The following is a 288,358-nucleotide window of genomic DNA, read 5'->3' as shown; positions in this document are numbered from 1 at the left end:
ATTTAATGTTGTGAATGTGCACAACGAATATACAGACAATCTCAGAATCTGATTATAGTCAATACACAAAGGTGACGTGTGGGCAGGCTCGAGGATAGAAGACACGATTTCCACTGCCACAGAACCCGGTGAATACTGGAGCCGCCAAGTCCCGAATTCCCAGGTGATCACCGTCCCCGACTGTCGGATCTGGTACTGCTGGCGAGGAGCACAAACAGTGAGATGTGGGTGTGTGCACACCCAGTAACAAAAACAGTCAGAAGGTGGAAAGTCACCTCCACCTCTAATCACACACACGTGCAGCTCCTGTCTCAAACACTTTGTTGTATGGCTGGGGGGCCTGGCTGCCTTTTTGTTTCTGTCTTTTGTTTTTCCTTCCAGGTGGCTTGCATTTGGGACTGAGTGGCTGTGTAGCTGAGTTTATCAGGACCTCACCCTGATCACCTGCGGCTCATCAGGACTCACAGCTGTGGTGCATCTACATGGATTGGAACATGGTGGCATTTAAGACTGGAGTACACAGACTCGACCTTGTGACCAGGCGGGTGAGATCGTCGTCTCGGGAGCCATCTCATCATCAGTGGATGCAGAGAACGTCCAGGTTTGATGCATGGTCTGTGAAAGAGGAGAGGGTGAGGTCTCACGCTCGTCAGCACACTTCCTGAGGTACGTTAGATTTTGTGACTAACATTTATACAGTCAGTAAATGTGGTGTCCCTCACACCTTATTATATTGAGCTGTATGTTGGTCGTTTAAATCAGCTTCCACTGCAGTGGAGTTTTGTGAACTGGATGTTCCATGCCTGCAGGGTGGGAAGCTGATTAGTAATTAAGCCAGGAAGTGTTTGCTGTTTGTGCACCTTTGAGCGTTCTCTCTGTGTGTTGAGTGTGGACTCACATAATGATTCCTTCTTTCACAGACTCGGTTTGTCACGGCCACCTGGGGGGTGTCGGCGGGGTCCTTGGGTCCGAATTGGTTCTGGCTCCGGACCGTTAGCGCTGCTGGGAGCGCACCGCAATCCACCACGCCAGACCGCGCACTTTTATATTTTTCACAGCACTGTTATGTTCATTAAACTCTGTTATCCTTTGTACCGTGCTCTGCTTATTTTATACTGGGTCCTTCAAACGCTGGTCGGTTCTCCGGGCTGCGTCCGACACATAACACACTTATCTCATAAACCACCAATCAGCTGACAAGGCTCCACAGGAAAACGGCTGCAAACAGAGCACACGTAAGTCACAGTTCTGACACAGCAGAGAATATTACCTTCACAGGTAGATGATATCTCGGCAATCAGGTGGAGATGACGTCCGGTCTTTATGGAGTGAGATGATGTAGAGCAGATGGGTGACAGCTGTCACTCATTATCTCTTGACAGCTGTCCCGGTTGTGTCCGTGGCGGCAGCGCCCTCTCGTGCCTGAACCCCGCACTTCAGGCAGGGCGCCCTCTGGTGGTGGGCCAGCAGTACCTCCTCTTCTGGCGGCCCACACAACAAGGTGAATTCCATTGAGGAAACTATTTTCTTCATAGAAGGTGAATTCCATTGAGGAAACTATTTTCTTCATAGAAGGCGAATTCCATTGAGGAAACTATTTACTTCATAGAAGTTGAATTTAATGGTGGAAGCTCTTTTCTTCATAGAAGGTGAATTCCATTGAGGAAACTATTTTCTTCATAGAAGTTGAATTTAATGGTGGAAGCTCTTTTCTTCATAGAAGGTGAATTCCATTGAGGAAACTATTTTCTTCATAGAAGGTGAATTCCATTGAGGAAACTATTTTCTTCATAGAAGGCGAATTCCATTGAGGAAACTATTTACTTCATAGAAGTTGAATTTAATGGTGGAAGCTCTTTTCTTCATAGAAGGTGAATTCCATTGAGGAAACTATTTTCTTCATAGAAGGTGAATTCCACTGAGGAAACTATTTTCTTCATAGAAGTTGAATTTAATGGTGGAAGCTCTTTTCTTCATAGAAGGTGAATTCAACGGTGGAAACTATTTTCTTCATAGAAGATGAATTTAATGGTGGAAGCTCTTTTCTTCATAGAAGGTGAATTCCATTGAGGAAACTCTTTTCTTCATAGAAGTTGAATTTAATGGTGGAAACTCTTTTCTTCATAGAAGGTGAATTCAACAGTGGAAACTCTTTTCTTCATAGAAGTTGAATTTAATAGTGGAAACTCTTTTCTTCATTGAAGGTGAATTCCATTGAGGAAACTCTTTTCTTCATAGAAGTTGAATTTAATGGTGGAAGCTCTTTTCTTCACAGAAGGTGAATTCAACAGTGGAAGCTCTTTTCTTCATAGAAGTTGAATTCAATGGTGGAAGCTCTTTTCTTCTTAGAAAGTGAATTCAATGGTGGAAGCTCTTTTCTTCATAGAAGGTGAATTCCATTGAGGAAACTCTTTTCTTCATAGAAGTTGAATTCAACAGTGGAAGTTCTTTTCTTCATAGAAGGTGAGGTGAACTGAGGAAAGGAAAGGACTGGAGCAGCGCGACTGCATCAAATTTTGCCAGGAACTGGGCGACAGCCAGGTGGAAACCATTCGAATTATTCAGACGACTTTCGGTGACGATGCTATGGGCATCACACAAATTAAGGAGCCGCACTCTGGGCGGCCATCAACATGCTGAAATGACCTGATCCTTTCCAAAGTGAACGCTGTGGTGATGTGGGACCATCGTGTGACTATCCGTGAAATTGTGGAAGAGGTGGACATCAGCACTTTTCTGGCACATTCCACTGTGACAGAAGATTTTGCCATGAAAAGAGTTCCAGCAAAATTCATGCCAATGGCTTGGGCACGAAGCTGATGGCGGAGCAAAAGCGCCACCGTGTTGAAGTCTCACAGGACATGTTGTGGCATGCCCAGCTCTTCCACCATTCGGAAGATTCAGACGGCTTTCGGTGGCTTTTCACTCGTGTGACTGTCCGAGAAATTGTGGATGAGCTGGGCATGTCACAACATGTCCTGTGAGACTTCAACACGGAGGCGCTTTTGCTGCGCCATCAGCTTCGTGCCCATGAATTTCGCTGCAACTCTTTTCATGGTATGAGTAAAAAGGTAGGACCTTTAATGCTGGCAAGGATATGGTACACAGGTAAGCAGTCCACGTTGCAAAGGTAACAGACTGGGGCGAAGCAATGCGACATGGTCCAAAACAAGTGGGGTTCAGTATATAAGCAAACAGGGTAATCAGAGCAGAGGCAAAAGGTGGGTTCCAAAAACCAGAGCGGGGTCAAAAACACAGCTAGGCAAACAACAGAACAGTGAAGAGCTGGTAAGTGGCAAAGTCGGCAAACGAGCAAAGAAGAAGTGAACAGAAACAGCTTAAATAAGGAGGGTGGTGATTGGATAATGAGACGCACGTGGTGGGAGACAGCTCTGGAAAGGAGGTGTGGTCAGGTGAATCCAAAAAGAGAAAAGAGAGGCAAGAGAGAGAGGGAGTGAACATGGCAGACAGAGACGAAACAGGCAGGTGCAAGAGTGTAAGTGTACATGAATGAGGCAGACAAAGACAGGATGAGACAGTGAAAACATTGCTAACGAGGAAAACAACAGACAGTATGAACAGTGACTCCAGAATAACAGATGAAACAAACCTAACTAGAACAACAATCAAGACAAGGCTAAACGTTTAGAAGATAATAAAGAAAACAAAGTAACCTATAGACTAAACAGTATAACTAAAGAACAGAAAACTAAACCAGAGATAACCGTATAAAGCACAGAAAAAAGGAATGATACAACTAATGATTACACAAAGAAAACACAAACTGACAATACAAAACTAGAATAGGACTGAAAAATGGCTGGAGTATAAAAAGTAATAAACAAACTCAAGGCTAAACAGTGACTACATGAAAAACAAAACCAAAGACTAATGAATAACAGATAATGCAACAAATGACTGACCTGAAAATAAAAGACAAACAGAAAACCAAAACCAGAGACTAGAGAATAATACACAGAGAAGGAATGATCAATACCAAATTAGAATGAGAATTAACAGGTGACAAAAATAAAACAGCAATTAAATCAAGACCGGGGCAGACAGTGGGAAACGAAAAGGGGACAAATGACAACGAGGACACCAAAAGGACTGAAACCTGACAGTATGTAGTGATAAAAGTATTTGTCGCCCTGATGTGTAGAATTGCGAAGGCTTGGTGTACAGTCGTGCAGTATTGTATAGATTTAGAAAAACATTAAATAGGTTTAATTTTCTGCGTCCACCTTGCGTAGCCTTCAGCATACTGCTGCGTAGGGGAGCAAAAGTCGGCGTAGAGCTGCTTAAACTCTGCACAGAGCTGCTTAACGTGGTGTAGTCAGTACGCCGCAATACGCAACTCTACGGTAGCCCTAGTGTGAAAGGGGCTTTAGTAGCAGGTCTGGTTGACAGGTGTGGCAGGACGCAAATGCAGGACTCAGACTCAAAGCTCTGTAGGTAAAAACTGTCTACTGAAATAGTAAACGGGGTCCAGTACACAGGTAGGCAGTCCAAAATGAGCAACCGTACTCGTAGCATCAGGCAAAGGCGTGGTCAAGGAAATGAGCAGGTGGTCAAAACACAAGAGGCTAGCAAGTCGAGAACACAAAAACAGAGCTAGAGAGAAGGCACTAGGTGCATCAATCTGGCGAAGGACTAGGGAAACTGGAGAGCTATTTATACACCCGGATGACAAGGTGCAAATTGGAAGCAGGTGTGCATGGAATGCTCCAGAATGGGGGAGTGGCCAGAGAGGAAGAGACGCCCACCACCAAGAATCAGAGGGGACAGACAAGAGAGGCAGAGACAGAAAAACCCAAGCAGAAAGAACCCAACAATAGAATACACACACAGAAAAGCAACATAACACAACAAAACCATGAAAATAAAACCAGACAAAACCCAAATCCTGACATTTAGTGTAATTTAACAGTGGCACAGCACTGAAATGTTTTTATAGCAATAAAATGTATGTTACAGTAGGCACACTGTGGAATGAAAGTAAAGTTATAGTACCAGCTATTTACTTTAAATTAAAACAAAAATTTATTGCAGTGTATGCTTAGGGAAGTAAGCGTGAGGTATTAAATGCCAAGAACACCAGCTATTAAGCATGGTGATAGTGACATCATGTTCCGGATCATTTAACTGCCAGGGGAACCGGTGCTTCACACAAAACAGATGGAATAATGAAGAACTACCTCAGAATTCTTCAGGAAAACCTCCCATAGTTCAAAGTTGGACACAGTTCTGTATTCCAACAAGACAGTGAGCCCAAACACACGTCAAAGCCGGCTGTGAAAAGAACAAATTAGACGGACACTCGGCTTGGGGTTTGGCCTTTCTGACCTCAACCTTATTGAAAACATATGGACTGGGCTTAAATATCGGGCTCTGGACCAGAAAAACAAGAACTGGTATTCTGTCAAAAGCTTGATGATGGCATCTGGTCACTGTGAAACACGCTCAGGGACATTCAACCAAATATTTTATGCTTTATGTGGCCCTGTTTTGTTTTCAGAAAATCCAAACTAAATTCAAATTTGAGACCAAATGATTGGGGGGGGGGGGGGGGGGGGGGTCTGTTAAAAATGTAAGGTGACCCCAAGCAAAGGCACTGAAACATTGAAAGCCTAAAATTACATCACACTCATGTCAATGGGTGTATGCAAATGTCGGACCACAGCTGCTCTTCTAACTGCCTTTTAATAGTTTGTACGTCATATATTTTTATGTAAATGACTACAAACCTCACATTAAAACAGTCAGATGTTATGTGATCCAAGTATCATTTAGTTTTTAGTTCAGATTTAACAGACAACCACCAGTCAACAGTTAGAGAATGACGTGGTTATTAAAGCCGTTATCGTGATGAGTAAACACGGGTGGACTTTAAGGTGAACTCAGTCCAGGCTTTTGTTTGTAAGCTGATAGACATGTTTACTGACCTCTGAAATCTGTTCAAAGTTCAGTGAAGCCACAAAAGTATGAAAGAGAAAGATGAGGGTGCAGAGTCGGACAAAAAGCCACAATGACAGGAAGCGACTCCGCACAGAATGCACAGGGTCAGGGTCACGGCAGACGTGTGGCACCGTTAGAGGCAAAGTGACGGTGTGGTCGGACCCTGCAGTCCGTTAAAAGGCTGGAATATCTGTGTTTGTGCTGAGGAGCGCGTGTGATGTACGGCGGCGTTCAAAGGCCACTCGTTTCATTAAGACGTTTTCATTTGATGCTATTGTTTGTTGGTAAACTTTATTACATCCAATGCTTTAATCTGTGTGCGCTGGATGATTGCAGGTGACCTTGTCAGCTTATTTTAGAACGCATCTCTGTTCAAGCCTTCTGATATTAGACTTTAAAATCCGCTACCATTTAACACCTCACAACAAAGTAATAGGCTGTAAGAGTCTGAATTAATGCTTAGTTCAGTTCAGCCTGACGACCTGATTATTGATATGGAATGAGAACATAATCTGCCCCAGAAAGACAAGACTACAAAACTACTACATCTCTGTTCTCAAGATGTAATTATTCTATATATTTATTTTTTAATATCTATCTATCTATCTATCTAGTTTTCTCTGTCTGATTATGACAGATAAACAAATTCTATCATAAAATGTACAACAGACAGACACATTTGGTATTTTTGCTTGTTAAAGCATTTTCGAAGAATGATTTAAAAACAGTAAATGCAGTTAATGGCTTCACACAACAACTAACCATGAGTGGAAAAAAGTTGCTGTGTTATCATTGATAGACTCTGATGAATGGCCAAAAAAAAAATAAAAAAAATAAAATAAAATCATACAAGTAAATTCTGCCAGGGTATGTAAATGTTTGAGCACAACTGTACTTTTCAGTGACTTTAGCTCTTGGTTACAAAGCGACCAGCTGCGATTCCTTTTCAATCAGAGTTGGTGTTTTACAGTGACAAGACACAAGTGGTCCCTATCCTGTCAGGTGTGGGGGGAGGGGGATTCTTAATTTATTGCAAACAAATAAATTGAAATTTGGTTCTATCAAACAGTCAGGTGCTGTTACAATGTATTGATTAGTGCAACAACACTATGGAGCATTCCAAAGCAGTGGGCAGACAATGCCATTACCGGCGTGCCTTTTATTACTGGCCCACCTTTGGTAAGATACAGAGTACCAGATTCCATGCAAAGTAATATGTCCAGGGAACATCCTATTAAGTTATAATATGAGCAAAGCTCCGTGCAGTGGTGCAAAGCTCACTCATGACACAGGGAGTCCCAAACAGTAAGTGCCAAATTTTGGGTCGACAGTGAAACAGGAAATGTCAAATGTCAAACACTTTCTGGATCGACACTTCCTGGATTGACAGACAACGTCTTGTGGAATCTCGCGGGAACTCAGTGGCAAGTTCACACTGAAACAGGAAATGGCAAATTTTGAGTCCACAGTGAAACAGGAAATGTAAAATTTTGAACACTTCCTGGTGCTAGAGTGGAGGCCAGGGTTGCACTGGACTCCCTTGAAATCTGCTTGGACACAAATGATTGACATGTCATGGCACAGCACTTCTGGATGAAAAGAGCTGCATTTTGAAATCAGTGAGTCACATTGGCTGCTAGGTTCCTCCTGTACAGTAGTTAGCACTGTGTACCACCACAAGAAGTTCTAATCCACCTTAGTAGAAGAAGAAAAATGTTTGACTAAGATTTTTAAACTAAAAACATCGTCTGAACCACAGACTCCAAATGACACCAAAGTTATATTGGTGAGTAAATGACTGTATTTTATGCCAGAAATGAGGTCCAGGATGTTAAAAGCAGCATTTCTCCTTTAATTCAGGTTGCCTTATATACACGTTTCAGTCTCCGTTGCCGTTCTTGGCCCTGCATAGACTCACCAGCAGGGGGAGCTGGAGTGTTGAGGAGAGGGAACCCAACAGAGCTTGGTAAGGACAGCCCTGGTCTGTGTCGCGGGGCGGGGTGAGTGGAAACTACCCGATCAGCCCGACGGCCTTTGTCCCGTCGGCACTCCCTCAACCGGTTGTCCAAACGGATAACTAAAGAAATGAGGGAATCCAGGTCAGTCGGTTCATCCCAGACCACCAGCTCATCCTTAAGAGTTTCATTTAGTCCGTTAATGTAAATGCTTCACAGCGCTGCACCGTTCGACCAAAAACTCTGCAGCATTACACTGGTCCTGTTTTAACGACAGTAGGCACTGAGAGATGGAATATTACCATGTGGGATGATCAAAGATCAGACAGAATTCTTTTGAAAATGAAGAGAAAGAATGGAGTAGTGGAGAATCATTGCTCCAGAGGGCAGTGGCCCAGGACCGAGCCTTCCCCCGGAGCAAATAGTTGATGTACGTGATTTTACTTTCTTCTGAAACATAATGAGTGGGACACTGACTGAAAACTAGAGAACACTGCATAATAAATAAGGAACGAGTATCTACACAACGATGCATCAAGGATTGATTTGTTGTTCTAATTTCTTTGAATATCAGTGGGTCATACATAACCAACAACTGAATTTACAGACAAAAACAACATAATCTTCATTGCTTTGTATCACCAACACGTTATATTAATACTTCACAATCAAAAACAGCCACCCAAGTACAAAGTAGACAGTGATTCACAGTCAGTGAGTCACAACATTTGACTCATCATAAATAAAATTTAAATTTACATGAAATATTAAGCTTACCTACGTATAGAAGCTGCAGCTTCTGCTTTACTTTTGATGCTCTTTATAGTTCTTCAATCTGTAACATTACCTTCCAATACCTCCAATACCATTATCTGGTATTGGAGGTTTACCACTATTATTATTATTACTATTATTATTGCTGAAATCTGCCACCTTTTTGCAGCGACACAACTCCTTGCAATTTCTGCTTGTGCACCTTCCAAAGTCTTCCATTTTTTAATGTATTGTAAAAAACATGCACGTCTTCTCTGTAAATGGTACTACTTTTTCACTTTTGGACAGGAAGCTACACATAAAATGGAATTTTTCCTTATCCAAAGACGCATCCCGTTCACTGTAGGCAGCCATGTTGTCACCACGTCACCGACTCGCTATGTTGCGGAGATTGTCATTGGTCATTTGCTTGTAAATCAATGGAACTGATTAGTTCCGTTCTAGGCTTATTGGGTATTTTTAAGATGTAAACACTGAATTAAACATGAAAATTAGCCATTAATCTTGCCAGATATTGCATGTGAAAAGTAACTGAACATTTCCTATAATATTCTCTTCCAAATATACAAAAATCATGCACACCCTTTTTATAGGTCACGCAAAGTCACAATATACAGTGCCCTCCGAAAGCAATGGAACACTTGGTATTTCCCACATTTTAATTTGCTTATGCCATTACAAATACAAAAAATTCAAAATTTCTAAAATTATCTTCCTTGAACTCATACTGAAAGAAAATCTCTATAACTTGATATAAAAGAATTAAAAATATAAAAGCCAAGATGACGAGTTGCATAAGTAATGTAACGCTTTGGTATAATACCTGTAAATAATCGTATTGCTAGTTTTCTTCAGACAAGTTGGGATGGATACATAAACATTTACAAGTCACTGAATATGTCTTGGAATTTATTTATATACTCAACAAAAATATAAACGCAACACTTTTGGTTTTGCTCCCATTTTGTATGAGATGAACTCAAAGATCTAAAACTTGTTCCACATACACAATATCACCATTTCCCTCAAATATTGTTCACAAACCAGTCTAAATCTGTGATAGTGAGCACTTCTCCTTTGCTGAGATAATCCATCCCACCTCACAGGTGTGCCATATCAAGATGCTGATTAGACACCATGATTAGTGCACAGGTGTGCCTTAGACTGTCCACAATAAAAGGCCACTCTGAAAGGTGCAGTTTTGTTTTATTGGGGGGGATACCAGTCAGTATCTGGTGTGACCACCATTTGCCTCATGCAGTGTAACACATCTCCTTCGCATAGAGTTGATCAGGTTGTCAATTGTGGCCTGTGGAATGTTGGTCCACTCCTCTTCAATGGCTGTGCGACGTTGCTGGATATTGGCAGGAACTGGTACACGCTGTCGTATACGCCGGTCCAGAGCATCCCAGACATGCTCAATGGGTGACATGTCCGGTGAGCATGCCGGCCATGCAAGAACTGGGACATTTTCAGCTTCCAAGAATTGTGTACAGATCCTTGCAACATGGGGCCGTGCATTATCCTGCTGCAACATGAGGTGATGTTCTTGGATGTATGGCACAACAATGGGCCTCAGGATCTCGTCACGGTATCTCTGTGCATTCAAAATGCCATCAATAAAATGCACCTGTGTTCTTCGTCCATAACAGACGCCTGCCCATACCATAACCCCACCGCCACCATGGGCCACTCGATCCACAACACTGACATCAGAAAACCGCTCACCCACACGACACCACACACGCTGTCTGCCATCTGCCCTGAACAGTGTGAACCGGGATTCATCCGTGAAGAGAACACCTCTCCAACGTGCCAAACGCCAGCGAATGTGAGCATTTGCCCACTCAAGTCGGTTACGACGACGAACTGAAGTCAGGTCGAGACCCCGATGAGGACGACGAGCATGCAGATGAGCTTCCCTGAGACAGTTTCTGACAGTTTGTGCAGAAATTCTTTGGTTATGCAAACCGTGGCTGGTCTCAGACGATCTTGGAGGTGAACATGCTGGATGTGGAGGTCCTGGGCTGGTGTGGTTACACGTGGTCTGCTGTTGTGAGGCTGGTTGGATGTACTGCCAAATTCTCTGAAATGCCTTTGGAGATGGCTTATGGTAGAGAAATGAACATTCAATACACGAGCAACAGCTCTGGTTGACATTCCTGCTGTCAGCATGCCAATTGCACGCTCCCTCAAATCTTGCGACATCTGTGGCATTGTGCTGTGTGATAAAACTGCACTTTTCAGAGTGGCCTTTTATTGTGGGCAGTCTAAGGCACACCTGTGCACTAATCATGGTGTCTAATCAGCATCTTGATATGGCACACCTGTGATGTGGGATGGATTATCTCAGCAAAGGAGAAGTGCTCACTATCACAGATTTAGACTGGTTTGTGAACAATATTTGAGGGAAATGGTGATATTGTGTATGTGGAAAAAGTTTTAGATCTTTGAGTTCATCTCATACAAAATAGGAGCAAAACCAAAAGTGTTGCGTTTATATTTTTGTTGAGTGAAATACAAACAGTATGGCACTCTATGGTAAATCTGCAGTTGACAGTTTTCAAAAATTGAGCGACTGTGGAAGAAGAGTGAGGAAAGCCACCAAGACACCCAGACAACCCAGAAGAATGGATTATTTACAGGCATAAATTAATTTATATCAAGTTGTAGAGATTTTCTTTCAGTTTAAGGAAGATAAATTTTAAAATTTTTATTTTTGTATTTGTAATGGCATAAACAAATAAAAATGTGTGAAATACCAAGTCTTCCAATACTTTTGGAGGGCACTGTATTGGGAAGGAAAGGTGTGTAAAGGTGGTGTGATCGTTTCCCATCTGGTCCTTTCTATGTGGAGTTTACATCTTGTTGCATGGCTTCTCTCCGGGTGCTCTGGCTTCCTCCTACTTCCAAGGACATGCAGGTTAGATGAATTGGTGGGAATGTGTTTATCTGTCTTCATGTTGCCCTGCGAGAGATTGCGTCATGTCCAAAGTGTCCCCTGACTCTCAGCCTATGACTGTCGGGAGTGCCCCCACCACCCACCCACCCTTGACTGGAGTAAGCAGGTAAGGAAAATGAATAAATTAATGTTATTTTTGCATTTTGCAGTGTAAATTAAAATAAACCAAACAGTTGTCAAAAATGATTTGTCCAATTTTATGATAAGAACACCTCCTACAAGGACAGAGGACAATGGCGACTATGTGATGAACCATATTTGTGTGATTATGCACAAAGTACCTAAGAACATAACAGACAAGTCAAAGTACAGTAATGTTCAGAATAATAGTAGTGCTATGTGACTACAAAGATTAATCCAGGTTTTGAGTATATTTCTTATTGTTACATGGGAAACAAGGTACCAGTAGATTCAGTAGATTCTCACAAATCCAACAAGACCAAGCATTCATGATATGCACACTCTTAAGGCTATGAAATTGGGCTATTAGTAAAAAAAAAAAGTAGAAAAGTGGGTGTTCACAATAGTAGTAGTGTGGCATTCAGTCAGTGAGTTTGTCAATTTTATGGAACAAACAGGTGTTAATCAGGTGTCCACTATTTAAGGATGAAGCCAGCACCTGTTGAACATGCTTTTCTCTTTGAAAGCCTGAGGAAAATGGGACATTCAAGACATTGTTCAGAAGAACAGCGTAGTTTGATTAAAAAGTTGATTGGAGAGGGGAAAACTTATACGCAGGTGCAAAAAATTATAGGCTGTTCATCTACAATGATCTCCAATGCTTTAAAATGGACAAAAAAAAAAAAAAACAGAGACACGTGGAAGAAAATGGAAAACAACCATCAAAATGGATAGAAGAATAACCAGAATGGCAGAGGCTCTCTCACTGATCAGCTCCAGGATGATCAAAGACAGTCTGGAGTTACCTGTAAGTGCTGTGATAGTTAGAAGACACCTGTGTGAAGCTAATTTATTTGCAAGAATCCCCCACAAAGTCCCTCTGTTAAATAAAAGCCGTGCAGAAGAGGTTACAGTTTGCCAACGAACACATCAACTGGCCTAAAGAGAAATGGAGGAATATTTTGTGGACGATGAGAGTAAAATTGTTCTTTTTGGGTCCAAGGGCCACAGACAGTTTGTGAGACGACACCCAAACTCTGAATTCAAGCCACAGTTCACAGTGAAGACAGTGAAACATGGTGGTGCAAGCATCATGATATGGGCATGTTTCTCCTACTATGGGGTTGGGCCTATATATCGCAATACCAGGTATCATGGATCAGTTTGGATATGTCAGAATACTTGAAGAGGTCATGTTGCCTTATGCTGAAGAGGACATGCCCTTGAAATGGGTGTTTCAACAAGACAATGACCCCAAGCACACTAGTAAATGAGCAAAATCTTTGTTCCAAACCAACAAAATTAATGCCTCGCAGATGTGAAGAAATCATGAAAAACTGTGGTTATACAACTAAATACTAGTTTAGTGATTCACAGGATTGCTAAAAAAGCAATTTGATCATAATAGTTTTGAGTTTGTAGCGTCAACAGCATAAGCTACTATTGCGTGAACACCCCCTTTTCTACTTTTTTTTTTTACTAATAGCCCAATTTCATAGCCTTAAGAGTGTGCATATCATGAATGCTTGGTCTTGTGGGATTTGTGAGAATCTACTGAATCTACTGGTACCTTGTTTCCCATGTAACAATAAGAAATATACTTAAAACCTGGCTTGATGTTTTTAGTCACATAGCACTACTATTATTCTGAACACTACTGTATTTTCTTTTCATTAATATGATTACGTTCACAAGTGCAAAGAGCCCAACACAGAACCAAAAGATTTTTTGTGTGATAAAGCCTTTGTTCATGCAAGAAAATAAAAATGTCTGGTGATCTTTTTCTGATTCTCAATAACCACCCATTCACACTAATGATTAGCCCACCATTTGCTGATGGAGAATGGAAAAAACTGCTTACCGTTGACCAGCGCAGAAGTCCGCCACACTCCACAGGAGCTAAGAGACATCAGTCGGCCAACTCTGATGTTTGTTGTGGTCCCAGCAAAAATATCATCATGTTTAAAATGTTTGACGCTCACACTAAAATGCTGGCAAGAGTTGAGCTCAGCTACCACCGTCTCCTCTGCTAGTATGCCGTTACTGCTCCCTTGCCCTCTGCCGGCCTCCACAGACCAACATCGGAGGTTGGCTATATGCACCATCTCCAATCCCTTGGGTCTAAAGAAATATGTAGAAATGTGAAGGAATATGCAGAACCTATCTCAACAATACACCAGTAGCAAGCAATGCAATCGCAGAGTTATGTCGAGTTCATATAGGCAACGTCATATGATGTCTCCAACAATGAATTGACAATGAGGTTCGCCAAGCTACGCTACTGTTCTGAAGACTGCAATCCCAATGTGGCCACCATTCGACAGCGGAAGTTAAATTACGTCCTGTGTGACTCAGTTGACCCTCGCCCAACGTCGAGCTCCACCAGTACAACGGCACCCTCTGCTGGGCTGAATCAATCTGCACTGAAGACAGGAAATTCAGACCCCTGAAGTGATCCACCACTGGGGTTTGACAGAGATTTTTGTGAATCTGTTACGGCGGCCAGCATCAGCCACGTCACTCATAGTGTGAATGAACCCTAAAGGAGAACTCCGACACTTTTGAAGCTGGTGCCTATTTTTTATCGCTGTGTGTTAAACTTCACTTGGGATTAAAAACATTTTAACTGGTCCATTATTTAGGATGATCATTAAGATGGAGGAGGTAAGAAATGCTTCTCCTGTCAACTGAATACAACCCCAATTCCAATGAAGTTGGGACCAGGGGCGTAGCACCAAATTCTGGGCCCTAGGTACTGACCATATTGAAGACTCCCCGTTATGTTCTTTTTTATTAACGCAAAAACACAAAATTTCTAATGCGTAGTCAAACCAGGTCTAAATTATGTATACCTTAGATCACAACTGGGAGCCAGAACCCTTTTTAAAGTTGGGGGAGCAATATTGAGTTGGAGGGTCTGGGGGACCAAACTGCACCATTTCCTAGAAAAATGGTGCAGTTTGGTGCATTCTTGTCTGTTAAAATGCACAGGAATGCACCAAACTGCACCATTTTTCTAGAAAATGGTGCAATTTGGTCCCCCAGACCCCCCAACTTAATATAGCTAGCTTTCACCTCACCTCTCTTTTCAAAGAATTTGGTTAGCAGCTGCTTTCCCTCATTTAGTTTTCTTTCCCTGTCCTTTTTTCTCTTCTTTTTTGAAATCCGGACTTTTATTTTTTAGGAAAGACATATTTTATTTCAGCCTAAACACTAGGGCTGCAACAAATGAATAATTTGCTAATCAGTTCATTGGTCAGTTATTTTTTCGATTAATCGTTTTGTTTGTTTTTTTACTTACATGTGAGTTTTGCCATTATTTCTTTAAGTGAGTTATTATTAAAAGGCCTTTATTACGCAACATCAACATTTGACCTTGTAACAAAGTTATGTTATATTCTCGTCAAAAACATACCTTTTATTTTGCACATACATACATCACCGACACACCACAAAGAGATTTCCATCAGGTTTCACCCGATTATGAGCATTTTTAGATGTCTACAGCCAGTATCTCAACCACTGACATATTACAGCAAGAGTCCACGAAACTATTTTAAAGGCCTGACTAAAGTGTAATATGTGATCTTTAAAAATACATTTTCATGAAAAAAGACACAAATGTGCAGTTTACTGCATTTAATTTTTTTCCTTGTGTAAAAACACAGCTTAGATGTGGTTTGACTTAAACAAATTGTCATTAAACTTAAATAAAACAGGGATGAAGTGGAGGTTTAAGAGTCACTAGGTGTTCACAGGAAACAGTTATTTCTATATTTATTTATGTTCATTGTTAGTTGGTTTAATCTTTTCTGTTTTGTTTTATCAGATTCTTTTTGTCCATCTCTCTAAAACGGTATTGTGGCATTATTAGTTATTATTACTTTTACTTACTATTATTGTTATTTCTACTATTATTATTATTGATATATAAATAAAAAATGAATAAAATATTACAATTTGTAATACATTTGTGTCTTTTACAACAAACGCTGAGCCATGAATTATTATACAGAAAACAAATGTGCTGACAGCTGCAACAGCTTAATGCTAACTTCAACATGAAATGCCATAGACATGCTAACGCGTTAGCATCGGTCCCGTTTTTAAGTTAGAAAATACGTCTGTCAACTGTTTCAGAAGACCATAACAGGTCAGATTAACATAAAAAGGTAAATATTACTCAGAGACATATGCTCTTTGGGTTTTAGTGGGGAAATTTAAGATTAAATGAAATAAAACACTGAATCAACAAAGCACCAGATCGAAGCAGTGCTTCGATCTGTGAATCACTGCTTCGATCTGCAAATCACTGCTTCGATTGGTTCAAGGTTCAAAGCAGAAGCTGCGCTGCAGAAACGGTTGATTAAAATGGAAGAAACGAAACATTTGCGGTAAAACAAAGTTATTTAACAACTAATTGATGACTAAATTAGTTGACAACTATTTTAATAATTGATTAAATCGATTAGTTGTTTCAGCACTACTAAATACCTCCTCTTTCTGTGAGATCTCGTTTGGGATGTGTGTGTGTGTGTGTGTGTGTGGCAGCGAGCGGGCATGGACTAAACCATTGTACAACTGTGCAGGGGTGGGAAGGGCCCTCAGAGATCTTTCCATATTATTGTTAGAGCAGAATTATGTTTTGCAACATTTATACATTCATTCTAATTATATTCTTTTACAACATGAATTGTATGGACATTAATAACATGCAACACAAAAATGTATTTAATGCCAAGTTTTTATGCCCCCCATGCTCTGGGCCCTTGGTACATAGTACCCTTTACCCCCCCAGTCCGACGCCCCTTGTTGGGACGTTGTGTGAAATGTGAATAAAAACAGAATACTGTTGTATTCTGTTTTTATTTGCAAATCCTCTTTAACCTATATTCAATTAAATACACCACAAAGACAAGATATTTAATGTTCAAACTGATAGACATTTTTGTTTTGTGCAAATATTTGCTCATTTTGAAATGGATGCCTGCAACACATTTCAAAAAAGTTGGGACGGGGCAACAAAAGACTGGGAAAGTTGATAAATGCTCAAAGAACACCTACTGGAAACAGGTGAGTGTCATGATTGGGTATAAAAGGAGCATCCCCAAAAGTCTCAGCCGTTCACAAGCAAAGATGGGGCGAGGATCACCACTTTGTGAACAACTGCATGAAAAAATAATCCAACAGTTTAAGAACAATGTTTCTCAACGTTCAATTGCAAGGAATTTAGGGATTCCATTGTCTACAGTCCATAATATAATCAGAAGATTCAGAGAATCTGGAGAATTTTCTACACGTAAGCTGCAAGGACGAAAACCAACATTGAATGCCCGTGACCTTCGATCCCTCAGGCAGCACTGCATTAAAAACCAACATCATTGCGTAAAGGATCTTATCGCGTGGGCTCAGGAACACTTCAGAAAACCATTGTCGGTTAACACAGTTCATCGCTAAAAACTGTTAAAACTGTACATACGTAAACCATACAAAAAGCGAAAGCCATACACCAACAACATCCAGAAACGCCGCCGCCTTCTCTGTGCCCAAGCTCATTTGAAATGCAGACACAAAGTGGAAAAGTGTGCTATGGTCTGATGAGTCCATATTTTAAAGTGCTTTGAGATGTCATGACCTCCGGACAAAAGAGGAAAAATACCATCCAGACTGTTACCAGCGCAAAGTTCAAAAGACAGCATCTGTGATGGTATGGGGGTGTGTTAGTGCCCATGGCATGGGCATCTTACACATCTGGCACCATCAATGCTGAAAGGTACATCCAGGTTTTGGAGCAACACATGCTGCCATCCAAGCAAAATCTTTTTCAGGGACATCCCTGCTTATTTCAGCAAGACAATGCCAAGCCACATTCTGCACGTGTTACAACAACGTGGCTTCGTAGTAAAAGAGTGCGGGTACTAGACTGACCTGCCTGCAGTCTAGACCTATCACCCATTGACCCCGGACTGTTGAACAACTGAAGTCGTACACCAAGCAAGAATGGGAAAGAATTCCACCTACAAAGCTTCAACAATTCGTGTCCTCAGTTACCAAACGCTTATTGAGTGTTGTTAGAAGGAAAGGTGATGTAACACAGTGGTAAACATACCACTGTCCCAGCTTTTTTGAAATGTGTTGCAGACATCCACTTCAAAATGAGCAAATATTTGCACAAAAATAATAAAGTTTATCAGTGGTGTATTCAATTGAATATAGGTTGAAGAGGATTTGCAAACCATTGTATTCTGTTTTTATTTACATTTTACACAACGTCCCAACTTCATTGGAGTTGGGGTTGTACACTAAAATAGTATCAGACATGTCGGGAAGCATGTAGAGTTTAGCTGCCGAGGTACACACATGAACATTTACCTCAGCAAATGTACAGAAACATTTAAAAGCAGTGATTACAAAGGCAGCACCTTACCTCTGTAACAGTACACTGTCAATCCATAACAGTTACAACAGCATGTTGCCTTTTTTAAACCACCAAAGAAGAAATGAAGTTGAATACTGAGATAAATACTGAGAAACAGCTGGGGCGCAGATATCCCACGAAAGACTTTCAGGTAAATTTGTTGTTAGATGTTTTTGTCCGCCTTGTGTCTTACTGGGGTCCAGGGACAAGGTTGACTCCAAGTCTGTCTACAGCATGCATAAATGATCCACAGTTACACCCATATTTTGCTACTCAGTTATTTTAACGCCACCCTGCAGTTTAAGCAAAAATTTAAATACTCGTATACCACAGATTGTTTTTTGACTGGAGTAAAAAGCAGCACATTTTGCACTGTGTCAATATCATGATTGGACTAAACCATGAACCCTGCTTCAAATGTCAAATGGACCTCAGAGGCCTGTTGGTGCCGGTGCTTATCCCTGGACTGCGTAGTGTGAAGCAGATGAGAGTTTATGACTCCCCCTAGATAGGATGCATCCAACACAGGTTACAAGGTTGACAAAGACCCTCAGAAACAAAACACCTCCATCGTGCAGCACATAACAGAATATTTACAGAGGAATCCTACAAATGGTGATACAATACCAAAGTTGGCACAAATACTCAGACATTACTCTTGAAAAAATGAGTAGCCACTTGAATTTTCAATAGCCAGCCAGGTAGGGTTCAATTGAAGAATTACACAGGGGTCAAATTTAAAAACATTCCAATCAAATGGAAAGCTACACCATATAATTTGTCTGAACATAAATATTCCAAAAGGTATAGTTTGGACCATCTACAACTGAATGTTATGGAGTTACGGGGTAAAGCCAGCAAGAATGGTGACAAAGGTCAGTTCCAGATTGTACAGGGGTCAGATGTTAAAGTTGCTCGAAATATTGTAAAACAAGATGCAAATAATTTGGTTGAGTTAAGATTTTTAAAAAAAGAATAGTTTGCACCATGTGTCATGCTTAGCTATCACCTTACAGGGTAACAAACAGTATGTCACGTCATAGAATCCAATGGACGTCGACATTGTTTAACCTTTACCTTGCAGACCAAGCATTCAACACAGTCAAAACTAATCCATTTATTAATCCTATTAGTTAAATCAATAATGTGCACCACTTTATACCAAAATTACAACAACTTTAACTTCTGACCTCTGTACAAATTGAAAGTGACCTTTGTTACCATTCTTTATGTTTTTATCCCATAACTCTGTCACATTCAGTCATAGATAGTCCAAACTATACCTTTCTGGAATCTTTGTGAGCGGACACATAATGTGGAATAGCTTTCAATATGATTGGAACATTTTAAAATTTTGGCCCATGTGTAGTTCTTCAATTGACCTCTACCTGGCCGCCTAATGATAATTCAAGTGGCTACTTGGTTTTTTCAAAAAAAGTAATGTCTAACAAGTATTTGTGCTGAATTTGGTGCTTGTATCACTATTGTGAAGGATTGTTTCAGTTATCTGCCGCACTGCCATGGCCACATGGTGAGGGGCCTGCTCAGTAATTGGATAACTGGAAAAATTGGGTTTACATGATTTCAGTTCATTAGTTCTATTTCTTTGGAAGTGGAGAAAGAAGAAAGGGCAACTCTTATACTGAAAAACAGCGCACACTCTCTCTCTCTTTCTCAGTTTCAAAGGCGCTTTATTGGCATGGGAAATTTATATTTACATTGCAAAGCAAATGTGTCATAACAACGAATACAGGACTGTCTCTCTTCCTCTCTCAGAGAGGAGGTGTGAGGCATTGATGTCCTTAGGTCCAAAATATGACATCATGGTTTTACAACCCCAGTTCAAATGAAGTTGGGACATTGTGTAAAATGTAAATAAAAACAGAATACAATTATTTGCAAATCCTCTTCATCCTATATTCAACTGAATACATCACAAAGAGGTGGAATTTTTTCCCATTCTTGCTTGATGTACGACTTCAGTTTGTTGACCATCTGAAGTCGTACAGACCTCAGCACACTTTTCCACTTTGCGTCTGTCCATTTCAAATGAGCTCGGGCCCAGAGAAGGCGGCCGTGTTTCTGGATGTTGGTGATGTATGGCTTTCGCTTTACATGGTAGAGTTTTAACTTGCACTTGTAGATGTAGCGATGAACTGTGTTAACTGACAATGGTTTTCTGAAGTGTTCCTGAGCCCACGTGGTAAGATCCTTTACACAATGATATTGATTTTGAATGCAGTGCCGCCTGAGGATTGAAGGTCACGGGCATTCAATGTTGGTTTTCGTCCTTGCTGCTTGGAGAAAGTTCTCCAGATTCTCTGAATCTTCTGATAATATTATGGACTGTAGATGATGGAATCCCTAAATTCCTTGCAATTGAATGTTGAGAAACATTGTTCTTAAACTGTTGGACTATTTTGTTCATGCAGTTGTTCACAAAGTGGTGATCCTCACCCCATCTTTGCTTGTGAGTGGCTGAGCCTTTTGGGGATGCTCCTTTTATACCCAATCATGACACTCACAATTAGTGTCCTCAGTTCCCAAACGCTTATTGAATGTTGTTAGAAGGAAAGGTGAAGTAACACAGTGGTAAACATACCACTGTCAGAGCTTTTTTTGAAACGTGTTGCAGGCATCCATTTCAAAATGAGCAAATATTTGCACAAAAACAATAAAGTTTATCAGTTTGAACATTAAATATCTTGTCTTTGTGGTGTATTCAATTGAATATAGGTTGAAGAGGATTTGCAAATCATTGTATTCTGTTTTTATTTACATTTTTCACAACGTCCCAACTTCATTGGAATTGGGGTTGTAGGAAACTCAGCTCAACTGTAAATTATTTCTCTATAAACTGCATAAATTGACAAGAAATGTGCTCTTTCAAATGCTGAACCAACACCAGGGCTGTTCAAGAATACTTGAGCATCCTGTCAATTTTTGTTTTTTGTTTGGTTTTTTTTGGACACACAACGGACTCTCAGAACTTTGTGATCTACCGAAGCATGTTACGAGGCGTGACAAGACAGGAGGTCGTCCTGCTGTACCTCTAGAAATGTAAGTGACAATTGCTTTTACACATGTGCAGATGTAAAACAATGAAAAAAAAATCTGATTCATGGTATACATATGCACCCAAGAAATGGGAGTTCTGGGGAGAAATCCAGGTGTGTTCATCCAATTTCTCATAATCAGATAACGGATGTTATTGGACAAATAAATTGTATTTTTACATGACCACTTAATAATCAGACGGCAATCGTATTTTTATGTGCACGTAAATGGGGACATTGTTGGCAACTTTCTGTCAGAGTTCAGCTGGACACACATGTACAAGTACGTTGGGCAGTTTGAAGATATTAACAAAATTAAAAGTTGGTTTCATCTGGGGAGGCACTTGACATTTCGATGATTAAAATCCGCCGGCGTAAAGGACTTCCGGTTGGCACCAGTCAATGTTTTAGATCACAGACCAGCATGCTCTTAGCATCATGAAATTAGATCCAATGAAAAACAAAGTCATCCAGGTATCAGCCATCACAGAGGTGCCACCCCATCAGGTGGGTTCTCTATTTTGGCCAAGATCAAACTGCCGGGGTCGACAGTTATGTCACCTGTTGGGTGAGCAGCAATCTGCTGCAGCAGCTTCTCTGACCGAAGCAGATGATTGGTCCAGTCCCGACAGGCCGTGTCTATATCAGGCCCCCTCCCTCCGTACTCTGCAGGTAGAACTGACGAGGAGAAGAATTCAGTCAAAGAGTGGTGAAAGTCAGCACCATGGATATGGATCTGTGCAGGAGACAGACAACAGCTGCCTTTGAAAGTTCTTTTAATGCCAAATCAACTGTTTGTGTCTAACTGCAACAGAGTGCCAGGAATGTTAGCGCTGACCCTCTGTTTGATCTTATCTGGCAGGAAGGGACGAAGCATGGCAAAGACTGGCTGGAAGAAGATCGGCTCGTTAACCAGATGGATTCCTCGCACTTTCAGTGGAAAGGAGTCCTAGAAAACACGGGTACAATCAGATAGACTGCAGACTACCGCCAAGGTCAGCAGATCTGTTTATCGGGTTTTAAAGGTGTGGGTGCTGTTTCAAAGTACAGCCAACATGGGAATCAAGTGGGAGGAATTATAAGAGAGTCATTTAAAGTGAGTATTAACACTTGTGTTGCACAAAATGTAAGAATTTCTTCCTTAACCAACGTCGAAATGTCCAACAAATTATTTTAAAATCCATTCATGCATCTTTGAGATATCCTGCCGACAACCAAAACAACAAACTGAAGCCGGAGCACCCTGATGGAACTCCACACTAAAAGGACCAGGCAACAACCCCAAAAAGCAATTGGTTATGATTTTTTTGTTTGACTGTTTACTTTCTGTTGACTGACAATACAATTAATGAAGCAACATATTTAAAACTAGACAAAAGGGAAACAAATGAAGGTTTAATAGTACACATGAAAAATTTCACGATCTCAACTTACCGCAAGTACAGAAGCTATCTTTTTAGCGAGGGAAGGGCTAATCTGCAGGGCGTGGCCGAACGTCCAACCCTGCAGGTCGAATATGACCTTGACACCCTGCCTCTGTGTTTCTGTCTCCATAGACAGGATCTCAGATGTCATCAGGCTGACTCTGAAAACCTGGAATGCTGACCAGTCCTTGTAGTTCCACTGACCTGGGCTCGGACAGAACACACACGTTACTGAAAGTCCAAAATAGCATCAGCAGGACTCACCAAGATGATATAAACACTGAATAAGATGTCTAGAGCTGAACACGATGCAAAGCAGCTGGACTGTGGAACTGATCCCGCCGCCAATCAGCCGGACTGTGGAACCGATCCCGCCGCCGATCAGCCGAACTGTGGAACATCTCCCGCTGCCAATCAGCCGGACTGTGGAACTGATCCCACGGGCAAGCAGCCGAACTATGCCATTTATTCATTTTCTAAACCCGCTTATTCCAGTTAAGGGTGGTAAGTCCTATATTGGCCCTTGGGCCCATTGGTCAATATAGGACTTACTTCTTCTTCTGTCCTTGGTGGACACGCGACCTTTCCATCATGTTTAATCCATATTGGCTCACAGTTATCTGAGTCAAATTGTTACAGCCCAGAGTTTGATATTTCAAGTTCACCCAAAGTCAAAGGTTGTCATCAATTGTAGGGTTGTATAAATGGTAAATGGACTGCATTTATATTATGCTTTTCCATCAGAACCGATCCCCTCGCCACGCAGCCGGACTGTGTCATTTATTCATTTTCTAAACCCACTTATCCCAGTTAAGTGTGGTGGGGGAGCTGGAGCCTTTCCCAGCAGTCACTGGGCAAGATGCGGGGTACACCCTGAACAGGCCATCAGTCTGTCACAGGACAACATACAGACAGACAAACACATTCACACCTACGGCCAATTTAAAGTCTCCAGTTCACCTAACCTACATGTTTTTGGAAGTGATTATGGTGACTGCGCACATGATGAGAATTAGCTTTAGGGTCATTTGCTTTCATGTCAGGGATTTGGGGGGTGATTTGTCATTTATAATAAGGCACTTTTATGAAAATCATTTGAAAAAATGGACATTTTTATATTTTCACAGGTTACACCCATTATTGTGAATATTTTTTCTGACACCCACCTTTATTTGGCTTTGTATGTGTCAAAGATCATCTGTGCCAAATTTGCTGTTTTTAATCACAAAGTGAATGATTCTTCTCAACTTACTGAATGGACAACATGAATATTATGTTCATCATCTTATTGCCAGAAACAGGGTATTAGGGCCACTATAGGGAGACACAAAAAAAGAGAGAGAGTAGGGAATAATGATAAAACCGGCTCGGCTGATTTTTGGCTGAGTATCGGCCATGCCAATTATCGGTATTGGCTAATTATTGGTCTATCCCTACAGAGAACCCAGAGGGATTATCGGCCCAACCGATTATCGGTCTATCCCAAGTAGGGAGGGGGAGGAAAAGGACCTTCCAAAATTTATGGAAACATGAATAAAATTTATTTTTGGAAAAATATTATATAATATATATACTCACTAATCCTGTAGAGGAGCACCCTGCTGCCAGTGTGGTCCCGATGTGGAAGAACAGCGTGGTAAGACGTGTTGAGGAGGCCCAGGACGGAGCTGGGAGACAGACAGCTGCTGATCTCTGGACTGTCCTTCCTCCACCGCTGGTAGTTCAGTAAGAGCTGCAACAATTCAGTGCAATCTCCCTTAAAACTCTCAGCACATCAGTGGACATTTTAAGAGAGTCAAAGCTACGACAACGACTTGCAGCAAGTATGTTTCTGAAAGGGATTTCTCACTCTGTTCATTCATTCATTTTCTATACCCGCTTACTCCAATCAGTGGTCACAGGGGGGACCCACTTGAACATGGGGAGAACATGAAAACTCCACACAGAAAGGACCAGGTGGGAAGTGATCCCACAACCTTCTTGCTGTGAGGGAACAGTGCGAACTACTAAGCCACCGTGCTGCCCCATTTTATTTAAATGGTTTTACAAATTAAGCTTTGGCACCGATAAGCTTGTCTCAGATAGAACTGCTAATGGGAAAGGTTATAACTATGCAACACAACACCTGTAAAACTGATGGAAGTTCCTTTTTCAAACTAATTCAATTTCAATTTATTTTCATTTACATAGTGCCATATCACAACAAAGTTGCCTCAATGTGCTTCACACAAAGTAAGGTGTAACCTTACCAACCCCCAGAGCAAGAACACAGGTGACAGTGGTAACGAAAAACTCCCTCTGAGGAAGAAACGTCAAGCAGACCAGAATCAAAGCGGTGACCCTCTGCTTGGGCCATGCTACAGACATAAATTATAAAACAATTCACAAAACGAATATACAGGAAATGTTGCTGGTGCGCAGGACAGAAGGGTTATGGATGAAGCCACACCTCAAACAGAGAGAAAAAAAAAACAGAATCAGGCATCATAAAGACAACAAATACAGTATAATTTGTCAGCATTAAGCAACAAAAAGAACAAAAGAAATACTAAGTTGATCACCGGCCACGAATCCTAAGCTTCACTAAAAGACCCAGAATTTAGATAAAGTTGAGGCCGCGGCCCACTCCGTTTACTACAACCCCAATTCCAGTGAAGTTGGGACATTGTGTAAAATGTAAATAAAAACAGAATACAATGATTTGCAAATCCTCTTCAACCTATGTTCAACTGAATACACCACAAAGACAAGATATTTAATGTTCAAACTGATAAACTTTATTGTTTTTGTGCAAATATTTGCTCATTTTGAAATGGATGCCTTCAACACATTTCAAAAAAGTTGGGACGGGGCAACAAAAGACTGGGAAAGTTGATGAATGCTCAAAGAACACCTAATTGGAAACATGTGAGTGTCATGATTAGATATAAAAGGAGAATACCCAAAAGGTTCAGCCATTCACAAGCAAAGATGGGGCGAGGATCACAACTTTGTGAACGAGAGGTGTCAAGTAACGAAGTACAAATACTTCGTTACTGTACTTAAGTACACTTTTTAGGTATCTATACTTTACTCCATTACTTATTTTTCTGCCTACTTCTGACTTCTACTCATTACATTTTCACACAAGTATCTGTACTTTCTATTCCTTACATTTTTAAAACAAACAGCCTCGTTACTCTTGGCTTCAGTTTAATGTTAATATATATATATATATATATATATATATATATATATATATTTCACGTCATGTGCGCCTGTAATCAACTATTCTGCAGCACGGCTTTGCTTTGAACCGTCAACCAATCAAAGCAGTGGTTCGCAGATTGAAGCAATGCTTCGACCTATTGCTTCATTTATTCTTTCTTTCTTTTGCTTAATTTTCCCCCGCTAAAACCCTAAAGAGCATACTTCTGTGAGTATTATTTACCTTATCTATGTTAAACCGACCTGTTATGGTCTTCTGAAACAGTTGATGTATTTTATAACTTAAAAACGGGAGCGACGCTAACGCGTTAGCATGTCTATGGCATTTTCAATGTTAAAACTTAGCATTAAGCAATTGCAGCTGTCATCACGTTCGGGTGCATTTGTTTTCAAATTGTAATATTTCTTAAATTTATTTTTGTTTATATATTAATAATCTATGATTATTATATACAATTTTAGAGAAAGAGGCAAAAAGAACCTGAATAGAAACACAACAGAAAATATAAAAGCAACTAACAATGAACATGCAGAAATAAATACATACATACATACATATATAAGTGTTTCCTGTGAAGACCTAGTGACTCTTACACCTCCACTTCATCCCTGTCGTATTTAATGACAGTTTGTTTCGGTCAAACCATATTTTCAATTTGTTAATTTCTTCAGTGATTTTCTCCAGAACTATCTGCCAAACTAGAAAACTGCTGCATCCTAGTAAGAGCAGAATACTACTGGAATGAATTTGAATAAGGAAAGTTGTGTTTTTTTTGTTTTTTTTCCTTCACTAAATGGATGCTGCACTCACTGCAATTTATTGTCTGGAATAGTCCCAGATTGCATTTCAGAGCTTCTACGTAGAATTGAAACATTTTCGTGCAGGTGGTGTTGGGGGGTAATTTTGGGTTTTGGGTCTTGGGCCACATGTAGAACGAATCAGTTTTTAAATTAAGCTTTCAATTCATATAGTGGCATCTACCTTTTTTTTTTTTTAAAGGTTACTTTATACTTTTATACTTTAAGTAGGTTTTGGAGCACATACTTTTTCACTTTTACTTGAGTAAAGAGGTCAAGCTGATACTTCAACTTTTACCAGAGTTTCTGTGCAGGCTCTCAGTTGTCCAGGTGGTTTCCATAGTAGAGAAGCTTGAATCTTCGACTGGACTGGGTTGCTTGACGCGAGGACGTTTCGCTTCAAATCGCAGAAGCTTCCTCAGCTAAAATTCTTGCTCTGGAAGTCTGACTTCTGTCTGACTCTTGTAGAGAAGAATAAAACAGAAGCCAACAAAAGCTGGAGTTTTAAACCTAACTAGACCCCTCCTACTGAGAGGCAGACTGCTATAGGCTAGTGACTAAACAATAGTTCTAATTAGCAACTATTGTGCTGTAGTTAGCACACCTAATGGCAGGACAGCTGTCCCTCTAATGATGGGATGGATGCCTTTCTGATGGCTCCCTTGATGATGTGAATGACTCATTACCATGAACAAAAGACTGAAACTCCTTTGACCTGAGTATCCCATTGTAAACAGGGGATAAAGCGTGTCTCAGACCCCCTCCCCGGTTAGGGCTGGGTTTCAAACGTTTCACAAAGAATGCCCCCTTGACCCCTCTCTCAAACCATTTCTTCTCTCTGGCTAATATTTTAACTTCCTTGTCCTCAAACGTGTGGTTAGTGTCTTTAAGGTGGAGGTCACACCAGACCACATCTGCCAACTCTTGGAGATCTGTCTCAACACCACGTATTTCCTGTTTAGGGGGAATTACTACAGGCAGATTCATGGTTGTGCGATGGGGTCTCCGGTATCCCCCATTGTGGCCAATCTGTACATGGAGCGAGTAGAGAAGACAGCCTTGACGTCTTTCACAGGCATCTCTCCCAGTCACTGGTTCAGATATGTTGATGACACATGGGTCAAAATCAAGCAACAGCAAGTTGAGGACTTTACAGAACACATCAACTCGGTGGACGCCAATATCAAGTTCACACGTGAGGATGCCAGAAACAACCATTTAGCCTTCCTGGACTGTGATGTTACGATTGGAGAGAACAGGCAGCTCCAGACAGGGGTTTACAGAAAACCAACTCACACTGACCAATATCTGCTCTTCAGCTCAAACCACCCCCTTGAACACAAGCTCAGGGTGATCAGGATGCTTCAACACAGAGCCCTACAGGTGCCCACAACTGCAGAGGGAAGACAACATGTCCAGAAAGCCATCACAGTATGTGGGTACCCACGATGGTCCCTGGACAAAGTGCAGAAGTCCCAGAGAACAAAGAGACCAGATAGACAGGAGATGGAGACAAGAAGAACAGGAGTGTCTCTCCCTTATTTAGCAGGAGTAGGGGAAAAACTACAGAGGATCTTCAGACAGCACAAAATCCCAGTTTACTTTAAACTGGTTAACACCCTGAGACAGAAATTAGTTCACCCTAAGGACATGATCCCTAGTTACAAACAGAGCAATATAGTGTATTCTATCAGATGTCAGGAAAACTGTAACAAACACTACATAGGTGAAACGAAGCAACCTTTACACAAAAGGCTATACCAGCGTGAAACGTTTGAAACCCAGCCTTAACCAGGGAGGGGGTCTGAGACACGCTTTATCCCCTGTTTACAATGGGGTACTCAGGTCAAAGGAGTTTCAGTCTTTTGTTCATGGTAATGAGTCATTCACGTCATCAAGGGAGCCATCAGAAAGGCATCCATCCCATCATTAGAGGGACAGCTATCCTGCCATTAGGTGTGCTAACTACAGCACAATAGTTGCTAATTAGAGCTATTGTTTAGTCACTAGCCTATAGCAGTCTGCCTCTCAGTAGGAGGGGTCTGGTTAGGTTTAAAATTCCAGCTTTTGTTGGCTTCAGTTTTATTCTTCTCTACAAGAGTCAGACAGAAGTCAGACTTCCAGAGCAAGAATTTTAGCTGATGAAGCTTCTGCGATTTGAAGCGAAACGTCCTCGCGTCAAGCAACCCAGTCCAGTCGAAGATTCAAGCTTCTCTACTATTTTACCAGAGTGTTTTTAAACTGAAGTATATATACTTCTACTTAAGTATCAAATGTGTGTACTTTTGACACCACTGTGAACAACTGCGTGAAAAATAGTCCAACAGTTTACGAACAATGTTTCTCAACGTTCAATTGCAAGGAATTTAGGGATTCCATCGTCTACAGTCCATAATATAATCAGAAGATTCAGAGAATCTGGAGAACTTTCTACACGTAAGCGGCAAGGCCGAAAACCAACACTGAGTGCCCGTGACCTTTGATCCTTCAGGCGGCACTGCATTAAAAACCGACATCATTGTGTAAAGGATCTTACAGCGTGGGGTCAGGAATACTTCAGAAAACCATTGTCAGTTAACACAGTTCGTCGCTACATCTACAAGTGCAAGTTAAAACTCTACCATGCAAAGTGAAAGCCATACATCACCAACATCCAGAAACACCGCCGCCTTCTCTGGGCCTGAGCTCATTTGAAATGGACAGACGCAAAGTGGAAAAGTGTGCTGAGGTCTGATGAGTCCACATTTCAAATTGTTTTTGGAAATCATGGACGTCGTGTCCTCCAGACAAAAGAGGAAAAGACCTTCCAGATTGTTACCAGCGCAAAGTTCAAAAGCCAGCATCTGTGATGGTTTGGGGGCGTGATAGTATCCATGGCATGGGCAACTTACACATCTGTTACGGCACCATCAATGCTGAAAGGTGCATCCAGGTTTTGGAGCAACACATGCTGCCATCCATGCAACGTCTTTTTCAGTAACTTCCCTGCTTATTTCAGCAAGACAATGCCAAGCCACATTCTGCACATGTTACAACAGCGTGGCTTCGTAGTAAAAGAGTGCGGGTACTAGACTGGCCTGCCTGCAGTCCAGACCTGTCGCCCATTGAAGATGTGTGGTGCATTACGAAGCGCAAAATACAACAACGGAGATCCCAGACTGTTGAACAACTGAAGTCGTACAACAAGCAAGAATGGGAAAGAATTCCACCTACAAAGATTCAACAATTAGTGTCCTCAGTTCCCATACGCTTATTGAGTGTTGTTAGAAGGAAAGGTGATGTAACACAGTGGTAAACATACCACTGTCCCAGCTTTTTTGAAATGTGTTGCAGGCATCCATTTCAAAATTTCAAATATTTGCACAAAAACAATAAATTTTATGAGTTTGAACATTAAATATCTTGTCTTTTTGGTGTATTCAATTGAATATAGGTTGAAAAGGATTTGCAAATCATTGTATTCTGTTTTTATTTACATTTTACACAACGTCCCAACTTCATTGGAATTGGGGTTGTAATAAAATTAATTTAAAAGAGTAAAACCAAGTGATTTAATGTTTGAAATTCACACTGCCCCCCCCCCCCCCCACACACACACACAAAAAGTGTGCATTATACAGCAGAGCTCTACATCAGTTCTGTCAATATCAGCATTTTCCTTTATATTTTATATAACACCTAAATAGATCCTTGTCACTTGATTGGTGGTTTGTAGGTCACGTGACATGGATCATTCATACCATTTGCTATGTTGTTCCATTTACCGTACAATTTTGGTTCTATACATTTTGTGCTAATGCACACCGCAACTACCCTGCACTCAAAGTAAGGGTGACGGTACTTAGCTTAAAAATAAACATGGCGTGATTTGTTTTGTGAGAGACGATGATTTAAACAAGCTTATTATGGTCAAGTGCACCCTAAGCCGTCTGGAGGCATTTGCGATATTCGCTGGGATGTCTCTAGCTGAAATACAAGCACAGTCAGATGAGGAGCTTGACAAATTTCTGTCACAATTTTTTGCTGGACTGAGAAAAGCAGACGGCAGTCCAGACATGAAAAAGTCAAGGCATCAGGTAAGGACTACATCGTCAGGATTGTTTTTGAACTATCTGACCGTTTTTGCAAGTTGACTGAGAACAATTTTGGATTGGATTGCTATTTAAAGTTTGTGTTGGACTGTTTGGAACCTCTTGACCTCAAACTACCAGTGACACACACCCAAATGTAAGTGCCTTTTGTCTTATTTATGAATGAATAAAACATAAAATGACAAGGATCTATTTTAGGTGTCATATAAAACAAATAACTAATGTTTTTTTAATTTGTGCAATGGAAAGAATATTTCATAAGATGAAAGATGAACTGTTCCATTCAACGAGGCGCATTGCACTCACAAATGTTCATTCATTTATATATTGTTCTTAGTTCAGATGACTAGAACATGTAAAACTAAAACAGACCAAACTACAATGCAGTTAACTTTTTTTTGAATGAATGAATGAATGAATTTATTCAGCACACACAGTCCAAAACAACAGAATTAACAGTGCATCCGTGTGCCTGAAAGGGTATAGGCAGAAGCAAAGCTTATTGACGCCTACCCCTTTAACCAAAAATAAAATGATCTGGTCCAAAAGGAGTGGGGGGGGGGACACCCATCTATTCCCACTCCCACTGTCAACCATTACAAACTCTTCATCTTAAAGGACACAATCCAAATGATACCGAACAAATTTACATTTACAAAGTTACATTTACAAATTTACATTTACAATTGGCAACACACAAAACTTATCGTTCTTCAGCAAATACATATTTTGAAAACATCAAGTCTTTATATTACTTTTTAAACTGATTGATATTTGGACATCGTTTGAGTTCCTCTGTCAGGTTATTCCATAGGGCCGCACATGGAAACACAGAAACCTTTCCTGGTCGTCCAAGTGTCAGCAATTTTAAAATGATACAAGCCCCGTAAATTATATTTTCTGTCTCTCTCAGTAAAAAATTCTTGAATTCTAAAGGGCACTTAATTTATTTTTCACTTTGTACATTAATTGAAGAGTCTTGAACAAAATCATAGCGTGTAGTTTTAATATTTGAGATTTAATGAACAATGGGTTGGTGTGGTCACGATAACCTGCATTATGAATTGTTCTTAATGCTCTTTTTTGATGAATGAATAATAGTTGCACTGTAGTTTTATAATTATTGCCTCAAACTTCAGCGCAGTAAGTCAGGTAGGGTGCAACCATTGAACAATATAAAGTATGTAGTGCTCTGAAATCAAGAACATGCTTTGCTTTATTTAATACTGCAATACTCTTTGATACCTTCTTTTGAACATTCCCACTGTAGCCAAGTGCTTGCTCACAGGGGGTCGTTTTGACAGTTGGGGTTTTAGATAATTATTGTATGGCCTTGCCTTACAATATAAAGCGCCTTGGGGCAACTGTTTGTTGTGATTTGGCGCTATATAAAAAATTGATTGATTGATTGATTGAACATGCTGAATATGAGCTTTCCAATTATGTTTTTCATCAATAACGACGTCTAAAAACATTTTCTTTGACACATTCTATGTTTATCTCTTGTATATTTAACTGTATGTATGTATGTCTTTTTTATTATTTCCAAATAACATTAATTTAGTTTTTGACAAATTTAATGATAATTTGTTAATATCAAACCATCTCTTTAACTTTATCATTTCAGTTACTAAATCAGATAACTCAACAATAACTCAAAATGTCTCGAGAGGAGAAAAAGCATGGGATGCATTTTCTGGCAACCCAAATTTTGCAGCTGTTCAGATCTGCCCCCCCCAGCAAGCACCCAAACCAAAAATGACTGTTACATGCATGAAATTCAAATTAGTCATCTAAAACAGACCAAATTATAACGGAGATAATGCCAATTGATGCAAAAGTGTCTACAGAAGAAAAACAAGCACAGGGTGCATTTTCTGGCACCCCCCCCCCCCCCTTTTTTTTGCAGCTACCAAGAGCAGTTTATGTGCAAAAGTAGAATTTAAATACTGCTTTAGAGAAGATCTTAAAATAAAGCAAAAACCTTTTTTTAAATCTTAATAGGCCAACAAAAGTCCCAGAGGCATGTTTCTATTATTTCTGGTGTCGTGTTCGTTAATCATGGATGACTGCCATATTCTTTACCAATCAAGAAAATTTATTGAAAACTTATACTGATAAAATTACAAGTACTGAGGACAGAGTTTTTTTGAGCGCTCATCGGACACAAACCCGCTGATTCCTCCGACATCTCTTTGTCTTCAGCTCTCTGGTTCTCCTTCGTTCAGGACTTTGTGTGCAACTCGGAAATATGCATCAGTTCTGAGAAAGTGTGCAGTTCTAAGAAAAATGACTGAGTTCTTCACACCCCGTCGTTGAAACAGCACAGTAAGCGCTTACAGATATCGAGGTGTTCACTTACATAATCTGTTTAGTTGGGAAACCCATATTGATAATTTGTGTGCACAAAGACTGCATTTTTTATGTTGACTCAGGGTGTTTGGTGTTGACCAGAAAGTCATTTATTATTTTATCGGGCAGTGTTGGAGAGCATCATTAGATACGGGATGGCGGTATGGTATGGGAACTTATCGGTTCAGTTAAAATCAAAGCTTTCTCGTCTGGCGCAGACGGCCATGAAGGTTATGGGAGGACTGGAACCCTTCCCATTCAGCCCATCTATGAGCAGTCTGTCTATAGGCAAGCACAGAAAATACTCTATGATCCATCCCACATCTCCACCAGGAGTATGAACTTTTACCATCTGGGAGACGATACAGACTCCCCAAGTACAAACTGAACAGATACAAGAACTCTTACAAAAAGTGTTACTGTGTTCTACTCAATTGTTTGGTGAAACATTTTTACACTTACAAATATTGAGTAAATTAAAAAGCTGTGAAATAATTAAAATATACTTGATCATCTTGGTAAATCTAAGTAAAAATATTGAGTATATTAGTCTTTTCCAAATATTCTGAATGAAATTTACCAAACAAATTAAGTATATATATATATACTGAAACAAATGCTACTTAGTTTCTCACAATGTATATTTCTGATTTTGTAAAGTGATTCCAGCAGATTTAAACTGGACACCACAATTTTCCATTAGACCAATGTAAATAAGTACTTTGAATGAAGTGCATTGTGTTTCACTTTTTTCAGTATATATATATATATATATATATATATATATATATATATATATATATATATATATATGCTCATTTGTTTCAATGAAATAAACTCAAATAATAGTTAAGATAAATTAACTGTTACATTTTTTGGCATTTCATTTGGTATATCCAACTCAAACAATCAACTGAATTATACACAAAGCCACTGAATTACTTTTTAGAGTGATACCTCAATTTGACTCTGGAATGCTGCAGAAGCTGTCCGGGAGCAGCGTTAGGGGCTTTGTGCACAGATATGTGTGTGTGTGTGTGTGTGTCTATATATATATATATATATATATATATATATATATATATATATATATATATATATATATATAAATTGTTAAGCAAATGCTAATTTGTTTCAATTAAATAAAGTCAAATAATAAATTTAAAGTTGAGATAAAATTAGCTGTTACATTTTTTGCCATTTCATTTGGTATATCCAACTCAAACAATCAACTGAATGTGTTCAGGATATTTTATTAAGTTAGTATTGCTGTTTCTTACTGTGATATACACAAAGCCTCTGAATTACTTTTTAGAGTGATACCTTAATTTGACTCTGGAATGCTGCAGGGGCTGTCCAGGAGCAGCGTTAGGGGCTTTATGCATGTGTATATATATGTGTGTGTGTGTGTGTGTGTGTGTGTCTCTACAACCCCTGGCAAAAATTATGGAATCACCGGCCTCAGAGGATGTTCATTCAGTTGTTTAATTTTGTAGAAAAAAAGCAGATCACAGACATGACACAAAACTAAAGTCATTTCAAATGGCAACTTTCTGGCTTTAAGAAACACTATAAGAAATCAAGAAAAAAAGATTGTGGCAGTCAGTAACTGTTACTAACTAATTTTCATCCCCCAAATTAACACCTGCATCAAATCAGATCTGCTCATTGACATTGACCCTATGTGTCTTTTTGCAAGGAATGTTTTTGCAGTTTTTGCTCTATGACAAGATGCATTATCATCTTGAAAAATGATTTCATCATCCCCAAACATCCTTTCAATTGTCCAAAATATCAACATAAACTTGTGCATTTATTGATGATGTAATGACAGCCATCTCCCCAGTGCCTTTACCTTACATGCAGCCCCATATCATCAATGACTGTGGAAATTTACATGTTCTCTTCAGGCAGTCATTATAAATCTCATTGGAACGGCACCAAACAAAAGTTCCAGCATCATCACCTTGCCCAATGCAGATTCGAGATTCATCACTGAATATGACTTTCATCCAGTCATCCACAGTCCACGAATGCTTTTCCTTAGCCCATTGTAACCTTGTTTTTTTTTCTGTTTAGGTGTTAATGATGGCTTTCGTTTAGCTTTTCTGTATGTAAATCCCATTTCCTTTAGGCGGTTTCTTACAGTTTGGTCACAGACGTTGACTCCAGTTTCCTCCCATTCGTTCCTCATTTGTTTTGTTGTGCATTTTTCGATTTTTGAGACATATTGTTTTAAGTTTTCTGTCTTGACGCTTTGATGTCTTCCTTGGTCTACCAGTATGTTTGCCTTTAACAACCTTCCCATGTTGTTTGTATTTGGTCCAGAGTTTAGACACAGCTGACTGTGAATAACCAACATCTTTTGCAACATTGCATGATGATTTACTCTCTTTTAAGAGTTTGATAATCCTCTCCTTTGTTTCAATTGACATCTCTCGTGTTGGAGCCATGATTCATGTCAGTCCACTTGGTGCAACAGCTCTCCAAGGTGTGTTCACTCCTTTTTAGATGCAGACTAATGAGCAGATCTGATATGATGCAGGTGCTAGTTTTGGGGATGAAAATTTACAGGGTGATTCCATAATTTTTTCCTCAGAATTGAGTGATTCCATATTTTTTTTCCCTCTGCTTGGTCTAAAAAAGTAACCATTACTGACTGCCACAATCTTTTTTCTTGATTTCTTATAGTGTTTCTTAAAGCCAGAAAGTTGCCATTTGAAATGACTTTAGTTTTGTGTCATGTCTGTGATCTGCTTTTTTTCTACAAAATTAAACAACTGAATGAACATCCTCCGAGGCCGGTGATTCCATAATTTTTGCCAGGGGTTGTATATACTCAAAAAGACTCATTGGATGAACTCAATTCAATTACGCGCAGAATTTCTATTTAATAAATATATGTAGCCCAACTCAAACAAAACACACCCATGCAAGATAATTTAGTTTAATTTATTTGGGACTACATATATTTATTCTATGGAAATTCTGCATATAATTGAATTGAGTTATCCAAAGAGCCATTTTTTTGAGTGTGTGTCTATGTGCATATGTACAAGTAAGGTGTGTATTTTAACTTATCTGTTTTAATCAGTTTTTTTTCTGTTTTAATATGATATTTTAATTGTATATTATATTATTGGTAACATGCAATATGCTGATGAAATTTCCACAGGCATGTAGTGTACTGTTTGTTGTTGTATTTACTGATTTTTTTGTTTGTTTGTTTTTTTGAGATATAAATGTTTGCAGAGCACTTGAAGTCCAAGACAAATTTGCCCTTGGGGATAATAAAGTGTATCGGGTGGTATATTTTCTTGTCACTGATGTGGACATCAGGTTTGTAGGTGCATGACACACATGATGCCACTAAAATAACTTCATGTGCAGAAGGTGCAGTTTTCATGTTGCAGGACAAATATTCCGTAACAGAACGAACGAACCTTTAGACTAAAACAAGTACGTTCAAACACTGAAAGTTTCACAAAATCGCCAAAACACCTTTGGACCCCAGAGGGTTCCATAAACGAACACCAATATTTCTGTTTATTGAACTACTTTCAGGCTTCCTTTCACTTTTCCAGCCCTCGGTAAATGAAGCCCAGACCCTTTGTGTTACCTTGAGGGAGAGGTCCAGGTCGAAGTCTCTGGCCCGCAGGAACTTGAGCAGAAAGCGGTCGGACGCGGTGCCGACACCGGGCGTGAGAGCGGCGCTCCGCAGAGACGCTGCCCGCCTCAGCGCGCTCACAAACGGCCGCAGCTGCTCTGCGTCGTCCGGCAGCTCGCTGAGCTGACGGCCGCTCACAGGCCGCTCCGCTCCGGCTGCACTCATGGAGGCGCTGCCGGTGACTGAGGATAGAACGAAGACACACCGTCAACCGCCGCAGCTTAAAACGGAAAAAGTCAGGAAAGTGGCTATTGGCTGTCCTTTTTTTTTTTTTTTTTTTTTTTTTTTGAAAAAATTTTATTTGGCATTTCAAAATACAAAAATGAGAACAAAATACAGCACATTTATCAATGTAACATCGAATATATTACATCTTATCAGTAAAAAGAAAAAAAAAGACCCAAAGAAATGTGAAAGCGTGTAAAAGGTAGAGGTGGGCGATATGCAGAATTTTGGTATTGATCTGATACCAAGTAAATACAGGCCCAGTATCACCGATACCAATACCGATAGTTTTTCATATTTAAGCTTCATAGATCCAAAGGATCCAAAAGACCTAGGATAGAATTTTGCCAAACATTGTACGTGACAACAAAATACTTTATTTATCACAATCAACATTTTGTTTAAAAAATATCACTCAACACAACTTAAAATCTCCTGAGGTAGAGGGCTGACTCGAGGAGAGTGCTGAGTGAGCGGGCCAGGCTGAGCATATCTGCATGCTGTTGGCTGGTGGCACTGAGCCACGTGATGGCACAACAACAAAAGACCAGAGGGGAGAGGGTGCGCTGCTCCGTGTTGTGTGACACAGCGCAGCACTGCTCTTACAGACAGAGAGTAGACTTTGATGAATCTGTGTGCGCAGCAGTCAGTGCGTGCGTGAGAGAAAAAAAGTTTGAGTATTGATCTTTTTACACGAGGATCATTCAATATCAATACCAGCATTGGTATCGATATTAGGATCGATCTGCCCACCTCTAGTAAAAGGCACAACAAACTCACTCAAGGTCCATGATAAGTGGGTTGCTGCGGATTTTACACCAACCGCCCTCTGGCCATTTTTGGCCGACGAAAACATCGCCAAGCTCAATACATGTAATTTGGTCACTTTTCAAAGTGGTCAGACTCGTCAATAAAGTCAATTTAATGTACAATGGTTCATTTCGGGTCAGCTTGGTGTATAAATGTCGTCGTTAGAGGCAGTGAGAGCTATCAGCTGGTTGATAGAAGCAAGTTAGAAACAAAACAAAACCAGCCGATTTCAACAAACACTCAATGCAACGCGAGCTTGTTTTCATCGGGCAGCCAGTTGCGGAGGTACGAATTCTCTCCTTCGGATTGGCCACTTCACCGGAAGTGACGTGGCTCTGCGGCAACCCATTTAGGGAATAACCCTGTTGTGTCTGATGATTTGCTGATGTTCATGCTGGTTATACGGCCGCAAATAGAGCTTTACCGGCGGCACATTAGCGGAGCTGTAAAATGGCTATTTGCGACCGTATAACAGCATGAACGTCTGCAAATCATCAGACACAAGGGGATTATTCCCCTTCTAATTCAGTTCCATCGTTTGCATGTATTATTTTTCTATAGGTAATTTGGTCGGCGAGGGTTACTATCAAGCCGAGGCAGCGTTGCTCCAACAGCGGTCAGGACGTGGAGTAATCCATCAAACATCAAATCCATCAAATGTGAAATGGTAATTCTGTATCAGAATCCACATAGGTACTTTCGTATGGTAGCTTAAATTTGTCCATTTAGCCGGCGGTGACAGTACACGACTTTCTCTTGCTCTCAACTAACAGTGCTAACAGCTAACAGTGCTAACAGCTAGCATCATGCGCAGCTGGTGTTCTGTCAAATTGTGCATCTTGTCGCATAAATTATTTATTTTATTTTTGCAAAATTGGGAGAAATGGGGGTAAAATGTAACGAAATGGAACAGACTGACCCAGTGGCTGAAGTTTCATCTCTTGGACACCAGATGGGGCACCATTGTTGTACTGAGCACATCTCACAAAAAACAAATATCAAACAATTAAATAAAAGTACTTATTTGGAGTCAGTCTGGGTCAGTCTGCTCCATTTCGTTACATATTACCCTCATTTCATGATTATTAGTCCACATTCCATCCATTTCATATTTTAGTATTTGTTGTCTTTCTGCCACCTGAATCTGTTTTTTTTCCCCTCTCTCTCTCTGTTTGAGGTGTGGCTCCATCCAGAGATGGGAGTGGGTGTCTTCTTCTGCAAGTCTCCCATCCTGTGCACCAGCATGGACTTCCAAAAATTCCTGTATATTTGTTTTGTCAACTGTGTCAGTAGCTTGGCCAAAGCAGAGGGTCACCCCTTTGAGTCTGGTCTGCTTGAGGTTTCTTCCACAAATCATCAGAGGGAGTTTTTCCTTAACACTGTCACCTGTGTGCTTGCTCTATCTAGGGGTTGGTAAGGTTAGACCTTACTTGTGTGAAACGCCTTGAGGCAACTTTGTTGTGATTTGGCGCTATATAAATTAAATATATTGAAAATTGAATTAAGTATTGCCTGACAAAAAGTGAGTAAAATCACCCTAAATATGTTTGGAAATACAAAAGAACTTTCTTCTGTTGATTCTTGGCCTGGACCTGACAAAAGTGACCCAATGATACAAATAGTGGAGGGACTCGTGTTTTTTTAACTTGTGTTTTTTGTAACAATACACATCGGAAAAGTTGGGCATATAGAAAATGCAAAAAGATCCACGACATCTACTTTATCTATTTCACAGCACCCTGAATGACAGGGTTTTATGTGGTTAACTTCACTTCATTTGTTAACCATTCCTGCATTTCAGGCCTACAACACATTACAATAAATACATCAAAATAATAAATAAATAAAGCTGGGATAGGGCAATTTAGGGTGTGTAATGATGTTTTAAATTTTTTTTTTAAATTATTTATTATTTTATCTCAAACAGACACTGTGAAATAGACATGAAAACTAAATCTCCAAAAACAGCACATAGTATTGATTAACAGGAAAAAAGAAAAAGAAATATGTTGGGGAAGGAGCAAGAAGAAGCAGAAACGCTTATCGACATGCTTAACTGTTCCAAAGACACCCCAGCCTACCATCAACATTATATAATTACATGCTTCATTATTAACTTATTAAATGTTTATATTTAAATTTTTCTATAATAAAATGTGCACCATCAGACATAATTATAAAGGTAAAATCTCATCGCTCTCATCTCATCTTCAACCACTTATCTGGAATGAGTCGCGGGGGCAACAGCTCCAGCAGGTGACCCCAAACTTCCCTTTCCCGTTGTAACAGTATATCTTCCCCCCTGGATATCGTCCCTCCTCCACCCCTTGCATAGCAAGTCTGCTGCAGTATTATCACACATTTCATCCCCCATTTTGAAGTGTCTGACCCCTTTTGTGTAAATTCTCTCAGTTCACATCTACAACCCCTGGCAAAAATTATGGAATCACCGGCCTTGGAGGATGTTCATTCAGTTGTTTAATTTTGTAGAAAAAAAGCAGATCACAGACATGACACAAAACTAAAGTCATTTCAAATGACAACTTTCTGGCTTTAAGAAACACTATAAGAAATCAAGAAAAAAAGATTGTGGCAGTCAGTAACGGTTACTTTTTTAGACCAAGCGGAGGAAAAAAATATGGAATCACTCAATTCTGAGGAAAAAATTATGGAATCACCCTGTAAATTTTCATCCCCAAATTAACACCTGCATCAAATCAGATCTACTCGTTGACATTGACCCTATGCCATGACATTGACCCTATGTGTCTTTTTACAAGGAATGTTTTCGCAGTTTTTGCTCTATGGCAAGATGCATTATCATCTTGAAACATCCCCAAACATCCTTTCAATTGTCCAAAATATCAACGTAAACTTGTGCATTTATTGATGATGTAATGACAGCCATCTCCCCAGTGCCTTTACCTGACATGCAGCCCCATATCATCAATGACTGTGGAAATTTACATGTTCTCTTCAGGCAGTCATCATTATAAATCTCATTGGAACGGCACCAAACAAAAGTTCCAGCATCATCACCTTGCCCAATGCAGATTCGAGATTCATCACTGAATATGACTTTCATCCAGTCATCCACAGTCCACGAATGCTTTTCCTTAGCCCATTGTAACCTTGTTTTCTTTTCTGTTTAGGTGTTAATGATGGCTTTCGTTTAGCTTTTCTGTAGGTAAATCCCATTTCCTTTAGGCGGTTTCTTACAGTTCGGTCACAGACGTTGACTCCAGTTTCCTCCCATTCATTCCTCATTTGTTTTGTTGTGCATTTTTCGATTTTTGAGACATATTGTTTTAAGTTTTCTGTCTTGACGCTTTGATGTCTTCCTTGGTCTACCAGTATGTTTGCCTTTAACAACCTTCCCATGTTGTTTGTATTTGGTCCAGAGTTTAGACACAGCTGACTGTGAATAACCAACATCTTTTGCAACATTGCATGATGATTTACTCTCTTTTAAGAGTTTGATAATCCTCTCCTTTGTTTCAATTGACATCTCTCGTGTTGGAGCCATGATTCATGTCAGTCCACTTGGTGCAACAGCTCTCCAAGGTATGTTCACTCCTTTTTAGATGCAGACTAAGGAGCAGATCTGATATGATGCAGGAGTTAGTTTTGGGGATGAAAATTTACAGGGTGATTCCATAATTTTTTCCTCAGAATTGAGTGATTCCATATTTTTTTCCCTCTGCTTTTTTTTTCCTGATTTCTTATAGTGTTTCTTAAAGCCAGAAAGTTGCCATTTGAAATGACTTTAGTTTTGTGTCATGTCTGTGATCTGCTTTTTTTCTACAAAATTAAACAACTGAATGAACATCCTCCGAGGCTGGTGATTCCATGATTTTTGCCAGGGGTTGTACAATTTCTTCCCTGCTTCTGTATTATTTGACCTCTCCACTTATGATTGGGTTAGGGGGTAAGATATCCTGACTTGGATATCTTCCCCCCAACCCCGCAAAGCAAGTCTGTTTCAGTTCAGTTTATTTTCAGTTTATTTTCATTTATATAGCGCCAAATCACAACAAAGTTGCCTCAAGGTGCCTCACACAAGTAAGGTCTAACCTTAGCAACGCCCAGAGCAAGCACACAGACAACAGTGATAAGGAAAAACTCCCTCTGATAATTTGAGGATGAAACCTCAAGCAGACCAGACTCAAAGGGGTGACCCTCTGCTTGGGCCATGGTACAGACACAGTTGACAAAACAATTTACAAAATGAATATACACAAAATTTTGCCAGTGGGCAGGATGGGAGGGTTACAGAAGTCATCACCACACCGCTGGAGCCGTACCTCCTCTTCTTCCTCCTCTTCTTCTTCTCTCTCTCGCCTCAAACCCCATCATACCGGTCTTCTCCCAGCAGGCCTTGCACTATGAATACCCTCCAAGCGCCCTTCCTGGACTCTATGTGCACTGTTTCTCCTCTGTCACTTCCACAGCAGGAACAGGAGTGGAAACAGGTCGGGAAAGAAAGCTGTTGTGACAAAACAAAGGAACGTTGTGAAATGTTTAATCTGTGCCATTCTGTTGATTTCTGTGATCTCCTGCATTGCAGATTGTAGATATATTGTGGAGTGACCCTCGAACTCAAGAGGGCTTCAGTCCCAACATGTTCAGAGGAGGAGGTTGTTACTTTGGCCCTGACATTACACATAAGCTGCTGCTCCAGCACGGGCTGCAGCTGCTTGTCCGCTCGCACGAGTGCAAACAGGAGGGCTATGAGCTCTGTCACGAAGGACAGGTAGACTCGTCTGCAGAAGCTGTTGAACTCACTCATCAGATGTGTGAAAGGTTTTATACGTCTGTGCTGTAGGTGATCACCATCTTCTCAGCCTCCAACTACTATGAAGAGGGCAGCAACCGGGGTGCCTACATCAAAGTGGGCAGAGAGCTGGTTCCCCGCTTCTACCAGTACCAAGTCAGCCCCTCCACCCGCAAACTCACCCTGACACAGAGGTACAGTATGAGGGCTTTTTGTTTCAAGGTTCAATCCTGAGCCTTGAGATGAACAAGAAAGCTGACTGTAACGCTTATATAGGTTCATGCCACTAGGAGGCACTGTTGTAAGGCTAGTGTCAGTTTGAGAGGAGGAGCTGAGATGTTTGTGCTACATTGTGATCTTTGCTATCGCCTCAGTAAGAATATCCTCGCTTCTGATCCTACACAACCTTTTTGCTTCTGATCCAACCTGGCTGCTAAGCCAAAAGCAGAGTCTGCTGTAGCATTATCACCCATTTCATCCTGCCCAGATTAATACATAGCTGAAACAGTAGAAAACAACATTTTCGTCCTCCATTCTTACGTGTCTGATCCCTTCATCTGGGACCATAAAACATCCATGAAATATAGAGTTTAAAGGTTGCTGTATCCTGATGGGAAGGTTGCTACATCATTGTTTAATACTGTCAGGTTTATAGTGGGATGAATTTGGCAATATATATTCTTGATATCGAGATGGGGGGGAGCAGATATCCAGGTCACGATATCTTACCCCCACCCCATCACAGACAGATGTTCTGTCACATTTCAGGTTGTCAATCAGGTCCATATATTTGTAGAGTATATTTGGAAGGGGGATTTAAAGATACTTCAGAATAGGAAATATTGTAGATAACTATAGATACATACAGAAACAATACCAATATCGTTCACCGTCAGTCAAACTGTGCTTCATCTAGAACCATAAAACATCCATGAAATACAGAGTTTAAAGGTTGGTCCATCCTGATTGGGCCTTATCAAGGTTTGGGTAAACTTTAATCAGTGCTGCCCTGTGGAATATTGCTTTTCAGAGGTGAGGGGAAGATTTCCAGGGTGGGGGAGAAGATATCCGGGGGGATATACTGTTACAGCTGGCTCCACTCAACGCGAACAAGCAGCAGCTCTACTGTGGAACTCCTCACGGAGCTTCTCACCTTTATATGAACTATAATATAACATTATAACTATAATATAACAAGTAAAGCAACTTCCCAAACACACATACACATATACACCCAAACACATATATTCATATATATATCCTCACTTTTATACAAGACCTTACTTACAAATCTACACATATTGTATTGTACTGTATAATTAGTTTTAAGTCTTAATAGGCACACCAGTGACATTTAAGCCCCTCCTACCTGTACCTATCAAAAATAATCTGTTTGTATTTGTTTTTAAACTGAATGATGTTTGGATATTGTTGTAGTTCTCCATACAGACCATTCCAAAGTTTAACTCCACTGATTAATATTGTAAATCTTTTCTTTGTGTTTTGAATACTGTGAACCAGTAAAGTTGAATATTAATATAAAGTCAAATTCAGTCTTTCCCCTCAAACTATAGCCCCCGCCTCTGTTGTGAAACACTGTCAGTAAGTTCATAGGTAATAAATTATTACTGACTTATACATAAACAGTGCTGTTTGCAATTCACTAATGTCATAGAGCTTTCATATTTTAGATATTAAAAACAATGTATTAGTATGACCTTGAACCCAAGTGATTTTAAATCATTATTTCAAATAGGTGATGTTAACATGATTATAATGATTTGATACAACAGAACCTTTGGGGAGGGGCAATGATGGACAGAGGATCTCCAGTTTGTCAATAAATGTATGAGAAAATGACTGAAATGTTTAAAAACAATGTTCCTCAAAGGAAGACTGGTAGGGATTTGCACATTTCTCCATCTACAGTGCATAATATCACAAAATGATTCAAGGAATCTGGAGGAATTTTAGAGTGTAAAGGGCAGTGGTGCAGGCCCAAGTAGAACAACTGTGACATGGCACTGGTTCTTGGTAACCATCATTCATCAATAGCTGATATAGCCACATGGGCAAGATATTCCTTGAAAACCATTTCCATGCACTACAATATGGAGTTACATTGATAAATGCCACTTAAAAATACTTTACTGTGCAAAAAAAAAAAAAAAAGAAAGAAAAGAAAAGAAACCTTAGAGTATCAAGGTGAAGACCAGATTGGAAAGATGTTCCTATTAGCTTTGCTAGCAGGGAATTCCGCTTTGGCTGACTTGGCCTCAAGTAAAAAGTAATCTGGTGTTCAAACCCTACTGTGGCCATGGCCACAGTACATCAGCCGGTCACATTATGTTAACCTTGCCAAGCAGCAGCATTGTCTTCTCTGGGCTCAGGCATCTGGATTGCACCATCACATGGTGGAAACGTGTATTGTGGTTTGATGAATCAGTATTTCAGATCTGTTTTGGAAGAAATGGAGGATGAAAGAGAAACAAGAGTCATCAGGAGTTTACATTTCCTCCCAGTCCCAACAAATCAGTGGCACAACATGTCAGGGGATCACCCAAATACACTCTTATGCTAAATATGAATGAAATTGGTCCACTGGTTCTTGAGATATCAACAAGTGAAAATGGACAAACAGGTGGACATGCTGATTACTACTATTCCCCCACATTTCCTACCGGGGGGATAAAAAGGACCCAGTCCAACAGCCAGGGTGTCAGCGGCCGTGGAAAAGGTCATTTACACCTCACCTCTGTGATGGCAACGTCAGTGCAAAAAAAAAAACAAAAAAAAAAATACAAAGTGATTTTAGAGCAACATATACACTGCCTTCAAGAAGATATCTTTTCCAGGGACTTCCACGCATTTTTCAACAAGACAATGGAAAGCCACATTCTGCATACATTACAAAGGAATGACTGGAAGAAGGAGACACTGGTCCAGTCCTGTCCCCAACAAAGAACGTGTGTAGAATTTTGAAATGAAAAGTGGAATAACAATGAGCCCATACTGTTGCACACCTTGTGACGTGTTTGCAGGAGGAATAGAACAAAAAACACCTGACACACTTCATCAGTAGGTATCATCAATGTCAAAATGTCTCAAGTGTTGTGAGAAGGAATGGCAACATAACTAAGTGGTGAATGCTTTAGTGTTTCCAGCTTTTCTTGTGCTTTTTAGAATGTGTTGCAGGAATGGATGTTTATAAACAAATGAATAGTTTTCCAAATTGAGTGTATTCCCCCCAGGTTTTCGATCTTGGGAGTCCCCGGATATAAAAACATGGGTGGTGGGGATTCTCATCTATGTTGATATGACCACTGGGGTGTGGCATCACCACTGGATTTGAAAGATTCTAGATCAGGTGCAGAGAAGTGGACATGTGTGGCAGGTCTTCCTCAGAGCTGTTTGGTGGTGGTGAAGAAGACGGGTGTTCATTGTCATTGTACACTGTACATTGTCATCAATACAAACAACAAAATGTGTCCTCTGCATTTAACCATCCTGATTACAATTAGACACAATCCAACCCCGAGGAGCAGTGGGCAGCTATAGTCCTCCGGAGCCTGGGGCCTTGGACAGGAGCAGAGATTAGCAAGTTTTGATGGTGGGAGGAAACCCACACGGACACGAAGAGAACATGCAAACTCCACACAGACAGGACCTTCTTGCTGTGAAGTAAGAGTGCAGTGCATCATCAACCCTGAGGAGATGTCATCTATTCCTGATGTCGGTTGAGATGTTCTGTGACAGTTTGAGCTGCTCTTAATGCAGGGAGGCGGTGATACAATTCCCCCCTCATTCTCCGTTTTGTGATGGTTGTTGACATGTCATCTTGGACAAAAGGTTGGATCTGACGTTGAGCAGAATAACATGTAAATAACTTATTGTTGGTTATCAGTCTGAACAGTAACTGTGGAGACTCATTGGACCTCATTACCCCAGTCTTTAATTAAAACAGGAACATCAGGGACCAGCTCACAGTCGTCAGTGGATTCCAGTCCGATAACTGGACTGCTCATCATCATATCACCATGGTGACAAGAAACCGCTCGACACCAGCCTTCGCTGGAACAGCTGGCAGATGCTGCACCCTGACCGTGAAGGTCAAGCGGTGTCTGGTCCTGTTGGTTGCTGAGACAGGACATAGAGTGATTTCACTCCATGGCAGCTGATCAAGTTTGAGCTGCAGGTTTATTTGATGTCAGGCCATCAAACAATCTCTGCATTTGTCATGTACAGGGTTTACATTTACATGTACAGAGGTCTGCGGCTGTCCTAAACCATCATCTGGGTCGAGAGTTTTCAGGAATTTGCTCTTTAGCTCAGCCTCAGGGAGGAAGCACAGCTCGGCAACTGGCCTTCCAAACACAAGGTCCCTGGTCCACCTGTGCTCTGTTCTCCATGGACAAGTAGATGTTATGCCAGATCAGCATGTGGATCCATACTGGAGCCGCTGTGGTGAACAGGTTCTACTCTGTCAGTGTTTTACTGCTTTCGCGTCACGTCACTCTCACGTTGTCCGTTGTGGATGAGCCTGATACAGTCAGTGCTGAGAGGCTGGAACCTGTTGGACAGTTACACACTTAACGTGGACGGTGATGTTCGACTGTTGCATGTTCTGCTCCAGTTGTCTGATGGCGGAGTAGCCAGACCTGGTTCTGGTTTACTCCATCTGTTCCTTAGTTATGATCCAGAGATGGGACCTTTCAAACCAATGTCCATTCTTGCTAAATAATGCAGACCCAGAGTTTTGTATCACCACACAACAGACTCTATAGGTCGATCCTTAAAGGGGAAATTTCCAAGCTCAATTTTTTTTTTTTAAAGATGTTTCGTTCTTTACAAAATCAAGAATTGGTCCAACACTGAATTAGAATTTATTTTTTGGTCTGCAGTGAAAGTGGAGCACAAATACATCTAAACATGGAGTGCAAGTCAAAAACGTTCCCCTTTAATCAATCAAATCACTTTATTTATCCCTGAGGGGCAATTTTAAAAAAGCACGACAGTAGCTTGGAAGACTCTTAAATAAATAAATAAATAAATAAAATACACACAATACACAGCCATCAACAATACACAGACCATGCAACCACATTCAACAGCTAAAAAGGTTATACGTGCTGGATTATTAAGTGCTATTAAAATGTGCTTCAAACATCACTCTCAAGCCATGAGGGGGTTAAAGTTCAGCGTTTAGGAGCTGGACTGCCCTGGGATAAAGGTAGTCTTTCTTTGCTCTGAGTCTGACAGCCTGGACAACGAAGTCTGCGTCCTGAATGGAGCCACTCAAACTCTGAAGAAAGTACATGACGGAGTCATGTAATATTTTGCAAGCGGTTTTTACAGTCAGTTGATCACATAAAGAGGTGAGAGACTGAACAGGTTGCCCAATGATTTTAGAGCAAACCTTGGCTACATGCAACAGATTTCTGTTTTACAGGGTGATGGAGTGGAACCAGCAAGTGAAAGACAAAGTGATTACATTTTCAGTGAATGCATAATAAAATGTAGTGAGAATGACCTTGTTTACACTGAATGCTTTCAGCTTTCTAAGAAGGTACTGTAGCCGCTGACATTTCTTGAGCAGTTCATCCATGTTAAGGGAGAACCTCAATGAGTTGTCAAAAAGTGTCCGGAGGTATTTATATTCCTCCACTATCTCCACCGGCTCCTGATGAATGATGGTGGTAGCAGCCTCAGCCAGCTGTCTCTGGTTGGATAAAAAAGTAATCATCTCCTTGGTCTTATTAATGTTCAGCTCAAGACTGGAGTTTATACATCACAGGACAAAGTCCTGCAGAGCTGAGCGACAGGACTTTGTCATCAGCAAATTTCACAAAATGACCATTTGGCTGGGTGGATCTGCTTAAAGCTTCCAAACATAATTACTTATATAAAATTTTCTGGACTCAATCAACCAAGAATTAGACATTGTGGAACAAAAGCTGTAGCCAAAAAGTGAATAGTGTGTAACATTTACTTTTTAAGTTGGTTTGAAGCAGGCATTTTATCATTATCATCTATCCATCTATATACATACAGCAGTGTTCAGAATAGTAGTGCTATGTGACTAGAAAGATTAATCCAGGTTTTGAGTATATTTCTTATTGTTACGTGGGAAACAAGGTACCAGTAGATTCAGTAGATTCTCACAAATCCAACAAGACCAAGCATTCATGATATGCACACTCTTAAGGCTATGAAATTGGGCTATTAGTAAAAAAAAAAAGTAGAAAAGGGGGTGTTCACAATAATAGTAGTGTGGCATTCAGTCAGTGAGTTCGTCAATTTTGTGGAACAAACAGGTGTGAATCAGGTGTCCCCTATTTAAGGACGAAGGCAGCACCTGTTGAACATGCTTTTCTCTTTGAAAGCCTGAGGAAAATGGGACGTTCAAGACATTGTTCAGAAGAACAGCGTAGTTTGATTAAAAAGTTGATTGGAGAGGGGAAAACGTATACACAGGTGCAAAAAATTATAGGCTGTTCATCTACAATGATCTCCAATGCTTTAAAATGGACAAAAAAAACAGATGCGTGGAAGAAAACAGAAAACAACCATTAAAATGGATAGAAGAATAACCAGAATGGCAAAGGCTCACCCACTGATCAGCTCCAGGATGATCAAAGAGAGTCTGGAGTTACCTGTAAGTGCTGTGACAGTTAGAAGATGCCTGTGTGAAGCTAATTTATTTTCCTCTGTTAAATAAAAGACGTGCAGAAGAGGTTACAATTTGCAAACACATCAACTGGCCTAAAGAGAAATGGAGGAATATTTTGTGGACTCATGAGAGTAAAATTGTTCCTTTTGGGTCCAAGGGCCGCAGACAGTTTGTGAGACGACCCCCAAACTCTGAATTCAAGCCACAGTTCACAGTGATGACAGTGAAACGTGGTGCAAGCATCATGATATGGGCATGTTTCTCCTACTATGGTGTTGGGCCTATATATCGCATACCAGGTATCATGGATCAGTTTGGATATGTCAAAATACTTGAAGAGGTCATGTTGCCTTATGCTGAAGAGGACATGTCCTTGAAATTGGTGTTTCAACAAGACAATGACCCCAAGCACACTAGTAAATGAGCAAAATCTTGGTTCCAAACCAACAAAATTAATGCCTCGCAGATGTGAAGAAATCATGAAAAACTGGTTATACAACTAAATACTAGTTTAGTGATTCACAGGATTGCTAAAAAAGCAGTTTGAACATAATAGTTTTGAGTTTATAGCGTCAACAGCAGATGCTACTATTATTGTGAACACCCCCTTTTCTACTTTTACTAGTAAGTCCCTTCTCTACTTTTACTAGTAAGTCCCTTCGGCTGCTCCCTTGTTTGCACTTGGGGTCGCCACAGCAAATCCAAGGTGGATCTGCATGTTGAATTGGCACAAGTTTTACACCGGATGCCCTTCCTGACGCAACTCCACATTACATGGAGAAATGTGGCAGGGGTGGGATTTGAACCCGGAACCTTCTGAACTGAAACCAAGCACATTAACCACTTGGCCACCACCCCTGCTTTTTCTACTTTTTTTTTTTTTTTTTTTACTAATAGCCCAATTTCATAGCCTTAAGAGTGTGCATAATGCTTGGTCTTGTTGGATTTGTGAGAATCTACTGGTACCTTGTTTCCCATGTAACAATAAGAAATATACTCAAAACCTGGATTAATCTTTTTAGTGACATAGCACTACTATTATTCTGAACACTACTGTAAAGGGCTACGCCTGTCTGTCCGGGATAAACTCCCAAACAATAATATGTAGCCCTAAAAACTATATATATTCTGAATCCTCATGACATGGGGAACAAACTGGTATTTTTTAAAAGTTGAACTGAAAATTACCCCAAAAGTAGCTGGCTGTGGGTATGACCAGGCAGATTCACATTTCCAGCCCTGTATGTGTTGGCCATCTCTGTTTATTTAATCCCTTCCTTCAGCTACTTTATGTTCTCAACTGTTAAGCACCTGACTGTCCTGTACAACCCAGTTTGCCTTCCTGTCTGAATATATTAATTTTGTTTGTATAACTGCAATGTAAAAACAGTGAAATACACCACTACCTCAATTTTGATTCATTGATATTTACATTTACTTTTGTGTGTAATTTCTTTATAAATTTGATTGCAAAACAAAGTCTGCATGAAAGACCTCAAATGTGTTTGTCTTTTAACCAAGTATCCACTTAGTTTGGGGAGTCCACCTCTTATAGTTCTGCTGGACAAACTTTAGCCCATTAACTAAGACATCAGCATTACAAAAACAAATGGGCAATTGTTTTGATTAAATGATTGGTTAACCCGGGCAGCGCCAGGTACCCCAGCTAGTTTTCTATACCTGCTTACTCCAACTAGGGTCATGGGGAGGCTGGAGCCTATCCCAGCAGTCACAGGGCATGAGGCATGGTACACCCTGGACAGTGGTGGGCACAACTAACCAAAAAGATAGCTTTGATAACCGCCAATCAGCTAACTGAAAAGTTATCTTTTATAACGTTAAAGGGTGATTCTTTAACTACGGGCACTATTGGCCTTGTAAATGTAATTTCCACCACACCATTGCCTTACAATATAAAGCGCCTTGGGGCAACTGTTTGTTGTGATTTGGCGCTATATACATGTGCTCTGATGTCACTGTTTATCTCCATAGAAACTACCCAATCTTTCATACAAACTGTTTAAAGGGACATTACAGTGTTGTGGTGGAAATTACGGCAATAGTATGGGACTACATTTTGTTTAAAAAAAATCACAACAGTTGTATGACATTGAATACCCCAATTATGTTTTGATTATTTTACTGATATTTTATTCAGAGATATTTTAAAACATTAGAAAAAATGTTTCTTTACCATTCATTTTTATCATTGAAGATCAAAAGTCTGGGTGTGGGACAAGCTCAAAACGGCAATATTTGCATATGATGCTGAAAAAAGGTGAAAAAGTCATCATAGACTACTAGAACAAATTTCTTAACACACTTTCATTGTAAAGATAACTATAAAAGTGTGAAATTTCCCCTTTTTTCTGTTTTTCATACAATATGATCAAAGGACATAAGTGCCCGTAGTCTAAGAATCACCCTAAACCAATAAACCACTAAAAGAAATTATCAGAAGCTACAGCTAACCGATAACTGATCATTTTAAGTATTGTCTCCGGTAAGCTCTCAGTTACTAATAAGCCGATTTTGTGTTTTAACACTGTCAATGCTTCTGATAGAATCAAAAGCGATCACAAACCCAAACACAGCCAATGAGTCAGCACTTCTGTCTTTGTGTGCCCTGCCTACTGCTGTAGGGAAGCGTCTGCCGCAGGGCCACATACAGACAAACAAACACATTCACATCTACAGACAATGTAAAGTTTCCAATCCACCTAAAGAGCATGTCATTGGATGTGGTAGGAAGCCGGCGCATCTGGAGGGAGCCCACGCAAACACAGGGAGAAACATACAAACTCCACACACAAAGGTCACAGGTAAGAATCAAACCCACGATCTCCTTGCTGTGAGGCAACAGTGTTGCCCGGCCATGAATCCTGTGGAGGAATTTTTTTTTTTTGCCAATATGTGTGTGTAAACATGCAACCAGCTCTGTGCAGGAATACTGTAGTCATCACGCCAAATCTGGTTTCTGTACAAAACACATGTAAAATGACGTTTGATAAGTTGTCTGACAGCTGAAATTCAGAAACATTAGTACTGAGTTTTACAAAATGTTCAAATTCAGCACAACTTAAAAAAAAAAAAAAAAAAAAAAAACGAAAAAAGAGAGAGAAACCTTTTGAGCTTTACTTGTTTTAATGAAAAAGTGTAACAGGATTTGGTGAACCAGGCACCTTTGCAGCATCACACTGCGGCTATACACACGAGACAAACAACACCAGTGATTAAACAATTCTTCTCATCAATATATTAAAATCAATATATCATTTACTGTAGAACCAACAGCTCTGGGTCACAGATCAAAGCTCTGCTGTTTGGAATGGTGTGCCAGAGCTCATTACAACATGGAAATCAATTTAAAAAACATAAAAATTAAATAAAAAATAAAATGGATTTTGGTTTTGGTTTCAGTAAGTTCTCCTGAAAACTGAAACGTGCTTAAAATGTAGGAATGTAACAGAACCGTGATCCAGATCCAGTTTTCTTCAGCGTTCCACACTGCTGAGAAACATCTGGTCCAGTTGGCATGAAGGATGTCCGAGCGCTCAGACTTAACAAGACCAAGAGCTCATATGTGGAAAGGAACAAACACAGCGAGATAACAGAGTAGAATGGAATTAAATGGAACCCTGGACGCCGAGAGTTCAGGTCTCAGGGTCTTGTGTAACACAAGACAACAAAAACATTTCCACCAAAATATTCTGGCTCTTAAAACGGGTTGTAGGCACGTAGAACCCAAGGTGCCATCTGTGACATATAGTCCATACACCAAGTACTTTTTGGTACCACTTAAGGATGTTTACATCCTGTACAATAATGTATGATGGCCATCTCAGGGTAGCAGCTATAGGCAGGTAGGAGGTCCACTGAAGGATTACATAGGGGGTCAACATTTAGAAATGCTCCATTCATACTGAAAGGTGTACCACCTGATCATGAAGACTCCAAAACAGGATAATCTGGACTATCTGTGAGTGAATGACATGGAGTTATGGTGTAAAAAGTAGAGCCTAACCGACATATCAGCTGATAGGAGCTTTTCACAAACATATCGGTATGGGCATCATTTCTGCAGATATGAAAGCTTTTATTAATACAGGACAACACTTTGGCTGTTGGTGTCATGACATAGTCTGTCCAGTAGAGGGTGGTCTGATGGCATCGTTTAGAATGCTGTCAAGCAAAGCTGGGACTCCCATCACCCCTTGGTTACATTAATGACAACAGACTGGTTCACAGTGACCAGCTGTCATTCATTTTCAATCAGAACAATTTTTCAATCAGGGCATTTTACAGCAACAGGAGATAAGGTAGGTGGGGCCAAAATAGATGAGAAGTCTATTTCATGCAAATGCTGAGTGATGCAACACAGCAACTGCCAAAGTGAAGGCAACATGAGGGCAGTCTAATGTACTTTACCAATCAAAGATGATGGAATACACTTCCAGACTCTTTCTGCATTTTATTTGTATTCCTATATAAATCCAATATTTAAATAATCTGTAAAGATTAATAAACACATATTAGCAGATATATTGTTGTCAAGATTTTTTTTTTTTTTGCTCTTTAATTTTGGTATCGACCCCCCCCCCCCCCCCACCAAAAAAAAAAAAAAAAAATCTGTATCAGTCAGGCTGTAATTGCAACATTATAAAGATTCCAAAAAGGTATCGTTTGGACTATCTATAACTGAATCTTATGGAGTTATGGGGTAAAAACAGCAAAATGGTGACAAAGATCAATTTCAGTTTAGATAGGGGTCAAAAGTTAAAGTTGCTGCAATTCTGGTAAAAATGTGATGTAAATTATAGGGCGAGCTAATATAGTTTAGAAAAGGAATAGTTTGCACTTTGCACCTTCTGTTATGTTATGGCACTACAGGGTAATGATAGAACCTGATGGACATGGACCTTGTTTGGCCTTTACCTTTGTAGACCAAACACAGTCAAAGCTATTCCATTTATTAATCGTATTGATTCAACCAATAATTTCCATCACTTTTTAAATCAAAATTGGGGCAACTTTAACTTTTGACCCCTGTACAAACTGAAATTGACCTGTCACTTTTACCCCATAACTTCATAACATTCAGTCATAGATAGTCCAAACTATACCTTTTTGGAATCTTTACGATCAGACAAATAATGTGGCATATTTCTCAATATGATTGGAGTTTGAGCTGTGTAATCTTTTATTGACCATTGCCTGGCCAGTTGCCACCCTGGGAGGCCACCATACATTCTTGTGTAGGTCATAGTACATTGGAGGCTGGACTGTCATTTAGTCCCCTTAAGTTGTAATGATTTAGTCAAAATGGACTTTGGGCTTATGGGCTAAAATCCACATCCCCATTTTTTGTGGATCCACTGGAAAGTTGCAACACCAAACATCAGCTCATAATCCCCCAATCAGCTTCTAAAGTCTTTCCAACACCAGTTTGTTTTTAGTTTCCACTCTGACTTCATGTTCATAGAAATGTCCTACAGCGCCTCCATCAGGCAGGCATTAAAATTTAAATGTAGGAATGAATCTTCAAAAAGATTCAAGAAAGTTGTGGGCCGCAAGTGGCCACAGTAATCATAGGACACAAGATTTAAAATAAAATAAATAAATGAAAAAAAAAAAAAACAGTTCATGTGGCAGCCAAAAAAAAGTTTTTAAATGGATAATTACTGATATGAAGACAAAAAGTCTCACTTCGTCTGCAGAAGAGGAAGAGTTAGTGCCATCTGGTGTCCACTTGGTAGCATCAGTTAACTGTAATGTCAGTCTAAATATTTTAGCAAAAATGTCTCTGAAAACATCGTCTGGTTGAAGTGTTTCAGGTCAAAATTAGACAGAGCAGTGATGGTGTCGCCGACCGAACGGTCCTCTCTAAAAATCGGTTCGCCCTGCCTTCACTGCGCATGCATCATGAGCAGCGGTTCACGGATTATCAGCTCGTTTCTGCTTCAAACTGCACTCCAGTCATCAGCTGTCTCAACGACAGATATCTGCATATTTTGTACAACAATCATTTACATAAATTCAGCATTATTTCATCAGAAAAGACAGAGGAAGTGATCAGATTGCCGCAGCTACACGAGCTGCCAGCTGTTGCATTTACTGCGTGTTGGTCATTTCAAAGAGTCACCGATTATCGCCTCGTTTCTGCTTAAAACTGACTTTAGAATGATTTAAGAGGTTTAACTTTATCATCTGATGGTCAATAATCACATTAATCCATTTGATCGCTTTGGGTGAAGAGACTCCGTCTCAGAAGAGCTGCTGTGGTCTGAAATGATGCATGCGCTGTGGAGACGGACCAAATTTTAGGGGGGGATCGTTCGGTTTGCGACACCGGCACGTGGAAATCCACACTGGACAAAAATGGACACGATGTTTAAAGACTATTTGTCAATAACAGCTTGAGAAGAGAGAGTGTGTGTGTGTGTGTATTGGGGTGGGGGACACCTGTTTGTCACACACCTGAATTAAATGACAGGTGTGTAAGAAGGTTCACATCGACTCACCAGCTGGAACACAGAAGGAATAATACAGAGTAATTAGTAAAAGTTAATGAAGGTCTCTGTAACGTGGAGTTGTGTCAGGAAGGGCAGCCGGTGTAAAACTTGTGCCAAATCAACCTCAGATCTGCTGTGGTGACATCAAGTGAAAACCAGGTTGAAGCTGAAGGGACTAATGAAGATCTGCACGTTTACAGTTTGTTAGCTCGTTCGTGTGACGGTAAACAGGGATGTCTTTAAAAACATAAAACAAGACAAAAAAAAAACAAAAAAACAACAACAATAAAGAATACAATAACAACAAAACACAAAACAAAAAAGTTATTCCCCAACAAGCTAGAAGCTTCCTCTGGACAGAATGACTGCTTCACCTGCAGGTTAATGGTTGATTCAGTTACCGTGGTAATACCAAGCACAAGCAATCCATGTGCAGAATACCAAACATGTTATGGTTGTCCCCTGGTCTGCTGGTTTCTGTCTTTTTGTGCTTTCAGGTGAAGCTGAGGTGGAGCTGCTCATCTGCTGTGTGCTACGCCAGGGCTTTGTTTTCGGCTGTCATGTTGCACGTGGGCCCCACCCCATCTGTCAAGACAGCGCATGGAATGGACAGAGCTGCATCTCACAGCGGGACCTGTCATTCTGACTCTATCTGTCACATGCGCGTGTCTCTGGGTGTGTCATGTAGAACTGAAGCCCTAAACGCACTAAGACTTTGATCCGGAACATTGATATAAACTGAACTTTGATCTGGACTCCTGAAGTGAACTGTACTTTGATCCTGAACAGCTACACAGAATGAACTATTTAAGTTTAGTTTTGATTATTTATAGATCTGTGCCCAAAATGCAGCTGCACTACCTCACATGCCCTTTTATTCTCCCCTGCGGTCGATTCAGCCCCACTCGCTCCCTGTCTTGTCAGTCCCTGGTTCCGGTCCTGTTGCCCGTCTAGTCGAGGTCGTCCTGGTGGTGTTCTTCCACTGCGCAGTCCCTTGTTTTGTTCAATAAACTGTTGTTTATACATCCTATGTCTGCCTTACTGCTCCTGCATTTGGGTCTAACTCGCAACCCGGTCCACGACCGTAACAAAATAAAGCAACACCACTAAAACAATCACCATGGAAACCACATTTGTTCAACAGGTTTTGGTTAATCATGACCTGTAATTAAAGAATTAAAAATATAAAAAACTATTACAGGGTGAAGCTTCTTTTTAATGTTTCCCAAATTAAACCAGCAGCAGAACGCTAAACGGACACGCTAAATGGACACGGTGTGATGTGACATGATGTGTGGAATTTAGAACGCATCTCTGATTCTATAAGTGTGACAAACCAGCATGTGAAGATCACAACTGTGATCCAGTGCACGGTTTGAGGTCGATTTAACGTGCCAGACTTGTACCACATGATCTGCACAAAAACAACTTCAGCACAACCTTTGCACTTCTGGAAAACATCCTGATAACATAACATGCATAGCAACATTAAAGCTCCATGGAAATGCAAGCGATTACTGAAGTTTGTCAAAGTTCAAGAAGAAAATGAATTTTCAATCTGCCACGGTGAAAAGAAGACCACAGAGTATCCTGGCTCATCACAACACCCTTGAGGACCATCTAAGGTTTGGCAAGATACAAAGTTCCAATGTGTCACCTTCCGGGATGCATGTGAGTGAAACAGAGTGGAATTTAAAGGGGAACTCTGGTAGTCTTCAACCTAGGCCCTATTTTTTTAAAAGATGTTTTTGGGTTCAACTTTTGCAGACACTTCTAATGAGATTTTTTTTTACCTGTTGAGATCCTGTTTTAAATCATTACTGAACCAATTACCATAAACATTAAAAGCAAAAACATCTAAAAATGGGGTTCAGGTTTAAAGCTTCTAGGGTTCACAATGAAAACTGAACCACCAAATTTATACCAAACTGTTAAATTACCCAGGAGAACCAGTCTCCTAAGGCAACGATGAGACAACTTTGGTACCAGGTCTCCTTGGAGGATCCTCGGATATCTCTGGAATAATGTTTTGTCGAACAAGTGGTTACTTAGGGAGCCTCAGATGAAAAGTATCACTTGCATTGTGATGGAATGTCTGCTATCACTGGGCATGAGCGGGTGTCCTGACGATCCATCCTACTTTGTCGAAACATCCTACCATACTCTGAATTTATAGACGCATCCTTCAAGTGGTTTACAGTAATTATAAATTCGGTTATTTAGCCAGTATCTGCTGTTTTGAATGACGTAAAACATAACGTAAAATGTAAAAATTAATCTAAACAGAACTTTACTGGTGACACCAAATGCACAAGGTCCACAAAGCTAACAGCATGCTTACACAAGTATGCTAATACAGAGAATGACAATCGAACGACAAGCCACAAACAATAAGTACATTCAAAAATTCAAAATCAAGTATTAACTTTAATAAACTGGAAAGCAATTAATACTGTCCACTAAAAAAAATGACATTTTTGTGTTGTGCGCATGTGCACTAAAGCCTTGGTAGGATGAAATGTTAGGACACCGATACACAAGTGCCTCGGTGTTTGAGAACTCCAGCTGCTGGAGAACGTAAAAGGGACGCCAGCGTTTCACCTGACTACAGCAAATAGATGGATACTTCCAACAGGATATGGGCCGGTTTTCTGCCTGGGTGGTTGCCATAATGGACCCAAGTCAGTTCTGTGGAATGGTGAACTGGTCTAGGATCAGACCTGACCTGTTAAATAAGACTGTCACACAACGAACCGGGTAAAAAAAAAAAAAAAGCAGAAGTCTATCGCTGACGTGTTTACAAACGGTAAATGGAAGGTGTACATATTTATAGCGCTTTTCTATCTGAATCAGAAGCTCAAAGCGCCTCACATTCACCCCTTCACTTGCACACTGATGCCATGGTGCTGCCATGCAAGCCGCTAAACTGCACACTCGGAGCAACTGGGGTATTAAGGACTTTGCCATAACTCTTAGTGATTTTCTGGTCCGGCGGGGGTTTAAACCGAGGATCCTCTGGTCTCGAGCCCACTGCTTAACAACTAGACCATCACCTCCCCAGTACCCACTAATCATCTGAGTAAATACCCACTATTTAAAGAGCTGTTACAACAGAGTGCTTGTGGACCCACTAATGTTGTAAAAACACCTTTATAATATCCTGATGAGGTGAGGAACGCGTGTTCAGTCAGATTAAAAAAACAAAACAAATAAAAATCTACAGATGGAATGTTTTTTTAAATATTGGAAACAATATCAATCCATCAGAAAAATCAAAAGTATCATTACAAGTATGAAAAGAGGTTGTGGTTGGATGTTTTTAAGGCTCACAAAAATGACATTTATGAGTAAATGTTGGAAACTGGACCAAACTCGTCCAAACCTCATCAGAAGAAACATCAAGACTGTAGAAGAACAAAATATTCACACACACATGCCAGTGATTTAAAAACGGGTTACTGTGTCATTTGGCTCAGACGCATCATCACCAAACTGCACATTTAAATTGAGTGTGTGACCGACAGGTATCCATCCCCCTTTTTCATCACAACGTATGTTACACATACAACATTACTGCATGGTACTTGTGTTTTCACAAATAAAAAAAATAAATAAAAAAAGGAGCAGTGGCAGTAATTTCAGATTTTTTTTTTTTTTTTTAGGCTGGTCAAACAGCACAAATTACTCTCTCAACCCCAACAAACGTAAATAAATTAGCATTCAGCAAAACTCGGCATTCAGAAAAAAAGAAAAATAATCCACATTCAGAATATTTTTCCACCTAGCTTGACTGAGAACTATTATAATTATATTTTGGGTAACTAAAATAAAGACGGGTCCTCAGCAGTGGGACCAAAGTGTTCTAACAGCTGCTGGGTTTTTTTTTCTTTCCGCATGAATGTCACATTTCCTGTTTTAGGAACGTTTATGCTTTAATCCGAGAGCCACGTGACCTCCTCACTGGGTCCATCACGTTTAAAATCGTGGTTATGAATAATCTCCCTGCGTTTCCTTCTAAAGTTTCAAAAAGAAAAGGTGACGTTCACTGCTGATGGAGACAAATGACACGTTAAAATCTTTGTGTGTCTGAACACAGTTTATGAACAAAGTGCACATTTAAGTGTGGTTTTCTAAAAAAAATAATAAATGTTGTGAGAGAGTATCTAGACAACTCTGTGATCATTTGGCGAGACAAACTGAAGAGCAAAGATGGTGTGCTTGAACACAGAAGGCCCTGCAGCGAGTCCAAGGGAAGACCAAGAGGTCCCCAAGACACGGCAGAGACCGTGCCAAAGTTTTTATTCTGTAACTGGTGGACAATGGTTTCAGGCCCATCCAGACCAAACTCCAGATCCATTCAAGATCTTTTAAAGTGCTGACAAGAAACCAAAGTCCATTCTCTACGGGCCATCAGGTGGAGACTAACAGAAGCAGAGCAAAACGGTTTTGGTCCTCAGCACCAGTTGGCTGATCCCTGCGAGGAAAGCTGTGGCGTAGAGGGCGGAGCATCAGCTGGCATTCCGTGGTGCTGCCTTGTTCATGCAAGGCTGAGTCTTTGAGGACACAGAACCCAAGCAATGGTTGAAGGTTGCGATGGGACCACAGCAAGTGTAGTTCAAAGATCAGCCTCTGAGTAGCTATGGGCGACTGACAGAGAGTTACTACCTACTGCTCCACTAACGCAGGTTGACAGTTACAAGTGTTCCCCTGCTCATTATCGTAGGAAGGTGCAGGTTAACAGGTCACCCAGTGATCTGCTGAGCTGTCTGCACAAGAGGAGCAAACACACAAAAAATTCCAAAACCAAGCAGAGGCTTCTGAGCTAGAAACAAGTTTAAATAGGCAACAGAGCTAAAACCCTGTCCTCTGTGGGAGTTCAACGCCTGACTCGCTGGGTTGTTCGTTGATTAGGAGGCTGACATCCCTCCTTTAAATAAATTCTGGACCCAAGCGAGTGGCGTGGCCTGATGTCAGGAGTCGTCATCGGTGTCCTCAATCAAAATCTTGGTGTCACGAGTCTTTGATCTGGTGGGAAAGAAACAAAACGTTAGCATTATGAACTCAGAGCCTGTAGTGTTTTCCTTCCCACTGTACAGCCCAGGCGACAAGCCGAGTCAAATCTGGAGTACACCTTCAAGTCTACTCCAGAGTTTTAAAGTGGAAAACAAATGGAGTGTTGGTCTGAGCTGCTTGGCTGGTTCATGCTTCCTTGCTGAAGACAGGAAGTGAAATGTGTAGTAGTGGGGCGGCATAGCAAAACAATATTTCATTTTGTGATAAAAGAATGGAATTTGACACATATTCTAAATTAAGTGTTTATTTTCAAATATGGAGCCATCCTGGAGCTGACCTCTAATGAGCTACAGGGGTCAATAAAGAATTACAAAATTTAAAATTTAAAAATGTTCCAATCATATTGAAAACTATACCACATTATGTGTCAGATCACAAAGATTCCAGAAAGGTATAGTTTGGACTATCTATGGAGTAAAAATGGCAAAAATGGTGACAAAGATCAGTTTCAGTTTGTACAGAAGTCAAAAGTTAAAGTTGCTCCAATTCTGGTAAAAAAAAAAAAAAAAAAAAAAAAGTAATGCAAATTACTGGTTGAAATAAAAGGATTAATAAATGGAATAGTTTTGACTGTTGAATGCTTGGTCTCCAAAGGTCAAACAAGGTCGACATCCATTGGATTCTATGACATATGACATATGTTACAGTGAAACATGATAACCAAGCATGGCAGATGGTGCACACTATTCTTTTTTAAAATGCTATAAACTCAACCAATAATTTGCAGCATTTTTTTTTTTTTTACCAAAATTGGAGCAACTTTTAACTTTTGACCACTGTCCAAACTGAAACTGACCTTTGTCACCATTTTTTCCGTTTCTACCCCATAAGTCCAGAACATTCAGTCACAGATTGTCCAAACTATACTTTTATGGAGTGGTTATGACCCCTGAACACGCTCCTCTCTGAGTCTGAACCACCTAACCCGGGTTCAGGGGTTTACCAAGTCATAATTTTTGGAGATTGCACAGTGGTTTTCCTAACAATTTACTCTGATGTGGACATTAAAATTATGAGCTGCTTATTTTTTTCAGGAATCATGCATTAAGTGGGCCTAACAGATGAAGCTGCCGACAGCTGCTAAAAGAGCCAACGCCGTTAGCATGCAACATTAAATCCACTGAAAATTTCACTCAATGTGAATATTGCAGCAGAAACGTCTTAGAAGAGCCGTTAGTATGTTTCACCGCACAGCCAGTCATGTTATTCCAGGTGTTTGAAATAAAACACTCCAAAATGATAGATATCAACTGGCAGCCGGATCTAGCGGACTCTGACGCAGATGAGATGCTAGGCTCAGCCGCTGTTCCTCAAAGTGACCACACCCACAAAACTTTATGGCTTATTGGAACGTTCTCCAGTCTGAACTGAAACTGTCTGGAATGACTTCTTTGAACACCGTACGATCTATTTTATGTGATCGCGAATGATGTTCTTTTACGTAATGCCCGTGTTTCCATATTTGTAATCTGTTTGAGACATCTGTTACATCGTTACTATGACCAAGAGGATTGTGTTTTATTAATTACCAATGTTCGCATGATGTTAACCTGTTCATTATGACTTGTGCTGCTGCCTTCTTGTCCAGGTCACCCTTGTAAAAGAGGTGTATATATATATATATATATATATATATATATATATGAAAGTCTTCTATTTTCTGTTTTATTTTGTAAGTTACAGAGTAGAGGTGGGCGATACCGGGAATTTTAGTATTGATCCGATACCAAGTAAATACAGGCCCAGTATTACTGATACTTTTTCATATTTAAGCTTCAAAGATCCGAAGGATCCAAAAGACCTATGATAGAATTCCGCCAAACATTGTATGTGACAACAAAATACTTTATTATCACAATCAACATTTTTGTTTAAAAAAATATCACTCAACACAACTTAAAACAAAATCTCCTGAGGTAGAGGGCTGACAAACCACAATACAAGTGCGCCCTGCTCTGTGCTGTGTGACACAGTGCAGCGCTGCTCTTACAGACAGAGAGTAGACTTTGATGAATCTGCATGTGCTGCAGTCAGTGCGTGCGGGAGAGAAAAAAAGCCTGAGTATTGATCTTTTTACACGAGGATTTTTCACTATCAATACCAGTGCTGGTATCGATATTAGGATCGATCTGCCCACTTCTATTGCAGAGTGTGATGTCACTTCCGTTTGAGCGCATGTGTTGTTTTAGCTTTACTGACATAGCACTGTCGACGATGGCTGTTCTCCGTGTGCGTGCATGAGCAAAAGTAAGTAAGTAAGTAAGAAAAGTGTGAATGTGTGTTTCTACAGTTCACATGTGTATTATACCATTTTAGACATTGTTTAATACCACTATATTCCCCTTCTGTGCATGTTTGAATATTTTGTGGATAGTCGTAGAAGTTAATAAGACACGTGACCTGGGGCCGTGTAATTAGCAGTTTCGGAGCTGTAATCTTCAACCACAGCTGTAATCCATGTGGTAGGATGCTATCCTGCTAACCTGGCACGAGCTGTGTGCGGCCATCACGTGTCCTTCTACCATACAGTGTAATTGCGGTCTGCGGCCACTAGAGGGGGCCAGAAGACCATCATATCTTGGTCTGCTCTGTGTAAGCCTGATCCCGTCAGACCTCAGAAGCTAAGCAGAGCAGGATCTGGTTAGTACTTGGATGGGAGACCTCTTTGGAACACCAGCGACTGTGTGTATTTCTCCAGGTAAAACTGGAGTTGCGTCAGGAAAGGCATCCGGCGTAATACTTGTGCCAATTGCCAATGTGGATCTGGTTGTATCCGCTGTGGTGACCCCGAACAAAAACCGGGAGCAGCCAAATGAACAACAACAACCCTTATGTTCTTGGACCTTAGTTGAATTTCCCTTTATATATTTGATTTATCTACATGACACGTATCTCATGCTATATAACTGACATTTATTATTTCCTTATTATTTTTATTATGCCTTTTTATATATATATATATTTTAAATTACATTTTATACATTTGTATAATGTTACTAATGTTTGTATCATCTCTATTGTTTTTGTTACAGAACACACGTCTTCTTATAGATACCTGTGTTCCACTGAAAATAAACACTGCCTTAAGAACCAGGCATCTTGTAGCCCACCTTTATTAATCAAGGGTAACTCTCTGCTGCTGATGGTGTTGGACTCGTAGTCAGACCCGTTCACTTTCTTCACCTCCACTAGCTTAACAGATGGTCCAGTTGTTAGCTGGTAAGTTTTCAATCTGTTTTTTTTTTTCCAATGCTGTGTAGATATTTATCGAGTACGTTCCTGTCTGACTCGGTTTTTCTAATCATGTTTTCACTTCCTGGTTTGGAATGAAAATGCACATTCTGGATCGATTGTCACGGTAACCGGTCCGATATAGGAAAATATCCGACCGGTAATCAGCCAATCAGAGTGTGCGTATCATTGCAGCCACATAATAAAAGGTTATTATTAAAATGTCTTAAACTAAGAAGTAAGAAAAAAGCTTCCTTAACTGCTTCCCCCCAGTTGTCATGAAGAGGAGAAACCAAATATTGAGACCATATATAGAGACCAGTTTTGTTTTTTTTTAATACCAGGCTGTATACCAGGCTGTTTATTTCTGCTCTAAAGTTGGCCATTTTAACACAGAATCCAATGGGAATGTGCTCTGTTTTGGAGCCAGCCTCAAGTGGCCAGTCAAGAAACTGCATTTCTCAGAAGGCTTCATCTGATGCCATCGAAGTTTACCACTTGGTTCTGACCTGTCTTTCCTCGTTTATGGTGTACTTCATTTATAGTGCACTTATGGAAAACTTTTGTGTCAGCATCCTGCTGGACCCACAAATTGTAGGGTAAACCATGGGAGACACATTCTTAATTGCACCAATCGAGGGTCACATGGCAGGTTTTTCCTTTTGTTTTTTTTTTGTTTTGTTTTTTTTAGGACTCACTGCGAGGAGAGGCGTGGCCTGCGTAGACTCATGCTGTAGCTCCTCTTCCAGTTCTTCTTTCCTTGCCGGTTCCTGACGCCATCCTCCTGGTCCATCATCTGCTCGAGCAGGGTCTGGTCATCGGCGTTCAGTGGAGCCACGCTAATGTCTCTGACAGCCCTGAACTCACCACAGTTATTTAGGTGCTCGTTCTCCAGTCGGAAGAAGTTCCACACAAAACGCCTGCGAGAAATAATCACAGGATTACAGTGTTCCATCAGAGGGGAAAAACAGATAGACAATGGGAGGGGAAAAAGAAATCAGACATGAGAGAGAAAAACAGAGGAAAAGATGATGAAGTTGTTGTAAGTAACGACTGAACACACCTAAAGACCTCCATTGGGGCCAGTATTGTAGCCAGGATGTCAGAAATCCCATGAAAACTTGTGAGTGTGCTGAGGGTGACCGTTAAAGTCCACGAAAAGCGTAACAGCACATCCTCCACTATGGCACTGTAGTAATAGGCCTGGACAGAGAGAGAACAGCACATATCTACAGTTTACACTTAAACAACAGAAAAGGTGAAAACTGGCAATTTAACAAACAAGCCACAGAATCTGAGTTGATCAGGGTGCAGTGTTCCTGTCTCACAGGGTTCTCACCCTTTGCTGGTTGACTGTGAATCTTCACAACGTAATCAACTGTTTTCTGTCACTGTAACACAATCCCTACGCACAGTGTTACAGTAGTGCACTGATTCAACAAATCCATTAGTAAAGCTACTTATTTCACAATTCATCTAACTCCAGGAGAGCCTAATTCTCACCACGTTTATCTACATTATTATCATGTTTAAAACACACATATAGCAGAAAACAATATGTATTGTTTTCTCATCTCCACAGACCGAGTGTCAGTCCGTGCTGGTGTTTCTCCCTGTCGACTGGCTGGAACACAGCAGACCCCGTGCTCTCTGCCCACGGGTGGTGAGACCACGTGGTTGCATTTCATATACTGGGGTGTCAAAAAGGGTTGACTTGTTATGGTCTGGTTAATTTTTATGAACATCAAATGTAATTTCTTGGAGAAGAGAGGACATATCAAGACAATCTTGGTGTAATTTTAAAGCTTAGGATGTTCTCATTCCAGTGATATGTATTCCATAACATTTGGACATAAATCATGGAACTTCTGGTCTGTTGAAATAATTTTGTCAGGAGTGGACTCGGCGGTGGTGATTCAATAAACAGTCATTTTTTGCATAGTTGTCTGATGAAAAAGCAGGTTCTTCAGAACATTGTGACACCAGATCCATAGATTTTGCATGAAAATTGACTAAATAATGCTATTTAGTGCAAAAAGGTCAATTCCGAGAAAATTGACAAAAACATTTTACATACTTTACATAATGAATTTTGAAAAAAATTACCATTTTGACCCTGTTACACTTTTTAGGCCCCGTTTGTGAAATGCAACAACATGGAAATGACACCATGCTGGTTTTTGTTGGGCTGACACTGAAGGGTGTCCAGTTTGGTGGGGAGCTGCATCTCTGCTTTTTGTGAATGATGTGGTTCTGCTGGCTGCATTTGGCAGTGACCACTGATGCACAATGAGCAGGTTTGAAAACTAGTGTGAAGCGAGTGGGATGAGAATTGTCAGGGGGAAGTTAATGCCCCAAGTGGAGGAGTTTAAATATCTCGGGGTCTTGTTTATGAGTGGAAGTAAGTTGGAATGTGAGAGCAGTAGACTGATTGCTGCAGTGTCTGATGCTTTACAGATGCTGTAATGGACCATCGTGGTGAAGGAGCTGAGCCTGAAGTTGAGGCTCTCAATTTACCAGTAGATTTACGCTCCTACCCTCACCTATGGTCATGAACTTTGGGTAATGCCCAAAATAATAACGTAGCAGATACAAGTGGTAGAAATGAGAAGGGACTACATCCCAATCACATTATACTAACAACAAAGATGATCAGAATTAAAAAAATATTGTTACTATTTCACTGAAAGGCTGTCTGTTTTTGGCAGTTTACCATTATAAATAAATAATAAACAACTAAAAATACAGTGTCCACATTCTTGCCATTTTTTTCAATTTCTGATTTGACAAAACTCAATGACAAATTCAAATTTCACACACACAACAATGAATATAGAGACAGTCAGTTGTTAAGATATTAAAATTAGAAGTGCCCATATTAATAATAACTTACTGAACAACCACATTAATTAGAAAGACATTTTATTTTCTTTGCATGGAACAAAGAGAAAAGGAAGAACACTACTGTGAAAATTAAATATAACACAATGCTAAAATACCCTCTTTATAAGTTGCATTTGCGCTTGCTTAAATGGTATCCCAGCACAAACAATTTATATTTATATATACATATACATATATACATATACATACATATACATATATACATATACATATATACATATACATACATATACATATATACATATACATATATACATATACATATATATCTATATATATATAACACTATACATACATATAATACACACACACACACACAAACACACACACCACACACACACACACACCACCACACACACACACCCACAGTGATGGAAATTAAGTATTTGAACCCCCTGCAGTCCTGGTGAGCAAACTACAGGAAGCGTTTGACCTCTGTAACTGCAAACAAAGGCTGCTGTACCAAATACGAGGGCTGTCCATAAAGTATAGGTCCTTTTTATTTTTTTCAAAAACTATATGGATTTCATTCATATGTTTTTACGTCAGACATGCTTGAACCCTCGTGCGCATGCGTGAGTTTTTCCACGCCTGTTGGTGACGTCATTCGCCTGTGAGCACTCCTTGTGGGAGGAGTCGTCCAGCCCCTCGTCAGAATTCCTTTGTCCGAGAAGTTGCTGAGAGACTGGCGCTTTGTTTGATCAAAATTTTTTCTAAACCTGTGAGACATAGACGCTCCGCCACAGGAAAAACACCTCCATTGGAAGCCTTAAGGACAAGTTGGAACATGTCCAGCTGTTAAACAATTTCTCATATATTCACTCCACTGAAAGCCATCAAAAGCCGCCTGGATTTTACAAATGGTTATCAACACGGAGGTGTTTTCCTGTGCCGCTGCACTGCGCCGGCTGCGTCCCGATGCGCGGACCCGTCCGCACGTCTTTCATTAAAAAAAATCTCCTTTAACAGTGGAATATCCGGATAAAATGCTGAAACCGACTTCTTCTGAAACTTCTCTGTTCTCTCACGACGTCCTGGATCAATAGAGCCTGAAATGTGGAGGTTTTCAGCTTGAAACAGGCTGACGACGGCGCCTGGGAGTACTGCACAACGTCTCGCTCCATGGGAAGTCCTTAAAGCGACAGTATCACCTCAAAATCTCTCATCAGCCGTTAAAATTTTCACCGAAAACCAGCTTAATTTTTCGAACCGTGTCCACTTCGATGTGTCTCATAGGTTTAGAAAAAATTTTGATTAAACAAAGCGCCAGTCTCTCAGCAACTTCTCAGACAAAGGAATTCCGACGAGGGGCTGGATGACTCCTCCCACAAGGCGTGCTCACAGGCGAATGACATCACCGACAGGCGTGGAAAAACTCATGCATGCGCACGAGGGTTCAAGCATGTCTGACGTAAAAACATATGAATGAAATCCATATAGTTTTTGAAAAAAATAAAAAGGACCTATACTTTATGGACAGCCCTCGTATTCACATTGATTTTCACAGGTGCTGAAATACTTATTTGCAGCAGTAACATACAAATAAATTATTTAAAAGATCATACATTGTGATTTCCGGAATTTTTTTTTACATTATGTCTCTCACAGTGGATATGCACCAAAGACGAAAATTTGAGACCCCTCCATGATTTCTAAGTGGGAGAAGTTGCAAAATCGCAGGGTGTTCAAATACTTATTTACCTCACTGTACATACACACACACACACACACACACACACACACACACACACACACACACACACACACACACACACACACACACACACACACACACACACACACACACACACACACACACACACAGATTGGGGAGTGTTCATAAAATAACATACGAGTACATAATGAATGCTATACAATAATTCCACACTGACTAACGTAAAACAACAACAACAACAATTATGTGCACAAATTTGAATTAATATTTTACCTTCTCTAATCCACACAGGGTCAAAATTATACATCCAGTCTCAAATACACACTGACTAATATTTGGTTAAATGTCTCTGAGGAAGCTGCACCTCAACCAGATGCTTTTGGTGGCCATCAACAAGCTTGTGGCATAATTCTGGCTAGATATTTGACCACACTTCCTGGTAGAAATCATTTAAAATGGTTGGTTTCCTGGCAGAAAATTGTCTTTGCAGTGTAGCCCACAAATTTTCAAAAGGCTTGAGGTTGGGGCTTTGGGCAGGCCATTCCATTCCTGCTTTATCCAACACAGAACCAGTTTTGATGTGTGATTGGGATCACTGTCCTGTTGGAACACTCAATTAGGGCCAGCTTTCAACTGTCTAGCTGTTGATTTGAGGTGCCGTTGAAGATTTTGGAGATGCTCCTCCTCCATTATTCCATCCACCTTGTGCATTGCAACAACACCAGTGGCAGCAAAACAGCCTCAGAGCATGATGGTACCACCACCATGCTTGACAGATGGTACAGCGTTTTTAGGTTTGAAAGCATCACTTTTACTCTTCTAAACATACCTTTTGTCATTGTTGCCAAACAGATCCATCTTTGCCTTGTCTGACCATAAAACACTTCTCCAGAAGACATTTGGCTTGTCCATATTGGTAGCTACAAATTAAAATTGAGCTACACTTCTCCAGAAGACATTTGGCTTGTCCATATTGGTAGCTACAAATAAAAATTAAGCTTTTAAGTGTCAATTTTGGAGCAGGGGCTTCTTTCTTGGTTTACACCCTCTCAGACCATGGCGATGTAAACTTGCTTCAATGTGGACAGCCACACTGGTGTTCCAGCAGTTTTCAATTCATGGCAGCCCTGAGCCTCAATGGTTCCTGGGTTGTTCCAGAACACCCTTGTCAATGTCCTCTCATGTGAGGGTGAGAATTTGCGTCTTCTCTTCAACCATGACAAAGTGGTGACACAACCGACTTGTACTTATGTACAATTGTTTGAACTGATGACTGTGGAGTCTGCAGTTAAAAAAATGGCTTCAAGAGACCTTCCCAACTTGTTTAATTCTGCAATTCTCCTTCTTAGACCTTCCTGAGTTCTTTGGACTTCCCCATTGCTCTGAGTGTTGGCTAGTCCAATGAGTGCTGTCAAACACATTCTTTTTATGCTGGCAAAGAGAAACTATCAGTTGTAGTCAATCGTGATGACTAATGAGGAGTTAATAGGCCTCGACCTCATCACATTAAAAGACACTGTAGAACCTTCAGCACCACTTATTAAAAGATTTAAGTGAATCCATGTATGTATTACAGACTGTATGTATACATTTGACACTGTGTAGATGGCAGAAGATCCAAAACAAATTAAAACTAGTGCACCCAGTTCTTGTTTTTAAAGTCATTCATGATTTTTGCTGTACAATTCAATTCAATTTATTCATACAGTGCTAAATCACAACAGTGCTGCCTCAAAGTGCTTCACATGGGTAAGGTCTAACCTTACTAACAGTCATTCTGCCCTGGAAAAAGAACAGTTCAAAGACATCAACAGCACAGAATTGCCATAACATTCAGGCCCATGAAGAGTGTATGTCAACTTTGTCATGTTGCAGAGACTAATTTTCACTAAGTTTAAAACACATTTTAGAATTGGTTTCCATACAGATCCTGGAATTTTATATTATTTTTTTAATCTGATGCCATTTCAACAGTCAAGTGTGTAATATTTCAAGAGTTCAAATACTTTTTCAGTCACTCTACATGTGAAAAATACAGATATAGATGGGAAACCTTTTGAAAGATGAGAAAAATGGATATCTCTTTGTTTATAAATACCTTATGTGGGTAAACAATCTCCTCTCTCAAAAAGGTATTCTCTCCTGCATTCCTGTCAAACAGACCCCAGTCCATCTTCAGATCCCAGACCAGTGTGTAACACGAACTGACCACTAAACAGCTGATATACAAGTAGAAGAAGATCTGGGCATCAGACTGGTGTTCAGCTGGGGGGGACAGAGAAGACAGTTGACGGAACAACAACAAGTTAATCATCCGACTCAACCATTCAGAAACTGTTTTCTTACAACAATGGCATCTTCCACTTTCACTTGAATTGCAAAAACTGTATTTTATCACACACGTTAAACAAATCATTCTCAGATCTCTGGTGTCTGGTGGACACTTCACTTCCAGACCAACTCCCTGGACTTTAAGAACGGTATGGGCTTGTCACGTCTTGATGATTATGCCAGCATATGCAGACTTATGAAAAGAGGGTGGCCGCCAAGTGGTTAGTGCACTTGATTTCAGTGCAGAAGGTTCCCGGTTCAAATCCCACCCCTGCCACATTTCTCCGTGTACATAATCAAGGTGCACATTATAGCTGACATGCGGCCCCGTCCCATCCACAAGGACACTGGTGCAATTTAATATACTTTATTTGATATATTTTTTGTCTTGGTGGTTCATTAATGGGCTTTACTTTCATTGCAAGCAGACTATTGAAGAGACGACAGACACTAACTATGGTGAACGCTGTTATGAATAAATGGAGCGCTGTGATGTTTTCAGTTTTTAAAATGTTATTTTATCTTCTTGTTGGCTTATCAAAGCACTGGTTCACACTGAGAAACGCACCTGGAGCAGACAAACACAGAGGAATCTCTTCAAAAATGCTGTGTTTACGCAGTAATTTCTACGATAAGTAATTCAAGTATATCCAGATTTTGTCTTCCAAAACAAGGGCATCTTATGTGGATAACAGTTTTCATCAGGCTGTGATGATGAATCAGTTTGAAACAACACAGCAGGTAAGATTTAAGCCTTTACTTGAAACAGCAGAAGTCAGAACTGTATGAATGGTCACCTGAGGACTTCACTGAAAAGACTATAAAAATAAAAATCTTATGAAATGCTGTGAGGTAATGGATAGCAGAAAGAATACCTATATTAATATAATATAATGCACAGTACAGCAGGCATTTTGTGATACAGTGAATACAGAGAAGGTGTGGAATACACATGAATTTACCTTTATGTGTACTGTAGAGGGCAGAGAAGGTGACAACAAAGAAGGTCGTGGAGTATTTTCCAGCATTAACAAGGTGAGGAAAAGCCCGTTTGGTGTCACGGTAACGTCGCAGACACTGGATGAATCGGAACCAAGCAGGAAGACACTGGATGACCGCACGGACGCCATAGGAGTAGGAATTACACACTTGACCTGTGCAGAAAGACATGCAAAAGGCATGTGTTAACACAGATGATCTACTGGCTTACCTTTAAGAAAAGAGAAACCTTATAAAGTGAATGAGTGACTCCACCCCCCACCCCCACCCCCCACACTACCAAAAAACACACACTATAAATTACATGCATTTAAAAGATTCAAGATATTTAATATTCATTAAATTAAATTAAAGGAAAAAAGAAATGAAATAATGAACTAAATAGAAGTTTTACCTCAGCCAATCAACAATCAGTTGATTTTATTATTTATTTTGTGCCTTAAAATTGTTTATATGACTTCTTAAATGTGAAGCTATTTTTATAGGAACAGGTTAATTTAGTTCTACTGTTCAATAGACAGTATTAATCTGTATTTTACACTTGAACATAAAACTTCATTGGATCTGTGGTGCAGCTACTTTGTGCAACCAATTTATTGAAGGTTATACTGTGATAGATTTCAGGACGTGTGACTGATGATAAGCTATTATTACTATTGAAGCACTGTAAATTCACATTTTAAACTATAATAAATTATAGCTTGAACAAACAGTAGATATGAAATCTGATGACTCGATGTTTCTCAGGGCCTGTCTGTTGATAGGTCAGGTTTTTCCCCCTCTTCATTATATGGTTTCCTTCTTCGGTTGCCTGTGAGAATAGAGTCTGCTGGTGATGTTGATGGTGAGCCTTCCCTTCTGAAAATCACTGTGACTGGACCCGTCCTACAGCTACCACACTCCCTTCTCAAGGATCTCATCCCCGCTCTTACACAACTCCTCTGGAACTCTGGACTTTGACATTGTTTTTTTTACAATTTTGTTTTTGACACTGGACTTAATGCATACCTTGCAGTTGAGAGTTTGATGCTGATTTGTAAGAATCATTCAAGCATTCAAGGGTGGATGCTGTACTGATTTGAAAAGTGCTCCAGTAGCTGATACATGAGCTTGGTAGCAGAATTCAAATGTTTACACAGCTTTAGGACCACCTTCGCTACACACTAAATTTACTCATCCAAGTGCTACTCTAGTTTTATCCCTCTTGGAACAGAATACTCTTATTTCTCAACATTTCATCTCAGACTTTTCCTACAGATCTTCAAATCTGTTCAGCTGCCAGAACATTTTTAAAATGGTAAATGGACTGCATTTACATAGTGCTTTTTCATCTGCATCAGGTGCTCAAAGGGCTTTACAATAACGCCTCACATTCACCCTGATGTGAGGGTGCTGCCATACAAGGTGCTCATTACACACCAGGAGCAACTAGGGGATTAAGGACATTGCCTAAGGACCCTTAGTGATTTTCCAGTCAGGCTGGGATTTGAACCGAGTATCCTCTGGTCTCAAGCCCAACACTTAACCACTAGACCATCACCTCCCCACCTCCGATTCTTCAATGTTGAACGTTTGTGGGCATGCGCAAGATCATACCTCTGCCCTGTTATGATAAACACACCTACAGTAGTGTTCAGAATAATAGTAGTGCTATGTGACTAAAACATTAATTCAGGTTTTGAGTATATTTCTTATTGTTACGTGGGAAACAAGGTACCAGTAGATTCAGTAGATTCTCACAAATCCAACAAGACCAAGCATTCATGATATGCACACTCTTAAGGCTATGAAATTGGTCTATTAGTAAAAAAAAAAAGTAGAAAAGGGGGTGTTCACAATAATAGTAGTGTGGCATTCAGTCAGTGAGTTCGTCAGTTTTGTGGAACAAACAGGTGTGAATCAGGTGTCCCCTATTTAAGGATGAAGCCAGCACCTGTTGAACATGCTTTTCTCTTTGAAAGCCTGAAGAAAATGGGACGTTCAAGAAATTGTTCAGAAGAACAGCGTAGTTTGATTAAAAAGTTGATTGGAGAGGGGAAAAACTTAAACGCAGGTGCAAAAAATTATAGGCTGTTCATCTACAATGATCTCCAATGCTTTAAAATGGACAAAAAAACAGAGACGCGTGGAAGAAAATGGAAAACAACCATCAAAATGAATAGAAGAATAACCAGAAAGGGAAAGGCTCACCCATTGATCAGCTCCAGGATGATCAAAGACAGTCTGAAGTTACCTGTAAGTGCTGTGACAGTTAGAAGACGCCTGTGTGAAGCTAATTTATTTGCAAGAATCCCCCACAAAGTCCCTCTGTTAAATAAAAGACATATGCAGAACAGGTTACAATTTGCCAAAGAACACATCAACTGGCCTAAAGAGAAATGGAGGAATATTTTGTGGACTGATGAGAGTAAAATTGTTCTTTTTGGGTCCAAGGGCCACAGTTAGTTTGAGACAACCCCCAAACTCTGAATTCAAGGCACAGTTCACAGTGAAGACAGTGAAGCATGGTGGTGCAAGCATCATGATATGGGCATGTTTCTCCCACTATGGTGTTGGGCCTATATATGGCATACCAGGTATCATGGATCAGTTTGGATATGTCAAAATACTTGAAGAGGTCATGCTGCCTTATGCTGAAGAGGACATGCCCTTGAAATGGGTGTTTCAACAAGACAATGACCCCAAGCACACTAGTAAACCAGCAAAATCTTAGTTCCAAACCAACAAAATTAATGTTTTGGAGTGGCCTGCCCAATCCCCGGACCTAAATTCAATTGAGAACTTTGGGGTGACATCAAAAAAGTTGTTTCTGAAGCAAAACCAAGAAATGTGAATAAATTGTGGAATGTTGTTAAAGAATCTTGGAGTGAAATAATAGCTGAAACGTGTGACAAGTTGGTTGACTCCATGCCTCGCAGATGTGAAGAAATCATGAAAAACTGTGGTTATACAACTAAGTAGTAGTTTAGTGATTCACAGGATTGCTAAAAAAGCACTTTGAACATAATAGTTCTGAGTTTGTAGCGTCAACAGCAGATGCTACTATTATTGTGAACACCCCTTTTCTACTTTTTTTTTACTAACAGTCCAATTTCATAGCCTTAAGAGTGTGCATATCATGAATGCTTGGTCTTGTTGGATTTGTGAGAATCTACTGAATCTACTGGTACCTTGTTTCTCATGTAACAATAAGAAATATACTCAAAACCTGGATTAATCTTTTTAGTCACATAGCACTACTATTATTTTGAACACTACCGTACACACGGTCTGTGTTTGTTTACACATAGATCCAAAACCATGTGTAAAACAGGTACATAACACAGACTTAAGTCAGGGTGGTTTCACTGGGAAACATTTGTATCGAGCTGAAATGAACAGACAGCAGGAGACAATATAGACAGAGGTAACAGAGGCTGTTTAAAGCAGTCCTCAAATCTTTAAATGTTTATGTCATAAAAAGGATTTTCTTCAGCACCTTTATAATTCTGTCATTTGATTTTCAAAAACAGGATTCAAAAGCTTATATCAAGGATATCATCAAAACTCACTTCTGGAGTTTTGATGATTTAGTTTATCAGTTTAGCAATTTGACCGATGGGTTAAATACTGGAAAATGACACGACATACTGAGAAAAATGCTGTTCTCGGGTGAAACGGTACTGCATGTGCTTGTGTTAAAATCACGGAGGCTACGAAATGCAGTCGGCCTTCAAATGTGACTGAAAGTGCCAAAAACAAATGAAACACACATAAAATGGAAACAGAAAGAAATAATAAAACAGGCCACCAGATAACCCATTGAGACCAACTCTGGATAAAACCTTGACATACACGTATATCTCTCAAACTTTTGTTGGACATTTGCTGGACATGTAAGACAGAACACACATCTGCTGTGTCCTCTGTCAATACGGTGTTTAGTTACAATGTTTTGACTTGGTTTGCCAAAATGGATCAGTGTGAAGACCATCGTTTTATAACAGATACATGTTTTTATCTAGATGTATTTTTCAAAGTCATAAGTTGGTAATTTTGAGTTCCCAGTTTCTGTCAAATGCACCATAACGTTTGACCCTTGTGCATGTGTTGTTTATATATTCCTCCTCCGTCTGTAAGGTGTCAAAGAGCAAACTCACGACCATGAGTGAAATTAAGTCACTGTAAGGCAACAGTAAGGGGTCGATGCTTTGAGTAGTTATTAAAACACGACCCGTTACTGAACAGTGACCAGAGGACGCACAGTCTCACCATTACTGCTGATGAGTCCATCATGTCTGTGCCAGTCCAGTTCAAAGCTATAGAAACAGATCATGTACTCCAGATCCATCAGAAGAACCACCAAAGAGTTCAGCTGGTCCGCCAGCCAAAAGTCTGCAAAGCCCACTCTGTGAAATGGAGCAGTCATCACCCGAAACTGCAGAGGGAGAAAAACAGGCTGGTGGGTTCCTCGCTAAAACACTGCAGATGAATGAGATTTAAAATGACCATTAATAGACAAAGATTTCTGGAATTAGCTTTAATTAATTGTTACTTTTCCAGCTGTCTGATATTCTTCCCATTCTTTATCTCTTTTCTGGATCATTTTAAACATTCACACCAGCACGTTGTGCAGCACTGTACGTCCTGGCTTTAAAATCACTGTCAAAGACCGAAAGACATGGTCACATGGTCACAGATGACTCATTTAAAATTCAACCACATCTGTATTCAATCACAGAAAGAATCAGCTTAGTGCAGCAGATAACAGAATATTTGCAACGGAATCCTTCAAATCCGGTTACAAGCACCAAAATTTGACTGTGTATACCTTTTGGCACATATTTTAGAAAAATAATGTTAGCCATTTGAATTTTCAATAGGGGGCCAAGTAGGGGTCAATTGAAGAACTGCATAGGCGTCAAAAAAATGTTCCAATCATATTGAAAGCTATACCACATTATGTGTCTGATCACAAAGATTCCAAAAAGGTATAGTTTGGACTATCTGTGACTGAATGTTCTGGAGTTATGGGGTAAAAACAGCAAGCATGGCGACAAAGGTCACTTTCAGTTTCTACAGGGGTCAAAAGGTAAAGTTCAGGGCTTGACAATAAGGCAATTTATGTACTGGCCCACAGGGCCAGTAGAATTTGAAAGTTACTGGCCCGGATGAAAATATCACTGGCCCAGAACCGGGGGGTAACCGATATGAATTTTTTAAATCAACACTCAGACATTAGAATTGGGTTTCCTTAATGCAAAAACACTTGGAAACAAACACAATATTCTTATACTACATGATAAAAACCTTAAAGTGAGTCAACTTTGAAAAAAATGTCGGTAGGTAACTGATAGGATTTTTTTCAACACTCAGACATTAATACAAAAATAAATTTATTTCTTGATCATTTACAAAATTAATATGTTAAATTTCATATACCAAGCTCCCTTGCTAATGTTGTCACCTTGGGGTGTCCACAAGGTCATACTGATTAGACTTTTAAACTGGCGTATGAAATCATACCAGATGTCTACCAGGACTTGGTATATTTATACTTACTTGTCAGCATATTCTGGCATGGCCCTACAAGTTCCACAGAAGACAACCTCGCTCTCCTCATCACACTCCAGCTATGGCCGTCTTTTCTTCCATGAAGCTTGCCAAGTTTTCCTCACCCTTTTCTTCTCATATTCAGCATCAGCAGCCTTCCTCTTCTGTGCTTGTTTTGAGGGTGATAGCTGTTCTTTCCTTTGCTTCCCTGGTTTCTGCCCAGGGGCAGGAGGTTTCAAGAAATTCATAATATTCACTGCGCTCGATCTTGCTTAAGCGAAAATGATGCGTCGATGTTGAAGCGAAATTCGCGCCACATCAGAAGATGCTCCTGCAGACGAAATTCGTCTGCACTTCGGCAATGTTCCAAACATTGCGAAGTGGCGCAACATGTCCTCTCTCAGCAGCCTGTGAGCAGGACTTATGTCTCTTTTGTTCTTTATTTCACAATTATGACAAGAGTTTTTGGAGCGAGCAGCAGCCCCACAGCAGCGGGAGCAGAGTTTCTTTTTTTTTATTGTTTACGTGTGTGCGTGAACTGGACAGTTGGTCCTCAAACTGGGTCCTGCAGAGGCAGAAGGACCGCTGAAACAGCCGTCATCCAGACGCAGCTCCTGCAGCAAATAATGATACTGCCTGAATTGGGAACGTCTCATGACGTTTGTCAGCTTTCCACAACAACTCGCTCCGTGTGATCAAGGTCCTTCATGTTATCTTGACTGACAACCAGAGCCGGCGAGCTGAATGGAAGCTCCTCCTATTTGATGACGCACCGGGGCAAATTTTCGCAGCAAAAGCAGAGCGACACACCCGGCGAAGGAGGCGCGTCCGTTGCCACGCGACCCCCGCGAATTTATAGCATCTGATCGCGCCCGGTGTGAATGCAGCATTAGACTAATAAATTTGCCCAAAGCGATTTTAATTCTTACTGGCCCATACGGACCAGTGAAATATGAACTTCACTGGCCCGTGGTGGCCCGGAACGTGTAAAAAAGGCCACCGGGCCATCGGACCAGTGCTATTGTCGACCCCAGAAGTTGCTCCAATTATGGTAAAACATGATGCAAATTATTGGTTGAGTTAGTAGGGTTTTAAAAAGGAATAGTTTGCACAATGTGTCATGCTTAGTTATCATGTTATAGGGTAACATATGTCACATGTCATAGAATCCAATGGACGTCAACCTTGTTTGACCTTTACTTTGGAGACCAAACATTCAACACAGTCAGAACTATTCCATTTGTTAATCCTGTTAGTTCAACCAAAACTTTATCAAAACTGGAGCAACTTTAACTTTTGACTCCTGTACAAACTGAAACTGACCTTTGTCACCATTCTTGGTGTTTTTACCCCATAACTCCAGAACATGCAGTTAGAGATAGTCCAAAATATACTTTTTTTGGAATCTTTGTGATCAGATACAAAGTGGTATAGCTTTCAATATTATTGGAACATTTTTTTTGACCCCTATGCAGTTCTTCAATTGACCCCTACTTGGCCCCCTATTGAAAATTCAAATGGCTAACATTATTTTTCTAAAATATGTGCCAAAAGGTATACACAGTCAAATTTTGGTGCTTGTAATCGGATTTGAAAAAAATCTTACAGTTATCTGCTGTACTAGCTTTGGAAAAATGCGACACACATTTAAAAACCTCCTCATCCTTTCCACTGTCCTTCCCCACTGTAGCCACATGTGAAACACAAAGTGTTATGACATTAGAGAGGTCTGTGTGTTACCAGGAGCTTGAGCAGCCAGAAGCGCGACTTGTAGTAGCAGGTCTTGATGGGGTTGATGAGGAAAAGGAGGAAGAAGCCGTAAAGAGCCAAAGGATTGACCTGCATTGGTACTGGGATGCTGGAGCTGAACAGACACGACAGAAGGCTGACACACCACAGCACCCCCAGAAGACCTGCAATCTGACAACACAACCACACACAAAGCCACATAGTCTGATTTTTATTTATTTTTTTAATATTCCTACAGATGTTCAGCATGTGGTGTTAAAACATTATATCAAAAACATTATATCAAAAACTACAATAAAAATTACTTTTCAGTTATCGTTTCCCATCAATCCAAACGACTTGATATTCACACAGCATGAAACTAAAAGCCAACAATGTAACTGTGATGCAAAGTGAATACAGCCAACTTTATTTATGGTTTCAAAACAGCGGCACATTAGCTTTGGTGATATCTACAATAGTTTAATCACACTCAATAAAGTTATTTCAGAATAAAACATCACTGGGCTTCCGGTGGTTTTATGTGAGTGCTTCAGGCAGCATAACATGGGTGACTAAGTTTCCCATTCTGAGGCGCATTCTGCTGCTTTTCCAGAGCCATATTCTGTCACATTTCACATCAATAAACAGTCACAATTATTCCAACATTTTAAAACCTCTTAAGACTTGAACATTTCTTAAAACAACAGTCAAGAAGCTCTCGTTCCATCTGAAACAAAACATTAAAATAGCCAAAAACAGCTTTCCAAAATAATGAGCACATACAGTAGTGTTCAGAATAATAGTAGTGCTATGTGACTAAAAAGATTAATCCAGTTTTTGAGTATATTTCTTATTGTTACATGGGAAACAAGGTACCAGTAGATTCAGTAGATTCTCACAAATCCAACAAGACCAAGCATTCATGATATGCACACTCTTAAGGCTATGAAATTGGGCTATTAGTAAAAAAAGTAGAAAAGGGGGTGTTCACAATAACAGTAGTGTGGCATACAGTCAGTGAGTTTGTCAATTTTGTGGAACAAACAGGTGAATCAGGTGTCCACTATTTAAGGATGAAGCCAGCACCTGTTGAACATGCTTTTCTCTTTGAAAGCCTGAGGAAAATGGGACGTTCAAGACATTGTTCAGAAGAACAGCGTAGTTTGATTAAAAAGTTGATTGGAGAGGGGAAAACTTATAAGCAGGTGCAAAAAATTATAGGCTGTTCATCTACAATGATCTCCAATGCTTTAAAATGGACAAAAACACCAGAGACGCGTGGAAGAAAATGGAAACAACCATCAAAATGGATAGAAGACTAACCAGAATGGCAAAGGCTCACCCATTGATCAGCTCCAGGATGATCAAAGACAGTCTGGAGTTACCTGTAAGTGCTGTGACAGTTAGAAGATGCCTGTGTGAAGCTAATTTATTTGCAAGAATCCCCCACAAAGTCCCTCTGTTAAATATAAGACGTGCAGAAGAGGTTACAATTTGCCAAAGAACACATCAACTGGCCTAAAGAGAAATGGAGGAATATTTTGTGGACTGATGAGAGTAAAATTGTTCTTTTTGGGTCCAAGGGCCACAGACAGTTTGTCAGACGACCCCCAAACTCTGAATTCAAGCCACAGTTCACAGTGAAGACAGTGAAGCATGGTGGTGCAAGCATCATGATATGGGCATGTTTCACCTACTATGGTGTTGGGCCTACATATCGCATACCAGGTATCATGGATCAGTTTGGATATGTCAAAATACTTGAAGAGGTCATGTTGCCTTATGCTGAAGAGGACATGCCCTTGAAATGGGTGTTTCAACAAGACAATGACCCCAAGCACACTAGTAAATGAGCAAAATCTTAGTTCCAAACCAACAAAATTAATGTTTTGGAGTAGCCTGCCCAATCCCCGGACCTAAATCCAATTGAGAACTTGTGGGGTGACATCAAAAAAGCTGTTTCTAAAGCAAAACCAAGAAATGTGAATGAATTGTGGAATGTTGTTAAAGAATCTTGGAGTGGAATAACAGCTGAAAGGTGCCACAAGATGGTTGACTCCATGCCTCGCAGATGTGAAGAAATCATGAAAAACTGTGGTTATACAACTTAATACTAGTTTAGTGATTCACTCATTTTGATGGTTGTTTTCCATTTTCTTCCACGCGTGTTTTTTTTTTGTTTTTTTTGTCCATTTTAAAGCATTGGAGATCATTGTAGATGAACAGCCTATAATTTTTTGCACCTGCGTTTTACGTTTTCCCCTCTCCAATCAACTTTTTAATCAAACTATGCTGTTCTTCTGCACAATGTCTTGAATGTCCCATTTTCCTCAGGCTTTCAAAGAGAAAAGCATGTTCAACAGGTGCTGGCTTCATCCTTAAATAGGGGACACCTGATTCACACCTGTCTGTTCCACAAAACTGACGAACTCATTGACTGAATGCCACACTACTATTATTGTGAACACCCCCTTTTCTACTTTTTCATAGCCTTAAGAGTGTGCATATCATGAATGCTTGGTCTTGTTGGATTTGTGAGAATCTACTGAATCTACTGGTACCTTGTTTCCCATGTAACAATAAGAAATATACTCAAACCTGGATTAATCTTTTTAGTCACATAGCACCATTATTCTGAACACTACTGTATAAAAGAGTGTGAGAAATCATAAAAAAAAAAAATTGATTTCATCTGAACAAATTTAAGAAAAGTAATTTTCTTAACCTGCTTACTCCAGTCAAGGGTCAAGGGGCTGGAGCCTATCCAAGCAGTCATAGGGCGAGAAGGGTGGGTTCAAGCTGGGCAGGACATAGGTCTGTCACAGGGCCACATATACACAAGTAAACCCTTTCTCACTAGTGCGTGCATATACACACACACACACACGGCCAATTTAAAATGTCCGATTCACCTAATCTGCATGTCTTTGGAAGTAGGAGGAAGCCGATGCACCTGGACAGAACCCACACAAACACGTGGAGAACATGCAAACTCCACACAGAAAGGACAGCGCGAGAAACGATCCCACAACCCTCTGGCTGTGTAGCAACAGTGCTAACCACTAATCCACCCGACTGTCCATCCAGCCTATAATGACGTATTATATTTAACCGTAATGTAATTACAAACATATTTTTGATAGAAACTTCTTTCTGGAACATAATCACTTGTCAAAAATGTTTTTTGATACAGTTTGGACAACAGAAATGTATGCAGAAGTGAGTTTTTGAATTTATGAATTTTTGCAGGCAGCCCTCGATTTTTGGTGTGTGCCATAAGGGCTTTTAAATTTAAAAAATAACCAAGATGGCCAAATAAATGTGCGATGGTCAACTGGATGTTATTTGACGCAGCTGAACATGAAATGTTGAACCACAGCATTCAAAGCACTACCAAAAAAAAAAAGTGTCAATTTTATATTTTTTAAGTCAGCTCTTAATTTTGGACTTTTGTGGAGTGTTGCAGTGTCCATTTGTTATTGGAATATTGTGTTTTTAGTGTATTTAATACTGGGAAACCCCTATATACATAGGCATTGATAACAAAGGTGTGCTTTGTCTGTGTATAAGGCGCACCAGAGTGTAGGTTGCAGGACTTCCCAAACTAAAAAAAAAAAAGAAAGAAAAAGGATAACTTGTACTACATGCTGTGGAATTTCTTTGATAATGTCAGCATAAAATGAGACAGGCAACAAAGGAGCATTCAGGAGTCAGACATAGTGATGCAGAGATTTATTGACAGTCAAAGCAGAAAATGGGTGCAACCTGGAGAAGTTCAAAAGCTACCGCATGCAATGCACCCAACAAGCCTTCTGGCTTTCCACACTCAGAACTGTGTTTAGGACCTCTGCCACAATGAAAACAAAATCAACATTTAAACATGGCCTCTGACTACTCTGGGCCATGATCAGATGTGCAGTTGTGAAATTGGAGAAACACAATGTGTTATATCAACAAAGATAAGCAAGCAAGGGATGACCCTGGCCCAGTACGTTCGCTCCGCTCTTGCAGACATGAGGAAAACAATTTTTTGCTCCACACTATGGAAAATACGGTATTCATTTTTTATAAAAATGAACTGACCAGTCCTGGCACAACTAATATTTCAGATAATTACAACATTCAAAAATGGTGTTTAAGTAATAATTCATAATCATACTTCACATTACTTTTATATCTCATAGTATAATGTGAAACTTGTTCACTCCTGATCGTTTCTGACCATTGTGGTAAACAAAGACTGCCTGATCGTGCAAACACGACAAAATAGCTCGAAATTTGAGCTCTAAGCTGCTGCAGATAACACATGGACATAAGTCAGCTCGTATCAAAACGTGGATATCTCTTCAATCTCCAGGAGTGATTTCAGCTGAGACATTGAAAGGTGGCTGGAAATATTGTGCTACCGTACCCGCATGTTGGTAATGTGGATCTTTCACAGGTTTCATTGACAAGACGATGGAGAACACTACTGGCTGTCAGCAGCATGTAGTGCACTGTGATGCCACTAGACATGGAAAGTTTTTCCCTTTAGTGCAGCAATGACTAAAAACAGAATGTTGATTTATCTTTCAAGATGGTGAAAGAAGAACAAATCAGGAACACAGTTTTGTATCAAGTAAAGACGAATAACATGTTGACATTACCAAGAGATATTAATATTATTTATATCAGGCTTTCTCAGGAATCAAATCATTAAACAAAATGAACTCAATTAAATAAACAACTATAATAAAAAGTACACTACAAAAATCCCAAATTAAAGGGCTCATTAAAATAAATAAATAATAATAATAAATAATAAGCTTTCCTTTTCCCTCCATTTACCATACCATCCCAAATTTTTCTGATTTGAGCTCATAATTAACATCATTATCTACTGTCTGCCACATTTGTAATGTGTAGTTGCTTCAGGAAAAAGCATCTGGCATAAAACTCATACTAAATCAACACGCAGTTCCACCTTGCATGGGTGCAAGCAACTGACAATTTTTTGACTGAATATTTTCTGAGTGGACGGCCAAGCACTGAAGGCGTGAGGTTCCCTAGGGGGTTTGGGGGCATGCTCGCCTGTGGAAATTTTGAAAAATGGTGAAATTTGGTGTATTATCAGAGCAATTTGGTCAAATTTTTTTGGTATAAAACACAGTGGTATTTGACTCTTATACTTAGAACAAAATATGGCTCAAGTCTTGATTTCATTCAAATTTATTTACTATCTTGTATGTATGGTCTGTAATACATTTCCATAAATGGACTGACTGTCTGTATAAACTGACTTCAGTTCTGCATTCATATCTTTCATTATACATTTATCAAATTCTAAGTGTGTCTTCAAAAACAAATCAATAATTGCACCTTTTCTTCTTTTATTAAATAATACACTTAAAGACATGATAACTATTGACAATCAAAAGTCTTTGGCCACTTGTAAGTCATTAAAATGAGGCAATAATTAAAAAAATGTAATTACAAAAAGACCATCACCAGATCAATACCGCACAATAATGCCAAAAACCACCACGAGACCAATTGAATTATAAATGAAGTGTGAAATGCTATCACCAGAATGCAGCTAAATGCAAATAATAAAAATCATGACCAGTGAATATATCTGTACAGTATTTAGCACAATGCTTTAATTTTACCTCACAATATTTTATTTTACAAAATATATCTCATCATTTTTGAATGGTTTATCTAGTAAAGAGTAAAAACAGAAGGAAATCAATTGTAAGGCCTGAAAGAAGATTCTGTATGAAGTATTTTAACCATAAGGTTAAGTGAGAGGGGAAAGTGTTGGCTTTTTAAATACTTGAAAGACACTGGATTCACAGAGGATTTAGTACTGCTATAATGGACTGATGCAGAAGGTGGCAGCAATGCAACAGTAAGGATACCAGCTGCCATTAAACACCACAGAAGAAGAGAGAGGTGCGCTTGATTTCCTAGACAGGGACACGTTTTGAGAGGAGTGCTTTTTATGTCAAAATAAAAAATATATATATACATATTTATTAAGTTAGCAGTTTTATATGACAAAATAAACGGAACATGGAAACAAATTTTGACAGAAATCCATATACAAATGGAGGTTTTGCAGGCCTGATCTTAGATCTGCTGTGGTGACCGCAAGTGAGGGAGCAGCAGAAGGGACTTACTTTTTATCTACTGTCTGCTCCACCAGATGACAGTAATAACCAGTATGATCAGATGTGACAATGAGCTTGAATAAAAAAAAATAAATAAAAAAATAAAAACTTTCCAAAAATATGCAGGTGTTACAATCTTGAGCCAACACCCTGTTTCTTTGTTTTGTTTTGATTTATTTATTTATTTATTTATTTATTTGGGGGGGGGGGGGGGGGGGGGGGGGCCAAAGGGTGGACCTTCGAGAATTTGGGAAATTGTAGTTATTTTGAAGCCCATGGTGAATGTTAATTTTCTGAATGTCACATCAGTCAAAGTATTCATTTGTAGAATTTTCAGACAGTAGGTTTTGTTACAGTGAGGTAAATAAGTATTTGAACACCCTACGATTTTGCAAGTTCTCCCACTTAGAAATCATGGAGGAGTCTGAAATTTTCATCTTAGGTGCATGTTCACGGTGAGAGACAATCTAAAAAAAAAAAAAATTCCGGAAATCACAATGTATGATTTTTTTAAATAATTTATTTGTATGTTACTGCTGCAAATAAGTATTTCAACACCTGTGAAAATCAATGTTAATATTTGGTACAGTAGCCTTTGTTTGCAATTACAGAGGTCAAACGTTTCCTATAGTTCTTGACAAAGTTTTCACACACTGCAGCAGGGATTTTGGTCCACTCCTCCATACAGATCTTCTCCAAATCTTTCAGGTTTGGAGTTTCAGCTCCCTCCAACGATCTTCTATTGAGTTCAGGTCTGGAGACAGGCCAGGCCATGCCAGGACCTTGAAATGCTTCTTACAGAGCCCCTCCTTAGTTGCCTTGGCTGTGTGTTTGGGGTCATTGTCATGCTGGAAGACCCAGCCATGACCCATCTTCAATGCTCTTACTGAGGGAAGGAGGTTGCTTGCCAAACTCTCGCAATGTATGACCCCATCCATCCTCCCTTCAATACAGTGAAGTCGTCCTGTTCCCTTTGCAGAAGAGCACCCGCAGAGTATGATGTTTCCAGCCCCATGCTTCGCGGTTGGGATGGTTTTCTTGGGGTTGTTCTCATTCGCTAAACATGGTAAGTGGAGTTGATTTCAAAAAGCTCTATTCTGGTCTCATCTGACCATATGACCTTCTCCCATGCCTCCTCTGGATCATCCAGATGGTCACTGGTGAACTTCAAAGGGGCCTGGACATGTGCTGGCTTGAGCAGGGGGACCTTGCCGCCCTGCAGGATTTTAAACCCTGGCAGCATCATGTGTTACTAATGTAATCTTTGTGACTGTGGTCCCAGCTCTCTTCAGGTCATTGACCAGGTCCTCCTGTGTAGTTCTGAGCTTTCTGAGAATCATCCTTAAAATGAGATGCATAGAATTCCAGACTGAGGAAGATTGACGGTCATCTTGTGTTTCTTCCACTTTCTAATAAATAATCATAACAGTTGTTGTCTTCTACCAAGCTGCTTGCCCGTTGTCCTGTAGTCCATCCCAGCCTTGCGCAGGTCTACAGTTTTGTCCATGGTGTCCTTAGACAGCTGTTTAGTCTTGGCTATGGTGGACAGGTTGGAGTGTGATTGATCGAGCGTGTGAACAGGTGTCTTTTAAACAGGTAACAGGTGCAATTAATACAGGGAAAGAGTGCAGAATAAGAGGGCTTCTTAAAGAAAAATTAACAGGTCTGTGTGAGCCAGAATTCTTGCTCGTTGGTAGGTGTTCAAATACTTATTTGCAGCAGTAACATACAAATAAATTATTAAAAAAAAAAAAAAAAAAAAATCATACATTGCAGGGCTTGACAATAAGGCAATTTATGCACTGGCCCATAGGGCCAGTAGAATCTGAAAGTTACTGGCCCGGATGAAAATATCACTGGCCCATACTTTCACGCCTGTGCCGAACCGGGGGGTAACTGATAAGAATTTTTTTAAATCAACACTCAGACATTAGAATTGGGTTTCCTTAATGTAAAAGCACTTGAAAACAAACACAAAATTCTTATACTACATGATAAAAACCTTAAAGTGAGTAAACTTTGAAAAAAATGTCTGTAGGTATCTGATAGGAATTTTTTCAACACTCAGACATTAACAAAAAATAAATGTATTTCTTGATCATTTACAAAATTAATATGTTAAATTTCATAAACCAAGCTCCCTTGCTAATGTTGTCACCTTGGGGTTTCCACAAGGTCATACTGATTAGACTTTTAAACTGGCGTATGAAATCATACCAGATGTCTACCAGGACTTGGTATATTTATACTTACTTGTCAGCATATTCTGGCATGGCCCTACAAGTTCCACAGAAGACAACCTCGCTCTCCTCATCACGATCCAGCTATGGCCGTCTTTTCTTCCATGAAGCTTGCCAAGTTTTCCTCACCCTTTTCTTCTCATATTCAGCATCAGCAGCCTTCCTCTTCTGTGCTTGTTTTGAGGGTGATAGCTGTTCTTTCCTTTGCTTCCCTGGTTTCTGCCCAGGGGCAGGAGGTTTCAAGAAATTCATAATATTCACTGCGCTCGATCTTGCTTAAGCGAAAATGATGCGTCGATGTTGAAGCGAAATTCGCGCCACATCAGAAGATGCTCCTGCAGACGAAATTCGTCTGCACTTCGGCAATGTTCCAAACATTGCGAAGTGGCGCAACATGTCCTGTCTCAGCAGCCTGTGAGCAGGACTTATGTCTCTTTTGTTCTTTATTTCACAATTATGACAAGAGTTTTTGGAGCGAGCAGCAGCCCCACAGCAGCGGGAGCAGAGTTTCTTTTTTTCTTTCGCCTGCAGACGAAGTTTGTCTGCACCGAAGTGGTGCAACATGTCCTGTCTCTGGTAGCAGCCTGTGAGCAGGAAGTATGTCTCTTTTGTCCTTTATTTCACAACTATGACAAGAGTTTTTGGATGAGCAGCAGCCCCACAGCAGCGGGAGCGGAGTTTCTTTTTCTTTTTTTTAATTGTTTACATGTGCGCGCGTGAACGGGACAGTTGGTCCTCAAGTTGGGTCCTGCAGAGGCAGAAGGACCGCTGAAAGCAGCCGTCATCCAGACGCAGCTCCTGCAGCAAATAACGATACTGCCTGAATTGGGAACGTCTCATGACGTTTGTCAGCTTTCCACAACAACTCGCTCCGTGTGATCAAGGTCTGTCATGTTAACTTGACTGACAACCGGAGCCGGCGAGCTGAATGGAAGCTCCTCCTATTTGATGACGCACCGGGGCGAATTTTCGCAGCAAAAGCAGAGCGACACACCGGGTGAAGGAGGCGTGTCCGTTGCCACGCGACCCCCGCGAATTTGTAGCATCTGATCGCGCCCGGTGTGAACGCGGCATTAGACTAATAAATCTGCCCAAAGCGATTTTAATTTTTACTAGCCCATACGGACCAGTGAAATATGAACTTCACTGGCCCGTGGTGGCCCGGAACATGTAAAAAAGACCGCCGGGCCATCGGACCAGTGCTATTGTCGAGCCCAGTATTGTGATTTCTGGATTTTTTTTTTTTTTTTTTTTTTGATTATGTCTCTCACAGTGGACATGCAACTAAGATGAAAATTTCAGACCCCTCCATGATTTGTAAGTGGGAGAACTTGCAAAACCGCAGGGTGTTCAAATACTGATTTTCCTCACTGTAGGTAGACGTCCTTATTGAGAACATGCATGATTTCTCCCTTCAAAAAAATTTCAAGTAACGGATGTATTTTTTTGTCTGCTTTATTGAAGCAGTCTGAGATAGCTGAGACAGAAATTCATCTTAAAGTAATACAAACACTCAGAAAAATCAACTTCAAGAGTGCTTAAGAAATGCAAACAGATGGACAGACGGACTAACTTTACTGTTTGTCACAAAAGTTTCCTGTGACAAGACTCAACACATAATTAACATTTAAAAAACACTTCACAACAAAAGCACATTCCAGAATAGGAAAATTCGTTAAAAAAATACACACATGAGGAATTGTTCAAAATTCCACTATTACAGATCACAATGTACAGAAAGAGTCACATGGCATTCTAAAATACAAGACATGGTACATGTGGACGGAGTGTTTGTTAAACAATACAAAACATGACATCACAGCAATACTAGGTTAAAAAGAAAAAGGTAATATTTAGCAGGACTTACCTTTCCGTCACCATTACAGCTGGATTTACAATGCTCTCAAGAGTCTCAATAAAGGTTATCAACAGTTTTCTCAAAATGAGAAAACCCAACCGTCATCTGCCAATGGAATCATGGTCATTTCATAACTGTGCTGTCAACAATCTGAAAATATCACTTAAAACTTGTGCAACTCGCGTCATGGAAATCCCACTGGGTATATGATTCAGACAGGGAATTTGGGGTGGACTAATCATTTTCCTGGCCTGATTAGTTACACATGAGGTTTTGTTTGGTGTTTGGTGGGGAGGGCACTGTACAAGGATGAAATGTTGAAGGTGACTCAGGATTCAATGACATCAAACCAGGCTTAAAATGTCCTTGCAGACATGAGTCAGCAGAACTTCCTTCCAAGTCCTGTCGTCTTGTCCTTAATAGAATCAGAATCTGGGTGTTGAGCGTCAAAGAACATGTCAGAACGCATGACGGTGTGAACGTGTGTGCTCATACCTCAAATAAATGTTGGTGGGACAGGTTGTTCCTGGGGTTGAGCTCAAATATGAGTACGTGGTTTACTCCTGCCTGCCTCCAGCCGTAAGTGTTGATGCCTGTAAGACACATTGTACGGAACAGTGAATCAAACCTGTGTGATCCTCAACTCAGCAAAGAGGTGGACAGAAAATAGATGAAAGGCAGGAAACATGTTTCTGCCCAAGTTCAGAAACATTATTTTCATGAACATGGCTTATAAAATTTTAAGCTCTATGAGACTGTCTTCTTCCAAGGTCGTACGTGTGTGATACGGTGTGCTTACCCAACAGGAAGAGGAATTCTATTAACAAGAACCCGCCTCTGTAGATCCTGACCATAGGCCAAACATTGTGATCACCAATCACCACAGCTCCTAGTGATAAAGAATATGAAGAAATGTCTTTCTGAAACAATTTGCTGTAGCATTTCAGGCATTCATTTCATATATATCTGAACTTGTAGTGTCATACTCTGCTTAAAATTTGAGGGTAATGACCAAATCAGTTGAGGGGTCTATGAATTCCAGCTCTTTGTGTGTGACCCACACTATTGGCGACTCTGAGGGCCTTACAAGCTTCACTGGCTGTGATTGGAGAGATTTTGTATACAACAAATGGTTGCTGCTTGACCAGTCACAGCTTTGTGGAAGAGTGGTACTGAGTCATTATTAAAATCAAGACATGGAATCTAGTTTCAGGTCTGCTGGAAGACAGTTGGGAACCTCTTTCCTGGAGACAAAAGTTTTCTTTACCACATACAATTTATGTCAAAGTGTGTTTGTTTGTGTTACCTGTAATAACCACACTGACTATTAAAACAAGGAACACCCCGCAGTAAAGGCCAACCCTGAAAGTGGTCCAGGCAGGAGCAGGCTAAAAACAAACAGAGGGACATACTGTCAATGTTACTGCTGTAAACGTGCTGTTAGTAAGAATCTTCTGAGATCCCTTTTTATAAACAGAGGTTAAAAAAAAATTAATGATAGGTGGAGCACAACATCCACTTGAGACAACTTCTCTCCTGGCTTCCCTGCTGCCAAGTTCAATCCCCATTAGAGCTCTATGAATGATCATAACAGCTGACTCAACATCAAGATGTTCTATTCTCCATAAATACAATATAGACAATTCCACAAAGTACTTCTAATGACAGCGAGTATGACAGACCGTGCCCATGTGTTACTTTAGCATGTCAGGTTGCAGTGGTTGCAATTCGTTAAGTGCAAAGTACTCTGAAATACACTTCCGCAGGGACTTAGTTTCTTTCTTCGACTGGATGCAGTGAGACAGAAGCACCATGTCACTAAAGCAGAAAAGTGGCTGCTTTAAGTTCTGGTATAAAACCAGCAGTTTTCTTCCTCAATCAGAAAAATGTAAAACCCAGTTGAGCCTTACTGTATTGGGGTTGCCTTCACAGTAACATTGTATTGGGGACACAGCATCTGATATTCAAGAACAGCAGTTTCACTGATCAGAAAAGGTATAAAAGCTGTAGTAAGTAGCTTATACAGTTGTGTTTAGATGTTTACAGCCACTCATGACGCACATCAATGTCATGGGCTTTTGATGATTTCTGTGAACTGTCCTTTTGTTGGGGCAGAATCGAAAAAAAAAAAGATTTCCTTGATAGCACTAACTGCATTGGCCAACACACAGTACAATATAAAGTCCAAGGGGCTCACTGCAGATATGAGAGTGTGTAGATTTACACAGGTCAGGAATGTCTCTTAGAGTCATTTCTATACAACTGCAAATCCCAAAAGCATTTGATCAAACAATTTTATGCATCTCATACACTCAACAAAAATATAAACACAACACTTTTGGTTTTGCTCCCATTTTGTAAGAGATGAACTCAAAGATCTAAAACTTTTTCCACATACACAATATCACCATTTCCCTCAAATATTGTTCACAAACCAGTCTAAATCTGTGACAGTGAGCACTTCTCCTTTGCTGAGATAATCCATCCCACCTCACAGGTGTGCCATACCAAGATGCTGATTAGACACCATGATTAGTGCACTCTGAAAGGTGCAGTTTTGTTTTATTGGCGGGGGGGAATACCAGTCAGTATCTGGTGTGACCACCATTTGCCTCATGCAGTGCAACACATCTCCTTCGCATAGAGTTGATCACGTTGTCAATTGTGGCCTGTGGAATGTTGGTCCACTCCTCTTCAATGGCTGTGCGAAGTTGCTGGATATTGGCAGGAACTGGTACACGCTGTCGTATACGCCGGTCCAGAGCATCCCAAACATGCTCAATGGGTGACATGTCCGGTGAGTATGCCGGCCATGCAAGAACTGGGACATTTTCAGCTTCCAAGAATTGTGTACAGATCCTTGCAACATGGGTCCGTGCATTATCCTGCTGCAACATGAGGTGATGTTCTTGGATGTATGGCACAACAATGGGCCTCAGGATCTCGTCACAGTATCCCTGTGCATTCAAAATGCCATCAATAAAATGCACCTGTGTTCTTCGTCCATAACAGACACCTGCCCATACCATAACCCCACCGCCACCATGGGCCACTCGATCCACAACATTGACATCAGAAAACTGCTCACCCACACGACGCCACACACGCTGTCTGCCATCTGCCCTGGACAGTGTGAACCGGGATTCATCCGTGAGGAGAACACCTCTCCAACGTGCCAAACACCAGCGAATGTGAGCATTTGCCCACTCAAGTCGGTTACGACGACGAACTGGAGTCAGGTCGAGACCCTGATGAGGACGACGAGCATGCAGATGAGCTTCCCTGAGACGGTTTCTGACAGTTTGTGCAGAAATTCTTTGGTTATGCAAACTGTCGGAGTGGCTGGTCTCAGACGATCTTGGAGGTGAACATGCTGGACGTGGAGGTCCTGGGCTGGTGTGGTTACACGTGGTCTGCGGTTGTGAGGCTGGTTGGATGTACTGCCAAATTCTCTGAAATGCCTTTGGAGACGGCTTATGGTAGAGAAATGAACATTCAATACATGAGCAACAGCTCTGGTTGACATTCCTGCTGTCAGCATGCCAATTGCACGCTCCCGCAAATCTTTTGACATCTGTGGCATTGTGCTGTGTGATAAAACTGCACCTTTCAGAGTGGCCTTTTATTGTGGGCAGTCTAAGGCACACCTGTGCACTAATCATGGTGTCTAATCAGCATCTTGATATGGCACAGCTGTGAGGTGGGATGGATTATCTCAGCAAAGGAGAAGTGCTCACTATCACAGATTTAGACTGGTTTGTGAACAATATTTGAGGGAAATGGTGATATTGTGTATGTAGAAAATGTTTTAGATCTTTGAGTTCATCTCATACAAAATGGGAGCAAAACCAAAAGTGTTGCGTTTATATTTTTGTTGAGTGTAAAATTACAATGTTGTGAAAAAGGTCAATCTCTTTTCTTCGACAGTTCATTCATCACTCATCTTCAACTGCTTTTCAGGGTTCGGGTCGCGGGGCAACAGCTCCAGCAGGGGACCCCAGACTTCCCTTTCCCACACCACATTGACCACCTCTGACTGGGGGATCCCGAGGAGTTCCCAGGCTACTGTGGAGATATAATCTCTCCACCTAGTCCTGGGTCTTCCCCAGGGTCTCCTCCCAGATGGACGTACCTGGAACACCTCCCTTGGGAGGCGCCCAGGAGGCATCCTTACCAGATGCCCGAACCACCTCAGCTGGATCCTTTCAACGTGAAGGAGCAGCGACTCTACACCAGCCACCCTCCTGAGGAAGCCCATTTCAGCTGCTTGTACCCGTGATGTAGTTCTTTTGGTCATGACCCAACACTCATGACCATAGGTGAGAGTAGGTACGAAGACTGACCAGTAGATCGAGAGCTTCGCCTTTTGGGTCAGCTCCCTTTTCGTCACAACAGTACGGTAGAGCGAATGCAAAACCACCCCTGCTGCGCCGATTCTTCAGCCAATCTCCCGCTCCATCCTCCCCTCATTCGTGAGCAAGACCCCGAGGTACTTGAACTCCTTCGCTTGGGGCAAGGCCGTATTCCCTACCCAGAGTAGGCAATCCATTGGTTTTCTGCTGAGAACCATGGCCTCAGATTTAGAGGTGCTGATCCTCATCCCAGCCACTTCACACTCGGCTGCGAACCGATCCAATGAGTCTTGGAGGTCACCGGCCGATGTAAAAATTTGACACTCGGCTCATTACTTGTAAACTAAAATGTTTCAGTAATTATGATCTACAGCTTAAAAAAGAGAAGCATCTCAAGATATCAGAATATTTCCTTTCAAGTTTGAGTAACTGACTATTCAAGCAGAATAAATACCATGACTCTCAGTGTGGTTCAGTACACACAGGCACAATCACAGGAAAGACTGCTGACATGACAGTCATCCAGAAGACACTCATTGACACCCTCCACAAGGACGGTAAGCCACAGAAGGTTTTTGCTGAAAGAGCTGGCTGTTTACAAAGTGCTGAATCCAAGCATATGCATGGAAAGTTGACTGGAAGGGCAACGTGGTAGCAAAAGATGCACAAGCAGCAGGGACAATCACTGCCTTGAGAAGCTAGCCAAACAAAGTCAATTCAAGAACGTGGGGGAACTTCACAAAGAGTGGACTGAGGCTGGAGTCAGTACATCAAGAGCAACCATGTACAGCCATGTCCAGGAAATTATCTACAAGTGTCGTATTCCATGTGCCAAGCCACATGTCAGAAGCTTACCTGGGCTATGGAGAAAAAGAACCAGAAAACAGAATGTCGTCTTCGGTGTGGTTCCACATACAAAGCAAATCCCAAAAAATAACATAAAATAATACAATGAATAAAATCATAAAATGACAAAACTCTTACCTGCAGCTGATAGGAAATTACTTTTGATGGTCAAGAACAACTCAAGAACCACCTAAACACAGACCTTCATGGAAGAGAAAGCTGCTGGGACACCACTCTCACCATCTAGACTCAAGAGGCTGCCATACAAGAAACAAGTCCCTGCTCCAAATCTGACACCTTCATGATTCCATCATGCTGTGGGGCTGTGTGGCCAGTGCAGGTACTGGAAATCTTGTTCAAGTTGAGGGTCACATGGATTCAGTCAATATCAGCAGATTCTTGAGAACAATGTTCATGAATCAGTGACAAAGTTGAAGTTGCGCCTGGGCTGGATCTTTCAACAAGACAACAACCCTAAACATTGCTCAAAATCTACTAAGGCATTCATGCAGAGGAACAAGTACAATGTTTTGGAATGACCATCTCAGTCCCCGGACCTGAATATTATTGAAAATCTGTGGTGTGACTGGGCTGTCCATGTGCAGAAACCAACAAACCTGACTGAACTGGAGAGGTTTTGTAAGGAAGAATGGTCCAAAATACCTTCAACCAGAATCCACACTCTCATTGGAAGCTATAGGAAGCATTTAGAGGCTGTTATTCCTGCAAAAGGAGGATCTACTAAATATTGATGTATTTTTTCTGTTGGGGTGCCCAAATTTATGCACTTGCCTAATTTTGTTTAAATAATTTTTGCACACTTTCTGTAAATGTTATAAACTTCACTTTACTTCTCAAATATCACTGTGTTTGTCTGCTATATGATATATTTAACTGAAATTGCTGATCCAAACAACAAATGATTTATAAAAGAAAATCATGGAAATCGTCAGCGGTGCCCAAACTTTTACATACAATTGTATTTTTGATGGAAACACTAACCTAAGGCCCTGTCACACCTTGACAATTTAGCCTGCATATGCCAACCATATTAAAAACGCTGGCAAATGTCTAACAAATTAATGCAGCTGACACACCTTGACGATTAGCCAGCGTATGCCGACCAGCCAGTTTCCACCGTGTGGTTCAGGTCAGTACAGCATTATTTTACATTTTTTATTATTTTATTTTTTTATTATTTTATTTTATCTTGGTGGATCATTTTCATTGTGTACAGAATGCTGATGAGTCGACTGATGGCTGTGGTAAACTCTGCTGTAAATGAATGATGTGCTGTGATGATTTACACTTTTAAAGTGCCAGTCAACCAGTCAACTTTTAAACACCCACTTTAAAACTTTAAATCATCACAGCGATTCTGTCTGATCAGACCGTGACACCGGCATCCTCTGAGAAATGCACCTGGAGCAGAAGAATCACCAAGAGACTTGCTTAAAAATGTTACATTTCCAGCCACAACAAGGACTTAAAGCATTTTTAAGCATCGTTTTCCAAAATCAGGCTTTATTTGGATAGATGTCCATCAGACTATGATGATGATGATGATGATGATGATGAATCGGACTGAAATGAACAGGTAAGACTTTATATTTACTCTGTGTGTGAATGAAACAGTCTGTCCACAAGAGGAATACAGCTTTCCGCCAATCAGTGGCCAGCATTAATGGACGCATTTCAACTTATGAGTAAATTACAAGAAACATGTGCCAACAATCACATAACTTACCTGAAACTTATGTGCCACATGTGCGGGACGTATGAATCATACGCTGGCATTTGATGAAAATTTTCAGGATGCCCAAAATTTTTCGAGGAGGTCATCCTATTAGGACATACATCAGCATGTTTCAATGTGCTCTTATCTTAACCCTCGGCCGTATGAGCTGAAGGTATTTTATTTTATTTATCTTGAATCAAGGAAAGAGTGTGTCGAAAGAATGTGACATTTTGACCCCTTAGAATAGGTCAAGGTTACTCATCTGTACTTATCTGTCTGGACTTATGCTGAGCAAAGACAGACTGACGCAAAATCTAGTTTGAATAGGTTACATTTAAATTTTGTTGTTTTTTGGCAGGTTAAATTCATCAGCCTCATCATGTTCATAGGTATATTTTCTCACTGTTTCCACCTCCTGTTCCAGAGAATATTAATGATCACTGTAATATTATAACCAAGGCTTAGCTACTGGCACAAAGAGCAATTCAGGTCTGTCTGTTAAAATGCTCAAAAATCATAACATACAGTTTTAAATTGGATCAATCAGCTTTTTGTGTGCTGCTAGGAAAGTTCTGTTATTTTATACAGTGAACACACAGCAAGAAGGACAAAAGATCATCCACGGGGAGCACGGATCGACAATGACGGCTGTCTGACCATCCCAGACAAATAAAATGTCATGTCAAACAGGTAAAAGTCATCTCCGACCAATATGACAGAGTAACACACATCACAACTGAACAATCCTGTGCCTATGTCACGCAGTGTGTTTGGTCTTTCGATATAAGCTAACATGTATGCTAACATCAAGGCTGTAACGCTGTGAAATGGGCCATGGTAAATGGTCAAATGTGCATCTTCTTTTTAACAAAAATAGACATGGCAAACTTTCACAGCCATAAATCATTCTTGTAGTAACAGGAAAGCTGTTCAAAGAGAAAACACCACCTTGTTTAAGTCTTAACCCACAGCCAATTGCTTCAATAAAAGTTTCATGATTCAAAGCTTCATTTAAACATCTCATTTGAAATTAATGACATGTAAAGCATGGTAATGTTACCAGAGTTTTCAAGGTTAATGCAAAATGCTTGGGGGGGTGTCAATAGGAGCAGAGGATAACTTGCGGAACAGTAAAAACAGTATGGGCCTCACCTGTGCAGCTCCGAGGGGAGGCACCCTCAGCCTCTTCATTGCCTTTTGCCTGTCGCCGCCTTCTAACTCTGTCGTCACCAATGTCTGGAAGAGTCGGAAGTATTTGTTTTTATGAAATAAGAGTAATTATATTTCTATGGTGTACAATATGCACAATGCACCAATAAGACATTTCCAGGGCTCCAGACTGACTTTTTTTGTTTTGCTTTGTTTTGTTTTTTTTGTTGTTGTTTTTTGGGTAGGAGCACTGTAGCCCCTTACTGAAAAGTTTAGGAGCACAAGCACAAAATTTAGGGGGACAAATATTAACCCGTTTTGCCCCACTGGCAACAACTGTTGCCTAAGTGTATCACTGCCATTTTTAACTCAATAAAAAAATCTCAAAGGTACTAATGCAACTTTTTCCACTTATATATATATATATATATATATATCTGGGCATAAACGGGTTAAATCTTGCTGAAGCATATTTATTCACACTTCCCCCCACTTTACCTGTTTTAATGATAAATGCTTTCGTAATGAATTAATTCCCTCAGCTATTTCTATTGCAAACATTCTCTTGTTATTGCAAAAACAAAAACTTGGAAAATAAGACACTACTACTGAGGCGTTGAGTATTGTACTTATAATTGATATACGAGGGCTGTCAATAAAATAACGGTCCTTTTTATTTTTTAACAAAAACTATATGGATTTCATTCATATGTTTTTACGTCAGACATGCTTGAACCCTCGTGCGCATGTGTGAGTTTTTCCACGCCTGTCGGTGACGTCATTCGTCTGTGAGCACTCCTTGTGGGAGGAGTCGTCCAGCCCCTCGTCGGAATTCCTTTGTCTGAGAAGTTGCTGAGAGACTGGCGCGTTGTTTGATCAAAATTTTTTCTAAACCTGTGAGACACATCGAAGTGGACACGGTTCGAAAAATTAAGCTGGTTTTCAGTGAAAATTTTAACGGCTGATGAGAGATTTTGAGATGATTCTGTCGCTTTAAGGACTTTTCACGGTGCGAGACATCGCTCAGCGCTCTCAGCCGCCGTCGTCAGCCTGTTCAAGCTGAAAACCTCCACATTTCAGGCTCTATTGATCCAGGACGTCGTGAGAGAACAGAGAAGTTTCAGAAGAAGTCGGTTTCAGCATTTTATCCGGATATTCCACTGTTAAAGGAGATTTTTTTAATGAAAGACGTGCGGACGGGTCCGCACGTCGGGACGCAGCCGACGCGGTGCGGCGGCACAGGAAAAACACCTCCGTGTTGATAACCATTTGTAAAATCCAGGTGGCTTTTGATGGCTTACAGTGGAGTGAGTATATGAGAAATTGTTTAACAGCAGGACATGTTCCAACTTGTCCTTAAGGCTTCCAATGGAGGAATTGCATCTGATTTGCGGACAACTTGCGAATGCATAACAAACACTTCAAGTCAACCCAAAGTACTACATAAATGTGGCAGAAATCGACATGCTGCACATACGCAATACAACCGCTGTTTCCGCAACACGTGCGCAATGCATTCTCAATACATCCGTAATACTTTTGTGATAATCGTAATGCGTCCGATCCATTTCTTCAATACATGCGTTATACAGCCGTGATTGTTCGTCATAAATTTGCTATACATTATTAATATATCCGTAATTCATACTGGGAAATTTGTCATTTTTGGCCAATTTTGTTGTGGACGACAATGAACGCCCGAAGTGTGTATACTCAATTCATGCGAAATTAATCCTCTCCCCAGTGGGACCGGGCCTAAAAGGAGATGTCATGAAACAATGACTTGAATAAAAGCATTTTTTAAATCAGCACTGTAAATCCATTTATTTTACTACTCGTGACAGCGGACAATTCAAACAAAGCCTATCTGGTCCAAATTCATGGTTTAAACACATGGATTGCTACAATTATAGAGGTGGTACAATTTTGAAAGTTGTTTGGTGTTTCTATCTTTAAAAAAGTTACACATTTTTAAAACCTTGTATCGATTATCTTGAATCATTGAAAACCTTTGGGTATGATTGAACTGATTGTTATGGGTGTGTTGTGTGTGGGTTTTTATTATTATTATTTTGCAGGGCCTAAGGGTAGTATTAAATGTTTGTAAATGTTTCGGCTGTAGCACATGTTTGATTTTACTTTAATTATGCTTGTACTTTTAAAATGTTGTGCTACGTGGGAATCACCATCACCCAGGATCTCAAGTGTGAGCTGAACGTCAGCTCTCTCATCAAGAGAGCACAACAGAGGACGTACTTTCTGTGGCAGCTGAGGAAGTTCAAACTGCCAGAAACAGTGACGGTGAACTTCTACACTGCCATCACTGAGTCCATCTTCTCCTCTTCCATCACCATCTGGTACACTGCTGCCACTGCTAAGGACAGAAGCAGACTGCAGCATATCATTCATGCAGCAGAGAAGGTGATCGGCTGCAGTCTGCCATCCCTACAGAGCCTGCATGCCTCCAGGGCCCTGATGCAAGCAAGACTGTGGCTGATCCCTCCCACCCAGGAGAAAAACTTTTTGCTGCCCTCCCCCCTCTGGCAGGAGGCTGAGGTCCCATCAGGACCAAAAGCTTAAGATACATAAACAGCTTCTTTCCATCCGTAGCTGGACTCATAAACAATGCCAGAGACCCTCCGCCCTCTTAATCTGCCTCCCTCCACCACTATCATGAAGCACAGATTGATCATCCCTGCACTGAAAGGTACTGCATCTGCACTCCAATCACCTGTTTTTGCACTGTCCCATTCCATTACGTTTTATTGATTTAATAGTAAATATAGTTTTGTCTATTTGACTTTTTCTTTTCCTATTGTTTATGCACCAATAACACCAGATCAAATTCCTTGTATTTTAAATTTAACCTTTATATGAATGAATGAATGAATTTATTCGGCACAAAGAATATCAAGACAGACAATAACAAACTCATAAAAAGAACAACGTACAATGAACCCGTGTGGCCGAAAGGGTGAAGGCAGAAGCAAAGCTTATAGATAACCTTCTCTTAACTTTTATTTAACCGGGTTATGTCCATTGAGATCAATATCTCTTTTTCAAGAGAGACCTGGGGAATTAGTCTTTAAGTATGTGCGAACTTACTTGACAATAAATTTGATTATGATTCTAGTGTTTTGTTTGCTGTTGAAAAAAGTGATATGATTTTAAAAACAATATTGTATATAATGTGGTCATTCAATATAGTTTGTGTTTTTAAATTTTGTTGCTTGTGTTGATTTACAACCTAAAATGTATCTCTGGCAATGACATTTGAAGGAGGCCTGTAAAAATTTAAACTGCTCCACATTCAAAACTCTAATGTGTTGGGATGAACAATTCAAGTTCCATGAAAATGTACAAATGCTTGGTGCCACTTTCCGCTATCACACAAGTTGATTTGGACCGTGTCATAGAAAGACACTGATTAAGATAAAGGTATTTTAGAACTGATGCAGGGTTGTAGCTAGGACCATTTTAGTGCAGGATAAATTATGTGACCGTGACTAACAGATGGGGGTCCAGGGGCCCACTTAAAGGATCCTGGTGGGGTCCAGGTGCAACGCCCCAGCAGGGGTCAAAGACCCCCAAAGCTACAGGATTTTTTTTTTTCAAAATAGGGCTTGCCAATAATGTTTTAGATGCACTGAAAGCAAGAATAATCAACAAAAAATGACATTTATGTTGTAATATCAAAGTTCTTTTTTGCATGTTTCGGTCAAAGTCTAAGTTAATAAAATAAGTAACATTGAAAAGGTCATAAATATCCTTGAAAAGGTTAAAACATTAATATTTGATGGACACAGCATTTGCTGTCTTCTTCAAAAATGATGCACTGTAACTTTAATCCAGTGAAGCAGACAGACTGTCATCTTGACAGTTTTTTTTTTCTTTCAACATTTTTGAGTGGGATTGCATTACTTTTTCTCTTTTTTTACAGTATAACTCCTAACTGTCTTGTCTGAACAAGAGTTGGACCTGGGGTCCATTCCATAAAACAGGATTACCAAATAAGGTAGGCTTATTTCGGTAGTCTGTTTTATTTTCCAGTAAGAAAGAATCCTGTTTAATGGTAATCCTGTTTTAAGGAACGGACCCCTGGACTGATTTGATTATCAAACCTGCTCTTTTAAACATGAAACCTGGATGAAAAACTTTCTGAATCAGTTTTTCACCCTTTCCTCTTTCACTGAGGCTGTGTGGTGAAGACGATCGTTTGTGATCATTAAGTTTTGTGAGTGTGTAGTGCTAAAGTCTGCTGTTCACACAAATGATCATGAGATCATCTGTGTGAACAGTAAACAGTTCCAATGAAAACTATTAACTTTTCATGTAAAAATGAGTGAAGCCCCCCTCTCTCTCTCCCTCCCCTGTTTGATACAAAGAAAATGAGAAATATATGTTATTTCTTTAATTATTTATAGAGCCCGCCTAGGGATATGGTGGTTAATTTTTTTTTTGGCTCAGATTATTGCGTTACCTCGCAATAACCTAATATCATATTAAAGCTCATGCTTATCAGAGCACAGTGAGTGGAATCAGGTTGGGGGAGACTGAACGCATATGCGCACGCACACACACAGCAGAGAGCAGCAGGATTCATGAGGGAACGGTAAAAAAGAAAACAAACGTTCATAAGGGACACTAACAGGTGTTGCTAGTTACTATCACTGTTGTATAAATAAACTGCAACCCCAATTCCAATGAAGTTGGGATGTTGCGTAAAATGTAAATTAAAACAGAATACAATAATCTGCAAATCCTCTTCAACCTATATTCAATTCAATACACCACAAAGACAAGATATTTAATGTTCAAACTGATAAACTTTATTGTTTTTGTGCAAATATTTGCTCATTTTGAAATGGATGTCTGCAACACGTTTCAAAAAAGCTGGGACAGTGGTATGTTTACCACTGTGTTACATCACCTTTCCTTCTAACAACACTCAATAAGCATTTGGGAACTGAGGACACTAACTGCTGAAGCTTTGTAGGTGGAATTCTTTCACATTTTTGCTTGATGTACGACTTCAGTTGTTCAACAGTCCGGGGTCTCTGTTGTTGTATTTTGCGCTTCATAATGCGCCACACATTTTCAATGGGTGACAGGTCTGGACTCCAGGCAGGCCAGTTTAGTACCTGCACTCTTTTACTACAAAGCCACACTGTTGTAACGTGCAGAATGTAGGTTGGCATTGTCTTGCTGAAATAAGCAGGGACGTCCCCGAAAAAGACGTTGCTTGGATGGCAACATGTGTTGCTCCAAAACCTGGATGCACCTTTCAGCATTGATGGTGCTATAACAGATGTGTAAGATGCCCATGCCATGGGCACTAACACACCTCCATAGCATCATAGATGCTGGCTTTTGAACTTTGCGCTGGTAACAATCTGGATGGTCTTTTTCCTCTTTTGTCCGGAGGACACAACGTCCATGATTTTCAAAAACAATTTGAAATATGGACTCATCAGACCACAGCACACTTTTCCACTTTGTGTTTGTCCATTCCAAATGAGCTCGGGCCCAGAGAAGGCTGCGGCGTTTCTGGATGTTGTTGATGTATGGCTTCCGCTTTGCATGGCAGAATTTTACCTTGCACTTGTAGATGTAGCGACGAACTGTGTTAACTGACAATGGTTTTCTGAAGTGTTCCTGAGCCCATGCAGTAAGATCCTTTACACAATGATGTCGGTTTTAATGTAGTGCCACCTGAGGGCTCAAAGGTCACGGGCATTCAATGTTGGTTTTCAGCCTTGCTGCTTATGTGTAGAAAGTTCTCCAGATTCTCTGAATCTCCTGATTATATTATGTACTGTAGATGATGGAAACCCTAAATTTCTTGCAACTGAACGTTGAGAAACATTGTTCTTAAACTGTTGGACTATTTTTACACACAGTTGTTCATAAAGTAGTGATCCTCGCCCCATCTTTGCTTGTGAATGGCTGAGCCTTTTGGGGATGCTCCTTTTATACCCAATCATGACACTCACAATTAGTGTCCTCAGTTCCCAAACGCTTATTGAGTGTTGTTAGAAGGAAAGGTGATTAACACAGTGGTAAACATACCACTGTCCGAGCTTTTTTGAAACGTGTTGCAGGCATCCATTTCAAAATGAGCAAATATTTGCAAAAAAACAATAAAGTTTATCAGTTTGAACATTAAATATTTTGTCTTTGTGGTGTATTCAAATGAATATAGGTTGAAGAGGATTTGCAGATCATTGTATTCTGTTTTTATTTACATTTTACACAACGTCCCAACTTCATTGGAATTGGGGTTGTATATTTCATACGGAGTCTTACAGCTGTGCAAGTTGTAGCAACTTACTCCCTCATCTCACGGGATCCCATTCGCTCATTAATCCTGTTGCTGTGTGTGTGTGTGTGTGTGTGTGTGTGTGTGTGTGTGTGTGTGTGTGTGTGTGTGTGTGTGTGTGTGTGTGCGCACACGTTCAGTCTCCCCCCACCTGATTCCACTCACTGTGTGCTCTGATAGGCATGAGCTTTAATATGATATAGGTTATTGCAAGGGAATGCAAAAACTCTTGCGAGGGAACGCAAAAGTATTGCAAGGGAACGCAATAATCTGGGCCAAAAAAAATTATCACCATGTCCCTAGGCGGGCCCCATAATCATTTCTTTGAAATTGTCAAAAAACAAACAAACAAAAAAAAAAACAAAAAAAAAAAAACAAAAAGCAAAACTACGACTCTAACCTTGAAATACGATCCAACTGGTACATTTTCAGCAACATTTCAGTTCATTTTCAGAAAATCTGTGGAAATTGACTGTTACCTGTTATTACGTGTTGATTCTGTGATTTTAAAAATCTTTTTTTTTTTTTTTTTTTTTTTTTTTACATTTTCAATGTGTGGGCCTCCCCGCACATTCTCAAATGTGCATCACTCCCGGGATGCATGGATTTGTGCATCACCTCAGTGATGTGCATTCTCTGTCCCAGGGACACAGTACATTTTATATACTGTGTTCAGCCTTGTTGATTTTGTGTCAGGACAGCGTAAGTGTGAACCCTGAAACTTTTCATAAGCATCCAAGCTTTTGTAGTTTTTCCAAGTCCTCTTGGTGAAAATGACAAATAATTCACAATGTCCATGTGCATAACACTAGGCAGTGAACACTCATTCTCCAACCATTAAAATGATGGCATTTCATCCAGATCTTCACCAATTAACTTCATCTACAGCTTGTATTGAGCCCGTGCTTCAATACGTAGTCCATCTCTACATCTTATGGCTGTCTCAAGAAGTTTTGTGATCTTTCACCATTTCAGAGTGTAGCAGGTGCAGTTCTGCGGTCTCTTGTTTATTTGCCAAAGCCTCTGAGATGCCAAACATCTGCATAATGCAGACATCAGTGAAAATACTCTAATGGGGACCAACGGGAACACACACAGTCTTCACTGAATCGACAAAACCAAATCACATTGCTACACGTCTCTGCTTGGCTAAATACAACAACATATTCCTCTGGTCCAAATATTTTATCTGAATTTTAGGCAACTTTAATGTGCAATGTAGTGGCAAAAATATGGCAACACAAATTATTTCTCCACACCCTAATTTCCTTTTTCCATACTGTGTAGAAATCCTACAATAAGTACAGACACTTTACATTGTATGTAAATGTGCATGTGTGTACGTGCGCATGTGTACCTCAGTCTCTGAAATGAGCTGTGTGATTTTCTTGCATGTGTAAAATGGAGCGACTTCGACATGGGCCACTCTCCAGTCTGCCCCCCTTGATGTCTCAAAAATCTTATCATGCTTCTTTAGGATCTTCCTGAACCCTGTGAAGTTCAGGTTCTGTAAATACAGAAACACAAACAGAGAGAAAGAAGCACATTTAATGAATCTGATACATTTTCTGACTTAAACATCCCTAATTCTCGATGTGAAAACTAGAAAGAAAAATAAGTGCAGGAGCAAGCAGAGCAGCTGGGGGCTGCAAGCTAAATTTTCGGATATGGACTGAAACTTAACAGTCATACAGGCGGTCCCTGTAGTGCAAACTGTAACAGGCCGGCACGATACGATATGAGGACAACCTGAGATATGCCATATGACTGATCAATATTGTGATGATATGACTTGCAATAAATGAACAAATATTGAGAAAGGAGGTCACTTAAGCGCTTAAGCTCAGAGTACATTCGATGGAAACTTTGTGCCCAAACATGTCAATAGAAAGACTTTAAAATAAAGTTTACTTTCCAGGTCTAAAAATGGCCACACACTAAGTGTAAGCTGAGAATGTTCTTTTAAACCACCTGTGAAGCAACATCATCAATTCATCATCATCAATTTTATTTATATAGCGCCAAATCACAACAAACAGTTGCCCCAAGGCACCACACTGTGTGACAGCAATCACACAGTGTGGTGGCAAAGTACTTAATACATCCAAGCCCATTCCACATGTAGTGTGGTGTCGTAAAACTTGTGTGTGCAGACGTGCATGGGCAAGAAAATTTGAGAACTGTTGAGCTTTTAAGCATAAATATTTTACAGATACAGTTGTATGTAAAAGTTTGGGCACCCCTGATGATCTCCATGATTTTCCTTTATAAATCACTGGTTGTTTGGATCAGCAGTTTCAGTTAAATATATCATATAACTGACAAACACAGTGATATTTGATAAGTGAAATGAAGTTTATAAGATTTACAGAAAGTGTGCAATAATTCTTTAAACAAAATTAGGCAGGTGCATAAATTTGGGCACCCCAACAGAAAAAATACATCAATATTTAGTAGATCCTCCTTTTGCAGAAATAAAAGCCTCTAAACACTTCCTATAGCTTCTAATGTGAGTCTGGATTCTGGTTGAAGGTATTTTGGACCATTCTTCTTTACAAAACATCTCAGGTTTATTGGTTTCCGAGCATGGACAGCCCGCTTAAAAAAAAAAAAAAAAAAAAAATATCACACCACAGATTTTCAATAATATTCAGGTCTGGGGACTGAGATGGACATTCCAGAACATTGTACTTGTTCCTCTGCGTGAATGCCTTAGTAGATTTTGAGCAGTGTTTAGAGTTGTCTTGCTGAAAGATCCAGCCCCGGCGCAACTTCAACTTTGTCACTGTTTGAACTTTGAACATTGTTCTCAAGAATCTGCTGATATTGACTGGAATCCATGTGACCCTCAACTTGAACAAGGTTCCCACCAGCCGCACTGGCCACACAGCATGATGGAACCACCTCCAAATTTTACTGTAAGTTTCAAGTGTTTTTCTTGGAATGCTGTGTTCTTTTTCTGCCATGCATACCACTCCTGTTATGTCCAAATAACTCAATTTTAATTTAATCAGTCCACAGCACCTTATTCCAAAATGAAGCTGGCTTGTCCAAATGTGCTTTAGCATACCTCAATCGAGTCTGTTTGTGGCGTGTATGCAGAAAAGACTTCCTCTGGATTATGGCATCTCTTTGTGTGAAGTGCGCTGCATAGTTGAATGATGCACAGAGACACTATCTGCAGCAAGATCATGTTGTAGGTCTTTGGAGCAGGTCTGTGGGTTGACTATGACTGTTCTCACCATCCTTCGCTTCAGCTTATGAGATTTTTCTTGGTCTGCCACTTTGGGCCTTAACTAGTACTGTGCCTGCGGTCTTTCATTTCCTCACTATGTTCCTCACAATGGAAATTTGCAGCTGAAATCTCTGAGATAGCATTTTGTATCCTTCCCCTAAACCATGATGTTGAACAGTCTTTGTTTTCAGGTCATTTGAGAGTTGTTTAGAGGCTCCCATGCTGCCACTCATTAGAAGACATGCAAAGAGGAGAAACATTTGCAAATGGCCACCTGAAATACCCTTTCTCATGACTGGATTCACCTGTGTAAGGAGGTCAAGGGTCACAAACCAATTTTGTGTTCCAATAATTAGTGCTAAATGTATTCAAATCAATAAAATGAAAAGGGTGCCCAAATTTGTGCACCTGCCCAATTTTGTTTAAATAATTATTGCACCCTTTCTGTAAATACGAGAAATTTTATTTCACTTCTCAAATATCAATGTGTTCGTCTGCTATTTGATATATTTAACTGAAATTTCTGATCCAGACAACCAATGATTTATAAAGGAAAATCATGAAAATTATCAGGGGTGCCCAAACGTTTGCAACTGCATGTGCTCATAATAGTGCACAAAAGACTGTGTATGAGGTTTGAAGTTTGCCAGGTTTGCCAGTGGTCGATCTTGCCAAATCCAGTGAACTTTCTGGATTTTGGAAACTTCTCAGAAAATGTTATGCTATTTTTGGAATCAATGACTTATCTGAAATTGAGGAAATGGAATTAAGTCAGAAAATTTTTCCATGTATAACTTAAAGCTACTCGATATGCCTCTATAAAACAAGGTTCCAAGGTTGATTTGATTGACAAAAAAATACATATATATCATAATCACATCAACTTTTTTCGCTCTCAGCTCATTCAATCCTATGTTGATAAGTCACAGACGTGTGTGTGTGTGTGTGTGTGTGTGTGTGTGTGTGTGTGTGTGTGTGTGTGTGTGTGTGTGTGTGTGTGTGTGTGTGTGTGTGTGTAAGATTCAACTTTCACCTGATAGTTCTGCAACAATATGAGGCTGAGATAGAATTCCGAGAAGGCCAGTTGTAAATCCTTAATGTTTCGGTGTTTGCATCGCTCCTGCTGCGACAGGGCGAACACAGTCTTCCTTCTCCTCAGGCCACGAGCATGAGCCGTGCTCTCTCTCTGGGCATCCAGTGAAGACTGCAGCTCATTCTGCAGCGTGGCGAAACGCCGCTGGGCCTCAGCCAGCTTTTCTGGAGGGAAAACAGCAATAATGATTTAAAAAAAAAGAAAAAAAAAAGATTATTTTTTAGCTCTACATTCTGGGAGAAAAAACAAAAACAATGTCAAGTCGGTGATTTCAAACTCTTCACATCCTGTAGTACAGCGTTTCACTGTGTGATTAAGGTATGAATTCAAATCTTTACCAGAGTAAAAGGTGTTGATCTTAGCCAGCTCCTTCTCACACGTCTGGAAGAACTTCTCCTCAAACTTGGCATAGTACCGTTTAACTGTGTCATCATCTGTGACTGCAAAAGACACACACACACACACACACACACACACACACACACACACACACACACACACACACACACACATCACATATGGAACAAATACATTTAAAAAAAATAAAAATCAAGCAGAGATGGAGAGGGATGAGAGCCCAGCAAGGGCACATGAGATGAACAGACAAAATGACATATATGAATGATTAATGATGATGATGATGATATGTGTACAGAGAACACTGTGCAACTCTGACCAGCAGATGGTGCAGTGACAGAGAGCAGCTTCCACTTCAACTTGGTGGAGGTTCCAAAAGCCAGGTTTCTGGCTTTTGTTTTTGTTGTGGATGCACAACAAAACAAAACAAACAAAAACTGTAAATTAACTAACACAAATTTTGCTTTGAATATGTAAAATTTTATCCAACATTAAATCATTTTCACAGACGGAATCTATGATGCCACCAGTTTTACCTGTGGAAATCAAACTCAATTAACCTGAACTAATTTTCTCGGGGTGTCCACATTGGCTCTGGCATGACATGTTGCAACTGGTGTAAACTTCACTCATGGCAAATTTCACACAAGATGCCCTTCAGATGTGCACGGGGAATGGGGGGGGCCTGGTGGGCGTTGAACCGCAGATCTTATTGAGAGACACAGGTGTTAACCACATCCACGATGCCTCTTCCATCTCAAATGACTAAACAGAATAAATGAACAAAACATAGGGCTGGGTCCATAGGTATTTGGACAGTGACATGTGACTTTGTCTCAGTACACGAACATAAAACACTGCTGGAATAAACATGTAGTTGTAGGTTGTTTAAGTGCTTGTAGAGTCAACTTCCAGCTGCAATTTCAATGGTTCACAAAACAATATAAAACATTGCATTAAACCATTTTAATTGAGCTCAGCTGCAGTTGTTTGTTAGGATGAAACGTGTTGAGTTATAAGTGACGTAACTGACCAGCTTTTAGCCCAGGTGAATGTAAACATGCGCCCTAAACCGTACAGACCTCAAACATTTCCATCCTATAGTGATGGATCTACTATCCTCATTTCTTTTTTCTCACCTAGCACGTTTCATAACTAAAGTATCTCTTTCGAATCTGTGCCAGCTGTCACCCAAAAGCTCTTCTCATTTGTCCGAGGATGCTTCCCTCTAAGTTTCTGTCCATTACTCCTCTCCTTCCTTGTCTGTCTGAGTAGGGCTGCAACAAATGATTATTTGCATCATTGATGAATCTGATGGGGTTTCGACACGATTAATCGGATTAGCGGCGAATTTTTTAAAAATGTGCCAGGGAAACAATTTTTCTCTCCTTCCATCACTTTATTTAACAACAGAACATTATTTGAAAACTTAAAATACTTGAAAATCAACAAATCGTCAAATGTCCCCTGGCTGTTGAAATATAAAATAATAATAAAGAATAAAACAGTTTATAATAAAGAATAAAAATAATTATTTCAAATGGCATTGCTTTATCAAAGTGCTGAGTTGCCATAAAACAATATTGAAACATATAAATGTTATAAAATATATGGTGAAAAAAAGAGGTATTTTGTTGCTGCAAATGAGCAGTTAGCATAACCAGTTAACCATAAAACCTCAATCAAAAACTGTAGCCTGACTCATTATATGTGCAACATTCTCTGTATAACTTGTAAACTATGTGGTCATTTCACAATGACACGTGACTCATGTCTCTTTCTCTAAAATCGTATTGTAGCATTATTAGTTATTATTATTGTTACTATTATTATTAATATATAAATAAAAATAAATAAAAATATTATAATTTGTAATACATTTGACTCTTTTACAACAACAAACGGTGAGCCATTAATTATTATACAGAAAACAAATGCACAAATGCGTTAGCATAAAATACATCTATCAACTGTTTCAGAAGACCATAACAGGTCAGTTTAACATAAAAAAGGTAAATATTCCTCACAGACATATGCTCTTTAGGGTTTTAGTGGGGAAAAATTAAGATAACGTGAAATAAAACAAATGAAACCAACAAAGCAGCAGCTCGAAGCACTCCTTCATTGGTTCAAGATTCAAAGCAAAGCTCGGTTGATTATATGGAAGAAACAAAACATTTGCGGTAAAACAAAGTTATTTAGCAACTAATTGATGACTAAATTAGTTGACAACTATTTTAATAATAATAATTAATTAAAATTAATAATAGATGTTTCAGCTCTATATCTGACCTTATCACACTCTTCATTCTACATATCAGCATGAGTCTCAATCTCCTCCTAAGCGGACGGGATGTCAATATCCTCTGAACTTTGGCTAATAACTGGCCACTGGACTTCACCCACATGAATTGACTTCTTATGGAGACGTGATAAACAGCATTCCTGCTGACACCACCTCCCCTCTTTCTCCTTTTATGTACTCTAAGATTCTGACTAGACATGATCTTTTTCAATTCACGGGGGCATATCTGGACTTGATTTTCCTCAACCTCTCATCTAGCAGCTAAGACCAATCTGCCCTTCCTACTCATCATAACGTCCTGTCCAAAATCAGTAAGTATAGTTCCCTTGAATATTTCTCACAACAGACACTATCCCCTTCCCAAGTAGACACATAGTTCACACACAATAAATTAAAAGAAAGCATTTTCCACAAATGACTGCTCTAAAGAGAATTACCATACAGTCCCATACTGTTTAGATTTATTACTGATCAAGTTAAATGAACTCCAACAAATATTTAGTGTTTTGATAATGTTCTCTACATCCAGTTTGATTTTTCTAAATGGAAAAAGTGATTAATTGGGTATGTGTGTGTGATTAACATGGATGCTTAGGAGAAAAAAAGACAGCAATGTGATTCATCTACAATACTCAAGACAGCAAAAGTTACGCCGAATGCTATAGGCGTTTGGAAAGCTAAGGTTGGGGTCTGGGGGAGATGCCCCCCCCCCAGAAAATTTTGAGAATATAAGTGCCCTGTGGTGCATTCTTTGGACTAAATTTGGACCTGAAAGAGCTGTTAAATTTCTCTTGTGATCTCATGCAGTATGGCACAACATGTAGCTTTTGAATGCATGTTGTGCCATCCTGTAGGAGCATGTACAGTATATAACAACACAACAGTTTACAAATATAGCTAAATCTTCATGAAAACTTTAGTTTGTTTGTGATTGGGCTCAAAAACTAAAACATTAAAAATCATAACTCTCAACTAAGTTATAAATAACTTCATAACTGCTTTCAGACTAGGTAAAGAGATACCATATCACAATATCATACCATAATACTGAAGCCACTCAATTACTATTATTCATTCAATAATACACAACAATAAAATGTTAAATTTGTTTAAATTATCCATCTCAGTCTGAGCCCAAACACCTCTAAGAATCTGAACCTGAATTTATTTATTTTTAATTTTATACAGAAATGTATTTATTGATTGACATACCTTGATTAACACACCTTATAGTAAAAAAGCCACATATTCTTGTGTAAATTCCTGTAAATCCACTCAAAGCCACTGTGTCTTTTTCCCATGAAAAACATCTACATTAATAAAAACTCATTTACATTCTTGTGTAAATTCATGCAGCTGAAATACATTCAAAGCCAGTCTTTTTTCCCAATGAAAGAAAGTCTAGATTAATGAAAAAAGTCACATAATCTTTTCTAAAATCCTGTTTGAACAGCACAATGTTTATTTTCCAGAGAGAAAAATTCTTACTGTTTCCTGAGGGCACAGTTCACTTTTCCTGTTTCTTTTATCTTTCAGGAGTGTTGATGAAGCCAGCGATGATTCCACGGATTCTTGTCCTTATCAGACTTTTTCAAACAATCTTTCTCACCATCTTCTCTCTGTCCGATGTCGGTCCGTAACAGAGACATGCTGCACAAATCTTCTTTTAAAAACTTTAGCGCTCTAAAGGTTTGCGATGTCCACATGCTACCTTTAGCTAAAGCTTCGTGCAGGAGACATACAGCGTCGCCACAGCAACCAACCAGTCTCACTTCACGACAACTGTGCAACAGCCAGGTTTTTTTTTTCTCCGAGTGTCCGCGGACTGCCGCAATCTTATAAAACTTGCACGATGTCATTAAAAAAAGAACACTTTGCGATAGACATTTTAAAAACTCAGTGACAATCATGATTACAGAGTAAAACACTAACATCTCCCCCCCATGATGAAATCCGCGGAATTTCGCGGATCCACGGATTTTTCACAGCCCTGCATTTCTTTTAGACGGCAAAAATTTACAAAAAGACGGAAAACGACCAAAGACAGCAAATAAGCATCCCTGGATTTATTAAACGTGTGTTAAGTATGCTTACTGTACTTCTACAGACTTCTGTTGCACTGATTTTCTACTTTAGACCTGTAATTTCATTATAGACTTTCTAAAATATTTGTTTCCGATTGTTCTTACAAAGATCGACTATCATATTTGTCATTTAAGACGTATGGTGCTGCTGATAACTGAAAAAAATCATTCAATCGTGCAAGCATCAAATTTAGCACACATATTCATTATAAATCGGAATTTAAAAAACAAACAAAAAAAAAACAAAGAATGTTAGCCACTCTGATAAAGAACTTATTTACATTTCTGTGAAGAATTACACAATTAAAAATTCTATGAAAATTCTAAATGGCAGCCATTTTCCAAGATGGCCACTATCCGCGCCATATTGTTTAAATTTTTTTATACCGTTTGCCTCAATTATCCAATTTTGCTGATCTTAAGATCATATCATACAGATCTGACACCTGGGAATATGATTCTGGCAGCAGAAAGTATCTATGAATATTCTAAATCTACAATTTACTACTGAGATGTGACTTATACGAGGTCTGTTAGAAAAGTATCCGACCTTTTTATTTTTTTCAAAAACCTGATGGATTTGAATCACGTGTGCTTGCATGAGCCAACCTTGAACCTTCGTGCGCATGCGTGATTTTTTTCACGCCTGTCGGTTGTGTCATTTGCTTGTAAGCAGCCTTTGTGTGAGGATGGGTGGAGTCTCTCGTCATTTTTTCTTTGCAAGGAAATGGCAGAACGACTGGAGCAGTGCGACTGCATCAAATTTCAAATATGCAAAACATGCTGTTAGGGTGGAAGTTTTGTTACAACATGTAAATTTAGATTCTATAAATAAAACTACATATATTTTGACATCAAAACGAATGATTGTCTATGTGGACCGTATATGGCAAGTGTAGTGGGAAGCCAGTATCAGTTAACCATCAAGACATTTTACAAGTATTAAGAAACAAAAATAAGCTGATGTCCACAGAATGTGTCATGCTTGAAGTGTAGACATTCAGCTTTACTTGATGGAAGGAGGAGGAAATTATTGTCGTTTCTATACAGTCTCTGGGGTCCCTTGGTGTCACTGCTTTTTTCAATCTGCAGCATGCAGCTGATGAGAGTCTATGACTCCACTTGCAAGGGACACGGGTTACTTCCCCAGCCAAGGCTGGTCACCATTTATAGCCGGGTGGACGGGGACAATGCAGATGAATTATGTTGTCTAAAGACAGAGACAGCAGCACGACTGAGAATCAAGCCCAAGTCTACATATTAGTAGCCTACGTCTTATCCCAATGAGCAATTTGCTCAGTGGGATAAGTTAAAGGATACAGGCCTAGTTCAAAAATAATGAAGCCTAACTACTGATTTGTATTACATTTATCATGAACAAGCCATTATTTTATTTAGCACCATCCAGATTTATCTGTGAGTTGCCTATAGTCTCTTTGACAGGTACTGAAAATTTCATGGAAAAAATTCCACAAGGTTCCAGAGATATGTATGAAATTCACCCCAAAAATGGCACTTTTTTCCCCATTAATTTTGTGTGACACTGATATTTAGCATTATCATTTAAAGTTGAATGTTAAAGAAATAACCTTGTATTTTGTCAGTTTGTTTGATTGTGCTTCATACTAACACAGTAATACATTTTTGTAAAGGTAGAAATGTCATTTCCTGGAAAAAACATCATGTTTCTAAAGCAAGGTAAAACTGTCACAAGCATAACGCTGAGAATAAGTCCTTGATTTATTTGTGTCAACACCTTAGCTATATCTCATACTTTGCTTCAATAGAATAATTATATTACTTGGTCAATAATACAAGGAACTAATGGACAGAATTTCTGTTTCAGGCTTCTGCAAACTAAAGACGATACCTCCAACTGTTGTTGCAAGCGTTACGCTCTAGCACATTATAATATATATATGCACTGATAATTTCTAGCAATGACTGAACCGAGACCAATAGAAATACTGAAACTTTGATATACGAGGTCTGTGAGAAAAGTATCGTACCTTTTTATTATTTTTTTTAAAACTATATGGATTTGATTCATATGTTTTTAGGTCAGCTAAGCTTGAGCCTTCGTGCGCATGCGTGAGTTTTTCCACGCCTGTCGGTTGCGTCATTCGCCTGTGGGCAGGCTTTGAGTGAGCACGGCTCCACCCCTCTCATCGTTGTTTCATTGTCAGGAAATGGCGGAATGATTTGGGCTTTTTTCCATCAGAATTTTTTCAGAAACTGTTAGAGACAAGCAGCTGGAAACCATTTGAAAAATTTATCTGACTTTCGGTGAAAATTTTACGGGCTTCACAGAGAATAAAGAGTGTTACTACAGCTTTAAGGACGCCCCACAATGGCGCAGGGCACGCCGCGCTCTGAGCCCCCATCGAGAGGCAGAAAACACCACATCATTTCTAAACGGATGGCTGTGTGGAGCTGGGACCGTCGTGAACAATTTCTCTGGTTATCACAAGAGCTGGACATCAGCCATTTTCCGGCAGATTTCACTTTTAACAAGAGATTTTGTCATGGAAAGCCGCGCAGAGGCTTCGCGCGCCATGACTGATTCGCTGATCGAGCGAGACAAAGGAACACCTCCGTTTCGGAGTGCCAGGGGACAAGTTGGGACATGCCTATCTCGGCTTTCAATGCTTACTAGCCCAGTGAGTATAAGAGAAACTGTGGAGAGCTGGGCATTTTCACCAAAAGCCAGATAAATTTTTCGAATGGTTTCCAGCTGCTTGTCTAACAGTTTCTGAAAAAATTCTGATGGAAAAAAAAGCCCAAATCATTCCGCCATTTCCTCGCAATGAAACAATGACGAGAGGGGTGGACCAGTGCTCCCTCAAAGCCTGCCCACAGGCGAATGACGCAACCGACAGGCGTGAAAAAACTCACGCATGCACACGAAGGTTCAAGCTTGGCTGACGTAAAAACATATGAATCAAATCCATATAGTTTTTGAAAAAAATAAAAAAGGTACGATACTTTTCTCACAGACCTCGTATATAACCATACCTAAAATGATATTTCACAAAAAAGACCACTTTTAAATTTTGATGGTTATGTCGCACTTTGGCTTCAATATTTTTGAACAAGGCCTACAGTTAACAAAGGATGTTCAAAAATAGAAGAGCTGAGCTACACTTTGCCAGAAGGCACATGGGAGACTTGAGCATCAATTTGATCAGTTTTCTTGTGTTAAGGTTCTTTCGATGAGAAAGCTGAAAGATCACACTTCAATCATGTCTTAACTGTTTCATTTTAGTTCCTTTTTGGTGATCTACAGAGGCAAAAGTATAAATATTCTCTCACTGTCCAAATACTGATGTATCTGACTGTGTGTGCAAAATATTGAATAAGAATTCCTCTGATAGTCTCAGTCTCAAGTCAAAAGATGTCTTGACCCACAAACAACAAAAATCAACAATTATGGCACAAAACTGGTATCAATGTAGATTTGCTGTGTTCACAAATCAATCGTGCACAGAAGTGGTCAAAGATAAAAACATTCAAACAGCACAGTGAAAAGAGCTTAGACACTCTGTTGTAACGTTCAAAGGTTCTTCCTGTTTTAATAGGAAAAAAATGGCGCTTTTTCAAAATATGCAGTAGGAAGATTTTTTCCAGCTGACTGCGTGACTGATCACGGGGACTTTTAATCTCACTAAATGGTTGTGTAAATATAGAATCCATGAATATAACTACAGACTCATTCCCACTGGTTCATCAACAACCAAATGACAGACAGTGCAGGTGCTTTTGAGTCAGACTCCGTGATTCACAACGTTTCAGTCTGGATGCTTTTAGACAAGACACCAAATTATCTAAATTGGAGTGTCCCAAACACACACTCATTCTCAGTCTTTCTCCAGAAACAGCTCCCACAGTCAGACGACGGTAATCTCCTTATCCCTTTTTGGCCTTATTCTGCTTTTTCCTCTCTGTGTCTCCAATCATGGTGTCGTGATTATTATCATTATGACATGTCTGTGTGTCAGGAAGAAGCTATACTTTTCATTTCGCAATTGATGTTTTTAATTTCTATTTTTCCAGCAACACCCTCTAGGACATCGAGTGAAGCAATGTCTTAACATTCAACAAGCCTCAGCAGCTTGCTCAAAAGCACTACGCTGCTTTCAACTGAAGCCGCTGCAATCAAACTGGTGAATGTCTGGAGCCACAAACAAAACTTTTAGGTGAATATTTAAGTAGGACGGTGTGCACAATTACTAGGCAAGTGAGTATTCTGCCCTTATTACTTCCAACATGTTTTCCAGCTCCAAGCATAAATAAACCCAAATCTTTAGTGGATTTAAAGCAGTCTCAGGTAATATACATTGGCTGTGTCCTAAAGTGATTAACAACCGATAAAGGTGAGTATAATTAGGCCGCTTCTTTGCCTCAGGCAAAATCAGCCAAAAAGGAGTTTTAACACACACACACACCAAAAATTGTAAAATGGCTTTCAGAAGAATGGACCACTCTTGAATAATTTGCTGCAAATAGTCAAAAGGTTGCAAGGTGGAGAAAATACATTTCAATTACAATTTATTTTCATTTATATAGCACCAAATCACAACAAAGTTGCCTCAAGGTGCTTCACACAAGTAAGGTCTAACCTTACCAACCCCCAGAGTAAGCACACAGGTGACAGTGGTAAGGAAAAACTCCCTCTGAGGAAGAAACCTCAAGCAGACCAGACTGACAGGGGTGACCCTCTGCTTGGGCCATGCTACAGACACAATTTACAAAATTGTGTAAATCGTGTAAATATATACATCTGTAAAAGACTTGAGAAGAGTCTACCATCCCATTATCCTCCTGTGCCACCATATTCCAGAACTGCAACCCACCTGGAGTGCCCAGAAGTACAAGGTGGCCCGTGCTCAAAGACATGGTCAATGTAAAAAAGGCTGAAACAAGACTCACAAGTTGAAACATTATGATTGGGCCAAGAAATTTCTGAAGACAGATTTTTCAAAGGTTTTATAGACAGATGAAATGAGACTGACTCTTGGTGGACAAAATGGATCGGCCCGAGGCTGATTCACGAGTGAGACACCAGCAAGGTGGAAGGTAGTACTGGGATGGGCTGATATTAAGGATGTGCTAGTTGGACATTTTGGGTTGAAGATGGACTTAAAATCAACTCCCAAACCTATTGCCAGTTTTTAGAAGATATTTTCTTTAAGCAGTGATCCAGGAAAAAGTCTCCATCATTCAAGATGATCATGATTTTTATCCGGAACAATGCTCCTTTAAGCAACTGAACTTTACTGACCCTAATCCTTTAGAAATTCTGCACAAGAACGACAAGGTTTTGACTTTCACAATACCCTGTCAAACAGACGTTCAGCTTTGATATTTTTTTCCACTGTAACAGTTTATTATTGATTGAGAGATAGAATTTCATCATTTTTAAAGTGAAATCTTCAGAACATTTACGAAACTGGTTCGAACCATGAAAATTAGCTAACATTGTTTTGGTAAATTCTTCACTGAACTACATTCTCCACTTCCCAAAAGTACTTTTGCGCCTGTGTTCAAAACGGTTACTTTGCACCATGATATTGGCTATTTGATATTTCTTTAACAGAGAAATTCTGCATAAGATCTATAAGGTTTTGACTCTCCCAATACCTTACCAACAAACACTTTGCCCTGATATTGTTCTTTTCCTACTTTTTGCAGTGACAATTTCATGAATTTTCACAGAAATCTTTAAAACGTTTACGTAGCAGGCTCTAATCATGAAAATGATCTTTCTTCTGGTAATGTCTTCAGTTCTGAAGTACTCCCTCCACTTCCCAAAAGTGTTTTCAAAATGGTTGCTTGGCGCAGTGGAAATATGAAGTTGGATATTATGATATGACTTTAACTGAGCATTCTCCTTTAGAAATTCTGCATAAGGAGGTTTTGGCTTTTTCAGTACCCTGTCAAAAAACATTTTACCCTGACTGTGTTCTTTTCATTGTATCAGCTTCTTACTGATGTTATGTTATTGGTCTTTACAATGCCATAAATTTCTCAAAATCTGCAGCGCTCGTGTGTTCCAAACAGCTGTATTGCGCCGTTGAAATGTGAGTTTGGCTATTTTGATCTTATTACTTGCTATTTTCAATTTTTCATTTAGTTGCCTAATAACTGTACACAAGCTCTATATTCTCCCAGGAAAGCCAAAACCCACTTTCCCTTTGTTAAACATTCAGGTTTGAGGTTCATTCGCATTTGGGACTGATAGAGCTCTGTATATGTTAAACAATAAAATTAATCCTCAGGAAAACAATTTGCCTAAAACTGTACACGTAGTATATACTCATTCATTTTCTAAACCAGCTTATTCCAATTAAGGGTCACCAGGGCTGGAGCCTATCCAAGCAGTCACTGGGCGAGAGGAGCTAAACCCTGGACAGGATGCCAGCTCTTCACAGGGCCAACACACAGACTGTCAACACATTTACGCTCTTACTCACACCATGATCAATTTAGAGTATTAATTCAAACTCATTGTATGTCTTCAGAAGTGGGAGTAAACCAGAGCACCCAGATGGAAACCATGAAACTGTGGGGAGAACATGCAAACTCAGCACAGAAAATACCAGCTCAGAAACAAACTTGGGACCTTCTTCCTGGAAGGCAACAGTGTTGACCACAAACCCTCCATGTCACCTAACTGTGTAAACTGTGTGTAGTATTATTTATCAGGCTACAAAAATATAAAATCTGGAAAGTGAAGCTGGAAAAAAAAGACTATAAAAAAGGGTCAGGACACTGGCGTTCAGAACATAATGCAGAGTGATGGGACAAGAACACAGTCAGCCCTTTGGATAAAATGGAAAAACCAAAGCAGTAGACAGCAGGGTGCACTGTAGCAAATGGAGTACTGTGGTCAAATTGAAATTACATTTTCAAAGTCACACTCAGAATGATACAATCTGGAACATTCACAGAAAAGAAAATTAATTGAATGTGGTGACAGAGGCTGAAACACCCGTGTTTTCACTACATGAGCACTGCATTTTGTCATTATTTTCCAATAAAAACAAAGGAGTGTTGGCACTCAGATTCCCCCAGAAGATTTGCTGGTTTTATGCCCTTCCATTCAGCTGGTATTAATACAAACATGTTTTTGGAGGGCGGTATGCATTTTCAGAGGCCTGACATCCATGCCTCTGAAAATACATACCGTACGACACCAGCATGTCATTTGCATTATTGTCACTTAAGGCGGCTTACACTGTGCGGGTTTGGCCCTTTTTCAGCCAATTTTTCACTCGTGCGAGAATTTTTTTGGATTGCGCCGAGTTTCAGCTTAATAGTGTGTCCTGCATCATGCAGTCTACATGGAGTAACGAGCTGCGTTTACATCTCATGACCACCTCCCGATCGGGAATCGTATGGGGATGAAAATCAAACCTGTTGATATTTGGGTCAGCCGTCGTGGCTCGTGAGGGTTCCGCGCTGTTGAAGCAGCGCTACAAGGCTTCTACGCACTGATTACCTCATCACTGCCATGAGCAAACACCGGAGAGAGCAACAGTGATCTCATGTAAGTCTTGTCTCTTTTTTATTGCGTTCCCTCGCAATAACCTAATATTCATATTAAAGGTCATGCCTATCAGCGTGCACAGTGAGTGGAATCAGATGGGGAGACTGAACGTATATGCGTGCGTGCGCACACACCACACACAGCAGACAACAACAGGATTTACGACAGATGAGCACAGCTGTAAGACTCCGTATGAAATATAGTTTATTTATACAACAGTGTAAGTAGCAACACCTCTTATGAATGCTTATATTTTCTTTTTTTACCATCCTCTCATGAATCATGTTGCTATCTGCTGTGTGTGTGTGCGCGCGCATATACGTTCAGTCTCCCCCACCCTGATTTCACTCATGCGCGTGCTGATAGGCATGAAATAATTCTTTTTTTTAAAAGAAAAAAAGCTTCCGACGTGTGGTTTTTGAACGTACAATGTGAGCAGTCAGTCCCATCAGAGCATCGGGTCGTACAGTGTGAGAACATGAATCGTTGCGCTCTGAACTTTTAACCCCTACGGTTTTGTCGCACAGTCTGAGCTGGAGCCAAGTACAACGATTGAAAATATCGTACAGTGTATGCCCAGCCTTACTGAGATACACAACATGTGGAATCACATTAACAATATTAATGTCATTTCAAACACACGACACCAGCAACGCGTACATAAAACATTGACTTACTTTAACTTTTGTCGTGTCGGCTGCCGTGCGCTGCTCTCCAAATTGACCAGTGCGTCCTCATCAAGCTGGCTGCTTTGGCTGCTGTTCACTGTCATACTATACATGAGAAAATCATCTGGATATACATATTGGGACCAACAACACACTTCTCGCCTTTTTCATCTTTTCCTCTGCGGACAGTGTGGGCTGTGCGCACGCAATTACTTCATTTGTTTACGAACAGCGGGCGGGTATCCCGATATTTGTTCGTTACTGCGGGCAGGTATAGCCAGGTAGCATCGGACGTAAATCTACACTTCCCGGCCCTAGCAACACCTTGGTAAGTGATAATAATGCCAAATAACCACCTCAAGGCAAATCCGGATTCTTGTCCTTATCAAACAGTCTCTCACCATCTCCCCTCTGTTTGACATCTTTCTGTGACACAGACATGCTGCACAATTCTTCTTTTAAAAAACTTGAGAGCTCTAAAAGTTTGCGATGTCCACATGCTACGTTTAGCTTTAGCGTCTTGCAGGAGCCACACAGCGTCGCCGCAGAAACCAACCATTCTCGCTTTATGATAACTGTCGCAACAACCAGGCTTTGAGAGGGATTTTTCTCCTCGAATTCTCGGATCCAAGGACACTGATTTTGTATCTCTAATACAGTGTCCGCAGACCGCCGCGGACTGATAAAACTTGCACAATGTCGTTAAAAAGAACACTTTACGATAGACATTTTAAAAACTCAGTGACGATCACGATACAGAATAAAACACTAACACCCCCCCCATCCTGCTCAACAATGCAGTTCAACAGCCGCACCGTCTGCTCTAGCTTTAAGTATCAATTTTCCTTTTAAAAGAACGTTTTCTATCAAAGAGAAACATGGTGGTTCGTCCGAACAGAACCCAGCAGCATCCTGAGGCCCCGCATAGCCTCAGGCGGACTCTGATGGAGGAACTGTGGTGCAAAGTGCCAAAGTCACAGAGGAACTTTTTTCAGCCACGACAAGGAATTAAAGTATTTTCAGATGTTGTTTTCCAAACTCAGGAGGCTTATGTGGATCATTTTTCTTCAGGATCACGTGATGAATTACACTAAAACAAACAGGTGAGACTTTATTATTTACTCTGTGTGTGAATTTTACGCTGCATGATGGACCGCAGCTTTCAGCCATCAATGGACAACAATGTCAGACGTATTTTGACTTATGAGTAAATTACATGAAAGCCTTTAAAATCCAGAAATTAGCTGCATCATTGTTTAAGCCACAGTGTTCAAGGCGTATGAAAAAAGCAGCGGCTTACAGTCTGGAAATTACAGAGCATGTGCATGAAAATCCCTCACTGAGAGGTTGACATCACGCTACTGTAAAGGGGTATCGGGTGTCGTAGTATCGGAAAAGTTTTATGATTACAAGTACAAGTAAATGATTACGGATCGGGCTGATACTGGTATCGGGATTGGCGCATCTCTAATGTGTATCAGTAATCCCATCCCCATATTTTAAATATATCAGGACTGGAAGTGGTGATCAGTTAGTCCTGTTGTTTTGTCCATCACATATCAATTTCAATCAGCTTGCATTGTTTCAGAGTGTGGTGGCAACGTAACAAACAAGAGCAGGTTAAGGAAAACTAAATAAATCTTGTTCAAGCCAGGTAATTATTAAGGTTTTACCTTTGTGTTCATGTTAAAGCATATCATTAAAAGTTTACAGAAATGTCAAGCAACAACAAAAAAAAAAGATCTGGAACTTAAATTGTCTCCTTTGTCTGGCACAGACTAATCAATAAGTACAGGTCAGGTCTGAGTGCATGCGCTGGTGTCACTGCATCCACCACACCACAGAACCACCTTAGGCCCTGTGTGGCAACTATCCAGGCAAACAACCGGTTCACACCCATCTCAAAACGTACCGTACCCAGGTGAAAATTTAGCATCCACTGGGCCTTCTCCAGCAGCTGGAGTCATTCTCAACCCAGAGGCAGCGCTGTGCTGGATCATGCTCGAAGATGGGCACCACATGACCAAATATTGTACCTAGGGTTTGGTAGTTGGACAATTCTATCACCCATTACCCCATGGTTGACCAAGACCCTGATGTGGAGCTAACTTTGTAAATGCCACACACATGCTAATCACTGTCCCTGCCGTAATGTAATTTTTTATTTATTTGTTCTAAGACCAACTTGAGCACAGATGATTACGCCTTTTAAGGAGTGTCAGTCACAGAGGGCAGAAATAAAGGATTTTGACAAGTCTTTTCTTGCATAGACAAGAGTTGAGATGTGGCACTACAATACTGTGCAGTAATTAACAAATGACACAAGTGGAGGAGAATTTCTCTAAAGATGATTCTAAAAATATTCTTTAGATGTCTGCAGAGTGGGATGTGGTTAACTGAAGTTGGGCATGAAGCCAGGCTTTGGCTGCTGAAGACCAGGAGCTGTCACCGAACCGATTAAAATGATCACACAAGAATGTGAACGTACACAGGGAAACCGCCCTGGCAGTTGTCACCTGGGCCTTGCATCGTGAGAACAAAGGCTGCATGACATGCGATTATTTTCATTAATAATAAATCTGTCGCTTTTTCGATTAGTTATTTGGTCCAAAAATACCAAAAAATGGTGAGTCAATGTCAATCAGTGTTTAGCAAGGCCCAAGTTGACGTTCTTAAATGTCTTGTTCTGTCCACTACCCAAACGTATTCAGGTTATTGTCAGAGAGGAGGAAACAAACCACCAATGAAAATGGAAAATATTCACATTGAAAAAATACTCAAAACAATTAATCGATTATGAAAGTAGGTGGCAATTAGTTTGGTATACTTTAATGAGAGCCAAGAAAACATGATGACATCGTAATTAAACATTCGACAAGAACATCCAACGACCAAGTGACCACCAATATGGCAGGACACTTGTGATCCCATCGCCCCCCCCCCCCCCCAACACACACTTTTTTTTTTTTGAGGACTACAATGTAAATAAGCTGTGAACCTTTCTTGTATCCTCTGTATTTATGCCGTGTGCCAGTATTTTGTTTTTGTTTTTTTTAAGAAATGATATTGTACAGTTTGTTTTAAATGCCAAATAAATCAGTAAATCATAAAACCCCTCAACTAAGGTATCACTGCAACTCCTGCACACAGCTGCTCAAAGTAGTCAGTCAAACTGACACCTGTCAAACTTCCTGCTTGTGTAAGGGTGCAAGAAGTAATCAAGAGACCCTTGCTGATTGCTTCTCCACCCTTCAGTAAGTTATACTAAATTGTGCTTGCATGATGGACTGTCCCAGACAGAAACTCATTAAGTTGTAAAGATTACCGACATGCCATAAATAAGGAACTGGTAATGATGTCAGAAATAGGGAAACTTACATTTTCGCAGCTGTGTTAATTAGACAGTGTGTGTGAGAATGAGTCATGTGTGTCGGTCATATACCTTCAATGGAGGGGGCCTGGTCTTGAGCAGCATATAGCATCTCTTTAAACGCCTGTAGACAAAACAATGATCTGGTGTTATTCAGTACAATTCAATTAGTTAATTGAGCACAAAGAGTAGGGGAAACAGGGGCACAGTGGATCAGAAATGTTGTTTTGTGGCAGCATAAACACATTATGAATAGGTTTAGGTCATTCTATTGTAGATTTAATACAGCCAGTTATTGTTTATAAGGCTGTCTTATTTATTTCTCCCCATGTGTAATTACAGATGTTTAAAATCGATTTTAAAATTTTTGATTAATTCACTGGATGCTAATTCACGGGGCACAGTCAATCAACTTAGAATGAAAAAACACATGATTATAAAGATTTATTCAAAATTATTAAATATATGCTGATGCATATACAAACTATAATCCAGCAAACCAGCTAGTAATGTGTGAGTGTCTTCTATAGTGATATAAGTCCTTTAGACACTATTATAAATATAACTGTCATAATTTCTGTTCAAACGTGAAAAAAGTTGTTTATATACACAAATTATAGAATAATTCATGAAAAATAAATGCATAAGCTTAAACAAGTAATATTTGTCATCCACCTGATACTGGGCTTAGTAAAATCATTTTCTAGACTGATTCACTGTGCCCCGGGTGCATGTGACACACGAGTCATGTTATCAAATAGCTGATAGTCTGGAGAAGACATAACACATGCTCATCAGTGGATGGTGTAGTCTTCTAACTAATAACAAATTTTTGGGCCACCTTTCCTCTGTTGTGAGAAATAAGTGCAAAGGACAATGACATCCACAAAATGTACTTTTGATATCAATCAATCAATCAATTTTTTATATAGCACCAAATCACAACAAACAGTTGCCCCAAGGCGCTTTATATTGTAAGGCAAGGCCATACAATAATTATGTAAAACCCCAACGGTCAAAACGACCCCCTGTGAGCAAGCACTTGGCTACAGTGGGAAGAAAAAACTCCCTTTTAACAGGAAGAAACCTCCAGCAGAACCAGGCTCAGGGAGGGGCAGTCTTCTGCTGGGACTGGTTGGGGCTGAGGGAGAGAACCAGGAAAAGACAATGCTGTGGAGGGGAGCAGAGATCGATCACTAATGATTAAATGCAGAGTGGTGCATACAGAGCAAAAAGAGAAAGAAACAGTGCATCATGGGAACCCCCCAGCAGTCTACGTACTATAGCAGCATAACTAAGGGATGGTTCAGGGTCACCGATCCAGCCCTAACTATAAGCTTTAGCAAAAAGGAAAGTTTTAAGCCTAATCTTAAAAGTAGAGAGGGTGTCTGTCTCCCTGATCTGAATTGGGAGCTGGTTCCACAGGAGAGGAGCCTGAAAGCTGAAGGCTCTGCCTCCCATTCTACTCTTACAAACCCTAGGAACTACAAGTAAGCCTGCAGTCTGAGAGCGAAGCGCTCTATTGGGGTGATATGGTACTACGAGGTCCCTAAGATAAGATGGGACCTGATTATTCAAAACCTTATAAGTAAGAAGAAGAATTTTAAATTCTATTCTAGAATTAACAGGAAGCCAATGAAGAGAGGCCAATATGGGTGAGATATGCTCTCTCCTTCTAGTCCCCGTCAGTACTCTAGCTGCAGCATTTTGAATTAACTGAAGGCTTTTTAGGGAACTTTTAGGACAACCTGATAATAATGAATTACAATAGTCCAGCCTAGAGGAAATAAATGCATGAATTAGTTTTTCAGCATCACTCTGAGACAAGACCTTTCTGATTTTAGAGATATTGCGTAAATGCAAAAAAGCAGTCCTACATATTTGTTTAATATGCGCTTTGAATGACATATCCTGATCAAAAATGACTCCAAGATTTCTCACAGTATTACTAGAGGTCAGGGTAATGCCATCCAGAGTAAGGATCTGGTTAGACACCATGTTTCTAAGATTTGTGGGGCCAAGTACAATAACTTCAGTTTTATCTGAGTTTAAAAGCAGGAAATTAGAGGTCATCCATGTCTTTATGTCTGGAAGACAATCCTGCAGTTTAGCTAATTGGTGTGTGTCCTCTGGCTTCATGGATAGATAAAGCTGGGTATCATCTGCGTAACAATGAAAATTTAAGCAATACCGTCTAATAATAAGCATGTATAAAGTGAATAAAATTGGTCCTAGCACAGAACCTTGTGGAACTCCATAATTAACTTTAGTCTGTGAAGAAGATTCCCCATTTACATGAACAAATTGTAATCTATTAGACAAATATGATTCAAACCACCGCAGCGCAGTGCCTTTAATACTATGGCATGCTCTAATCTCTGTAATAAAATTTTATGGTCAACAGTATCAAAAGCAGCACTGAGGTCTAACAGAACAAGCACAGAGATGAGTCCACTGTCCGAAAAAACTGACTTCATTTGCCACTTAGTTTTACCCTTAACGTATCCAAAAACAAAACACAAATTTATAAGGGGGATGTCTTTATGTATAAAAATACTGCTGTAAATATATATGTAGTTTTGCAGATATAGCTACTGATTCCCTGTGCCCCGTGACTGTGCTGCCCAACTGTCCTTAAAATACACTGCAAATTGTTTTTGTGTTTGAAAACTGACCAACAAAGTGGACAAATCAGCACAGCTCTCTGTGGTGAATGTGGGCGGGGCAGTGGCGTCTCTGCCCTCAAGTAAACTTGCTGGTCACCGCCTCCTCCGTGCATGCAGACAAGGAGGCAAGCAGGCACACAGCAACAAGTTACGTCACTTCCGGGTAAAAATCTGCCCGGAACTGACGTGGACACAGGCAGCTGCCGACATTTATTTTAAGGCTCTCCCCAGAAATTTAGACCATGGTCGTGCTAGGGTGCGGGTGGAGGGGAGGACTTCTTCCATTCAAACACCCCACCACCACCCCCGGGAGGAGAAGATCCTGCACTTTGGCTTTTTCAATACCAATGGAAGTCATTTCCTGCAACTTCCTAAGCAGAAGAGACTTGGAAAAAACATTGTCTGAAAGAGTTTCTGCTTGGTTGCCTACACACTGAAAAAGCAGGAAAATAATAACTATGATAAAAAACAAACAAACAAAATAAAATTACATGCATGTATCGATCTTGGCTATTTATTGTTGCATTTGTATGAGCATGATTTTTTTATACATTTATGTAATTTTTTTAAACATAGTAATACATGGATTTTGAACAGGTTTCTCGATGAAAGCGTGACCTTTTCTGATAAACTTGCCCCCCCCACCACCATTGTGGTTGTTGACCACAGCACCCTGGATGTTCCGGCGGTTCTCAATTTCACGGATGGTGGGTACCACCAAAGACGGCACCAAAAACCCAACAAAATAGTCCTCTGATCTGCAGGCTTTGTGTATCACTTGTGCTTTGTCATGATTCATGTGAACAGAGTCAGCTAAAAGTGTTCATGAACTTTCCCAGCAGAAATGGCACTCTTAAACCTTTGCATGATGTCAGATATCCCACCAATAATGGAGCTTTATTTTTCAGTGACAGTTAATCAGACTAATGAAGTGCGAGTGTTGGGAAAGTGTAAGTACACGGACCCACAACAGGGGGCGCAAATGAACGGACAATGGAATAGGTCAAATAACACACTTTACTGTTGTGAATATGCACAACAAGTACAACAGATTACAATAATGGACAAAGTCAAATTCACACAGGTGTCGTGTGGGCAGGCTCGAAGATAGGAGACGCCTCTCCAAAGTAGAACCGGAACCACACGGTTTCTCCGCCACCAGACCCCGGGAATACTGGAGCCGCCAAGTCCCGAATTCCCAGGTGGCCACTGCCTCCGCGTGTCGGACCTGGTACTGCTGGCGAGGAATAAAGAACAATTAAAGGAGGGCGCGATCGCACCCAGGAATACGAACGGCAGGTAAGCTGCCTCCACCTCTCGTTGGAAAGTTCTCTCAGAGTAATGCACAAAGTCACAAAGATCACTGTCAAACAGTTAGCTGAGTACGTTACCTTCTCGGTAGAAATGATATCTCGGCAAGGGGTGAGACGTTGTCCTGCTGATATACTCCTGCCGATCAGATGATTGGTAACAGCTGTTGCAGGTGATGCGTGACAGCTGTCACCCTGGCTGCTCCTGTGAGGCGGCTGCGCCCTCTGGTGCCTGGAGGCCCGCACTCCAGACAGGGCGCCCTCTGGTGGTGGGCCAGCAGTACCTCCTCTTCTGGCGGCCCACACAACAGCGAGTCTTGCACAGGATGCCTGCTTTACAAGATTAAATGGGAAAGCAATGGAGACCAGCGAAATCACTCCGGGTGGCTGCAAAACAGACAATTTAATTAAAAATTACCTGAGAAAACACCCTAAACTTGAAAACTGTCATGATTATTTTGATGTTCTGCTTTAATTTTATGTGTCAGTATGAAAAAAAAAAACATGTTTGGACTAAAACACTATTTATGAATGCAACTTTATCTGGCGAAAACAAATGCGCATAAAAATGAGCGCAGAAGCAAATGAGGAGGCAGGAACCAGCACATCTTATAACTGTGTGAGCCAATCAGAAGCACTCAGTGCAAAACACTCTCCAGCCAATCAAATGGAGGAACTCACTGCTGGTTGCCTGCCTAATTTTCTCGTGCGCAGAGGAGGTGGGACCAGTCAGTAAGTAAATCCATACAAGGCTCACACATCGATAAACTGTTCAAGGCTTTCTTTTTCTTTGTTTTATGTAATCTTTGTTATCAACAAAAAAAAAAAAACATGAGAATAAATGAAAGCACCAGATTTTCATGATGATTAATAAATGTGCTTGTTTCCAGTGCAGTGTAGAAGGTTCCCAGTTCAATTCCACCCCTGCTCTTTCTCAATGTAATGTGGAGTATTCAACAAGGGGATCTGGCGTAAAACCTGTGCCAAATCAACACGCAGATGCACCGCAGATCTGCTGAGGTCAGGTGACCCGAGTGAGAAGCCGAAGGGACTTACTTTACTTTGATGCCGATAGTCTCTGGCACTTATTAAAACTCAACTCATTTTAGTAGCATCAGATTACTGACACAAAATTGACTAAAGTCTTCAATAGACAGTAAATGAAAGAGACTAGTGAGGGAAGCACCAAGGCACTCTGACAACTATGAAGGAGCTTCTGTGGCTGTGACTGGAAAAAAACTGCTCGTACTGCAAATGGCTGTCATTGCTAAATGGTTAATGTGATATATTTATCATCTAATACACACAAAGCAGTTTTGATTGATTTCAGCTCCTTTGTGGTGTTGTACAGAGGCAGCATTGCAAAATGGTGACAATGTCCAAATACTATGAACCTGTCTGTATTACATATGAAAGCTGCATGTTTAAAATTCCAACAGATTAAAATAAATAAATAACTCATTTAATGCATTAAATAAACTAGTGGTACTGCTGTGTGGATGCACAAATTTTCACTTTGCATAGCACTTTTTTTCTTCTTGGATTTTGGAATAGATTGGCAATCCTGGACTTGTTTGTGGTGGCACTTCAATACTCTGAGGTAAAAGTAAAGCAGTTGGGGGTATATGTGTCCCAGAGGTCTAAAACAAGTTGTTTCAGGCCTAAATTATGTTATAACAGGAGAATGCCTTTAAAATATTCACAAAACTGTCAGACTGTGGAAATATTTAAAGCTGTACGGCCTTTGTATGGCTGTACCAGACACAACATGCGTCCCTCAGTTGATATCCAGGTGAAATGGAGAAAAGTGGAGACAGCCATATTCACAATGCATAAAATGGTTTACAGTAGCTTTCTACGATTAATGGTAAACACATACTACCACCTAAAACTATAGTGAGGTACAGTGCATCTGAAATTATTCAGTGCTTCACTTTTTCCACATTTTATGTTTTATGTTTTTATAAATTGTACACACAATACCCCATAATGACAATGTGAAAAAGCTTGTTTTTTAGATTTTGGCAAAGTAAAAAAATAAATAAATAAATAATAAAAAACTAACTAATAAAAAAAAAAGAAATCACATGTACGAGGTCTGTTAGAAAACTATCCGACCCAATGCGCAAATTCTTCCGCCTCCTCTTTCCATGACAAAAACTCCTGTAACAGTGGAATGTGCCGTTCATTTCCAAACTGAACGCCGAACGTTGATCCGGGACGTCGTCTGACTACCAGAGAAATTGCAGAAGATGTGGACATCAGCACTTTTCGGCACATTGAGACAGACGTGCGGAGGAATTTGCGTGTCGGGACGGAGCCCGCATGATGCACAGCAATGCGTGATGAAGCCTCACAGGACATGTTCTGGCATGTCCAGCTCATCCACAATTTCTCGGATAGTCACACGACTGAAAAGCCACCAAAAGCCATCTGAAAGCCATCTGAAAGCCGTCCTGTGAGACCAACAAAGAGGTGCTTTTGTCCCGCGCCATTCACGGCTCTGTGGCGCATTCCTCCGCTCCTCTTTCCATGACAAAAACTCCTCTAACAGTGGAATGTGCCAAAAAAGTGCTGATGTCCACGTCTTCTACCATTTCTGTGGTAGTCAGACGATGTCCCAGATCAACACAGCCTTCACTTTGGAAATGATCTGGTCGTTTCAGCCTGTCGGATCAGCCGCGGAGCGCGGCGCACTCTCAGCCACTGTGGGCGGTCTTTAAACCGGCTGTAACACTCCTTAATCTGTGTGATCCCCATAAAATAGTCCCTGAAAGCCATCTGAATTTTCCGAATGGTGTCCACCTGGCTGTCTCTCACAATTTCTGGAAAAATTTGATGCAGCAAAGCTCCAAATCGTTCAGACATTTTACTCGCAATAAAAATCTGACAAGGGGGGGTGGACCACTGCTCACTGAAAGCATCCTCACAGGCGAATGACGCAACTGACAGGTGTGAAAAAAATCCCACATGCGCACAAAGGTTCAAGTTTGGCTGATGCAATCACACGTGATTCAAATCCATATGGTTTTTGCAAAAAATAAAAAGGTCGGATAGTTTTCTAACAGCCCTAGTACATAAGTATTCACAGCCTTTGCCATGAACCTCCAAACTGAGCTCAGGTGCATCCCTTTCCACTGATCATCCTTGAGATGTTGTTTACTTTGTTTATTGAAGTCCACCTGGAGTAAATTCAGTTGATTGGACATGATTTTGAAAGGACACCTGTCTACATATAAGGTTCGACAGTTGACAGTGCATGTCAGAGAACAAACCAAGTCAAAGGAACTGTCTGTAGACCTCTGAGACAGGACTGTCTCAAGGTACAAATCTGGAGAAGGGCAAAGAAACATTTGTGCTGTTCTGAAGGTCCCAATGAGCACAGTGGCCTCCATTTATTCAGGGAGCTCACCAGGAACTTTTTCACAGCATGGGGGGTAACTCAGCGGAGTGACAAGTGCTGCAGATGTAAATACTGTAGTAGGATCCAGGGGCATCTCCCCCCACAGAAATTTATTTAAGTATTAACCCTTTGAAACGCTATTTCTTGCACTTTGGGGGCCACATTGTGTTGCTAACTGAGACATTAAATAACGTGTGACATGTCCTTTAAAAAAAGGGGGGAAAACAAAACAGAAAAGCCCCCTATGCTGGTTAAATCACAGCATAGGGGATCCAAATAACAGCATAGGGGCCCCTATGCTCAACTGCACTGGCGAGATACCTGTTCTTCCTAGAGGTGGACGCCCGTCTAAACTGAGCGATCAGGGGAGAAGGGACTTAGTCAGGGAGGTGACCATGAACTTGATGGTCACTCTGTCAGAGTTCCAGCATTCCTCTGTGAGAAAGGAAAACCTTCCAGAAGGACAACCATCTCTGTAGCAATCACCAATCAGGCCTGTATGGAGAGAGGCCAGATGGAAGCCACTCCTTAGTAAAAGGCACATGGCAGCCCACCTGGAGTTTTGTACAAAAGGCCCTGAAGGACTCTCAGACCATGAGAACAAAATTCTCTGGTCTGATGACAAAAAGATTGAACTCTTTGGTGTGAATGCCAGGTGTCATATCTGAAGGAAACCAGGCACATTCCTACAGTGAAGCATGGTGGCAGCATCATGCTGTGGGCATGTTCTGCAGCAAAAGGAACTGGGAGACTAGTCAGAATTAAGGGAAAGATGAATGCAGCAACATACAGAGACATCCTGGATGAAAACCGCGCCAGTGCGTTCTTGACCTCAGACTGGGGCGACAGCTCATCTTTCAGCAAGACCGGACCCTAAGCACACAGTTAAGATATCAAAGGAGTGGCTTTAGGACAACTCTGTGAATGTCCTTGAGTGGCCCAGCCAGAGCCCGGACCTGAATCTGATTGAACATCTCTGAAGAGATCTGAAAATGGCTGTGCACCGACACTCCCCATCAAACCTGATGGAGCTTGAGAGGTGCTGCAAAGAGGAACGGACAAAACTGTCCAAAGATAGGTGCACCAAGCTTGTGGCATCACATTCAAGAAAACCTGTGGCTGTAATTGCTGTCGAAAGGGCATCAACAAAGTATTGATCAAAGGGTGTGAATACTTATGTACATGTGGTTTCTTAGTTTTTTATTTTGATAAATTTACAAAAATTAAAGCAGCAGAGCTCTAACAATTCAACAAGGGAAAGAAGGCTGCCTGTATTATGCCACCTGAATACACCCTGTCATTGACTCCAAGGGTGAGAATACAGTTTGCTTATGTCAGAGGTTTGGACTGTAATGTACTCTACTTGGTTAATCAGGTAGTTAAGGTAATCATTCATTCATTCATCTTCTACCGTTTAGTCCAATTAAGGGTCACGGGGGGCTGGAGCCTATCCCAGCAGTCATAGGGCGCGAGGCAGGGTACACCCAGGACAGGACACCAGTCTGTCGCAGGACCACAAACAGACAAACAAACACACCCACACACACACACACACACACCTGAGGACAATTTAAGGATTCCAATCCACCTAATCCGCATGTCTTTGGATGTGGGAGGAAACCGGCGCACCCGGAGGAAACCCACGCAAACACGGGGAGAACATGCAAACTCCACACAGAAAGGCCACGGGAATTGAACCCATGACCTTCTCGCTGTGAGGCAACAGTGCTAACCACTAAGCCACCGTGCTGCCAAGGTAATCAGTACAAAATAATTGCAGTCAAGCTGTGAGATTCCAAATCATTTCCAATCATAGTTGCCAATGCAGTCATTCTGTCTCTCAGCTCGTTTCCCACAGTAAATCTGCTGTTCACAGAGAAGCATTTCATTCAGTGTCACTAACTGCTGGTTGGACAGCAGGACAGCCGCAGTCTTTCATCTGCTTGCTCAAGGGTTAGATAGTAGCTCGGTCAATATGCCAGTGTTTCAAGATGCCAGGAGAGAACAAGACTACAATGCTTTCACTGTGTGCCAGCCTGTCTGCCAGCCAATCACAGCGTAGCAGGGCGAGACAATCAACCCTGCAGCAAACGCCACACAAAGTCAAGGTCACACTTTCGCATACTCGGCCCCACAAATCCAGCCCCAACAGCCACGTAAACAATATGAAGCTAAAAACAAACAAACAAAATACAACCAGCAAGCTCAAAGATGATCTCAGTAGCTTTACTCTAAGCATGATCTGCACATGTGAAAGTAACATGACAATCTGTGTAAAGAGCAGTAAACAACTCAAAATATTTCCAGGGTTTTTCCACCAATTTGTATACAACCCCAATTCCACTGAAGTTGGGATGTTGTGTGAAATGTAAATATAAACGTTACACAATGATTTCAAATCCTCTTCAACCTATATTCAATTGAACAGACCACAAAGACAAGATATTTAATGTTCAAACTGATAAACTTTTTTTTTGTGCAAATATTTGTTTATTTTGAAATGGATGCCTGCAACATGTTTCAAAAAAGCTGGGACAGTGGCAACAAAAGACTGGGAAAGTTGCTGAATGCTCAAAGAACACCTGTTTGGAACATTCCACAGGTGAACAGGTAAATTGGAAACAGGTGAGTGTCATGATTGGGTATAAAAGGGGCATCCCCAAAAGGCTCAGCCGTTCACAAGCAAAGATGGGGTGAGGATCACCACTTTGTGAACAACTACATCAAAAAATAGTCCAACAGTTTAAGAACAATGTTTCTCGATGTTCAATTGCAAGGAATCTCAGGATTCCATCATCTACAGTCCATAATATAATCAGAAGATTCAGAGAATCTGGAGAACTTTCTACACGTAAGCGGCAAGGCTGAATACCAACATTGAATTCCCGTGACCTTCAATACCTCAGGCGGCACTGCATTAAAAACAGATATTATGTAAAGGATCTTACCACGTGGGCTCAGGAACACTTCAGAAAACTATTGTCAGTTAACACAGTCCATTGCTACATCTACAAGTACAAGTTAAAACTTTACTATGCAAAGCGAAAGCCATACATCAACAACATCCAGAAACTCCTCCGCCTTCTCTGGGCCTGAGCTCATTTAAAATGGACAGACACAAAGTGGAAAAGTGTGCTGTGGTCTGATGAGTGCACATTTCAAATTGTTTTAGGAAATCATGGATGTGGTGTCCTCCAGACAAAAGAGGAAAAAGACCATCCAGATTGTTACCAGCGCAAAGTTCAAAGCCAGCATCTGTGATGGTATGGGGGTGTGTTAGTGCCCATGACATCATCAGCATCTGTGATGGTACCATTAATGCTGAAAGGTACATCCAGGTTTTGGAGCACACATGCTGCCACCCAAGCAGCGTCTTTTCAGGGATGTCCCTGCTTATTTCAGCAGACAATCTAAGCCACCTTCCTGTACATGTTACAACAGCGTGGCTTCATAGTAAAAGAGTGCAGGTACTAGACCCCCATTGAAAATGTGTGGTGCATTACGACAACGGACATCTCGGACTGTTGAACAACTGAAGTTGTACATCAAGCAAGAATGGGAAAGAATTCCACCTACAAAGCTTCAAGAATTAATGTCCTCAGTTCCCAACATTGAGTGTTGTTAGAAGGAAAGGTGATGTAACACAGTAGTAAACATACCACTGTCCCAGCTTTTTGAAACATGTTGCAGGCATCCATTCAGAATAAGCAAATATTTGCACAAAAAACAAAGTGTATCAGTTTGAACATTAATATTCTGTCTTGTGGTGTATTCAATTGAATATAGGTTGAAGAGGTTTTGCAAATCATTGTATTCTGTTTTTATTTACATTTTACCAACATCCAACCCCAGTATGACACTGGACAGCTCATTGGCCCACAGACTCCGTACAAATCGCTGAAGTAACCAGCGGTCATCTTACCACTCACAAGTTAGGTGGACCGCAGATAGATGGCTTATTAGAATGTTAACAATTTGGAGTAATAACTGGCTGACTCTCATTTTCTTATTTTGTTGTCCAGTTAATGTAACCTTCAGCCCTCCTAATTTATGTCTGCTGTGATTAGCTATTTGATTTATTTCATTTCTTTCTTTAGTACTTTGCACTTTATCCCCTTCTGTTCTGAGTTACTCATATCTCACTGGGACAAATACTCATTTCTAAAAATTGGTGATTCTTTCATCAAAGTTTATATATGTTTTACACACACACGAGGTCTGTTAAAAAGTATCTGACCTTTTTATTTTTTTTTTTCACAAACCATATGGATTTTGAATCCCCTGTGATTGGCATCAGCCAAGCTTGAACCTTCGTCGCGCATGAGTGAGTTTTTTCACGCCTGTCAGTTGCGTCATTCGGCCTGTGAGCAGGCTTTGAGTGAGCACTGGTCCACCCTTCTCGTTGGTTAGGAAATGGCCGGAACGAATTTGGAGCTTTGCTGCATCATTTTTTCCTGAAACTGTGAGAGACCTCCAGGTGGACACCGTTCAGAAAATTATATGGCTTTCAGGACGATTTTATGAGGATTACACAGATTAAGGAGTGCTCCAGCCGGTATAAAGACCGCCCACAGCATCTGAGAGCGCGACGCGCTCGGAGCGCTGATCGACAGGCTCAAACCCCGCTGAAACAAACAGATCATTTCCACGTGAAGGCTTTGCTGATTCGGGGACGTCATCTGACTTTCACAAACAGGCAGAAGGCGTGGACATCAGCACTTTTTCAGCACATTCCCTGTTACAGGAGTTTTTTCATGGAAAAAGAAGTGGATAAATGTGCCACCGTGCCGCTCATGGCGCGGGACAAAACCACCTCCATGTTGGTCTCACAGGACGGCTTTCAGGTGGCTTTCAGACGGCTTCCGGTTGCTTTTCAGTCGTGTGAATATCCGAGAAATTGAGCATGAGCTGGAAATGCTACAACATGTCCTGTGAGGCTTCATCACAGCGTTGCTTTGCGCCATGCGGCAGTATGTCTCACTGCGGTATTGTATCACTTCCTGTTCCGGAGCACAGTGGTGTTTTGCTGTATCTGTTAGCTGTTTAATCTGCGCAGTTAGATTGATCTAGTTATCTAGATTACGATTTGTTTCCCAGTGTAATCTCTACGTGCCTTAACTAAAGCACTCCTTCTGCTGAATCACCTCTAAATTATTTACACATTATTCACTTTGCGTGTTTTTAGGAATCCGCTAGCTTAAGCGTAGCTACTAGCTCTTAGCCGATTTTAGCATGGAGGCTTCTCCTGTCTCTCAGGCACTTTCTGCTCTGGGTGTGAAATGTTTAGTTATTCCTCGGCCTCCTTAGCAGTAACAGTAATTGTAATAAGTGTAGCTTATTCATAGCTTTGGAGGCCAGGCTGGGCGAATTGGAGACTCGGCTCTGCACCGTGGAAAATTCTACAGCTAGCCAGGCCCCTGTAGTCAGTGCGGACCAAGGTAGCTTAGCCGCCGTTAGTTACCCCCTGGCAGATCCCGAGCAGCCGGGAAAGCAGGCCGACTGGGTGACTGTGAGGAGGAAGCGTAGTTCTAAACAGAAGCCCCGTGTACACCGCCAACCCGTTCACATTTCTAACCGTTTTTCCCCACTCGACAACACACCCGCCGATGATCAAACTCTGGTTATTGGCGACTCTGTTTTGAGAAATGTGAAGTTAGCGACACCAGCAACCATTGTCAATTGTCTTCCGGGGGCCAGAGCAGGCGACATTGAAGGAAATTTGAAACGGCTGGCTAAGGCTAAGCGTAAATTTGGTAAGATTGTATTCACGTGGCAGTATGACACCCGGTTACGCCAATCGGAGGTCACTAAAATTAACATTAAATCGTGTGTAACTTTGCAAAAACAATGTCGGACCTGTAGTTTTCTCTGGCCCCTCCCCAATCAGACCGGGAGTGACATGTTTAGCCGCATGTTCTCCTTGAATGCTGGCTGCCTGAGTGGTGTCCAAAAATGAGGTGGGCTTCATAGATAATTGCAAAGCTTCTGGGGAAAACCTGGTCTTGTTAGGAGAGACGGCATCCATCCCCTTGGATGGAGCAGCTCTCATTTCTAGAAATCTGGCCAATTTCTTAAATCCTCCAAACCGTGACTATCCAGGGTTGGGACCAGGAAGCAGAGTTGTAGTCTTACACACCTCTCTGCAGCTTCTCTCCCCCTGCCATCCCCTCATTACCCCATCCCCGTAGAGACGGTGCCTGCTCGTAGACCACCAATAACCAGCAAAAATCTATTTAAGCATAAAAAGTCAAAAAGAAAAAATAATATAGCACCGTCAACTGCACCACAGACTAAAACAGTTAAATGTGGTCTATTAACATTAGGTCTCTCTCTTCTAAGTCCCTGTTGGTAAATGATATAATAATTGATCAACATATTGATTTATTCTGCCTTACAGAAACCTGGTTACAGCAGGATGAATATGTTAGTTTAAATGAGTCAACACCCCCGAGGTCACACTAACTGTCAGAATGCTCGTAGCACGGGCCGGGGCGGAGGATTAGCAGCAATCTTCCATTCCAGCTTATTAATTAATCAAAAACCCAGACAGAGCTTTAATTCATTTGAAAGCTTGACTCTTAGTCTTGTCCATCCAAATTGGAAGTCCAAAAAACAGTTTTATTTGTTATTATCTATCGTCCACCTGGTCGTTACTGTGAGTTTCTCTGTGAATTTTCAGACCTTTTGTCTGACTTAGTGCTTAGCTCAGATAAGATAATTATAGTGGGCGATTTTAACATCCACACAGATGCTGAGAATGACAGCCTCAACACTGCATTTAATCTATTATTAGACTCTATTGGCTTTGCTCAAAAAGTAAATGAGACCACCCACCACTTTAATCATATCTTAGATCTTGTTCTGACTTATGGTATGGAAATAGAAGACTTAACAGTATTCCCTGAAAACTCCCTTCTGTCTGATCATTTCTTAATAACATTTACATTTACATTGGCTGCTTTCAGTGATGCCGGTATTTGGTTAGACTCTTTCTCTCCGATTGTTCTGTCTGAGTTATTGTCATTAGTTACTTCATCCAAACCATCAACATGTTTATTAGACCCCATTCCTACCAGGCTGCTCAAGGAAGCCCTACCATTATTTAATGCTTCGATCTTAAATATGACCAAACTATCTTTGTTAGTTGGCTATGTACCACAGGCTTTTAAGGTGGCAGTAATTAAACCATTACTTAAAAAGCCATCACTTGACCCAGCTATCTTAGCTAATTATAGGCCAATCTCCAACCTTCCTTTTCTCTCAAAAATTCTTGAAAGGGTAGTTGTAAAACAGCTAACTGATCATCTGCAGAGGAATGGTCTATTTGAAGAGTTTCAGTCAGGTTTTAGAATTCATCATAGTACAGAAACAGCATTAGTGAAGGTTACAAATGATCTTCTTATGGCCTCGGACAGTGGACTCATCTCTGTGCTTGTTCTGTTAGACCTCAGTGCTGCTTTTGATACTGTTGACCATAAAATTTTATTACAGAGATTAGAGCATGCCATAGGTATTAAAGGCACTGCGCTGCGGTGGTTTGAATCATATTTGTCTAATAGATTACAATTTGTTCATGTAAAAGGGGAATCTTCTTCACAGACTAAAGTTAATTATGGAGTTCCACAAGGTTCTGTGCTAGGACCAATTTTATTCACTTTATACATGCTTCCCTTAGGCAGTATTATTAGACGGTATTGCTTAAATTTTCATTGTTACGCAGATGATACCCAGCTTTATCTATCCATGAAGCCAGAGGACACACACCAATTAGCTAAACTGCAGGATTGTCTTACAGACATAAAGACATGGATGACCTCTAATTTCCTGCTTTTAAACTCAGATAAAACTGAAGTTATTGTACTTGGCCCCACAAATCTTAGAAACATGGTGTCTAACCAGATCCTTACTCTGGATGGCATTACCCTGACCTCTAGTAATACTGTGAGAAATCTTGGAGTCATTTTTGATCAGGATATGTCATTCAAAGCGCATATTAAACAAATATGTAGGACTGCTTTTTTGCATTTATGCAATATCTCTAAAATCAGAAAGGTCTTGTCTCAGAGTGATGCTGAAAAACTAATTCATGCATTTATTTCCTCTAGGCTGACTATTGTAATTCATTATTATCAGGTTGTCCTAAAAGTTCCCTAAAAAGCCTTCAGTTAATTCAAAATGCTGCAGCTAGAGTACTGACGGGGACTAGAAGGAGAGAGCATATCTCACCCATATTGGCCTCTCTTCATTGGCTTCCTGTTAATTCTAGAATAGAATTTAAAATTCTTCTTCTTACTTATAAGGTTTTGAATAATCAGGTCCCATCTTATCTTAGGGACCTCGTAGTACCATATCACCCCAATAGAGCGCTTCGCTCTCAGACTGCAGGCTTACCTGTAGTTCCTAGGGTTTGTAAGAGTAGAATGGGAGGCAGAGCCTTCAGCTTTCAGGCTCCTCTCCTGTGGAACCAGCTCCCAATTCAGATCAGGGAGACAGACACCCTCTCTACTTTTAAGATTAGGCTTAAAACTTTCCTTTTTGCTAAAGCTTATAGTTAGGGCTGGATCAGGTGACCCTGAACCATCCCTTAGTTATGCTGCTATAGACGTAGACTGCTGGGGGGTTCCCATGATGCACTGTTTCTTTCTGTTTTTGCTCTGTATGCACCACTCTGCATTTAATCATTAGTGATCCATCTCTGCTCCCCTCCACAGCATGTCTTTTTCCTGGTTCTCTCCCTCAGCCCCAACCAGTCCCAGCAGAAGACTGCCCCTCCCTGAGCCTGGTTCTGCTGGAGGTTTCTTCCTGTTAAAAGGGAGTTTTTCCTTCCCACTGTAGCCAAGTGCTTGCTCACAGGGGGTCGTTTTGACCGTTGGGGTTTTACATAATTATTGTATGGCCTTGCCTTACAATATAAAGTGCCTTGGGGCAACTGTTTGTTGTGATTTGGCGCTATATAAAAAAAAATTGATTGACTGATTGATTGACTCTTCATCAATCTGGCTCCAACTTTCTCTGATTGCTGTTGCCAGATCAGCTTTGCAGGTTGGAGCCTTATCATGGACCATTTTCTTCAACTTCCACCAAAGATTTTCAATTGGATTAAAATCCGGACTATTTGCAGGCCATGACATTGACCCTATGCGTCTTTTTGCAAGGAATGTTTTCACAGTTTTTGCTCTATGGCAAGATGTCTTATCATCTTGAGAAATGATTTCATCATCCCCAAACATCCTTTCAATTGATGGGATAAGAAAAGTGTCCAAAATATCAACGTAAACTTGTGCATTTATTGATGATGTAATGACAGCCATCTCCTCAGTGCCTTTATGTGACATGCAGCCCCATATCATCAATGACTGTGGAAATTTACATGTTCTCTTCAGGCAGTCATCTTTATATACTCATTGGAATGGCATCTTCCTTGCCCAATGCAGATTCGAGATTCATCACTGAATATGACTTTCATTCAGTCATCTGCAGTCCACGATTGCTTTTCCTTAGCCCATTGTAACCTTGTTTTTTTCTGTTTAGGTGTTAATGATGGCTTTTGTTTAGCTTTTCTGTATGTAAATCCCATTTCCTTTAGGCAGTTTCTTACAGTTCGGTCAGAGACGTTGACTCCAGTTTCCTCCCATTCGTTCCTCATTTGTTTTGTTGTGCATTTTCGATTTCTGAGACATATTGCTTTAAGTTTTCTGTCTTAACGCTTTGATGTCTTCCTTGGTCTACCAGTATGTTTGCCTTTAAGAACCTTCCCATGTTGTTTGTATTTGGTATAGAGTTTAGACACAGCTGACTGTGAACAACCAACATCTTTTGCAACATTGTGTGATGATTTACCCTCTTTTAAGAGTTTGATAATCCTCTCCTTTGTTTCAGTTGACATCTCTCGTGTTGGAGCCATGATTCATGTCAGTCCACTTGGTGCAACAGCTCTCCAAGGTGTGATCACTCCTTTTTAGATGCAGACTAACAAGCATATCTGATTTGATGCAGGTGTTAGTTTTGGGGATGAAAATTTACAGGGTGATTCCATAATTTACGAGGTCTATTAGAAAAGTATCCGACCTTATTTTTTTTTTTTCAAAAACCATATGGATTTGAATCACGTGTGATTACATCAGACATGCTTGAACCCTCGTGGGCATGCGAGAGTTTTTTTCATGCCTATCGGTTACGTCATTCGCCTGTGGGCAGTCTTTGAGTTAGGAGTGGCCCACACTCTCGTTGATTTTTTCATTGTTTAGGAATGGCTCAGAGACTGCTGCTTTGTTTGATCAAAATTTTTTCGAAAACTGTAAGGCACAACTGAGTGGACACCATTCGATAAATTCAGCTGGTTTTCAGTAAAAATTTTAAACGGCTGATGAGAGATTTTGGTCTGGTAGTGTCGCCGTAAGGACGGCCCACGGTGCCTGACGGCGATCTGCGCTTCGAGGCAGCAGCGTCTCGCCGTTTCAAGTTGAAAATTTCCACATTCCAGGCTCTGTTGACCCAGTAAGTCGTCAGAGAACAGAGAACTTTCAGAAGAAGTCGGCATGAGGAGTTTATTCGGACATTCCATTGTTAACAGACATTTTGTAATGAAAGAACGTGCAGGCAGAGTCGCATGTCGGGCCGGACCTGACCGCGGAGGGTCGCGACAGGAAAAACACCTCCGTTGGAAACCTTAACGGGCAAGTTGGAACATGCCCAAGCTGTTAAACAATTTCTCAGTTACTCACTTGTTGAAAGCCATCAAAAGCCGCCTGAATTTTACAAATGGTTTTCAACACGGAGGTGTTTTTCCTGTCGCGGCGCACAAAGATTCATCGAGTCGTCATGGAAACGACTCGGCGAATTTGCGCGCACATCTTTCATTACAAAATGTCCTTAAACAGTGGAATGTCCGCATAAAGTCCTCATGCCGACCTCTTCTAAATCTTCTCTGTTCTCTCACGACGTCCTGGGTCAAAAGAGCCTTAAATTAGGATGACTTTAGGTCGAAACAGGCCGACGACGGCGCCTGGGAGCGCTGCACGACGTCCCGCTCCGTGGGAAGTCCTTACACCGACAGAAACACCCCATAATCTCTCATCAGCCGTTAAACTTTTCACCGAAAACCAGCTGAATTTCTCAAATAGTGTCCACTCGGATATTCCTCACAGGTCCAGAAAAAAGTCTGATAAAGCAACGCGCGCCGTCTCGAGCAGCGTGTGAAACAAAGGAATTCAGCCGAGAGGGCAGGACCACATCTCACTCAAGGCCTGCCCACAGGGAAATGACGTCACCGACACGTGTGAAAAAACTCACGCATGCACACGAGGGTTCAAGCATGATTGGTGTAATCGCATGTCATTCAAATCCATATAGTTTTTTTTTTTTATAAAACTGCCGGTTAGTTTTATAAGATACCTCGTATTCCTTAGAATTGAGTGATTCCATATTTTTTTCCTTCTGCTTGGTCTAAAAAAGTAACCGTTACTGACTGACACAATTTTTTTTCTTGATTTCTTATAGTGTTTCTTAAAGCCAGAAAGTTGCCATTTGAAATGACTTTAGTTTTGTGTAATTTCTGTGATCTGCTTTTTTCTACAAAATTAAACAACTGAATGAACATCCTCCGAAGCCGATGATTCCATAATTTTTGCCAGGGGTTTTTTATATTATATATATATATATATATATATATATATCATGAACAAAAGTACACATGAACAAAAGTGGATGGATAACAAAAGTCATGATGATAATATAGCAATAGCGGATTTTTTTAATAGTTGCACTGAATGAATAAAACAGCACTTAACTACCTACAGGAGAGTTGGTTTTCCCCTGCAATCACAATATTTATTACACATAGCTCTCTGAGCTTCAGCCTAGTTTTAGTAATAAAGCTCCTAAAACTCAAACTATGCACAAGTAGACCTAATAAATGTCTTAAAATAGTTCGTCCAACATAAAACTCAATATGTGGCTACACACAAGCCACACCACATTGTTATTATTACCTATGCCTATATGCTGGAATAAGGGATAGAACTCTTCAAATTATTGTGCACTACTTTCCATTTCAATCATACTCACAGATCAAATGTTTGCCCACAGCCTTTGAACTGGTGATTTGCACAGTTTATAGCTGCACATGAAGGCATTTTTAGGCCTGCTTAAAGATCGGTTAAAAATAAAAAAAAAAAAAAAAAAAAAAAACTGTTCAGGAGCGGTACATGCTTGTGGTAATATGGCAGCCAATTGGCCAAAATATTGCCCAGTGAGCTATCCATTGTTATATACAGATCAGTGGGTTTTTCCTGCATAGCAAATTGAAAGGGGGTCACGTCTGTCCAATTTACCCCCTCGAGCATTCAATGAAACCCTGGTGGATGTCTTGATGAAAAATATCTTTTTTTCAAACATGTCTTCAATAGCAGTGATGTGGTGGTGCCACATCACCATCAATTAAACAGGTGAATATTCTTTCTTTTACAGCCAACTGCACTCAGTCATTAACATTACACAACATGAAATGTTTCTGCAGATGGACTGTTTCACAGTCAGGATACACAAGTATGTGTCACTGTCACCAAAAAAACAAAACAAAAAACAAAGTGGTTACTTTGGTCAAGTTTTTCATCCATATCTAAATGTCTACTTAAATGCCCAAAGTTTCAGACCTGTCAGATGTTTGCATATATGAGCACACAGATATGATCTGCTATAGTTTCTGCAGAGGACTTTTTGTGACTAAGATAACTGTTGTGTAAATTATACAGACTAAGATGAGTGCAACCTACCCATATATACCATCTCCTAAAAACAGTTGATGGTAAGTATGTACTCAGAGTATACAACTGCTATTGTGTTTCTGCATTCTGAAATAGTTATGGACAATAAACATTTCTGGAGAGGACAGTTTTTTGACAAACAGGGAGTTATGCGCAAAATATTAAAGACACGAGCGAATTAGGTACACATCCTTTTGTGGCATCACAGATAGGGATGCAACAATCCACAATTTTTCACTTCCGATCCAATCCTGACACCTGAATTTGGATATTTATTCAACACAAAGTACCAAAATAGTTCAACTACCTCATGAAAGCAATTGGGGGGGGGGGTTAAAAATCAAAGCACAAGACAGAAACCACTCTTGGGCTGCAGCTATCGAATATTTTTGGAATTAGTATTCTATCGATTATTTTATCGATTAATCGAGTAATCGGATTAAAAAAAAGTACTTTTGTATTTTTAAACTATATCAGTAGTGGCAGGGCTCTCCCTAAGCAATGTCATAATGTAGCTGTGCCATCATGCAGATTTTTAAGTTTAGGATGTTCCCTCTCTGTTTTCCTAGGTAATTATTTATTTTTTCACATTATTAAGTTTTGGAGCTTTGTCAAACCATAAGCCCAGGCGCTCTGTGAAATCTTCAGTCTGCGGACAGGACATTCTTTTTGTTTTTTTTTTCTTATTGCACATTTCATTTGCACTTTTTACTGCTGTGATTTATTCAGTGTTTAGTGTATAGTTCTACATGCCGTACAGAGCAGCTCAAACCAAAGTCAAATTCCTCGTTTTCTGTGGATACTTGGCGAATAACAAAGCCTTTGAATAAATGGCTGTGGAGTGCAACATTTCCACAACAGCTGCACTGATAAATTAACTCTACAGCCTGTTGATAAAAACTCTTATCAAATCTGAATATAGGCATTTTTTAAAATAGTTAAACATGATTAATTTAAAGTGCGCTTCCTTACGCTTCATCTGCAGAGGTGGAGAGCAGCCAGTGGAGCAAACCGGGGTTGTCCATTCGGCTGCTCCCGTTTTGTGTTCGGGGTCGCCACAGCGGATACAACCAGATCCACATTGATATTTGTCACAGGTTTTACGCCGGATGCCCTTCCTGACGCAACTCCAGTGTTACCTGGAGAAACACACACAGCCGCTGGTGTTCCAAAGAGGTCTCCATCCAAGTACTAACCAGGTCCCACACTGCTTAGCTTCTGAGATCTGACGGGATCAGGCTTAGGGCCCTGTCCCACTGGCGTTTAGGAGGATTTGCGGATGGAATCCGCACAAAAGTGGCCCACATCCGCCAAACAACCGCAATATCCATGTAACATTCCTGTATGAGTCAGCCGACATCAGAACACGTCCGTGATCATCCGCAGAGGCACGCATGTCCGCAGCCAGGATTTTTGAGCGGTTCAAAAATCCTGATGCGGATGAGATCCGCATTACTTCCTGAACACATACGCAGCACATACACAACAATATCCGCTGTCATCCGCTGATATCCGCAACCGACAGGTTGTTGGGGCTTGGCGGCGGACCGGGACAGCATGCAAAACAGATGCATGCCCAGCACGGCCACATCACGGTCGCAAATGGTATGTCGCGCATGCAGACAGAGTGGGCACGGATGAGGCGAGTGTATCACGGCTGCTGTGGCCCTCATGGGGGCGCCTCCGCTTCTGTTCCCTGTTATATCCGCTTTTCTTCCTCATGTATTCGTTGTGCACTACGTGACCCACCCCGGGACATTTGTCATTTCCGCCCACCTTTGTTGTGGACGCTCAGCTTTTGTCTCCTCATTTCATGCGCAAATCCTCCTAAACGCCAGTGGGACAGGGCCCTTACACAGAGCAGATCGGCTGCAGCCAGTGGAGCAAACCATGTTTTAAAAATATATAAACACATTGTTTCACTTTAAATGCTTAATAAGTCTGTTTCAGACGATCAGCACAGACCCTTTCTCTTAAGAAGCTTTATTTTACTCAGCATGTGGCTTTGTAAACTTGTAGCATCACCTGCTACATTGATTAGCACTTACATTAGTTACGGGCATGCTCTACGGTCTTCTCGGTTTTTTTGTGGGAGTGTTACAGTGCCACCTACGTTCCTGACATATATACTACAGCTTTAAGCGAAGCTTTGAGGCAAAGAATTTGTCTCAAACATTTTTTGTAATCAAATTATTCGAATTATTCGATTAATCGTTTCAGCTCTAAGCCACTCACACAAAAACCATGAAGATGGTAAAGACAGAAATGAACAAAACGCAGAATTCAAAATGGCTACTAAACTGGAGGTGACAAAGATGCTCAATGTGCTTATAAATCACAAGGCAGTGGAGAAACCACCTCGAAAGAAACAGCAAACACACAAGGAAAAGTGAGTCTTAAATGCACACTGGGGTGAACACACAAACGTTTGACAGGTGAGGGTAATTACAAATCAAAAACAGCTGGGAAAGAGACACAGGAAGAAGTTAACAAAAACATGCAAGAAATCCATGACCACTAAAATAAAACAGGAAGAAGAAATTACAATCAATAAAGAAAAAACGAAGATCAAATAAACCTATGAACGAGACATAATAAAACCAGACGACAAAGACTAAAGGAACTTGACTAGAGAACAGTAAAATAAACAAAGACTGATGAAAATAAAGACTATTACACAGACATGCAAACCAACAGGGACTTAGACAATAACACCACCAGGAACAGAAACAAGGGGGTGGCAGAGGATAAGGATAGATAGACAGAGACCCAGACAAAAGGACAGACCACAGACACCAACATCACACCATAAGTAAGGTAAGTGCAAGATAATGAACAAAACCACAGATACAGAGAGGGGACTAGACACTGAGAACACAAACACAGGACGCAGACATGGACAAAGGACACACCACAACACCCCTGCTTCTTTACTCTGAAAGGAGCCAGCTGGGGTGGTGGGGATGCCCCTGGATGTCTCCCTAGGGAGGTCTTGTAGGAACGTCCAACAAGAAGGAGGCCCAGGGGAAGACCCAGGACATGCAGAAAGGATTGTATTTCCCTTCAAAATGCCTGAGGATTTCCCAGGAAGAGTTAGAGGACTTGGCTGGGGATAGGGAAGTGTGAACTGAGCTGCATGGCCATCATGACACGGACCCAGACAAGGTAAAGAAAATTAATGAATGAATAATGCCAATGAAGTCGAAGACATATTCAATGACTTGGAAATGTTCATGAATCTACTTCCTGACTTGTCTCAAGAAAACTGGCTGTAAAAGTGATGATTTAATCCTTATATTTGACAATAAATTGCTCCTGTCACATCATTTTTTAGAATGTGCTGCAGGCCTTAAATGCAGGAATGGGTGTATGTTAAATAAAATTAAACAACATGTCACAACGAAATCATACCTATTTATAAAGCACCATTATTGGTGGGATATCCGTCATCTTGCAAAGGTTTAAGAGCATCATTTCCGCCTGGAAGTTCATAAACAATTTAAGCTGACTCTCTGTTCACATGAATCATGACGAAGTGTAAGCGGTATACAAAGCCTGTGGATCAGAGGACTATTTTGTTGTTTTGTTTTTTGTTCCATCTCTGGCAGTACCCACTGTCTGTGAAATAGAGAACCACCGGAACATCCAAGGCGCTAACGGTCAATGACCACGGGGGAAGACACACTCATCAGTGCTGGGAAAAAAAAGCTCATGCTTTCATTGAGAAAACAGTTGAAAATTAATTTATTTCTGCGTTAAAAGCATGCATCATACAAACTCAACAATAAATAAGCAATATTGATAGTTGCATGTAAGTTTATTTGTTTGTTTTTTTCATTATTATTGTTTTTTGTTTTTTAATTTGTGGGCAACCAAGCAGAATCTCTTTTTTCAGATGATGTTTCTCCAAGTATCTTCTGCTTATGAAGTTGCAGGAAATGGCTTCAACTGGTAACTGAAAAATGCAAAGTGCAGGAGCTTCTTCTTTATATTAAAGGACTTATCAGGAAAAGGGGTTAAAGAAAAAACAAAACTGATTGAGACATCCTTAATCACCATCATTTTAGTGTGGAGAAATGTATTGCTGATACTGAAGGGCTCCTGGAGAGAAAATACAATAAATGATCACACTATCACCAGTTTTCTTAAACTCAGTCACAAAAAAGTTAATTTAAGATAGCAGAGTCCTTTGTTATAGTCACGCTGCCATCAGCATTATTCACACAAGCACAAAACGGGGGGGATGGATAAAAAAAAAAAAAAAGTTCATGCTTACATTCACTTCTCCAAAAGCCTCTGTGCTTGAGCACTGTTTTCTGTGTGTGCGTGCATGTGCACGTGCAGGCTCAGCACCGGCTAAGGCACAAGATTCCAAAACAAAACCCAGAGCTCAGAGAGCTGAGGGCAGCTCTGCTTATCATCCAGGATTACCTTCCTTCTGTCCTCCTCTCTTTGCTCTCAGCCTCTTACAAACTGTGGAACTCTTTCAGGCCGTTCTCTCCAACTCACACAGACCTCTACCACATTCCACAAATCTTACAGCCAACTCCACATCAAGCTCTTCATCATCAACACTGTGGTCAATTTATGCCAACTTGGATTTCCCATCTTTCTTGGGTTTATTCCAGTTAATGATTTCTCATCCATACATACCCCTTTTCAAACATGACATTTTTTTTGCATGTTTTTAAATGAGAATGCCAACTCTCACAGCTCATTCGCTGCCTGCTCGTCTCTCCGTCACCGCCTTATCCATTTTTCTTTAGCATTTTACCATGATTTTTCCCCCATATGCTTCATTTGTAAAACAATATGTCATTAATTGAAATTATTAAATTAAATTTAAGTTACTTGAGGTATGTCTTGTGAAGTCAGAATGCTCAGCTATGGAACAAAAAAAATTTGTGTGGTATGTGTGATTTGTTTGTTTTTTGTGCTCCTAATGCAGTCCTTCTCAAATAGTAGGGGCACGGTGCGATGCCAGGGGGGCGTGTGTGACTGCAGGGGAACATGCTTTTTTCTCCCCGTACTAGAATAAAGTGTAATTGCACATCCACTACAGCAGGTGGCAGTGGGGCTCTCATTGTCAGAGTGTGCGCAGGGAGTACTGAGGACTCTAGCATAATGGAACACAGCTCTATGTAGGGTTTTTCGCACTCAAACGCTAAGACGAGGAAATATGATGGAGCACTTGGCGTCACTGTGACTACGGTGGGAGACAAGGAAAGACCGGTGTGTCTTAAAATGTTGGCAGTGGACAGCATGAAGCCAAATAAATTAAGGCGCCACTTAACGACAGTACACCCCAATCACGCAGATAAGCAGCTTGAGTTTTTTTTTTTTTTCAGCGAAAGTGTGCCGAATATTGCCAGCAATTATCCCGCTTTGTGAATGCTGCTTCAGTAAACCAGCGAGCACAGTTAGCATCATAGCACCTTAGCAGAGGAGCTGAGCAGCAGGAGACATGGTCTCCATCATGCTGGATGATGCAAGTCCCGAAAGAAAAAAAATAAATAAAAATAAATAAATAAATAAATAAAAAACAGCACAAATTGTTTTATTCATTTTTGTTTTGTCTGTTAGTGTTTTATATATTGTGCTCATGAGTTAGTGTTCTGATCAATTTGAATTTATTATTATTTAATTTTGTTTTTCAGTATCAAACGGCACACACTCATATACAACCGCTTAGTCCAATTAAGGGTCGCGGGGGGCTGGAAAAAAAAACAATGTTAATAGTTATTCTTTGCTGTAAGTTGATCTAAATTTCTTTCTTTTTTGTTTTCTTTAATGTTAATAAGGATACAATGTTATGCAGAGGTGTACTTAGAACAAATGATGGACAAATGATACTATTTATAGTCACGGCGGAGAGTGTGTGTGTGTGGGGGGGGGTTTCTTCTTCCAGGGAGGCGTAACAGAAAATAATTGCGAAGCACTGTCCTAATGCATCAATTTATCAATTTTCAAAGTGGTGTCACACTTTACACAAGAGAGCCTTCAAAACGTCTGAATATGTTCATTTGAATATAGTAAGGGCAGCATGATGGACAAGCGGTTAGTCTGCTTGTTTTCAGAGCGCACCTACCCGCCCTCATGTAATGTGGAGTTGCTTCAGGAAGAACATCCAGTGTAAAACTTGTGCCAAATCAACAAGCAGATCAAGTGAAAAAGGGAGAAGCTGAAAGGACTTACTTTCAAAGTCAATAGTGGAACAGATAACTGTAACAATTGTTCATTTCTGGAAAGAAGCACCAAAGTTGGCACAAATACTCCTTAGACATTACTCTTTTTAAAAAACTGAGTAGCCACTTGAAGTTTCAGTAGGCGGCCAGGTAGGGGTCAATTGAAGAATTACACAAGGGTCAAAATTTAAAAATGCTCCAATCATATTGAAAGCTATACCACATTATTTGTCTGATCACAACGATACCAAAAAGGTATAGTTTGGACTATCTATGACTAAATGTTATGGAGTTATGGGGTAAAAACAACAAGAATGGTGACAAAGGTCAATTTCAGTTTGTACAGGGGTCAAAAGTTAAAGTTGCTCCATTTTTGGTAAAAATATGATTGAAACATTTTTAAATTTTGACCCCTGTGTAATTCTTCAATTGACCCCTACCTGGCCGCCTACTGAAACTTCAAGTGGCTACTCAGTTTTTTAAAAAGAGTAATGTCTAAGGAGTATTTGTGCCAACTTTGGTGCTTCTTTCCAGAAATGAACAATTGTTACAGTTATCTGTTCCACTATTGACTATGAAAGTAAGTCCTTTCAGCTTCTCCCTTTTTCACTTGATCTGCTTGTTGATTTGGCACAAGTTTTACACTGGATGTTCTTCCTGAAGCAACTCCACATTACATGAGGGCGGGTAGGTGCGCTCTGAAAACAAGCAGACTAACCGCTTGTCCATCATGGCCGCCTACTGAAAATTCAAGTGGCTACTCAGTTTTTTTAAAAGAGTAATGTCAAAGGAGTATTTGTGCCAACTTTGGTGCTTCTTTCCAGATTTGAAGGATTCCTCTGTAAATATTCTATCTGCTGCACTACAAGGTTAATTTGTTGTCAATCCAAACACGTAGTACAAGAAGGCAATGAAATGTCAGTACTCAAGGCCCAGTGAGGCCATGAAAACAAACAAACAAACAAACAAACAAACAAAAAAACAATAAAAGTTAAACATAACTCTGCTCATTTTTAATGGTAAAATATTTCATCAAGACATAGAACAGCTTTGTTTGATCTCAACACTGTTCAGCAGCCCTCTCCAAAACACGTGGCGACTTAACGGTGACTGGAAATAAAATGGTTTTTTTTTTTTTTTTTTTTCCATTGACCCTTATTTTTCTGTCCACTGTTTAGCATAACTCAAACAGCTACAGCAAACTAACTTCCCATGAAACAGGGTTACTGCAGTTTGAATTTTCCACCACCACCAAGGCACTGCAGTGACTGCACACAATCAAACAAAACAAAATGATGTGCTGTACAAAAGAATTTGCTTTTTTAAACTGAAACAAATAAATAAATTCAGCAAACAAACTTCATTCAATCACAAGTGACTTATTTCTGTGTTACATGTTCAGGGAATGAATGTGACAGTGACCGGTAATTAAAATATGAAAATATAATAAATTACATGCTTTGGCTGACATTTATGAACATTATCTCAAAAGCTGCACTGATGGACAGTTTCCTATTGTAGTAATCTGAAGTCACCTCCAAAGTCATCTTACAGACCATCTGATTGTATGCTCACCCAACACCTCAACTTTGTTACACTTTTTATAATAAATCCCAAAATCATATTTTGACCTGCACATTTTAGAAATGCCGCAACTCCTGTGCAGTATGCTATAATTTCGGATTGTAAATCCACTGGTCAACACAAGTCAGCAGAATCCATTGCAAAATCTATATTATAATAGCCAGGTGGCATCTGTGTGCATGTGTGTGTGCGTAGCTTCGATCACAAAAAAATGGGGAGAGTTGCCATTTGGTATGCTTATGTATTGTGAGTCAAGATAAATGGTGCAAAAAGGGAAAGTTAGTAGGACAAATATTTTTGGAGAAATTAGCAATTTTAGCTAACCAATAAACAATGGATGCTGTGCTGCAATGCACCATGGGAGTTTGGGGGTTTGAGATTTGAGATTATTGTGGTTTATGTTAGTTTAACAGTGTTGTTAGTGTTACTGATATATTGTGTTTTGTTGATCAATTGGTTTGTCAGTTTAGTTAAGTCTCATGTTGCTCTTACCACGAGTGACTTAAGTTTCATGTTGGTACGGTGCGCGAAACATTTAGTGGTTTTAATGTCTTCAGCCACTGTCTTTGTCAAATTAAAACCACCTGCTTACAGCAGCTGTATATGGAAGACTGACAGGTATATTAAGAATATTAGCTAACACTGCTAATTACATTTTGGACTCACATGCCTTTCCAGCAGGAAGCAGTAAATCATCTTTATATTAAAAGCGTGAGTGTAAGTGCATATAACTGTAAATATATTAAAATACATGGTTGACACATGAAAGTGAAAACACTTATTTCCATTGTGTTCCATTTAAAACTCAAATGACAAAACAGAAGTAATAATAAAATAAATAAGTAATAGTGTGTATATGGTAACAACACCTAAACAATTATAAATACATTCAGACAGAATATTAATATTAAAATGACAATTAACAGGAATAAAAGGGCTGAGTTCCTCTTTTAAAAATTACTGAGGTCTAAGGTTTTAAAAACATTCTGGGCTGATACGCCATTCCAACTCAGTGCTTAAGTTATTACCACCCTTAAAAATGTCAGCTACCCATTTTACAAACACTCCCCAATCCAGAGCCCATGGATCCCCACAGGCAACACGCTTGTGTAATATTTAGTCAGTTATTTAAATCAAGTCTTAAATCAAGCACATATTTGAAGTGTTTGAGTGTATACAGAAGTACACAAGTTCACAGTTTCCACATTTGCTCAATGTTTGTTTTCAAAAAAGGTTTGGGAAGCACTGGGCTTCCATCGTGTTAGGAAATTCAGCTCAGTGCTGCACAAGATCAACAAACCAACATGCCCATGCAGAATCACGGTGTCACACATTTTTATTTTTTGCAAAATAAGCTCGGTAAGAGAGCAAAATACTCTTACAACATCATCATGAAAAACACGGGTGATAATAAAACATGATCTGAGCCAGGAGGAATTGAAGACAAAAAAAAACTGCTGTGGTTTAAAAGTGTCACACTATATTGGTTCAGGGTGATGATCAGCATGGTTATCTAAACCTCAACGACCTAGATCGGTTCAGGTCCCAAATATTCACAGGACTATAACTAAATGGGATCGCAGCCAGATTTACAGCTGGGAAAAACAGCAAACTACATCTGCTTCACATTATGACTGCAAGAGGACGAGTGCACTGAATAAAACTTGAGAAATACAAGCGAGAAAGGTGGATGAGAATACGCTTTCTCACTGCTACAAAAACATTTAAGACCTGATAGCAAATGCCAACATGCTCCTCAGACCCCTTATGACCTTTTATACAAATAATGACTGTTTATGAGTTCGATGGTAGCCTCGTTGGATGGAGCATTTCATCTTTCGCCTCATGAAATATTCTTACGATTGAATGAATTTAAAAAAAAAAAATCATTATTTGTTTTATGTAATGCCAAAAATTGGATATTTTATTCATTTATAAACTACAGAAAAGTGACTTAACATTTTGGTGTGCGCCACAGATCCTTAGATGTCAAGAGGTTCCAAACACAAATTTTAAATAGCAGTCCAATCCAATCAAACTTGTTCTCAGTCAACTTGCAAAAAGTCAGATAGTTCAAAAACAATCTTCACGATGTTGTCCATAGCTGATGCCGTGCAATGACTTTTTCATGTACACTGTGGTCTTTGTGACTTTCTGACTGCTGGCTTTGTTGTGCTTTGGTGCTATATAAATGAAATGGAAATAAATAAATTAAAGTCACAAATACTACTCTGATTCACATCAATAAGAACATCTACAGTAGATACAGAAGATACTACAGTAAATTTCAAAAATCAGGAGCTCTACGTGGATTCACGTCCGTCTCTGATGGTGAATTGGACTGAAATGAACAGGTCAGATTTACTCTGTGTTGAATGAAACAGTCTGTTTGCATGAGGACCGCACGTTTCAGCCAATCAGTGGTCAGCATTAATGGACGGATTTAGACTTATGAGTAAATTACAAGAAACATGTGCCAACAATCACATAACTTACCTACAACTTATGTCCCGTATGTGTGGGACGTATGAGTCACACGCTGGCACTCATTTAAAATTTTCAGCATGCCCAAATGTGCTTCAACATGCTCTTAACTTACCCTTAACTTATTAGACTTATGATAGCAATTTTAATAAGACTGGCATACGCTGGCTAAACCGTCAAGGTGTCACAGAGCCTTTACCTACAACTTATGGTCCACTGTTAGCATATCATGTAGTGAGTATAAAGCATAACATTCATGGCAAAATTAGACACGAATTTGTACTCCTAACATGAGGAATTGTAAGTGGGTTGGTTCAAAAGTGGGGGAGTTGGGGGGGGAAAAAAAAAAATCAATTTACGTCAGGATCATGACTCTTAGGGACCATCTCACTGGGCTGCCATGCAGTTCATGAGAGTATATTGCTTGGTATTGACATTATCATGCAGGAGGCAGAACTTTACGGCTGACACTCATCCCTCAAAATTGGCATGTGGGTCATTCCGTGTCAACTCAAACAATTTTCAGGGGGTCCCACGCCTTTGCGTCTCAGATTTTGTTCATATTCACACCAAATGTATCTACACATGTCCTGATAACAGGTGCCAAATATTTCTGTTCTGGCACAAATAGTTTTACAGATATGACTATTTTTTGTAAACAACGGTTAGGACAAATTTCAAAGAAAATTTGTGGCTTCTCATTTTAAGCCAATTTACACAACATCTGTATCTCATTCATTTTTTAGACTGAACCTTAAAATTTGCTCTGTGATTTAATGCCATCTATCAGTTTCGAATAGTAGAAACACATAATACAACAATTTTTGTGTACATATGCCAAGCCTTTGAATATGGCCAAATTTGACAAAATTGTGAAAAATTTGACATATTCGTGGCACCATAAAAGACATTTTTATTCTTCTCAGATCCATGATTTTTTAACCATGAATAGTTGTCTAAGGTGGCTTGTTACTCCCCAATTTTTGTCATTTAAAAAGCTATAGCCTGAGAAATATAGCCTCTCAAATTTGACAAAAATGTGAAAATTAGCACAAACATCACAGGGGTGTAACACAGTGTTTGAATACAGACAAATCTTTTAAACAACCATTTTCTGAAAGTTTATTTAATGTACGTGGTCTGTCCATAAATTAACGGTCCTTTTTACTTTTTTTAAAAACTATATGGATTTCATTCATATGTTTTTACGTCAGACATGCTTGAACCCTCGTGCACATGCGTGAGTTTTTTCACCGTCGTGTGCTCTTTCTCTGGTCATCACAAAACGTGGACATCAGCCATTTTCCGGCAGATTTCACTTTTAACAAGAGATTTTGTCATGGAAAGCCGCGCGGAGGCTTCGTGCGTCACGACCGATTCGCTGATGAAGCGAGACAAAGGAACACCTCCATTTCGGAGTGTTAGAGGACAAGTTGGGACATGTCCATCTCGGCTTTCCGAAACGGAGGTGTTCCTTTGTCTCGCTTCATCAGGCGAATCGGTCGTGACGCACGAAGCCTCCGCGCGGCTTTCCATGACAAAATCTCTTGTTAAAAGTGAAATCTGCCGGAAAATGGCTGATGTCCACGTTTTGTGATGACCAGAGAAAGAGCACACGACGGTCTCGTATCCACAGAGCCATCAGCTTAGAAATGATCCAGTGGTGTGTGCCGCATCGTCGCAGCTCGCAGTGCGGCGCACCGACCATCCTTAAAGGGGTCCTTAAAGCTGTAGTTAAAGTCTTTATTCTCTGTGAAGCCCGTAAAATTTTCACTGAAAGCCAGATAAATTTTTCGAATGGTTTCTAGGTGCCAGTCTCTAACAGCTTCTGAAAAAATTCTGATGGAAAAAAAGTCCTTTTCATTCCGCCATTTCCAGACAATGAAAAGCCGACGAGGGGGCGGGACCACTCCTTCCACAAGGCGTGCTCACAGGCGAATGACGTCACCGACAGGCGTGGAAAAACTCATGCATGCGCATGAGGGTTCAAGCATGTCTGACGTAAAAACATATGAATGAAATCCATGCAGTTTTTGAAAAAAATAAAAAGGTACGATACTTTATGGACAGACCTCGTATTGTGTAGATCTTTAGGATTGAACATCCTTATATTGTCCAAACCTAACGAAAATTGCATTGGAAAAGGGTACGTGAATCAAAATTGAAAAAATACAAGTTTTCAATATGCAGTGGGGTAAAAAAGTATTTAGTCAGTCCATGATTGTGCAAGTTCTCCTACTTAGAAAGATGAGAGAGGTCTGTAATTTTCATCATAGGTACACTTCAACTGTGAGAGACAAAATGAGAAAAAAAAAATCCAGGAAATCACGTTGTAAGATTTTTAAAGAATTTATTTGTAAATGATGGTGGAAAATAAGTATTTGGTCAATAACAAAAGTTCAACTGAATACTTTGTAACATAACCTTTGTTGGCAATGACAGAGGTCAAACATTTCCTGTAAATCTTCACCAGGTTTGCACACACTGTAGCTGGTATTTTGGCCCATTCCTCCATGCAGATCTCCTCTAGAGCAGTGATGTTTTGGGGCTGTCACTGTGCAACACGGACTTTCAACTCCCTAAACAAATTGTCTATGGGCTTGAGGTCTGGAGACTGGCTTGGCCACTCAAGGACCTTAAAAGTCTTTTTACGGAGCCACTCCTTCGTTGCCTGAGCAGTGTGTTTGGGATCATTGTCATGCTGGAAGACCCAGCCATGTTGCATCTTCAATGCTCTCACTGATGGAAGGAGGTTTTGGCTTAAAATCTCACGATACGTGGCCCCATTCATTCTTCCCTTAACACAGATCAGTCGTGCTGTCCCCTTTGCAGAAAAACAGCCCCAAAGCATGATGTTTCCACCCCCATGCTTCACAGTAGATATGGTGTTCTTGGAATGCAACTCAGCATTCTTCTTCCTCCAAACACAACGAGTTGAGTTTTTACCAGAAAGTTTGATTTTGGTTTATCAGACCACGTGATATCTACCAATCCTCTTCTGGATCATCCATGCTCTCTGGCAAACTTCAGATGGGCCTGGACATGTACTGGCTTAAGCAGGGGGACATGCCTGGCACTGCAGGATTTGAGTCCCTCTCTGTGTAGTGTGTAGCCTTTGTTACTTTGTCCCAGCTCTCTGCAGGTCATTCATCAGGTCCCTCCATGTAGTTCTGGGATTTTTGTTCAACATTCTCATGATCAGTTTAACCCCATATGATGACATCTTGCATGGAGCCCCAGATCGAAGAAGATTATAAATGATCTTGTATGTCTTCCATTTTCTTACAATTGCTCCCACAGTTGATTTATTGACACCAACCTGCTTGACTATTGTAGATTCACTCTTCCCAGTCTGGTGCACATCTACAATTTTCTTCCTGGTGTACTTCGACAGCTCTTTGGTCTTGGCCATGGTTGAGTTTGGAGTCTGACTGTTTGAGGCTGTGGATAGGTCTCTTTTATACAGGTAACAGGTGGAGGACAGAAGAGCTTCTTAAAGAAGTTACAGGTCTGTGACAGCCTGAAATCTTGCTTGTTTGTGGGTGACCAAATACTTATTTTCCACCATAATTTACAAATAAATAATTTAAAAATCCTACAATTTGATTTCCTGGATTTTTTTTTTTTATCATTTTGTCTCTCATCGTTGAAGTGTACCAATGATGAAAATTACAGACCTCTCTCCTCTTTCTAAGTAGGAGAACTTGCACAATCAGGGACTGACTAAATACTTTTTTATCCCGCTGTATGTTGTGAGTCATGCATTTTATGTTAACCATAATGTTCAAAATATCACAGAAGTAGAGATGGAATGCCACCTCCTGATCTCGCGGCCTGAGGTTGTGCCGCGCATGCATGAGAGGAATTTGGTAAAGTGTCCTTTATAAGTGCATCTGGTGTCATTGCTGGCAGATGGCCGGAAGTGAATTACCCCAACTCTTGCAGCTGAGTGGCTGAAATTTAGGGGTCACAAGCTCACAAACAGAACTCAATGGAACAAGATCTTGAGTTGGCATTCTGGTCTCTCTACTTCTATGAAAATATAAAGTACATAATCTTACAGACATATAGGATTCATATATGTAACAAACCTACTGAAAATGCCAATGAAGTCTGGCATGTGTACAAAATTGTAAAAATATAGCAATGAATATAATTATAGCAGAATGGAACTTTTTTGCCACCAGCCACGGTAAAAATGCCTGTGATGGAGTGGGTGGGACTGTAAAACCAGAAGCCTTCAAGGGCAGTTTTCAGGCAGCGACTTCAGGCCACATCCTCACCCAAGGGAACTGTATAACTGGGGTGCTGCTCACCTTCAAAACATCACCTTATTTTATGTCACTAAAGAGGAAGTGGCAGCACATTCCCATCCACAGAACAATAGATTTTAAGTGGCTAAAACTGTGCCAGGAACTAGGGACATTCACTCCTTCACACACTTCAGCTGATGAAACCTATGTGGAAGCCCACGTATTACATGCAGTAGACATACCTGTATCCACTGCTCAAGTGGACTATGTGATTGGACAATATATTGCCTGTACGTTTGCCTGTACGTAAATATGATGGGAAATGGTGGATAGGCCTGATTAGGGACAGGTCTGACCAGGAAGGAGATGCTCTAGTTTTCTTCATGTATCCCCATGGCCCATCAAAGTCATTCCACTGGCCACCAAGACAGGGCATTTGCTGGGTACCCCTACCATCCATTATTACTGACATCACTGCCCCCAGGACTCCTAATGGCAGACAGTATTACCTCAATCAAACAGACAAGGACTTTTTGAGAGAGGTGTAATAAAGTAACTAAAAGGTACAAAACATAAATACCAGTACACATGTTTTAGTTATAATTCAAATGTTTGATGACTGTTGTTATGCACTTTGTCAATGGTCAAAATTAGATGATAGTTTGCTGAGTAGCACTCATGGTTGGTGAGGGTGCATGCCCATGAAGAGATTTCACATTCTCAAAATGCCATTGCTGGCATCATACATATGTTAATGATTCATGTGGATTATCTTATGCCAGATGTTATAACAAGCCAAGGAGTCCAGCTGTTTATAAGGATACCAGATACAAGAATTTCTTGTGTTAGGGTCAGTTAAAGTTTTTACCGTGTTACTCTGTAACTGCTGTTGTACAATACATACTTGACATATATAACCACTAGGGATGTGAATCGTACAACAACTCACGATTGAATTCGGAGTTGGCTGGCAGTTTAGCGAAGCACTGGTCAGTAGTCGGCAGATAGCGCTGCTCCCCTCTTTTAGCTCCGGGTGATGGCGTAGCATGTGGGCTTGCGGATTTGAAGTGTTTCCAAAGTACTTGACTTTCATTTTGCAGATTTTGCACACTGCATAAGTCACGTCAAGCTCCTTCTTACGCAGCAAATAATAAAATCCAAAATGCGCCCAAACATTTGTCTTCAGCAAAGACGGTGCTGGCTGAATTAGCTCTTCGTCCGCCATGCTAAGCTACAGCCACTGAACTCTGCAGCTCATGAGTATTTGAAGCACGCCGGACCACCCCCCCCACCCTCGCAGGGATGCTGTAGTATGGAAACCGTTGCCTGACAAACAGTAAACGCAGCGAGTAAGCAAGAAAATGTTTTTAAAAAAATGCTTTTTAAAAATCGATTCTTGGACATTTTGGATCGATTCAGAATCGTAATGAATAAGAATCGCAATTCGGACGTGAATCGATTTTTTCCGACACCCCTAATAACCACCAGGAAAAGTTATGTCTGGAAGTTGTGGCTAATAAAAATGTGTCTTTAGCACATGTGGAAAAAAAAAATTCAATTTTCTAAAAAATAGCCTTCTTCAATGCAATTTTTGTAAAGATTGGACAATATAAGGTTATTCAAACCTGTGGATCTACAAAATACACTAAATTACCTTACAGAAAATGATAGTTTGAAAGATTTTACTATATTCAAACACTGGGTTACACCCCTGTGAAGTGGTGATAATTTTCTATAACTATAAGCAAAAAAAAAAAATATACATACATACATACATACATATATACACACACACTATAATAAGCAAAAAAAAAAAAAAAAACACCTCCGTGTTGGAAACCATTCAGAAGATTCAGACGGCTTTCGATGGCTTTCAGTCGAGTGAGTATCCGAAAAATTGTGTAACAGCTGGACATGCCCCAACATGTCCTGTGAGACTTCCAAGACGGAGGTGTTTTTTTTGCTGCGCGTCCTGAGCTGCTTCGTGCCGGCGCGCGAAATCCTCCACACGTCTTTCATTACAAAATCTCCTGTAACAGTGGAATGTGCCGCAAAAGTGCTATGTCCAGCTCTGTTGACATTTCTGTGGTAGTCACATGATGTCCCGGATCTACACAGCGTTCAGTTTAGAAATGATCTGGTCGATCCAGCCTGTCGAATGGCCGCTCGGCGCGCCGCGAGCCCTCCGCTGCTGTGGGCCATCTTTAAAAAAGGTTTTAACAGTCCATAATCCGCGTGACGCCGACAGAATCTTCACCGATATCCAACTGAATCTATCGAATGGTTTCCAACTGCCTGTCTCTAACAGTTTCTGAAAAAAATTTCATGGAGCAAAGCGGCAGTCTCTCAGCAAGTTCTCAGACAAAAGAAATCTGACGGGAGGGGTGGGCCAGTGCTCACTCAAAGCCTTGCCCACAGGCGAATGACGCAACCGACAGGCGTGGAAAAAATCACGCATGCGCACGAAGGTTCAAGCTTGGCTGACGTAATCACACGTGATTCAAATCCATATAGTTTTTGGAAAAAAAAAAAAAAAAAAAAAAAAAAAAAAAAGGTCCGATACTTTTTGGACAGACCTCGTAAAACCACTGCCAGGTCATTTGTCATCCTGTTTCACATCAAAATGAGAATCTGTAAAAATAAATAAATAAACAGTAACCAGTACATAAAAACAGTCTTTTGTTTTGACTTTACCAAAAGTTCCTTTTCTTTTCTCTTTATAACTCCTCTGCACAACGCCTGTTGCTAAGGTACAAGATTATTCACATTTTCAGAGGATAAAGAAAAATAAAAGGCTATTCAGTCAAAATCTCAACTGAAACAAGCAAATCAAATATAAAACCACTGCCAGGTCATTATTGTTATCCTGTTTGATGTAAAAATGACAATTTGTCAAAAAAGTAAATAAAACCAGAAAACACTTTTCAGTCTTTTATCAGTTCCCAGAAGTAATTTTTCTTTTCTTTTTTAACTTCTACGCAAGAAACTAGTTACAGGATTTTTCAAGTAAATCTAAACAAAAGAGAGGTAATTAAATCCAAAACTGAAATGCATCACCGCTTGCAGGTCATTAAGGTTATCCCGCTTAATATAAAGGAGAAAATGTCAAAAAAAAAAAAAAAAACAGCAACCAGAACATATCCTATACTAACCAGCTTTGTCAATTCCTATTGACAAATTCAAATTTGTCAATTCAATTTTTTTACTCCTCTGCACGAAGCCAGTTGCTAAGGCATACAAGATTATTCACATTTTCAGATGACAAAGATGCTCTTTTCTTCTGCACAATGTGACCAGCAAGAGAAAACAACCATTCACAGGGAATAGACGTTGAAGGTGTCCCCAAGTACTTCCGTGCATGGGGGGCTAGCATGCTGTGTGAGTGTGCATGTTTGGACCACCACTCTAATGGACAGGAGTCCGAACTAATGGTGGGCTCTGTTCTGTATCGACGGACACAGGTCTCAATTGAGTCATCTTCTGGTTCACAATCAGACTCGGATGAATCAGCCAGTAGGGTTAACCTTTTCATTGGTGGCTCTGATTCTTCCACAGGTTTCTCTGCAACAGCCATCTCGTCCTTGAGTAACTTGGTGACTGAGGCCCACACCTCACTCCTCTCTGCTTTAGGCACACACTTGAGGTCCTTGAATCGACGATCCAGTACAGTAGCAATCTGCAGATATGCAATGTTGGCATTTCCTCTGCGTGTCTCTAGGTCCTTCCTGAATGTAGCCTTGAACTGTGTGAGGGAAGGGAGGGAAGCTCGTATGCAGCGTCGTTAGTGGCTATTCTTAGAACATCTCGCAGGCCCGGGTCATCCACAATATTGATTGGTCTACAAGCTGTAGCTACCCACTTGGCGATTGCCTCAACTATTTTTTTTTCCCTTTTTGTTTGTCTACTCTTCCTCCACAAGTTGAATCCAGTGTAGTTTGACGAAACCTAGACGTTGCATTGAATGATTTGCCAGCTTCGACAGAGTGGACTGCATTGAGGTGGTACCTGAGACTTGTATAGCTTCAGTGAAATGCAAATTCTGCGTTGCAATGATTACAGATAACTTTGCTTTTCTCCAATACGCCATCCTGTAGAACTTTGTACCGAAAATGTCCATTCAAAAGTTAGGCGTCTGTCTGCATTTTATTTTGTTGTGCATTGCATAGCCTGTACTCTTCTCAATCCTTTTTCTGTGTGAACTCAGCTATCAACAGGAAGCAGCATCATAAGCTCGCTCCCGACTGACGCTTTCAAAATAAAAGGCAATGAACAACAGTCATAAAAGGCTAAAAAAACAAAAAAACAAAAACAAAAAACAAAAAAAACGCAGCGTTAAGGGGAGGAACAAAATTGTCGGCAATAATGACCTCAATAATTAACGCAACATTAGCGCGTTAACGTTGCCCAGCCCTAATATATATATAAATTAATTATACATTTATGGTTATTTACATTATTTATTAAGATCTTATTATCTTATGTACAATTTGTACATGTTCAATCAAGACCCTCTATTTTGTCACGTGGTTATTTGACAAGGACCACAATGGAAATAAGTGTTTATGCTTTACTGTGTTGATATATTCACCTCTGTATGTTTATACTGACGTTGCAGAATAAACTCCATCAATCATAAACAATATTTTATTCATGTTTTAATAGCATCTGCAGGAGGGTGTGCGTGGGCGCATACATGAGCTTCTGAAAAAAGTGCAAATAACCTTTGACTGCGTGTGATGCTCGTGCATGCTTACATCTTGTAAATCACTCCAGAGGTGTTATCAGGGTACAAAAACAACGTTTTCAGTTTTAAAAGTGTTTATTTCTCCCTAGCTTGTATATAACCTACAAGAAACATGTTATAGGTACACAGAAACAGCAGTTTGGGAGCAGATTCTGTCATGTTGAATTAGCAGCCAGAGAGACCAGTGACATCACAGTGCCCCTCTACTCTGATTGGCTACCCCCCGCCCCGCTTCACACCACCACCACGATAAAAAATAAGTAAAAATAAAACACGGATTTGGATGATTCATATAGCACAAAAACAGGAAGCAGAATGTCACTTCTTAACCTCTTAAAAAAAGGTCAAGGTTAGCCATCTTTGAACTGGTCCAAGGTCTGTGTCCCAAGAATGTTCCCTGTGAATTTGAAGACCCTGGCACTAATAGGACTGGACATATGCTGAGCACAGACAGTCAGACAGAAGGACAGACATAAAGTCTTCACAATACCCGATGGACATACGAGGTCTGTTAGAAAAGTAACGGACCTTTTTATTTTTTGCAAAAACTGTATGGATTTGAATCATGTGCGCTTGCATCAGCCAAGCTTGAACCTTTGTGCGCATGCGTGAGTTTTTTCACGCCTGTCGGTTGCATCATTCACCTGTGGGCAGGCTTTGAGTGAGCACTGGTCCACCCCCCTCGTCGGATTTTCATTGTCAGGAAAATGTCTGAACGATTGGAGCAGTGCTGCATCAAATTTTTTCAGAAACTGTGAGAGACAGCCAGGTGGAAACCATTCAGAAAATTCAGATGGCTTTCGGTGAAGATTCTATGGGCATCACAAGGATTAAGGAGCATTACAACCGGATTAAAGCTGGCCCACAGCGGCTGATCGACAGGCTGAAATGACCAGATCATTTCCAAAGTGAAGGCTGTGTTGATCCGGGATGTCGTGTGACCCAGAGAAATTGCGGAAGAGGTGGGCATAGCCATTTTTAGGCACATTCCACTGTTAAAGGAGATTTTGTAATGAAAGACGTGCGGTGGAATTCGCGTGTCGAGACGAAGCCGCAATGGCGGAGAACAAAAGCAAGTCCGTGTTGGAAGTCTCACGGGACATGTCCGTCGACCATTCAGAAGATGCAGACAGGCTTTCGGTGGCTTTTAGTCGAGTGAATATCCGAGAAATTGTGGAGAGCTGGGGCATGTCAACATGTCATTTTGATGCCTCGTGTAAAAGACTTCACCCATAGCAAATAAATCACCATGGCATGTGGGCATTAAAGTTTTCTATAGGATAAAAAATAAATAACCTTTTTTATTTTCCTCATCATTTATTTTAATTAATGCTTAATGACATGCAGACTTGCATGGAAATGGACTCAACAAATATACACACAGCTACCGGGGATGTAGTGTGTTCAGAAAACAAGCCATGCACAATATCAGCACACTCCTGCATCGATATAGGTGGCACAACTCTGGACTTTCCCCAAATATAAATTCTTGATGGCTCATGCTGGCGATTACATCTTTCTCCTTATGGAGGTTTTTTTTTTTTTTTTTTTGCAATCACTTACATTTAATAGGCACTTATCCTCATCTTACACAGCGCTGTCCAGTGGGCTGCTACTGGTACCCTCGGCTAAGTAGTTTTCAAAGCTTACAGTTTTTTTATTTATTGGTAACCCGAGTTCACCATGAGGAACATCACGTATATCTTACACTCCATTTTCCTACGATGCATCCCATTAATGTTCCAACATTTGTTTTCAGGAGTCTTATATGGTACATTAGTGTAGCAGGTTAAAATCAACCCAATATTTTGCAACAAGGTATCCCATTTTTAAAGTCACATGTCTCCTCAAAGGCAGACAGCACAATGATGTTTTGGCCTTGAAACACTGAAAATGACACAGTGCATTTAAGCAAAGGGATATTCTGCCCATTTCCTCCAAGTACAGCAAATGTACCATGTCGAACGCTTTGTTTCCACCGAGTGGTCCGGGTTGGGTTCGGCATTGTAGGGTACAGTTTAGGTCTGACTTGGCTTGTGTTTCCACCAGCAGCAGTACCCGTTTGTCCTGGTAGGCAAAGCATGTAGATGTTGACATCACGTCATCAAGAGCATAGCACCGCTCTCATGTGGCCTCACCCCTCCACAGGCAAAACAGAGTAATTTAACTTTTTTTTTTTTTTTTTTTTTTTGATCATGTTGGATCATGGGATTTATTTCATATAACAGAAAATATCTGGGTCATTGCAACACTTCTTTCACTTGGAAGTTGTAGACTAGGGCTATTTATTCTACAGCTAGCCAGGCCCCTGTAGTCGGTGCGGACCAAGGTAGCTTAGCCGCCGTTAGTTCCCCCCTGGCAGACCCCGTGCAGTCGGGAAGGCAGGCTGACTGGGTGACTGTGAGGAGGAAGCGTAGCCCTAAACAGAAGCCCCGTGTACACCGTCAACCCGTTCACATCTCTAACCGTTTTTCCCCACTCGACGATACACTCGCCGAGGATCAAACTCTGGTTATTGGCGACTCTGTTTTGAGAAATGTGAAGTTAGCGACACCAGCAACCATTGTCAATTGTCTTCCGGGGGCCAGAGCAGTAGCTACCTAAACTCTGTAAGGGAGTTAGAGTATCTTGTCAATAGTTTTACATCCTCATGAAGACAACTTGGATGCTGTAGCTCTTCTGAAAAAGGAGAGCTTTAAATCAGAAGTGTCTGACTCCGTGGTATAACTCACAAACTCGTAGCTTAAAGCAGATAACCCGTAAGTTGGAGAGGAAATGGCGTCTCACTAATTTAGAAGATCTTCACTTAGCCTGGAAAAAGAGTTTGTTGCTCTATAAGAAAGCCCTTCGTGAAGCTAGGACATCTTTCTACTCATCACTAATTGAAGAAAATAAGAACAACCCCAGTTTCTTTCAGCACTGTAGCCAGGCTGACAAAGAGTCAGAGCTCTATTGAGCTGAGTATTCCATTAACTTTAACTAGTAATGACTTCATGACTTTCTTTGCTAACAAAATTTTGACTATTAGAGAAAAAATTACTCATAACCATCCCAAAGATGTATCGTTATCTTTGGCTGCTTTCAGTGATGCCGGTATTTGGTTAGACTCTTTCTCTCCGATTGTTCTGTCTGAGTTATTTTCATTAGTTACTTCATCCAACCATCAACATGCTTGATTAGACCCCATTCCTGCCAGGCTGCTCAAGGAAGTCCTACCATTATTTAATGCTTCAATCTTAAATATGATCAATCTATCTTGTTAGTTGGTTATGTACCACAGGCCTTTAAGGGGCAGTAATTAAACCATTACTTAAAAAGCCATCACTTGACCCAGCTATCTTAGCTAATTATAGGCCAATCTCCAACCTTCCTTTTCTCTCAAAGAGTCTTGAGAGGGTAGTTGTAAAACAGCTAACTGATCACCTGCAGAGGAATGGTCTATTTGAAGAGTTTCAGTCAGGTTTTAGAATTCATCATAGTACAGAAACAGCATTAGTGAAGGTTACAAATGATCTTCTTATGGCTTCGGACAGTGGACTTATCTCTGTGCTTGTTCTGTTGGACCTCAGTGCTGCTTTTGATACTGTGACCATAAAATTTTATTACAGAGATTAGAGCATGTCATAGGTATTAAAGGCATTGCGCTGCGGTGGTTTGAATCATATTTGTCTAATAGATTACAGTTTGTTCATGTAAATGGGGAATCTTCTTCACAGACTAAAGTTAATTATGGAGTTCCACAAGGTTCTGTGCTAGGACCAATTTTATTCACTTTATACATGCTTCCCTTGGGCAGTATTATTAGACGGTATTGCTTAAATTTTCATTGTTACGCAGATGATACCCAGCTTTATCTATCCATGAAGCCAGAGGATACGCACCAATTAGCTAAACTGCAGGATTGTCTTAGACATAAAGACATGGATGACCTCTAATTTCCTGCTTTTAAACTCAGATAAAACTGAAGTTATTGTACTTGGCCCCACAAATCTTAGAAGCATGGTGTCTAACCAGATCGTTACTCTGGATGGCATTCCCTGATCTCTAGTAATACTGTGAGAAATCTTGGAGTTATTTTTGATCAGGATATGTCATTCAAGCGCATATTAAACAATATGTAGGACTGCCTTTTTGCATTTACGCAATATCTCTAAAATCAGAAAGGTCTTGTCTCAGAGTGATGCTGAAAAACTAATTCATGCATTTGTTTCCTCTAGGCTGGACTATTGTAATTCATTATTATCAGGTTGTCCTAAAAGTTCCCTAAAAGCCTTCAGTTGGTTCAGAATGCTGCAGCTAGAGTACTGACGGGGACTAGCAGGAGAGAGCATATCTCACCCGTGTTGGCCTCCCTTCATTGGCTTCCTGTTAATGCTAGAATAGAATTTAAAATTCTTCTTCTTACTTATAAGGTTTTGAATAATCAGGTCCCATCTTATCTTAGGGACCTCGTAGTACCATATTACCCCCATTAGAGCGCTTCGCTCTCAGACTGCGGGCTTACTTGTAGTTCCTAGGGTTTGTAAGAGTAGAATGGGAGGCAGAGCCTTCAGCTTTCAGGCTCCTCTCCTGTGGAACCAGCTCCCAATTCAGATCAGGGAGACAGATACCCTCTCTACTTTTAAGATTAGGCTTAAAACTTTCCTTTTCGCTAAGGCTTATAGTTAGGGCTGGATCGGGTGACCCTGGACCATCCCTTGGTTATGTTGCTTTAGACGTAGACTGTGTTTCATAATTATTGTATGGCCTTGCCTTGCAATGTGGAGCGCCTTGGGGCAACTGTTTGTTGTGATTTGGCGCTATACAAGAAAAAAGTTGATTGATTGATTGACTAGAGCTGAAACGATTAGTCGAGTATTCGAATAATTCGATTACGAAAAATGTTCGAGGCAAATTCTGTGCCTCGAAGCTTCGTTTAATGTTGTAGTACATATGCCAGGCCTGTGTGTGGCGCTGTAATGCCCCCAGAAAAACAAACAGAAGAAGAAGTAGAGCAAGCGCTAATCAAATTAGCACAAAAGCTACAGCTTTCCAACGTGACAAACAGAGTGAAATAAAGCCTTTTAGGAAAAAGACGGGCCACGCTGATCATCTGAAATAGCTTACTGAACATTTAAAGCAAAGCAGTGTGTTTGTTTTTTTTTTTTTAACAGTTTCGTCCGCTGGCCGGTCTATGCGTGGCGGACGGCTGCTGTCTCTCTGCCCGGTGTGAGCAGCTCAGCACTGTCCTCACACATCTCCGTCCTGGCCACAGTCTCTGGACGAAGTCCGCACTTTCTTATGTGGGACTCGCAATGAGTGTTTCGCTTTTTAATTTTTGCTTTTTTTGGGCAACACACAATGCTTCACAAACACGGGAACTCAAATAAAATAATAATACATAAACCAGTGACTGCGAGGCTGCATGTTCAACCTCCAGCAGAAAATGAAATGCATTGGCTGAATCGCAGAGGGAGTATTAAAAAGAAATTCATGCAGGGACCCAGTCCACCACCTTAATAAATAAATAAATGAATAAAAATGGTTAAATTTTACAAGTTGGGGAAAACAAAAAACAGAAAGCCACATCCTATCACCATTTCAGCAAAATGTCAAGACTTTGACTGAGCTCCTGACACCAGGAAAGATCCAAAACTTGTAAAGATGTGAAAATAAATAAATTAATAATTACCCAGAAAAACATAAAGGGATACACTAAATTTGACAGTCTCCGTGGGGACACAGTGACAATGTGCCATGACTTAGGGAGAGCCCTGGACTGTTAATGTTTTAAAACGCAAAAGTACTTTTATCCTATCTATTTGAAGAGTTTCAGTCAGGTTTTAGAATTCATCATAGTACAGAAACAGCATTAGTGAAGGTTACAAATGATCTTCTTATGGCCTCGGACAGTGGACTCATCTCTGTGCTTGTTCTGTTAGACCTCAGTGCTGCTTTTGATACTGTTGACCATAAAATTTTATTACAGAGATTAGAGCATGCCATAGGTATTAAAGGCACTGCGCTGCGGTGGTTTGAATCATATTTGTCTAATAGATTACAATTTGTTCATGTAAATGGGGAATCTTCTTCACAGACTAAAGTTAATTATGGAGTTCCACAAGGTTCTGTGCTAGGACCAATTTTATTCACTTTATACATGCTTCCCTTAGACAGTATTATTAGATGGTATTGCTTAAATTTTCATTGTTACGCAGATGATACCCAGCTTTATCTATCCATGAAGCCAGAGGACACACACCAATTAGCTAAACTGCAGGATTGTCTTACAGACATAAAGACATGGATGACCTCTAATTTCCTGCTTTTAAACTCAGATAAAACTGAAGTTATTGTACTTGGCCCCACAAATCTTAGAAACATGGTGTCTAACCAGATCCTTACTCTGGATGGCATTACCCTGACCTCTAGTAACTGTGAGAAATCTTGGAGTCATTTTTGATCAGGATATGTCATTCAAAGCGCATATTAAACAAATATGTAGGACTGTTTTGCATTTACGCAATATCTCTAAAATCAGAAAGGTCTTGTCTCAGAGTGATGCTGAAAAACTAATTCATGCATTTATTTCCTCTAGGCTGGACTATTGTAATTCATTATTATCAGGTTGTCCTAAAGGTTCCCTAAAAAGCCTTCAGTTAATTCAAAATGCTGCAGCTAGAGTACAGACGGGGACTAGAAGGAGAGAGCATATCTCACCCATATTGGCCTCTCTTCATTGGCTTCCTGTTAATTCTAGAATAGAATTTAAAATTCTTCTTCTTACTTATAAGGTTTTGAATAATCAGGTCCCATCTTATCTTAGGGACCTCGTAGTACCATATCACCCCAATAGAGCGCTTCGCTCTCAGACTGCAGGCTTACTTGTAGTTCCTAGGGTTTGTAAGAGTAGAATGGGAGGCAGAGCCTTCAGCTTTCAGGCTCCTCTCCTGTGGAACCAGCTCCCAATTCAGATCAGGGAGACAGACACCCTCTCTACTTTTAAGATTAGGCTTAAACTTTCCTTTTTGCTAAAGCTTATAGTTAGGGCTGGATCAGGTGACCCTGAACCATCCCTTAGTTATGCTGCTATAGACGTAGACCGCTGGGGGGTTCCCATGATGCACTGTTTCTTTCTCTTTTTGCTCTGTATGCACCACTCTGCATTTAATCATTAGTGATCCATCTCTGCTCCCCTCCACAGCATGTCTTTTTCCTGGTTCTCTCCCTCAGCCCCAACCAGTCCCAGCAGAAGACTGCCCCTCCCTGAGCCTGGTTCTGCTGGAGGTTTCTTCCTGTTAAAAGGGAGTTTTTCCTTCCCACTGTAGCCAAGTGCTTGATCACAGGGGGTCGTTTTGACCGTTGGGGTTTTACATAATTATTGTATGGCCTTGCCTTACAATATAAAGCGCCTTGGGGCAACTGTTTGTTGTGATTTGGCGCTATATAAAAAAATTGATTGATTGATTGATCCGATTACTCGATTAATTGCCAGAATAATCGATAGAATACTCGATTACTACAATAATCGATAGCTGCAGCCCTACTGTAGACATGTTAACTACCTTAGCATAAAAAAAGAATCAGGGCAAAGTCTTCACTAAACTGTAAATTGCTGAACCTGTCACACAATAACAAACAGTCCTGTTAAGAAACTAATGCTGTTACAGACAAACATGTTTAAAAATGACAACATTTCTTATTAGGGCCCATTCACACATAACACGACTGAACCTGACTAGCGCACGAAGGAGGAATTGCATGCCATTCGTGAAAGTCAGAGCTGCCTCCAATGCCTCGTACACCTGTCGCTTCAATTATTCGTGTACACCAGCAGCTGAAAGACAGAATGTGCCCTGTGAGAACCCATTTGATCCCTCTCGTAGCAAGTGTCAGCCAAATTCCAGTTGACACACACAAACATCCAACACCGCTCGCTTGACATTTGGAAAACGAGAGGCCATTCGTGCTGTTAGCACAAAAATAGTGAGCAGACGATCACTTTTGAGCTGGATGTAAAATTTGTCTAATTGCCCCCACGAGTGTGGCACTGCAAAAAGCAACACACGTGGCGTGCATGTGTATTGCATGTGTGTCGTGCTCCCCTCCCTCCCCTAAACACATGTGGTGTACAGGGAGAGAGAACACACTTGCATGACATGCTGATATGTATTTATAGGCATGATCATATGGGGGTGGTCAGCCACATCTGAGCGCATACAGCCGGGCTGCAGTGGCCGCACACAGCGCACCTCGGCAGACAGCTGCATGTGAAATGGACCGTCAGATCATGCAGCAGGCAATCTGAATGTCACGCGTGTCCGGCAGAACACGCGCGCCACAGGACCATGACAATATGACAAGCCAACAGTGCCACAAATACACCACTTTCAGCCACGTATCAGCAAAAATATGCCGTAACAAACGCCGTTTTGTCAGTTATTACGGCGCTTGTTATCTTTTTTTTTTTTTTTTAAGAAAAAACATTTATCTCCTTGATTTTAGGCATTTTACACTCCTATTATAAAGACAGTGATTGCAGCACAGTGGTAAAGTTCCCGTCTGGTAATCTGAGCTTTTGTAAATTGCGACTGACTTTTTTTTTTCTTTTTTTTTTTTAACCAGGGTTATTTAACCGCAGGGTTCTGTATTGTGTCCCCTTTTATTTATTATTGACATCAATATAGGGGAGGTGATGGTCTAGTGGTTAAGGCATTGGGCTTGAGATCAGAAGATCCTCGGTCCAAATCCCAGCCTGACTGGAAAATCACTAAGGGCCCTTGGGCAAGGTCTTTAATCCCCTATTGCTCTTGGTGTGTAGTAAGCGCCTTGTATGGCAGCACCCTCACATCGGGGTGAATGTGAGGCATTATTTGTACAGCACTTTGAGCATCTGATGCAGATGGAAAAGCGCTATATAAATGCAGTCCATTTACCATTTATCAACCCAGTGATTTTCACTAATTATACAGCTGGTTTTTATTTTATTTTTCTCCACATCAGTGGCACAATGTGGTGCAACTCCTCCCAGCTGTTCACACTGTGTTCGTGTACGCGCACAAGCGTGCACAAAACCGTCGCCAATGTGTCATGCATGCCTGCGATCGTGCGTCTGTCACAACAGCAGGTGGATGGTTTGTGGTTCCCCATTTCGGGTTTGGTTCGTGGAGTTTCTGCATCTTTCACGTTATGTGTGAAGGGGCCCTTAAATCTTCCTACTCTGTCTGGAAACAGCTGTTTTTCTAACTTTGCGGCTAATTCTTGTAACAAAACAAATTCTTGTAATTGAAACAAAAGCTGCAGTCTCGCACACCTCTTCTGTGCCATAAACGATATTGCGGCTCTTTCTTCACATTTTGCAAACCTGGTTTAAAAACTATGCTTTTGAAGCTGCTTTTGTGCATGATTAGTGGCATCAAACTCTTGAGTGAATGAGCAACTTTTGTGTCATTTATTAATACGGAACATGCAGACTGCAAAAAAACATGATGTGACAGAGGAAATGTGAGTGCAGATTTGTTTTCAGCACCACAAAATTACCCTGTATCAGTTCTCAAAGTCCATGCAAGAAAAAAAAAAAAATGTTGACCAGTGTTATCCTTTGGTTAATTTACAACTAAATCCTAATCACAAAATCTACCCACAACTTTAAATTTTGTATTCAAATATTTACCAGAAAAAGTATTCAGAAAATATTTCTTAAGGACATAAATTGTCAAAATGTAAAAAGGCAGTGAAGGGAGATATTATGTAAGAAATTCCTTGCACACAATTTGCCTCTTCCAGGAACAGAAAAGACAGAAAATCAAATCTTAACTTTTTTCAAAGCTACAAATAACATGTTAACATTATCAATTAATCTGATGATCATTGCATGGATTATGAATATGAATAACTTTGTGCATAAAATGACTGACTGCGAAAAATATTGATGTGTTTCTTAAAGCCCAATTTAACAACCTCAAATGTTTTGTTTTGTCCATAACCAAAAGACATCTGGTTTTCTGTCAGAGAGGAATGAAGAAACCAGAAAATATTCCCGTTTAAGAAACTGAAATCAGAGTTTGCACATTTAAAAATTGATTACCAAAATACCTGGCAATTAATTTAACAACCAATTAATAATCCATTAATCGTTGCAGCTCTAATGACATTACATGTCATGATGATTTTCATAAAATTGTTTTCCATTGCGTCTCCACACTAGTCACACAGCACCTTTTGACTGACAGAAAATGTATGTTATTAGGCCATGAAGACAATCCGTTTAGATCAGGATCAGGAAGGCCTACAAATTATTGAAAAAAATATATATAATTATGGTGTAAGATAAATACTAAAACTTAATGCCTTCTTCCACTTCAGACTGATCATTCCAGCAGTTTTACGCGGAGATCGGTCAGTTATTTTGACTAATCCTACAAAGAAACACAGGAAGACGAAAAGAAACTCATCAGCAGCTGACATAAATCCACCGCGATGTTCAAACATAACACAGACAGAAAAGTTAACAGGTCAAAAGGTTAACTCAAATAAACGCGCAGTCAGCTAAATGCTTTGTCTCCAAAACACATTCCAAGCAGACAGCAGCTCGATGAAGAGAGCGAGGAGATACAGCAAAAAAAACAAACCAGCCTGTTTATTAGCTACAAGGAGCTGCTGCTGCTTCCTCTGTTTTACTGTGTACTAACACACACACACACACACACACACACACACACACACACACACACACACACACACACACACACACACACACACACACACACACACACACACACACACACAGTAGGAAGACAGCAACAAAATAACATAATGTCCAAATAGTCTGTGGGAGCAGAAATTAGAGTTAAACTGTGAGCAGCACATTTATTAAACGAGCTGTAGCGTCAGTGCTGGATGTCATTAGCCTGCTAGCGGGGTTTTAGCAGAGCCAAAGCTAACTCACCTCATACTGGATGTACTGTTTTCTCCACTCCGGAGTGATGTGAGCCGAAAGGTGTTCTGTGAATTTCATAACTGCTCACGACCGAATCAGGAAACGGTTTAAACGTTGCTGAGTGACGTGAGCGGTTCACAGACAGGATGCCCTTTTTTTCTTCACCTTCAGCCAGCAGCAGCAGCAACTAGCTACCGGCGGCGGCGCACATACCGGCAAGCGAACACTCCTTCGACGAGGCGAAACAACAAACAAACAAAACGTCTTTTCCCTTGAGTTTGTAAACAGACTGCCAGGGACGAACTGAATGATCATCTCTCTCTCTCTCTCTCTCTCTCTCTCTCTCTCTCTCTCGCTCCACCTCCTGCTGCGTTCAGGTGCAGTCGAATAATGCAAACCCTTCGCACGTTAATACAATACGACGACAGATTTAAGAAAAAAGTCGAAATATTATATTATGACTTTATTCTCGTAGTATTATGACTTTATTCTCGTAAATTACGAATTCTCGTAATATTACGACTTTATTCTCATAACATTAGAAACTGCTGGCTAAGGCTAAGCGTAAATTTAGTAAGATTGTAATTCACGTCGGCAGTAATGACACTCGGTTACGCCAATCGGAGGTCACTAAAATTAACATTGAATCGGTGTGTAACTTTGCAAAAACAATGTCGGACTCTGTAGTTTTCTCTGGGCCCCTCCCCAATCAGACCGGGAGTGACATGTTTAGCCGCATGTTCTTAAATTGCTGGCTGTCTGAGTGGTGTCCAAAAAATGAGGTGGGCTTCATAGATAATTGGCAAAGCTTCTGGGGAAAACCTGGTCTTGTTAGGAGAGATGGCATCCATCCCACTTTGGATGGAGCAGCTCTCATTTCTAGAATTCTGGCCAATTTTCTTAAATCCTCCAAACCGTGACTATCCAGGGTTGGGACCAGGAAGCAGAGTTGTAGTCTTACACACCTCTCTGCAGCTTCTCTCCCCCTGCCATCCCCTCATTACCCCATCCCCGTAGAGACGGTGCCTGCTCCCAGACCACCAATAACCAGCAAAAATCTATTTAAGCATAAAATTCAAAAAGAAAAAATAATATAGCACCTTCAACTGCACCACAGACTAAAACAGTTAAATGTGGTCTATTAAACATTAGGTCTCTCTCTTTCTAAGTGCCTGTTAGTAAATGATATAATAATTGATCAACATATTGATTTATTCTGCCTTACAGAAACCTGGTTACAGCAGGATGAATATGTTAGTTTAAATGAGTCAACACCCCCGAGTCACACTAACTGTCAGAATGCTCGTAGCACGGGCCGAGGCGGAGGATTAGCAGCAATCTTCCATTCCATCTTATTAATTAATCAAAAACCCAGACAGAGCTTTAATTCATTTCAAAGCTTGACTCTTAGTCTTGTCCATCCAAATTGGAAGTCCCAAAAACCAGTTTTATTTGTTGTTATCTATCGTCCTCCTGGTTGTTACTGTGAGTTTCTCTGTGAATTTTCAGAACTTTTGTCTGACTTAGTGCTTAGCTCAGATAAGATAATTATAGTGGGCGATTTTAACATCCACACAGATGCTGAGAATGACAGCCTCAACACTGCATTTATCTATTATTAGACTCAATGGCTTTGCTGAAAATGTAAATGAGTCCACCCACCACTTTAATCATATCTTAGATCTTGTTCTGACTTATGGTATGGAAATTGAAGACTTAACAGTATTCCCTGAAAACTCCCTTCTGTCTGATCATTTCTTAAGAACATTACATTTACTCTGATGGACTACCCAGCAGTGGGGAATAAGTTTCATTACACTAGAAGTCTTTCAGAAAGCGCTGTAACTAGGTTTAAGGATATGATTCCTTCTTTATGTTCTCTAATGCCATATACCACACAGTGCAGAGTAGCTACCTAAACTCTGTAAGTGAGATAGAGTATCTCGTCAATAGTTTTACATCCTCATTGAAGACAACTTTGGATGCTGTAGCTCCTCTGAAAAAGAGAGCTTTAAATCAGAAGTGCCTGACTCCGTGGTATAACTCACAAACTCGCAGCTTAAAGCAGATAACCCGTAAGTTGGAGAGGAAATGGCGTCTCCCTAATTTAGAAGATCTTCACTTAGCCTGGAAAAAGAGTCTGTTGCTCTATAAAAAAGCCCTCCGTAAAGCTAGGACATCTTACTACTCATCACTAATTGAAGAAAATAAGAACAACCCCAGGTTTCTTTTCAGCACTGTAGCCAGGCTGACAAAGAGTCAGAGCTCTATTGAGCCGAGTATTCCTTTAACTTTAACTAGTAATGACTTCATGACTTTCTTTGCTAATAAAATTTTAACTATTAGAGAAAAAATTACTCATAACCATCCCAAAGACGTATCGTATCTTTGGCTGCTTTCAGTGATGCCGGTATTTGGTTAGACTCTTTCTCTCAGATTGTTCTGTCTGAGTTATTTTCATTAGTTACTTCATCCAAACCATCAACAGTCTATTAGACCCCATTCCTACCAGGCTGCTCAAGACGCCTACCATTATTTAATGCTTCGATCTTAAATATGATCAATCTATCTTTATTAGTTGGCTATGTACCACAGGCTTTTAAGGTGGCAGTAATTAAACCATTACTTAAAAAGCCATCACTTGACCCAGCTATCTTAGCTAATTATAGGCCAATCTCCAACCTTCCTTTTCTCTCAAAAATTCTTGAAAGGGTAGTTGTAAAACAGCTAACTGATCATCTGCAGAGGAATGGTCTATTTGAAGAGTTTCAGTCAGGTTTTAGAATTCATCTTAGTACAGAAACAGCATTAGTGAAGGTTACAAATGATCTTCTATGGCCTCAGACAGTGACTCATCTCTGTGCTTGTTCTGTTAGACCTCAGTGCTGCTTTTGATACTGTTGACCATAAAAGTTATTACAGAGATTAGAGCATGCCATAGGTATTAAAGGCACTGCGCTGCGGTGGTTTGAATCATATTTATCTAATAGATTACAATTTGTTCATGTAAATGGGGAATCTTCTTCACAGACTAAGGTTAATTATGGAGTTCCACAAGGTTCTGTGCTAGGACCAATTTTATTCACTTTATACATGCTTCCCTTAGGCAGTATTATAGACGGCATTGCTTAAATTTTCATTGTTACGCAGATGATACCCAGCTTTATCTATCCATGAAGCCAGAGGACACACACCAATTAGCTAAACTGCAGGATTGTCTTACAGACATAAAGACATGGATGACCTCTAATTTCCTGCTTTTAAACTCAGATAAAACTGAAGTTATTGTACTTGGCCCCACAAATCTTAGAAACATGGTGTCTAACCAGATCCTTACTCTGGATGGCATTACCCTGACCTCTAGTAATACTGTGAGAAATCTTGGAGTCATTTTTATCAGGATATGTCACTCAAAGCGCATATTAAACAAATATGTAAGACTGCTTTTTTGCATTTACGCAATATCTCTAAAATTAGAAAGGTCTTGTCTCAGAGTGATGCTGAAAAACTAATTCATGCATTTATTTCCTCTAGGCTGGACTATTGTAATTCATTATTATCAGGTTGTCCTAAAAGTTCCCTGAAAAGCCTTCAGTTAATTCAAAATGCTGCAGCTAGAGTACTGACGGGGACTAGAAGGAGAGAGCATATCTCACCCATATTGGCCTCTCTTCATTGGCTTCCTGTTAATTCTACAATAGAATTTAAAATTATTCTTCTTACTTATAAGGTTTTGAATAATCAGGTCCCATCTTATCTTAGGGACCTCATAGTACCATATCACCCCAACAGAGCGCTTCGCTCTCAGACTGCAGGCTTACTTGTAGTTCCTAGGGTTTGTAAGAGTAGAATGGGAGGCAGAGCCTTCAGCTTTCAGGCTCCTTTCCTGTGGAACCAGCTCCCAATTTGGATCAGGGAGGACAGACACCCTCTCTACTTTTAAGATTAGGCTTAAAACTTTCCTTTTGCTAAAGCTTATAGTTAGGGCTGGATCGGGTGACCCTGAACCATCCCTTAGTTATGCTGCTATAGACTTAGACTGCTGGGGGGTTCCCATGATGCACTGAGTGTTTCTTTCTCTTTTTGCTCTGTATGCACCACTCTGCATTTAATCATTAGTGATTGATCTCTGCTTCCCTCCACAGCATGTCTTTTTCCTGGTTCTCTCCCTCAGCCCCAACCAGTCCCAGCAGAAGACTGCCCCTCCCTGAGCCTGGTTCTGCTGGAGGTTTCTTCCTGTTAAAAGGGTGTTTTTCCTTCCCACTGTCGCCAAGTGCTTGCTTACAGGGGGTCGTTTTGACCATTGGGGTTTTTACGTAATTATTGTATGGCTTGGCCTTACAATATAAAGCGCCTTGGGGCAACTGTTTGTTCTGATTTGGCGCTATATAAATAAAACTGATTGATTGATTGATTGAACATTACGACTTTATTCTCATAATATTACGACTTTATTCTCGAAGTCTAAAAAAAAAATTCTATGTGGCTCTAAAATGCCGTCATACAATACTGTAGGCTAGTTTGTACAATTATGTTTTTCTCATACTTTTCTTTTTTTTTTTTTTTTTTGCTATTAACCTCAAAAATTAGAGTTTTTTTTATGATTCACAGCACCTTTTGTTGTATTTGCTAACAATTTAAGGATTATCTATTAGAGGTGGGCGATACTGGGAATTTTGGTAGAGCCGATACCAAGTAAATACAGGCCCAGTATCGCCGATATTGATACCGATACTTTTTCATATTTAAGCTTCACAGATCCAAAGGATCCAAAAGACCTAGGACAGAATTTCGCCAAACATTGTACGTGACAACAAAATACTTTATTATCACAATCAACATTTTTGTTTAAAAAATATCACTCAACACAACTTAAAACAAAATCTCCTGAGGTAGAGGGCTGACAAACCACAATACAAGGGTGCTGCTCTGTGTTGTGTGACATAGCGCAGCGCTGCTCTTACAAACAGAGAGTAGACTGTGATGAATCAGCATGTGCAGCAGTCAGTGCGTGCGGGAGAGAAAAAAAGCTTGAGTATCGATCTTTTTACACGAGGATCGTTTAGTATCAATACCAGCGTTGGTATTGATATTATCGATATTAGGATCGATCCGCCCACCTCTAGTGACAACAAGGGAGATGCTGAAGGGACGTACTATTTATTTTGAGTTGTTGAAAATGAATATTCCATAATGGAGTCAGCAAGTATGTGAATGAGTGGGTCCACAAATTTTTATCAGTATCTTCAAAAAAAACGACTGTATATTCAGCTTTGAAATGACTTCAGTTAGGATCACTGGCATAGTGAGACTGGCATGGTCCTCGCGGCCGCTTAGGCTGTTGCAGCTTGTTGATGAAACAGCTCAAAAAATGTAAAAACCTGAAACCAAACAATGTTTTTCCCTTTGCATGATACGTAACATCCAAGTATGTCACTCTGCTTTGCAGAGTGAATGACACATCACATCACATCACATCACACATGGTCAGTGTTGTGTAACATTATTATATAAAGGAAGTCTAAAGGAAGTGCAGTGACATAGTGTCTCCTGAAGTCTTCAGCTCTCTCATTTCTGTTGACGTTTGTTAATCAAGCTGTGAATCCAGTTTCTTCTGGTGATCCTGAAGGCTACATGTATGACGTTAAGGCCACCTGTGTTAGAAGGTGACCCGTGTGTGCATTGTTTGTGTGAGGTGTGAAAGAAATTCTGGTGGAACGTTTCTGCCACATCCTCTGTGTTTTCGGCTTTGCGTTTCAGCAAGAGTGGAATCACAAGTAGCAAACGTTCCGGCTCGTGTCAACAGAGGTCACCATCAGCTGGATATCAACTGGAACTGCACTCAGAATATAGAGAGGTGGTGCATGGATGAGTTAAAGGAAAACCATTACACTGGAGAGCAGTGCTGGATAAATGGGTGGACCCAGGAACGAGAGTGACACTCAGCAGAGTGCATACTGCTACCGAGGAACAAGTACGCAGGCAGAGAGAGGCTACAACATTTCCAGATTTAGTCAACAAAGATGTCCATATCACAAACTAAAAAGTATTAAAACCATAACAGCAATTTTGGACAAGCAAAATAATAAAAAAAAAACCACATAAAACTAATGCTACTCAATAGAATTGGATTTGAACCAAGGATCCTCTGGTCTTAAGCCCAAAGCTATAACCACTAGACCAGGGGTAACCATGTTTGGCTTTCAAGAGCCACATTCCTGACACTCTTAGTTGTCTCCCTACTCCAATACACCTGAATCCAACGAAAGGCTCATTAAAAGTCTACTAACGAGTCTTTCATTGGATTCAGGTGTGTTGGAGCAGAGAGACAACTAAGAGTGTCAGGAATGTGGCTCTCAAGGACCGAACTTGGCCACCCCTGCACTAGACCATCACCTTCCCAGTAGTTTGCTCAAAGGTCAAGGAAAGCATGACCAAAAAACACTTTTTTCTTTTTTTTCTTTGCATATCTCAATAACTAAGAAGGTGAGATGGATCAAACTTAGTGGGTTGTTTCCTGGATAGATATCCAGTGGTGATTATATTTTGGAGTATTTTTCTCAAAGGTCAAGGACAACGTGGTATGAAAAACCCTTTATATATATATATATATATATATATATATATATATATATATAAACAACCTAGAAGATGATCTAAAGCATATATCGATCAACAAAATATTTGATTGATTGGTATGAATGACTTCATAATGAATGTAGGAGTCATTTGATGAGGTACATAGTCAACAAAACACTATGACACACATATGTATACTGTATGTAGTTGTATACTGTATCATGGTGTGAAGAGCACACAGGATATGCATCCATCCTCCGATGCCCTTCAGTTTATAGCCTTTACAGTCTTCCAGCTATGGGTCATAGAGTGTTTTACGAATTCTTTAATGTAAAGATTGTGTGGGAGATTGGTTTGAAGTATATCAGATGGCAAAAGGCAGCAAATCGCACAAACTGTTGGCTGAAACAAAGTGAAATGAAAATTTAAAATACTACATTGTTGATATAAGATACCGGGAGGACTTCCAGAGAATGATCCACCCTGGAAAGGATGTGGACAAAGCACCGCGTATTTATATTCACACGAGGGCAACCTCTTCAACATCGCCCAACTTCGCGCCAAGACCAAGGTTGTGGAGGTGCTCATCTGTGAGATGCTCTTTGCCGACGATGCAGCCTTGACATCATACTCTGAAGACGGTCTGCAGCAGCTTGTTAGTCGCCTCTCTCACGCTTGCAAGGAGTTCGGACTGACCATCGGTGTGAAGAAGACAAACGCCATGGCGCAGGGCACAGTTGCTCCCCCTAACATTGACATTGATGGATACAGCCTGGAAGTCGTGGAACACTTCACATACCTTGGGTCAACCATCTGTAACTGAACCCCCATTGATGCAGAGATGAACAGCAGGATTGCAAAGGCAGCAGCAGTTATGGAACAGAGTCTGGAACAGCTCCAGCCTGACTGAGAAGACAAAACTGCGCGTCTACCAGACCTCTACAGTTGCAAGGCATGGACCGCCTACACCAGACATGAGAAAAAGCTCAACAGCTACCGTCTGAGGTGCCTTAGACGAATTCTGCACATCGGATGGCAGGACAAGGTGCCCAACACAGAGGTCTTGGAATGCGGTAACATGAGCAGCATGTTCACCATTCTTGGTGAAAGGTGCCTTTGTTGGCTTGGCCACATCAGGAGAATGGATCCAGGCCGCATTCCTAAAGATCTACTGTACGATGAGCTGGCAGAAGGCACTTGTTTGGCTGGCTGACCACACCGGTGCTTCAAGGATGTCTGCAAGAAGGATATGAAAATGTGCAGCATCAATGTCAACACATGGGAGTAGTGTGCAGAGGACCGTACAGCCTGGCGCCTTACTGTCAGAAGAGGTGCACAGAGGGCTGAGCAGGAGAGGAACCAAGGTCTCACTGAGCAACGAGCTAGGAGGAAGGAGCAACAGCGGCAGCCTCAGCAGACATCACAGTACACGTGCAACAAATGCAGCAGAGATTGTCACTCATGCATTGGACTGATAAGTCATTCGCGCAGGTGCAGATAGAAACAAAAGACAAAAATTTCCTGTATATTCATTTTGTCAACTGTGTCGGAAGCATGGCCCAAGCAAAGGGTCACCCCTTTGAGTCTGGTCTGCTTGAGGTTTCTTCCTCAAATCATCAGAGGGAGATTTTCCTTCCCACTGTCACCTGTGTGCTTGCTGTAGGGGTTGGTAAGGTCAGACCTTACTTGTGGCAGCTTTGTTGTGATTTGGTGCTATATAAATAAAATAAATTAAAAGTGAATTGAAAACATAAAAAAAACAACCCAAAAACAAACAACAAAAAAGCAAAAAACAAACCAGATGCTACACCATCATCTCCTGCAGATGGACGGTTGCCAGGAGTAGAATCCATTAGTATCCTCAAGGTGGGACCAAATTACAGATAATTAGGGGGAAAAGCATGGCCTCAGTTTTCCATTATCACTTAAACTGTGTGTTCTGTAATCTGGCCTTATGGTTCTTTGCACTGTAACATCTCTCCATGTGATAATTTATCATTGGAAGAAAAAAAATCAAACAAACTGCAGCATCAAGTCAGAAGGGGTGTGATGATTTATGATTAAGGGGATGTCTTATAAACACACGGGATCAAAGCTCAGGGGAGGTTATGATAAAACCACAGAGGATTCTTTTTTGGACACGTCCGTATGACACAGGAAAGACGCAAGAAGATATAAAGATGCACCGTTCATTAAAAATCTCTCATTATGGACTAAAAATTGTCAAGTGGATGACTTTTAAAGACATAAACAAGAAGTATGTCCTACAGAGACTCGGAGGACTGATGGTGCTGGTGATTGTCCACATATTCTATAGTAGAGCCCGACCGATATATCGTCCGGCCGATATTATCGGCCGATATAAGCCCTTTTCAATGTGCTCACTATCGGCCGAAATTTTGCCGATAGAATGCCGATAATTTCTCATAAACAGAACAGTTACTGAAATAATGTTTGTGTAGGCAATGCAAAATGTCCTTGCACTCCATTCAACTGACAACTGCTTACACCCCTGCTTAAATGTGTTCATCAACGGCCCCTGTAGTTAGCCTTCACACTGCACTGATCGGCTGACAAAAGCATACAAGTAAGTTTATAAGGATGTTGTTTGTAATAACTTTGTGATTACATTCACCCCACATTTTTCAGTTCAACTCAGTTTGATTAACTCAGTTTATGTAGTAATGTGTCAAATGTGCTTCAGTGCGTCGGTCATGCTTTTTATTAAGCCCACATTGTGTAGACCTTATTTCTAGCATGAAAAACTTTTGCTTACTGCTAAGAGGTTGAAACATTCAGATTCACTGGTCCTCACATGTTATATCAGGGTCCATGTTTTCTTGTTAAAATGTTCTACCAGCACTAAAACCAACCTCTGCTTGCACTAAGGTTATTTGAAAGCTTTTTGTTCTTCAAAGTTGTAGAATAGAAAAATAAAGGAGTGTTGTGAAAATAATGTTTCCTTAGTGTTTGTTTCTTTCCTCTCACAATTACTTGTCTGCAACTGAAAAAGTTTTTCTACCTGTAATATAACCTATATCTAAGTTGCAGCAACAAGAGGTACAAGATCAGACATATTTCACAACTCTTTTTAAGGATATGTATTTGCTAATTTCACAAAGGTTTAATTCTTGATTGCATTTTTTGAACTTGAAAATTCTTCTCTGTTATAAAGTTAATCAATATGAGGACAAAGCTTCAGTTTTTAGCTCATACCTTTTTTGTTAAGGGTCCAAAAAAGAACATTTTATTCATTAAAAAAAAATAAATAATAATAATAGCGGCAGATTTATCGGCTATCGGCAAATCAGCCGATTTATTGATTATCCAAATATCGTTATCAGCATCAGCCTCAAAAAATCTATATCGGTCAGGCTCTATTCTGTAGTGTGAAGCAGATGAGAGTCTACAACTGATGGGACGCCAGTTTGGATAGTTGTTTTTGGTGACTGGTTACTCTGTGTGTGTGTGTGTGTGTGTGTGTGTGTGTGTGTGTGTGTGTGTGTGTGTGTGTGTGTGTGTGTGTGTGTGTGTGTGTGTGTGTTGTTAAAGACAGAATATGTACATGTGAACTTGTTGCCATTCTTAATCAATAACAACATTTAAACATCACACTGAAAGCACTTGGTTTTGTTGTGTTGTGAGTTCTTGGCTCATGCGCCATCTAGTGGATAAACGCTTCAACCACTGTACAGTTTCACAAGCTGCAAAGTGGCATCTGTACGAATTAATGTTTAAACTAATCCACGCTGAGAATCACCCCTGAGCCAAAATTAATAATAATAATAATAATAAAAAAAATAAAAATATCTTATTCACGATTACACTGCATTGTCTCTGTGTGTCAGCTCTGCGCTGGACTGGTGCAATCCACCTCTTTCCCTTCCATATAGTGCAGCAGATAACTGAAACAATCCTGCAAATGTAATACAAGCATCAAATTCGGCACCAATACTCCTTAGACATTACTCTTTTCAAATAACCACTGGATTATTATCAAATCATCCACTGGAGTCCCTCAGGGCTGCATTTTATCTCCTTTGTTGTTTGTTCTTTATACTAATCTCTGTCAAAGCCAACATGATAATCATCACATCATAAAATATGCAGATGATTCAGTTATCCTGTCCCTTCTGCACGGTGATGACTCCACAGACCATAGCTTGGTCTTGCTGGACTTTTTAGAGTGGTGCCATTCATCCTCTCTCTATATAAATGTGGACAAAACTAAAGAAATGCACATTGATTTCAGGAAAACACCACCTGTTCTGAATCAAATGTCCATTGATGGGAAGCCCATAGATGTTGTTGAGAATTATAAGTATCTGGGCACCCAAAGTGACAATAAATTATCTTTTGAATTGTAGGTTAATGCAGTGTGCAGTAAGGCGCATCAAAGAATGCACTTTCTGCAGAAACTTAGGAATTACAACGTAGATGGTGTCTTCATGAAAATGTTCTACAGTTGCTTTGTGGAGTCTGTGTTAACCTTTTCCTTCCTGTGTTGGCTCAACTTATTGAACCTTAAGAATCGCAACCGTCTTTGTAATATTGTCAAGGAATGTGGTAAAATTATGGGAACTCAGTGCACGGACATCATGGACCTTTTTAAAACAAGGATTGAGTCAAAAGCCAAGAAAATTATGGCAGATTCGGCACACCCTCTGCACTCACAATTTAAGTTTCTGCCCTCAGGCAGACGCCTGGTAATGCCCAGATGCAGAACCAACAGACTAAAAAACTCTTTTATTCCCACAGCCATTGCTCTCCTAAATAACACCTAAGGACTCACTGCTGTACTTAAGTCTACACTGACTTGCACCTTATTTTTCTTGGTTTTTGTTTTGTATATTTATTCTGCTCTGTTTTTATGTACTTGTATGATGTGGTTTTATGAATGCAATTTTTACTGCTGACTGCACCTGAATTGCCCGCATGGGGACTAAATAAACAATCAAATCAAATCAAATCATAACCTATCAGCCACCTGAATTTCAATAGGCAGCCAGGTAGGGGTCAACTGAAGAATTACACAGGGGTCAAAATTAAAAGATGCTCTAATCATATTGAAAACTATATCACATTATTTTCTTGATCATAACAATTCCAAAAAGGTATTGTTTGGACAATCTGTGACTGAATGTTATGGAGTTATGAGGTGAAAACAGCAAGAATGGTGACAAAGGTCAATTTCAGTTTGTACAGGAGTCAAAAGTTAAAGTTGCCCAATTTAGGTAAAAAATGATGCAAATTATTAGTGGAGATAATAGGATTAATAAATGGAATAGTTTTGACAGTGTTGAACGTTTGGTCTCCAAAGTAAAGGTCAAACAAGCTCAACGTCCATTGGATTCTATGACATGTCACATATGTCAACCCGTAACATGATAACTAAGCATGACACATGGTCCAAACTATTCCTTTTTAAAACGCTGTTAACTCAACTAATAATGTGTATCACTTTTTACCAAAATTGGGGCAACTTTAAGTTCTGACCGCTGTATAAACCGGAACTGACCTTTGTCACCATTCTTGCTGTTTTTACCCCATAACTCCATAACATTCAGTCACAGATAGTCCAAACTATACCTTTTTGGAATCTTTGTGATCAGACAAATAATGTGATATAGTTTTCAATATCATTGGAGCATCTTTTAATTTTGGCCCCTGTGTAATTCTTCAATTGACCCCCTACCTGGCTGCCTATTGAAAATTCAGGTGGCTAATCAGTTATTTCAAAAGAGCAGATGGACTGCATTTATATAGCCCTTTTCCATCTGCATCAGACGCTCAAAGCACTTTACAAATAATGCCTCACATTCACCCCGATGTCAGGGGGCTGCCATACAAGGTGCAGTCTACACACTGGGAGCAACTAGGCGATTAAAGACCTTGATCAAAGAGTAATGTCTAAGGAGTATTTGTGCCAAATTTGATGCTTGTATCACCATTTGCAGGATTCTGCTCTAAATATTCTCTTATCTGCTGCACTAACGACCCTGATCAAGAATGAGTGGGTTTAGAAACTGGATGGATGATAGTGTGGATCTGGATAAACAGAACCAGTGGGATAAAAAAAAAATGCATTTTCACAGGGAGGGGAATCTTAATTCTGCACACATAAGGCTCTAAAGCGTACACTGTAGGCTTCAGCCCAGACTTATTACACTCTGTGAATGAAAGTACGGTTATCAACTGAAAACACTGTTAAATGTGCTAATCATTTTAATGTTAATGAGGCAAATTCTCCTCGTGTGTTTTATGTTACAAAGCTGTGTGGAGGGTTTCTGGATCACTGATGAGAACAGAAAATGAAGCTCAGCTCTCTTACCAAAAAATTATTGTCAGATGATATAATATTAAGACCAAACAGATGGACGTCAGATGTGCAGAATCTCGATCATACAAGAAATCCGTATCGGAGCTACGGATCTGCTGTGGTGACTTCAAGTGAAAAAGGGAGAATTTGACAGAACTTGCTATACAAGAGAACACAGCAGATCTAGGCTCACATCTCCCATACTAGCAAACTGTCACTGAAATTTCAGGTCTTCTTCTTCTCTGTTCTAATCCACTATGAAGTTATATAACCTATGATGTCCCAGCCAAATGCTGCACTTTGCTCCAGTCACAGAATCGCAAATGGACTGCAATTATACAGTGCTTTTCCATCTGCACCAGAAGCTCAAAGGGCTTTACAATGATGCTTCACATTCACCCACTCACACAGACACATTCACACACCGGTGTCAGGGTGCAGTCACTACACAACAGGAGCAACTTGGGAATTAAGGACCTTGCCCAAGGGCCCTTTGTGATTTTACGGTCTGGATGGGTTTTGAACCAAGGATCCTCTGGTCTGAAGCCCAGTGCTTAACCACGGGACCATCACCTCCCTATCACCATCACAGAAACCTATAAATTCCTTCAGAGTTGTCTTTGGTATCTTGATGGCTTCCCTCACTCGTCTTCTTCTTGCACAGTTAGTTTTTGAGAACTGGGAGAACCAGACAAATTTACCATGCAGTGCCATAGAGTTGGTGCTTCTTAATGATTGATGTAAATGAAATCCAGGACGTATTCAGTGAGTTGTAAATGCTTGTGTGTCCATCCTCTGACTTGTCTGAACAAAACTGGTGTAACGTGGTTTGCATAACAATCTGTATATTTAGTTTGTCCAGTTACTTTTGGCCTTTGAAAATGAAGGCACTGTCGCTCTAATTCCTAAATAGTTGATATGATATTGTGGTTAAACTCTTTGAATTTAAGCTATAAGTCTACACTTCAAATACACCTTAAATGTTTCATTTAAAGCTGTATGGCCTCTGATTTTACTGTGCAGCACATTCAGCATTTTGTTTTTTGTTTGTTTATTTTTATGTCGCTCCACGTGTTTATCCAGACTGGCTTCAATATTTTGTCTATTTGAAGTTTGTTTCATTTTTGGTTTACTGCTGGTTTACTGTTTTCTCTGTTCCTCTGACACACAGAGAGCAGGCTGAGGGGGTTGACCACACCTCCTTCAATGAGGAGCTGATCACGCCTCCTGCACAGAGCATGAGACTAGAGGGACACAGTCTGTGAATATGAGCAGTGCTGCTCACTGAAATGTTGGTGACTTATGGTTCTGTTACTAACCTATAAAATTATTCACGGACTAGCTCTCCCTACTTAGCTGACCTACTTAAACCCTACAAACCGGCCTGGGTGCAGGACTACTTTGTGTCCCTAGGGTAAATAAAAAGTCTGTGTGTCACAGAGCTTTCTCTTATCGTGCACCTGCTTTGTGGAATGATCTCCTTGCATCAATAAAACAGTCAGATTCTGTAAAGACTTTTAAGTCCAGACTTAAGATGCACTTATTTTCCCTTTCGTATGGCTAGCATACTGGTATAGTATGTTACTATGCTATTTCTACCCTTTGAAATTAATTTTATCAGTAAAGAGAGCGGGCCGCGCCCTCAACTTTACCTAAAGTCTGGGTCTTTTTGTGAAGCTTAGGGCCGTGTCCCACTGGTGAGAGGATTAATTGCGCATGAATTGAGTACACAAATTACGGGCGTTTGTTGTCGCCCGCAACAAAAACGGCCAAAAATGACAAATGTCCCAGTATGAATTATGGATATATTAATAATATATAGCGAATATATGATGAACAATCACGGTTGTATAACACATGTAGTGAGGAAAGGATCCGACACATTGCGATTATCATTATGGGTGTATTATGATGCATCACGCACGTGTTGCGTGTGCACGGCATCTGCATTGTGGTCATAAAAGAAGCGCACTCGGGCTGTCAGCATCACTATTCACACCAACAATACAGCCTCTGGAGCATTTGCTGGACTTGGACAAGTTGACTGGAGTAAAGAAGCAGTGAACAGGGCGAGTGGTGACGTCAGTGGATCACATCAGAGCGCAGCTCGTCTGTACCATTATAACAAGAAGCTAAATCTGTTATAAACATAGGAATAAATAGTGCGACAGCTGCAGGCAAGAAGGAAAAAACACGCAACTGTTTTATCAAGCTTGACAATGTAAACAAGTCAAATAATTACCTTTTTAGACGGCTCAAAATGCTTTCTGCAGCTGGAACCGTTCGCGCGTGCATGCACGCCCAGCTGCAGGTTCCTCTGTGATGCAGGAGGTGATTAGAGCTGTTTTCAACAGCCAATTTGCAGAATAAAATGATTAATCTGCCACAAAATAATTATTTTATATAGGCAGCATCCAGCGCAGAGCGCGTGGCAACCGGTAGAACAAACAACAGCATCCAGCTCTGAACACAGTACATCTGATTTGCATCCATTGCAAATCAGATGCAAAGCAGACGTAATAAAAACGCTTTATTTGTGGCCAATCTGTATGCAGTCGCTACAACTTATTTTAGTTCGTGATGTGGACATGATGGGCACGCAAAATATCCGTTTTACACACTGTCCCAGTCCACTGCCAAGCCACAAATCCCTGTCAGTTGCGGATATCAGCAGATGACGGCGAATATACATAGATTATGTATTGTGTATGTATTGAGTATATAAGGAGGATGTCATCCGCAGCCAAAATTTTGTGCAGCTCAAAAATCCTGGTAACAGAAAAACCTGCCTCTGCGGATAATTACGGACATGTGCAGGTGTCGGCCGACTCCTACAAGCATGTTTCATGCATATTGCGGATGTTAAGCGAATATGAGCCAATTTTGTGCGCAATCCATATGCAAATCCTCCTAAATGTCAGTGGGACAGGGCCCTTAGGGCTAGTGGCCGACGATCACCTTAGTATTTCTTCTGTTTTTCTTGTTGCTAAATGCTGATAAATTATACTGTATTTGTTGTCTTTCTGCCACCTGATTCTGTTTTTCTCTCTGTTTAAGGTGCATCTCCATCCAGAGTGGGAGTGGGTGTTTTTCTTCTGCAGGCCTCCCATCCTGTGCACCAGCATGGACTCCCATTTCATATATAGTCTATTGTGTCTATAGCATGGCCCAAGCAGGGCGTCACCCCTTTGAGTCTGGTCTGCTTGAGGTTTCTTCCTCAAATCATCAGTGTAAGGTGGCAGAGGGTCAGTGAGTTTACCAAACCAATTTTGTGTTCCAATAATTAGTGCAAAATGTATTCAAATCAATAAAATGACAAGGGTGCCCAGATTTATTTTTATTTTTATTTATTTTTTAGATTTATGCACCTGCCTAATTTTGTTTAAATAATTATTGCACTTTCTGTAAATACGAGAAACTTCATTTCACTTCTCAAATATCACAGTTTTTCTGCTATATGATATATTTAACTGAAATTTCTGATCCAGACAACCAATGATTTATAAAGAAAAATCATGAAAATGATCAGGGGTGCCCAAACGTTTGCATACAACTGTATTACTGTTTGACGTAATAACCAGCAGCTGGTCTGCTTTGCGTTAGCCTGATCAGATCTCTGAAGTTATACAGGATAAGTCCCAATTAGTACTCTGATGGGAAACCGTGTCTTTCTCAAGGCAAAATAGAATTTGCATTAGGAAAGGCAGCCAGTTTCAAACTTTTGTGAAATGCTAATATAGGTTAGAGGTCGGCGATACCAGGAATTTTGGTATTGATCCAATACCAAGTAAATACAGGCACTGTATCGCGGATATTAATACCGATACCGATACTTTTCATATTTAAGCTTCATACACTCAACAAAAATATAATCGCAACACTTTTGGTTTTGCTCCCATTTTGTATGAGATGAACTCAAAGATCTAAATATTTTTCCACATACACAATATCACCATTTCCCTCAAATATTGTTCACAAACCAGTCTAAATCTGTGATAGTGAGCACTTCTCCTTTGCTGAGATAATCCATCCCACCTCACAGGTGTGCCATATCAAGATGCTGATTAGACACCATGATTAGTGCACAGGTGTGCCTTAGACTGCCCACAATAAAAGGACACTCTGAAAGGTGCAGTTTTATCACACAGCACAATGCCACAGATGTCGCAAGATTTGAGGGAGCATGCAATTGGCATGCTGACAGCAGGAATGTCAACCAGAGCTGTTGCTCGTGTATTGAATGTTCATTTCTCTACCATAAGCCGTCTCCAAAGGCGTTTCAGAGAATTTGGCAGTACATCCAACCAGCCTCACAACCGCAGACCACGTGTAACCACACCAGCCCAGGACCTCCACATGCAGCATGTTCACCTCCAAGATCGTCTGAGACTAGCCACTCGGACAACTGCTGAAACAATCGGTTTGCATAAACGAAAAGTATTGATCTTTTTACACGAGGATCGTTTAATATCAATACCAGCATTGGTATCGATATCTCTTTCGATGTCTCTACAAAGGTGCTTTTAATCTGGTGTTTGTGGGTCTGTAGGCCAGTCACGTTGGTATTGGTTCTAAGAAATGAATGAGTGGATCCATGTACCAGGTCATTGGTATAGCAGTATGAAGAGGGGGCGAGCAGGGAAACCATATTTTTTGTTGACAGCTTGGATACGCAAACTTATTGAAATTTAAGTTTGCTTTTAATATTTAATGGTTTTTGGCATATTTTATTAACATCGCCACTTTGCACAGAAGCACTTGCATGTTCTATTGCATGTTGCCAGTGACTATCTGGATACTTATGAAGATATTTTAACCTGCTTGTGACAAATAAACAGAAGAAAATGGAACCTTTTAAAGCAGACACTGGAATAGTTTGTCGTCGTGGCAATCCCTCGGTGGCGAGGAAGATTGTTTCTTGATCATTTTCCTGGATGGCATAGAAAATCTACATCCACGGTCGATCTAGTGACACCTGTGTGTTGGCCAACTGAAAGACACACAGCTGTTTGATTAACCTCAGTACACCACCCAAACCGCTGTCATAATTACCCATGACATCATATTCCTATAAATATGGGACATTGCGGTATGTTTTAACTATAACCACCTCCTTTGATCTTTTTTCCCTCATATATTTATGTAGTCACACCACTCTGTTTTAGAGTTCCCGTCTCTGCAAAATAGCATGAAATTATCAGTGCAGTCAGTATTCAGCAAGTTGATTCATTTCAAGACAGCCATTTAATTAAAAATAGCTTTCAGAGGTACAATACATAAAGGCCATAAACATCAACTCACAATAAAACATCAACTCAAATACAGTACAAAGTTATACAAAAGTATTTACAGCCTTCACTCAGGGGGAGGAGGAATAACAGGAAGACAGAGGTCGGGAATGAGAGGAACAGTACCAGTTTTGATCAGTATGTCTGGTATTTATATTGTGTATTTATATTGCAAACTGTTTCTTTTTTCTTTTTTACTTACACTTTTGATACTCTGTGTGCTTCTTACCATGTGTGCTGCTGTACAACGCTGCTGGAACCTCAATTTCCCTGAGGGAGTCTTCCCAATGGATCAATAAAGTTCTCTCTAATCTAATCTAATCTAATCTAATCTTTACAATAGCAATGCTATTACCACAAGAAAATAATACATGTGTTTTCACCATCATATTTGTCTTTACAGTTTGGAGTGTAATTATTTTGCCTCTCTGTATTGGAGTTAAAGTGTAACACCAGGATCAGAAGGTTTCTGTTTCATGCCCACTGGTACTACCTATCTGCCGTCACCCACGGCATCTTCATGGCCTCTAGTACAACTACCTATCTGCCATTGTCCACGGCATCTTCATGCCCACTGATACAACTACCTATCTGCCATTGTCCAAGGCATCTTCATAGAGAGGGCGCGGCTTGGCATTCAGAGGGGGCGCGGCTTGGCAGCTGCTGACCCTGTGTTCATCAGCATGAGAGAGTGAATGAATGTTTTCTTTTATAGTGTTTTAAGTTTTATCCAATGTGTGCTGCATTTCTGCACGCGACACGCCTGCTGTGGACTTTGTTTTTCACTAATGGGCCTTTTGTACACCTACATTGTCCTGCTTTGCCTGGTTACCTGCTGGGCCCCGACAGCTTGTGCACCCGGGTGCGTGGAAGTCTCACAGGGTACGCCAGCACAAACCATCATATACTCCAGAGAAACTCTGCTGTCCTTTCGTGACAGGGCTAAAAGTCGGCGCAAAGACATCTACCTGCCGCAAGGCTGCAGGTCTATTTTAAAGCAGAGAGGAAAAAAGAAAAAGCGGGGCTCACGCGGTGGAATACGAACCAGACTCAGAAGGCGTGGTTGCAGGCACCCACTCCCAGTGAACATAAGATCACTAAATAATAAACTGGACGAGTTGTCAGCGCTTGTAAGTTATGATCGGGACTTTCAACGGAGTAACCTGATCTGCCTCACGGAGACATGGCTCAATGATCAATGTGCCGTGGATCTACCGGGTTATACAATAATACGCGCGGACCGGGATAGGAAGGGCTCGCGGAAGTCCATTGGCAGTGGCCTCCTCATGTTTGTGGATCAGAGGTGGGCTACACACTTTAAAATACACGAGCGAACCTGTACTAGAGACTATGAAACACTGGTGGTGTCTTTTAGACCGTTTTATTTACCACGGGAGTTTGAACAGCTTACGGTCATGTTGGTGTATGTTCCGGGGCCTAATTATAAAGACGCTGCTGAGCACATCACAGAAACTTACAATTCAATAGTGTCCCGATCGACTGACCAGCCAGTGTTTATCATGAGAGACTTTAACAAGCTGTCTTTGTCATCAGACCTCCCGACTCTTAACCAATATATAACATGTCACACGCGTTCTACCAGAACTCTTGATCTGTGTTTCGGCAATATTGAGGATGCATATAAGCCGGTATGTAGACCCCCAATTGGCCAATCAGATCATAATGTTATTCACTTATTGCCTAAATACAGGCAATTGTTGAAACGTGATAAGCCTTGTGTGAAAACTATTCAGGTGTGGAACACAGAGAGTGAGGACAGGCTGAAAGACTGTTTCGATACAACAAATTGGGCTGTTTTTTGACACAATCACAGACCCACATGAGCTCACAGACTGCATTACATCTTATATACAGTTGTGCGAGCAGTCTATAATCACTAAGAAAACTGTCTCTATTTTTGCAAACAACAAGCCATGGATCACCAAAGAGTTAAAGGTGTATCTCAATGAAAAATATGCAGTATTTGTAAAGTCTGACAAAGTGGAATTAAAAAACAAACGGAGAGAATTCAGAGCCAAGTTGCAGAAAGCAAAGCTTGATTTCAAAACCAAAGTGGAAAGGCCTAAATAAAATGATGGGTCGGTCCAAAAAAGCTCAGATGGGACATTGCACTGTTGAGGACAATCTTAGATTTGTAAATGACTTGAATCAGTTTTATAGTCGCTTCGACTCAGCAGATGCTAAAGACAGAGCTATTTCGGTCTGTGCAGATGTGCCAAGGGTGTTGTGAAAGTGTAGTGACACGGACCCACAACAGGGGGCGCAAATGAACGGTCAATAGATGAGCCAAAAAGTAACAATTTAATGTTGTGAAGGTGCACAACGAATATACAGACAATCTCAGAATCTGATAACAGTCAATCCACAAAGGTGACGTGTGGGCAGGCTCGAGGATAGAAGACGTCTGTCCTGAGAAGAGCCGGAACCACACGATTTCCGCCGCCACCGAACCCGGTGAATACTGGAGCCGCCAAGTCCCGAATTCCCAGGTGATCACCGTCCCCGACTGTCGGATCTGGTACTGCTGGCGAAGAGCAAAGACAGTCAAGTGTGGGTGTGTGTATACCCCGTAACAACAACGGTGGGAATGCCACCTCCACCTCTAACACACACTCGTGCAGCGTCTGTGTAACCACTTATCTGAATCTGCAGGCTGAGAAGGTTACCTCCATAGAAGTACGATATCTCGGCGATGAGGTGGAGATGACGTCTGGGTTTTATGGAGTGAGATGATGAAGCATGAATGAGTGACAGCTGTCAGGAAATAATGAGTGACAGCTGTCACTCCCGGCTGTGTCCGTGGCGGCAGCGCCCTCTCGTGCCTGAAGCCCGCACTTCAGGCAGGGCGCCCTCTGGTGGTGGGCCAGCAGTACCTCCTCTTCTGGCGGCCCACACAACAAAGGGATCGAGTTCTTTAATTATCAGAGGAGCATGTTGGACACTGTCTGTCTCGAATCAAGCCTCACAAGGCACCAGGTCCAGACCATTTGGGTGGGCGTGTTTTGAAGGTGTGTTCTGCCAAGCTTAATGGGCCCTTGACAGCTCTGTTCCAATTTTTACTTAAAACCCATACTGTTCCAGAATCTTGGAAAAAATCAATCATTAAGCCATTGCCTAAAAAGCCTGGATCTACAATCTTAAATGACTTACGTCACTTTGCATTCCCTTTAATGCTTGCAAATTGTATGGAGATGGTGGTGAGCAAACATCTCATCACAGCTGTAAAGACTCAGCTTGACCCCTACAATTTGCCTATAGGCCTCTCAGGGGGACAGAGGATGCTACACTGACCCTGATTAACACTGTGGCCAGTCATGTTGTGTGTGGGCCACCAGAAGAGGAGGTACTGCTGGCCCACCATCAGAGGGCGCCCTGCCTGAAGTGCGGGCTTCAGGCACGAGAGGGCGCTGCCGCCATGGACACAGCCGGGGGTGACAGCTGTCACTCATTACCTCTTGACAGCTGTCACCCATCTACTCAACGTCCTCTCACTCCATAAAGACCAGACGTCATCTCCACCTCGTTGCCGAGATATCATACTTCATTGGAGGTAATATCCTCAGCCATTTGTGATTGCAATATTTGTATATTGTGAGTGTTTGCAGGAGTACTGGAACCTCCGTCGGTGAAAGCTGAGAGAGCGTTGAAGGCACTCTTTTCCCCTGAGGAATCTACAATACTCTGCAGTTATTGAGTGAGAGGCGGAGGTGGCATTCCCACCGCTGTTGTTACTGGGTGTACACACACCCACACTTGACTGTCTTTGTTCTCACCAGCAGTACCAGATCCGACAGTCGGGGACGGTGATCACCTGGGAATTCGGGACTTGGCGGCTCCAGTATTCACCAGGTTCTGTGGCGGTGGAAATCGTGTGGTTCCGGCTCTTCTCAGGACCGATGTCTTCTATCCTCGAGCCTGCCCACACGTCACCTTTGTGGATTGACTGTAATTATATTCTAAGATTGTCTGTATGTTCGTTGTGCACATTTCACAACATTAAATTGTTACCTTTTGGCTCATCTATTGGCCGTTCATTTGCGCCCCCTGTTGTGGGTCCGTGTCACTACACTTTCACAACAGGATATCTCGGCCAGCGTCATGGACTCCGAGGGGCGTCACCCGGCTGTTGAACGACCAATGGGAGAGCAGGGAGTGCAAGCGTCTGCAGGAGGCGTGATTGGTGAGCTGCAGCACATTCTCACCGCCTTTACGGCTCGGTTGGATCAAATGACCGAGCAAAACATCCTCCTGAACCGCAGGGTGGAGGCTCTCTCCACACAGATGGCGGCGAGCGCTCAGGGCGCTGCTGCAGCTCCTCCTCCTGCCGACCCTGTGCAGGATATGAACGTTCCAGTGGTGGTTCAACAACCCCTCCCACCATCCCCTGAAGCATACATAAGCCCTCCTGAGCCGTACGGAGGTTGTGTGGAGACGTGCGCGGACTTTCTCATGCAGTGTTCGCTCGTCTTCGCACAACGTCCCGTCATGTACGCGTCAGATGCTAGTAAAATAGCTTATGTGATTGCTCTGCTTCGGGGTAAGGCACATGCCTGGGCTACGGCGCTCTGGGAACAGAACTCACGGTTGTTATCAGCATACACTGGGTTTGTGGGGGAGTTCAGAACAGTGTTTGATCACCCTAACAGAGGAGAGACCGCTTCAACTGTGCTGCTGTCAATGAGAGAGGGACGCGAGAGCGCAGCCGCTTATGCAGTCAACTTCCGCATCGCGGCTGCGAGGTCCGGCTGGAATAACGTTGCGCTCCGCGCCGCCTTCGTAAACGGACTGTCGTTGGTCCTGAAGGAGCAGCTGGTAGCTAAGGAGGAACCGCGGGATTTAGATGGGCTTATCGATCTCGTTATACGGTTAGACAATCGGTTGGAGGAACGCCGTCGGGAGCGAGGCGAAGGACGTGACCGGATACGCGCCGCCCCTCTCCCTTCCGGGTTCAAAAAGGGGCCGCCCTCCCCACGCTCCACAGCTGCAGCGCTCTGTGGGGCAACAGCTCCCCCTGCTGACGTTGTTAGGGAAACGCACAGGGCCAAAATGAGGAGGCTGATCCGCGGGGAGTGTTTTCTCTGCAGCTCAAAGGAGCACACACAGAAAAACTGCTCCAAACGGCCAAAACAACAACCGCCCTCAGAGACTGGGCTAAGGGGGGGTCAAAACATTCACGTGAGACACACACAGATTGCCACACGACTCCCAGTTACAATCCTGAGCGGGGATTTAACCCTTCAAGCCCCAGCACTGGTGGACACGGGGTCAGAAGGGAGTCTGCTAGACAGCAGATGGGCAAGGGAGGTAGGGCTCCCTCTGGTGGCGCTTCCTTCGCCATTGCAGGTGCGGGCACTAGATGGCACCCTCCTCCCTTTAATCACACACAAGACACAACCAGTAACTCTGGTGGTGTCTGGAAACCATCGGGAGGAGATTGAGTTTTTTGTAACTCCTTCTACCTCCCGCGTGATTTTGGGCTTCCCATGGATGTTGAAGCACAATCCCCGGATTGATTGGCCGTCTGGGGTGGTGGTTCAGTGGAGCGAGACCTGCCATCGGGTGTGTTTAGGATCCTCGGTTCCTCTCGGTTTAGAGGCTAAGGAGGAGGTCAAAGTCCCTCCCAATCTGACGGCAGTGCCGGTTGAGTACCACGATCTTGCTGACGTCTTCAGCAAGGATCTGGCACTCACCCTTCCCCTGCACCATCCGTACGATTGTGCCATTGATTTGGTTCCAGGCGCTGAGTTCCCGTCCAGCAGGCTGTACAACCTCTCACGACCTGAGCGCGAATCAATGGAGACCTACATCTGGGACTCATTAGCTGCCGGGCTGATCCGGAACTCCACCTCCCCGATGGGGGCAGGTTTCTTTTTTGTGGGCAAGAAAGATGGCGGACTCCGTCCATGCATTGATTACAGGGGGCTGAATGAGATTACGGTTCGCAACCGATACCCGTTGCCATTGTTGGATTCCGTGTTCACCCCCCTGCATGGAGCCAAAATCTTTACTAAGCTGGATCTTAGAAATGCGTATCACCTGGTTCGGATCCGGAAGGGAGACGAATGGAAGACGGCATTTAACACCCCGTTAGGTCACTTTGAGTACCTGGTCATGCCGTTCAGCCTCACCAACGCCCCCGCGACGTTCCAAGCCTTGGTTAACGACGTCTTGCGGGACTTCCTGCACCGATTCGTCTTCGTATATCTAGACGATATTCTCATCTTTTCTCCGGATCCTGAGACCCATGTCCAGCATGTACGTCAGGTCCTGCAGCGGTTTTTAGAGAACTGACTGTTTGTGAAGGGCGAGAAGTGCAAGTTTCACCGCACGTCTTTGTCCTTCCTGGGGTTTATCATCTCCTCTAACTTCGTCGCCCCTGATCCGGCCAAGGTTGCGGCGGTGAGAGATTGGCCCCAACCAACAAGCCGTAGGAAGCTGCAACAGTTCCTCGGCTTTGCTAATTTCTATAGGAGGTTCATTAAGGGCTACAGTCAGGTAGTTAGCCCCCTGACAGCCCTGACCTCTCCAAAAGTCCCCTTCACCTGGTCGGATCGGTGCGAAGCCGCATTCAAGGAGTTGAAATGACGGTTCTCTACTGCGCCAGTTTTGGTGCAGCCCGACCCTAGCCGCCAGTTCGTGGTTGAAGTGGACGCCTCTGACTCAGGGATAGGAGCCGTGCTATCCCAGAGCGGAGAGACCGATAAGGTTCTTCACCCGTGTGCCTACTTTTCACGCAGGTTGACCCCGGCTGAACGGAACTATGACGTCGGCAATCGAGAACTCCTTGTGGTGAAAGAGGCTCTTGAGGAGTGGAGACACCTGTTGGAGGGAGCGTCTGTGCCATTCACGGTTTTCACTGACCATCGGAACCTGGAGTATATCAGGACCGCCAAGCGGCTGAACCCCAGGCAAGCCTGCTGGTCACTGTTCTTGGGACGTTTTGACTTCCGGATCACCTATCGCCCCGGGACCAAGAACCAGAGATCGGATGCCTTGTCCCGGGTACACGAAGACGAAGTCAAAACGGTGCTGTCGGATCCACCGGTGCCCATCATTCCGGAGTCCACTATCGTGGCCACCCTCACCTGGGACGTGGAGAAGACCGTCCGGGAGGCCCTGGCACGGACCCTGGAACCGGTCTGAAGAACCGTCTGTACGTCCCACCAGAGGCCAGAGCTGCAGTCTTGGACTTCTGTCACGGTTCCAAGCTCTCCTGTCATCCAGGGGTGCGAAGGACCGTGGCAGTTGTCCGGCAGCGCTTCTGGTGGGCGTCTATGGAGGCCGACGTCCGGGAATATATCCAGGCCTGCACCACCTGTGCCAGGGGCAAGGCAGTACATAAGAAGGCCCAAGGACTCCTCCAGCCGCTGCCGGTGCCTCATTGCCCCTGGTCCCACATCGGCCTGGATTTCGTCATGGGCCTCCCGCCGTCCCAGGGCAACACCACCATCTTCACGATAGTGGACCGATTCTCCAAGGCGGCCCACTTCGTGGCCCTCCCGAAGCTCCCAACAGCCCAGGAGACAGCAGACCTCCTGGTCCACCATGTCGTCCGTCTGCATGGGATACCCTCCGACATCGTCTCTGATCGTGGTCCCCAGTTCTCCTCACACGTCTGGAGGAGCTTCTGCAGGGAACTGGGGGCCACCGTGAGCCTCTCGTCCGGGTACCATCCACAGACGAACGGACAGGCAGAGCGGGCCAACCAGGAACTGGAACAGACCCTCCGCTGCGTCACATCTGCGCACCTGACGGCCTGGAGTAACCATCTGGCCTGGATCGAGTATGCGCATAACAGCCAGGTGTCTTCTGCCACCGGCCTCTCCCCATTTGAGGTGTGTTTGGGGTATCAGCCCCCGTTGTTTCCCGTGGTGGAGGGAGAGGTCAGTGTGCCCTCGGTCCAGGCCCACCTGCGGAAGTGCCGTTGGGTGTGGCGCTCCGCCCGTTCTGCCTTGTTGAAGGCCCGGACGAGGGCGAAGACCCATGCAGACCGCCGGCGATCCCCGGCCCCTGCTTACCAGCCCGGGCAGGAGGTGTGGCTTTCCACGAAGGACATCCCCCTCCAGGTGGACTCCCCGAAACTTCAGGACAGGTACATTGGCCCCTTCAAGATCCTCAAAGTCCTCAGTCCTGCCGCAGTGAAGCTCCAACTCCCGGCTTCACTGCGGATCCATCCGGTTTTCCACGTGTCACGCATCAAACCTCACCACACCTCACCCCTCTGTGCTCCCGGACCGGCGCCGCCTCCTGCTCGGATCATCGACGGGGAGCCGGCTTGGACGGTGCGCCGGCTCCTGGACGTCCGTCGGATGGGCCAGGGGTTCCAGTACTTGGTGGACTGGGAGGGGTATGGACCCGAAGAACGCTCCTGGGTGAAGAGGAGCTTCATCCTGGATCCGGCCCTCCTGGCCGACTTCTACCGTCGACACCCCAACAAGCCGGGCCGGGTTGAGGGGGGGGTCCTGTTGTGTGTGGGCCGCCAGAAGAGGAGGTACTGCTGGCCCACCATCAGAGGGCGCCCTGCCTGAAGTGCGGGCTTCAGGCACGAGAGGGCGCTGCTGCCATGGACACAGCCGGGGGTGACAGCTGTCACTCATTACCTCTTGACAGCTGTCACCCATCTACTCAACGTCCTCTCACTCCATAAAGACCAGACGTCATCTCCACCTCGTTGCCGGGATATCATACTTCATTGGAGGTAATATCCTCAGCCATTTGTGATTGCAATATTTGTATATTGTGAGTGTTTGCAGGAGTACTGGTACCTCCGTCGGTGAAAGCTGAGAGAGCGTTGAAGGCACTCTTTTCCCCTGAGGAATCTACAGTACTCTGCAGTTATTGAGTGAGAGGTGGAGGTGGCATTCCCACCGCTGTTGTTACTCGGTGTACACACACCCACACTTGACTGTCTTTGTTCTCGCCAGCAGTACCAGATCCGACAGTCGGGGAACGGTGATCACCTGGGAATTCGGGACTTGGCGGCTCCAGTATTCACCAGGTTCTGTGGCGGCGGAAATCGTGTAGTTCCGGCTCTTCTCAGGACAGATGTCTTCTATCCTCGAGCCTGCCCACACGTCACCTTTGTGGATTGACTGTAATTATATTCTGAGATTGTCTGTATGTTCGTTGTGCACATTTCACAACATTAAATTGTTACCTTTTGGCTCATCTATTGGCCATTGATTTGCGCCCCGTTGTGGGTCCGTGTCACTACACTTTCACAACAAGTCATCTACAACAGAAGGATTCATCTGTGCGGATTTTATTAATTGATTTGACTTCTGCTTTCAATACAATGAAGACTGACATACTGCTGGGAAAACTCTCCTCCTTGGGGGTGAATGGAGGACTGATCCACTGGTTGAAAGACTTTTTGATCGATCGACCGCAGAGGGTCATGAATGGAGCAGTGTCAAATGAGACTATGATCAGTACAGGTGCACCGCAGGGATGTGTTTTGTCACCTGTGTTGATTTCTCTGTATATTAATGCCTTACAGGTAAAAGACAATAATGTTAAACTTTTAAAATATGCTGATGACATGGCGATTGTGGGTCTTTTTTTAAAAAGAATGCTACCTGCAGCTATGAGGCCATAGCTGGCGCCACGAGGGGGCATTTGGGGGCGACGCCTCCTCACGTCATCAACCTCGCCCCCTCGGATGTTAGAGTTATCAAAAAAATAAAAAAGAAAGAAAAAGAAATACTGGAAAATATAGCAAAATATTAGTTATTCAATATCACGTATTTAACAAATAAACCAAATTAATTAACGTAATTAATTTTAAAACAAAAGGATATGGCGAGTGTCTGTGTTCAAGGGATTTGATAGGTTGAGGGTTGCGCTTGTCAGTGCGGCAGAGGGCGGTGCCTTTCCAACGTGTTGTGACGTCAGACGCGTCACTTCGGAAGCGGCAAGGGGGCAAAGATTGCTACGTCACACTCTGGCTGTTTCCACAATCTGAAAAATGTTCAGCGATCGCCGTCTTGAACTTCGGTCGCCTGAACCACAAAAAAACCTTTAAAAAAACAGCAGTAGAACAATTCTCCCATCACCCTGCTGGGAGAAGCTTTTTTCAGCTACTTTTCGGAGTGACACACCGACCGAGGGAGGACTGTCGACTTGGTGGGATATCGATCGAACCGCAACAGCGGGCCGACCCGCACGGAGAAGCCGACCTTCAGGCATCATCACTGGGCAGAGCGATTCAGGCCGCCGCTGGGGTGATGGAGCAAACCCACTCAGTCCAAAATCTCCCACTTTTTGGATATATGCGGAGTCCCAGTTTGCCCAACGGAGTTTAGTTCTGCAGCTTTACTGAGGTAAGAATAATGTAAAAATAAAACGTGACGTTTACTGAACTGTGAAGGTTTAATGATTGGCTAACGTTAGCTTAGCCTTTTACCACAGTTGATCTGAGTGAACACTTTAATTTGTAAATGGTTCAGTCTTTTTTTATTTTTACCAAATAAAGCTACAGCTTTTTTCAGACACCACAAAAGCTCAACTTTAAATAACTTATTTTGTTCGGGCACTTTTTTCCATCGTTTTTTGCCGTCCCCCCCCCCCCCCCCTTTTTTTTATGTATAAACTGTTTAGTGTTTCTTTATATTTAAAGAAATATTTTATTTGTCCCAATCAGGAACATTTGCTGTGCAGACAACCAAACTTCCATTGATGAGCTGAACACCACGAAGTCCAGTCGAAAGAAAACATTTCTGCTTTTCAGCAAAACCACCAGAATTCAAAGCTGCAGAAGAGACCTTCATCTGGTCCCAAGAATCCAGCAGAACATCACCTGCTTCTAAATAAAAGGCTCTTTCAACACAAACTATTTTATTATTTTTAAAAAAGCTGTTTCATTTTATATTTTAACAATAAATGAACGGATCATTAAAAATGTCCACGAATCAAAGTCAAAAGATATTTGCACAAGCTGAAGCTCTCCACTTATTGTGCTCAAATTCATATTTTAGAAATGACTGTCCTGATAACATTAAAGGCAATTACATATTTTGACAAAATGACTATAAAAAAAATTCATCATAAGGTTTATGTCACAGAAATCCTACTTTACATTCACACTGCAGTCATTGTTAAATTATTTCCTTTTGCATTTATAATAAACATTTGTATTTATTTAGTGTTTGTTTTTCTGGTTGAAATGAGATATAAATAATCTACCAGACTTAAAAAATAGACAAGTTTCCATGTTATTTTATTTGTCTAAAAATAAATGTCTGAGGTTCCTTATGTTAAACAAGAAATTATCTAATCTGAAATAACAGGTGGTTTTAATTTACAGATGAAAGGTTTCTAAAGAACCATTTATTGATTTATTTACCTGTTTTAATTACAAGTGTTCTAAACTTTTTTAACAGTAATCAGAAATTTTGAGGTAACAAACAACAACAAAAAATCATTTCCAATGATTTTTCTTCAGAAAACTGCTCTCTAAATGAGCAGTCCTGTCACACGTTAATGTTTTGTACAGATCAGTGGTTTCTGCACCAATCGGATTGGTCCAATCCATTCTGTACAGATCAGTGGTTTCTGCCATGAGTCTTCCGTGTTTTGGCCCCACGCGTCGTTCCTATTGGACAACACGAAGGTACGTCACAGCTCAGTGTCGAAAGTTGGCGCACCTCATCTCGACATCTCGTGTGGTATGTAGATCACTTGACCGAGGGTCTATACGTTCAAATAATAATTAAAAAAATACTGTCATCACTCGTTACTCTTACTCAGTCTCTTACAACGATGTAGCCTAAATACATGAGCTTTCCAGGAGCGCACCCAATTCATTACGCACGCTCAGAGGCACGTCTCCTCCGGTGCGCACTTTTTTTTGAGGGGGGGAGCGACCCCCGCCCCCTGTGATAAACTCATCGCCCCCTTAATATTTTTTTTCTGGCGCCGGGACTGTATGAGGCTCAAGTGCATATGGTTGAACAGTGGCGTAGGCAACATTCACTGATTATCAATGTAAATAAGACTAAGGAGCTAATCCTGAGTGACTCTGGTCCTGCTCAGTCCTTGTCTATCTCTGACCAGCCAGTTGAGGCTGTGAGCAGCTTTAAGTACTTAGGTACCCTCATAGATAACAAGCTTAGTTTTTCACAAAATGTGGACAAAATTTATAAGAAAGCCAACCAGAGACTATTCCTGGTTATTACAGACTATTCCCACGGCATCTTCATGCCCTCTGGTACAACTACCTATCTGCCGTCGCCCACGGCATCTTCATGCCCTGTGGTACAACTACCTATCTGCCATTGTCCACAGCATCTTCATGCCCACTGATACAACTACCTATCTGCCATCGCCCATGGCATCTTCATGCCCTGTGGTACAACTACCGTATCTGCCATTGTCCACGGCATCTTCATGCCCACTGATACAACTACCTATCTGCCGTCACCCACGGCATCTTCATGCCCACTGATATAACTACCTATCTGCCGTCACCCATGGCATCTTCATGCCCACTGATATAACTACCTATCTGCCGTCACCCACGGCATCTTCATGCCCTCTGGTACAACTACCTATCTGCCATTGCCCACGGCATCTTCATGCCCACTGATACAACTACCTATCTGCCATAGCCCACTGCATCTTCATGCCCTCTGGTACAACTGCCTGTCTGCCATAGCCCACAGCATCTTTATGGCTTCTGGTACTGCTCCCTATCTGCCACAGTGTCATAATGCCTTCTGGTACTAATACCAAGTTGCCATAGCCCTCAGCATCTTCATGCCCATTGGTACCACAACTTATCTGCCACAGCCCACTGCGTCTTCATGTCTTCTGTTACTATCTGCCATAGCCCTTAGCATTTTCATGCCCTTTGGTACTACTACCTGTAGTAGCTACTGCAGCTACTACTGTCTTTAGTACAACTCCCTGTACCCAAAGTGTCTTCATGCACGATGGTACTATTGCCGCTCTTCCATAGACCATAGCATCTTCATGCTCACTGGTATTATCATTATCATTATTATTATTTTTAGTTAATGAAATGACGTTTCACTTCACCCTGGTTTCTGGGTGTGTCCCACTATGGACTGACACTTACTCCATGACAGCCACAAACAGATTTTGCAAAAATGAGCCTCAGTAACACACACCACCTTTCCAGCAAGATGAACCAATTAACCCATTAATTTGTAAAACAGCTTATCTGGAAACTCCACAAATTGCTAAAAGATGTCCTGACTCACACCCATTTTGCAGATTTTTAGCAAAATTGAATGTTTTTTATTTTAAACCATGCCCACTATTTTCCAGGTTTACTGAAAGTCATTTCACATTTTTCACTAATCCTGTTGTACTGTCACACCCACAGACCAATATATCAGTGGAAAGCACAGGAAGACGAAACAATAAATCAAGCTTTAGTCTATAAACCACATGCAACATTATTAACAGAAGGTTTCTACCTGAACCACAGGGAGGTCACAGATCATCATCATCACAAAGGGCTAAACTGACAGCAATAGCTCAGTTGGTAGAATGAGCCGTCTTGTGACCAAAGGGTTGGTGGTTCGAATCCGGCTCCCAACCAGTCAAAAATCTGCATATTGTGAAAGCCAACCAGAGACTATTCCTGGTTATTACAGACTATTCCCACGGCATCTTCATGCCCTCTGGTACAACTACCTATCTGCCGTCGCCCACGGCATCTTCATGCCCTGTGGTACAACTACCTATCTGCCATTGTCCACAGCATCTTCATGCCCACTGATACAACTACCTATCTGCCATCGCCCATGGCATCTTCATGCCCTGTGGTACAACTACCGTATCTGCCATTGTCCACGACATCTTCATGCCCACTGATACAACTACCTATCTGCCGTCACCCACGGCATCTTCATGCCCACTGATATAACTACCTATCTGCCGTCACCCATGGCATCTTCATGCCCACTGATATAACTACCTATCTGCCGTCACCCACGGCATCTTCATGCCCTCTGGTACAACTACCTATCTGCCATTGCCCACGGCATCTTCATGCCCACTGATACAACTACCTATCTGCCATAGCCCACTGCATCTTCATGCCCTCTGGTACAACTGCCTGTCTGCCATAGCCCACAGCATCTTCATGGCTTCTGGTACTGCTCCCTATCTGCCACAGTGTCATAATGCCTTCTGGTACTAATACCAAGTTGCCATAGCCCTCAGCATCTTCATGCCCATTGGTACCACAACTTATCTGCCACAGCCCACTGCGTCTTCATGTCTTCTGTTACTATCTGCCATAGCCCTTAGCATTTTCATGCCCTTTGGTACTACTACCTGTAGTAGCTACTGCAGCTACTACTATCTTTAGTACAACTCCCTGTACCCAAAGTGTCTTCATGCACGATGGTACTATTGCCGCTCTTCCATAGACCATAGCATCTTCATGCTCACTGGTATTATCATTATCATTATTATTATTTTTAGTTAATGAAATGACGTTTCACATCACCCTGGTTTCTGGGTGTGTCCCACTATGGACTGACACTTACTCCATGACAGCCACAAACAGATTTTTTCAAAAATGAGCCTCAGTAACACACACCACCTTTCCAGCAAGATGAACCAATTAACCCATTAATTTGTAAAACAGCTTATCTGGAAACTCCACAAATTGCTAAAAGATGTCCTGACTCACACCCATTTTGCAGATTTTTAGCAAAATTGAATGGTTTTTATTTTAAACCATGCCCACTATTTTCCAGGTTTACTGAAAGTCATTTCACATTTTTCACTAATCCTGTTGTACTGTCACACCCACAGACCAATATATCAGTGGAAAGCACAGGAAGACGAAACAATAAATCAAGCTTTAGTCTATAAACCACATGCAACATTATTAACAGAAGGTTTCTACCTGAACCACAGGGAGGTCAAAGATCATCATCATCACAAAGGGCTAAACTGACAGCAATAGCTCAGTTGGTAGAATGAGCCGTCTTGTGACCAAAGGGTTGGTGGTTCGAATCCGGCTCCCAACCAGTCAAAAATCTGCATATTGTGTGTCCTTAGGCAGGACACTTAACCCACCTTGCCTGTGTATGAACGGGGTGGTGTTCTGCAGAATGGCAGCCACCCTTCCATGAGTTTGTAAAGTGCTTTGGGTGTCTTGAAAAGTGCTCTATAATTCCAAGTCCTTCTGATTAAACCTGGTGGCCAAATCCAGTCCCATGATGCCGTGTTTGAGTTCACCAACACAACATAAAGTACCATATTTTCCAGAATATGAGTCAAACTTGTCCAAAACTGTATCATAAAGAGGAAAACAGCAACAACAACAAAAACAAACCTTTATTTTTGAAACACATATCGGTTCATTTTGCACCAAAAATACTGATGACACACGTGGATTGGAGATGGAGACTAATGATATGCTGCCATCAAAGGCTCTGTGTGTGGAAACACAAGAAGAAAACGCTGACTACATGGTGTATTTTTGGACATACAAGTCACAATGGACTATAAGTGGCAGGACCTCCAAAATAAGTAAAAAAATCAAAAACAAACAAAAAATTAAACCCTGAGACTTACACTCTGGAAAATATGGGACTTTTTAAGAACACAAATGTGTATCAGAATTCATCTGGTGAATTTTCAGAGCACAGACGACATCGTTACAGCTTCACGGTGGGCTCAGCAGTTCTTTTTTCTTTGGCGTGAGAAGCACCGTGGAGCAGATGTCCTCTCTTGGCATTCACCGCGTGCCTTAATTGACTGATTTTAAATCAAGGTCCACTGTGAACACTGAGAGAAGAAACCAACATTCATAGAGACACCAAGAGAAGAAAGAAGAAACATCTTTATGGGACAATATCAAACCACGGTTCATGCACTGTGTCAGAAACATCTCAAGGAACATCATCTGCTTTTCTGAGCCAAACCCTTTGGATACATTTTAGCAGTAATAGCACCCCCATCTGGTCAGGTTCAGGGGCACGCTGCACACTTCTGCATCCACTGTTGAACCACTTTGTGTCCACCGGTCCACCCCCTCCTCCGGTAAGAAGCCAGATGATACGGAGATAAGTCCTTGGCTGTTTCCACCTGCTGGGGTCTTCAACATTGATACAGTTGCCTGCTGGTTCACAGCTGCTTTACCTCAAAGGGCAAGTAGCACTCCTCATCTGGGTCTCTCGAAATTACCATTTTTTTTTAACACTAAGCTATTTCAATGGTACCAAAAGATCCTCCAAAGAGACCTCGTACCAAACACATCAGCTGATGCCTTTGGTCACTTGTTAGCATATAAGGGTGATTCTTTAACTACGGGCACTATTGGCCTTGTAAATGTAATTTCCACCACACCATTGCCTTACAATATAAAGCACCTTGGGGCAACTGTTTGTTGTGATTTGGCGCTATATACATGTGCTCTGATGTCACTGTTTATCTCCATAGAAACTACCCAAACAATCTTTCATACAAACTGTTTAAAGGGACATTACAGTGTTGTGGTGGAAATTACGGCAATAGTGTGGGACAACTACATTTTGTTTAAAAAAATCACAACAGTTGTATGACATTGAATACCCCAATTATGTTTTGATTATTTTACTAATATTTTATTCATAGATATTTTAAAACATTAGAAAAAACGTTCTTTACCATTCATTTTTATCATTGAAGATCAAAAGTCTGGGTGTGGGACAAGCACAAAACGGCAATATTTGCATATAATGATGCTGAAAAAAGGTGAAAAAGTCATCATTGACTACTAGAACAAATTTCTTAACACACTTTCATTGTAAAGATAACTATAAAAGTGTGAAATGTCCCCTTTTTTCTGTTTTTCATACAATATGATCAAAGGACATAATAAGTGCCCGTAGTCTAAGAATCACCCATAAGTCTCACAACCAGTACAGTCAGACAGGAAGCACCAGAGCCCGAAAGACTTGGACCACAGTCTTCTTCCAAACAGCCCTGGTTTAACACCTCTGTCCAGTGCCCTCGTGTCCTCATAACGTCTTTCCAGGAGTCTCTGAATTTCAAAGGCTGAGCATCCAGAGATGAATGTCACTGCTGAGATAAGTGAACGTCTCTGCAAGTTAAACAGCTTCACCTCATACAGATACTCTTCTAATGGCCGAGCCAAGGAAGTCACTGAAAGCCTGGATCTTAGTCTTGATCCAGGACAGGGTATCCTTTGTTTCTGCAAAGATCAAAACATCATCTGCAAAATTTAGGATCAGGAAACCCACTCATCCTCCAGTGCTGGGATTACATTACTGATTTTATGATAGTGAAGCAGATACCAGAATATATACAGAGGAATCTTTCAAATAACAAGCACCAAATTTGGCACAAATACTCCTTAGACATTACTCTTTTGTAAAAGCACGTTAGCCACCTACATTTTCAATAGATTAGTAGACAATTCATTTAATAGATAGACAATTTAATAGATTTTAATAGATTTAGACAATTACTCCAATCATATCGAAAACTACACCACATTATTTGTCTGATCACAAATATTCCAAAAAGGTATAGTTTGGACTATCTGTGACTGAATGTTATGGAGTTATGGGGTAAAAACAGCAAGAATGGGAACAAATGTCAATTTCAGTTCAAACTTCCCACCATGGGAGACAGGGCCTTCTATTCAGCTGTCCCTCATATTTGGACCTCCCTCCCTGGTAGAGGTGGGTGGATTGATCCTAATATCGATAATAACGATACCATCGCTGGTATTAATATTGAACGATCCTCGTGTAAAAAGGTCGATGCGCAAGCTTTTTTTCCTCTCACACACACACTGACTGCTACGCATGCAGATTCATCAAAGTCTACTCTCTATCTGTAAGAGCAGCACTGCACTGTGTCACACAACACAGAACACCGCACCCTCCCCCCTCTGGTTTTTGTTGTTGTGCCGTCATGTGGCTCAGCGGCGCCAGCCAATTTTGTTGTGGTGTGTTAATTTTGTTGTATTGTGGTTTGTCAGCCCTCTACTTCAGGAGATTTTGTTTTAAGTTGTGTTGAGTGATATTTTTTTTTTTTTAAATATTGATTGTGATAATAAAGTATTTTGTTGTTACGTACAATGTTTGGTGAAATTCTATCCTAGGTCTTTTGGATCCATTGGATCTATGAAGCTTAAATATGAAAAAGTATCGGTATCGGTATCAATATCGGCGAAACTGGGCCTGTATTTACTTGGTATCGGATCAACACCAAAATTCCCGGTATCACCCACCTAGTTTGGGCCAAACTATTCCCTTTTAAAACCCTGTTAACTAATAATTTACATCACTTTTTTCCAAAATTATAGCAACTTTAACATTTGACCCCTGTACAAACTGAAACTGACCTTTGTCACATTCTTGCTGTTTTTACCCCATCATAACACCAGAAGATTCAGCCACAGATAATCCAAACTATACCTTTTTGGAATCTTTGTGATCAGACAAATAACGTGATATTGTTTTCAATATGGTTGGAACATTTTTAAATTTTGACCCCTGTGTAATTCTTCATTTGACTCCTACCTGGCTGCCGACTGAAAATTCAAATGGCTAATGTGCTTTTACAAAAAACTAATGTCTAAGGAGTATTTGTGCTAAATTTGGTGCTTGTTTCAAAGGACTTATCATTGTACTGAAAACTGTTCAATTCAATTTCTGTCCCCCAAAAGAGCTTGATAATCTCAAAGTTAAAACAAATCTTGACAACCTCATTGAAATTCGCTGAAATAGGGTGACAATGTTTTTGCCCCTGTTTGTTTGTCTGTTTGTGAACAACCTGGAGCCCACAATTTTTCATATATTGTTGTGATATTTTTACTGAAGATTCATAACCTGACAGACAAGAAGTGCTAAAATTTCCAAGGTGATAATTCAAATGGCAAAGTCAGGAAAATTCTTGGAAAATTGGAAAAATCCCCATCTTTAACATTGAACAAATTTTTCTCTTCTGGTTTCTTTTTGATTCAAGAGATAATCTTTGATTTTATTTTTAAAATATTCCTGACTCCATCATTTGAGTTGTTAAAAGCCAAACGGACTGTAAAAGTGATGATTTGTTTGTCTTTTTTTTAAAGAGGCTGCTCATTTATTGTAGATACATTATTATTACTTTTTTTTTAGTTTTTTTCAAATGTAGATCATATTCTAGAGGTTTGTTTACACTTTGAGATGATCAGTTATCAAGTTGTTCACCAATGAAACCATACACCCTGAGGAAGGCCTCAGGGTGTATGGTTTTCTTCAGGGTGTATAAGCCATATTCATTGGTAAAACAACTTGATAACGATTTTATCATATACCTATAAATGATAAATGCACGCAGAACACAGTGCGCGTGCTCTCCCTTTGCTCACTGCCTCCGGGGGTACGAATGCGGGACCTGCAAAGAATCGAAGTCATGGCCACGGAGCTCTGCGGCTGCAGTTAGACTCAGTAAGCGCATCAGAGGCAGTGAAAGCAATCGGGCGACCGGCCCGCCTGATAAGGACGCAGAACACAATGCGCTGTAAAAAAAAAAAAAAGAAAAGAAGAAGCATGCAAAATTGCACTAAAAAAATCTGCGAAACTGCGACGCCGTGAAAGGGAGTTGCGTTCTAAAAATAACCCGCGATAGGCGAAATCCGCAAAGTAGTCAGCGTTATTTTTTTTTACAATTATTATAGATGTTTTAAGGCTATAAAACCCCTCACTACACACTTTATACACTTTTCTCAAGCAGGCATTAACATTTTCTGACAGTTCAAACCTTAGTAGAAAAAAAAAAATAGAATGTTTTCCTATAAATAATTATGATGGCTTTTTGAACTAACGAATTAAATTTTAATGATCAACCTACGAGGTTGGACACGTAAGAAATTATTAATAGTGACTCACCAGTATTTCACAGTTCCTCTGACCGCGCCTCTTCGTCGTGGCGCCGCTCCGCTGTCCGGATTGGCTGATTACTCGAGTGGTATGAAAAATATTACCCATCCGCGAAAAAGGTGTATTGCTATTTATTCTTTAGTGTTTTATCCAATCATATTGGCGTATCATTTATAGGTATATGATAATAAACATTATTCATTGATAGATTTGATGACATAAAACATAAATTTGTCATCCAGACAACCTATACATACACCAACCCCCCTGCATCACTTTTCATTTCGTGCTCCCGTCACAGAATGTATTCGTACTCCAGTTATGAAAATGTGACATTTTTCGTGACAATATCATGAACCAATTTGTTGGGGTGGACTTTACACTGAGCGCCATCTGGTGGTCTTTTTTGGCTGGTGAAAACATCGCACAGCTCAATACAAATACATTTGGTCACTTTTCAAAGCGATCAGACTCGTCAATAAAGTCTATTTAATGTACACTGGTGTCAGCTTGGTGTATAAATCTCATTGTTCCAGGGAATGATCACTATCAGCTGCCTGTTAGAAACAAAACAAAACCAGTTGATTTCAATAGACAAGCAAAGCAACTCGAGTTTGTTTTCATCGGGCGGCCAGTCGCGGAAGTAAATAGGGCACCGCGGTCTTGTTTGGGGGCGGGCACTAAAGTAGTAAAATATGACGCATATGACGCAATTTCTCTACCTCCGGGGTACAAACCACGACATTTTCAATGGGGTTTTCAGAAAATGACACGCAAACAAAGAGAAAATGCAAAGAAAAAGTGGGAACGTGGACATGTGTTGCAGTTTATTTATGATCTGCAGCACAAACGTGTCGAGGCGATTTTGCAGGCAAGAGAACGGAGCTACTCTGGTTAGCTGTGTAGGCTAACACTTACCGCCACGACGTCTCCCACCTCCTCACCTTTTCTTCTTCACCAAACCCCACCTCCCATTTATTCCCGACTGCTTTGGTGATTGCAGCTGAAAACAAAACCGTACACAATTTATCCGTGTGAAGTGATTATACTGTGTATGGGTTGCCGTAGGCTTTACACTGAGCGCCCTCTGGTGGCCATTTTTGGCCGATGAAAACAGCATTGAGTTCAATACAAACACGTAATTTGGTCACTTTCCAAAGGGGTCAGACTCAATAAAGTCAATTTAATGCACAATGGTTTATTTTGGGTCAGCTTGGTGTATAAATCTCATCATTTCAGGCAGTGAGAGCCGTCAGCTGACTATTAGACACAAGTTAGAGAACAAACAAAACCAGCTGATTTCAACAGATAACCAAAGGAGCCCGAGCTTGAATTTCATCGGGTGGGCAGAAATACAAATTCTCGCCTTTGGATTCGCCACTTTGCCGGACGTGACATGGCTCCGCGACAACCCATATAGTAAATGGAGGTCCCCGTAAGTGGTCAAATCCCGCGATATCACGGAGGGTTCAAACAAGACTACGGTCTCCTATTCTGGCCTTCGGATTCGCCACTTCACTGGAAGTGACATGGCTCCATGGCAACCCATATAGTAAATGAGGTCCCCGTAAGTGGTCAAATCCCATGATATCACACAGGGTTTAAACGAGGTTACGGTGTCCTATTCTCACCTTCAGATTCACCACTTCACCAGAAGTGACATGGCTCTGTGGCAACCCATATATTTAATGGAGGTCCTAATAAGTGGTCAAGTCCCGCAATATCACGGAGGGTTCAAACGAGACTACGGTCTCCTATTCTCGCCTTGGGATTCGCCACTTCACTGGAAGTGACATGTATCCATCCCAACCCATTAGAATAATGTACATTTTGTGATGCTGAATCACGATATGCCGTGAGATATGATACGCACACACACACACACACACACACACACACACACACACACACACACACACACACACACACACACACACACACACACACACACACACACACACACACACACACACACACACATATTCGATTTACAGTCAGGTTTGGAGGATTATACTTGCCTGCTGCTCACCTCTTTGAGGTTTTTTGCAGCAGATGTCTTTGTCCTGAACAGTCAGATTCCATCTGTGCTCATCATGATGACATGTCAAGGACACATCAAGCTGCAGCCATTACAGGCTCAAACCAGAAGCAGGATCCGGATCACAGTGTGAACAGTCGAAACCAGCTTTTTACATTCAGTCCGCTGCGCTGCACCCACAGTGAACAAAACCAACCATTCAAATACACATCATCAAAATACTGACTGGGATTTCATCGATGTGCTACATAAAAAAAATACTATTTTTACGACGACATACAGAAGATGATATGAAGTCGAGGCGCTGTGGTGTTTTTTTTTGTTTTTCCCTGCAGTCGTGTCGCAGATGATTCCATCATCCTGCAGCTTCGTGCCGCAGCTCGGCCTCAAACCCACAAACCACAAAACGCACATTATTACTCGTGAAACACGAGCACCGTCACTCGGGTCTTAAAAAGCACCTGATATTCGGCGCACAGACGCGCTGTGATCTCACAGAATTGCGTGGCTCTGCAGCAGATCGTGCCCGCGTCGCATCCTCCTCCTCCGGGACATTGCAGGGAAAAAACAAAGAGAAGAAAAAAGATTTCAAAGCAAATCTGCGGTATTCCGTTCGCTGCGCGTGCACGTGGAGTTAGCCTTTAATTAAAGTCAATGAAATCAGGCGTTTTCTACGCATCCTCTTGGACAGTGCGCGCGCGTACGGACGGACGGTGACGCTTACAGGAAGGTTTCAAAGGACTGGGACGGGTGACGTCACCATGCAGACAGCCGCTCGCGCCCCACATCGCCCCTCCCTCTCTTTGCCCTTGAGCTGAATTCGTCCTGCACAGCTGATGCAGCTGTTTGGCAACTTCATCAGCAGGGCCGCATCCAGAATTTTCTCCTGGGGGGGGGCTTGCTATGCGCTCAACCAGGAGTCTGGGGCAGGAAAACTTGAAACTCAAAGTCCTGAAAAAAGACATGGTAAATTTTCCTGCAATATTGTTTCTGAGATTAAAATTCACAATACATAAAGAATTTTAAATGCGGTGCACATCTTAAAGGGAGAACCCACTAAGTATGATCTGAAATATGAAAGTAATTATGGGTAATCAAGAAGCACTTCCCAAACACACTCCTCACTCAGGGGGAGGAGGAGTAACAGGAAGACAGAGGTTAGGAATGAGAGGAACAGTAGCCAGTAAACCAGTATTGATCATTATTATCACTTACTGAGGTGTTGCTGGGCCGGTAGTGTAAATGTAAATTTACGCTACCGTAAATGTAGCCAAGTAGTGTAAATTTACATTTATGCTACCGTAAATATAGCCAGGTAGCGTAAATTTACATTTACGCTACCTGGCTATACCCGGCCGCAGCTGCCTACAGCAGGTGGGTATCCGGATACCCACCCGCTGTGCGTAAACTGATGACGTCATAGCGCGCAGCCCAAGAACTGTCAGCAGAGGAAAAGATAAAAAGGCGAGAAGTGTGTGTTGGTCCCAATATGGATATTCCGGATGATTTTCTCATGGATAGTATGACAATGAACAGCAGCCAAAGCAGCCAGCTTGATGAGGACGCACTGCCGAATTTGGAGAGCAGCGTGCACCAGCCGACATGACAAAAGTTAAAGTGAGCCAACTTTTTATGTATGCGTTACGTGTTGTCTATCTCACTAAGTGATAATAATGCAAATAACATGCTTTTGGAGGGGGGTTTGCATTTTCTGAGTCCCTCTGTCTATGCCGTCGTCTAACTCGGGCGAATATCTGTCATTTTAGGTGACGGCATGGACGGAGGGACTCAGAATATGCATACCACCCTCAAAAGCATGTTATTGTATTAGTATGTCTAGTGCTTATATTATGTATTTATATTTGAAAACTGTTTTTCTTTTTGTCACTTTTGATACTCTGTGTGCTTCTTACCCTGTGTGCTGCTATACAATGTTGCTGGAAACTCAATTTCCCTGAGGGAGTCTTCCCAAGAGATCAATAAAGTTCTATCTAATCTAATCTAATCACAATGCACCCTTGGTGTGTCCACAACGATCCGACATGATTATGGCGGTTAAAAGAAACACATGCGGTCTGTGTGTGTTTGTTGGTTACATCACAGATCAACATTGGTTGTGTTCCACAGTCACATGATGTACTGACTTAGTCCTCACAGTACTTCTCAAGTTCATGGTGGGACAATATAGTTTCATTTTGGGTCCAAACAAATACATGAGCAAAATACGATCAAAGCAATGGCTGAACCAGGAACTTTGTTTTCTCTCACAACATTCTTCTGTGACTCCCCAGAGCAGATGAAGAAAGAATTAAACTCTAACAAGTCCAACAGTATTCCACCTGCTATCGGGAGGGACACGCGGTTGGACAGGCATGAACGATCCCGCGGTGAGGGTTTTGTGCATGCTTGTGTGCATGTGCATAAACACAGTGCGAAGACATACATCACGCTCAGGCAGCAGCAGCAGTGATTACATGCTGGACATATTACAACCCCAATTCCATTGAAGTTGGGACGTTGTGTAAAATGTAAATAAAACAGAATACAATAATTTGCAAATCCTCGTCAACCTATATTCAATTGGACACACCACAAAGACAAGATATTTAATGTTCAAACTGATAAACTTTTTTTGTGCAAATATTTGCTCATTTTGAAATGGATGGCTGCAACACGTTTCAGAAAGGTTGGGACGGGTCAACAAAAGACTGGGAAAGTTGATGAATGTTCAAAGAACACCTAATTGGAAACAGGTGTCTCATGATTGGGTATAAAAGGAGCATCCCCAAAAGGCTCAGCCATTCACAAGCAAAAATGGGGCGACAATCACCACTTTGTGAACAACTGCATGAAAAAATAGTCCAGCAGTTTAAGAACAATGTTTCTCAACGTTCAATTGCAAGGAATTTAGGGATTCCATCATCTACAGTCCATAATATAATCAGAAGATTCAGAGAATCTGGAGAACTTTCTACACATAAGCGGCAAGGCTGAAAACCAACATTGAATGCCCATGACCTTCGATCCCTCAGGTGCCACTGCATTAAAAAAAACCCGACATCATTGTGTAAAGGATCTTACCGCATGGGCTCAGGAACACTTCAATCAATCAATCAATCAATCAATCAACTTTTTCTTATATAGCGCCAAATCACAACAAACAGTTGCCCCAAGGCGCTTCAGAAAACCATTGTCAGTTAACACAGTTCGTCGCTACATCTACAATTGCAAATTAAAACTCTACCATGCAAAGCGAAAGCCATACATCAACAACATCCAGAAATGTCGCCGCCTTCTCTGGGCCCGAGCTCATTTGAAATGGGCAGACACAAAGTGGAAAAGTGTGCTGTGGTCTGATGAGTCCACATTTAAAATTGTTTTTGGAAATCATGGACATCGTGTCCTCCGGACAAGAAGGAAGCAATCCAGATTGTTACCAGCGCAAAGTTCAAAAGCCAGCATCTGTGATGGTATGGGGGTGTGTTAGTGCCCATGGCACAGGCAACTTACACATCTGTGATGGCACCATCAGTGATGAAAGGTACATCCAGGTTTTGGAGCAACACATGCTGCCATCCAAGCAACATCTTTTTCAGGGACGTCCCTGCTTATTTCAACAAGACAATGCCAAGCCACATTCTGCATGTGTTACAACAGCATGTTTTCGTAGTAAAAGAGTGCGGGTACTAGACTGGCCTGCCTTCAGTCCAGACCTGTCGCCCACTGAAAATGTGTGGTGCATTATGAAGTGCAAAATACGACAACAGAGACCCCGGACTGTTGAACAACTGAAGTTGTACATCAAGGAAGAATGGGAACAAATTCCACCGACAAAGCTTCAGCAATTGGTGTCCTCAGTTCCCAAATGCTTATTGAGTGTTGTTAGAAGGAAAGGTGATGTAACACAGTGGTAAACATACCACTGTCCCAGCTTTTTTGAAACGTGTTGCAGGCATCCATTTCAAAATGAGCAAATATTTGCACAAAAACAATAAAGTTTATCAGTTTGGACATTATTACTACATACACCATTATTACTATTAATGCATAACTATTTTCTAAACACTACCCAACCTGGAGCCCGTGGATCCCCACGGCCAACACATTATATATATAATCAACTTTTTATTGTCACAGCCTTATTCCAAAATGGATGAAATTCATTTTTTCCCCTCAAAATTCTACACGCAATAACCCACAATGACAATGTGAAAAAGGTTTTTTTTTTTAGATTGATGCAAATTTATTAAAAATAGAAAAGCAAAGAAATCATATGTACATAAATATTCACAGCCTTTGCCATGAAGCACAAAATTGAGCTCAGGTGCATCCTGTTTCCACTGATCATTCTTGAGATGTTTCTGCAGCTTAACTGGAGTCCACCTGGGGTAAATTCAGTTGACTGGAGATGATTTGGAAAGACACACACCTGTCTACATATAAGGTCCCACATTTGACAGTGCATGTCAGAGCACAAACTAAGCATGAAGTCAAAGGAATTGTTTGTTGACCTCTGAGACAAGATTGTCTCAAGGCACAAATCTGGGGAAGGATACAAACACATTTCTGGTGCTTTGAAGGTCCCAATGAGCACAGTGGCCTCCATCATCCATAAATGGAAGAAGATCGAACCCACCAGGACTCTTCTTAGAGCTGGCTGCCTGTCTAAACTGAGCAATCGGGGGAGAAGGACCTTAGTCAGGGAGGTGACCAAGAACCCATTGGTTGAGTTAATGGTATTTTTAAAAGGAGTAGTTTGCACCATCTTCCATGCTTAGTTATCATGTTACCGGGTAACATATGTCACATGAAAATTCAGTAAGGTATATCTTATATATTATATTCCAATTCTAAGGTGGAACTATGCTAGTATACTAAGGTATATCTAAAAAGGAATAGGAGACCAAACATTCAACATAGTCAAAACTATTCCATTTTTTAATTCTTTTATTTCAACCAATAATTTGCATCACTTTTTTTTTTTTTTTTTTTTTTTTTTTTTACCAAAAATAACTTTATTATCTTTATTATCTATCTATTAACTTTAACTTTTGACCCCTGTACAAACTGAAACAGACCTTTGTCACCATTTAGTGCTGTTTTTAATCCCATAACTCTAGAACATTCAGTCACAGATAGTCCAAACTATACCTTTTTGGAATCTTTATGATCAGACAAATAATGTGTTATAGTTTTCAACATGACTGGCGCATTTTAAAATTTTGACCCCTATGTAATTCTTTATTGACCCCTGTGGGTCATTAGAGGTCAGCTCCAGGATGGTTCCATATTTGAAAATAAACATTAGTTAATTTAGAATATGTGTGCCAAATTTGATGCTTTTATCCAAGAATGCACAATTTCTTTTTGCCATGCTGCCCCACGAGCTCTGCATTGGAAGTATAATCCAAACTTGTGCAGGGTCAATTGTTTCTAATTTAACACATTTTACATGTTAAATTTTACTGAGCAAGTTATTTATTTGAGTGCACAGATTCAGGATAAATGTATATTCATTAATATTTATGAGGATCCAGACGTCACAAAATGCAGACTGTGGCGATCTGACAGCATTAATATGTTCCGGTGCGCTCACAGTGCAGCCAAAAGGCTGTTGGTTCCACAGTTTGACGTCACAGGCGCATTAGGTCTTGATACAGGAAGAAAAGCATCCAGTAACATCCAGCTGTCTAACAGCAAGTGAAGGCGGGTAAAGGAAAATAAGGAAAGAGGTTTGGATACGAGAAGGCAAACAGACTGTGACTACGTTTACATGCAGCCAATAACCCTTTCATAACCCTTTCATAACCGGAATATTAGCAATAACCCGGTTGCGTATGGCCATGTAAACACCTGCAAAACCCCGAATATGCTCATATTCTAGTTTTAAAAACCCGAATATGACCCCTGGGTTACTCCTTTTCTAACCCGAATATCAGGTCATATAAATGCGCATCGGAATATCCCCATAGAAAGGAACATTATTTTGTGTTCTGTGCATGTCCTATCCACAAGGAATCTTGGTCTTTTGAGTACGGCAACTACTTGCATGCGGCGCGTGCAACCAGCTGGACACCACAGAAGCAGAGGTAAACAAGCATGGGGAAATCCAGACGCGGCAGTACAGCACCACACTTTTGGAGTGAGAAGGAAACCGAGTACTTCATTAGTATCATGAAACACATGAATATAATGTCTTTTATTGACGGTAGAAAGTACCGAGATATCGACATTTACAAGAAGGTGGCTGAAAAGTTACGCAAAGCAGGATTTGAACGAATGCCAGACTAAATCAAGCACCGATGGAAGACGTGGGTCGATGTTTAAATGGGGATATTCCAAATGATACCAATGACCATGTATACAGGAGTAACTCTGTCTGCTTAAGCATGTAAACGGGTTATTCCTAATGATTTAGAAACCGGAATATTGACCTTAACCCGAATATTAACGGCATGTAAATGTCTGTTTAACACACATTATCTGGAATCTTTGTAAATCAGGTCTTAATGACCTTAAAGGTTTTTTATGTACAAACACACACTTGGGTCTCTGATACACCCGACCAAATACAATAATCCAGCCTTGTACTTTTTAAAAATTCTCCTTTTGCGCCGTCTCAACATGACGGAGCACTACCTGCAGCCCACAGGAGTGTTTTCTTCTGGAAAGCCATCAGGGACACATTTTGCCTTTTTCTTCCGTTATAACCGGTGTCTGGCGGAGGCACAATGTGATGCCAACAGGTTTTAATTTCATATACACTCATCAGGAATGTCACGGTAATTTTTGGGCTTTGAATGATTTTTTTTTTTAAACTGTTCTTTTGCCAGGGTGGAATGATTGTACAGCATACATCATTAACGACTTTAAAAAACAAGAATGATGTGTGCAAGTTTGAATTTATTTTGTATGTAAACTTACAACCACGAGTGTGGGCCCTTGCATAGCCTAAAAACAAAACACAAAAGCCAAAGTAAGTCCCTTCGGCTTCTCTCTTGTTTCACTTGGGGTCGCCACAGCAGAAGGAAGGTGGATCTGCATGATGATTTTGACACAAGTTTAATGTCAGATGCCCTGACTGACACAACTCCACATGATGTAGAGAGTGGCCAGGGGTGGCTTCGAACCAGGAACCTTCTGCAGTGGAAACAAGCACACTAACCACTTGGTCAACACCCCATCACCCCCCCCCCAAAAAAAAAGAAAAGAAAAAAAGACCCCCCCCCCCCCAAAAAAAAACAACACAAAAAAACAAGCAAAGAGTGCAATCAGGCCTTATTTCATCAATTTATTTTCTATTATTTTACTGATTTATACATATTTAAATGTGAGATGTAGAATGTACTTGTATCAGCTATTTAACAGGTTAAAAGTTAGTCATTCTTGCTTGTTTTACTATACAATTCCTGAGTGTGGCAGCAGAGGACCATATATATAATATCCTTGCTCTGAGAAAACGTGATTAAATTGTAATAGTGCAGCAGATAACTGAATCAATCCTGCAAATCGTGATAGAAGCACCATATTAGACATTACTGTTTTGAAAACAAACAAACAAACAAACAAACAAACAAACAAACAAACAAACAAACAAACAAACAAACAACAAAAAAAAAACAAACAAACAACAACAACAACAACAAAAAACAACTGGCCTCTTGAATTTTCAATAGGCAGCCAGGTAAACAAATAATGTGATAAACTTTATGTGAGGTTTGGGATTATTTCAGTCCTTGAGTTTATTTTTTTCTGATGAAAAAACAGATTATAGTGCACCAGTCAACATGTGCTAAAACAATTTTGATGGCATTTGAATGTTAATGCTCAGCATTCATGCCGGATCAATTAGTAATACAGTGAAGAAAATAATGTGGGTGGATGCTACTCTCAATTTTGAAGTTCAAGGTCAAAATATGTCAGAAATAGTCATAAATGCTCAAAATAGTTAAAAATTCATATTTGTTTGTCATTAAAAATAAATAAAATGATTTTTTTTTTTTTTTTTTTTACAAAAACCACCAGGAAACATAAAACACGACCTAAGATTAACATAATTTTTAATAATGTTATATAAACTGTTAACTAAAATAATGTGGTGTAGTTTTCCGTATGACTGGGCAGGGGTGGTGGCCAAGTGGTTAATGGCTTTGTTTCAGTTCGGAAGGTTCTGGGTTCAAATCCCACCCCTGCCACATTTCTCCATGTAATCAATCAATCAATCAATTTTATTTATATAGCGCCAAATCACAACAAACAGTTGCCCCAAGGCGCTTTATATTGTAAGGCAAGGCCATACAATAATTATGTAAAAACCCCAATGGTCAAAACGACCCCCTGTGAGCAAGCACTTGGCGACAGTGGGAAGGAAAAACTCCCTTTTAACAGGAAGAAACCTCCAGCAGAACCAGGCTCAGGGAGGGGCAGTCTTCTGCTGGGACTGGTTGGGGCTGAGGGAGAGAACAAGGAAAAAGACATGCTGTGGAGGGGAGCAGAGATCAATCACTAATGATTAAATGCAGAGTGGTGCATACAGAGCAAAAAGAGAAAGAAACACTCAGTGCATCATGGGAACCCCCCAGCAGTCTAAGTCTATAGCAGCATAACTAAGGGATGGTTCAGGGTCACCTGATCCAGCCCACACGGAAGATTCAGACGGCTTTCGGTGGCTTTTCAGTCGTGTGACTATCCGAGAAATTGTGAACGAGCTGGACATGCCACAACATGTCCTGTGAGGCTTCATCATGGCGTTGCTTTTTGTCCCGCGTCATTAGCGGCTCCGTCCCGATGCGTGAATTCCTCTTTCCTCCTCACGTCTTTTCATGACAAAAACTCCTCTAACAGTGGAATGTGCCGAAAAAATGGTATGTCCACCTCTTCTGCCATTTCTGTAGTAGTCAGACGACGTCCCGGATCAACACAGCGTTCAGTTTGGAAATGATCTGGTCGTTTCAGCCTGTCGATCGCCGCTTGGAGCACGGTGCGCCCTCCGGCATTGTGCGCCGTCTTTAAACCGGTTGTAACACTCCTTAATCTGTGTGATCCCCATAGAATTGTCCCTGAAAGCCATCTGAATCTTCCGAATGGTGTCCACCTGGCTGTCTCTCATAGTTTCTGGAAAAATTTGATGCAGCAAAGCTCCATTTTCCTCACAATAAAAATCTGACGAGGGGGGTGGACCACTGCTCACTCAAAGCGTGCTCACAGGCGAATGACGCAACTGAGAGGCGTGAAAAAACTCACGCATGCGCACAAAGGTTCAAACTTGGTTGATGCAAGCACACGATTCAAATCCATATAGTTTTTGCAAAAAATAAAAAAGGTCGGATAGTTTTCTAACAGACCTCGTATAGTCTCATGTTTAACAAATTAATTCAGTATCTCAAAACAACAGACACTGTTGTTTATATTTTTGTGTTTTTTAGTGTGCAGACATTTGAAATTGGTCACCGGAGTCTTGTTTGAGGGCGGGCGCTAAAGGGGTAAAATCTGACGCATATGACGTAATTTGTCTGCTTTCGGGGACAGAAATATGGCACTTTCTCTGAAATTTTGGGCAAATTACATGCAAACAAAGTGAAAATTGTTGTGAAAGTGTAGGAACACGGACCCACAACAGGGGGCGCAATGAATGGACAATGGAGGAAGTAAAAAACAAGATTTACTACTGAAACAAGCACGAGTAGTATAACAAACACAATGTTTAGGGTCGAATCCGCTGGTGTCGTGTGGGCAGGCTCGAAGATAGGAGACGTCCGTCTCAGTCGAACCGGAACCACCCAGATCTCCACTGCCACCGAACCCTGGAAATACTGGAACCGCCAAGTCCCGAATTCCCAGGTGGCCACTGCCTCCGCTCGTCGGATCCGGTACTGCTGGCAGGAGAGAGCAAGAACACACAGGAGTGGATGAACGCACCCAGTACAGAGAGGGGAGAAGCCGCCTCCACCTCTTGGCAAAGTTCAGCAGGAAGGTGAGTACTTATCCAAAGAAGGAGGGTCTCAGTAGTCACCAGTCCTGAAAGGTTTAACAAGTTTGTCAATCACAGAATATGCTGCAGAGAATGTTACCTTGGTCTTAGGCGATATCTCGGCACTGAGGTGGAGACGCCGTCCTCCTGATATACCTCGGTGCTGAGTAGAAACAGCTGTGTTTGGTGATGGGTGACAGCTGTCACCCAGATTACTCCCATGATGCGGTAGCGCCCTCTGGTGCCTGGAGCCCGCACTCCAGGCAGGGCGCCCTCTGGTGGTGGTGGGCCAGCAGTACCTCCTCTTCAGCGGCCCACACAACAGAAAATACACTGAAAAAGTGACGATGTGGTGGGAAGTGGACATGTGTTGCAGTTTGTTTATGACCCGGAGTAGCAGACCGAATGGTCCCCCCCTAAAAATCGGTCTGCCTTTTGTATCTGCGTCATTTCGCACCACAGCAGCACGTCTGAGACAGAGCCTCTTCACCCAAAGTAATCAAATGGATTAATGGGATTCTAACCATTAGATGATAAAGGTAAAACCTCTTAAATCATTCTAAAGTCAGTTTGAAGCAGAAACGAGGCTGTTTTAAGCAGAAACAAGGCAAAATTCCTAATATAATAATAATAATATAATAATGCTGAATTTATGTGGAAATGATTGTTCTACAAAAACTTCAGGTATCTGTTGCTGAGATACAGTGGGGAAATAAGTATTTGATTCACTGTCAATTTTGCAGGTTTTCCCACCTACAAAGAATGGAGAGGTCTGTAATTTTTATCGTACGTACACTTCACCTGTGAAAGACAGAATCTAAAAAAAAAAAATCTAGAAAATCATATTGTATGATTTGTAAATAAATAAATAAATGGTAAATAGACTGCATTTATATAGCGCTTTTCCATCTGCATCAGACGCTCAAAGCGCTTTACAATTATGCTTCACATTCACCCCGATGTCAGGGTGCTGCCATACAAGGCGCCCACTACACACCGGAAGCAACAGGGGATTAAGGGCCCAAAGGCCCTTAGTGATTTTCCAGTCAGGCGGGGATTTAAACCGAGGATCTTCTGGTCTCAAGCCCAACACCTTAACCACTAGACCATCACCTCCATTTTAAATAATTCATTTGGAACAACCTGACAGGGGTGGTGGCCAAGGGGTTAATGCGCTTGGTTTCAGTTCAGAAGGCTCCGGGTTCAAATCCCACCCCTGCCACATTTCTCCATGTAATGTGGAGTTGTGTCAGGAAGGGCATCTGGCGTAAAACCTGTGCCAATTCAACATGCAGATCCACCTTGGGGGACCAGCTGAAGGGACTTACTTTTATTTGGAACAACCTGATTGACACGTCAATCCAGAAAGCAGGCATCTCGGGCTTCTCCGGCTGTGTACAACATGCTAGTGTCATCTGGCATCAGATCCAGGTCACCAAAAAGGAGGGACCAGATCTTCACATGGTGTTCCTGGATCTTGCAAACACCTTTGGCTCAGTCCCTCACAACCTCCTGTGGACAGCCTTTGACTACTTCAGAGTCCCAGCAGCAATCACAACCCTTGTCAAGGCCTACTTCCAAGACATCCAACTCTGTGTGACAACAGCAGAGTGTACAAAAGCCTGGCAACACTTGGAAGTGGGAATTATGGCTGGTTGCACCATCTCCCCATTGACCTTCACCCTGGCCATGGAGGTCATAATTTGGGTCTCTAGATGGACAGTTGGCGGACATCTAATAAGACCTGAGCTGAGGCTGCCACTGGTCAGAGCCTACATGGATGACCTCACAACTCTCACCACGACCAAGGTTTGCACTGTACGGCTATTAGGAAAGCTCCAGGAAAACACCAAGCAGGCTTGCATGAAGATCAACCCGAGCAAGTCCAGAAGCATCTCCATCATCAAGGGAAAGCTGTTATACCACCGCTTTCACATTGGCGAGGAACCCATTCCAACTGTTTCTGAGAAGCCAGTGAAAAGCCTAGGTCATTGGTATGATGCCTCCCTTAAAGACAAAGAGCAAGTGGAGCAGCTCAGGAAGGAAGTAGCCAGTGGTCTGGAGAACATCGACAGAACCTTGCTTCCTGACAAGCTGAAGCTCTGGTGCATGCAGTATGGGCTACTTCCACGTCTCCTATGGCCATTAACCCTCTATGAAGTCCCACTTTCAAAGGTGGAAAAGCTGGAGAGACTGGTCAGCTCATATGTAAGGAGGAGGCTTGGCCTTCCTAGGTGCCTCAGCAGTATTGGACTTTACGGCAAAGGGATGTTACAACTGCCCATTTCCAGTCTGACAGAGGAGTACAAGTGCACCAAAGTCAGGCTGGAGATGATGTTACTGGATTCGAGTGATCCAGCTGTAGCCCAAACTGCCCCCATCCTGGCCACTGGGAGGAGGTGGACCCCGCTGGCTGCAACTGAGCAGGCAAAGGCGGCACTCAGACACAAAGATATTGTGGGCCGAGTGCAGGAGGGGAGGAGTGGTCTTGGACTTGGGGCCAGTAGACCAGTGTGGAGCAAGGCTTCACCATCTCAAAGACGCAAGCTGGTGGTCCAGGAGGTACATCAGGAGTAGGAAGCAGGAAGGTGCGCCAGGGAGCAAACTTTACCATCAAGGCTGCCTATGATGTCCTGCCTTCCCCCACAAACCTAAGCCAGTGGTATGCTGAAGACCCCACATGCCATCTATGCCCAAGTCCAGCAACACTGAAGCACATTTTAGTGGGATGCAATGCCAACCTCACCCAAGGCCGTTACACCTGGCGGCATAACCAAGTGCTAAAGTGTCTTGCGGGAGTGTTGGAAAGTTGGCAGACAAGTGTGAATGCCCTTCCTTCCCCTTCATCCCAATGGCAGCAAACATCATTTGTTCGGGAGGGCGAGTGGCAAACCAACCTCAGAACTGTAAGATCAGAAACTGGTCAGCTGGGCAGAGCACGGGACTGGAAGCTGCTGGCAGACTTGAACAAGAAACTGCTTCCCAGCGGAAATTACAGTCACCAACCTGTGACCAGACCTTGTTCTGTGGTCATCCTCGTTCAAGCTCGTCTACATCATCAAGCTCACTCAGCCCTGGGAGGGCGCAGTGGAGGAAGCCTATAAGCGGAAAAGGTTGAGGTATGCTGAACTCACAGCTGATGCGCAACAACAAGGCTGGAATGTGAAGGTATGCCCAGTGGAAGTAGGCTGCTAAGGATTTGTAGCCACCTCAACATCTAGGCTGCTCAGGGAGATGGGAGTGCGAGGGAAGGCCCATCGGCAGGCAGTCAAAGACCTCTCCGCCACTGTTGAAAAGGGAAGCCAGTGGCTGTGGATGAAGATGAAAGATTCCATCTTGGCCTTCAAGTGAGGTGATGGCATCCAGGGAGTGAACCTGGGACGATGGGACTCACTGCTGAACCCTCTGGAGGTGTCATGAGCTTACACACAAGAAGGAGGCCACCCACTTGACAACCCAAAGGATGCCATCACTCAATTGACCATCCCACAGTGTCTCGTCGGTGCCTCAAGTATTCATTAAGGGATATCAACATCAAGTCCTTATACAACAGATATGCATTTTATTGCATCAAATAAGTATTTGGTTCCCTAGAAAAACAGAGCTTAACAACTTGTACAGAAACATTTGTCTGCCATTAGAGAGGTCAGATGTTTCCTGTAGTTATGACCAAGTTTTCACACACTGCAACAGGAATTTTGGTCCACTCCTCCATACAGATCTTCTCCAGATCTTTCAGGTTTGGAGTTTCAGATTTTCTGTTGGGTTTATGTCTGGAGACTGGCTCGGCCACTCCAGGACCTTGAAATGCTTCTTATGGAGCCCCTCCTTAGTTCTCCCGGGTGTGTGTTTGGGGTCATTGTCATGCTGGAAGACCCAGCCATGACCCATCTTCAGTGCTCTTACTGAGGGAAGGAGGTTGTTTGTCGAAATCTCACAATACATGACACCATCCATCCTCCCTTCAATACAGTGCAGTCGTCCTGTCCCCTTTGCAGAAGAGCACCCCCAGAGTATTATGTTTCCACCCCCATGCTTCATGGTTGGGACGGTGTTCTTGGGGTTGTTCTCATCCTCTAAAGACGACAAGTGGAGTTGATTCCAAAAAGCTCTATTTTGGTCTCATCTGACCACAAGACCTTCTCCCATGCTTCCTCTGGATCATCCAGATGGTCACTGGTAAACTTCAAATGGGCCTGGACATGTGCTGGCATGAGCAGGAGGACCTTGCTGCCCTGCAGGATTTTAAACCATGACAGCATCATGTGTTACTAATGCAATCTTTGTGACTGTGGTCCCAGCTCTCTTCAGGTCATTGACCAGGTCCTCCTGTGTAGTTCTGAGCTTTCTCAGAATCATCCTTACCCCACAAAGTGAGATCTTGCATGGAATCCCAGATCAAGGGATATTGACAGTCATCTTGTGTTTCTTCCCCTTTCTAATAAATAATCACAACAGTTGTTGTCTTCTACCAAGCTGCTTGCCTGTTGGCCTGTAGCCCATCCCAGCCTTGTGCAGGTCTACAGTTTTTTCCCTGGTGTCCGTAGACAGCTCTTTGGTCTTGGCCATGGTGGATAGGTTGGAGTGTGACTGATTGAGTGTGTGAACAGGTGTATTTTATACAAGTCACAAGTTCAAACAGGTGCAATTTAATACAGGTAAAGAGTGCAGAATAAGAGGGCTTCTTAAAGAAAAATTAACAGGTCTGTGAGAGCCAGAATTCTTGCTGGTTGGTAGGTGATCAAATAGTTATTTCTTGCAATAAAATGCAAATGAATTATTTAAAAATCATACAATGTGATTTTCTGGATTTTTTTTTAGATTCTGTCTCACAGTTGAAGTGTACCTACGATAAAAATTACAGACCTCTCCATTCTTTGTAGGTGGGAAAACTTGCAAAATCGACAGTGGATCAAATACTTATTTCCCCTACTGTAAATGATGACTGGAGTGCACTTTTAAACAGAAACGAAGTGTTCCGTGAACCGCATCATCGCGGGGGACCGATTTTTAGGGGGACCGTTCAGTCTGCGACACCGGAGCACAAACATGTCGAGTCGGTTTCGCAGGCGAGAGAATGCAACTACTCTGGTTAGCTGTGTAGGCTAACACAATGACACAGCTGCTCCCATTTGCCTCATCTTCCCTTCTCCACTGGGAACCAAAAAAACCCTGCACTTTTTGTGACTGCTTCTGTGATTGCCAGGGGTGTAGCACCAAATTCTGAGCCCTAGGTACTAGCCATATTGAAGCCCCCCCACTCCCCACCACACTGTTATGTTCTTTTTTTATTAACAGAAACACAAAATTTCTAATGCGTAGTCAAACCAGGTCTAAATCATGTATAACTTAGATCACACCTGGGAGTTGGGAGAGCAAGATTGAGTTGGGGGGAGTCTGGGGGAACAAATTGCATCATTTTCTAGAAAAATGCAATCTGGTGCATTCTCATGCATTTTAATAGACATATACCCCAATGTTAACTTGACTACAAATCAGAGTTAGGGTTAGGGATATAAGATCTACACTCACTGCAAAATATCTATTTTAACACAATTTTCCAAAATAATTAAATAAAAGTAAGTTTAATTCATGGCTTAACACTGTGTAATTCTCTTTTTGAAGGAAAAATACATAACACAATATTCTACAGTAGAAATCAAAACATTAAAGAACAGATTACCCATCTTATGGTCAATGTTATTCAGTAAACTCAGCCAATATTAATAACAAACAGACTTTCAGAATATTAATTCCTTAACCTACAACTTGTAGGTTAAGGAATTACTGTAGTGTCTTATGAGGTAATATAAAATAATGTCATAATAAAAATATTTTATAACCCTGTATCTGAAAAAAACAAGGTAATTCCTGTTATTTCTTAACAATATTAGACTGAATAAATCAATGCAATATATTTTTGTTTGTTAAACATAACGACAAAGATTAATTCATATTATATACTCTCTGCATACGAACTTACCATAACAGCCCTATTCTTATTCTGTACACTTTGTCATTCTCTGTAATATTGTATAGTTTGTATAGTCATCTTTTATCCATCCCTCAGTTCCTGCGACTACAAAGGCACACCATTTATTAGGTAACCCTAATATTAGCTCAAAAAACAAACAAACAAACAAACACACACACACACAAAACAGGAAAAAAATGTAAACGTTACTAAAATTCGATTACATTTTAGTTAAATCATTTGCTTGTAAAGTGGCTCCATAAGCTCACCTTCACGAACATCCTCATTGTTGCTTGGACAAGAAAAGGGACCAGCGCCTGCTGCTTTGTCTCAAACTAAAGGCCATGGGGTTCATAATGTTCATATTACATTCTGATAATACATTTTATTTATTTATTTATTGATTTATTAAGTTTAACCTATTTGTGTGTGCATGTGTTTTTATAGGCTGCTGCGTGTGCAACTGGACTGTGGTCATATTATATCCCACAGAAGATAGGCAGGCTAATGCATGTTTTTTCTGTCATTGCAATAAAACAGACTTTTCTAAATCTGCACATATATAATGAAAAGGACAGCACTAAATGCACACAGTTACAGTAGTGTTCAGAATAATAGTAGTGCTATGTGACTAAAAAGATCAAGTCCGTCCATCCATCCATCCATCCATCCATCCATCCATCCATCCATCCATCCATCCATCCATCCATCCATCCATCCATCCATCCATTTTCTTCCGTTTTATCTGGAGTCGGGCCGCGGGGGCAGCAGCTCAAGCAAAGCCGCCCAGACCTCCCGATCCACACACACCTCCCCCAGCTCCTCCGGGGGGACCCCGAGGCGTTCCCAAGAAAGCTGAGAGACGTAGTCCCTCCAGCGTGTCCTGGGTCTTCCCCGGGGCCTCCTCCCAATGGGACGTGCCTGGAACACCTCTCCAGTGAGGCGTCCAGGGGGCATCCGGAAAAGATGCCCGAGCCACCTCAACTGACTCCTTTTGACGTGGAGGAGCAGTGGCTTGACTCCGAGCTCCTCCCAAGTGACCGAGCTCCTCACCCTATCTCTAAGGGAGCGCCCAGCCATCCTGCGGAGGAAACTCATCTCAGCCACTTGTACTCGAAATCTCGTTCTTTCGGTCATGAGCCGAATCTCATGACCATAGGTGAGGGTCGGAACGTAGATCGATCAGTAAATTGAGAGCTTTGCCCCCCTGCTCAACTCTCTCTTCACCACGACAGTCCAATACAGCAACCGCATCAATGCAGACGCTACACCGATCCATCTGTCGATCTCACGCTCCATCCGTCCCTCACTCGTGAACAAGACCTCGAGATACTTAAACTTAAACTCCACTTGAGGCAAGAACACTCCACCGACCTGAAGAGGGCAAGGCACCTTTTTCCGGTTGAGAACTATGGCCTCGGATTTGGAGGTGCTGATTTTCATCTCAGACCCTTCACACTCGGCTGCAAAACATCCCAGTGCACGCTGAAGGTCCTGATTTGACAAAGCCAACAGCACCACATCGTCCACAAGCAGCAGATGTGAGATTCTGTGGTTCCAAAACCGGACCCCCTCTACACCCTGGCTGCACCTGGAAATTCTGTCCATAAAGGTAATGAACAGAACCGGTGAGAAAGGGCAGCCCTGACGGAGGTCAACATGCACTGGAAACAGGTTTGACTTCCTTCCGGCAATGCGAATCAAGCTCCTGCTGCGGTCATACAGGGACCGGATAGCCCTTACAAAGGACCCCGGAACCCGTACTCCTGGAGCACCCCCCACAGGGTGCCCCAAAGGACATGGTCAAACACCTTCACCAGATCCACAAAGCACATGTGGACTGGTTGGGCGAACTCCCATGAACCTTCAGGCACTCGATGGAGGGTGTAGAGCTGGTCCAGTGTGCTGCGACCAGGATGAAACCACACTGCTCCTCCTGAATCCGAGGTTCGACTGGCACTCGATCTTGCAGAGGCGTGTCAACCAAGACAGTCCCACAACATCCAGAGACTTAAGGTACTCAGGATGGATTTCATCCACCCCAGGAGCCTTGCCACCAAGGAGCTTTCTGAACACCTTGGTGACTTCGACCTGGGTGATGGATGAGTCCTCCTCTGAGTTCCCAGTCTCTGCTTCCTTTTCAGAAGACTTTACGATGGGATTGAGGAGATCTTCGAAGTATTCCTTCCACTGCCCGACAACATCCCCAGTCAGGGTCAACAGCTCCCCACCCGCACCGTAGACAGTGCCTTTGGAGAGCTGCTTCCGCCTCCTAGGCGTCAGACAGTTTGCCAGAATTTCTTCAAGGCCGACCAATAGTCCTCCTCCATGGCCTCCACGAACTCCTCCCAGACAAGAGTTTTTGCCTCTGAGACTGCACGGGCTGCAGCACGCTTGGCCTGCCGGTACCTGTCAGGTGACCCCGGGGTCCCACTTACCAACAAAGATAAGTAGGCCTCCTTCTTCAGCTTGACGGCATCCCTTACTTCTGGCATCCACCACCGGGTTCCGGGATTGCCACCGTGACAGGCACCAGAGACCTTGCGACCACAGCTACGAGCGGCCGCATCGACAATGGAGGTGGAGAACATGGTCCACTCGGACTCCATGTCTCCAACCTCCCCCGTGATCTAGGAGAAGCTCTCCCGGAGGTGGGAGTTGAAGACCTCGCTGACACAGGGTTCTGCAAATCGTTCCCACCAGACCCTAACGATACATTTTGGCCTGCCAGGTCTGACCGGCTTCCTCCCCTCCCAGCGGATCCATCTCACCACCAGGTGGTGATTGGTTGACAGCTCAGCCCCTCACCCGAGTGTCTGAGTGTCTGAGACACGTGGCTGAAGGTCAGATGATACAAGTACAAAGTCGATCATCGACCTCCGGCTCAGGGTGTCCTGGTGTCACGTACACTTATGGACATGCTTGTGTTCAAACATGGTGTTCATGATGGACAAACTGTGACTACCACAGAAGTCCAACAACTGAACACCACTCGGGTTCAGATCGGGGAGGCTGTACTTCCCGATCACCGCTCTCCAGGTCTCACTGTCGCCGCCCACGTGGGTGTTGAAATCCCCCAGGAGAACAATGGAGTCCCAATCAGAGCACTATCTAGTATCCCTCCCAGGGACTCCAAAAAGGTCAGGTACTCTGCACTGCCGCTCGGCCTGCAGGCCGAGACAACAGTGAGATACCTGTCCCCGACCCGAAGGCATAGGAACTCGCGTTCCTATGCCTTCGGGTTCGGGTGTGCCTTCAACCCTCTTGTTCACCGGGGTGAACTCCAACACATGAGCTGGGGAGCAATAAGCAATGCTACACCAGCTCTCCGCCTCTCCCCGTGGGCAACGCCAGAAAAGTGCAGCGTCCAGCCCCTCTCCAGGAGTTGGGTACCAGAGCCCAACCTGTGTGTGGAGGTGAGCCCGACTGTCTCTAGTCTGTATCTCTTAACCTCCCACACACGCTCAGGCTCCTTCCCCCCCAGTGAGGTGACATTCCATGTCCCAACAGCCAGGGGCTCTGAGTGCACCGGGCCGCTGGGCCACCCGCCCTCGACTGCCACCCAATCCTCTCTGCACCCGACCCCCATGGCCCCCTCTGCAAGTGGTGAACCCACAGGAGGGTGGGCCCACATAGCTCCTAGGATCATCCAGGTACGCAAACTCCCCCACCACAATAAGGTGGCAGCTCGAGGTCAAGTCCTTCCTAAACCTCTCATTTCTGCTCTTCCAGACATTTCCAGAAATGGTTCATGACTTCTTCCATTTTTGGAGAAAAGGCTTAAATCTTTGGTCTTAGTTCCTTCCAGTAGGTTTCCAGTTGCTCTTCCCTAAAGGCATTCATCAGAACCAATGAAGGTAGTCTTTCCCCCCAAATTCCAGTCTTTATAACTCCAAAATCCTACCATAATTTCAGAAGTTTCCTAAACATCCCACCAAAAATCCAACAACAAGTCCAACCCCCAGAAGAACACAACCCATACAGCTCCTGTTTTTGGCATCGGCTCTCATCTGCCAGAACTCCTCAAGGTCTTGCAGGTCCTGTCTATAAGTCTCCTTCTGCAGTTCTAGCCATTTCATTTCATTTATAGTTCCTAACTTTTTCGACATGTTTTTCCATCTCTGATCTTAATTCCTTCTGGTAGGTTTCCAGCTGTTCTACTGTCAGAATCTCAGCATCCTTGGCCTCCTTCAAGAGCTGGAGTTGACGTCTCTTGATCCTCCTGATCTCCAGCTCTTTTTTCTTCAGCTGCTCCTCAAGATGTCCAAGTCTCTTCTCCAATATCTCATATTCACTCAGCTCCTGCATCTCCTCGTGATGATGAGCAGCACCGGTCCTCAAATGACGAGTGGATCCCTCAGGTGTCAACTTTGGATCTTTGCCTTTTCTGTTTCTGATAAATATCTCCAGGGAGTTATTGATGTGTCATGATTCTGGCTGACAGTCGGTGTCACGAAGATACTCCTGAATGTCTGAACACTCAGTTATGTGGAGCTCAAATCCTTTGTGTGACAAAAGTACCATGAGCTTTAATCTGCCTTAATGACATCACAAAGTACTATGAGCTTTAATGTGCCTTAATGACATCACAAAGTACTATGAGCTTTAATGTGCCTTTATGACATCACAAAGTACACTGAGCTTTAATGTGCCTTTATGACATGTGCCTTTATGGATAAACTCCCATCTGGATAAACTCCCAAACTATAGTATGTAGCCCTAAAAACTATATATTCTGAATCCTCATGACATGGGGAACAAACTGGTACCATTTTTAAAACATTCTGGGCAGCCAATAATTTAATGCTTTAATCTATTCTCTTTATCTACTTGATGTCATCAAGAAAGTCTGAGTACAAAAATTATAAAGCAGTCAGAATTCTAATTCCACCCCCCCCCCACCCCCCACTCCTGATGATGTCATCAAGAAAGCCTGAGTACAACAATTAGAAACTGGTCAGAATTCTAATCCCCCTCCCATCCTAATGATGTCATCAAGAAAGCCTGAGTACAAAAAGCATAAAGTGGTCAATTCTAATTCCATCCCACCCAAACTATAATACAGTAGTGTTCAGAATAATAGTAGTGCTATGTGACTAAAAAGATTAATCCAGGTTTTGAGTATATTTCTTATTGTTACTTGGGAAACAAGGTACCAGTAGATTCAGTAGATTCTCACAAATCCAACAAGACCAAGCATTCATGATATGCACACTCTTAAGGCTATGAAATTGGGCTATTAGTAAAAAAAGTAGAAAAGGGGGTGTCCACCATAATAGTAGCATCTGCTGTTGATGCTACAAACTCAAAACTATTATGTTCAAACTGCTTTTACTTCATTTAATTTACTAGTGTGCTTGGGGTCATTGTCTTGTTGAAACACCCATTTCAAGGGCATGTCCTCTTCAGCATAAGGCAACATGACCTCTTCAAGTATTTTGACATATCCAAACTGATCCATGATACCTGGTATGCGATATAAAGGCCCAACACCATAGTAGGAGAAACATGCCCATATCATGATGCTTGCACCACTATGCTTCACTGTGAACTGTGGCTTGAATTCAGAGTTTGGGGGTCGTCTCACAAACTGTCTGTGGCCCTTGGACCCAAAAAGAACAGTTTTACTCTCATCAGTCCACAAAATATTCTTCCATTTCTCTTTAGGCCAGTTGATGTGTTCTTTGGAAAACTGTAACCTCTTCTGCACGTCTTTTATTTAACAGAGGGACTTTGTGGGGGATTGTTGCAAATAAATTAGCTTCACAGGCGTCTTCTAACTGTCACAGCACTTACAGGTAACTCCAGACTGTCTTTGATCATCCTGGAGCTGATCAGTGGGTGAGCCTTTGCCATTCTGGTTATTCTTCTATCCATTTTGATGGTTGTTTTCCACGTGTCTCTGGTTTTTTGTCCATTTTAAAGCATTGTAGATCATTGTAGAAGAACAGCCTATAATTTTTTGCACCTGCGTATAAGTTTCCCCCTCTCCAATCAACTTTTTAATAAAACTACGCTGTTCTTCTGAACAATGTCTTGAACGTTCCATTTTTCTCAGGCTTTCAAAGAGAAAAGCATGTTCAACAGGTGCTGGCTTCATCCTTAAATAGTGGACACCTGATTCACACCTGTTTGTTCCACAAAACTGACGAACTCACTGACTGAATGCGAGTGTGCATATCATGAATGCTTGGTGTTGTTGGATTTGTGAGAATCTACTGAATCTACTGGTACCTTGTTTCCCATGTAACAATAAGAAATATACTCAAAACCTGGATTAATCTTTGTAGTCACATAGCACTACTATTATTCTGAACACTACTGTATGTAGCCCTAAAAACTATATATATTCTGAATCCTCATGACATGGGGAACAAACTGGTACCATTTTTTTTAAAAGTTGAACTGAAAATTACCCCCAAGCAAAGCCGTGAGGAAAAAAAAAGAAAAAAAAAAAGAAGAAAATTACCCCCAAAATAGCCTTTTTATGTAAGAAATAGTCTTTTATGTAAGACCATACAGTGTTGTACAATGTGGTTTCTCAACTGTTCTCAACTGTTAAGCACCTGACTCTCCTGTACAACCCAGTTTGCCTTCCTGTCTGAATACAATCAACCAAAGAAGTTATTTGATTCAACATAACATTATAATGAATCTGTAAAATAGAGTTAGTTTGAGTACCAAGCTGTGTGGCCTCCCATCACACAGCTTGGTACTCAAAGTTGGTGCCCCAGTCATGTCCATCAACAAAGCTCAGGGACAGTCCTTTAAGGTGGTTGGACTGAATCTGGCAGAGCCTGTGTTCTCCCACGGCCAGTTGTATGTCGGCTGCTCCAGGGTTGGTAACCCAGAACAGCTGTACATCCTCTTGCCAGGTGGCATGACAAGGAACATTGTCTATCAAGAGGCTCTTCAAAACTAATGGTCAGAAAACACTAAGTGAATTTCATGAAGAAATATTTCTCCATTCTAATATTTACATTTACATTTGCAAAAGGAAGAACACTAACTTTTATCCAGAAAAGAAAAGAACTACAAAGGGAATTGAATAATTGAGGCAATGTCCCTTTAGGAGGGACTGGTCATTTAACTGTATTGGTCCTGAGAAATAAATGCTATCATTTTTCATCATCATGATGTCACAATCCCTCACTCACTCATCAGGGTCACTTTACCTCAGGATGAAGTGGCGTACTCTCTTACCTCTCTCTCAGCCTGCTCCTTCCCCTTGATTGTGTGCATCTTTGACTAATTAACTCGCTGATCTCCACTGAAGCCTGGTCCTGACTCTCCCTCAATGCCACATGAATCAAGTCATCTGGTGTCTTTTCCCCTTTGTTTTCCTGGAAGTTTGAGATTTGACGCCCACCTGCATCAACAAACAGACCATCACAGGACCAAGTTCAGACTATTCATCACCCACCCAGCTGGAACCTGCCCCTTACACTTGGACGTAGCTCACTGTATCTCTCTTTGCTGACAAGTTTGTAATAGGGCAGCGCAGTCTCATTTGAACCCTTATGTGATATCGTGGGATTTGACCACATCTGGGGACAGCCGGCATTAACATGGCAGAGAACCCATGGGCGGAGGGTGAGTTTCAGCACAAACCATTCGCCCTGCCTTGGTAAACTTAAAAGCATTTTCGCTGTCACCTAGTGGACCTGCCGGTTTAAGATGTGCAGACATGCCGGTTGAATATCCACCGAAACCCCCATCCTCCGAATGGTTTGTGCTGACACTCCCACACTCCTCGTGCAATGGACTGATAAGTCATTTGCGCAGATGCAGATAGAAACAAAAGACAAAAATGTGCTGTATCTTCGTATTGTCAATTGTGTTGGTAGCATGGCCCAAGCACAGGGTCACCCCTTTGAGTCTGGTCTGCTTGAGGTTTCTTCCTCAAATCATCAGAGGGAGTTTTTCTTTACCACTGTTGCCTGTGTGCTTGCTCTAGGGGTTGGTAAAATTAGACCTTACTTGTGTGAAGCGCCTTGAGGTGGCTTTGTTGTGATTTGGCACTGTTTTGTCAGGTTTGCCCCTGGACTCTGTTTTTTACTGAGTCAGTTTTTTGATTGTATCACTCAACCAAATGAGTCACTGGATGAACTCACTTCAATTATGGGCAGAATTTCCATCTAATACATATATATATACATATATACTATCTTGCATGGATGTGTTTTATTTGAGTTGGGGCTACATATATGTATTAGATGGAAATCCTGCTCATAATTGAATTGAGTTCATCCAACTCTGCTTGCCAGTACCCTGATGTTAGATCCAGTGTGTTGTAGTGTTTGGCAGTGGACAGCATGTCCAGGGTGTGCTGGATGCGCGGCAGGCGTATGCAGCTTTAAGTGTCTGTTCATTTAAAGACCCGTAATCCACACACAGCCGTTGGTTTACATCTTTCTACCTCACTGTTACAATCGGTGCAGCCCAACTGCTGTTACTGCGTGCGTGGAAATCAGCCTTCAGGCTCTGCTGCACCTGCTGGTTGGCCACCAACTGCTTGTCTCAGGCCATTCTGTGTGATGGTTTATTCAGAGATACCTCTGGAGTGGTCAGAATGTCACATTTCACAAGGTTAGTATGACTCAGGTCAGTGGGCCCCATTCAGAAATCATCACTGCAGGACTGAAGCTGATGGATCAACCCATGATGGGCAGCCTCAGGCAGACTAGCACAGCTGTTGATGTGCAGGTTATGCAGATGGCTTGGTACTGGGGTGCGCAGTCAGTAGGCTGAGGTGCTGCAGGGACGTTGCCTGATCCACGACTTTTGCTGGCTGGAGAATCCCATCCACAGCTCCTCTCTTTAAAGTGACAGGTGCAGTGTCAGGGTTGAAGATTGTGATGGGGATGTGGCTGCTTGGCTGTGGTTCCACAAAGATTCAAGCCACTAGGAAATGTTACTTTTCAACATAACCTTTTGTTGGGCTCAGCGTCATTTCGCCCGCTGAAGTGGGCTTTTCCTTCCCTCACCCCTGTGGTTCTTGCACCTGCATCCGGAGTCCTACACAGTCTGTGCGGCAATCACTCTTACTGAGTCCGCACAATCAAACAGAGAGACAGATACACACTGTTGGTGATTTAAAAGAGATGTACTGCATATTTAAAGGAAAGCAGAGTTAGTGTATTTTTGTTTGTTTTTTTAAAACACAGCACTGTGTGCTGATCAAACACTGGCTGCTCGCTCCACCTCGCTGAAAAAGTGAGAGGACGTACAGTTTTTTTAATGAATCAAAAACCCCTTTATCACTTGATTCTTATTGGATTTGGAGCAGATTTATCAATGCAGCTTTTGAGGAAATCCACAGCCACAAGATTCACCCATATTGTGACACATTGACGTGACGTGTCAATGTGGCACATCAACGTGACACCTGCTTTTGGTGATAGCAGCCCTCAGACTGGCTGGAGCCTTTCCCAGCCATGACAATGCAAATAGGCTGAGAACAATGTCAGATAAAACATGTTGCCATATTTTCTAGCTGTTATACAATCACACTGAGGTTGAAAACAATAATTGACCACAATACTTATCAATTCTTAATTGAAAAGCATTTCTCAGTCATAGAACTGTGAAACATAAGGACCGGTGGCAAGAACAACATTTAGATCAGCATTTACGCTTTGCATGCCGGCTGTCTAGTGACATTTTAACTGTGAAAGGCCACAAACCCTGTGAATGTTGACTGAAAAAAAAAATCATCTGCTCAACACTTTGAACAGAATGTTGAATCTGATGGCAAAAAGTTTTGCAGTTTTTGCATGCAGACACATTTTCACTGCATATTGCAAATACACAATCTTCTATGAATCACGCAAAAGTAACACATCAATGTTACAGGTCTGAAAGAGAAACATAAGACACAAAATATGAAGACAAACCAATGCCAGACAGCATTGTAAAAAAGCATTCCTGAGGTGTAATTGAGCCTCCTGTTATGGGCTGTACATTGAAAATACATCTAGTTTGGAACTCTTGTGACCTCTGTGACAGTGCATATTAGAAGAGGTTGCATTGCCCTCTTGTGGTCTATATATATATTCCATTTTTATGTGGCCAATGTTACATGCTGAGAGATGTCAGTATATCAAACTACAACCAGACCGAATACTGTCAAATATAGCAAACTGTTTAATTCAAAGTCATCTCTTGATAAACTGTCACAATCATTTCAAATCAATCAATCAATCAATTTTTTTATATAGCGCCAAATCACAACAAACAGTTGCCCCAAGGCGCTTTATATTGTAAGGCAAGGCCATACAATAATTATGTAAAACCCCAACGGTCAAAACGACCCCCTGTGAGCAAGCACTTGGCTACAGTGGGAAGGAAAAACTCCCTTTTAACAGGAAGAAACCTCCAGCAGAACCAGGCTCAGGGAGGGGCAGTCTTCTGCTGGGACTGGTTGGGGCTGAGGGAGAGAACCAGGAAAAAGACATGCTGTGGAGGGGAGCAGAGATCGATCACTAATGATTAAATGCAGAGTGGTGCATACAGAGCAAAAAGAGAAAGAAACAGTGCATCATGGGAACCCCCCAGCAGTCTACGTCTATAGCAGCATAACTAAGGGATGGTTCAGGGTCACCTGATCCAGCCCTAACTATAAGCTTTAGCAAAAAGGAAAGTTTTAAGCCTAATCTTAAAAGTAGAGAGGGTGTCTGTCTCCCTGATCTGAATTGGGAGCTGGTTCCACAGGAGAGGAGCCTGAAAGCTGAAGGCTCTGCCTCCCATTCTACTCTTACAAACCCTAGGAACTACAAGTAAGCCTGCAGTCTGAGAGCGAAGCGCTCTATTGGGGTGATATGGTACTACGAGGTCCCTAAGATAAGATGGGACCTGATTATTCAAAACCTTATAAGTAAGAAGAAGAATTTTAAATTCTATTCTAGAATTAACAGGAAGCCAATGAAGAGAGGCCAATATGGGTGAGATATGCTCTCTCCTTCTAGTCCCCGTCAGTACTCTAGCTGCAGCATTTTGAATTAACTGAAGGCTTTTTAGGGAACTTTTAGGACAACCTGATAATAATGAATTACAATAGTCCAGCCTAGAGGAAATAAATGCATGAATTAGTTTTTCAGCATCACTCTGAGACAAGACCTTTCTGATTTTAGAGATATTGCGTAAATGCAAAAAAGCAGTCCTACATATTTCTTTAATATGCGCTTTGAATGACATATCCTGATCAAAAATGACTCCAAGATTTCTCACAGTATTACTAGAGGTCAGGGTAATGCCATCCAGAGTAAGGATCTGGTTAGACACCATGTTTCTAAGATTTGTGGGGCCAAGTACAATAACTTCAGTTTTATCTGAGTTTAAAAGCAGGAAATTAGAGGTCATCCATGTCTTTATGTCTGTAAGACAATCCTGCAGTTTAGCTAATTGGTGTGTGTCCTCTGGCTTCATGGATAGATAAAGCTGGGTATCATCTGCGTAACAATGAAAATTTAAGCAATACCGTCTAATAATACTGCCTAAGGGAAGCATGTATAAAGTGAATAAAATTGGTCCTAGCACAGAACCTTGTGGAACTCCATAATTAACTTTAGTCTGTGAAGAAGATTCCCCATTTACATGAACAAATTGTAATCTATTAGACAAATATGATTCAAACCACCGCAGCGCAGTGCCTTTAATACCTATGGCATGCTCTAATCTCTGTAATAAAGTTTTATGGTCAACAGTATCAAAAGCAGCACTGAGGTCTAACAGAACAAGCACAGAGATGAGTCCACTGTCCGAGGCCATAAGAAGATCATTTGTAACCTTCACTAATGCTGTTTCTGTACTATGATGAATTCTAAAACCTGACTGAAACTCTTCAAATAGACCATTCCTCTGCAGATGATCAGTTAGCTGTTTTACAACTACCCTTTCAAGAATTTTGAGAGAAAAGGAAGGTTGGAGATTGGCCTATAATTAGCTAAGATAGCTGGGTCAAGTGATGGCTTTTTAAGTAATGGTTTAATTACTGCCACCTTAAAAGCCTGTGGTACATAGCCAACTAACAAAGATAGATTGATCATATTTAAGATCGAAGCATTAAATAATGGTAGGGCTTCCTTGAGCAGCCTGGTAGGAATGGGGTCTAATAAACATGTTGATGGTTTGGATGAAGTAACTAATGAAAATAACTCAGACAGAACAATCGGAGAGAAAGAGTCTAACCAAATACCGGCATCACTGAAAGCAGCCAAAGATAACGATATGTCTTTGGGATGGTTATGAGTAATTTTTTCTCTAATAGTTAAAATTTTGTTAGCAAAGAAAGTCATGAAGTCATTACTAGTTAAAGTTAATGGAATACTCAGCTCAATAGAGCTCTGACTCTTTGTCAGCCTGGCTACAGTGCTGAAAAGAAACCTGGGGTTGTTCTTATTTTCTTCAATTAGTGATGAGTAGAAAGATGTCCTAGCTTTACGGAGGGCTTTTTTATAGAGCAACAGACTATTTTTCCAGGCTAAGTGAAGATCTTCTAAATTAGTGAGACGCCATTTCCTCTCCAACTTACGGGTTATCTGCTTTAAGCTACGAGTTTGTGAGTTATACCACGGAGTCAGACACTTCTGATTTAAAGCTCTCTTTTTCAGAGGAGCTACAGCATCCAAAGTTGTCTTCAATGAGGATGTAAAACTATTGACGAGATACTCTATTTCCCTTACAGAGTTTAGGTAGCTACTCTGCACTGTGTTGGTATATGGCATTAGAGAACATAAAGAAGGAATCATATCCTTAAACCTAGTTACAGCGCTTTCTGAAAGACTTCTAGTGTAATGAAACTTATTCCCCACTGCTGGGTAGTCCATCAGAGTAAATGTAAATGTTATTAAGAAATGATCAGACAGAAGGGAGTTTTCAGGGAATACTGTTAAGTCTTCTATTTCCATACCATAAGTCAGAACAAGATCTAAGATATGATTAAAGTGGTGGGTGGACTCATTTACTTTTTGAGCAAAGCCAATAGAGTCTAATAATAGATTAAATGCAGTGTTGAGGCTGTCATTCTCAGCATCTGTGTGGATGTTAAAATCGCCCACTATAATTATCTTATCTGAGCTAAGCACTAAGTCAGACAAAAGGTCTGAAAATTCACAGAGAAACTCACAGTAACGACCAGGTGGACGATAGATAATAACAAATAAAAGTTTTTTGGGACTTCCAATTTGGATGGACAAGACTAAGAGACAAGCTTTCAAATGAATTAAAGCTCTGTCTGGGTTTTTGATTAATTAATAAGCTGGAATGGAAGATTGCTGCTAATCCTCCGCCCCGGCCCGTGCTACGAGCATTCTGACAGTTAGTGTGACTCGGGGGTGTTGACTCATTTAAACTAACATATTCATCCTGCTGTAACCAGGTTTCTGTTAGGCAGAATAAATCAATATGTTGATCAATTATTATATCATTTACCAACAGGGACTTAGAAGAGAGAGACCTAATGTTTAATAGACCACATTTAACTGTTTTAGTCTGTGGTGCAGTTGAAGGTGCTATATTATTTTTTCTTTTTGAATTTTTATGCTTAAATAGATTTTTGCTGGTTATTGGTGGTCTGGGAGCAGGCACCGTCTCTACGGGGATGAGGTAATGAGGGGATGGCAGGGGGAGAGAAGCTGCAGAGAGGTGTGTAAGACTACAATTCTGCTTCCTGGTCCCAACCCTGGATAGTCACGGTTTGGAGGATTTAAGAAAATTGGCCAGATTTCTAGAAATGAGAGCTGCTCCATCCAAAGTGGGATGGATGCCGTCTCTCCTAACAAGACCAGGTTTTCCCCAGAAGCTTTGCCAATTATCTATGAAGCCCACCTCATTTTTTGGACACCACTCAGACAGCCAGCAATTCAAGGAGAACATGCGGCTAAACATGTCACTCCCGGTCCGATTGGGGAGGGGCCCAGAGAAAACTACAGAGTCCGACATTGTTTTTGCAAAGTTACACACCGATTTAATGTTAATTTTAGTGACCTCCGATTGGTGTAACCGGGTGTCATTACTGCCGACGTGAATTACAATCTTACCAAATTTACGCTTAGCCTTAGCCAGCAGTTTCAAATTTCCTTCAATGTCGCCTGCTCTGGCCCCCGGAAGACAATTGACTATGGTTGCTGGTGTCGCTAACTTCACATTTCTCAAAACAGAGTCGCCAATAACCAGAGTTTGATCCTCAGCGGGTGTGTCGTCGAGTGGGGAAAAACGGTTAGAGATGTGAACGGGTTGCCGGTGTACATGGGGCTTCTGTTTAGGGCTACGCTTCCTCCTCACAGTCACCCAGTCGGCCTGCTTTCCCGGCTGCTCGGGATCTGCCAAGGGGGAACTAACGGCGGCTAAGCTACCTTGGTCCGCACCGACTACAGGGGCCTGGCTAGCTGTAGAATTTTCCACGGTGCGGAGCTGAGTCTCCAATTCGCCCAGCCTGGCCTCCAAAGCTACGAATAAGCTACACTTATTACAAGTACCGTTACTGCTAAAGGAGGCTGAGGAATAACTAAACATTTCACACCCAGAGCAGAAAAGTGCGGGAGAGACAGGAGAAGCTGCCATGCTAAATCGGCTAAGAGCTAGTAGCTACGCTAACCTAGCGGATTTCTAAAAACACGCAAAGTGAATAATGTGTAAATAATTTAGAGGTGATTCAGCAGAAGGAGTGCTTTAGTTAAGGCACGTAAAGATTACACTGGGAAACAAATCGTAATCTAGATAACTAGATCAATCTAACTGCACAGATTAAACAGCTAACAGATACAGAAAAACACCGCTGTGCTCCAGAACAGGAAGTGATACAATACCGCAGTGAGAGCCAACCACCAGTAGAGGCAAGCAAAAAATAAAGTTGAAGTTTATAGACTGATGATATATTAAAGCGAAGTGGTCTCTGTGTGTGATTTTATTTAGTATGTTCAATGTAAGTACATAATATAATTGTAAATCCATGGATAACACAAGAAAGTGTAATCTTCGTTTGTCCTTGTAGTAACTCGCACACAAACTGCCCCACGCTTTTGTTGCTAAATTTTGAACTTCTTGAAATTAGCACCACTCTCAGAGATGAGCCTTGTTAGCCGAATATTCTGCCTCTCAGAACCACTATCCTCCCACAATTGTTCAATAACTGGACTCGTACCAAAAAACATGCTATGTGGCTCATTATTCATCGTTCATTATTCGGTGGGACCAGGGCTTAACCCACTGTTTCATTGATCATAAGTGATGTACTGTTAGCTCCACTTTGAGTTAACTCACACGGTGCACAAATGCTGCCATCAGGCCTGCAGTGGGAGTTATATTTTATTCACTTTTGTTGCTGGCATTTTGTCTTTATTTTATACAGTGGGGAAAATAAGTATTTGACCCCCTGTCAGTTTTGCAAGTTGTCCCACCTACAAAGAATGGAGGGGTCTGTTATTTTTATCGTAGGCACACTTCAACTGTGAGAGACAGAATCTAAAAAAAAAAAAAAATCCAGTAAATCACATTGTATGATTTTTAAATAATTAATTTGCATTTTATTGCATAAATAAGTATTTGACCCCCTAGAAAAACAGAGCTTAACAATTGGTACAGAAACATTTGTCTGCCATTGCAAAGGTCAGGTGTTTCCTGTAGTTCTTGACCAAGTTTGCACACTGCAGCAGGGATTTTGGTCCACTCCTCCATATAGATCTTCTCCAAATCTTTCAGGTTTGGATTTTCAGCTCCCTCCAAAGATTTCTATTGAGTTCAGGTCTGGAGACTGGCCAGACCACTCCAGGACCTTGAATGCTTCTTACGGAGCCCCTCCTTAGTTGCCCTGGCTGTGTGTTTGGGGTCATTGTCATGCTGGAAGACCCAGACATGACCCATCTTCAATGCTCTTACTGAGGGAAGGAGGTTGTTTGCCAAAATCTCACAATGCATGACCCCATCCGTCCTCCCTTCAATACGCTGCAGTTGTCCTGTCCCCTTTGCAGAAGAGCACCCCTAGAGTATGATTTTTCCACCCCCATGCTTCACGGTTGGGATGGTTTTCTTGGGGTTGTTCTCATCTTCTAAACATGGTAAGTGGAGCTGATTCCAAAAAGCTCTATTTTGGTCTCATCTGACCACATGACCTTCTCCCACGCCTCCTCTGGGTCATCCAGATGGTCACTGGTGAACTTCAAATGGGCCTGGGCATGTGCTGGCATAAGCAGGGGGACCTTGCTGCCCTGCAGGACTTTAAACCATGACAGCATCATGTGTTACTAATGTAATCTTTGTGACTGTTGTCCCAGCTCTCTTCAGGTCATTGACCAGGTCCTCCTGTGTAGTTCTGCGCTTTCTCAGAATCATCCTTGACCCACAAAGTGAGATCTTGCATGGAATCCCAGACCGAGGGAGATTGACTTGTGTTTCTTCCACTTTCTAATAAATAATCCTAACAGTTGTTGTCTTCTACCAAGCTGCTTGCCTGTTGTCCTGTAGTCCATCCCAGCCTTGTGCAGGTCTACAGTTTTGTCCCTGGTGTCCTTAGACAGCTCTTTGGTCTTAGCTATGGTGGACAGGTTGGAGTGTGATTGACTGAGTGTGTGAACAGGTGTCTTTTATACAGGTAACAAGTTCAAGAGGGCTTCTTAAAGAAAAAGAAACAGGTCTGTGAGAGCCAGAATTCTTGCTGGTTGGTAGTGGGTCAAATACTTATTTTATGCAATAAAATGCAAATTAATTATTTAAAAATCATACAATGTGATTTTCTGGATTTGTTTTTTTAGATTCTGTCTCTCACAGTTGAAGAGTATCTACGATAAAATTACAGACCTTTCCATTCTTTGTAGGTGGGAAAACCTTCAAAACTGACAGGGGGTTAAATACTTATTTTCCTCACTGTATGTGGGTCCCAGAGAAATAAATGTAGATGGTAGAGAAGCTTGAATCTTCGACTGGACTGGATTGCTTGACGCGAGGACGTTTCGCTTCAAATCACAGAAGCTTCCTCAGCTAAAATTCTTGCTCTGGTAGTCTGACTTCTGTCTGACCCTTGTCGAGAAGAACAAACAGAAGCCACAAAAACTGGAGTTTTAAACCTAACCAGACGCCTCCTACCGAGAGGCAGACTGCTATTGGCTAGTGACTAAACAATTGCTTTAATTAGCACCTATTGTGCTCTAGTTAGGACCCTGCTAATGACAGGGTAGCTGTCCCTCCTAATGATGGGACTGACGCCTCTTGTGATGGCGTGAATGACTCATTACCATGTTGTTTCTGGCATCCTCACGTGTGAACTTTACAGAACACATCAACTCAGTGGACTCCAATATCAAGTTCACACGTGAGGATGCCAGAAACAACCATTTAGCCTTCTTGGACTGTGATGTTACAATTGGACAGAACAGGCAGCTCCAGACAGGGGTTTACAGAAAACCCACTCACACTGACCAATATCTGCTCTTTGGCTCAAACCACCCCCTTGAACACAAGCTCGGGGTGATCAGGACTCTTCAACACAGAGCCCTACAGGTGCCCACAACTGCAGAGGGAAGGGCTAAAGAACAACAACTTGTCCGGAAAGCCTTCACAGTATGTGGGTACCCACAATGGTCCCTGGATAAAGTGCAGAAGTCCCAGAGAACAAAGAGACAAGATACACAGGAGATGGAGACAAGAAGAAGAGGAGTGTCTCTCCCTTATTTAGCAGGAGTAGGGGAAAAACTACAGAGGATCTTCAGACAGCACAAAATCCCAGTTTACTTTAAACCTGTTAACACCTTGAAAACTGTAACGAACACTACATAGGTGAGACTAAGCAACCTTTACATGAAAGGCTATACCAGCACCGCAGAGAGGGCACCAGTGGACCTCAGTCTGCAGTTCATCTCCACCTTAAAGACACTAACCACACGTTTGAGGACAAGGAAGTTAAAATCTTAGCTAGAGAGAAAAAATGGTTTGAGAGAGGTGTGAAGGAGGCATTCTATGTGAAACAGTTGAAGCCCAGCCTTAACCGGGGAGGGGGTCTGAGACATGCTTTGTCCCCTGTTTACAATGGGGTACTCAGGTCAAAGCAGTTTCAGTCTTTTGTTCATGGTAATGAGTTATTCACACCATCATGAGAGGTGTCAGTCCCATCGTAAGGAGGGACAGCTACCCTGTTATTAGGAGGGTGCTAACTAGAGCACAATAGGTCCTAATTAAAGCAATTGTTTAGTCACTAGCCAATAGCAGTCTGCCTCTCGGTAGGCGGCGTCTGGTTAGGTTTAAAACTCCAGCTTTTCTGGCTTCTGTTTGTTCTTCTCGACAATGGTCAAGACAGAAGTCAGACTACCAGAGCAAAATTTTAGCTGAGGAAGCTTCTGCGATTTGAAGCGAAACATTCTCGCATCAAGCAACCGAGTCCAGTCGAAGATTCAAGCTTCTCTACTACGGAAATCACCTGGACAACTGAGAGCCTTCACAGAAACATTGCGACTAAATGTAGATGGGTTTCGTTAATTCAGAAAAATACTTTTACCCGTTGTAAATGGTTCAGGTTTTTATTCCCTGATAATTTGAAGAATGATATTGCTGAGTGAGACATCAGCCAGGTTTAAAGGATAAATTAACTCTCATTTTACTTTGGTACCTGATCTACTGCCTGTTTTTATTTTGTATAACTGAGGTGACATGACAAAGGAACATGGATTTTGGTTTTATAATTTATTTTTACGTAAGTGTTTGTTGAAAAAAAAAAAATAATACAACTACATTCATTCTCTCCCTTTTGGCTTGATAAATAATACATGTTGAGTGTTCTGTGGTGATAAAACTAATATTATACAGCACATTAGCACATCTGGGACTTTCAATTTAATCTAGTTAAGCTTTTATTGTCATTATATACCGGATACAACAAAACTGCATGTGTTTCTTGGTACTACAAAGATGAATGTACAGTGTAAGGCGCTATATACAAATATAAAAAAATATAGAATAAAACCTCAGTATTGTATGTATGTGCAGACTATTTTATATTCAGCTTGTCCATTACAGTCATAATGTCATGTCCCGGCCGTTTCCAGGCTTCAGCCCGTATGTCCCTTCTTCATTTAGTTCTGTTCCTTTGGCATCAGCCTCGTTTTGTTAATTACCTTTTTCTTCATGTGGGGTTTTTTTCCATGTTCTGATTTTTGCTTTGTCACTTTCTTCCTTTGTTACTTTTCACCTCAGTTATGTTTTAGTCTTGTTTTGTTATTGCCTCTTTCTTCACGTTTATTCAATGTTCTCATATTGCTTTGTCACTTTCTTTCTTTGTTACTTTACAGCTATGTTTTAGTTCCATTCTAGTTTATCCACAGTCTGTTTTTATGTTTCAGCATTTAGTGTTTGTTTGCTTATGTTACTGTTCTCTCTTCTGTTAAGTATTTGGGTATTTCTGGTTTTGGTTTTCAGTTTTGTTTTCTTGTAGTTCTTCTGTCTGTTCTTAGTAGGTTTATTGTATTAATTCCCATGATTCACTTATCACGTTCCTGTATGCTTTTCAGTTGTGTTCAAGTTAGGGTGGTTTTCTTTGTACTGTCTCTTATTGTCATGTTTGTATCTGATCACCTTTCTCTTGCTCCTGCTTGTCAGTCTCTCATTGTTTCCACAGTCTTTTCTGGATCACTGCACACTGTTCCGCACCTGCACATTGTCCTCTCAGTCAGCCACGCCCCTTCATCTGTCATTCTCTTGCCCATTTGTCACCGCCCTTCTGCATCTTTGGCCTCTTAGCTGTCACCTGACCACGCCCCCCTTTCCAGGCCTTTCCTCCTCCATGTGCACCTCATTTCCTGATTAACACCTGTCCCTATTTAACCTGCGTCTGTTCACTTCTTCCCCGCTCGTTCGTTGACTCCCTCACATACCAGCCTCTTGTTTCGTTCCTGTTTTGCCAAGCCTTGTTTTTGGACTCTGTTTTGTGTTCTGGATCCTGTTTTTTGCCTCTGCTCTGACATACCTGTTTGCTCATGTTTAGACCTTGCTTGTTCTTTGGACCGCGTCTTTTGCTTAATCCTTGTCAAGTACTTTTGCTCTGTTAACGATCCCTAGCCTGAATAAACCACCCTTTAAGTATATTTCCTTTTGTCGAGCCTGCATTTGTGTCCTGCCCTCGTCCAGTCCTGACACATAATGTATATTGCAGTCCAGTTTATGCTGTTATTGCTTTGTGTGTGATGCAAGTCAAACAACATAGGAGGTTTAAGTAAATAAACCTGAGGCACTGTGTCTAAGAGTACAGGATACCAAGAAAGTGCTATATGAGTGGAGGCACCGCTGGGAGGTCTGTAAATGTTTGATCACATACATACAGTGCATCTGGAAAGTATTCACTGCGCTTCACTCTTTCCATATTTTTCTTATATTACAGCCTTATTCCAAAATGGATGAAATTTGTTTTTCCCCTCAAACGTCTACACACAATACCCCATAATGACAATGTCAAAAAAGTTAAGATTTTTTTTTCTGTGAATGAGTGGACCAGCCAGAACCCAGACCTGAATTAGATTGAACATCTCTGGGGAGATCTGAAAATGGGTGTGCACCGATGCTCCCCATTCAACCTGATGGAGCTTGAGAGGTGCTGTGAAGAAGAATAGGCAAAGCTGCCCAAAGATAGGTGCACTAAAATTTTAGCATCATATTCAAGAAGACTTAATTGCTGCCAAAGGTGCATCCACAAAGTATTGAGCAAATGATGTGAATACTTATATACATGTGATTTTAGTTTATTATTTTTAATACATTTGCAAAAAATTCAATGGCTTTTTTTGTTCTTGTCATTATTTTGTTATTGTGATTATGAGGTGAAATTTGAGGGAATAAGGCTGTAACATAAAATGTGGTACAAAATGTGTTCCAAAAGGTAAATAAGCAGAAATTTTGCCCAGAATGATTTTGGAAATAAACCTAGCAGAATTTGAAACAACATACACCGTATGGGGAGAAATTCACTTTTGATTCAAGTCCCCAGTGGTGAGTAAGAATGGATTTGCTATTCCAGAAAACCTCAGTAAACAGAATCACACCAGCTGAAGAGAGATTTGCAGCATGGTGTGTACCATTCATGCAGATCAAACAGGGATACAGGGCGATATTCTGCAGATTCTGTTGGGGTTTGCATTTTCTGTATTATGTTTGGTCTGTTCTGCTCTGTTTAGTTATTTTGTTTGATTGGTTTTGTTGCATGTTAGTTATCTTGCTGGTCTTGCCTCGTCCTGCTGCTTGTTTTGGACTGCCTTCACGTGTACTGACCTTTGCTAAGTATTTCACTAAACCGTTTTGAACTATAGAGCAGTTTGTCTGAGTCTTGCATTTGTGTCCAACCACTCCTGACCATCGAGCCTGATAGATTCCAGTGGATACTGCCACATCACCCTTAATTTCAATTAGCTGATGTACAAAATTAATGAATGAAAAGTGCTATTCTGATCTTATATGGGTGATAATTCGAGTTAAAAAATGTTGCTGTCAATATGCCCTGACTTATTAATCTGTCATACTTTCTTCAAAGAAAAAAATGCATATCTTCACTCACAAAATGTTTATTTTCAACTCACTAGCTGGTTAAGAACATGTTATCCTGCATTTACACATAGGCAGGACGCGTTATGAATGTCATATTTGCATCATTCTTGGCACAATCCTGACATTCTTAATGTGACTTAAAGCATCTGAATAGGTTTCTTAATAGCACGTGTTAGTGCGTGATATTCATGATTTTCGTGGAGCATGTTTTTGGTTGTCAAAAAATCTTTCACGAATGTCACACACCACCCTCATTACGCCTCAGGTCGTGGAGGTCACAACTGTGCATGTTGATCCATCTTGATTAGTGGTGATCCTTAATAGTGACAGCGTTCTTCTCTGATGTGCGCACAATTAAACCCTGCTGCCCCACATTCAGTTTCATTGCTGCAGTATGCTGAAGAAGGTCAGTGATGCCAAGTTGGCTAAAATTCTCATTCCAGTGCTTATCAGCGCGCTCCTGCAGGTGTTCCACCTGCTGCTGCTGCTGTGCCTGATGTTTGGGAAAACGAGCGAGACAAGAGCCGCGTGGAGCCACCCATCTGGCTCTGTCTATCTCCTCCTCCTCTCTGCACCACTCCATGGGACAGAGACAAACTAAGCATGCAGTCACAAAGTTCTTCTGCTGTGGACTAATCTAGATTTTGAGGAGCAAACTGGAGTGATCTGAATTGCTCAGCAGCTGACAGTAGGATGAATGTGGGTGTGTGTGTGTGTGTGTGGAGACAATTCACCTCATTCACAACGTGACAGAACGTAATGATGTACTGTTCCGCTCAGTAGCGCACAACAGCGCGGAACATTTTTCTTGACGGTAATGGTTCCTAATAATTCGCCAACAACACATGCCATTAATCGTAAAGCGTGGTAACATGTTGCAGCGGTTGCTGAGGACACCTGACGCCTCTGCCCCAAATCATCACATTCGTGATCAGCGGCCAAGAATGTATACTTCGTGGCATTCGTGACTTGTCGTTGAGTGTAAACGTAGCATTACAATACGCAAACATCTACAGTGAAGTGAAACAAAATCTCACAGTTACAGCCATTAGATTGTCCTGTTGTGCTGGAGACTTGGTACTCAGTGCCGATCTGCTGCCAGGGATACAGAACTATCAAGACCAGCACATGTTGTTATGTGGAGGCTTTTTGCAGGTGGACACAAGCCAACATGGGTCAGCACTGTACAGGACTTTGTGTCCAGTGCCACTGTTAATATTACACAACACAGTGTCACACCATGGCCTGGCTGCTCAGATAGGACTACCCGGGTCTCACGAAGATACAATAAGCTGAGGCTACTGTGATAAGGGTGGGCAATATGAACAATTTTGCATTGCTTTACTCATTAATAAAGCTATAATAATAATAATATAATAATTTCACACTTGAATGTGTCATTGGGCAAAATGTGTTTATCGGTCAAAAATGCAGCCTCAAAGCAGCCCTGCTTAATGCCCATTTTTTTTAAAGGCCTTCGCCTTGCTCTTTGGTGCCTTTTGTCACATTTGTAGCATGACTGGAGATGCCAGCACAGAGATACAGAAAAAAACACAGTCTTTACTTTCTGTGGCAGCTAAGGAATTTCAACCTGCCAAAAACATTGATGGTGAACTTCTACACTGCCATCAATGAGGCCATCACCTCCTTCTCCATCAGTGTTTGCTATGCTGCTACCCCTGCAAAGGAGAGGAGCAGACTGCAGCTCATCATCCATGAGAAGGTGATTGACTGCAATCTGCCATCCCTACAGGACCTGTATACCTCCAGGGCCCTGAGGCAAGCCAGGAAGATAGTGGCCAATCCCTCGCACCCAGGACACAAACTATTTGTCACCCTGGTAGATGGCTGAGGTCCATAGGGACTAAAACCTCAAGACACAAAAACAGCTTCTTTCTGTCTGCAGCGAGACTTGACAGAACTTAAGTGAGAACTGTAAGAATTTGTGAGAACTTACTTGGCAATAAATTTTATTTTGATTTTAATAAATGCAGGGACAGAGTAGAGGATGGTATACAGGCATTCAGTACTTATAGGCAACAGTGTCCATGAGGGGATACACAGGGGCAGTGGTGGGCACAGATAACCAAAAAATTAACTTCGATAACAGATAATCAGATAACTTTTCAGTTATCTTTGATAAAGATAAAATGATGAACCACCCAAAAATGTATCGGAAGTTACAGATAACCGATAAATTCCAATATTGTCTCTAGTACATTTGCAGCTACTAATAAACTGCATTTGAGTTTTAACACTGCAATAGCTTCTAGGAATATTAAAAGTGATAACAGACACTTTGAACATCCTGCCCCTGCTGGAAGCTCTTCTTTACTACACAGCTTCCAGCACAGCAGCACCCTGAGAGCAGCCACAAAGCCAGTTCTCTATCGGTCGTAACACTCCAGTCAAGCGGAAGTCTTGGAAAATACAGTCATGCTGACTTATGGTTTTGATTTATAAACAACATTAATACCGATAGAATAACTCCATTGATGTCAATTCTGTCATTTGTCCAAAGTTAAAATATAACATATATCTTTTAATGTTGAATAATGCACTAATTCTGAGGTTTTGTAACAAACACAGACAGATCGCAAAGGATTCTGGGTAAAAGTGACTCTGAAAATTAAACCTGTTAGATATTATTCTGTATCCTGCTGTTGAGGGGCTACATGCGTCCAACCACTCGCACTGTGCCTGTGCAAACAACGCAGGGCTGTCTTGTAATGTTTTTGTTGTTGTTGTTTTGTTTTTAAACTTAATTTGTAAAAAAAAAGAAAAAAAAAAGCCATTTGCAAAGCCAAAAAGTTGATTTGACAACCATCTGATATAACCAGGGTCAAAATAAATAGAACACTGCCATCTACTGGTGCCCAGACGCTTAGTACTTAGGGTGAATACTGCCATGAACACTACTGGTCAGTAGATGGGAGTAGAGGCCTGAAAAACTTGCCAAAACAAAATCCCAGATAATCTGTGTCTACTACATTTAAGATGCGTGGAATTTAACAAACGCAAATACAACGTCTGTAAACCCAGAGAATATATTCACAAGAGTTTTAGGCACTAGAGTTTAATGCTGTTGTCCGTGGAGCCTGAACAGAGTGTCTGAAATGCATTTGTCCTGTTGTGAACGTACTGAGATTACCCTATCACCCATAATGCACTGCTAGGCACAGCATGTGCTCATTAAAACCTCAAAATTAGCACATTACTTTAAAACTAAAACATATATCTGATATTTTCACTTTATAAAACGTCAGACATGACAGTAATTTTAAATAACTTGTCCAAAATGGTTAAAATTTGAACCATAAGTTAAAAATGTATGCCTCTGGATGACTTGGGTGATATTACCAGTGTATCAGTACGGTATTAAAGGAAATGATTTTTTTTTTTTGTGAGACCACTTTTCTTTTGCCTGCAGAGGATAGAGTGGTTTCTTCAAAAACAGTTCTTTTCTGTTTGCAAAGAGTAGAACAACACATATGTTACGAAACTTTTAGGTTCTCAACTGATTTTAAAAATGTTTGTCACTGTTCATCTTTGTTTACTATATTATCGGTCTAAAAGTTATCGGACAAAAATGTATCGGAAGATAATTAGTCCGATAATGGTTTTTAACGTTATCTAAAAAGATAATCCGATAATGAAAACATTATCTTCGATAATTATCTGTTATTGGATTATCGGAGCTGTGCCCACCACTGCACAGGGGGTAATACAGAAATCAATGATCAAGGTCAAAACTAAGAGAGTGTCCAAATTGGCAGGTAACTAGAAACTAGACAGTTTCTAGAAAATACAAGAAACATGAGGAAATACTGGTAAGAATTAGACACATAAGCATAAACATGGCAGGGACAAAGTGAAACGGGGTTGAAAAACACAGGGAAATAATCAGTGAACACTGGCAACCAGTGTACACAATCATAAGAAGACAATAAACAAAAAGAATACGAAAAAAAAACAATGTCAACATAAAACAGAAACTAAAATAGACATGGTGTGGACAGAAAAAATGAATGAAACAAAGTAAATACTCAAGAATTAAAACTAATTAAAACTGAGCACTGTAGAAATAAATACTGAACACAGAGAATGTAGATAAAACTTAAGAACATTATGAAACAACAAAGGGAATAATAACAACTAGAACACAGGACAAAACACCACACCGCATGACAGGCTTGACCTTGTTAAGGGTTAAAATCGTTGGACCTCAAGAAATGTCAAATAATTTTCAAGGCATAGAATTTTTTTTCAAGTACATCGTCAAATAATTTGGTTGCATTGATGTGATAATGTGATGTTATGAAGGTGTTAAAGGTTCTCTGTAAAGATGTTCTTGACAATGAAAACATGTACCTTTAAACATGACCTTGAAAAGGTGCAGATAGTACAATTAATAAGTTGGCAGAAATGCATTTTCAGTAATGTTTCTCTCTGTACAGATTTTGTATGTTTGTAAGAAAATGTTTCAGTTTTTGCAAATTATTGTCAAAGGTGTCAGAAGCAAAAGCTTCCAGAAAGTTTATGGAATGTGAATAATCACACACCGCTTGCCCATGTTCAAAATATTAATAATGTTTTGTGAAATATTGTCACTTGCTCCCTGTGGATTCAACTTGGAATGTCATGTTGTCATAAATTGTTCTTCTTGAAAGTACCATCATAATTTAAAGTGTTTTGGAAATAAAAGCCCATGTTCCATCTTTGAATGATTTATGCTTTGTTTTCTCCTCCATTAAAGCTGTGGCCTTGGCCTTCACACTTCAAGCCTTGGCCTTGGAGGTCAAAGTCTTGGCCTTGGCTTTGAGATTTCAAGCCTTGGCCTTGGAGGCAAACCTTTGGCCTTGGCCTTGAGACTGCAAGCTTTGGCCTTGACACTGAGTTTTTGGGCCTTGACTACGATACTTCCAAAAGCACAGCCCTTTGTTTTTGTCTTTCTCTCATTGTGTAATCTGCCCATGCTGTTGGCCTGTGTAACAAAGCTCCTTGGTCAGATTTTCTTCCATAGATCACTCAGGCCTTGCCTATGGTCTATTGGGTTAGCACAAGACTCAACTCTAAAAGAAATGGTTTTTCAGACACAAAAAGAAATCCTGATGGAGCGTTTCCATGGTCTGTCTTAAGCGGTACAGAAGGCTGCTTAGGTCTTTCTGGCCACTGGGTACGTCTGGAATGAAGTGATCTGCCCCTCTGCAGTCGGCAACCCAAAAAAAGATACCAGCTCCTGAAATGACAATGGGCATTCTGTTGCAACAACCACTCTCTGATGCCATTACAACCTGGTGGTTTTGATTGGCCCACTGGTTTTGCACCTGTATGTTTCCAGCATCCTGAAGGATCTGTACTCGAATAGTGTTCCACAACACTGTTCCAGTGTTCCTCAGTTTCCATTCAGCCCAAATTTGTGAGGTCTTATTTCGTTTTGTTTTTCCACTTTACTTTATTATAAGCAATGAAAGACATCAGAGGGCTGGTGCAGATACTGCGTACTCTACAATCCATGATATAAATGTACAAATTTAAATATCTGTAATGGTGTTTTTTAAAACTATGTATGTCTAATCATGACTTCATTATGAAGTGATTTAGACCAATCAATCACAAATATTTTGCTGATCAATATATGCTTCTTGGTTGTTGTGATATACAACCCCAATTCCAATGAAGTTGGGATTTTGTAAAAAATGTAAATAAAAACAGAATACAATGATTTGCAAATCCTGTTCAACCTATAGTCAACTGAATACACCACAAAGGCAAGATATTTAATGTTCAAACTGATAAACTTTATTGTTTTTGTGCAAATAATTTCTCATTTTGAAATGGATGCCTGCAACATGTTTCAAAAAAGCTGGGCTAGTGGTATGTTTACCACTGTGTTACATCACCTTTCGTTCTAACAACACTCAATAAGCATTTGGGAACTGAGGACACTAGTTGTTGAAGCTTTGTAGGTGGAATTCTTTCTCATTCTTGCTTGATGTGCGACTTCAGTCGTTTGTCATTTTATTTTTAAATGGACCACAATGGAAATAAGTGTTTTCACTTTCTTGTGTCAGCCATGTATTTTTAACATATTTACAATTATATTAAATACTTACAACCCTAATTTCACTTAAGTTGGGACATTGTTTAAAATGTAAATAAAAACAGAATACAATGATTTGCAAATCTGCTTTAACCTATATTCAGTTGAATACACCACAAATACAAGATATTTAATGTTCAAACTGATAAACTTTATTGTTTTTGTGCAAATTTTGAAATGGATGCCTGCAACACATTTCAAAAAAGCTGGGACAGTGGTATGTTTAACACTGTGTTGCATCACCTTTCCTTCTAACAACACTCAATAAGCATTTGGGAACTGAGGACACTAATTGTTGAAGCTTTGTAGGAAATTGTAGGAATTCTGTCCCATTCTTGCTTGATGTACAACTTCAGTTGTTCAACAGTCCGGGGTCTCCATTGTCATATTTTGCATTTCATAATGCAACACAAATTTTCAATGGGCGACAGGTCTGGAATGCAGGCAGGCCAGTCTCATACTCACACTCTTTTACTACAAAGCCACACTGTTGTAACACGTGCAGAATGTGGCTTGGCATTGTCTTGCTGAAATAAGCAGGGACGTCCATGAAAATGATGTTGCTTGGATGGCAGCATGTGTTGCTCCAAAACCTGGATGCACCTTTCAGCATTGATGGTGCCATCACAGATGTGTAAGTTGCCCATGCCATGGGCACTAACACACCCCCATACCATCACAGATGCTTGCTTTTGAACTTTGTGTTGGTAACAATCTGGATGGTCTTTTTCTTTTTTATCCGGAGGACACAACATCCATGATTTCCAAAAACAATTTGAAATGTGGACTCATCAGACCACAGCACACTTTTCCACTTTGCGTTTCTCCATTTCAAATGAGCTCGGGCCCAGAGAACGCGGCGGCGTTTCTGGATGTTGTTGATGTATGGATTTTGCTTTGCATGGTAGTTTTAACTTGCACTTGTAGACGTAGCAACGAACTGTGTTAACTGACAATGGTTTTGTGAAGTGTTCCTGAGCCCACGCAGTAAGATCCTATACACAATGATGTCGGTTTTTAATGCATTGCCGCCTGAGGGATCGAAGGTCACGGGCATTCAATGTTGGTTTTCAGCCTTGCTGCTTACGTGTAGAAAGTTCTCCAGATTCGCTAAATCTTCTGATTATATTATAGACTGTAGATGATGGAATCCCTAAATTCCTTGCAATTGAATGTTGAGAAACATTGTTCTTAAACTGTTGGACTATTTTTTCACACAGTTGTTTACAAAGTGGTGATCCTCGCCCCACTTTTGCTTGTAAATGGCTGAGCATTTGGGGATGCTCCTTTTATACCCAATCATGACACTCACGTGTTTCCAATTAGGTATTCTTTGAGCATTCGGCAACTTTCCCAGTCTTTTATTGTCCCGTCCCAACATTTTTGAAACATGTTGCAGGCATCCATGGGAGGCAGAGCCTTCAGTTTTCAGGCTCCTCTCCTGTGGAACCTGCTCCCAATTCAGATCAGGGAGACAGACACCCTCTCTACTTTTAAGATTAGGCTTAAAACTTTCCTTTTTGCTAAAGCTTATAGTTAGGGCTGGATCAGGTGACCCTGAACCATCCCTTAGTTATGCTGCTATAGACGTAGACTGCTGGGGGGTTCCCATGATGCACTGTTTCTTTCTCTTTTTGCTCTGTATGCACCACTCTGCATTTAATCATTAGTGATTGATCTCTGCTCCCCTCCACAGCATGTCTTTTTCCTGGTTCTCTCCCTCAGCCCCAACCAGTCCCAGCAGAAGACTGCCCCTCCCTGAGCCTGGTTCTGCTGGAGGTTTCTTCCTGTTAAAAGGGAGTTTTTCCTTCCTACTGTAGCCAAGTGCTTGCTCACAGCGGGTCGTTTTGACCGTTGGGGTTTTACATAATTATTGTATGGCCTTGCCTTACAATATAAAGCGCCTTGGAGCAACTGTTTGTTGTGATTTGGCGCTATATAAAAAATTGATTGATTGATTGATTGATTGATCCATTTCAAAATGAGCAAATATTTACACAAAAACAACAAAGTCTATCAACATTAAAGATCTTGTCTTTGGTGTATTCAACAGAATATAAGTTGAAGAGGATTTTCAAATCACTGAATTCTGTTTTTAGTTACATTTTACACAATGTCCCAACTTCACTGGAATTGGGGTTGTATATATATATATATATATATATATATATATATATATATACTCAACAAAAATATAAACGCAACACTTTTGGTTTTGCTCCCATTTTGTATGAGATGAACTCAAAGATCTAAAACTTTTTCCACATACACAATATCACCATTTCCCTCAAATATTGTTCACAAACCAGTCGAAATCTGTGATAGTGAGCACTTCTCCTTTGCTGAGATAATCCATCCCACCTCACAGGTGTGCCATACCAAGATGCTGATTAGACACCATGATTAGTGCACAGGTGTGCCTTAGACTGCCCACAATAAAAGGCCACTCTGAAAGGTGCAGTTTTGTTTTATTGGGGGGGGGATACCAGTCAGTATCTGGTGTGACCACCATTTGCCTCATGCAGTGCAACACATCTCCTTCGCATCATCCGTGAAGAGAACACCTCTCCAACGTGCCAAACGCCAACGAAAGTGAGCATTTGCCCACTCAAGTTGGTTACGACGACGAACTGGAGTCAGGTCGTGACCCCGATGAGGACGACGAGCATGCAGATGAGCTTCCCTGAGACGGTTTCTGACAGTTTGTGCAGAAATTCTTTGGTTATGCAAACCGATTGTTTCAGCAGCTGTCCGAGTGGCTGGTCTCAGACGATCTTGGAGGTGAACATGCTGGATGTGGAGGTGCTGGGCTGGTGTGGTTACACGTGGTCTGCGGTTGTGAGGCTGGTTGGATGTACTGCCAAATTCTCTGAAACAACTTTGGAGATGGCTTATGGTAGAGAAATGAACATTCAATACACGAGCAACAGCTCTGGTTGACATTCCTGCTGTCAGCATGCCAATTGCACGCTCCCTCAAATCTTGCGACATCTGTGGCATTGTGCTGTGTGATAAAACTGCACCTTTCAGAGTGGCCTTTTATTGTGGGCAGTCTAAGGCACACCTGTGCACTAATCATGGTGTCTAATCAGCATCTTGGTATGGCACACCTGTGAGGTGGGATGGATTATCTCAGCAAAGGAGAAGTGCTCACTATCACAGATTTAGACTGGTTTGTGAACAATATTTGAGAGAAATGGTGATATTGTGTATGTGGAAAAAGTTTTAGATCTTTGAGTTCATCTCATACAAAATGGGAGCAAAACCAAAAGTGTTGCATTTATATTTTTGTTGAGTGTATATATATATATATATATATATATATAGTAGTGCTCAGAATAATAGTAGTGCTATGTGACTAAAAAGATTAATCCAAGTTTTGAGCACATTTCTTACTGTTACATGGGAAACAAGGTACCAGTAGATTCAGTAGATTCTCACAAATCCATCAAAACCAACCATTCATGATATGCACACTCTTAAGGCTATGAAATTGGGCTATTAGTAAAAAAAAAAGTAGAAATGGGGGTGTTCCCAATAATAGTAGTGTGGCATTCAGTCAGTGAGTTTGTCAATTTTGTGGAACAAACAGGTGTGAATCAGGTGTCCCCTATTTAAGGATGAAGCCAGCACCTGTTGAACATGCTTTTCTCTTTGAAAGCCTGAGGAAAATGGGACATTCAAGACATTGTTCAGAAAAACAGCGTAGTTTGATTAAAAAGTTGATTGGAGAGGGGAAAACTTATACGCAGGTGCAAAACATTATAGGCTGTTCATCTACAATGATCTCCAATGGCTTAAAATGGACAAAAAACCAGAGACATGTGGAAGAAAATGAAAAACAACCATCAAAATGGATAGAAGAATAACCAGAATGGCAAAGGCTCACCCACTGATCAGCTGCAGGATGATCAAAGACAGTCTGGAGTTACCTGTAAGTGTTGTGACAGTTAGAAGACGCCTGTGTGAAGCTAATTTATTTGCAAGAATCCCCCGCAAAGTCCGTCTGTTAGATAAAAGACGTGCAGAAGAGGTTACAATTTGCCAAAGAACACATCAACTGGCCTAAAGAGAAATGGAGGAATATTTTGTGGACTGATGAGAGTAAAATTGTTCTTTTTGGGTCCAAGGGCCGCAGACAGTTTGTGAGACAACCCCCAAACTCTGAATTCAAGCCACAGTTCACAGTGAAGCACGGTGGTGCAAGCACCATGATATGGGCATGTTTCTCCTACTATGGTGTTGGGCCTATATTTCGCATGCCAGGTATCATGGATCAGTTTGGATATGTCAAAATACTTGAAGAGGTCATGTTGCCTTATGCTGAAGAGGACATGCCCTTGAAATGGGTGTTTCAACAAGACAATGACCCCAAGCACACTAGTAAATGAGCAAAATCTTGGTTCCAGACCAACAAAATTTGTTATGTGTCGGACGCAGCTCGGAGAACCGACCAGCGTTTGAAGGACCCAGTATGAAATAAGCAGAGCACGGTACAAAGGCTAACTGAATTTAATACATAACAGTGATAATATAATAACAAAAAGGTGCGGCCTGGCGTGGTGCGCGCCCAGCAGCGCTAACGGTCCGGAGCCAGAAGCTGTTTCGGACCCAAGGACCCCGCCGACACCCCCCAGGTGGCCGCAACAACCGAGTCTGTGAAAGAAGGAACCATTATGTGAGTCCACACTCTACACACAGAACACTTAAGGGTGTACAAACAGCAAACACTTCCTGGCTTGATTACTGATCAGCTTCCCAACCTGCAGGCATGGAACCTCCCGTTCACAAAACTCCACTGCAGTGGAAGCTGATACATGACTAACAAACAGCTCAATACAATAAGGTGTGAGGGACACCACATTTACTGACTGTATAACTGTTAGTCACAAAATCTAACGTACCTCAGGAAGTGTGCTGACGAGCGTGAGACCTCACCCCCTCCTCTTTCACAGACTGTGCATCAAACCTGGACGTTCTCAGCATCCGCTGCTGATGAGATGGCTCCCGAGACGACGATCTCACCCGTCTGGTCACAAGGTCGAGTCTCTGGCAAATACACACTGTGCACTCCAGTCTTAAATGCCAACATGCTCCAGTCCATCCAGATGCACCTCAGCTGTGAGTCCTGACGAGTCGCAGGTGATCAGGGTGAGGTCCTGACAGCCTCAGCAACACAGCCACTCAGTCCCAAATGCACGCCACCTGGGAGGAAAACAAAAAGACAAACAAACCGGCAGCCAGGCCCCCCAGCCATATAACAAAATTAATGTGTAGCAGATGTGAAGAAATCATGAAAAACTGTGGTTATACAACTAAATACTAGTTTAGTGATTCACAGGATTGCTAAAAAAGCAGTTTGAACATAATAGTTTTGAGTTTGTAGCGTCAACAGCAGATGCTACTATTATTGTGAACACCCCCTTTTCTACTTTTTTTTTTTTACTAATAGCCCAATTTCATAGCCTTAAGAGTGTGCATATCATGAATGCTTGGTCTTGTTGGATTTGTGAGAATCTACTGAATCTACTGGTACCTTGTTTCCCATGTAACAATAAGAAATATACTCAAAACCTGGATTAAGCTTTTTTAGTCACATAGCACTACTATTATTCTGAACACTACTGTATATATATATATATATATGAGGGCTGTCAATAAAGTATAGGCCCTTTTAATTTTTTTCAAAAACTATATGGATTTCATTCATATGTTTTTATGTCAGACATGCTTGAACCCTCGTGCGCATGTGTGAGTTTTTCCACGCCTGTCGGTGACGTCATTCGCCTGTGAGCACTCCTTGTGGGAGGAGTCGTCCAGCCCCTCGTCGGAATTCCTTTGAGAAGTTGCTGAGAGACTGGCGCTTTGTTTGATCAAAACTTTTTCTAAACCTGTGAGGCACATCGAAGTGGACACGGTTCGAAAAATTAAGCTGGTTTTCGGTGAAAATTTTAACGGCTGATGAGAGATTTTGAGGTGATACTGTCGCTTTAAGGACTTCCAACACAGCGGGACGTCGCGCAGCGCTCCGAGGCGCTGTCGTCAGCCTGTTTCAAGCTGAAAACCTCCACATTTCAGGCTCTATTGATCCAGGACGTTGTGAGAGAACAGAGAAGTTTCAGAAGAAGTCGGTTTCAGCATTTTATCTGGATATTCCACTGTTAAAGGAGATTTTTTTAATGAAAGACGTGCGGACGGGTCCGCGCGTCGGGACGCAGCCGGCGCGGTGCGGCGGCACAGGAAAAACACCTCCGTGTTGATAACCATTTGTAAAATCCAGGTGGCTTTTGATGGCTTTCAGTGGAGTGAGTATATGAGAAATTAACAGCTGGACATGTTCCAACTTGTCCTTAAGGCTTCCAACGGAGGTGTTTTTCCTGTGGCAGAGCATCGCGGCGGCTGCAAGCCGATGCTGCAATCCGCCCGCACGTCTTTCATTAAAAAAATCTCCTTTAACAGTGGAATATCCAGATAAAATGCTGAAACCGACTTCTTCTGAAACTTCTCTGTTCTCTCACGACGTCCTGGATCAATAGAGCCTGAAATGTGGAGGTTTTCAGCTTGAAACAGGCTGACGACGGCGCCTGAGAGTGCTGCACGACATCTCGCTGTGTTGGAAGTCCTTAAAGTGACAGTATCACCTCAAAATCTCTCATCAGCCGTTAAAATTTTCACCGAAAACCAGTTTAATTTTTCGAACCTTGTCCACTTCGATGTGCCTCACGGGTTTAGAAAATTTTTGATCAAACAAAGCGGCAGTCTCTCAGCAACTTCTCAGACAAAGGAATGCCGACGAGGGGCTGGACGACTCCTCCCACAAGGAGTGCTCAAAGGCGAATGACGTCACCGACAGGCGTGGAAAAACTCACGCATGCGCACGAGGGTTCAAGCATGTCTGACGTAAAAATATATGAATGAAATCCATATAGTTTTTGAAAAAAATAAAAAGGACCTATACTTTATTGACAGCCCTCGTATATATATATATATATATATATATATATATATATATATATATATATATATATATATATATATATATATATATATATATATATATATGTGTGTGTGTGTGTGTGTGTGTGTGTGTGTGTGTGTGTGTGTATGAATATATTTCAAATCCAATTACATTTTTCTGCAAATCTGATTTGTTAACTGTGATAGATTTCAGACCGTATAATAATACCGGGGTAATGGTGGCAAAATAGTTGACACACACACACACACACACACACACACACACACACACACACACACACACACACACACACACACACACACACACACACACACACACACACACACACACACACACACACAGTAATCACTGCTTGCCACTTTGGTGACATACAGGGCAAATATACACAAACAAGCTCAGCACTGATTTCTGGCTTGATTGTGAATCGTTGTTGGACATGCAGGTGTTTTTTGTTTGGTCTGCCCATGTACGTGTCCCCACCTCACTGCAGACATGGACAGTATGTGTGTACACTAACTACATGATTAACTATGTCTGCTGATGCCAGTGCCACAGATCCACTGCTGTCCACCCAGACAAACTTGAGAACCAGACACCCCCAGAAAACGTTACCGTTCTCTGTGCTGGTGAAAGCGTTGGACTTTGACAGCAAACATGTACATGAGTTGGGGAGTGAGTTGGTGAGGGAACAAGATTGTGCATACCAAGCTCAAAACATTACTGCTGATTTGCTCACTCTGGTGTTGAAACATTAAAACACAAGTGAATGACAGATTTTAAATGTCGTTTCAAGCCAAAACCATGATTGGAGGGTTGGTATTTTGCAGGAATAAAGCTGATGTCCACTGCTGCTCGTGCAAGAAGAGCATTTCAGACTACATTCCAGTGTGCAGTACTACAAACAAACCCAAAAACAATAAACCAGGATTTATGAATTGACGTGATGTTGAAGTTTTATAACATGTTAAGTGCATTCAATGAATTACCAAGAGCTGCTCGAGGTTATCAGCACTTTCAAGGCCAGACGGGAGACTATTCCATCCGTTACCTTGAATCCTATCAGTTTCTCTTCATTTATCTCTACTTGCTGTCTGCATTCTGTTGGCTGCTGGCTTCCATCAACACTTTTCAAAGTTATTTCCAGGTTAAGGCCATACGTATTGACCCAGTGATCGCTGCCAACAAACAAACATCAGATAAAAGCCGGCATATCACTCACACAACCACTGTAACGAAGCACAAATCAGCTGGAAAGTGTCTGTGGACTTTCAACCATTGTATAAGAGCTGCCAGTGACCGACATCACCCTGTCACACAGGAACTATTTCATGCACTTATGTTTTATTTAACAAGGGTGATTGGTCTGTCGGGTCATCACTATCTTGAAAAATATTGGTAAAAATGTCATGGAATTGGGAGCACTGTCTGTGAAGAGCAAAATCATCCACACAAAGATCACATTATCACATACAACTAAAACGTTACTGGAGAAAGGAAAGTGCCAATTACCCTTTATACCAAACTAATGCATTCATGCTATTTGGGATGAATGGATCAGGTTGAGTTTTTTTTTTTTTTTTTTTTTAAGCCAATCCAATGTATGTGCTTGACAAACATAACGGCTCTGTATTAAAAACAAACAAATAAAGACTCCCATCAATTCAAGCTTCTCTTGAATGTGTTTATTTATTTATTTCCAAAAAATTATGTAAATATTAAACTTAATTTTTAAGTTTTGTATTTACTTAGGGCTTTACTTAAGTTTTATATTTACTTAGGGTTAGGGCTCATTGATTCACTCACTGAATCAATGAGTCTTAACCCTATATAGGGCTCCTTGATTCAGTGAGTGAAACCAGGACATTCAGAGTAATATTGACTGAGCAATATTTTCATGGCAAAAAAATATATAAATTGTTATTTTTGGTGTCAAGATGATGAGGATGATAATGATTATGTGCAAAAATATCTTTAAAATGTCTTTGAAATTGGACTTTTACTTTTGGGAGGGGGTCCCCATTCCCCCCGTCCCTCTGGTTACACGCCTGTATAGTGTCTTGAGGGAAACAGACACAATGATGAGAAAAACTTTTATTTATGTGGAAAGTGCTTGCTGATTGGCTGTAACAAGAGTATATCACATGCGTTATCCATCCAAAATAGACTTGATGTGTATTTGAAGCAAAAAAGAGTGAAATATGCTTGTAAAACACGCACTGTGTGTTACCGCTCTGTCTGCACCAAGCTGATGAAAAGGAGGGAGACTAAAGTGAGACTAGCAGGCTGCACAGTGGGTTAGTGGTTAGCACTGGTGCCTTCCAGCAAGAAGGTTGTGGGATCGATTTCCGCCCTTTCTGTGTGGAATTTGCATGTTCTCCCCGTGTTTGCATGGGTTTCCTCCCACAATCAAATCATGCTTATTTAGGGTCTACTCCTTTCTCTGCCCCTGACCAAGGCAGCGTCTCTACATCTAGAGTTGGTCCAAGGTTGCAGGACTGTGGCTGCTCACTGCTCCTAGTGGTTGGATTGTGTCTAACTGTAATTAGGATGGGTTACATGCAGAGGACAATTTTTGTTTTATGTACATATGAAGAGGTCAGATGCAAAAACCAGTTAAGTATTCTCACCTTTAAATGGAGAAAATTGCAGTTGAAAATGGAGATTTAAAGGAAACCATATTCAGAAATGCACAGACTTTCATCAATAAAATGAAAACAGTTTGTTCAAATTCTTTCATATTTCGCACACTGATGGTCCCCTTGACAGCCAAGTACATGTTGGCCTCAACTAAAAATTTATGGTTTTGGAGATACTGGGTTTTGTATCTGAACTCTTCATATGTACAATGACAAAAAATGTTCTATTCTATTCTATTCTATTGCATACTGTTGATGATCTATGTGAATAAAATACACTTGTTGGTTATTTAAAATGGACAGAGTTAATGTGTTTTTAAAACTCAGCTCTGTACTCTGCCACTTCTTTCTGCTGGTACTATGCAGCTGAAATGAACTGAGAGGGAACGTGCACTTATTTTGTTTAATTTGTCTAATACCAATAAGTAAATCAATAAAATGCTTTGACTGGGCCAGATTCTGATTCTTTCAGATAAAAAACATGCCTAACTCCTTAATTCATGTCCTCATTCCATTTTAGTTTTCCCTGAGATATTGTCACTGTTGTGTCTTATTCTGTTTCTTATTTTGACATTATCAGCAGTGTGACAGACCTTTTCTCAGTAATCCAGGGCCTTATTTTACACCTACCAATTTTCACACCCATCGCCCACATTGACGTGTTGGTCTAAATGGTAAATGGTAAATGGACTGCATTTATATAGCGCTTTTCCATGTGAATCAGACACTCAAAGCGCTTTACAATTATGCCTCACATTCACCCCATGTCAGGGTGCTGCCATACAAGGCGCTCACTACACACCGGGAGCAATAGGGGATTAAAGGCCTTGCCCAAGGGCCCTTAGTGATTTTCCAGTCAGGTGGGGACTTGAACCCATGATCTTCTGGACTCAAGCCCACCATCACCTCCCCTTGTCTAAAAACAAAGACCAAGTTTTTGTTTTAAAGTCGAATACAGAATTAATACTTTTCTTTTCTGTGTAGGTCTTGGACAGCAAAAATGTAGGCAATCCACATTTTTTAAAATATCAAATTAAAAGAATTCAGGCTTTTTAAATTAACATTTTAAAAATTATAACCTTTAAAATTACAACTAAAAGCTAATCTCTACAACATGCCATAAACTAAATTTAATATCAAAGTCAAAATCATAGTGTGCATATGGATGGGCACATTTAACTATATCACAACAAAATCATTAGTTTTTCAGGCAGTATAATTTGGTCAAGTCAGGGGATGATACAGGAACATTTTCAAGTCACTGAACATCACTTACATGAGTCATTAATAAATACAACTTGTCTGGTAAAGGCAGTTCTCAAAAACTGTGTGACTGTGGAAAAACTAGACAAGTGAGGTAAGCCACCAGGACATCCATAAAAACTTATCAGCTTCTGCGGCTGTGATTGGAGGCCCTGTGCACAATGCAACGCCTGTCTATTTTATCACCACTTACAGTAAGGAAAATAAGTATTTGAACACCCTGCGGTTTTACAAGTTCTCCCACTTAGAAATCATGGAGGGGTCTGAAATTTTCATCTTAGGTGCATGTCCACTGTGAGAGACATAATCTAAAAAAAATAAATAAATCCAGAAATCACAATGTATGATTTTTTAATAATTTATTTGTATGTTACTGCTGCAAATAAGTATTTGATCCCCTACCAACTAGCAAGAATTCTGGCTCACACAGACCTGTTAATTTTTCTTTAAGAAGCCCTCTTATTCTGCACTCTTTACCTGTATTAATTGCACCTGTTTGAACTTGTTACCTGTATAAAACACACCTGTTCACACACTCAGTCAATCACACTCCTACCTGTCCACCAAAGTCAAGACCAAAGAGCTGTCTAAGGACACCAGGGATAAAACTGTAGACCTGCACAAGGCTGGGATGGACTACAGGACAACAGGCAAGCAGCTTGGTAGAAGACAACAACTGTTATGATTATTTATTAGAAAGTGGAAGAAACACAAGATGACTGTCAGTCTCCCTCTGTCTGGGATTCCGTGCAAGATCTCACTTTGTGTGGTAAGGATGATTCTGAGAAAGCTCAGAACTACACAGGAAGACCTGGTCAATGACCTGAAGAGAGCTGGGACCACAGTCACAAAGATTACATTAGTAACACATGATGCTGTCATGGTTTAAAATCCTGCAGGGCAGCAAGGTCCCCCTGCTCACACCAGCACATGTCCAGGCCCGTTTGAAGTTCGCCAGTGACCAGCTGGATGAACCAGAGGAGGCATGGGAGAAGATCATGTGGTGAGATGAGACCAAAATAGAGCTTTTTGGTATCAACCTCACTCACCATGTTTGGAGGATGAGAACAACTCCAAGAACACCATCCCAACTATGAAGCATGGGGGTGGAAACATCATTTTGGGGGTGCTTTTCTGCAAAGGGGACAGGACAACTGAAGGGTGGATGGATGGGGTCATGTATTGCAAGATTTTGGCAAACAAGCTCCTTCCCTCAGTAAGAGCATTGAAGATGGGTCATGGCTGGGTCTTCCAGCATGACAATGACCCCAAACACACAGCCAGGGCAACTAAGGTGTGGCTTTGTAAGAAGCATTTCAAGGTCCTGGAGTGGCTGAGCCAGTCTCCAGACCTGAACTCAATAGAAAATCTTTGAAGGAAGCTGAAACGCCAAACCTGAAAGATCTGGAGAAGATCTGTATGGAGGAGTGGACCAAAATCCCTGCTGCAGTGTGCAAACGTGGTCAAGAACGACAGGAAACGTCTGACCTGGGACTGCAAACAAAGGTTTCTGTACTAAATATTAAGGTCTGCTTTTTACGGACGCGTATTGCATTCACTTGATAAATTTATTTTTTGGTTTGTTTTTTGGAGTAATTATTTGTGTTTTCTGAATAATTTATTTTTTGTCTGTTTTTCAGAATAATTATTTCAGTTTTTCTGAGTAATTTATTTTTTTGGTTTGCTTTTCTGAGTAATTTAATTTGAGGTTTGTTTTTTTGACTTTTTTTTTTTTTTTTTTTTACCATTTTTATCTGTTTTTTTTGACAATTTTTTTTCTACTTTTTCTGAGTAATTTAGCTTGGGACTCCGACGAGGGCGGTCACATCTCGTCCACACTCCCTTATCTCTGCTTTCTGCTTTAACCGTCAAGTCCCTATTTCATCAGACTGTGAATTCCTCAAATTATATTGGATACTGGATCTATTGGACTACTATTGGATTTACCATGGAATTGATCAGCTGGTCTCTGAACGCTATTGACACCATTTTTTCTACAAGAAGGTCAGGACCGGGGGATCCTACCTGCCAAGATGGAACGTATCCTCTGGGCTATGTTTTTGACTCCTGGGGCTCTTGGCGTGTGGCATGAGTGGCGCCTTTCTCCATTGAGGACGTCGAGGATTTATTCATTTTTGGTCTTATGGTAGCAGGGCTGGTACGTTTTGGCTTATGTGCTGCCCTGATCTACCGGAAAATTGGCAAGACGGCGGCATCAAGAACCACGGCCTCTCACTTGTCCGTCATGATTAACGAGGTTGGCAAGGCAGTGCATTCTCAGACTGCGATGACTCTTGAACTCAGATGCAAATTGGATGACATCTTGGAGCAGATGCGTGCCTTGCAGTTGAAGTTGAAGGTTTCGGAGGCTGGTGAAGATTCTTAATTCATAATTGGGAATATTCTTAATTCATAATTGGGATTTGGTTGTTCAAGTGGGACTGTTAAAAAGTGTTTTTCAGTGCTCAACAACAACACTCCAGGCTTATTGAGACTGAAGGACAAATTGCCCACTGTTTACCTCCAGAGGAATTTATTCAGGCCTTGGTGAGATTATTCGGCTCCTTCTTATCTCAACCCACAAAGACAATAAACTGACAGACTTACACAATGGACAAAGACTGAAGCATGCTTTATTTTTCCCTTCACCTCCCTTCTTGCCCACCCCATCACACCCCCCATCCGGGCCACTGCTCACGGCACCCCTTTCCCCTGCGGGGGCTGCACGGTTTTTAGCTGCGGCAGGTCCCCGTTACCCCCAAGCTGGCGGTGGCGTGACTCCAGTTGCAGTGGCTACCACACACTCACATCGCCTCAGTTTGGAAAATGGACTGTTTCAAGTTTAGTGCACATAAACAATATCAAATGTATATATGTTGTCTTAATTCTGATGTGTGCCATTATTATGGTAAACAAGTAATAATTGTGGATTAATTGCTGTTTGTCTGTGGAATGTGAGTGTGGAAATCTCATTGTTGTAATGACAATGATAATAAAGCTATCCATCCATCTATTCATCCATCCATCCATAATTATTTTCCTGTTTTTCAGAGTAAATTTCTTTGTTCTGTTTTTTTGTGGTCACCCCCCCCCCCCCCAACCCCATGTTTTTCAGAGTAATTTTTTTTCTGAAATAGTCCTCAGGTGCCTGCGCGTAGAGTCGACAAACTAATGACAATACCATCTATATGACTTAAAGACAGGACAATCTTCCAGTGTCTTAAACCCAGATCAAAGGAAAACTTGATAAAACTGAACAATTTCATGTTTGTTAACAAATCGAGCTCTTAGTGAATGAATGTATCTTCAAATGCTCTCTAAACTCAGAAAAAATGATTCGAAAAACAGAAGAAAAAAAAAATCAGAAAATCAGGAAAAATTACTCTGAAAAACCATAAAAATAAATTACTCTGAAAAACAAACCAAAAAATAAATTTATCAAGTGAATGCAATATGCTTCCATAGCTTTTCTATTGTATCAAACACTTATTTCATGCAATAAAATACAAATTAATTATTTAAAAATCATACAATGTGATTTTCTGACTTTTTTAAAATTCTGTCTTTCCCAGTTGAAGTGTATCTACGATAAAAATTACAGACCTCTCCATTCTTTGTAGGTAGGAAAACTTGCATAATCAACAGTGGATCAAATCCTTATTTGCCTCACTGTACATATCATCTGTCAGCACTGTGCATCCAAACTTGACTGATTCAGTAGTGTTCAGAATAATAGTAGTGCTATGTGACTAAAAAGATTAATCCAGTAGATTCAGTACATTCTCACAAATCCAACAAGATCAAGCATTCATGATATGCACGCTCTTAAGGCTATGAAACTGGGCTATTAGTGAAAAAAGTAGAAAAGGGGGTGTTCACAATAATAGTAGTGTGGCATTCAGTCAGTGAGTTTGTTAATTTTGTGGAACAAGGAGGCGGTGAGAGCCCGGAAGGACATCCACAGCCTGAGTCTAGGACAAAGACAGCACAAAATTACTTTATATGCTGATGACGTTCTAGTTGTATTGACCCAACCTGAAATATCTCTGCCCTCACTCATGGAGAACCTTAACAAATTCAGCGACATCTCAGGTTACAGAATCAATTTTAATAAATCAGAAGCAATGTCGCTGGGCACTTTAAAAGAAAAACCTCAGGTCCCTTTTCCATTTCCTTTTAATTGGTCTCCAGAGGGTTTTGTCTATTTAGGGATTAAGATTACATCTGCTTTTGATCAGATGTATAAATGTAATTTCACCTCTCTATTTGAGCGCATTAAATTGGACTTGGAAAGGTGGAAGACATTGCCCCTGTCCTGGCTCGGCCGAGTTGCCCTTCTTAAAATGAACATCTTACCCAGGCTATTATATCCGATTCGGATGGTCCCAGTTAATTTTTTACATAAGACTGTTAAGACTTTGAATGGCTGGTTTAGTGCGTTTATATGGACGGGGAGAAAGCCTTGCCTTAAAATATCTACGCTATGCCTCCCATCTTCAAAGGGGGGGCTTGATCTCCCAGATATAAGAAAGTATCAGCTCAGTGCCCATATGTGTGTAGCGGCGGACTGGGTGGAAGTTCCATGTCCAAACTCCCTCTGAAAAATTTACTATTCCTGAAAAAAGGTAAAATTCTAAAAATATCCTGTAGTAACCCTCTCACTTTATGTACTGTCAGAGCTTGGCAAATAATTCAAAGGATGGAGGGTAGGTCTCACTTAACATCTCTCTTCACTCCGTTATGTGGCAATCCCCTTTTCCGGCCTGGGACTTTGGACTCTGGTTTTCCTGTGTGGGCAGAAAAAGGTATCTCTACCCTTTCTGATTTGATGGACGGATCAAACCTAATGTCCTTCGACCAGTTAGTAAATAAATATGGAATTCACAGACGTGACTTTTTTCAGTACCTGCAAGTGAGAGATTATATCTTAAAGAACACAACTATACTTGCCAGCCAAACTGTCACCAATTGTGAAAAACAATTATTTCAGCCTAAACTTAAAAGCTCTATTAAGATTTGCTATGGATTATTAAGAGAATATGAAGGCTCATTTGAAGGGGACATGGGAGAGGGAGCTAGCTTTGGTGATCAGTGATGAGGCCTGGAATGAAACTTGGGAGAATGCAGGGTCTTTGAGTGTTTGTAATAGGGTAAAAGCAATGCAACTTAAGATTTTGCATCGTGTCCATATATCTCCTTCTCAGCGTCACAGATTTAATTCAGACCTTTCTCTGCTCTGCCGTAAGTGTAAAACAGAGGTGGGTAACCTCACTCACTGCCTTTGGTCCTGTAGAAAAATACAACAATTTTGGTTTAGTATAAAAGGTGAATTGGACAAGATCCTTTCTATTATTACCAAATGTAACCCATTGTATATGTTGCTGGGAATGACAAATAACAACATTAAGAAGAAATGTGAAAGACAACTTTACATGATGCTTACTTTCTGTGCTAGGAAATGTGTCCTCTCGAACTGGATTATAGACAAAGCCCCATCAAGAACACAGTGGCAGCGGAATGTTCTTGAATATATTTCATTGGACTTCCTAACGAGTAAGCTACATAATAGGGAAGATGCGTTCTATAAAATATGGGACCCTTATTTGCGGTATGTTGGTCTGGATCTGGCAGCTATTTTTTTGCGGGGCTTTCTGTGATGTACAAAGGTCATTTTATCACTAGTGGAATGCCCATGATTCCTTTCTAAACTGAATCCTTTTTTATGAGTCTGGCACTTTTGATTTTGAGCTGGGGTGTTGTTGTTGTTGTTATATATTTGGTTCTGTTTTTGTTTTGTGTTTGTGTAAAAAGAAAAAATTAATAAACATATGTTGGAAAAATTTTTTTTGTAGAACAAAGGTGTGAATCAGGTGTCCTCTATTTAAGGATGAAGCCAGCACCTGTTGAACATGCTTTTCTCTTTGAAAGCCTGAGGAAAATGGAACGTTCAAGACATTGTTCAGAAGAACAGCGTAGTTTGATTAAAAAGTTGATTGGAGAGGGGAAAACTTATACGCAGGTGCAAAAAATTATAGGCTGTTCATCTACAATGATCTCCAATGCTTTAAAATGGACATAAAAAAACAAACAAACAAAAACAACAACAACAACAAAAAAACAGACACGTTCCAGCTCCAGGATGATCCAGGAGTTACCTGTAAGTGCTGTGACAGTTAGAAGACGCCTGTGTGAAGCTAATTTATTTGCAAGAATCCCCCGCAAAGTCCCTCTGTTAAATAAAAGACGTGCAGAAGAGGTTACAATTTGCCAAAGAACACATCAACTGACCTAAAGAGAAATGGAGGAATATTTTGTGGACTGATGAGAGTAAAATTGTTCTTTTTGGGTCCAAGGGCCACAGACAGTTTGTGAGACGACCCCCAAACTCTGAATTCAAGCCACAGTTCACAGTGAAGACAGTGAAGCATGGTGGTGCAAGCATCATGATATGGGCATGTTTCTCCTACTATGGTGTTGGGCCTATATATGGCATACCAGGTATCATGGATCAGTTTGGATATGTCAAAATACTTGAAGAGGTCATGTTGCCTTATGCTGACGAGGACATGCCCTTGAAATGGGTGTTTCAACAAGACAATGACCCCAAGCACACTAGTAAACCAGCAAAATCTTGGTTCCAAACCAACAAAATTAATCCCTCGCAGATGTGGAGAAATCATGAAAAACTGTGGTTATACAACTAAATACTACTTTAGTGATTCACAGGATTGCTAAAAAAGCAGTTTGAACATAATATTTTTGAGTTTGTAGCGTCAACAGCAGATGCTACTATTATTGTGAACACCCCCTTTTCTACTTTTTTTTTACTAATAGCCCAATTTCATAGCCTTAAGAGTGTGCATATCATGAATGCTTGGTCTTGTTGGATTTGTGAGAATCTACTGAATCTACTGGTACCTTGTTTCCCATGTAACAATAAGAAATATACCCAAAACCTGGATTAATCTTTTTAGTCACATAGCACTACTATTATTCTGAACACTACTGTACATTATTAAACAGTGAGTTCATCATTATAGTCACATTATATCCACATTTATCTCTCTTTCCTATACTCTGTACTTTCCTTTTTCATTTTGAATCACAACTTTGCTTGTTGTACGTGTTGATTTTTATCTTTACAGCAACTATAATGCACACAAATGCATGCCAACATAAACACATTAAACACAAGTGAAGCACAGACCTTGAATTGACAACAACCTGCATTATCAGCCCTTCAGGTAACACTATCCCTGTACTGTGGTCAAGGCCATAGCAACTGTGCACACACAGAAATATTAGCACACCCACCCAGACACACACACACACACACACACACACACACACACACACACACACACACACACACACACACACACGCACACACACACACACACACACACACACACACACACACACACTGATATCGAATTTGTTTTCCAAGAGAAATAAACTTTTATTGAGACAATTTGCATTGCCAACATGCAGTTTGGTTCAATAGTCAAGACTTAATGTGCAGTAGTATTGCCAAAATATTTAAAATGCATAATGCCTGTTGTAGTGGCAAGAACAGTCAACAAATTTATTATTATTATTATTATTATTATTATTATTATTATTATTATTATTATTATTATTATTATTATTATTATTACAACCCCAACTCCAGTGAAGTTGGGACACTGTGTGAAATGTAAATAAAAACAGAATACAATGATTTGCAAATCATCTTCAACCTATATTCAATTGAATACACAACAAAGACAAAAATATTTAATGTTCAAACTGATAGACTTTTTTGTTTTTGTGCAAATATTTACTCATTTTGAATGGATGCCTGCAACACATTTCAAAAAAGCTGGAACAGGGGCAACAAAAGACCGGGAAAGTTGATGAATGCTCAAAGAACACTTGTTTGGAACATTCCACAGGCGAACAGGTTAATTGGAAATAGGTGAGTGTCATGACTGGGTATAAAAGGAGCATCCCCAAAAGGCTCAGCCATTCACAAGTAAAGATGGGGCAAGGATCATCACTTTGTGACCAACTGTGTGAAAAAATAGTCCAACAGTTTAAGAACAATGTTTTTCAATGTTCAAGTGCAAGGAATTTAGGGATTCCATCATCTACAGTCCATAATATAATCAGAAGATTCAGAGAATCTGGAAAACTTTCTACACATATGCGGCAAGGCCGAAAACCAACAATGAATGCCCGTGACCTTCGATCCCTCTGGCAGCACTGCATTAAAAACCAACATCAAATTGTTTTTGGAAATCATGGATGTTGTGTCCTCTGGATTAAAAAAGAAAAAGACCATCCAGATTGTTACCAGCACAAAGTTCAAAAGCCAGCATCTGTGATGGTATGGGGGTGTGCTAGTGCCCATGGCATGGGCAACTTACACATCTGTGATGGCACCATCACTGCTGAAAGGTACATCCAGGTTTTGGAGCAACACATGCTGTCATCCAAGCAACGTCTTTTTTAGGAACTTCCCTGCTTATTTCAGCAAGACAATGCCAAGCCACATTCTGGAGGTGTTACAACAGTGTGGCTTCGTAGTAAAAGAGTGCAGGTACTAGACTGGCCTGCCTGCAGTCCAGACCTGTCGCCCATTGAAAATGTGTGGGGCATTATGAAGCGCAAAATGCAACAACTGAGAGGCCGGACTGTTGAACAACTGAAGTTGTACATCAAGCAAGAATGGGAAAGAATTCCACCTACAAAGCTTCAACAATTAGTGTCCTCAGTTCCCAAACACTTATTGAGTGTTGTTAGAAGGAAAGGTGATGTAACACAGTGGTAAACATACTACTGTTCCAGCTTCTTTGAAACGTGTTGCAGGCATCCACTTCAAAAGGAGCAAATATTTGCACAAAAACAATAAAGTTTATCAGTTTGAACATTAAAGATCTTGTCTTTGTGGTGTATTCAGTTGAATATAGGTTGAAGAGGATTTGCAAATCATTGTATTCTGTTTATATTTACATTTTTTACAACGTCACAATTTCACTGGAATTGGGGTTGTATTATTGTTATTATTATTCATGCACCATAATACTGCCAAAATAGATTGAATTGACAATGAGATAGGAACGAAATTACATTTTTTAATGGTTGTACAGTGCTGCGGACATTTTTATGCATTTACTGCTTTAATGAAAATATAATATTTAAATTTAGCGCGTCAACCAAAATGTGAAATAGAAGTTATTTGTCTTTTTAAAAAAAAATTATAAAGTGCATGCACAAAATAATTACTTTATTACTTAAAAGATATTGTCTGTATTGTGAATAATGAAAAGCATTTTACTAATATATATGAATATATGAATTCTAAACACTAGATATTAAGCAGTTTTTACATTATTTTCCTGTGTAAAGGTGGCTGAAAATTCTGCATTGTAATGTCTGTTTGATGATCAGCAGAGATTGTGTGTTTCACTGCTGTGTGTGTATGTGTGTGTGTGTGTGTGTGTGGTAAAACACAATATGGATTGTGGACTATGAGAAAATGTTGTGAAGTGACGGCCCGTGGGTCAGGAAAGATATGAGTACATATGGGTGGTAATCCAACAGTGCCCCAAGATCTTCCACAGCAGGTTTCACTCTGGCCATTGTTTTCACTGTTCTTCATTTCTGCCATCACAGCGGTGGACACAATTCAGAAATCTGGCTGCAATCTGCAGAGGTATCAAGACCATTACCCCTCTGGGGTCCGAGGGCATTTTTTGGAAAGTTCACTCGCCTGGCATAAATATTTTATTATTGCTGTTAACAGCTCTCCCTGCATCCCACAAACTGTGCTTTCAGAATATATATGTTTTTGTTGTGTTTTATAAGTGTAATAAAGGTTTACAATCAGAAATAGGCAAGGAAAAAATAAAGCGAAAAATAATTTTCCACACACATTTATTCAAAACACACAGCAAACTATAATAAACAACTGTTTTGACCCTTTATAAAGGTAATTTGAGGTCTTGTGTGAAAGACTGTACAACAAAAAGGTTCAAACAATAAACACAAATGCACATTTTGAACAATATATATATACAAAATGGTCTATGCATTTTGTTGTCCATTGATATGGCAAACAGTGCTTTAGGCAGAGAAAGCAACAGAGTTATCCGGTAACATTCACATGCAAACTAGTGGAGCAATCCTGATCATTACACACTCTTTGTTTGAGCACATGAGATTGTCATCAGAGGTTCTCCATCTGGTTTCACTTTTGCTGTGTGTACTGAGTATGTACTAATAGTATGTACTCACTGGAGCACCCAGGGGGCTATTCAAATGGGCCAACTAGTAACATATCACTCCTGAAAATGATGTTTGGCATTTTATGTGAGGTAAACCTGCTCTACGATTGGGGGGGGTGAGATTTCTGTATCACACTCTGGCTTTTTGGACTGATGACTTCGTGGGATCGATTGAACCGCCACAGCGTGCAGAGCTGCACGGAGCAGCCGGAGTACAGGCCTCATTCCAGGGCAGAGTGAGAAGGCAGCCAGGGTGATGGAGCAGACCGACTCAGTCCGAAATTCCTCACTTTTGGATGTATACAAACACACAGTTTGACCAATGTAGCTTAGTTCTGCAGCTTAATCTGAGGTGAGAATAATTTAAAAATAAAACTTGACGTTTACTGCATTGCTGAAGCTTTAATGCTTAGCTAACGTTAGCTTTGCCTTTTAACACAGCGGAGCTGAGTGAATGCTTTAATTTGTAAATGGTATAGTCTAATTTTATTTTTACCAAATAAAGCTACAGCTTTTTTTTGGTACTTCTGAGACCGCAAAAACCTCAACTTTAAATTACAGATTTTTTTCCAGCATTTTTTCTGAGGTTTTTTTTTTTTTTTTACTGTTTAGTGTTTCTTTACATTTTAAGAGATATTTGCTGTGTAGACAACCTAAATACAAACAAACTTCAAAAACTTCCAGTGATGAGCTGAACACCATGATATCCAGTAGGAAGAAAGCATCTCTGCTCTTCAAAATGGGAGAAAAGTGTCTTCAAAAAGTCCAACAGAATTCGAAGCTTCAGAAGAGATCTTCATCTGATTAAATGTCCAGAGAGTCCAGCAAACCAACAGCTGCTGCTACGCTTCTAAATTAAACAGAGGCTCTTTAAACAGAAACTATTTTATTACTTTTTAAAAAGCTGTTTCATTTTATATTTTAACATTAAATGAATGGATCATTAAACATGTCCATGAAGTCAAAGTTCAGTCAAAAGACATTTGTACAGGTTGAAGCCCTGCCCCTATTTTAAAACATTCACAATCACTAGTCAAATTCATATTTTAATAATTACGCTGTCCTGATCACAACATTAAAGGCAATCACATATTCTGACGAAATTAGAAGTTGAAATAACTCAATTAAAAAATAATTTCATCATGAGGTTTATGTCACAGAAATCCTACTTTACAATCACAGTCATTGTTAAATCATCTCTTGTTGCATTTATAATAAACATTTGTATTTATTTACAGTGTGTCTTTTACTGGTTGAAATGCAAATAATAATATCCACCAGACTTAAAAATGTACACATTAATTTCCATGCTATTTTATTTGTCTAAAAATAAATGTCCAAGGTTACTTATGTTAAATAAGAAATCATCTAATCTGAAACAACAGTAAGTAAGTAGAAAGTAAGGTTTATTTATATAGCACCTTTCAAGATAGAAATCACAAAGTGCTTCACATAAGAACAGAGAAATTAAAAACAGCAGAAACATAAAACCATAAAAACTAGGTAAAAGCCAGCCTATACAAAAGGGTCTTTAGCTTCACTTTAAATGTTTCAACAGAGTCCACGGAGCGTAAGTCCAAAGGCAATGCATTCCACATTTTAGGTGCCACCACCTCGAAAGCACAGTCTCCCCTGGTCTTCAGTCTTGTCCTAGGCACAACCAATAGGCCCAGGTCCGAAGACCTCAGAGACCTACTTGTCACATATGGATGTAATAGCTCGGTGATATAAGATGGCATTTGACCATGCAGAGCTCTAAAAGTCAGTACTAGAATTTTAAATTGGAGTGTGAAATGGATGGGGAGCCAGTGCAAGGAGAAGAGGATTGGGGTTATATGTGACCTCTTTGATGACCTCGTCAGCAGCCTCGCAGCCGCATTCTGAACCGTTTGTAAGAGGTCCAAACAGGTTTTAATTGGTTTTAATTTACAGATGAAGAAAGGTTTCTAAAGAATCTTTTATTCTTTGCTATTTTAATAACAAGTGTTCTAATGTAAGAAACTTTTTTTACAGTAATCAGAAATTAATTAGAGGTGAAACAAACAATTGCAAGGATTTTCTTCAGAAAACTGCTGTGCATAAATGAGCAGTTCTGTGATACATTCTGCACTGTAGTCTTCTGTGTTTTGGCCGGATGCCTTGTTTCCTTTGAACAGTGTGAAGCTACGTCACAGCTCATAGCTGCGATAGTTGAACTGGGTTGAACTTTGACTGCAGCAGCTTGACAACAAGCAGCAATGTGCGCTCCTGGCAAAGTGTCATTTTAGATCGGTTTTTGACGCAACACCAACCAAAGAACCTCAAAAACAACTCAGCTGAATTGAGACCTCTGATGTGGTGCCTGGCATCTGGGGGAACCTTTCTTTTCACTTTGGGGGTGACAGCTCCAAGTGCTACTATTACTTAATATGCATATGAGGTCTGTTAGAAAAGTATCGGACCTTTTTATTTTTTGCAATAACCTTATGGATTTGAATCATGTGTGATTGCATCAGCCAAGCTTGAACCTTCGTGCGCATGCGTGAGTGTTTCACGCCTGTCGGTTGCGTCATTCGCCTGTGAGCACGCTTTGAGTGAGCACTGGTCCTCCCCCCTCGTCGGATTTTCATTGTGAGGAAAATGTCTGAATGGCTGGAGCAGCGCTGCATCAAATTTTTCCAGAAACTGTGAGAGACAGCCAGGTGGACACCATCTGGAAAATTCAGATGACTTTCAGGGATGATTTTATGGGCATCACACAGATTAAGGAGTGGTACAGCCGGTTTAAAGACGGCACACAATGGCAGAGGGTGCACCGCGCTTCGAGCGGCGATCGACAGGCTGAAACGACCAGATCATTTACAAACTGAATGCTGTGTTGATCCGGAACGTCATCTGACTACCAGAGAAATGGCAGAAAAGGTGGACATAGCACTTTCCCGGCACATTCCACTGTTAAAGGAGATTTTGTCATGAAAAAAGGAGCAGAGGAATTCGCCACGGAGCTACTAATGGCGCGGAATGAAAGCACCTCCATGTTGGTCTCACAGGACATGTTGTGACATGCTCAGCTCTTCGACAATTTCTCGGCTACTCACTCGACTGAAAAGCCACCCAAAACCGTCTGAATCTTCCGAATGGTGGAAGAGCTGGGCATGTCCCGTGAGACTTCCAACTCGGAGGTGCTTTTTGTTCTGCGCCATTAGCGGCTCCATCCTGACGTGCGAATTCTGCCACACGTCTTTCATTACAAAATCTCCTGTAACAGTGTAATGTGCCAAAAAAGTGCTATGTCCACCTCTCTTGCCATTTCTCTGGTAGTCAGACGATGTCCCGGATCAACACAGCCTTCACTTTGGAAATTATCTGGTCGTTTCAGCCTATCGATGGCCGCTCGAAGCACGGCGCGCCCTCAGCCGCTGTGGGCCGTCTTTAATCCGGTTGGAATGCTCCTTAATCTGTGTGATGCCCATAAGATCTTCACCGAAAGCCATCTGAAGTTTCCGAATGGTTTCCACCTGGCTGTCTCTCACAGTTTCTGACAATTTTCCTGACAATGAAAATCTGCCGAGGGGGCTCCCAGCTCCACACAGCGATCCGTTTAGAAATGATGTGGTGGTTTCTACCTCTCGATGGCGGCTCGGAGCGCGGCGCGCCGAGCGCCATTGTGGGCCGTCCTTAAAGCTGTAGTAACACTCCTTATTCTCTGTGAAGCCCGTAAAATTTTCACCAAAAGCCAGATAAATTTTTCGAATGTTTCCAGCTGCCTGTCTCTAACAGTTTCTGAAAAAATTCTGATGGAAAAAAAGCCCAAATCCTCGCATTTCCTTGCCATTTCCTCGCAATGAAACAACGATGAGAGGGGTGGACCAGTGCTCACTCAAAGCCTGCCCACAGGCGAACGACGCAACCGACAGGCGTGGAAAATCTCACGCATGCGCATGAAGGTTCAAGCTTGGCTGACGTAAAAACATATGAATCAAATCCATATAGTTTTTGAAAAAAATAAAAAGGTCCGTTACTTTTCTCACAGACCTCGTATCTGTCGATGGTACATCCAGTGGAGGGGCTTGGTCTTTCATGATATCTCCTCCTCCTGTTCATCATCACCATCTGTATTCAGCTGTCTGAGGTATTCTTGTAGCAGCTGATCTCAGGGGCCACTTTTCTGATGTATTCATGGATGCTCCCAGTGGTGGGCACAGATAACCAAAAAATTAACTTTGATAACAGATAATCAGATAACTGAAAAGTTATCTTTGATAAAGATAAAATGATAAACTGCCCAAAAATGTATCGGAAGTTACAGATAACTGATAAATTCCAGTATTGTCTCCGCTACACTTGCAACTACTAACAAGCTGATTTTGAGTTGTAACACCACGATTGCTTCTGGTATTATCAAAAGTGACAACAGACCTGTTGTGTGGGCCGCCAGAAGAGGAGGTACTGCTGGCCCACCACCAGAGGGCGCCCTGCCTGAAGTGCGGGCTTCAGGCACGAGAGGGCGCTGCCGCCACGGACACAGCCAGGGTTGACAGCTGTCACTCATCAACTCATGACAGCTGTCACCCATCTCCACTTCATCAATCCACTCCATAAAAGCCGGACGTCATCTCCACCTCGCTGCCGAGATATCATCTACCTGTGAAGGTAATATTCTCTGCTGTGTCTGAACGTTGACTTACGTGTGATCTGTTTGCAGCCGTTGTCCTGTGGTGCCATGTCAGCTGGGTTGGCGGTCAGTGAGAGTGCCGACGTCTTCGCCTCTCACTTCAACCAGATAAGTGGTAACAGGAGCTGCTATCGTGTTCCTATTTCAGAGGTGGAGGTGACTTTCCACCTTCTGACTGTTTTTGTTACTGGGTGTGCACACACCCACATCTCACTGTTTGTGCTCCTCGCCAGCAGTACCAGATCCGACAGTCGGGGACGGTGATCACCTGGGAATTCGAGACTTGGCGGCTCCAGTATTCACCAGGTTCGGTGGCGGTGGAAATCGTGTGGTTCCGGCTCTTCTCAGGACAGACGTCTTCTATCCTCGAGCCTGCCCACACGTCACCTTTGTGTATTGACTGCTATCAGATTCTGTGATTCTCTGTATAATCGTTGTGCACATTCACAACATTAAATTGTTACCTTTTGGCTCATCTATTGACCGTTCATTTGCGCCCCCTGTTGTGGGTCCGTGTCACTACACTTTCCCCAACAAGATCCAAACAATGAGTCAGCATTTCCGTCTTTGAACATCTTGCCCCCTTCTGGAAGCTCCTGTTTACTACATGGCTTCCAGCACAGAAGCAAGCTGAGAGGAGCCATAAAGCTGAACTCTCTACTCAATCCCAACACTCCCGTCAGGCGGAGGTCTTGGAAAATAAAGTAATGCTGAGTTATGGTTTGGTGTATAAATAAAATGAATACTGATAGAATAACTCCATTAATGTCAATTCTGTCATTTGTACAAAGTTAAAATGTTGAATAATGCACTAATTCTGAAGTTTTGTAACAAACACAGACAGATCGAAAAAGATTCTGGGTAAAATGTGCTTCCGCTAACACTGATTTGGTTGAGTCATTCATTATGTAAACCAACACGTTAATGTGACATGTGTCGTGTGTTGGTGTTTACAGATAAATGTGCTTATGTAAAATATTCCATTTTTTTATTTGTTAAAAAAAAGGCTTTTAAAAAAAAAGCCAAGTTGTAATTAGATAACTGTCTGACAGAACCGGTGTCAAAATAAATAGAACACTGCCATGATCTACTGGTGCCAGACGTTCAGTACTTAAGCTGCATTTACACTGTGCGAGTTTTGGCCATTTTTCAGCTGATTTTTCATTTGTGCGAGAATTTTTTTGGATCGCACTGAGTTTCAGGTTAATCGTGTGTCCTGCATCGTTTAGTATACATGGAGTAACGAGCTGTGTTTAACATCTCACGACCACCTCCCGATCGCCGATCATATGGTCAGATGAAAATCAAACCTGTTTGATATTCTGGTCGGCCATCGTGAGGGTATCCCACTGCTGAAGCGTTACAAGCGCCAACCTCTCACACTGTGCATGTACAAACACCGCAGACCTGTCTTGTAATGTTTTTTAAACTTTGATGTATCCCATCGAGAGATTTGTAAGAATTAAGAAATGTAAATTAAATTTGAAAAAAAAAAACCTGTTTACATTTTGCTTCTGGAAACACAAGTTCAACATGTGGTTTTTGAACGTACAATGTGTGTGAGAACATAAATCGTGCACTCTGAACTTTTACACCATGCGGTTCTGTGGTACAGTTTGAGCTGGAACCGAGTACAGTGATCAAAAACATCAGCCCAGCTTCAGTTTGAATACTGCCATGAACACTACTGGCCAGTAGATGGGAGTAGAGACCATAAAAAACTTGCCAAAACAAAAGTCCAGATAATCTGCTACATTTAAGATGCGTGGAATTTAATAAACACAAACACAATAACAACGTCTATAAACCCAGAGAATATATTCATGAGGCACTAGAGTTTCATGCTGTTGTCTGTGGAGCCTGATCAGTGTCTGAAATGCATTTCTCATGTCATAAATGTACTGAGATTACCTATCAATACCCATAATGCACCTGGACACAGCATATCCACACTAAAACCTTAAAAATTAGCGCATTAATTTAAAACTAAAACATATATCTGATATTTTCACTTTATAAAACTTCAGACATGACGCTAATTTAAATAACTTGTCCAAAATTAGTTTGTTTAAAATTTGAACCACAAGTTAAAAATGTATGCCTCTGGATGACTTCGGTGATATTGTCCACGTATCAGTAAGGGGTTAAAAGAAATGAGTTTTTATTTTATTTTATTATAGTGATCAGGTCTCCTTTGCCTGCAGAGGATAGAGTGGTTTCTTCTAGAAGCAGCTCTCCTCTGTTTTGCAGAGGGTAGAACTATACATCTGCTATGAAACATTTAACAGGTAGGTGCTCAAATGAGTTTTTATAAATATTTGTAGCTGTTAAGTTTTATTTACCATGCTATTGGTCTAAAAATTATCAGACATAAATTTATTGCAAGATAATTAATCCGATAATGGTGTTTAAAGTTATCTAAAAAGATAATACGATAATGAAAACATTATCTTCGATAATTAGCGGTTATTGGATTATCGGAACTGTGCCCACCACTGCATGCTCCCCATCTTGTTTTAGATTGTGGCTTGTGGTATTCCCAGGTACATGTAGCTGTCCTGTATGTCCCCTATCATGCCTTCTGGCAACTCCACCCCCTCAGTCCGGATCACATTCCCTCTCTTTGCCACCACTCAGCCACACTTATCCGATCCGAATGACATCCCAGTAGCCTGGGATGTAGATCCTGGTGAGTTCGATCAGTGAGTCAATGTCTCGTTTACTTTTGGAATACAACGTGATGTCATCCATGTGCAAGACGTGGCTGATTACTGTTGTTACTGTTGTGGAATTTCTGTGATGATGTCAGCTTTAAATGAGATATGCGACAAAGGAGCACTCAGGATTCACACATAGCGATGTAGAGAGATTTATTTTGGTCAAAGCAGAAACAGGTGCACCTGGTGAAGTTCAAAAGGTACCGCATGCAATGTACCCACCAAGCCTTCTAGCTTTCCACACTCAGAGATGTGTTAAAGACCTCTGCCATAATGAAAAACAAAATCATAATACAAACATGGCCATTGGCTAGTCTGGGCCATGATCAGATGTTCAGTTGTGAATTTGGAGAAACACAAGTTATATCAACAAAGACACACAAGCAAGGGATGGCCCTGGCTCAGTATGGTCTGTCCTGGACACATGAGGAAAACAGTAACTTTTCCTCCACAATTACTCCACTCCTGAATTGTTATCTGTAGCCGCTATTTGTGATAAGTTGGTTGATGGGGTTTGATGCCTTTGCAGAACAGCAGCAGGGACAGTACTTCACCTGGGTATATTTAAGATTTGATGTTGACTTGTGCGACTGCCTTGGAGTTGGCCTCAAGCAATATCTTCCATAGACCCATTAAGTTGCTGATGAAGGTTATCAGTGCACTGCTAGCCTTGTATAGTGTCAAGCGTTCCAGTATCCATGTGTGAGGCTTTGAGTCATTTTGTTGTCAATCCCTGGATTAACTACAACCTGTGCTCAGTTTGGTTTGGCTATTCTTCGAGTTCTAGTGTACTACTTGGTCAACCTAGTAGCTGGTGCCTTGACCCTCTAGTATTGTTTCCAATACCTATCTGTGCTGTGCTCATGTGCCTACTCAACTTGGTTGCTATGATGCCTGATAGGAGCCTCCATGTTGTGGAGAGGCAGGTAATTGGCCGATAGTTTGAGGGTGTTGTACACTTGTGGGGGTCCTTTCAGCTTGGCATGCAATGTTTTCCTTTTATGGACTCCAGATCAGTGTTTCAGAACACAAGTGTTGCAAAGTATTTACGTAAAACATTCCGAAAACAGTGTTTTGATTTTGTCATTGTTAAGACTGACCCAGGAACTGACAGATAAGGCCCAAAGTGCAGACACAACCTGGTCCGAAACGTAGGATTCAGACATCCAGGAGAAATTAGTTCATCATATCCAAAACAGGAGCGTTCAGGCTTAATCGGTTGCACAGAGACCAAGCCAGGATGAGTGGACGCGGATACTACGACCCAAATGACACCAATCCAGGATAAGTGCGCGT

General features: G+C 41.2%; 2 protein-coding genes and 2 long non-coding RNA genes across 4 annotated transcripts; 2 read left to right on the top strand and 2 right to left on the bottom strand.

The window, feature by feature from the left end:
• Window positions 1-21,533: 21,533 nt before the first annotated feature.
• Window positions 21,534-36,947, bottom strand: ttpa (tocopherol (alpha) transfer protein). Its single transcript, XM_034183798.1, has 5 exons — window positions 36,735-36,947; window positions 24,246-24,399; window positions 22,678-22,871; window positions 22,082-22,192; window positions 21,534-21,979 (listed from the first exon to the last, which is right to left on the bottom strand). The coding sequence occupies exons 1-5, from the start codon at window positions 36,945-36,947 to the stop codon at window positions 21,728-21,730; spliced, it is 924 nt and encodes a 307-aa protein (XP_034039689.1). The 3' UTR covers window positions 21,534-21,727.
• Window positions 36,948-42,516: 5,569 nt separating this feature from the next.
• On the top strand, window positions 42,517-42,748 carry LOC117522595. The gene is made up of 2 exons (XR_004564252.1): window positions 42,517-42,570; window positions 42,643-42,748. It is a non-coding gene; the product is annotated as an uncharacterized LOC117522595 (long non-coding RNA).
• Window positions 42,749-55,237: 12,489 nt separating this feature from the next.
• LOC117521564 lies at window positions 55,238-65,101 on the top strand. Its single transcript, XR_004563969.1, has 3 exons — window positions 55,238-55,996; window positions 56,918-56,923; window positions 65,088-65,101. It is a non-coding gene; the product is annotated as an uncharacterized LOC117521564 (long non-coding RNA).
• Window positions 57,512-175,155, bottom strand: LOC117521563 (xenotropic and polytropic retrovirus receptor 1 homolog). The gene is made up of 16 exons (XM_034182890.1): window positions 174,885-175,155; window positions 124,637-124,688; window positions 108,570-108,671; window positions 108,172-108,395; window positions 105,261-105,410; window positions 97,588-97,671; window positions 90,806-90,887; window positions 90,299-90,388; window positions 89,995-90,092; window positions 79,259-79,438; window positions 76,238-76,403; window positions 71,950-72,141; window positions 70,755-70,921; window positions 65,141-65,280; window positions 64,776-64,997; window positions 57,512-60,798 (listed from the first exon to the last, which is right to left on the bottom strand). Exons 1-16 carry the CDS (start codon window positions 174,951-174,953, stop codon window positions 60,744-60,746), a joined length of 2,073 nt encoding a protein of 690 aa, XP_034038781.1. The 5' UTR covers window positions 174,954-175,155; the 3' UTR covers window positions 57,512-60,743.
• Window positions 175,156-288,358: the final 113,203 nt, after the last annotated feature.

The sequence above is a fragment of the Thalassophryne amazonica genome, chromosome 12 (genome assembly GCF_902500255.1).
Source record: "Thalassophryne amazonica chromosome 12, fThaAma1.1, whole genome shotgun sequence".
NCBI classification, from domain to species: domain Eukaryota; kingdom Metazoa; phylum Chordata; class Actinopteri; order Batrachoidiformes; family Batrachoididae; genus Thalassophryne; species Thalassophryne amazonica.
This window is presented reverse-complemented; position numbering and strand designations above follow the sequence as displayed.

Coding starts and splice junctions, on each gene's coding strand:
- ttpa (XM_034183798.1), bottom strand. CDS start 36,947: ATGAGTGCAGCCGGAGCGGAGCGGCCTGTGAGCGGCCGTCAGCTCAGC. Junction 24,400..36,734: donor ACCTGGACCTCTCCCTCAAG/GTAACACAAAGG, acceptor GAATTGTTGCAG/CTCTTACTGAACTACCAGCG. Junction 21,980..22,081: donor CAGATAAGATCAAACAGAGG/GTCAGCGCTAAC, acceptor TCTCCTGCACAG/ATCCATATCCATGGTGCTGA.
- LOC117521563 (XM_034182890.1), bottom strand. CDS start 174,953: ATGAAATTCACAGAACACCTTTCGGCTCACATCACTCCGGAGTGGAGA. Junction 105,411..108,171: donor TATTGTTGCAGAACTATCAG/GTGAAAGTTGAA, acceptor CTGTATTTACAG/AACCTGAACTTCACAGGGTT. Junction 64,998..65,140: donor GCCCCAATGGAGGTCTTTAG/GTGTGTTCAGTC, acceptor TATTTCTCGCAG/GCGTTTTGTGTGGAACTTCT.